General features: G+C 35.4%; 4 protein-coding genes and 6 non-coding genes across 19 annotated transcripts; 3 read left to right on the forward strand and 7 right to left on the reverse strand.

The window, feature by feature from the left end:
* The first annotated feature begins 56982 nt into the window (after positions 1-56982).
* Positions 56983-180463, forward strand: LOC105212552 (protein outspread). Of its 6 annotated transcripts, none has more exons than XM_029040353.2 (13): positions 56984-57358; positions 61844-62213; positions 111348-111362; positions 113564-113644; positions 153294-153359; positions 158922-159600; positions 168507-173494; positions 173563-173697; positions 173764-173900; positions 174704-174853; positions 174917-175028; positions 175335-175752; positions 178810-180463. In XM_029040353.2, exons 2-13 carry the CDS (start codon positions 62091-62093, stop codon positions 180234-180236), a joined length of 8331 nt encoding a protein of 2776 aa, XP_028896186.2. In that variant the 5' UTR covers positions 56984-57358; positions 61844-62090; the 3' UTR covers positions 180237-180463. The 6 variants fall into 6 exon arrangements, with proteins under 6 accessions (XP_011182885.2, XP_028896186.2, XP_028896187.2 ...); XM_029040354.2 differs by having other exon boundaries at positions 56984-57347; XM_011184583.3 differs by lacking the exon at positions 175335-175752 and having other exon boundaries at positions 56983-57358; positions 178810-179017.
* Adh_3 (alcohol dehydrogenase) lies at positions 132879-135344 on the reverse strand. Of its 2 annotated transcripts, none has more exons than XM_011184575.3 (4): positions 135061-135344; positions 134571-134975; positions 133154-133541; positions 132879-133079 (listed from the first exon to the last, which is right to left on the reverse strand). In XM_011184575.3, the coding sequence occupies exons 1-4, from the start codon at positions 135211-135213 to the stop codon at positions 132991-132993; spliced, it is 1035 nt and encodes a 344-aa protein (XP_011182877.2). In that variant the 5' UTR covers positions 135214-135344; the 3' UTR covers positions 132879-132990. The 2 variants fall into 2 exon arrangements, with proteins under 2 accessions (XP_011182877.2, XP_011182878.2); XM_011184576.3 differs by having other exon boundaries at positions 132929-133079; positions 133148-133541; positions 135061-135343.
* Positions 136385-138932, reverse strand: LOC105212550 (alcohol dehydrogenase). Of its 4 annotated transcripts, none has more exons than XM_011184577.3 (4): positions 138356-138932; positions 137847-138251; positions 136733-137030; positions 136385-136659 (listed from the first exon to the last, which is right to left on the reverse strand). In XM_011184577.3, the coding sequence occupies exons 1-4, from the start codon at positions 138473-138475 to the stop codon at positions 136589-136591; spliced, it is 894 nt and encodes a 297-aa protein (XP_011182879.1). In that variant the 5' UTR covers positions 138476-138932; the 3' UTR covers positions 136385-136588. The 4 variants fall into 4 exon arrangements, with proteins under 4 accessions (XP_011182879.1, XP_011182880.1, XP_054083945.1 ...); XM_011184578.3 differs by having other exon boundaries at positions 136385-136639; positions 138356-138928; XM_054227970.1 differs by having other exon boundaries at positions 136710-137030; positions 138356-138700.
* On the forward strand, positions 143763-143834 carry Trnaa-cgc (transfer RNA alanine (anticodon CGC)). Its single transcript has one exon. It is a non-coding gene; the product is annotated as a tRNA-Ala (tRNA).
* Positions 144354-144425, forward strand: Trnaa-cgc (transfer RNA alanine (anticodon CGC)). The gene has a single exon. It is a non-coding gene; the product is annotated as a tRNA-Ala (tRNA).
* A 4870-nt stretch (positions 180464-185333) lies between the features above and the next one.
* Trnap-agg (transfer RNA proline (anticodon AGG)) lies at positions 185334-185405 on the reverse strand. The gene has a single exon. It is a non-coding gene; the product is annotated as a tRNA-Pro (tRNA).
* A 1699-nt stretch (positions 185406-187104) lies between these two features.
* On the reverse strand, positions 187105-187176 carry Trnap-agg (transfer RNA proline (anticodon AGG)). The gene has a single exon. It is a non-coding gene; the product is annotated as a tRNA-Pro (tRNA).
* Positions 187177-188601: 1425 nt separating this feature from the next.
* LOC105220027 (uncharacterized) lies at positions 188602-190126 on the reverse strand. The gene is made up of 3 exons (XM_011196402.3): positions 189562-190126; positions 189041-189506; positions 188602-188988 (listed from the first exon to the last, which is right to left on the reverse strand). The coding sequence occupies exons 2-3, from the start codon at positions 189359-189361 to the stop codon at positions 188602-188604; spliced, it is 708 nt and encodes a 235-aa protein (XP_011194704.3). The 5' UTR covers positions 189362-189506; positions 189562-190126.
* A 268-nt stretch (positions 190127-190394) lies between these two features.
* Positions 190395-190466, reverse strand: Trnap-agg (transfer RNA proline (anticodon AGG)). Its single transcript has one exon. It is a non-coding gene; the product is annotated as a tRNA-Pro (tRNA).
* Positions 190467-223977: 33511 nt separating this feature from the next.
* Trnak-uuu (transfer RNA lysine (anticodon UUU)) lies at positions 223978-224050 on the reverse strand. The gene has a single exon. It is a non-coding gene; the product is annotated as a tRNA-Lys (tRNA).
* Positions 224051-288358: the final 64308 nt, after the last annotated feature.

The raw sequence follows: 288358 nt of genomic DNA on the forward strand, positions 1-288358 counted from the left end.
GATGCAGCACTTGAACAAACTGACTAACAGTAAACGGCTGCCAACTGTTACCACAACTACAACTATTGCATACATTTATTGGAATAGTACAAACAAGCTAAATGCGTTTTAGTATACAATTAGTGTGTCTTGAAGTTGAGATAAAATTCTAAAGCAACAGCTGTTCTTTCATAAAGCACTTGCATACATATTACTTTCAGACCATTAAAGCCACTGTCATATGGAAAATTTAAATACCATTTTCTAATCATGTTCTACTAACACATGTATGAATAACAATGTATGCTATAATTGTCTAAAAATGCTTAAGGAGGTCGATGACCTGTTTTGATAGGCGCTTGATGAGGATAATAATAAAATTCCTAAATTTAAAAAATACACTGGATCACAAATTTGATTTTGTTTTTTGTTCCACGGATGCCACTATCCATTTTGTATGTGAAATGGCTCGCTAAATTTTTTTTTAAATTTCTTTCTTGCCAAAGTTTATTTTTTTTAATTTTTTCATAAAAAAATTTAAAAACTCAAAGTGATTAATCAATTTCTCAAAAATTATAAGGCCTATGGAAAAATTGAGTAGGCAATATTTTTAGGAAATTTCATTCACTTTTATTTTCTATAATTTGCAGTAAGATTGCTCAACTGGTCAGTGAGATATACATGATTAAGTGAAGACACCTTTTTTTTGGTCGAATAACGGTAAATTGCAAATATCTCAAAAACGTATCCATAGAAAAAAAATAATTCGATTTTCGAAATCAGCGAGCGATTCCACATACAAATAGGATAGTGGCGTTCATGGAACATTTTTGCTGTAAACCAGTGATATTAAAAATAAATTTCCCTTAAAATTTGTGCATTACTTTTGTTACTCTATTTACTACTCAATGTGCTTAATTTTGAACTAGCGCAATTGAATTATTATTTTCCAAAACAGTACATATTTTAATTAGTATAAGGTAAATAAAAAGGGGGAGGTAATTAGAAACAATTGCTCAATGAGACAATATTAAACGCGTTGTGTTAATTAGATAATAATATTACCAGTTTTTTTATACTCTCGCAACAAAGTAGCTAAGATAGTATAATAGTTTAGTTCACATAACGTTTGTTTGTAACACCTAAAACTAAAAGAGTTATATATAGAATAATATATACCAAAGTGTACAGGGTGACGAATAGATTTGAAATCCGTACGTCTGTCCGGCCGTCTATCTGTCCGCCTGTGCAAGCTGTAACTTGAGTAAAAATTAAGATATCTTTATGAACTGGCACAAATATTTCTTGGGACCGTGAGAGGATTGCTTTCAAAAATGGGCGGAATCGGACCATTGCCACGCCTACAAAATGGCGAAAACCAAAAACACATAAAGAGCTATAACTAAGCCATAAATAAAGAGAAGTGGGCGGAGCCACGTTCACTAATAGGATTTTTGTATATATCTCGCAGACCAATAGAGCTGTATAAACCAAACTTTCTCCAATCGTTTCCCTTACGTACCCCATCATACACCATGAAAATAATAATCGCGGCCACCTCCCATACAAGGGTTATGTTGAAAATTACTAAAAGTGCATGAACCCACTAACGAATAACATCAGAAACCCTAAGCTCGGAAGCTGTACTCAGATTTTTTTACAAAATGGATAAAACTATATCAATAAATTACGAGAGTATAAAATGTTTGGTTGCACCCGAACTTAGCCCTTCCTTACTTGTTTTTCTTTCTTTCTTTTCTTTTAATTTACAGTTGAGAATGTTTTTTTTTATTTTCAATATTGCGAAAAAGCACCAGCTGCACTCCTTCCCTGCATTGCTCTATTGGAAAGTCATACACTGGAATTGCGAAGTAGGTCGAATGTTAAAAAACGGTATTTAATGTCTCAACGAATATCTAAAATTGTAAAACCCTTGCTAATGTTGCACGTAAATAAGGTCCCGGAAAGTTTTGCAAAAATGGACAGCAGAATAACAATAATATCGCAATGTTACCCTAAAAGGAGTTTAATGCCCAAATATTCAATGCAATTGCCCGGCGTTTGGTTAAATATGTACTACATTACAGAGAAACACACTAGAACTGTGTTACTCTCTTACCCTCTTACTATGAATCAACCAAAACGACGCATATACATCGCAGAGTCCCATTAGTTTTGGAATGATAGACGAGAATCTGTTTGACGAAATATAAACTATTTTCCATCCGTAGTGAACCGTGATGATGGAGGAGATAGAATGGATGGAATTTTAACTAAGGAAGGATACGATATACTGAACGGTACGGTATACTGAATAACATCAAGTTGCCGTGAGTTAAGCGATATTTCACTACCGGTGATTTTTTCACTGTGATTGAAAAATCCCATATATGTGATAAATTTTTGTAAATAGTGATTTACAATCGCAATGGCAGTTCAGTGCCTTTGTTCGATCACAATACATATAGGAGTTCAGTAATTCTAATTCAATCACTGTAGCAATCACAGTTCGAAAAGTAGCAATCACTGTTCAGGAGCAATCACAGTAGACAAATTCTCATAAATTCGTTTTTTTTTTTGTTGCGAAATAAAATCACAGGGTTTTAAAAATAGCAATACCGCTCATCACTAGTTGAGGAAAATCTGCCTACTATGGTTAGTTTTCACATTTTTTTGTAAAAAATATGAATTTGAATAATTTGTTTACTATTTGTTTTTAAATTGTCCATATGTTTAAATAAAATGTACGAAAAAAGTATGATAGAGCAGATAAGTTGGTTGACAGTAGAGGAGATCCAATTAGCGCGTATTAGTGGATTAGTTCTTACATGGGAAATGTGGTCAACACATCATGACCACCCATCTAATAAGCTATATCCGACAACAGTCCCTCCCACATAAAATCCATTAACACAATATGATACAGTTATTCCGGCATTGTGAGTTAGAAATAGGTAGTTAAAACATTATTATCGACACTTAGTTTGACACAGGTCGTTTATCATGACATTTTTTAAGTACTGAAAACCATCCTAATTGAGAAAGGGCTGGCGATAATTTAAAAACAAATAATATTCCAGTTCGGTAGCTAACGGATTCTACATGCTTGTTGCCAAACGATATGAAAAATCTTTGGTAATAAAACTTATTTATCTGCCCATTCAGTTTTTAATAATCCATGCGAACTACTTCCAATCGAATACTTACTTGGTAATCACTTCCGTTAGTTAGAATTAAATTCAATTTACCTTTATTGAATGACAATTTAAACCAGAAGCACACCACTTCATTCAAATTCCATATTTAAATGTTTGGCAACAAATTTGATATTTTCTACTTACGCAAACCACTACTACCACGATCCAGTCAACTACCAACTGCGTCCCACCAAGTTCACCAGCTAACCAATCCACCGAAAAGCAGCAACGTTTTGGCCAGGAAAATTGAAGACAACCATTTTATTATTGCATGAGCGACGAACGAAAGCGGATGGGCGACATTATATTCTATGGCATCATAATACCCACTTGTAACAAACACAATGGCGCAACAATAACAGCAGCAACAACACTAAACTGCATATTCGTTCATACTTGCATAGTAATAAAAGAAAAACGCTAACAAGCTGCATAATGGCAGAAAAAAATCTGCGCAAAGCAAGGCTAAGAGCGTGGCGTAGAAGTTTTGTGGGAGCCGGAGCGGGGGTGAAGGAAATGAAATATGCACGCCAACAAGATTCTGTTATTTCAGCACTAGTAACAAGTACAATAATAACAACAATATGAAAACAGCAATAGGTGCATGAATGGCACTCCTAATGGCAGGCAGGCAACGTTGTCAAGCCAAAAATATGCAGAATAAAAATCAAAGTATAAACAATAAAAATTTCGAAAAAATATAAGAATGTAACAAAACCATGAATATGCAGCGACAACAATGTGCCGGTGGAGGAAAAATCATAAAACCATAGAAAATTGCATTAAAATCTATGGAGTGTGGCAGAACGAAAATATATATTATAAACTTTGTAACAACGCTGCTGCTGTTGCTGTTGCTGCTGCCATTTTAATAGGAAATATGAAAGCGAAGAAATGCAAAAAGAGGAAAAATTTTGCGAGAGGAAAAAATAATAAAATTTAAATTTAAAATAATAATAAAAAAACATGCAAAAAATACAAACAAAAGTTTGTATATAAAAAATTCTATCGTGAAATGTGACGAATATAAAATTGCAAATAAATGCATATGTAAAACTTGTATACCCTTGCAAATAGATGAAGCACAAACTGCAAAGAACTGACCGGAAAGAAATGACAGAAAACATGGAAAGTCGCAAATTAATTTATGTCTACTATAGTCATCATTTTTACACAAAATAAATTTTACTTACCACAATTGTACTGAACGAATTACTTTTATAACTCGAGTGAAGTTATTATATGACGTGCGGGGTATAAATGCCGAATTGCAAACAAAATCAAATTGCAATCAGGAAAAGGAAAGCCAACTACTGTGAACCGTTGCTATTACTGCCAACGTAACAGTAGCGAACGACCCACAAAAACAAATATGATAAAAATAGAAATAATTGCCAAAACTACAACCAATATAAAAAAGTTGTGGGAGAATGACTGAAACCGTCGCGGCACACAAAAATATATTAATATATATTTATGCTCGCATATATATTCTTTTAGGAAAAGGAAATGACACCAGATTGCAACATGAACACAAATCTTTTTTTTCTTAATTTACAAAAAATGATTTTATTATAGTCGAGTAAATTCGAAGCAAGTTGAGCGTACAAAAATACATAGTTGGGCATTTAAGAAAGGGCTTATGGCGCGCAGTGGACAGTAAAGTTATGGAAATGCGGCAACGCTGACTCACTAGTATTTGAGAGAGATTACAATACAAAATACAATACATTGTTCCCGATTCTTATTGTCTGTAGCTCGTATTTCTATTGTTCATAAGTCGACGTTTCTTGTAAATATTACCTTAGTTTGCTATCTAATTCCATATCCACTTCACATCTTCAAATCTATGAAAACAGTTGCAATGAAATCACAAAACCGGGAAATCATGAAATAAAAATTAACCTTTTATCTCTGCCGTGGAAGATTCACAAACTTAAACCAACTTAAATGTTTTCCCAATACTGTAACTCGACATTTAAGAATCTTGGACAAGTTGTTACAGTTTATTATAACTTTCCTAAATCCATTGTTAGAGTCTCTTCCACTCAGTTAATGAAAAAAATCGATTATTTGATCTGTCATTTATTTCTTCTTATTTGATGATACTTTATATTTATGTTGAAATTGAACACACCAGAACCTTAATTTTTGTACCCACATCTGGTATTCCACAAGACAGTATATACGGTCCTATTCTGTCATCTCTTTTTATACTGTCGCCATATTTTGCAAAGAGAGTATAATAGTTTTGTTCACCTGAGGGTTGTTTGTAACGCCTAAAACTAAAATAGTTAGATATAGGGATATCTATGTATATCAAAATGAGAAGAAACCCGGATGTCTGTCTCTGGATGTATTATAATGTTAACTTATAAATAGAGCTTCAATATTTGTTGTTGGAATCTTTAGCGTTAATTACAGTCAAAAGACTTTCACATGCTGTCTACCAAGTTCAGAAAAAGTGATTTTGGTATGTTTTCCAAGAAGTCCTTCAATCTATTTAAAATGTCTCATTTATCGGGATGACTAGAAAATCGGTCGAGCTTATTATTTAAATATTGTTATAAATGCTTAATAAGTCAGAGGTCGATTTTTGATCGAAACATTCTTCATAACCCAACTTGTAAGTTTCATTATCCCGCTGGTATATAAAGTATCTTCAAAGTCCATTTTTTGTGCTGAGTACTCTAAATTTGTACTCAGCATTCGTAGGACTCTCCCGTCATTTGTCTTCGATTAATACCAGATTTGATAGACCATTGTAGTCCCAAACTAAACTATTTTCCTATTTAAATGTCAAATATTGCCACGGTATAAAGCTAACGGTAAATATCATACCATTATTATTTGGTAGCTTATAGTATCTACCAATAGTATGTGCATTTTTTTGTTGCTGAACTCTTGGAAGAAATATCCAGAAAACAGTGAAAAATGTGTTAGGGTATTCATAATTTTGTCGGATACTGTATATACATATATTATATTAAAATGATCAGGATGGCGAGACGAATTCAAAAAATAGAATAGAAAGGGGAATACTCTTATAGATTTTCTTTGGAAAAGTGGGCATAGTCCTCTTCCTAATAGAGTTTTTGCATATATATCACCCAAATTAACAAAGCTATAGACTACAGGCAAATACAGAGGTACATTTCCCTTTAGTATCTCATCTCGCACTACGAAAATGGTGCAATCGTGAAATCAGATAATAACCACGCCCACTCTCATCTGCGCTATATTGTGGATTTGCAAGCTATTTAATAACTATAACACTTTGTTACAATTTGAATGGTATGACAAATTTAAGTCAGATTTTCATTGGAAGGTATTTAATATTTTCCCATATAATACCTTTTATTACCAAATTTGAATAACCTTAATTAATACTCTTAATAGAGTTTTCTAATAACCAAGGGAATCAAATGTCAAATTTTGGATATAGAAATATACATGTGCACATAAGCGTGTTATATTTTGTCAGGAAATGTAATATACTCATGTACTCTATAGAAGCTTAAAAATGCAATAAATAACAGAACAAGCACTTGTTGACTACTAATTGGCATTTTGAATTCCAAACAAACATCTTTTCAAAATGTGTGGTTTCTTTGAATTTGAAATTGTATCGCAAAGTAAGTTAGTTTCTTATTAAGAGTAAAAGCACACACAGGGTGCGTCATGCTTTATGTCGGTTGGTAATTGATGTATTTTTCATTTAACCATATTTATTTGGATTATTATTTGAACAATCGAGTGCTGGTCTTTATTGGTAATTTTTCTAGCGATGACTACGACTCGTACTCAGCTTGAATTTTTGTGCCTTGACCTCGTTTCTAATTCGGAAAGCTCATTCGTTGTCAGAGATGGAATGGATGGATGGAACATTCGTCCCAAACACCTGTCCAAACTGCTACAGCTTAGTCATGCAATGCCATTTAATGGATCTCAAATAGATTTGGAGTGATATTCGATTTTAACTAGACCAAAATATACTGAAGGAAAACCAATGGAACCCAAATTCTATTAAAAAATGGTTGTCTAATTACGCCGATAATATTTATAATGCCTCAGGATTTGGATTTCCTTCCATATTTAATAAATTTTGTTTACTCTTTCAGTATAAAAGAACTTAAAACATTCCACAATATTATAATACTCCCAACTATCGATGCAATTTCTAACCTTCCCGAATACTTGGAGTATGATCTATATCCCTTTCTATATCTATATACATACATTCTTGAAAACGTGGAAATAAATAAATTTTCACCATTTCTCTGCTCGCTGTCTTTGAGCGATACTTTCTTGTTAAAAATTTTGTATGTGATAACAATAACAAAAATAGATTTTTGATTTTGGTACAAGAGAGTCTTTCTAGATTTTACTTTGCAGATATTTAATCCATTTCCTTAAACGGCAAATTTTATATAATTTCACCAACCTACAATCTGAGCTCTGATATGGTATATCAGATATTAATTGCAATAAATACTAAAGTTCTTGATTGGAATCTATTTCTATTTATCGTAAATGTTGTGAAACACTGTAAACTGTTTCATATGGTATAAATATATTTAAATGTGTATGACATATCACAGCATAGTACGACAAATGTGCTTCGAATTTCATTTCATTAGAACTCAAATTAAAGGAAGCTTGACGCCGCATTGGTATGTTCCAAGTTACATACCTAAATATCTATTTAGTTCTAATAAGAGCCGGCTAACTAATATGCAAAACTTCTGTTGCTTTATATTTGTACCATACATATGTATATACTTAACTATGTACAGACATTTGCATTTATAAGTATTTCACATATACCATATACATACATATATGTACATGTATGTGCGCATGTGAGGTTAGGTGAATGCATAAGTGCACTTCCTATGCACTACAAATGTAGGTACTTATGTATGTATGTATGTGCGCAAATGTAGTACTTTAGCGAGTGTATACAATTTCATAAATAATATATGCGCGCACTTACCACACGTATGATTCAAAAGTTTGAAATTTATAGTAAAATATACGAAGAACACACCAGCAGGCATCTAATGGTGCACCAGCTTTTGTGCACTAATGTATGGCGTGTATAGGTGTGTTTGTGTGCCGACACGCATACTTAAAACTTTTCCAAAAATGTTCGGTATTTAACATATTTGTGCAAGCCATACACACCTGTATGATGAATAAAGTAACAGAAAGTTCACTTGCGCAACGGGTCGCCTACGCCTTTAAAGTTTTCAATGCAACATACACGCATAGGAGAGTATGTGTGAAGTTTTATAAATGTTCTACGTGGCGTATGAGTATCATATACACAGGCACATGCACATTGATATTATATTTCAGTTGCATTTGCTGCTTTTTGTAACCGAGCAGATATAAGTTAGCAACACTGCTGATCGCTTGGCTTATGAGTTTAATGAAAATGCAACGCGCTTTTCGTTGCACTCACTGTCTCTTTTTTGTTTCACTGCAACTGCAATGCAGCTCTTAGCCAACTCTCTCAATTTATCTCTGTTCGAAGCAGTCAAAAGCCGAAATTGCATGTGTGCCGAAAACTTTTAAATTAAATGTTGACACCTCCAATAGCTCCTCTGTAATATATGTGTACATATGTATATATCAGCAGGAGCACCTTCATAGTACATATTTCTTACTTAGATATATTAAGTGTAGCTTTTTTTTGCGAGTGCGTCTAAGCCGCGCTTAGTCTAACTTGCCTTTGTCTCTTTTATGCCTCATAAAACCGCTAGTTATTCACTGCTTCCCGCCGTCATGCGCTTCAACCGTCGTATTGCTTTAGACAAAATGTTTTTAGTTGCAAGTCAAAATTTTAATTAAAACCGCTTAGATTAACGTGATTTACGTTTTCAATTTCCTAACCGCCAACAACTGTAATAGCAGTTTCACAAAGTAAGTGTATGTTACATCTAATATCGAATGCTTGTGCGGGTGATTGTGTTAGTTTAGTTGTGCTTTTGTTCTTATTACATATGTACTACACCACTATAATAATTTCGATTAAGGTAATTGGAAATAGCGACACACCTCTTGTATTATCGCTTAATTGCCGGAATATTGTTTTACAGTGGTACAGGTTCAATCCAAAACTGGAAAATACATAAATAGTAAGTAATAGTTAGTGATAATTGATATATTGGCTCATATTATTTTAAATTTTGCGTGAATTGGTCAAGCCATTTCCTATAAAATGGTTATTAATTTGCATCTTCGACAGATTTAATCAATGGCTTGGGTTGTATCAAGTTTTACGCAGAAACCTATCAATCATTTATTTTAAATCACAAATGGAGAATTGCCTCAAAGTAGAATATTTACAGCACTTGAGTATAAGGTTTATTAAAAATACTTGAATTTTCTGAACCCAAAAAAACACCAAATATTCTAGTAATGCTACCGATAAATAATTTACTCTCTAAAGATGAATTGTTTTTCGACAATCATGTGAATTTTTGTGGGTAACTGGCGAAATGAGAAAAAAATATATTTGAAAATATAATTTTTCCTCTAAAATGGAATTTATCAAATATTTATTAGTTTATTAATATCTCAAGTGAACACCAATAATATCATTTTCAGAACACTGTATAACAGTTGTGATTTTACCAATGACATTATGCACGGAAACACGTTAACCATCAATTTTACAAAGTGTTTCACAAACACTTCGCGGAAGTAATTATCGAAATGCATGAAATTTTGCAAGTGCTGCAATTTATACACTTATAATTGAGAATATGACTTATAGTTTAACAGAGATCAGAAAGTTATTGATTATTTATTAATATTTTTTAGTTAACCCACTTTTATTTATATTAATTTTACTGTGATTTTGCATTTGTTAGAAAATTTATATTATTTATTATTTTTTTATATGAATGAAAATTTGCTTATGTTAAGTCTGAACAAATAATATTGTAACAAGTAAGGAAGGGCTAAGTTCGGGTGTAACCGAACATTTTATACTCTCGCAATTTATTTATTTAACTTTATTTATATTATATAATCCACAATTTGACCCACATATTCGTCATATATATTGTATAAAGTCCATTGAAAGATGGAAACCATAATATTAGGTTAGAAGCACCGAGGCCCTCGTGTTCGATACATGGGGCCTTAAAAACCTATGGTCCGATTTCGGCGATTTTTAGAATGGGGCTGCCACACTATTAACATAGTATTTGTGCAAAGTTCTGCACCGATATCTTCACTAGTGCTTACTTTATATATTGTAAAGTAAACGATTCATATTGTTTTCAAAGTTCTGGTATTGTGAAGCGATTTGGCCAATTTTCACAACATATCATTGGGATGTAAGGAAACTATTACAAACCAAGTTTCATTGAAATCGGTCGGGTAGTTCCTGAGATATGGTTTTTGACCCATAAGTTGGCGACGCCACGCCCATTTTACATTTTGTAAAAAAATCTGAGTGCAGCTTTCATCTGCCACTTCTTATGTGAAATTTAGTGTTTCTGACGTTTTTCGCTAGTGAGTTAACCCACTTTTAGTAATTTTCAACCTAACTTTTGTATGGGAGGTGGGCGTGGTTTGATCCGATTTCTTTCATTTTTGGACTGTATTAGGAAGTGGCTAAAAAAACGACTGCAGAAAGTTTGGTTTATATAACTCTATTGGTTTGCGAGATATGTACAAAAAACTAAGTAGGGGGCGGGGCCACGCCCACTTCCCCAAAAAAAACACATCTAAATATACCCCTTCATAGGGCGATCCTTCATACCAAATTTTATTTCCATAGCTTTATTTATGGCTTAGTTATGGCACTTTATGTGTTTTCGGTTTTCGCCATTTTGTGGGCATGGCAGTGGTCCGATTTTGCTCATTTTCGAAAGCAACCTTCCTATGGTGCCAAGAAATAAGTGTGCCAAGTTTCATCAAGATATCTTCATTTTTACTCAAGTTACAGCTTGCACAGACGGACGGACGGTCGGACGGACAGACAGACATTCGGATTTGAACTCCACTCTTCACCCTGATCACTTTGGTATATATACCCTATATCTAACTCGTTTAGTTTTGGGTGTTACAAACAACCGTTATGTGAACAAAACTATAATACTCTCTTTAGCAACATTTGTTGCGAGAGTATAATTATTCCAATAGGTATCCAACCCTATATTCTGGTCAAATGGACTAATAAAAAAGTGAAATAGATCTTATCACAAGAAAATGTTGAATATTCCACTATTTTCGCAATATTTTTGAACTTTTGGTAATATTTCCATATAGAAGGGGCTCACATGGAACTGAACACAACCTATTGAAGAAGAGGCTTCAACAAGCACTGGAAACGTGACATTCAATTTGAAAAATCTTAGTGAAGGTTTAAGAATGGCACATGAGCTCTGCGATTTCTTTATGACCATTGATATGAGCTCTGCGATTTCTTTATGACCATTGATCCGTGTATGGAACGAAGTCTAATTTTTGATAGACAAATTGCTAATTCGACTGCTGTGTATCAGTCTGAATTGAAGGAGCTTTTGAAAACTGCTAAGCAAGAAAAAATTACGAAATTCTTCAAACCATTGCCTAAGCCTTAAGATAATTAGTTAAAATGTTCAAAAACGTCAATTAAATCATTTTTTTATATACCTATTTGTTTTTTTTTTTTGTCACCTAGGAACATATCCCCTATAATCCCATATAAATTACCATCCCGTATTCACGGTTTCTGTATTCGCGGCATATTTATGGAACATATACCCCACGAATAAAGAGCTTTTACTGTACTGTATATGAGCTATAGCATCACTTTTGGAATAATTGTCGAAATCGGACTATAACTTTTAAAAAATACATAAGCTTCATTCCGCATATATCGGTCAATATGTAAGATATCTTAGCCAAATTAAGTGAGCCCATATTCTTGTATATAGTGTACCATGGTGGTGAAAATGTGTGAAATCGGATCAGGAATTATCTCATACATATACATATAGTATGATTTTCGTTATTCTAGTGGACTTTATGCCGAATATGTGAGTCAAATTGTTTGTTATATTAATAAAATTAAATAAATAAATTGCGAGAATATAAAATGTTTGGTTGTACCACAACTTAGCCTTTCCTTCTTGATATAATACTGAAAATTGTTAATTTAATTTAATTTCTCTATTTCAGTGATTTTGTTTATAACCTCAATTAACAAATCATCAAATCAAGAATTAGGCTAATTTTTCTCAATAAAGTAGCATCGTGTGTGCATAAGAGTATTTTCAGTTAGAATCCATGTTTCCAAACACTTTCAAGTCTATATTTGTCAACCCACTCTATTGATTCAATAAAGCCTTTCAGAAATTACTATGACATGAATATCCAGTTGTATCAAACTTATTACATGGTAATGCTATAAAACTGCTCTGTATTATTTACTAAATCTCGTGCGGATCATAAAGTTTGTTTAAAATCAACTGAAAGTCGAAAAGTCACTTCAAATTTAATGCTGCATTTTTTACGAAATTAATTACTATTTTACGATACTAATACCAATGCACTTACGCATATTTATAGCATGGTATATGTAACTCTTAAATATACTCAAAGCAAACCGTCGCGTGGTTTTATTATTGAATTTTGTTGGTATTATTGCAATTGGTAAACTTGCAATGAGGCATGCGTTAGTGTGACTTAAGCTCTAACGCTTGAGGACATCAAAATTAATTTTCTCCCTAAAAACAATCTGCTTCGGATGACGAGTTGAAAGACAGCTGCCAAAGGAGTTGAAATAGATAAAAAGGAAGATATGAGAAATTAAGATGCTATTGGTGACTAGTTCCAGCGAAGTTGTCGGAATAGTAATTAGGATTGGAGTCTAGTAAATATTTGTTTTATATTAGCGACTGCGTCAGAAGGACAGTAATGACGTTTAAGTGTGTTACGCACGCACACAAATATTCACCACACAAACGCATAAATGTTCAAGTAACTATATATAATACTTACTTCTATATGTACATCGAATTCAACGTTTACAAATTTCTAACGGTAGAGGGGACGTGAGTGATTGAATGACGCATGAAAAGGGATTTTGCATGTTACCGAAACTGATTTGATTTTGGTTTTGCTTCAACGCTCACGCATAAATACAAACGTTTGCAAGCGCCTAATATACTCGTACAAATGCATATAAATGTATGTATGTGTATATGTCATTATCTGTCTATCTGTCTGTCAGAGCTTCTATATACTATTAATAGCTGTAAGTATATATTTGTGTGTACCAATTGAAGCTTCCTAGTAGGAAATTAAAGCCAAAAAGAAGGAAACGAAGTATTTCAAATCCAAGGATAAAGGCTAAATCGCCGTGTGTAAATACTTTTGACGCAAAAAAAATGTGTGTAAATACTTTTGACTACTGCGAGTCTTCAGTTCATTTGCTTATTTCTCCGCCATATTTCTAGCTATTCTAGCCAAACTAGACTTCATTCTCTCAGGAATAGATCAAGGTTTACAACAACATAGCATTTTGTTACCCTGCGACAACAACAACAACAAGCGAAAGCTTTTTGTGTGAAACTTGGAAAAAAACGTCCGATGTGTAAATAATTTTGACTACCTCTGTATGTCGCTTACCAAAAATATTACGCGCCCTTGCGATTTTGAAGACTTTCGAAAATTACTTTGTTCAAAGAACTGATGCCCTCTATGATATAAATTTATTTCTCAAAGACTAATTTTTATGAGTAATTTACAAGCGAATAAAATAATCTACTAATTTTTCTTCCTACCATAATTTTTCCTACTGGGTATTTACATCAAATGTTATCAACTTACATACATACTTACAATCATACATTCACATCGCGCATGTATTTGTAATTACATGGCGTTGATAAATTCTGTCACCTCCGGTTATTACTGTTGAATTAGTGTCAGCGACTCTTCCATATTCCACTTCAACTATTTTGAATGATCACATAATTATAAATGGGATATAAATTGGTGGGCGGTAACCTCAGACCATTTGCGCTGGTGGGGCGGCAAGCGTTGCAATAATGACGGCGACAGCATGCGTATACGAATTATAACATTGATGACAACAATTTACATGGCAAGGTGAGGAAATGAGGCAGTGGGAAACATGTATTAAGCTAAGCATAAATGCACTGATGTGAATCAATTTTAGTGCGTTTATGCGAGAAATTCACGTACTAAATGTACTTGTACTGGTAGCGTTTCAAATAAAGTTGAAGTCACTTTATTTGTATGAAGTATATTAGCAAAGAGGAGTATATACAAGCATATTTATTTATTAATAAGTAAAGTTCAAAGCATATTTGCCAACTCCTACGTTGCATAAAAGTTATAAACGGGGATATTGTATGAGTAGCTGATATTATTTCCGAATACTTTGTGCTCACAGTAGCAATTCGACTTCATTTCATTGTCAAACGTTATACAGTGTATTGACAATTTTATTTATTTGATGGTTATTTAGAGTTCCTTAAAATTTTTCGACACTGTAGAACCATCTAACAATTTTACTACTCATGTTTCATGACCTACTAAATATATATCATTCATCATAAAATAATATAGAAAACTTGCTAATAACAATATTGGAGTATGGTCCTGTGGTATGGAATCCTGGTTACCATACCCATTATGATAAGCTATAGTCCGTTCAAAAAATATGTTTACTCTTTGCTTTAGGTTAGGTTACATTGGGATTCAAGATTGAATCTTCCTCCGTATACTAGTCATTTAAAACTTATAAATCTACCTACACTCACTAGACATAGGGAAGTGCTAGGCATAATATTACGAGGGCTGCTATATATATTTCTGGCCTAGGCAACACTAAGTGTTGCCAGGTGCAATCTGACATTTCCATTGGAAAGTTTGACATTTTTTAGCATAACATCACTCAGAACGTTTTGTCATTTAATCGTGAATTGTTTTATTTACAGGGAATTAAAAAAATCATATCGGCCAAAAAATGGAATTAACTCGTAAACATTTTCGTGCGATCATTTTTCACAACTTTCGACGTGGATTATCGCGACAAGAGTGCATCGATGAACTAAAATCTTTGTATGGCTATGAAGCACCATCCTATAGCACTGTGAAAAACTGGTACAACGAATTCAATCGGGGCCGACGCTCGCTCAAAGACGAATTCTGTGAAGGCCGTCCAAAAACAGCCGTTGTGCCAGAAAACATCGATGCCGTATGTGAACTGATAATGCAAGACTGTCATGTAACATACCTTCAGATAGAGGCATGCCTATGTATTTCTCCCACCAGCATACATTCGATATTGCATGAACACCTGGCCGTAAAAAAGGTTTGTTCTCGTTGGATCCCACACAATTTGACAATCGCTCAAAAAAAGGCTAAAAAAAAGTGCTTCGAAAATTGGTTTGAGCGCATGCAAAAGTGTATAAATCTTGATGGAGAATATTTAGAAAAACAATAAAAACTATTTTCATTGATAAATATTCCTATTTTCATTATTAGGCCAGAAATATATACTAGTAAAACTTCTGAATGGTTGACTTTTTAGTTCATTCTGTTTGTCTGATATTAAGCTTAATGCCCCATTTCGATCATCTAGGTAGTTTAGATCATTACTTTTAAAATCTTCTAGAACAAATTTTGAGTTACACGAACCATTCCGCCGACTATGTCATGATTATTATTCTCATTCCAGCACACATTTGATCTTTCTGACTCAATCCTTAACATAAAAAAAAAACTATTTAACATTCAAACAAACTGTTACCCTTTTTTGAAATTGTTAAATCTTAGCTGTTACAATTTGTCTTTCTGTAGCTGAGCAGTTTGAGATCTGACACTTAAAAATCTCTTGTCGTTCATGACTCGGCAAATTCCGCTCGTTTGCAAATTGCGCCACACGCGTCAGTTGGGCGGAAGGAGGTAATCGTTTGGGTTGATAATAATTTGTGAAAAATTTTATCCCGATATCATAGTTGGTGGTTGATAATATATTATGTAAAACGCAGAAATCTGATAGTTGTTAATGCAGTTTAACATGTCATGAGTGAACTGTAATACAAGGATTTAAAAAATAGATTAATGCTTTTGATGGCTTTCATTTGATAGTTAAGTAGCTTTGGTTAAAACTTTTTTATGATAGATTATTGTGATTATTATTCGATTTCATCGATACAGACATCCGAAATTCATATTAACTCGTCTTCTTGATCATATATACGACATTCTAAGTCTATCTGAGACAAAGAAAATTAAATCAATTATTATCTTTAACTTCGGAGCTAATTTAGTAGAAATATGTTTGAAGCCATTTAACATAAAATCTATAAGTTATGTCTGAAATTCATATGTATTTGTATAACAAATTCCTTCATATGAATATCCATTAATTATTATCAATGAGTAGTGAGTGGTGTAGAATTAATAATTTGCTGCTGACATGGCTTCAATGCCTAAGCGGCTACAAACGAACGGGTACATAAATGCATAATGCTTCGTCAGCCAATGAATTAACTAATGCCTTTAAGGAATTAACATGAGTTACTATAAAGAAAAGTGTACACCGTACATTCATCCATTGGAATATATACTATGTATATTAGGGTGTCCCTTATTCTTTAAAAATTTCATAATTTGATATTTTTTTGCGCGGCACATTGTTTTCTTTTTCCTTTTGGTTAACTGAAACCGCCTAAAAAATTCAGAATTCCAGCGATGATCCTATACCCTGCCTCAAGCAGCTCAAAATATGTATTATTTAACTTTTTGAAAGGCAAATGTCAAAGGTTATTCACTTGCTGAAACGCGAATAATAATGCAAGTTTCTACTACCAGAAGAACTTAAATTGATATCAGAGTTTGGACTTAGTAGCTCATAAAAACCTTTTTCCAGAAAATTTGCAACATCTTTCGGCTTGACAATAATTTTTTTGTAACCCAAGGATGGATGCTATAAATTAGATGCATTATCCTCTTATATATAGCAGAGTATCTGTGACATCTTACGTTTCATTTCAATAGAAAGAGTGAGCTTTGTCACTAGCAGGAATTCTTGCTCGTTCCCAAAACTCACAAACAGCATCTGAAGTCATCCGACTTGCTTCAGAAACACTGACACTTTCATTCCTTTCTTGCAGTTTATAAGACAAATACCACAGCACTTGCAGACGGGGTGGTAGTTTCGCTCCCAGTATCTCTTCCTCACTATGGTCAATAAGATATAAATGCTTCCTTATTTTAACACCATTCATCATGACACTTGAAGCCAAAAATCCTCAAAAAACACAACTCAGTTTACGAAGGTTAAAGAAAACTTTAGACAAGTTAAAACCTGCCCTCAGTCAAAGGGCTAGGCGCGCGAACGAAAAGAAATACTTTATTGACTCAAATCGCGGAGTAAAATAGAAGTTTATGACGAACTACATATATTAGCTAAGGAAATGCTGTTGGACATACAGCGGTATTTATTTTTATATTGCAAATGAATTAAAAGGCAGATACATGAGAAAAATTACTTCTCTCAGATGCCAGACTGCGAAAGTTATAAAATATTGAAAAAACGTAAAACTTCAAGTGCCTTGAGGCAGGGTTTTCGTTTTTCCAACAGATTTGAAATTTTGTAGATTGATTTAACTTATCGAAAGGAAAAAAAAATTGTGTGCCACATCGTAATTCTTAATATTGCATTTTTAAGGGACACCCTAATGTATATATAATCTGTACAATCGTGTCACAGTTGCAGTAATAAGCTTCTAAGTAATTATAAATTAATTATGCGATACTTCATCGAAAGCTCAGCTATATTGAAATGAATAAATAGAATATATTACGTAGTCAATATAGATTTTTTTTCAACACAAAATAAACGCTCAAACGAGCCTAATTACTTTTGCAAGCTGTCATAACAATTGAAGTTTTAAATTATTTCAATAGCAAAATACTTTTATTGACTAATTACGAATATTATTTTCGAACCACACAAATTGTTGCCAAACACACTTCCTCATTTTACCATAAAATAAAGCATAAATAAAGCATTCACCATCACTACATTAAACACCCCTAACGGGAGTTAAATACATTTTTAATTACGTTGGTATTAGGAACTCCTGATTTTAATGTCGACCATTCGATTATCGTCATTAAAAGTTCGCAAGTGCTGACGTTCAAATAGCATTATCAGCAATCTGTCAAAGTTTGGTCATATTAAATTTTATAACAAGTATATATTTACAATAAATTTTGGTTGAGTAAACTTCACAGCTGCATGGTATAAAGGGTTGTAAATGTGCCTTAATTAAATGCGTTAGTAAAATTTAGAAAAGCAATTAATTCTTATAAAACCAAAAACGTATTTAATTGTGTAAGCAAGCAAGCCATATATTAAATGAAGAATCACAATTCTTTAGATGGTTCATGTCTCCAAGCAATCAGATCTGAAGAATATCTCCAACAATTGTTTGAAATGGTAGCCGAAAGAATATTTGATTGCTTAGCTACCACACCTATTAAAGTTCTCATTGTCTACTCAATGTTTCCGAACTAATCACCAAACAACTCGATAGATTTTTTAAAAAATGTTTGTCATCATAGCTGTAAATTTTTTCTAGATTTTCTTGTGAGCTGTGGAAAATATCTCTCTCAATCAGCTTAAAGTATGTTGTTTGCAAAGGAAATGCTCTAAGGATATAATCTGATGATAATCCCTAGCATATTACTGATCCGTTTCCATTCACACTATCTTAAAGTAATTTTTGTAGGATTTTGGCAGTATTGCAAGACCTTAGATGTTCCTCTGGCATCTATTGCTGAAAGAGCTAACCGGCAGAGCGACTCGACACCTTTTCCGTTTGCTGCTACTTACATATATATGACTGGATACCCAAATGATATTTACTAAGTTTCCCATTAATGATATATTGCTTGTCTCTTTATATAATTCGTATACATAAACTGAAGCAGTAGGACTTAGAGTTGTTGCGGGACTTACATGTGTTAAGACTTAAGGAAGATACTAGAGTCCAAAGTATATAAAATGGTACTTTTGAACTTAAATATTTTACTTAGGTAGGTAATCCTCGTCTAGCTGGTAATGATGATGGCCATTTTTTGCTGATATTTTCGGTATGAACAGACATTATTCACAGAAATCATATTGAATCAAAAATTTGCTACTTGATTGTGCCAAAAAAATGAAACAAAATTAAAAGCACTATTCTCGCAGAGTAAAGGCACTACGAATGCGAAATTATTTATTATTGTTAACAATTTTATGAACACATTTTTTAAATCGTATTCTAAATTTATAATTGCATATGAATGGTTTCTAATATCACAATTTTTCGTATTTGTAAGCTGTGACATTTTCTGAGCAAACGATTCACTTGCATAGAATTCCCAAATGATAAGCTGACAAATACTCCATTGTTTACCTTTGAATGAGCAATTTGCATTACTCACACGACAGGGAGTACAGCACATAAATAAAACGAGCACAAGCGACAACTTGCATGAATTTAAACTGACCATCAGTAAAATCAGCCAGCTGTAAAATTTTGTAAATACGATTAACCACAAACACAACTGGTTAGCCAACTATGTTTGCACTAGGACTTTTGGATAAGTGACAGATTTTGATCAAAATGTACCAGCCTCATACTAGTTTAAAAGAGATGTATAAATAACTAGTTTAGCATAGGCATATTTTGTGATTGAATTCTGTTCATATCCGGCGTTTTTCTTTATTGAAAAAGCACTGATTAAACGATTTGATCTCCTTCCAAAAACACTTTAGATAAATTAGTATAAATCCGATGCTTCGCCAACTAGTTCGATTTTAATCAGGAATTTATTTTTGTTCTACTACTGATTGCTTATGAGTTACTAACTTATTTCATAAATATATGTATGCCTATCGTCATGTGTTGGCACTTACACACATACATGTATGTCATATATGCATATATGTCATGTCTGTATTGAATGTTTCAAAAAAAATGCAAGTAAAAGAAAAACCAATCACGACAACGAAAACAATGCGTTTAATTTATGGATAAATTATATAAAAAATATGTATGTACATGTGAACTCATATATGTACATGCTGAATACCTTTGGTCAGAATAATCATGCATTTACTCACACAACAATTTGCTTATTCATCAACGCGGGAAAATAACACTGGGGATTATGAAAAACAACAACAAGTGCAAGAAGTAGAAATCGCAAAACTGAATAAAAAGTAAAATGTTTAAAAGTGAGGTTAAGCGAAATAAATACATGCATATATTGTATGAGAGATATGAAAAGTGAGCAATACGGCGCAACAACAAAACAAGTGCACTTGTAAACAAACAAACACACACACACATGCATAAATAACATGCTTAATACTTGTAAACACTTGATTTCATTTGTACGTGTGATTATTTATATAAAAATGCAACATATGTGCATGCATACACACATACATACATAAATATATTTGCATATAATTCCATACAACTCAGATTAAATATACATATGTATGTGTGTGTGTGTGTGTGATTTTGTAGTTGCATATTTGTAGACAAGTGAAAACAACCACAAGCAATTTGTTTTACTTGTTGAGATTTCCCCTCGACACTGGTTGCCTGTCTTGCACATCCATACTACATACAATAATATGTGTATATATGTTTGCATTTTGTATTTACAATGCATCATTATTCATGCATATGTGTTTCCCTAGACCCAGAGTCGCAGCCCCACTTGACCAATGTGCACTGACTTAAGCTACGCCTCAAAAGAAGCCTACCCCAACATGCATTCTTACACATGCAAACATATACAGACACACATACACATATACTTGTATTAATGTTTTTCTGCTCGTTTATGTTTTTCAAACAATTCTGTTGTTTTTCCTCACAATTAAACCAACAACAAGCGTTTATTCTGCCCAATTAAGTGTATAATTGTGAATTTTATGGTTTTACTTATTGCTGTTGCCCCCAACTACACTGCCACTGCCGTAATTGTTGATGCGAATTTTAATTACTTCAAATATTGCATATAGCAAAGTGGAAAGTTCAAAAATCGCATATTTAATTACACGGATTACCTCACACTTCGCATTCTCGTACTTATCATTAAACGGAAATACGAATAGTACTGAAAAATAATTTATAGGTGTAGCATAATTTACGCTTTCATACGCTTGAAGGGGTGCCTTTAAGACAAGTGATTGAGAAAGTAAGGAGTTTATAATGCTGTATATGAACAAAGATTAAACACTTGCATTTAATTTTGAAACAATTGGAAATATATGTATTGAAAACTGGACCAACACTCGGCGACTTAAATTTACGTTTAAAAAGGATTTTCATGAAGAATCATTAAACACTCTACGGAGGTTAAAAGCTCATCATTTATAAATATACCATACGAATAGGATATGAATATTTGTGTCATTTTCATAAACCCGTAACATGTTGCGCAGTATATAATTTTTTATTCAAGCACCGATTGCTTGTCAAACCTACAACTAATACTGTTTGCAGATGAGAAAAAACGGACTATTCTTACGCTCACAAAATGTTCTACATCGAAAAATTATAAAGTGCTATAAGTCACAAATTAAAATACATTAGAATTTAGAACAGAGAATCACATCTAGTATCAAAGGTCTTGGTGAAATGTTGAGGTTGACGGAGTCTTACAAATTAGTTTAATATGCATATCTCCCAAGCTGATAAAGCTATATTAACCAAAATAGGTGAAATCTCCATACAACCGTTATAGTCGAAACTATTAAATTAGCTGTGACCTATTAGTGATAAGTGCTAAATTTAACAATATATATATATATAAAGCATGCTGTTTCAAAATCTCAGCTACCGAAATTAAGAACATAGAACTGGTTTTGGTACTGAATATATCAGTCAATTTAGAAGATATCTTATTGAAAAGAACTCAATAATCCACATATTCCATGTACAAATTTTCTTTACTTAATTTAAATATTGTAATATGTACCAATGCATCAATGCATACTTTTAGGCGCATTAAGCGCCTATTACAGAACTATTGTGCTTCTCCGCGCCATCTAGTGGGGAATAGGAAAGTAAGCGAGAGCAACAAATCTGCTGGTTTATGTCTAAACTAAAATGAAAGCTTTTGTACGGAAGACCATGGGAACAGAAAGCTATTTTCAAAGTTTCGTAATTCTATCTCACTTCGGAATGTTTATATGGATACATTTATACTCAATCTGTTTCCTAAACGAAGCGGTTTGAATACACTGTGTAACAGCATATGCAATAAGTGACGATGAACATGAAGATGAACGTTTTACATAATACTTCAAAATTTAAATTGATTTAAAACTCATGAAAGTTCTGTAAAATGTAATTGTATCATTGTTTAACGATACGCAATGCATTATTTTTTTTGCGGAATTAAATTTTATACTAATAGTGATGCTATTATTTTAGACGCCGCAGTATGTCAATGAATTCAAAATATTTTGGTTCCGTCCTCTTTATTGCATGTGGTTTTTAATATACGAAATAAATATATCAACTAATTTGGAAATCATCTCAGTTGAATAGAATTCAGAACAACTAAACCGATTTGGTATTACATAGAAAAAGTAAGTTCTTGTCTCATTAAACAATCAACTTAAAAATGATTATTAATTTTTTTTTTCAATATACATTTATTTACTGAATCTGCTCTTTAAAGCCTAACAATAAGTTATAAAATCTTAAAACTATTTAAAAAACTAGACAAGCTCAACCAGGTGATTGAGTTGTTTTGGTGAAACGTTGCTCTTTAGTATGCAGGCATATCTCTTCTTTTTAGACGTGATTGATAACAGGATTGTACTAAAGCATTAGTCAATGTGTTTGGGTGATTACGGAGTTTAGATAAATATTTCAATCTGCTGTCCTCTACTTCTTTCTTTACCATAGGGATACCAAGATCTTTATGGATATTATCATTGCGCATGTACCATGGTGAGCACGTGATTGTTCTAAGCATTTTTGATTGGAACCTTTGTATTATATCGATATTAGTTGCACAGGTCGTACCCCACAGTTGCCGAATGCCGTACATCCAAATCGGCTTTATGACCACATTGTATAAAAGCACTTTGTTGTCTAGGCTAAGTTTAGAGTTTTTATTTATAAGCCAATTTAAATTTGCTGCTCTTATCTTCATGCTAGTTATTCTACTAGATATATGTTTTCCCCACGTAAGCCTTCTATCTAGGTGAATACCAAGATAGGTAACTTCATTCGCTTGGGGCACCAAAATATTGTTCATTTTTACTGCCGGACACATTTTTGGTCTTAGAGAAAATGTAACGTGCTTACACTTTTATTCATTCACATTTATATGCCAGTTGGCTAGCCATTCTTCGACAGATCTTAAGTGCTCCGCTAATATTCTTGATGCTATAATGGGGCATTTGTTACGGCTCACTAAAGCTGTGTCATCCGCGAAAGTTGATGTCAAAACATTATTAGCTGTTGGAAGATCAGCAGTATATATGATGTACAGAGTTGGCCCTAAAACACTGCCTTGTGGTACACCAGCCCTTATTTGTCGTTCATCAGATATGAAGTCTCCTACTTTAACCATAAATTGTCTATTATTTAAATAAGACTACAATATTTTATACAATTCTAAAGGTAGAATGTTTTTAATCTTATATAAAAGCCGTTCATGCCACACTTTATCAAATGCCTGAGCAACATCTAGAAATATAGCTGAACAGTACTCTCTGTGCTCAAATGCCTTCCTAATTTCGTTAGTTATTCTATTTACTTGCTCTATCGTGCTATGTTTTGCACGAAACCCGAATTGATGCGCTGGTATTACATTATTTTCGTGGAGGAAAGGAGACATCTTTGATAGTAACACCTTTTCAAATATTTTAGAAATACAGGGTAGAAGACTGATTGGTCTGTATGAAGACGGCTGTGTCAGGTTTTTCCCAGGTTTATCTATCAGGATAATCTGCGACTTTTTCCATGAAATCGGATAGTATCCAAAACTAAAAATCGCATTAAAGAGCAAAGAGAGCACCTCTACAGCAATATTTGGTAACTCTATTAGCTTTTTTGGGGTGATATTATCATGTCCTGGCGACTTTTTTTGATTTAGTTCTTTTATGATGCAATAAATTTCAAAAGGTGAAGTCATAAAAGACTCGAGCGACTCATTTGCTGTGTTAGGTAAGTTTGACAACTTAAAGCTGTTCTTTGGGCAATTAGGTTGAAATACCTTTTCCAGGTGATTTGCAAAACAATTAGCCTTTTCCTCGTCACTTCGAGCCCAATTTCCACCCAAGTCTCGTATAGGCATGTTGGAGTCGACTGGAGGCTTCATGGACTTTTGGGCTTTCCACAGGGAATTTTACTTTCTTGAGTTTGGACATAGCTTCTTTATAAACATTTCATTGTGGAATTCTTCCTCGCGTTTAAGCGCTTTCTTTAATTTTCGTACGGCAGATGAAGCTGAGTGGAAGGGGAGCGATTTATCTACCATTCTCGTCTAGCACGCCTTTTTCATATACAAGCTTTTCTATTTCTCTATTAGTGGTTTTTCGGAGACCAAGTGGCTTATAGTTTCTGTTTGGTGTTGCTAAGACAGCTGCGTTAGTTACTATATCATTGAGTTCTCTTATGCTTTCGTCAATATCCCTTCCTGTATTTATTTTGTACTCACTATTAATGTGGCTACTCACGTATTTCTTATATTTCAACCAGTTCGTTTTGTGAGATGTTAGACCCACCTTTGGCTCAACGAATATGGGTTCTTCACACAACTTTATTAGTGCAGGTGAATGATCAGTGAATGTATCAGCTGTCACAAGCGATCTATCTATATTTTTGATTACTGCGAAATCAATTAGATCTGGTATTTTGTTACGATCTCTGGGCCAATATGTCGGCTTGCCAGGAGATATTATATCAAGATTATTGTGCTTATTCATAATTGTGTTGTACAGCTGTCTTCCTTTAGGGTTAATTAGACGTGAGCCGCAGTACATGTGTTTTGCATTGTAATCTTCACCTGCTAGGAATCTATAACCTAGCGTTCCAAAAAAGTTTTTAAATTCACCATCTGTAATTTTAAAACGAGGTGGATAGTATATAGCAGTTAGATTTAAATCACAACCACGATTTTTTAATGATATTGTTGTAGCTTGTAACTGGGCTGTAGCATGATATTCTAGAGCATAGTGGTTAAGCCGATTTCTAACCAATACTGCCGTAACATAGTGTCTAAATCCGGGTATATTGAAGTTATTTTTGTTTGTCAGATGAGTTACTGATATTAGCATTACATCTATATTTTTCTCAGACAGAAATCTAATAATCTCTAGTTTATGTTGGTTAACACCGTTAGCATTCCATATACATATATTTAGTACGCTCATTTTTTACTTAATAAAGTTTGCAGCATTTGGTTTTGCGATTTTATTAAATCTTGGATCATATTTTGCATAGTAGACATAAATTGCGTCATACATTGCGTAAGATTTATAATCATGGTTTCAATACCACCATTTGGGAGATTTTGCGGTGGTTGCATTTGTACAATGTTACCTTTTACAACATTGGCATAGCTCCCTTGTTCGGTATTATTTTTAATATTACTAGGTTTTGGTATATGGTCTGTGATATCTATAATGTCATTACGGGGAGTATGTAACATTTGGTAACGACGTGCTTGAATTCCCTGTGACAGCTTAAATTTTTTTATCTTTATAAATAGGACAACCTCTGTAGTTGGCAGTGTGATTTCCTCCACAATTGCTGCATTTTTTATTTAAATTATCTTTCTTAATGGTGCATTTGGAGGTGGAATGTAAATCTCCACATACCACACAAACACTGCGTAGAGTGCAATAGGATTTGGACCGTACCGGACCATTTCTTTTGTGTGGTTCTTCAACGGTTACTCTACGGTGCAGCAAATATTTTAAATTGTATATTGAATGCTTCTTTCTAAGCTGGTTAGAATTGGGCATCAGTTCAATTCTAAACATGGGTTGTGGTACTTTGTTTCTGTTGAAGATATTTACAACAGTTTTAATTTTAAAGCCACATTCCTCAAGAGCTTCTTTGACTTCGCTAGAATCTACGGAAGACTCTATACCTTTAATAACAATGACTAGGCCTTTAGAACTCTTCAGCTGATAAGAATAATAGTTCTTATTTTTGTTTGACAAATATTTAACTATGTCCATGAAACTTTCCTCAGTGTACGACTGTATTTTAGTTTCATCTATATTGCCTTTTTTTCAAAGGCACTATATTAAAATTATTATTAATGAATCGAAAATTTATACCATATTTCAGTTATTTTTGGAGGAATGATAAAAATATATTAAAATGGACATTAGGTTTTATTTGCATATATTATAACTACAATAGCAACAAGTACGGAAGTTGGGGTGCAATCGAACATTTTATACTCTTAGTTTGAAATTCCATTATGGCAGCTCACAAATTCACCCATATTCGGCATTAAGTCAACTAATCACACACATATATAGTATATGAGGGCTGGGGTAATTCCTGTACGGTTTTTACTAATTTTCGTCATAAAGTTACATCATATCCAAGATTCACGTTCACTTAATTTTTCTATGATATGTCACATATTAACCGATGTATACGGTATAAAGATCACTGGAAGTTTGAAAATCCGGATAAGAGGTATATAGGGGCTAGACGAAGTATTGACCCGACTTTATCCATTTTTGGCACTGAGGCACACTAGCAGAAAAAAACACATTACCTTTAAATTAATTTAGAATGGCTGAAATGTTCACCTATATTTTCGGGGTCACAAGCACTGAGTTCGGTATTTGTGCAATTATGTTCCGATATCTTCACTAATGCTTAATTTATATATTAGGCCTAATCATTCATTCCGCAGCGGATTCGATTTTGATACGATAAGGATTTTCGATCGAAAATTTCCATCCAGTCATTGATCATGTCGATAAAGTGCTTTTCCGTAAAGTAAAAACGTAAAATTTTTTTATTGACCTTTTTGATCAAATTCGACAAGTTTGATATATTAAATTGTCTGTGCTTTTTTTCGTTTCAAATTGTATTTTAGGGCTGGGAAATTGCACCAACTGGTCTACTGTTAGTGGTACTTGTTATGGGGATCTAAATATGTTATAGCTGATGTGTAACAAAGAGGTGTACATTTTACTCAAAAGGCGCATCGCGGGGTGTACCGATTGATCCAGGATTGTAGCGATTAATTAAGCATTGCCCCAGTTTCCTACTTTTATTTCAACTGCTTACAAACTATTTGCATTAGGCAGTTTAAGGATTTTTATGAACAAATTAAAACAAGTAAGGAAAGGCTAAGTTCGGGTGCGACCGAACATTTTATACACTCGCAATTTATATCGAGATCTACCTATATTTTCGGTGAAAAATTACCCTTAGGCACTGAGTTCTTCATGTTTGATATCAGGGGCCTTGAAAAGTCATGGTTCGATTTTGACAATTTTTCCACAACTGATGTCACACCTTAAATACAGTATTTGTGTAAAGTTTTATTTCGCTCCGTTCCTTATTTATACATTATAAAGTGAACGAATCAGAAGGATTCAAAATTGAGTTATATGGGAAGTAGGCGTAGTTGTGAACCGATTTCGCCCATATTCCACCAGTGTCATCAGGGTGTCAAGAAAATATTATATACCGAATTTCATCGAAATCTGTCGAGTAGTTCTTGATATATGGTTTTTGACCCATAAGTGGGCGACGCCACACACATTTTCCATTTTGTAAAAAAATCTCAGTGCAGCTTCCTTCTGCCATTTCTTATATAAAATTTGGTGTTTCTGACGTTTCTCGTTAGTGAGTTAACGCTCTTTTAGTCATTTTCAACCTAACCTTTGTATGGGAGGTGGGCGTGGTTATTATCCGATTTCTTTTATTTTTGGACTGTATAAGGAAACGGCTAAAAGAAACGACTGCAGAAAGTTTGGTTTATATAGCTTTATTGGTTTGCAAAATATATACAAAAAACCTATTTGGAGGCGGGCTCACGCCCACTTTTCCAAAAAAATTACATTCAAATGTGCCTCTTCCTAATTCGATCCTATGTTCCAAAATTTATTTTCATAACTTTATTTATGGCTTAGTTATAGCTCTTTATGTATTTTTGGTTATTTTTGTGGGCGTGGCAGTGGTCCGATTCCGCCCATCTTCGAACTTAACCTTCTTATGGTGCCAAGGAACACGTGTTCCAAGTTTCATTAAGATATCTCAATTTTTACTCAAGTTGCACGGACGGACGGACAGACAGACATCCGGATTTGAACTTTACTCGTCACCCTGATCACTTTGATATATATAACCTTATATCTAACTCGTTTAGTTTTAGGACTTACAAACAACCGTTATGTGGACAAAACTATAATACTCTCTTAGCAACTTTTGTTGCGAGAGTATAAAAAAACAATTGTTAAAACCTTGTTTTGCCGAGAATTGTTTTGACACAGTAAGAATTCTGTCTTCTTCCTTAGTTATAAAAATATTTGTGATCATACTTGAGTTCTTGGCGCGTATTGGTACAAGAGACAAAGTTCTCAAGGAAACCAAAAATCGCAGCCATTGATGTTTAAACTATTGAAGAACACTATGCTCCGACTAGTTTTAGCTGCATATTTACATGTAAAATATACAAATAATGAAAGCAAGCCATAAAAGTGTGACACTCCTGTAACAGCAGCGATTAACCCAATTATGTGATGTGTGAAGATAATTACGGGAAGACAAAACTAACGATTATCTTAAAACGAACATGTCGTTATGTACACATTAGTATGTATCTACACAGATTACCAATAACCAATCGAATATGTATACAAACATATGTCCAGACAGACAAGTGAGTGTCCGAATTAATTACATTCTACCAGCTACTGAAGCGCGGTCGAAGAACACACTTGAAGTTTAGTTGTCGTGGCTAGAAGATGCATTTACATACGTATGACTGCATTCTATATGTATGAGCAAAATCATGATTAAACAGAGATAACTTTTATATTTTTAATAGGCTCTCTTAACAACCAATGTTTTACATGCATTCGTACATATTTAATTAATTATACATAAATACATATGTGTTTTCATACACATAAACAATTTTTGTTGCATGCACCAGATATTTTCTGCAACAGAAAAGGCAGCCACCTGTAAAGTGCCAACCAACATTGTTGCTGTTTATGAGGAAAAATATAATGCAACAAAATATATTGAGAACACAAATGATGCATGCAAAACTAGCGACGGTTGTTGTCCCAGTAATAAACAAATAACAAAAGTAAAGTTTTCATAAAATAAATAAATAATATAAAGATGATGCTAAGAAGAAAACTGTAGCGACAACAAACAAGGTGCATGTAGCAGCGATTGATTGCGGCTGACAGGTAGTTACGCCGATGGGGAAATGGGTGGTTAGTCACTAGTATGTAGATGGAGAACGCTATGGTATGCGCAAGGCAGGCGGCAGTTTGCGGAAAACATGTGTTCAATGCTCAGTGGCACAGTACTCCACTTGACCAGCTGAGCATTGATTTTTGCGGAATTTGCAACAGGAACATGCAATGTGCTGCATGCAAGAAATTACTAGCAGATTAGTCGATTGCTGGTTGTAAAACAGTAGCAAAGAAGTTATTATGTTGTTTTTTGTGTATTTTATATTTTCACCTTTTTGTAATACTTTTATTAATTCATAAAAGAGAATGAAAGGTGATGCCACCAAATGTGATGTGATGCATAAATAGTCGACTGGTGTTAAAAGAAAACGTGACATAATTAGGAATATTTATGTTTGCTAACAACATGATCATGTATTCATATGTCTACAAATATACAATGTAGAACATATCCAGAACTTTTGGAATATAATTGGTTCGTCAAATGGCAAAGGATGGTTTGGCATGTCTTCCATAAAGAGAAGATAACAATTCCCGTGATCTCAATTTTCTCATGTGCTATCAATGTAAAGTTAAATTGTTCGAATATTTCTTTATAAACATTTTAATTAAATATTGTATGTACATAAATAATTGGCGTAGGAGAGCCATTCTTCTATTTTCCTCGCAATTCGGCGCCCGTTGGATATCCCTAGTGAAAGCAGATCGCTCTCCACCTGTTCTTTCCAACAGTGTGGATGTCTTCCTCTTCCTCTGCTTCCACCGGTAGGTACTGCATCAATCACTTTAAAAGCTGGAGTGTTTTCGTCCGTCTTTTTTATTCGCTGAACTATGTTAATGTCGTCGAATAACTGATACAGTTCATCATTCCATCGTCTGCGGAACCATAAATCATTCGCGAAAATTTTCTCTTCAAAAGTCCTAGTGTCATCTCATCGCACTTCAGCACCATAAAGCAGGACGGGAGTAATAAGCGACTTGTAGAGTTTGGTTTTGGTTCATCGAGAGGGGACTTTACTTTTCAATTGCCTACTTAGTCCAAAATAGCACCTGTTGGCAAGTTTGATTTCAAAACTGAACTTATTGGAGTTATTGATGCTGGTTCGGGAATAGACGAATTTATCTACAATAGTCAACAGTGACGTGAGAGCCAAATCACGAATGCGCCGTCTATTTGTTTTATGGCCGGAGATATTTCGTCTTGTCCTCATTCACCACCAGATCCATTCGCTTCACTTCCATATCTCGTCTGGAAAAAGCCAAACTAACAGCGCGGTTTTTGCCCCCAATGATATCAATAAAATCGTCGTACGCCAGCACCTCTTATATAAGATCAGATCATATGTAAAAGTTCACGCAAGTGAGAGAAGTTTTTGATTGTCATTCAAGCAGCTCAGACTTTCGGTATTCCCTTTGGCAGACAACATTTTTTAAAACAGTAGGAAACTTTTTCACGAGGATAATGACACATTGAAGGGTAAAAATAATTGGGAAGTGTACATGGACTTCAGAAGAAAACTATCTAGAAGATCACACCCATGTTAAATGTAACCTTTTTAGATCCAATTAGATTTGTATACTTTGCAATAGATAAATTGAGCATCGATAACGAAAATATTGACAAAAACTGTACCGAAATTGGCCTATTCAAAATAGTCCCCTTCCATTTTATGCACTTATGCCAAAGCTTCACCCAATCGTCGAAACACTTCTCAAATATGGAGGCTGAGGCATAATATTGTTTTTTGCCAAGAATGCATGAAGAACCCACGAAGTGAGAGTTTTTAACAAACGAAAATCACAAAGCTCATAAAAACAGCTCTAACCCTAGCGGCAATATGAGGAATATCTCGGTAGAATAGAGATACCCTTCTAATTTCCATGTGGTCAACAAAATGATATTCTAGATGGGTGAATTGCCATATTGCTAAAAAAAATCTAGGTAGATGCGACATTCCTATAAAAAAAAGTAATTTATAATTTTATATCTGCTACTGCATATCTAATAGTGAGTATATTCATTGTTAAACTCTCTTCAGACATCCAACTTTCTTTTTAGAAATTCACCGCAGCAAAAACAAAAGTGCATGAAATTTCATGGTACTTAATGCATTTGTTGCAGTACCAGCAGTTGCAATTATAATCATAATTATGGTTAACTACTATCACAGACAAAGGTATACTCACTCATACATATATAATATATGTATGTAGTTATGAATGCATGTATAAACATAATCTTCATTGCAAATTTATGCTCGTATATGTATACATGTATTTTACTTATTTCTGCTGTATTTTATAAATTATTCGCATTACGCTCTGTTAAACATTTTCACCGTCAAAAGAAAACGTAAAATGGCATTTTGAGAAAATTATAGTAAATATATAAGATCTATTTTTTTTTTGTTAATAAAAATGAAAATAAGAAAAGCGTATCTTTACATTTATATCTCTGTGTATTTAATTTATATTTGTCCGTTAAACTTGATTTGTATGCCTTTGCTCTTTCGAATGGAATGTGGAATGAAAATAACATTAATGGAATTTATTGAAATAATTACTAATTCGACAGAATTTGCGATATATTTAAAAGCATATTTATTATTCTAAATATATTATTTATAATTTTACCTAATGGATTCAATTTTGATTATTTTTTAGTTATTTTGAAACCCTTTATGTGAAGCAGGCTGACATATTAACTAAGATTGTAATGCATATGTTTTGGAGTTAAACCTAACCTGCCTATAAATTCTGGGCAATTGGATTATGAGATAAGGCGTTTCGTAAGTCACGATTTATTTCAATAATAATGAACCGATTTCACTAATTTTCACCAGCAAGGTATACTATATCTAAGACTATATGCTCTCTTAATTTTGCTGAGATGTCTCACATGTTAACCAATACATATATTCAGAATAAAGCCCACCGTATTTTTGAAAAACCTATAATTAGGTATATGGCAGCTAGGAGATGTTATGACCCGATTTTAATAATTTTTGGAACAGAGACATACTATTAGAAGAAACAAATTTCCTCTGAATAACAATAAATTATCTGAGAGATTTACCCATATTTTCGGTTAAAATTTAACATTAGGCGCTGAGTTCAACATGTTCGATATCTGGGGCCTTGAAAAGTTAAAGTCCGATTTCGACAATATGCAGTATTTGTGTAAAGTGTTATTCCACTATCTTCCTTGGTTCCTTATGTATATATTAGATATAGTGTACCTTGGTGGTGAAAATTAATTAAATTGGTTCGGGAATTACCTCAGCCCTCATATACTATATATACCGATTTTCGTTATTCTATTAAAGTTTATGCCGAATTTATGGGTAAATTTGTGTGTTATCTTCATAAATTTTTTTCAATAAATTGCGAGAGTATTAAATTTTTGGTTGCACCCGAACTTAGCCGTTCCTTAATTGTTTTTAATTGAATTTTAATCAACTCGAAAATCAAATGCAACTCTGCGATAAAAACGTACGATATACGTTCTGTGTCTGCGATTGGCTGAATTCTTTTATAAAAACAAAGCTACGGTAGATGTCGCTGCTAAAAATATTAATCAGCTGATGAAATTGCTTAAGAAAACAAAAATACTACAATGATACTAAACAATTAATATAACAACAACCATTATTTTCACGAAAGATATAAACAACAATTTTTTAAGTACATAAAGATGCATTTAAATTCCGTACTTCCAAAATCAGCACATATTATCTTTACACTTTTTATAACGGAACGAAAAATATCGATCATGCAGCAACATTTAAAAGAAACCATCTGCACTGCAGCTAAGAAATAAACAAATGTGGCTTACATACATATATATGTATGTGTCCATTAGTTCTTCATAAATCTAATTTGCTTTTGACTCTTAATTAATTTTATTCAGTTAAACTCCGGAAAAAATAACATAATCGTATTAAATAAAGTGTGCCTTTTAACATGATTGTTTATTTATCCAACTCATTTCCAACACAAGACTAATTGCAATGGTTATGGTGAAACGTACGGTGCATCAATCAAAACGTGACGGCGGTGGCGCTGAAGCGCATTAGATTCATTGTGCAACAGGTGCGGCACAAAGCAGACGTTGATGTGTACCCGATCGAGATTTACATGTGTATGTGCATGTGCACCAGCAGTTTTTCTTTCCTCATACATTTAAGGCGCACGCCTTTATACCTTCATTATTGCATAGGCAAAGATGTTACGGTAGCATATCATGCTTCAATGACGCTGCAGAGCCAACAATATGCTTAAAGCTGTTTTAGGTTTCGCTTAACCATATTTACTGATTTTGTAGAAATTTTTATGTATGAATAACGTGCTTTTTATTTATATGGTTGAAAAATAGTTGAGCTTTCACTCCACAAATAGTATTTTTTAAATTGTCGGCAGATGAAGATGATTAGTTTTCGACCTACCAAAGTCATTGGTCCGTAGTTGAATTAGTCATATTTTTCATCGGCTCAGATCTTTAACTTCTTTGAGTTTATATTTTGAAAATATCGCAAAATATGCCACAGAGTCTAACAGTTTTGATCTGCTAACAACTAAAACTAATTGAAATAGGATCCTATGTCAGTTCGTGCTATCACAATATAATGATTTTCGTTAGATTCTTTAGGTGACAATGTCTATATCGGTCATAGTCAATATGTGATTAATGTTAAAATTAAAGTAAAAGGTCCACATCTTTCTTTATCGCCAATAAACCCAAAAAAAATTATTTTCGGCTTCCCCATTGACCTTTTCATCATATATCGGTCAATATGTAAGAAGTTTGAATGAAATTAATGAATATTGCAAAGACCATAAAATATTTCAATTTATATATATATATATATATATATTTGGCGTAGAAACCGCTTTATTATAGCCGAATCCACCAGAGCGCGCCACTCGATCCTCCTTTTTGCTTTTTGGCGCCAACTGGAAACACCAAGTGAAACCAGGTCACTTTGCACTTGGTCTTTCCCACCGGAGTGGAGGTCGTCCTCTTCCGCGGTTTCCTTCAGCGGGTACTGCATCGAACACTTTCAGAGCTGGAGTGTTTTCATCCATTCGTACAACATGACCTAGCCAGCGTAGCCGCTGACTTTTTATTCGCTAAACTATGTCAATGTCGTGGTATAAATCGTACAGCTCATCGTTTCATCGTCTGCGGTATTCGCCGTTGCCAATGTTCAGAGGACCATAAATCTTACGCAAAGCCTTTCTCTCGAAAACCCCAAGAGTCGTCTCATCGGATGTGGTCATCGTCCACGCTTCGGCGCCATACATCAGGATGGGAATAATGAGCGACTTGTAGAGTTTAATTTTTGTTCGTCGAGAGAGGACTTTACTTTGCAATTGCCTACTCAGTCCAAAGTAACACCTGTTGGCAAGAGTGATTCTGCGTTGGATTTCAAGGTTGACATTGTTGGTGTTGTTAACGCTGGTTCAATTTACACACATCCATTATTTCGAATATATCACATGATACCAATATATAAGATATTTTACTGGCCTTAACCATCATAATTTAGAAAAAATATATTTATACCTAATTTATGATCACACTTCGCAATCAACATTTTTTATTCCTTGATCATCGATATTTCTGTACAAGATAGAAAACGATTCTACTGGCATACATATTTCTTTGAAATAGGTCAAAAACGGTAAGTAAACGTAAGCACCTTAAATAAGCATTGTAATATCATTATTGATACAAAAATACACATGTTGCTTGCAGTACATACGTATGCATGTGTGTCTGTTGGGCTTGGTTTGTGAGTAGTATTTGTGCAATATGGGTCAATGCGGTGCGTTCCGACATCTGTACGTACGAGTAAGTGCATTATGACTTTGCAATTTTCTACGATTTTTTTGTCAAGTGACCCTTTAATGGTACTTTTTAGTAATGCTGGTGTTAATCGTTGCACCGCTCAAAGAAAAGTCTCTCATTCATCAAAGTGCGCTTTAATGACCAAACAGTGTAGTAAACAAATGGACGACATATACATATATGAGCAAATATACGCACATACAGTGTGTCAAAGAAGTTTAACTTCAAGTATTTAGTGATAGAGATTGAAGGGAAATAAAAATATTTAAGTAAATCTTAATGTGGATGTACTTATATATAAATAGCTATCGGTTGACCCAATAGTCCCTTGATTTTAGTCGTGTAAAATAATATACGGCTTTCCTAGAAGACAGAGGAACCTATATTTTGGGTCCTAAATAGGTTCTTTCGCGCATTTTTTATTTAATTTCAAGTGATGTTTTCCTGCTGAAGAATCTAGAGGAGAGCCAATGTAACATGAAAGATCACACCCCAGCGATAAACTCCAAGAATTTGAATAAATATCATAATTGTTTAACAATTATGGCCAAAGAGGTATAAAGGAGTATCTGTCCATAGACATGCAGTGCTAGCATTCTAAATAAACACTTGGAAGTCAATGAAATGGTCTAATCATCTAGAAACCGACGAAGTGAATCGATGCAAGTATGAAAAGGTAAACAGGTAAGGAAAGGCTAAGTTTGGGTGCGACCGAACATTGTATACTCTCGCAATTTATTGATGTATTTTATTAAGCTTTTTCGCATCTTCGAAATCAACCTCCTCAGGGTGCCAAGGAATATGTGTTCCAAGTTTCATTAAGATATCTCAATTTTTACTCAAGTTATAGCTTGCACGGACAGACGGACGGACGGACAGACATCCGGATTTCAACTTCACTCGTCATCCTGATCATTTATATATATATATATAACCCCATAACTAACTCTTTTATTTCTGTATAATACAAACAAACGTTATGTGAACAAAACTATAATACTCTGTGCTAAGAATAAATATATGATTCAATCGGAACTCGGGATCTTTGAAGAGCATTCTGCGAATAGTATTGTAATATGTATTTATTAAACAAATACACCTACAATCCCATCCAATAACAAAGGTAGAAAGACAAAACCATAGCTGACATTAGAATATTAGAGATACGATAAATAATAGTAATTTTCCGTTAAACAAACAATTGCGATTGAATTGCAAGTATTTAACTTTTCGTACAAAATCTGTTTCTAAACTTTTTTGAAGCACTGTACTTAAGTAAGTTCATATGGTACTTCAATGCACCAACATCGATGCCCAACAGTTAAGTGAACTTTCAGGTGCTTTTAATGCATTTTTACTTCACAATTTCTTTGTTGAGTTTTTTGTTGTTTTTGTTACCTTTAACTGTGTCAAAATGCGACAGTTAGCCGCAACTGTTTGTGAAATCGAACGATGCTGGTGTAGAAACAGCAGTCAAGCGAAATAGTAGCAAACAAAAGTCCAGAGCATTAACAATGCTTCATTAACGCCTTTTTCGTCCCTTCATATGGGCCTCCCCGATATACTGACATACATATTTTCATACACAAACTCACGAAAATTGCTCGCATAGCCCGCAGCAGAGATATGCATAGTAAAAATGTGTGCTGACTTCTGCTAACCCGACTCAGTACCGATCGGCGAGCACTCTCCGTCACCTGCTCATTTTCCAGCGTAATTTCACGGCGTCGCCGTCAAAGAATGCCTGGAAAGAATGAAAGAATGCAATGTATTGAATGGAATGGCATGAGGACAATGCAGCAGTAACCAATGCATTGCAATCCAAAGTAATGCAATGAACAAATGAATGACAATCGATTAAGGTCAATCGACCAACAGTTCCACTCTTTCGGCACTCTTTCACGAACTCTCAGTAAGTGAGTAAGCATGTAATAGGTGCAAACGCTACTGCCACTGGCTATGGCGCTTTGGGTGCTGTTTTGGTGATTTTGTTTTCGCTTGCTTTGCTCTGTTTTGCTGTGTTTTCGCTAACGATCGGTGCCCGATTATTTGTTCATATTGCAGTGAATTATTATGTAGTACAGACATAAATCTGCAGCAACAGTTTTCATAACAGTAGTCAACCTACTGTGTGTAACCGTGTGTCTATGAGTAGGAAAATGTGGGCAGAACGAGAATTGATTGAAAGAGAAAAGAAAGAGTGAGCCTGGCGTTGGAGAGCCATTACCATAATAAATTGTTACAATTTGTTAATTGAAATTGGAAAATTCGTTAGTTAATTATTTAGAAAGGTCAGGTCATAAATTCAAACCATTTTAATTTTCCTGCGTTTTTATTTTTTTAACCATTTAGATTAAATGCAATAAATTTATTAATAAGCAAAACAAGTATACAAGTTTGAGAAAAAAAACAAAAATAAAGTATTGAAAGAATAGATATTGAATATAATTTTCTAGTTATTTCTTATTCTTGCAATTTCATTAGAATATACCACTAATAATAAATTGTTAAAATTTACAACTAGTTATAATATTTTTCTGTGAAGTAAACTATACTATTTTAGCACGTTTTTGTTGACCAGTAACTGTTTCGATACTGTTAATTAATAACTCTCGGAATTAATTGATATAGTTTTATTAAGATAACACACAATTTGACCCATATATTGGCATAAAGTCCAATAGAATAACGAAAATCATCATATATAGTAAATGAGGGCTGAGGTAATTCCTGAACCAATGTCACTCATTCTCACCACCATATATTATAAAGCGATGGAATCAGATGTGTTATATTGGAAGTAGGCGTGGTGTGAACCGAATTCGCCCTTTCTCATACTTCTTATAAGAGTGTAAAAATAATATTATATACCGAATTTCATTGAAATCGGTCGAGTAGTTTCTGAGATATGGGTTTTGACCCATAAGTGGACGAAGCCACGCCCATTTTCCATTTTGTAAAAAAATCTGAATGCAGCTTCTTTTTGTCATTTCTTCTGTAGAATTTAGTGTTTCTGACGTTTTTCGTTACCAAATTTTAGTTTTATAACTTTAGTTATGGCATTTTGTGGCCGTGGCAGTTATCCGACATCGCCCTTTTTCAATATCAATCTCCTCAGGGTGCCAAGGAATATGTGTACCAAATTTCATTGAGATATCTCAATTTTTACTCAAGTTATCGTTTGCGCGGACAGACGGAAGTATAGACAGACGGAAGGATAGACAGACGGATTTCAACTCTACTCGTCTTCCTGATCATTTTGATATATAACCCTATATCTAACTCGTGAACAAACTATAATACTCTCTTTAGCAACTTTGTTTCGAGAGTATAAAAATTGATAACATGAATCAATCGATGAATCTATCTTCGGTCTCGATAGGCTGTTCATGAAGTACAGAGTTGATAACGCCGAGAGTGCGGAACTCGTACTGCAGAATTTTTGTTCTTCAGATTTCTCTCCAACATGCAAAGGCGCCAACGTTCTATTTAATTTGTAAAGGGACCAAACCGAGATCATCCTAATCCAACGGTCGTGGCTAATCTGTAACGGTATCGGAGATAAAAATAAAGAGCTACAAACTACTGATACCCAACAGTACAGGTAGAATTATAATAAGCTTGTCGGTCCGAAATGAAAAATATTTTTCTTCTGCCAATGACCACAAGACAAAAAGGCGATGCCGAAGAATTGCGGCTGATCTCCGCCTATATGCCACATGAAGACGAGGACGAGGAATCACCTCCCGACATTTTGCCGAGAACTATGTTGGAGACAAGGCGTAGAGGAGCGAACATTGTCATTAGCTCCCACGCGATCTGTAAAAGTACGGACATAAAATATCAGAGGTGAGTAACGTCTTGATTTCATTAATAGTGAAGACCTTTTTGTATGCAATAGGCGAATTTCCCAACTTCCTTTCCTAGACTTCACCTTGGTATCGACGGAAATGACACCGCTGTTCTCGGAATGGGTAGTGATAGGTTGTTAGTGGTCATTCTTTTTCGGATCATCATCAACTTCGACAGAGTGTGTCCAGCTAGAAAACTCTAAAGAAATTTTAGGAACATTACAGCAGGAAGCTCCTTCCAGTTATACAATAGGAAACTCCTATCAATTCTTTGAATCATGACTTTGCTCTTCAGTGGTCTGTGGATCTATCCGGCTATCAGACTCAGGGAAGGGAGTCTTTTGCAGGAAGCTCTCCATTAGCTTCAGCTTTAAGCTATATGACTGTCATCAAGGTAGCAGTAGATGTACTGCCCCGAAGTGCGGCCTTCTTCAGAGAGGTGCACATTCACACCGACAGCATACCGGCAATACTGGGCATGAGCTCGATATTTTATGTTGGATGACTGCAGAAGTGTTTGGCTTCTTTGAAATAGCTTCAAGCAGCTTTGATATTCAAATGGCTTCCCGGTCATAACAGAATGCCGGAAACTGCAAAGCCGTTAAGTTAGCCCTCATGTTCGATATCTGAGGCTTTGTATAATAGTCCGATTTAGAGAACTAAATAAGCGGTGCCACACCTCCTATCTAGTATTTGTACAAAGTTTTATTCCAATACCTTCAATGGTAATGATTTACGTATTGAGGAACGAATCAAATGAAATTCAAATTTGAAATATTAAGAAAATATTATGCACGGGATTTTGTTGAAATTTGTTGTATAGTTTTTTACCATTAGTGGGGAGGTGGCACGCCCATTATAAATATTAGTGCAGGTATGAAAATATCGAAGCTTCTATTCGAAAAAGTATCTATAAAGACAAAAATTAATCATTTACAGTTTTTAATAATTTATATATTCCTTTTTATGTCTGTATGTAAATGCCTGAGAACCAAAGAGAAAAAACTAACACACCTTCTGGTGAGAAAAAAAAAATATAATCGAAGTCCGAACAAATGAGAAAAGCTTAATTGAAAGCGTTGTGTGGCCAAATCTATACTAGGAATATGTACATAAGCAAGAATAAGCATGTAAATAACCAAGAGCACGAGTGCACATAGCATATGAGTATATGTACATATGTAGGAAGTATTGTAAGCCTGAAGTGCGTTGCACGTGTTCAAAATCATAATTTCGAAATTTCAAAACGTGTTTGGTCAATAGGTGTCTCGATATGTATGTAAGTGTTTGGAGCCGCTGTAAATACACACACCATTACATTGACCAGCTTGGGAGGGACCGACTGGCTAACCGGTGGATTTTGTTGTATATGTACCGTTGTCAAAGGCAATGAAGGTGTTGCTTAGTTTTATCATATTTTTTATTGCCCGTTGAGTAGTTGTTGTAGTTATCAGTGCGTGTTTATTGTTTTTGTATTCTTTCAAACTGACGCTGTTGCTAATGCAAAGTCGATTTCACCATAACAAATTGAGTTTGCGACTAGAAGCGTCACATTTTCTGCTAGTCTCTCGCGCCATTTAGTACCACCTATAACTCACAGCCTATGTAACAGTCGTCACTTAAGCCCCACCAACCGTTCATTCATACGTTTGCTGTTTGTCACTCAGAAACGCACCCAATTTTTTAATGGCGGCCCATTTGCTGGCTAGGTGCATACTCAACGCATAAGAAACAGCGTCGCCGAAAGCAACAACTAATGCCTCTGTTTCGGCTACTGCTTTTAGTTGCGTTGATGCTTTCAATGAGCTTTTTTGTTGTTCCAGCTAAAAATGACTGACTGAATGACTGACGTGCAACGCCGAAGGTCTTTTTTACCATACCTCTGTGTCTTTTATTGGCTTTTAGTTTTGGCGTAAGCTCTTTTGACTTCATTTGGATGGCACACGCTTTGTTTATCGACTTTTTTCTACCATATATTTACCCTTTTTGGAACACTGCATACCTTTGCATACCAGCCCGTCAGTCAATTGCTATTTGCCCTGCCTTTGATTTCAGATACCGGCACCATTGCAGCAGCAGCAAAATTGACTATTGCAAGTGATAGAAGAAATTTAACTACTTAGTTGCCGAGTTAATAGTAAGATGGTACATTGGGGCTTTGTAACAAGCATTATATTAATTAATAATGTGCCTTTTAAGATTATATAAATATATTGGTAATTATTAAAATTAAGTCATTAACAGCCAGTTTCACGAAATTTTTTTATTGAAAATTAAGTTCTATTTAATTTTAATTTTAAATTTTATTTAACTTTGTACTTAAGTTTTCTGGAAAAAAATATTGGAAATCAGCTGATAGAAAAACGTAACCATAGTTACATATGACAATACTTAAATAATATTTAAATGGCATAGCGAGATCATTTAAATAACAAGTAAGGAAAGGCTAAGTTCGGGTGTAACCGAACATTTTATACTCTCGCAATTTATTGAAGAAATTTTATTAAGATAACGCACAAATTTACCCATAAATTCGGTATAAAGTTTAATAGAATAACGAAAATCGTCATATATAGATATGAGGGCTGAGGTAATTCCTGAACCGATTTCATTCAATTTCACCAGCAAGGGACACTATATCCAATACTACACGCTTACTTAATTTTGCTAAGATATATCACATATTAACCAATACATATATGCGTAATAAAGCCCAACCTATAATTAGGTATATGGGAGCTAGGAGATGTTGTGACCCGATTTTAATAATTTTTGGAACAGAGACACACTATTGGAAGAAAACAAATTCCTCTGAATTACATTAAATTAGCTGAGACATTTACCCATATTTTCAGTTAAAATTTAACACTAGGCGTTGAGTTCAACATGTTCGATATCTGGGGCCTTGAAAAGTTAAAGTCCGTTTTCGCCAATTTTGTCACAAGTGATGCCACAGATCATATACTGTATTTGTGTAAAGTTTTATTTCGCTATCATCATTGGTTCCTAATGTATATATTATAAAGTGAAGGATTCAGATGGAACTCAAAATTTAGTTATAAAGACAGTAGTCGTGGTTGTGAACCGATTTCATCCATTTTCCACACATGTCATCAGGGTGTCAATAAAATATTATATACCGAATTTCATTGAAATCTGTCGAGTAGTTCCTGATGGTTTTTAACCCATAAGTGGGCGATGCCACGCCCATTTTCCATTTTGTAAAAAGATCTGAGTGCAGCTTCCTTCTGCTATCATCTCTGTTAAATTTTGTGTTCCTGACGTTTCTCGTTAGTGAGTTAACGCACTTTTAGTCATTTTCAACCTAACCTTTGTATGGGAGGTGGGCGTGGTTATTATCCGATTTCTTTCATTTTTGGACTGTATAAGGAAACGGCTAAAATAAACGACTGCAGAAAGTTTGGTTTATATAGCTTTATTGGTTTGCAAGATATATATAAAAAGCATATTTGGGGGCGGGGTCATGCCCACTTTTCCAAAAAAATTACATTCAAATGTGCCCCTCCCTAATGCGATCCTATGTTCCAAATTTTATTTTCTTAACTTTATTTATTGGCTTAGTTATAGTGTTTTTGGTTATGTGTTTTTGGTTATCGCCATTTTGTGGGCGTGGCAGTGGTCCGATTCCGCCCATCTTTGAACTTAACCTTCTTATGGTGCCAAGGAACACGTGTTCCAAGTTTCATTAAGATGTCTCAATTTTTACTCAAGTTACAGCTTGCACGGACGGACAGACGGACAGACGGACGGACGGACAGACAGACATCCGGATTTGAACTTTACTCGTCACCCTGATCACTTTGGTATAAATAACCTATATCTAACTCATTTAGTTTTAGGACTTACAAACAACCGTTATGTGGACAAAACTATAATACTCTCTTTAGCAACTTTTGTTGCGAGAGTATAAAAATTAAGTCAATTGGTGAAACTGAAATAGATAATTTTTATACCCTCGCAACAAATGTTGCTAAAGAGAGTATTATAGTTTTGTTCACATAGCGGTTGTTTGTAACACCCAAAACTAAACGAGTTAGATATAGGGTTATATATACCAAAGTCATCACGGTGAAGAGTGGAGTTCAAATCCGAATGTCTGTCTGTCCGTCCGTCCGTCCGTCTGTGCAAGCTGTAACTTGAGTAAAAATTAAGATATCTTGATGAAACTTGGCACACTTATTTCTTGGCACCATGAGCAAAATCGGACCACTGCCACGCCCACAAAATGGCAAAAACCGAAAACACATAAAGTGCCATAACTAAGCTATAAATAAAGCTATGGAAATAAAATTTGGTATGAAGGATCGCACTATGAAGGGGCATATTTGGATGTAATTTTTTTGGGGAAGTGGGCGTGGCCCCCCCCCCCCCCCCCCTACTCAGTTTTTTGTACATATCTCGCAAACCAATAAAACTATATAAACCAAACTTTCTGCAGTCGTTTTGTTTAGCCACTTCCTAATACAGTCCAAAAATGAAAGAAATCGGATAATAACCACGCCCACCTCCCATACAAAAGTTAGGTTGAAAATTACTAAAAGTGGGTTAACTCACTAAAGAAAAACGTCAGAAACACTAAATTTCACATAAGAAATGGCAGATGAAAGCTGCACTCAGATTTTTTTACAAACTGGAAAATGGGCGTGGCGTCGCCCACTTATGGGTCAAAAACCATATCTCAGGAGCTACTCGACCGATTTCAATGAAACTTGGTTTGTAATAGTTTCCTTACCTCCCAATAATATGTTGTGAAAATAGGCCAAATCGCTTCACAACCACGCCTACTTCATATATACCAGAACTTTGAAGACAATCTGAATCGTTTACTTTACAATATATAAAGTAAGCACTAGTGAAGATATCGGTGCAGAACTTTGCACAAATACTATGTTTATAGTGTGGCAGCCCCATTCTAAAAATCGCCGAAATCGGACCATAGGTTTTTAAGGCCCCATATATCGAACACGAGGACCTCCGTGCTTCTAACCTAATATTAGAGTTTCCAACTTTCAATGGACTTTATACAATATATATGACGAATATGTGGGTCAAATTGTGTATTATATAATATAAATAAAGTTAAATAAATAAATTGCGAGAGTATAAAATGTTCGGTTACACCCGAACTTAGCCCTTCTTTACTGGTTTACTTGATTTTCTTCGTGAAACCGGCTGTACATAAGAAATGTTTATTGAAAGATCTTTAAATTTGTTTACATTCTTAATTGATAGTTTTCAGTTCAAATTTTTGAGTTAAAAGACATTTAGTTTTATTTATCGTTCCTACGTTCTTCTCAGTCGACCAGAAGTTGTCCTATCAGACATAATGACTTCAGACACTTTTATTTCGAAAAAATTATGTCTGGCTCGCTCGGTTTTACGTAAATATCTCGAAAACTCCAAAATCGGATAATAACCCCCCATATGGCCGTCCAATCTTGGGTCAAAACCATATCTGGAGAACTGTAAGACCAATTTCAGCCTCAGCCTCATGCCCTCCACTATGCCTACTTTATAATGTATGAAATATCTTAGCAAAATAAAAAATAATGGATAATCTTGGAAATAATGTAGCTTGGTGCCGAAAATTTATAAAATTTCTACCGGAATTATCCTAGCCCCGTGTACTATTTATATAAAATGTTTTCTACAATAATTGTGTCTTATTTAAACATTTCTTAGAAACAGGTTACTCAAGCTAGGTCCTAGTCCTAATACACATAATAGTGATGAAATCGGTATAGACCTTGGTTTAGTCCCCATGACACTACTATAGTAAAGTTACACCAATCTTTGAGCCTTGCGAATATTCCTTTATACTCTACCTTCATTTGGATTTTTTTCTGACGAATCTCACTGAACATCAAAGCGCCTGATTCACTGATAGTGTGTTCGTCAACAAAAAGATAATCAAATATCTTGAAAACGGTAATCCTACCAACAGTGACTAATCTAGTCTAATTGGAACGTTTGAAAGTAAAAATCCTGCAAAATTATTCACTTAGAAGAAGATGTTGATTCATTATGATAACGTTTCCCAACTTAAGGAAGTCGATGGCAAAATTGCATAAATCGGTTGAAAATCGAGTTGCTTGCGTATCCATTGTATTATTCAGACCTTTGACCTCGGGACGAGAAAGATCACTGGAATGAAGTAGCCAGGTGTAGCAAGTTTATATTCAAGCAAAAGACGCACCGATCTACGAATATGGTCTAGAAAATTTTAAACATCACTATAATTGGTGCATTATGTGGTACTCATGTCAAGTAAGAAAATCGAATTCTACCATTAGTAAGTATTTATTTCTTCTTCTTCTTGACTGGCGTAGACACCGCTTACGCGGTTATAGCCGAGTCCAAAACAGCGCGCCACGTATCCCTCCTTCTGCTAGTTTGGCGCCAATTGGTTATACCAAGCGAAGCCAGGTTCCTCTCCACCTGGTCCTTCCATCGGAGTGGAGGTCTCCCTCTTCCTCGGCTTCCACCAGCGGGTACTGCATCGAATACTTTCAGAGCTGGAGCACTTTCATCCATTCGAACAACATGACCTAGCCAGCGTAGCCGCTGTTTTTTTTATTCGCTGGACTATGTCTATGTCGTCGAATAACAGATACAGCTCATCGTTCCATCGTCTGCGGTTTTCGCCGTTGCCAATGTTTAAGAGACCATAAATCTTCCGCAGAACCTTTTTCTCTAAAACTCCTAGTGCCGTCTCATCGGATGTTGACATCGTCCACGCTTCTGCACCGTAAAGTAGGACGGGAATGATGAGGGACTTGTAGAGTTTGGTTTTTGTTCGTCGAGAGAGGACTTTACTTTTCAATTGCCTACTTAGTCCATAGTAGCACCTGTTGGCAAGAGTGATTCTGCGTTAGATTTCCAGGCTGACATTGTTATTGCTGTTAATGCTGGTTCCCAGGTAGACGAAATTATCTACAACTTCAAAGTTATGACTATGCCGTATTAGTTTTGCGGGGATACCAAACTCAGACATCGCGGCATAAAGGCAACTCCTTTTCGTGCTGTCGAAAGCAGCTTTAAAGTCGACAAAGAGATGGTGTGTATCGATCCTATTTTCACGGGTCTTCTCCAAAATTTGGCGCATGGTGAATATCTGGTCTGTTGCTGATTTTCCAGGTCTAAAGCCACACTGATAAGGTCCAATCAGTTTGTTGACGGTGGGCTTTAGTCTTTCACACAATACGCTCGACAGAACCGTATACGCGATGTTGAGGAGGCTTATCCCACGGTAATTGGCACAAATTGTGGGGTCTCCCTTTTTGTGTATTGGGCAGAGTACACTGAGATTCCAATCATCAGGCATGCTTTCTTCCGACCATATTCTGCAAAGAAGCTGATGCAAGCACCTTATCAGCTCTTCGCCGCCGTATTTGAATAGCTCGGCCGGTAATCCATCGGCCCCCGCCGCCTTATTGTTCTTCAAGCGGGTAATTGCTATTCGAATTTCTTCACGGTCGGGCAATGGAACATCTGCTCCATCGTCGTCGATTGGGGAATCGGGTTCGCTATCTCCTGTTGTTGTACTTTCACTGCCATTCAGCAGGCTGGAGAAGTGTTCCCTCCACAAACTCAGTATACTCTGGTCATCAATAACTATATCACCTCTGGGGGTCCTACAGGAGTGTGCGTCGCCGGATCTTTTCGTAAAATTTTCGAGCATTTCCCCTGTCGGCCAGCTTGTCAAGCTCTTCATACTCACGCATTTCGGCCTCTTTCTTTTTTTGTCTGCAAATGCGTCTCGCTTCCCTCTTCAGCTCTCGGTATCTTTCCCATCCTGCTCGTGTTCGGTCGATCGCAACATTGCGAGGTAGGCAGTCTGTTTTCTCTCCACTGCGAGACGACAATCCTCATCATACCAGCTGTTTTTTTTGGCTTTTCCGAAAACCAATGGTTTCGGTTGCAGCTGTACGTAAGGAGTTTGATATGCCGTCCCACAGCTCCCTTATACCTGATGAGTGCTCTCAGAGAGCAGGAGTGCAAGTCGAGTAGAAAATCGTTCGGCTGTCGGTTGTGATTGCAGCTTCTCGATGTCGAACCTTCCTTGTGTTTGTTGACGTGTGCGCTTTTCTACACAGAAGCGGGTGCGTATTTTAGCTGCTACAAGATAATGGTCCGAGTCGATGATGGGACCACGAAGCGTACGCACATCAGAAACACTGGAGACATGTCGTCCATCTATCACAACATGATCGATCTGGTTGCGAAGTATTTATTTAGTATCTATTAATAAATCCTTACATATAATATAAGTTACAATGGTAACCTTGTATTCATTACTTTCATAAATCAAAATCACACTCTGGTTTCTATTAGCTAAAGGGTGATTTTTTAAGAGCTTGATAACTTTTAAAAAAAAAAAACGCATAAAATTTGCAAAATCTCATCGGTTCTTTATTTGAAACGTTAGATTGGTTCATGACATTTACTTTTTGAAGATAATTTCATTTAAATGTTGACCGCGGCTGCGTCTTAGGTGGTCCATTCGGAAAGTCCAATTTTGGGCAACTTTTTCGAGCATTTCGGCCGGAATAGCCCGAATTTCTTCGGAAATGTTGTCTTCCAAAGCTGGAATAGTTGCTGGCTTATTTCTGTAGACTTTAGACTTGACGTAGCCCCACAAAAAATAGTCTAAAGGCGTTAAATCGCATGATCTTGGTGGCCAACTTACGGGTCCATTTCTTGAGATGAATTGTTCTCCGAAGTTTTCCCTCAAAATGGCCATAGAATCGCGAGCTGTGTGGCATGTAGCGCCATCTTGTTGAAACCACATGTCAACCAAGTTCAGTTCTTCCATTTTTGGCAACAAAAAGTTTGTTAGCATCGAACGATAGCGATCGCCATTCACCGTAACGTTGCGTCCAACAGCATCTTTGAAAAAATACGGTCCAATGATTCCACCAGCGTACAAACCACACCAAACAGTGCATTTTTCGGGATGCATGGGCAGTTCTTGAACGGCTTCTGGTTGCTCTTCACCCCAAATGCGGCAATTTTGCTTATTTACGTAGCCATTCAACCAGAAATGAGCCTCATCGCTGAACAAAATTTGTCGATAAAAACATTTCGAACCGAACACTGATTTTGGTAATAAAATTCAATGATTTGCAAGCGTTGCTCGTTAGTAAGTCTATTCATGATGAAATGTCAAAGCATACTGAGCATCTTTCTCTTTGACACCATGTCTGAAATCCCACGTGATCTGTCAAATACTAATGCATGAAAATCCTAACCTCAAAAAAATCACCCGTTAGTTCAAAGCCTTCAAATACTTATATTTCTATGTAGTATTAATTTTGAAATCACTTTCTCCTCATTGCAACAAAAAAGTTGACTGATTTTTTTCAGCCAGCAATTGTTGAACCGGCACAAATATGGAATTAAATAGACATGTTTGTATGTGTGCACATACATAAATATTTACACGTATGTCCACACATAAATATCATATTACCACCGTAATGCAATGGTTTAAAAATTTTGTATTATTTTCATTATTTTTTTATATTTTTTTTTATTTTTCATTTCGCTGTAGCCTCAAAAGTGTAACATGTTGCATAGCGCGTTTGGGGGGATTTATTGCTTTTCACTTGCAATTAATGCATTTAAAAATCATATTTCTTGTTATAGCGTGAAAATAAATAACTACACGCACCAATATAACAACAACAATGGCAACAAAATGCATGCGACTTGCAAAGCACCTGTACTATGCGCACTAAGCGCACCAACTGGTCTGGCAAGGCGCCTGTCTGCAGCAACAACAAGACAACACCAACAATTGTAGCGACAAGTGCAATTGGCGGCGGGCGGTCGGTTGGTCGGTCGGTTAGGCCTGCGGTTAAACAACGCAATTGCGTACGCATAACAAATATTGGTTGTTGTTATGTATAGTATTGTTGTTGTTATCTGTTGCACTTCTAACGAGCGAAAGTTTATAAACGCAATGCAGACGTGTAAGAGTGTTTGGGTGTACTTATGTATGAGAAATCAAAAACAAAACCTCAATACACGCCTAAATGCTCAACGAGTTTAGGGTGACCAGATTGCATTCATTTTGTTTGAGGGTATATATTTTGCGTAATTGTGGAAAGTATTCATTCGAATTAGCTTTTGTTAAATAATAATAATTTATCTAATAGCGTTTTCTTTTCTCAAAAAAATGTAACATTTTGTGAATGAGATTTGACCAGCATAATAGGAAGACATTTTATTGTTCTTTTATCATGTAAAAAAGGAACACATTCAAAGAGGTAATGCAGCATGTGTATAATGTTGAAATATATTAGGGCAGCATTTTCTTCGAGAAAAGAAAACGCTATAATAAATTTTTAGTTTTTATCTTATCATATTCAGGCCATAACTATTTTACATTTGTTATTAGCTTTCCATCTGTTTTGAGCTATTTGTTCGTAATGTGTGTACATCTCTCCCCTGATGGTTCCTAATGGGCATGGTATTTGTTCCGCCTCATCTAGAGAGGCTTCTGTTTTTGTAAATTCATCTGCGGTTTCATTTCCGAAGATGTTTCTGTGGCCGGGAACCCATATAATGGGCAGGTTGAGCTTTTCTGCTAATAAAATAAATTTCAATTATTACATGCACGTTTGTATTACAATCTGGTCACCCTGTTGACTGCATGCGGTCACACACCTGCTTACATTATACTAACATACACATATTGTGGCCAACTAATAAATCGCGTTTGATATAATTAATCATTTAGTGCTGTGGTACGTCGCTGTCACAGTGTGTAAGTACTCAATTGCACGGTCGGGAAGGCGGTAAAAACAGCTACCAAGTTTGGTTACTAATGAAATTGAAAAGTTGAAGCTGTTTACGTCTAGGAAATGCGATCGAAATTATTGCAATTAATAATGCAGCTAAGTGGTTCGGTTGGTGGAAGTGGTTGACCACTTCAGTGAACACAGCAAATAAAATAAAATTAGGGAAAGTCTTTGAAATTTGTCTGCTGTGGTTGCATAAATTGATGCTAATTTTAAAATTCTCATCGAAGTATCCACCTGTTGATAGAGATAGTTTCTTTTAAATACAACAAAAACGGTTTGGGATATCAATGACATTTTGTAATCCTGTGAAAGTACATTCAATGTGATTATAGCAGTCCAGACGCTGAACCCAAGACGGTTTTCAAGCATAAATCGGTCGAAGTTCATCAATCGTCGCTAGCTTGTTGGTATAGACCATAGGCTTGACGTAGCACCAAAGGAAATAAATAGTCTAACGGCCTCAAATCGCTCGACCGAGGCGGCCAATTGACTGAGCCATTTCGTGAGATAACACGTTCACCAAACTAGGTTTTCAATAAATCGATTGCGACATTCGCTGTGTGACTTGTGGCTCCGTCCAATTCGAGTCTGAAATATTCGGTTATCATTGAGCGGTATCGATTCCCATTCACAGTAACGTGTCGGTCTTGATCATCACGGAAGAAGTAAGGATTGCTGCCTGACCAATAACGTATAGTTTGCTTATTGACGAAGTCATTCCGCCAGAAATGAGCCTCATCATAAATTAAACGTATCGCTCTTAAATTGAGGCCACTGACTCGGAATTTGGGCAGTAAATTTTAATGATTTCAACTCGTTGTTGGATCGTATATCTTTCCATGATGAAATGTCAAACCATACTGAAGAGAAATGTCAAAAGAGCGGAAAAAATATTACGTCGTTTGTAGTCCCTATCGGGCTACTTTTGTAGCGTCCCATTTGAAAAACCCTTTATAATGTGCCAAATTTTATGTTCCGATTGTATTACTTAGACATGTGTTGGTAACTTGCAGATAGAGACAATGTATAATCTAATTAATAAATAAAAATTCTATATCTTTTAAACGTCTTTATTTATTGAATCTACTTATTTATGTCCTAACAATAAGATATACAATTTAAAATATCTTAAAGTCAAGACAAACCCAATGTTATAGGTTGTCACTTTTGGTAGTACGTTGCTCCTCGGTAAGCCGACAGATCTCTTTTTCTTGATTTTACATGTATACTTTATCTAATGAGTTTGGGTGATCACAGAGTTTTGGTACGATTTCATACTATTGTTCTCTTCATCATCCTTATTCCATAGGGATATCAAGATAATGTGTTAGTTTTATTTATTTGCTACTCTTATCTTCATTTCAGATATTTTGCTCAATATACGACGAAAGCCTACTTTGCGAAAACAGGTTAATGTAACATTTGTATGTTTGTGATTGGCGTGGAAACCGTTTAGCCGGTTATAGCCGAATCGCTGATAGCGTGCCACTTCTCTCTTTACCTCGCAGTTCGGCACCACTTGGAGATCCCAAGTGTAACCAGGTCGCTCTCCACCTGGTCCCTCCAACGGCTTACTCCGGCGGGTACTGCATCAAACACTTTCAGAAATGAAGTGTTTTCGTCCATTCGGACAACATGACCTAGCCATCGTAGCCGCCGTATTGTTATTCGCTGGACTATGTCAAAGTCATAGTATAAATCGTACAGCTCATCGTTCCATCGTCGGCGGTATTCCCTGTTGTCAATGTTCTGAGGGTCATAACTCATAAATAATATTTTCCTCTCGAAAACTCCTTGTGTCGTCTCATCTGATTTTGGGTCGGAGTTTCTGCCAAAATTATCCCTGGACCATATTTATTAAAAAAAAGACGTTTACAATCGAAAGAGACGGATGGTGGTAAATTATATTGGCTACTCCGCACTAATGCGACAAATATTCGTGTGTCTATAGTGAGGAAGGTGGAACATTGACTGGGCCGCCCAATCTCCAGACTAACTCATACTGATTATTCTCTATGTTAACTTAAGCTCGAGGTATACATTCGGTCTGGAGCCATCGACATACCAACCGAAATATTCATAAACGTAATGGAAAACAAGTAAGGAAGGACTAAGTTCGGGTGTAACCGAACATTTTATACTCTCGCAATTTATTTATTAAACTTAATTAGTATTATATAATACACAATTTGACCCACATATTCGTTATATATGTTATATGAAGTCCATTGAAAGTTGGAAACCCTAATATTAGGTTAGAAGCACCGAGATCCTCATGTTCGATATATGGGGCCTTGAAAGCATATGGCCCGATTTTGGCGATTTTTAGAATGTGGCTGCCACACTATAAACGTAGTATTTGTGGAAAGTTCTGCACCGATATCTTCACTAGTGCTTACTTTATATATTGTAAAGTAAACGATTCAGATCGTCTTCAAAGTTCTGGTATATAGGAAGTAGGGGAGGCTGTGAAGCGATTTGGTCAATTTTCACAACATATTATTGGGAGGTAAGGAAACTATTACAAACCAAGTTTCATTGAAATCGGTCGAGTAGCTCCTGAGATATGGTTTTTGACCCATAAGTGGGCGACGCCACGACCATTTTCCATTTTGTAAAAAAATCTGAGTGCAGCTTCCATCTGCCATTTCTTATGTGAAATTTAGTGTTTCTGACATTTTTCGTTAGTGAGTTAACCCACTTTTAGTAATTTTCAACCTAACCTTTGTATGGGAGGTGGGCGTGGTTATTACCCGATTTCAACTATTTTTATGGTGTGTGGTGGGGTACGTAAGAGAATCGACTGCAGAAAGTTTGGTTTATATAGCTCTATTGGTTTGCGAGATATGTACAAAAAACTTAGTAGGGGGCGGGGCCACGCCCTCTTCCCCAAACAAATTGCATCAAAATATGCCCCTTCCTAATGCGATCATTTATTCCAAATTTTACTGTTATAACTTTATTTATGGCTAGTTATGACACTTTATGTGTTTTTGGTTTTCGCCATTTTGTGGGCGTGGCAGAGGACCGATTTTGCCCATTATCTCAATTTTTACTCAAGTTACAGCTTGCACGGACGGACGGACAGACGGACAGACGGACAAACATCCGGATTTCAACTCCACTCGTCATCCTGATCATTTATATATATATAACCCCATATCTAACTCTTTTATTTCTTGGTGACACAAACAACCGTTATGTGAACAAAACTATAATACTCTGTGCAACAGGTTGCGAGAGTATAAAAATATAGCAAAAGAAAATAATAATTTTACGCACAGAAATCAATTGACTGTTGTTGTACTCAAACAATAATTAAAATAAATTTTAAAGGACCAATTAAATAAAAATATCGTCAGTATGCAAGGTGACTGTTCTTATTACGTAAATATGACCCAACCTGAATATACTCTTATATCAAAGTACATATATGTATAATATGTAATATATACATTTTCGTATTCGTAAAATCCGAACTGCTCACGTAATAAACGTATCAACATTATCCTGACCTATCCTAATATACACATATGGATTTTTATACTTGCATAAGAGTTAAAAGCGTGTGAGATCGAAAATGAGCTCTGTATAGAGAAGAGCATGTACAGACATACCAACATTTATGGATATATACTTAAGGTTTGTAAAATTGTTATACATATATGTATTTAAAAATATCCTCAACGGTGCAACGACCGAGGCAAACTACACGCCATGTAACTACATGGCCACATAAATAGTTTGCAGGAATATTTTTCAATGAGCCCGCTGAGACTTTTTGAAATTTTCGCAATTTCATAAATGGCGAAAAACAACAATTGTTGCAAAAAAAAAGCAAGAAAATAAATACCAACAGCATTTGTCATCCTTGCCATGTGTGGTGATTGGCGTAAACGTTTGAAATAATTTTTTCACCTTTTTACTGGTTTCCTTCGTTGCTGTTGTTTTTGTTTTTCATAAATATTTTGAAAGTGTCCAAAAAAGGAAGTGCACCAACACACCATAAAAAGGTGAGCCGAAGTAAAGAAAAAAATGAACTGCAAGAAATTTCACTTTCACAAAAGGTCTTTGCACGTTTGCGCCCAGGCATGCGGGGCACTACGACGCCGCATTGTAAAGCATGCTGACGATTTGCCGATACTTACGAGTATACGTACGTAGCTATGGGAGTTTGTAGGTAAGCAGTTATGTAAGTGTGTGTGTTTGTTCGAGTTGTCTTTGTGCTGGAATATGAAATTGGCGTGCCGCTTTGGCATTGGTTATATTTCGTGTGGCGTTAGCGGCATTTTGCAAACAAGTGTCTGGTGGCCCGCCACTCGCTGCGACCGTCTGCGGGCCACCCCACCGCGCGGCACCTTACTCACCCGCTTCCTGCTTACTTACTAGTTAGTCGACTTATTGTCGATGATTTGCGCATGCAATGCCTGATTGCGACCGCTTAGCGCCGTGTGCGCGTATGAATATGTGGTACTGCAACTGCAACTGAATTGGTACCAGCCGTTGGCTGTTAGCCACCACATATTTGTGCAGCTGTTTCGTGTATTTTTTCCGACAGTGCTTATTTTGGTTTTAATTTGGCTGGTTTCGTGCACCCAAAGGCTATGCAGGTGGTTCAACCGGTAGGCGCGCATTGACTCGACACAGCATAAACGCTTTCTGCCTTAACGAATGAACGCCAGCAATGCGCATGCGCGACTATCTGGCTGGGTGGAGACATCGAGACATCTGAGTATGAGTATTTGGTAAGAAACGTTTCCGAAAACATTTCAATAGTTTAATAATCCCATACGTGGGGATCTGGCTGCTAGTAATTTTGTTAGACTGAGAAGGATGAATGTCAGATATGAACGCGCCAAATATAAATTACAAATAAATTAACAATTGGTATACAGCTATATAATTGAAACTTCTGAATAAAATATAAATAATATAAATAATAGTAATTTAAAATTGCCAAGTATAAGTATGTCTTTCTAAAATTTGGTATTTGTTTCCAGTTCTTAGTTCTTCGCAGTTACGAGGTCTTTTTGGCCCGAGGTTGAGCGTAAAATATCCTTTGAACTCTCTCGACAAGATCCATTTCGGCACAATTACAGAGGTGCCGACTGGACACTGTCCAATAGGTAAAGATGCCGTGAGACTAGACGCTAGTTGACAAAGATGTTACCTAAGCACTTACTCCTTCAATAACCATCTTTCGCCAGACTGTTTTATAATACCTCGGCAAACCTAACGAATAATCAGGAATTGACATAAGTTTCCAATCGCTTTGTATTCGACAGGGAGGGTATATTTGATCCAGTAGGGGTGTTTTTGCCAACACAAAGAATCAATGTTCCCCTTTATCCAAGTGAGATCTTCTGCATGTGCAGACGAAGATAACCGCGGTAAAGATATTTCTGCTTGAAGTGAAATGTTGCATGTTCAATTTTTCATTAAATTTATCAGCATTGTATTTGATCACAATCCATTTTTTCAAATATTATGGGAGCCGGTTTTCATAAATATTTATAATTTGATTTGGTGTGAAATATGGATATCATCGGTACCCACCCACCTCACAATCGACTTGACGTATTTCATCCATTTTCACCATAATCGTTTACGTTTACTAAATTTGGCTAATAGATATCATAAGTACATGTTCACCGATGTATACAGATAAACTCCACCGGAAGTGGAAAAATAATAATATTAGGTATATATATTTTGGCAGAGAAACACATTATTATAATGAAAATATATGCCATCGACATTGAGGTCTACATAACCGGTATAAGCTTTGAAAAGTAATAGTCACGCGATTCCACACCTCAAATGCAGTGTTTGTGTAAAGTTTTCTTCCAGTATCTTCATTGGTTCGTGAATTGGGTAAGGTAAAGTGAAGGAATGAGATGGCTTTCAATTTTGTGTTATACGGGACGAAGGTGGGCCTGTAAACCGATTTCATCCGTTTTCAACTCATAACATCAGAATGTCAAGAAAATAATTTGTTTTAGAGAAAATAATTTAGTTTTCCATTTTTTATAACAATTTGAGTGCACATATTTGGTACCACCTTTTCCCTAAAAAAAGTGTTTCTAACGATTCGTTGGGGAGTTAATGCACTTTTAATAGTTTTTAACTTAACCTTTGTTTAGGGGTGGACGTGGTTATAATTCGATTTCTTTCATTTTCACATCATACAATGAAGTGTCGAAGGAAAACATTCCAAATAAGTCTGGAATCTTGTTGATATATTATTGTTTTAGAAGTATGTACATATAAAAAGAGTATTATGGGCTCACTTTTTAGAAAAAAAATAAAATTATCCATGTCTTCCAGTTCTATTATTCAAAAATTCATTTATAATATTTTATGAGATTATTGGCCAATTTGCTTTTGGTATAATTTTCCGTTGGTAATAACTTAAAAAACTCTTTAATAAGCACCTACAAATTAATGTATAACTAAAGTACTACATAAAATAAAAAAAAGTTTTAAATATTCCTACATTATCGGCAGCCACCACTAGTGACGAACTCCAGCAAATTGACTGCTTTCCAGTATTGCTGAGTACCAAAATAATTGAAATTCCAACTTGGCATATTCACAGCCGTTGGATACCCTGACCTCACTTACTATTGCATTCGACTACACATTGGCACCAAAGCAACTCTGCCCCAACAAATTGGAGCTCTTCGAACCCATTGAGCGAACATGTTTGAGTTGTGGGTTAGGCATCATGCCGCCAGTGTGCGGTTGGGCATTGCCATTCATTGGCTAAGAAGCGATGAACGGCTGGGAAATGAAACCAGTTGAGTTGTATTCACGTATCTGAATGGGTACGTGTACGTGTCGTGCACGCATAAATCGAATGTACAACAAACGATTAATAAAAGAAAATTTAATAAATATTGTAAATAAATATTAAGAAACGGGTCATTGCAAACAAGAATTGCAGACGAAATTTGAGTGTTACGAAAATCACTGCATTCTCAAATGATCAGTGCCTAAAAATGTATCTTTCGGATTACTAAATAAATGCCAATTTGCAATGCGCAAACTGTTGTGAAGTGAGAAGTGAAGCGAAAAGTAAATACGCAAGTGCGAAAATGGGCACGAAATAAATGTTGTAGTGAACAACAACAACAATAGCAACGGTGTAAAGTAAGAAAAAAGTAATGAAATATTTGTTGTAATTTTGTTGTTTTTGTATAAGTTTTTCGTTACGTTAAAAAGTTATAAATACGAAAATCAAATAGCAGGTAGTTCAGCAACGACAGCAGCGCAGTCACAATTGAAGAAAAACAAAAACACAAACAAAAAAAATGTGATAAAACCTGTGCTTGTAATACAAAACTGAAAAATAAAACAAAATTAAACAATACAATATATTTTGAGTATGTGTTTTTGGAATTGTGAAAAAAGTGCAATAAAAATCAACGATAATCGGCTAAATATATGCAAAAAACCAATAAAAAAGTTTATATTTAAAGTGCAAACGTAGCTAATATGAAAACAAATGAAGAAAAACACAAAAAGCAAACAAAAACTGGCTGCTCGTGAAGACAGACAGACAGACGAAAATAATGAGATGTGGCATGCAGCAAGAAGTGGCTCGCCGTTTGACTTGGTGGCTGAATGACTGCATTGCTAACTGGCTGCGTGTGCTGTTAACTTGTTTTTTTTTGCTGTTGTTGACTCTGACTCCTGTAGCTAACTTTTGTTGAGGCTAAACCGATAGCCGTTATTATTATTGTTGTTGCTGTTGCTGACGTTCTTTACTTGAGATTCACATAACTGCCAGCAGATACTGCTGTTGTCTGTATTATTGTTTTGTTAGCATTTTTTGTTGTTTGTTTGTTGTTGTCACTGTCATTTATTAGCGTTGAAAATATGTTTTTTTCTCATACATAACCATTCGATGAGGAATTTTATAATCAACTTTGCTAAGATTTTATAATCGGCACACAAGCTTAGCGGCTGTATGTATTCATTTTGCTATAGCAGGCAAGCCTTGGTCGTGTTAATATGTAATAACAAATAGAATAAACAATGGAAATTTCGGTATGAAGTCTCAAGTGAGCTTAGCTGAGTCAGCGTGTGCATTCGTAACTAAAAAAGAACAAAAAAATTGTGCATGCAACGATGCGCCTTAACCGTTATAAACACCCGAACTACACGGGCTAGTACGTATGCGTGATGTAAATGCGCGAAACTCGAAGTTGGCACCAAAAAAAAAACAGTTGTATTAATGCAAAATACTTTTCAGGAATCAAAGTTTAAAAAGCAAATCATAAAAATGCAAGAATATAATATATTTTTAAGAAAATTTCTTTTAATGGTTTCATCAATGTTTTCCAATTATTAGATTATAAAGAAAACTATATATGAAGATTCTAGAAAAAATATAAAATCCCGTTATGCTTCAAAACAAACTCTAAATCACAAAAGGCAAATCCCCTAGTGACAACTGAGATTCACTTTCAGAAGTATTCACATTATTCCTAAATGAATTCCTGCTTATCCTAGACTTGAACCCCTACAAACTATATACCCGTACATACATAAGTACTCTTTTAATATATTCCATAAGCAATGAATCATTGCAGAATACTACTCATCCATTTGTAAGTCTCTTTAAATTCACTCATTGAATTATTCTATCTTTATATTTCATCCTCTTCGAAACACTTTAGAAATCTTTTATTAAGTAAAAACACCTACATATGTTCCTATGACCGTTATGACAACAGAAAAATAACAAAATACTTTTCCGAAAAATTCAACATTTTCAGATAACCTTTTAGCGTAAAATTAATTATCTACGATTACATTTCAATTGAAGGTATGCCATAAAACTATAACTTAGAACCAACGGAGTGGTCTTCAACACATGAAATTAAATTATTAGATTTTCTTATATCGATAAGTAATTTAATTAAGATTAGAAAAGAATTAGAAACGACAGACTGACGTGCTGTTGACAAATGCTATAAATTAATTAATGACGGTAAAAATCAATAATCATAATTGAACGCGTAAAAACTGTCAACCTGCTGACCAACTTCAAAAGCACAGTTGAAAAACGGTACAACCGTAAAAGAGTACAAATAAGAATAATACGCTTCTGATAACTATAAAAAATAAAACGTAAAGTAAATAAAGTACACAAAGCGTAAAATGACATACAGTCGCAGAAATTCAAGTAAAAACATGGAATCGTGAAAAATAAACAAAATGCGCTCGTAAAAATGTAAACAAAATAAAAAGTAATAAAAGTACATAAAAATATTTAGTACAGACCGTTTTTAGCTGTTCACACACACAGGTGTATGTGCTGTACCTGTATGGGTAAATTTGAGTAAAACGCGAGAAGGTAATAAAAAACCGTAACTAAAAGTGAAGTCGAAGCGCGACTCACCCACTTTTTTGATGACGAAGTAAAAAATAAATAATGAAATAGCAGTAGTAAATGAGCGCGAGCAAAAGGAAAAAGCAGCTTAAAAGCTACACTAAACTTAGAATTCTTATCGCATTTTGTATTATTTCACGTTACGCTTAACTTTATCTATGCATGCTTTAATTGCGGCGTTTTATCTCAAAGTCGGTAAAGTTTCTATTTATTTTTAGCACCAGATAAATGTACATCTTTTAATTATTATCATTATTGTTTTTGTTTTTTTTTTTAATTTTTTTTTGTTTACTCGCTATGACCTCAATGCGTTTTTCGCCAATTTAACGCACTTTACGCCTACTTACGTTGCGCATAAAACTGCTGAAGCGTAATTGGCGGCGAGTGATAGAAACGTTAATAAATGCTTCTACAAAAGCGATAAAACTGCGAAGTAAAGTCGAGCAAGTAAGGCAGTACGTGCGGATGTATACCTCTCCGTATACATATTTTCCACTTTAATATTTCGCGCATTTGAACAATTAACATACATATAAGAAATTTCATGTATATGTATATGTAGATACCCAATTATTGAGTGTTTTTTATGTGCATTACTTCACAAGTGTCACGTGTACGAGCAGCTGTCAAATCGAGCTGTCAAAAATGTAACATGCTTCAGTTGCTCGAGTGCAGTTAATGTACCCGTAACATATTATATAAACATTTAACATTAACCTGTATGAAACAATATCATTGAATTTGTACTTTGAAGATAAAAGTCATTCTTTAATTGGTTGGCTTATGAGAAGGTCATATACTGGTCATATCAGTGGCAATGAGACAACAACAAAAATAATAAAATTATTAAACTTATACTTGCATTTCCGAAAAATATTTATGTTATTGAATTGGTTCGTAAATATATGCAAGCTGTTAAATATTTTAAGCGGGGTTTCATTTATTATACGATAAATATGAAATGTGTGGCAGTTTTTGTTATATTTCATTCAATTGTGCTCACACAATTAAGCCACAGGAACTGTATGATGTACAGATTCATATAAAACGAATTTGAGAAATCAAAATAAAAAGTTTTTCTCGTTTTCTCCTCGAAACTGTTCTCTTAATGATTCCAATAGGGATTAAGTTCGGGCTATGGTCAGATCGCTCGAGACATTGGATATGGTTCATCTTAAGTCAGTCTTTAACGACCCTGGAGCAGTGCTTCGGGTCGTTATTCTGCTGAAAGATCCAAGCTAACGACAAATCATTGTCATAATTCCCATTCAAATGTTCTGTTAAAATGACTTTGTACATACGCCAGTCTTTTTACACACAATTTGCACAATTGGACACACCCCGTATGAGGTGAAGCACCCCCATACCATGACTGATAATCCACCATGTTTCTAAGATTTTGTTTGCGTATCGTGGGTTTAATTCTTGTTATTTATGTCGCCTGATATAAAGTCCACCATCATTCCCGAAGTCATTAAACATGAATTCATCACTCCATGCCACTAAATCTCATAATTTGGAGTCATTTTAGTGGTACACCCTTGCAAACGATATCCTGCGCTCGATGTTCTACTTCAATACGTTCGGTCTGGGTCGAGCAATTCATACCATTATAAAAATGTAAAGGTTCTTCGATAACTTATTTTCAGAAACGTAATTTTGAAACGCAGTGGGTTAATTGAGACAAATCTATATTTTAAAGCCATATTTAGACGAATTCTTCTTTGTACGTTTATTAGTTGCACTTATTTCTAAGTCATATCTGATTTGTGGAGATAAACTTTGAGGCTAGTTGGTTAGGTGCTAGGTCCGGGCCATAAGGTGTTTGCATAAGAATTTCCAAACCACCCTCGTGAAGCTTCTGAAGAGTTAATGCAGATATGTGTGTGATCAGGCGTTGTTCTGATGAAACACAATACCTCTCCTATTGGCCTAGCTGACCGCTTCTGTACTAATAGTACTTCCTTAAAACGGTCCAATTATTGACAGTTAATAGTGTGACCAAAAGGAACGGACCGGATTTTAAACCAGCCAAGGACTGTCAAATCGGCAGGATTTCTCAAAACCGCTACAACAACAACTATCAAACCTGGCTAGGTCATCTTGCAGTAACGTACTTAGAAACACTCAAGTTAAAAGAACGGCAGTATTAGCAGCAACACCTATAAACAATATATGGACTCAGAAATTTTTGTATTTTGTTACCATCTTTTGCACAGTATTCAATAAAACTCTTCTTTTACCTCAGCATCATACAGCCACATCAATAAATATTTGCAGTAAATCGGAAAGAATAACTCCGATATAAAAGTTACGATTTAAATAACATAAATGTCAGTTAACAAAAACAAAAGAATTTTATTATAATATTTACATTGCAACAATTACATATATTCATACTACATATTGCATGTATAAATAGCAATAAAAACTCAATTGAAACAACAAAAAATATCAACAATAAAAATAGCTACACTTACAACAACAACGCAAAAATGTCGACAACACGCACCTCGGATTGTCGTAAATTTTCACCAAATATCTTCAACAAAAGCAAATGCAGTCACTGCTTTCGTCAGCGTGAGGAACATAGCGCCGCCGCATTGGAATGCAATCGGGTATGTCAGTTGCACTACTATATTTACATAATATATATATATTTATATATTATATTTAAATATTCCGATGAACATATGTATGTGTAGATATATTTTAGGTATAACTAGTCTATATAAAATATTTATATATATAACTATGTACACGTGTGTGTCTGCTATTGCATACATAGCTCAGTTTTTGGGGCCTGGCACGCCAGACATGCCTGCATAAATATCGCCATACATCACAGCTCCTATATTATAAATAGAAATTTCATAGCCATATGTATATGCATACGCACACAATCAACTGCTTGAAGTGCCGGCTCGGCCCGGTAAACAATATTAACTTCATGCTACATATGATAGTTTTCGTATGCGAGCAGCATGTGCCACATAAAAAACTGTCGGGAAATTTATATAAATCCATAGCAGAAAAAAATCAACACACACATACATATACATATGCAATCAACTAAACAAACATAGCTTGTCGTTTCCCCGTTCTATGCAACTTGCCGACCTGCCATGCTAGCGTTGCATAACTAATGAGTTGAAATTCTGTCGCTTTGTTATTCTAATCAAATGTTTTATATTAGTTTTTATTTCTTCTTGATAGCTTTTCCGTTTTTTTTTTTTCGTTTTTGATGTTTACCTTTTGACTTAATTTTTCCATGTACTTTTACATATGCATATGTATATGTATGTAATACATATTTAAGTATGCAGCGCTGCTCTTTTAATTTAAGCTCTTGGTTTTTTCCTATTTCTTTAAATTTTATCTATTTCTATGTGCATTTACCGCGTTTTAGAAAGCTATAGCTTTGTTTACTATTTTCTTAGCGTCGCTACTCAGTATTATGCGGTAGATTACTTCAACTGTTGCATAGTATTGAATACTCGTTGCATGTTATTAGCTCTATCTATTTTGACAAAAGTTGATACATACTTACATATGTTTGTTTGTATCAATCTATCTATTTGTATCTATTTATCCGGTTGTTAAAGAATTTTTGTATATGTAATATTGCTCTCATAAAATACAGAGGAACTTCCATAACTCGAACTTCTATAACTCGAAGTTCTCCATAACTCGAACTCTTGAAATGGCAACAGAAGTAAAATTTCATACAAGATTTATTCATGTCATGTACATTATTATATTCATTTCATGTTCAAAAATTTCATTTCGGTTTCAAAACCAAAGTTATTAATTTTATTAGTGAAGCAGTATAAAACCATGTACAAATTTTAACTCAACTTATTTGTTATCACAAGAATATTGTGTGTATACCTTACATGTACAGATTTTATCTAACATTAATAGCAAATCGTCTGTAACAATATTTTTGAAGCGCGCTCACGTACAAATTCTAAAACATTACAGTGAAAAGATTACCTTAAACTTGTAATCGGCCTTTTACCTTTTAGCAAAAGGAAATTCTTTGTATAAATAGACTCTCAATCTGCGTAAAGTATGCTAAACAAATATTCATTTTTATGACTTGCTTGAGGCATTTTGACTAAGTCAGTGGATGCTTTAAAAATTACAATAGATCAATCACGATGAGAACACGTGCGAGACGTATGACAAGCTTTAAAAGATTAAAAATGAATACATAAATAATGAAAAAACCCGCTTCATTGTTCTAAAAACAAAAAAGAAAAATACTAATTGGTTAAATATAATAGTAAGCAGAGGAGACGTAGTTGTCAAAAATAAAGTAGCGAAGTATAGATGACAAGCGATAAAGAGCGAACAAGCATGCTGAAATGCTTTTCCAAAGCCAACACGCCATCTTTATTCAAGTTACAGTATATTAATAACCATTAAACGGAGAGTTAGAGTAACAGCATATCATATTATCAAGTTTTTAACGAAATCTAAATTTTGTGAAAGAGAGTTTTAAAATTTGAGATTTCTTCTGTCAGATTTGCCAAAAATTCAATAATTCGGAACATTCTTCTGTTAATAGTTAACAACTTAGTTGATTAAAAATTAGTATATTAAACTTATTCGGTGCAATGATAGTCACTTCTCATACAAAAGTGAAAAATAATATTCCTTCATTAATTTTTGAGAGCTATTTGTTCTTGGTACCATTCATAATGGTAACACTGGTCTGAAAATTGGAAGCATTCTGTAGAGCTCTATCTCTTGTATCGAATTCAACCAGCTATATTTCATAAACTGATAAATATAGCGAGTAAAGATGTGGAGAATATCTTACACTTCTTTTGGATGTATGGTTGATCTTCTCTTTCCATTTGATATTAGGTTGGCAAATATCTCCCTTACGCTTTTTTGCTCTTTATTCAATGCTTTATAAAAATTGTTACAGTGATCGGATTTAGTCAATAATCTTTTTCCATCTAAACGGCAACTTCATAGTACCCACCACGTAGAAGCCCCCCTCCTTATTTGCGAAGAACTCGGACAGCCACTTTTCATAACTTTTGAGTTCAACTTTACGCAACCAAAGGCCTTTGCTATGGACAGGAACAGGTGCGATAAAACGTCCCTATTTTTTGGGTATCCAGCCTTCTGCAGATGGTTTAAAATGGTTTGGTGACTAACTCCCATCTCCTGGGCGATGTCACCATATGCCACATGCCGGTATACCTTGATGTTTTCCATGATATGGTCGGTATTCGTCGTCACAGGTCACCCGCTCTAAATCGTCGAAACTATTCCTCCGCAGCTCAAAGTGATGGAGTACCATCCCCCCTTTAACGAAGGAACACTTTAAAATAGCGCTAATTTCGGCGTTAATGAACTCCATGTATACACGTCTATAACTGTTGAACGCAATATCCAAACTAATCATGCACAGTGTCGTTTTGTAGGTTATGTCAAGACGTATGTATAGTCAAGATATATGGCATTGCCAGATACGAGCTCTGTAGCGCTTTATACATAGCCGCTAAATTCAAAATACAAAAAGGATATAGGGAGATATTTGCCAACCTAATATAAAATTTTAGTCGACTTCGACCGGCTATTGGGTGTTCATTAGATATGTAGATGTTTTATGTTGCTTGTCGATTCGCCATAATTGTTCTTGAAACTGTATTATGTTGGTCGGAACAGGGATCGATCCAGATTCTGCACTGTAGCGCGCCTATATCTACGGCAGCCAATAATTTCCTATTTACATATGTCTCAGCTATACTTTTAAATTATTTTAATGCATTTTAATTAAATTATTTTTTATTTCTGCACTCTTTAACCTTCAGATAAGATATCTAATAAAAATTTCACACATAAAACACCCGTGCCTAGCCGCATTTGATTTTTAATTAAAGAAAACTATAAACGCTGCACGCTTCAAGACTTCCTCTGCAGCCAACCCTTTCTGCTCGCTCTTGCGATGAACTGATTATCTCGTAAAGTAATTGAGAAAGTGCCGGATGAAGTCATTGATCTCATCAACAGTTATTTCACTTCAAAAGAAATAAAAATAAACACAAAATAGTAAACTGCGGAAAGCACAACGGAAAACAAATGAAATAAAATAAGATTGAAGAAAGAAAAAAGTGTGGAAGCTTCATAAGTTGCCACACAATACTTAACCGAGTAGTAGGTACTGCCGCTACAGCCATGGCATTTGCAATATAACAATTAGTTGCACCAATCAATGCTGTGCATTGAACCCAAACGCGAAACCGCACCAATGATTCACCAACAACAACAACAACAACAAAAATAGCAATAACAATTATAGCAAAAGCAACACAAGTGATGCACCCAGCGTAAGCAAACATAAACACAGGCGCACAAACACTACTATGAACACATATGCAGGCGAGTAAATGCAATAACAACTGTGTGTGCATGTGTGTGTGTGTGTATGTACAGCTGCATTGGTTGCATGCAATTGAGGTGTTGGGGGGGTAATTGGAGGCAAGAAACAGCTTTAACAATTTATGTTCTCACTTTTATTGCGGCGTAAGAACGCTAGAACTTTGCACAAAGCACAAACAACAACAACAGCAATAATACCGCTTTGTGTAAAATGTCTTGCTGGTTGTATGGGGAAGTGGTAAATACACAAGTATGTGACGATGGGCAACTACACTGTATGTGTGTCGAAGGCGCACATTGGTTTATACAAATGCCAGCAAATCCAGTTTGCATGCCAGACATTCTTGTTGGTCGCTAAATACCAAACACCAGTTTGGAATGTCAAAAGCGCACACGCACCAACATTGCCTGAATATATAACAAATAGACTTACATATACACAGTTGTATTTATATAATCATAAAAGACTAACAAATTCTAAATAACAACAATAGTAAAATAGCAGCTCACTGGCCACATGGGTGCCGGAGAGGTGCTGCTGCTGTTGGTATTGCGCTGCGCTGTGTCAACGGAAGGTTAGACTTGTAGTGAAGTGACAAAAGATTTTCATTAAATGAGCGTAACCACGAGCAGCTCTATTACGTGTGCAGTTTTTTTGTTTTTAAGCTGTACACCCGTGCCAACCACAACCGCGACCACATCAGGAACAAAATCAGCTATGAATGTATGTAAATATATTCAACTATTAACAAAGGTGACAGCATCCGACACACATGCAAAAATAAATAAGATGTTACATACGAGTATATGCGCGATTATAAGCAACTGTTACCTAAAAAAAGCGAAACAAAATATAATGATTTCAAAATATATGCATATGTATATAAATATATTTTATATTGAAACAACCAACTACAGGCATACATATTAACACATTTTTATGCACCTTTAAGGCGGTTAGCGTGTAATTAATTCACTCTGTCAGTTGCAGTAGCAAAAATTTTGCTGCCGTAAGCAAACAAATGAGCTTACAAAGCTTACAAAGCGAATTTGCGCATTCGTGTTGCTTTATTTCGCATCACAATATATTATTTTAAAACATTTTTTCCACTTCTTTTTTTTTTTTTGCATTACACTTTATTTTTTGCTTATTTGCCGTAATTAAGTTGCGCTTATGTAGCAACATTTAAAATACATGTGACAGATGAGAGTTGCAGATACTTGAGTATTTGAAATATATCGTTCACACATTGCAGCTATGAAAGTGATGATAAGGCGTAAGCTAGTCAACCAAATGTTTGGGTACAAAACAAGAGGTAGCGTGACTTCTACGAATTATGAAAATTATTGATTTAACAAGTTTTTAAACTCATACTAATATTGGTTGTTACGTAAGAAATTATATTTAAGAAATATATTTCCTAGAAACAATGCTGATTAGTTGGAATACAAAAAATATATTTCGTCATGTGAAAACGTTGTCACCTTCAGTCGAAAATCTCTAATATACGAGTTTTTATATATCATGAATTGAGAAACTTTGGTTTGTGAAGCCTTTCTTAAGATTTTTATAGATGTATATATAACTTTTATATAAAATAAACCACAGAAAAACAAATGACACTTTCTTCGAATGTTGCTAGCCTTATTTCACCGACTGTTATTCGGATGTTATAGCTTATATGAACTAATTCGCGTCATACCTAAAAACGAGTACAAAAAGTATACAAATAGAGTAAAATTATATAAGATAGATGGCCTTGGGCTTCCAACTATTTTCTTGATATAACTCATTTACCAAAAATATTGCTCTAATAGCAGGTCCTGCATTGATAATCGTTTGGCTTTAACTTCAGTTTTCGAAAATACGGGTCAACCTGTAAAGTCTTTTCAGGATTCTTCGAACTTCAAATGAGGAATTTGCGCTTATTTTCATGCCGATTAAATCAAAAAAATTGTGTGTGAAATGCTAAGTTCGTTCGTGCTGAACGAGAGTTTTGGAAATGTATGTCCAGTATTCTCAAATGTTGTTCATGTATAAAGGTCAGTTTCTTAAACACACCTCCATGTTACCTAAACCAACGCTAAAGAAAGGACAATAAAGGACATTTGAGGTTTGCAAACTACCAGTTGCGGATTTGATAAGCAGCGGTCAAATATGGACCTAGTTAAGACAGAAAATCACAATAAATATAATTTTTCCAATTATACATAAAAATCAGTTTCTCAAACACACCTCCATGGTACCTAAACCAACGCTAAAGAAAGGCACAATAAAGCACATTTGAGGTTTGCAAATTAATACCAATTCTGGGCCGATAATTGATAGAATATAGTATTTAGTGACGAAAACAAATTAAATTTGGTCGTCTCAGATCATTACAAGAAATATTGGAGAGATTCCCATCAGGAACCACGATCCTGCTACAAGCGATGTTTTGGTACCTTGGTTTCAGGAGCTGCATTCTGCTGCAGTGGAAAGATATCTACATGTTTGATATCCACCAAAATTAATGCTAGTATTTATGTAGATCTTTTGGACAGAGAGTTGATAAAATTTGCAGGCAATATGTATGGCCTGGAACTGGACATATCAGCAGGATAACGCTTCAATCCACACGAAGAACATCTTTAGCGACCGGAAAAGCAGCATTGAGTTCGAACCTAAATCCTATTGAGGATCTCGGGCTGATCCTCTCTGCTGCTGTTTGAGACACAACGTCACCTTAAATTAGCCATAAAGCAAGAATTGGCCAATATTTACATAACTATCCATAAATCATTAGCTAATTCTATGATTAAGCGGCTTAATTTAGTTTTGAAATATAAGGGAAATGCTACTGACTATTAAAATAAACATTTCTTTCAGTTAAACTTCAATGTATAGGATTTGTTGGTAAAAATAGTAAAATGCACATATAAATATTTACTATTAGCCTAAACTTAAAACGAATTTATAGATAAAAAAATGCAATTTGTTAATTTTTTGTTTTTTTATATCGTATATATTAATAATAACAAACCCGCATACCTAGAAATATTTTGAAATTTTATAATCTTTTATTTTTTTGTGCAAAAAGATCATGCACATATAATTATTTGTATGAGGAATAATATTACAATAATTAGGCCTTTTTTGAAGGCTCAACTGACTGACTTAAAAACTAAATACATCTGAAAAATGGAAAGTAAATCTCTAACTGCGAGTAATCACATAATGTTTTACTGGGTAACCGATTACTTACCTGTCAATAAGTATACAATTGCAAATGTGTTGTACATATAGGTGTTTGCAACAGTGTCATATCAAATGTGCTGGTGTTAGCTAATTCTTTACTGTGTCGGCATGCTCTGACCCAACAAGGGGTTCTCATTTCACTTTATTTTATACACTCAGTCAGAGCTGCGCAGCAGCCAACAAACGAACTGTTGGTGAAGTCAATTGTACAATTGTTTTAGATGGTGCATGTGAATATATATATGTATGTATATATTATATACATATATCGCTGTTGGGGAGTCCACACGTTGGTGGAGCCAAATAAACAAGCAACCAAACAGCTCATTATATGTAATTTTCATTTTTATTGTGGGCATTTGTAGCGCGTTGAGCGCCCCACGGAGGAAAGTTTTTTTTATTTTGTGGGTTTTAATCGCGCTGACGTGAAGTTAGTTAGTGGTAACACTTCATACACTGGACTGTCGTCAGAGCGCACTCAGCACACACGGTGCACACTGATTGTTGTATAAATGCCATATGTTTTAGTTAGTATTGTTGTTGTTCGTGTGCGCAATTGTTAGCCAGTTGTATGCATACCTATGATATAATCATTACAGTTCCACTGAACTGCTTTCATTTATTTTCTGCATTTTTCACTACTTTTTATTCTACGGCTTGCGCCCGTTTTTTCACAAGTGAATTTTTTCATAATTGTCTTCACAGCATTGTGTTTTTGTATTGTTTTGTTTTTGCCATTCTTCATTATGCTTTTTATTTACATACATGTGGTGCGCATCATATTAAATGTTGACTTCAGCACTCACCAGTCGGCTCATCTTACTTTTTCTCTGCCTTCATTGTAGTGTATACGTTATTTATATTGCGCCTTCTTCTTTTCATGAACTCTACCTAAGTTAGTCAGTGTTTAGTTTTACTATGTGCTAATAATCGATTTTCCATACCAAAGCCAGTTATGTCGGACTCTATGTTCTGTTTCTTGTGTTCTTGCTTAAATGTGGCCCTTATTCAAACCCATTCTTTTTGTTCTTTTGCGTCTTTTGTCCGGCGTCCCTAATTAGACGTATTTAAGTGAATTAGTATTGCTCGTAAACTGGTTGAATGGGCAGATGAGTTAATTGCTTCGGGATCGTTCTTAATTCGCATAAACTTACTGAGGCTTCCAAGGCAGAAGACATAAAATTGGCTTAGAACTTTAGGCGCAATTTCGACATGTCTTCGTTAATTCTTTTCTCGTGCATATATTAGACTGTGCTACAGGTTGAAAGTGGAAGAAATTTTCATTATTTTTTTTCAATCGTGGTAGGCTATAATATCTGTATAGGTTTTTAATATGATTGAATAACTTTCTAGGTCCGGTGAAAAATAAGTGTTAAGGGTCTTCACTATGTATTAATAAGGTATGTTTTATATAATTTTGGATAGCCTTGAAAAAAGTTGACTCTACGTTGCTATAACTGAATTCGGTATTCCTTAATTTTAAGCTTAATTCTCTATAAAAGAACCCAACGGCTCATTTTTAACCTTAATTAAAAGGTTATAGCAGCAATTTTATGCCTAATTTCATTCCTCCAACCCGTATAGATCATCCTAATGTGCGGAAAACACACAGTGATAATGAATCTAAAAAAGCTTTTGCATTGTTATGAGTAAGATGGAGCATAATCACCCTTAATATCTATTTAAATTTTAGGTGCATGAAAAACTTTACTTACTGCCTTTTTCAAAGACTGTCGTAGGATTTCAGCTAAAAGAAATACACCTTGAAACTGCAAAGCCTTCCAATTATCTAGCTTGAATCTAAAAATATGGAGAGCAGACATATGTTCGACAACCATGAAACCGCAAAAACACAAGAGGAAACGTTCGAAACGTATCATTAGATCTTTTGACGATACCTTAACGATAATTTAATTTTTAAATATGTTCTCAACTATTGTTTCTGCCAAAACAGAAGTAATTGCAAATTAACAAAATTTGCAGTCTTCAACTGGTTAAGACGGAGTAACTAATATGATTTTCCTTCTTCCAAAATTTACCAAATCTAGCAAGATAATGAACGATGCTTAGTTGGAACTCACTTCCTCCAACCGAAATAATTGACTTCCAGTAGATCGTGGAATTTAGACGGGTTTTCAATTTTATTTATTTTAATTAATTTTATCATATGCATGCGAACTTTTGTCATTGTAACTAATATTTTCAAGGATAAATTTACTGCGCAATCTATGCTTATCTCAACATTTTCGGGTAAATGTCAATCTTCTTGCCCACACAAGTTGCAGCAAAATTTAATTCCACCAACCTTAGCCCCGTTCAAAATCAATCATTGCAAATTGCTTTATGCAAAACTGTCATTTAATTAGAATTTCGCTTAAATTTTGCGGAATTTAAAAGACGCTTCGTTTGAAAATTTGTACGTAAATTACTAAATTTGCGCAATGGCTGCACAGCAAACAAAAAAATTAATTTTTGACAACATTGTACCCAAACCGCCAATTAATGAGTCAATGATCTCATGAAGATGACAGTCAGAAAACAACGACTGGCTGGCTAGCCAAGCAGATTGCGACAGTGACTGAGACTGTCAACTGTGCTGATGTCAATGATGAAGGCAATTCAAGAGGAATGACAAGTCGGGGAGCTAGTGTACTGAACTGACTGGAGCTGTCTAATGGAAAAAGATGATGCCGTTGTGTACGTTCGGCTGTGACCGACTAATTCAATTAAGCGAGCAAACAGCAAATAAATATTCAGCGACAAATAACCGAAGAAAATATACAACAGGAGGGTAAAGGGCGTAAGGCGCATGAAGGGAAGGGTCCACACAAAATATACACATTAACAATAAAGCAATTTGGCGATGGCTTGTTAAAAGTAGCGGGCACATATGCACCTTTATAAAGACAGACATATTTACTCTCACATACAACGACAAGTCACTTGAAGATAATGGGTATATTCGTTATTCGCTGGCTACCATATACATATGTATATGGCAGCAAACAAATTTATCTATCTTCAGCGAATAATCCGACAATATAATTGGCAATAATTAAATGATACTTTGGCATATTCACATATTTGGATAGAGCGATTTGCATTAGGCTGGAACCATTTGTATTGGTGTAAGCATAGCTATGACTAGATACTCAAGAAACTCGAAGTCAACAATTTTTTTTTATCTTGTGGCGTGTTAAATTTTGCCTAACGTTAGAACTTTTTCATTAACTTGGAAAATTTTCTACTTTATTTTTCGAGTTTTTCCAACATAAAAATTCGCATTATTATTTAACCGAATACAATTTTTGAGTTATATTAGCACTAAAGATGCTTTTTTCAAGGTGTTGTTTAAAAATTTACAAATTCTGAGAATATTGAAGGAATAATATTGTGCAACCCTAACTTATGCTTATATATATTCACAACAACTGGCTTTTATGTGACCTATTACATTTGACGAGATTGCATGAGAACTTGGATAATGCTAGTGAATCATTTTGAGCGTTGGTTATGACATCCAATAAACTACAATGCACGTAAAGAATTATTTACGGAGTAAGGAAAAACGTGGCGATATTGCATTTAGGTTCGAAATAATTACATACACTTATACATATGCATTTAAGCTATTAATTTTGCTGCTGTGCTTATATTTTGTACATAGATGCAGACATATATATACGGGTAACTACCATATATAACCAAATACATATAAAATATATCCATGATATAAAAATTCTATAGGAGTGAATGATTTAAGCGAAAAGAAATATTTCGCATTTGGGTATTTCGATAAATCTTTAAAATTCCATTACGTTTTTGTATCTTCCTATTCATTTTCACGACAATTACGAATTGAGAAATCAACATTCATATATACATATGTAATATATTATTGACTTTATTCTCTTCTCTGACTTAAAAAGATTGTTGATGGGTAAGTAATTTAATGTCAAGCCAGTTTGAAAAAAGAGCTAATACCTTTACGAAGGTAAGGAGAAGTGGGAAGGCGGTTTGAATCTGTACGTTGGCTTCTACGATAACTATATTGAACTATAAATAGAAGGATGCCAAAAAAGCCTTTTTTAAATGATAAGGAGTGTGACCTCTATACTTACTTTTTTACTACTTTATTTGTAAACAAATTTTACAATAATTTTTTTCGTATCTCAAGTGCGTGGTCCACACATCGGTGGAATCAAGTTTTCATATTTTTGATGATCAGATTATCTGAAATGCACTCCTTACGTTAATAAGATTCAAACAGAATCAATTCTTTCGATCTTTTAGTGCGCAAAATACCAGTTGCTAAGATTTCTTTAAATCTCTAAATAATAAGACGAAACTTTTAAGAAGTCATGTATTCGATATGGTCGCAATATATAAATCCGTACTTACAGAATATGAGTATATTTAAGACTCGAAAATCACCAATATTATCTATATTTAAACACTTTACACAATAAAGTTAACATCATAATAAATATCAAAGGTACAACATCATAATAACCTAAAAATAATACAGAATAAACAACACCGAGCGCGTAAAAGTCATCAAAATACATGCATTTGCAGAACATGGAACAAATTCGAGTACAACTTTTCGTGTGACGGACAAGTTGTTGCATCAACATACATATGATGAGATACGATCGCAAACTATTCGGCTGTGAACGATATTTCCACCAGACAAAGTGGGTGAAAAGGTACACAAAAAAGCGCACTGAAATGAATGATGAAATATGAAAAAATAAATTGCCAACAACAACAACAATTCAACTAAAAGCATTATTGATGCTGTTGTCGGTAATGCCACAGTCATCGCTGTCGCCTCATATGAATCTGGTGTGGTAGCTGGAACATAAAGATTCCCATTAGGAAATATACTGGAAAAATTATTCAATTTCATATTTAAAGTCACTTATTACTTGCTATATATTTGGTGAAGCCATTTATGAGAAAGCCTATTTTTCGATATCTCATAAAGAAGTCTGACAATCACCTATCCGAGAAAACTCAGTTCTCTTCAGTAATTCTTTAAAAAAATTATGTTGACATTTCTTACTGGTAGACACTTATATGTTTAACATTAGTGTTGAATCCATTATATTCAACTTACAATCTTGATGCATGTAGTTGTTGTTTCTTTATTACTTTACCGGACGCAAAGTGTAGGTGTTGAGGTCGGTGCTTGTATTGGTTTTGACTACGCATGACTTTATGCATTGCAAACGAGTTTCCGTTCAAAAAATATTTTGTTTTGACTGCATTTCTTTTATTATTTGTTTTGTTTATTATCTTCATTTTTTCTTCAATTGACTGTGCCTTCTCTCTTATGTGAACTTTTTTTTATTGCTCAAGCTCTCCTTTTCATTGTAGTAATTACATACATTATACATATGTATACACAAACAAATAGAACAAAAACAGAATTAAAACTGTAACAATAGTAAAAACCAAATTTGGAGCGACTTGACGAATTTCTTTTGAAATTCGGAACATGCCGTTATGTGTATCTACGTGTATTTTTAATTTTTTCAATCCATATCGGCGCTACAATTCTGCTGAATGGATTCCGTTGTACACGTGTTGCATTGCTCATTAAGAAAAACACACACATTTAGAAATGGTACTACCGAAAAAGTGTAAACAATTAAAAGTTAACGTGTTCAATAATTTCGAAATGGTAACAATGAATTCTATTCTATTCTGACGACACTTACTTACATATATATTTTTAGTCATATATGATATGCTAAGGTTTCTAGCTTAATTACAAGACATTAAATATTAGGGTTTTCACTAATTAAGTTCGTTCTTTGTAAAATATTTTATGATATTATATTTATACTTTAATATTATACAATACTTTTGCCATCTTTCGGGAAAGAGATCGATTCTACGCTCATAAAGTTTTTGATCCTTGCAAACAAAAACCTGGTCCAAGTGCATCCAAGTTTTTGAAGTCCTGATAGGTGAACGTTCTCCCATCCAAAAAGTTTTGCAAAGACCGGAACAAGTAATAGTCCGATGGTGCCAAATATGATGGGTGTGGTATCACATCCCATTCAAGCTACTTAAAATAAACGACCCCTTTGAAATTCCATCAAACATACAACATAACCTTTTTTTTAATGACTATCGACCTTCGATGTGATTTGAGCTGATCCATTTTTTTAGACCATGATCACTCCTTGTAAACAGCCATATTTTTGTCGCCAGTAACAAAACGCTAATACGCTACAAAAGTGGATAACTTCTTTAACGTTGAATAAGCAAAATGAGGTGTTCCTCATTATGTCAGTTTCGAAATTAATCATAGACGTTTCATGTACTTCTGACAATATATGGTATAAAATCCATTGAAAGTTTGAAAAGCCTAAAATTAGGTATATGAGAGTTAGGTGAAGTTATGACCCGATTTCAAGTATTTAAGGCACGGAGACATACATATAATTGGAATAAACATTTTCCCTGTGAATTTCTTCAAAAGATATGGGAGATTAACTTATATTTTCGATAAAAAATTTATTCGAAGCCCTGAGGTCTTCGTGTTCGATATATGGTGCCTTGAATACGTATGGTCCGATTTTTAAGAAGGGCGATGACACACTATTAATGCAATATTTCTGAAAAATTCTGTTCCGATATCTTCACTGGTGCTTAATTTATATATCGTAAGTAAACGATTCAGATCGACTTAAAAGTTCTGGTATATGGAAAGTAGCAACGCCCATTTCAAACTTTGTATACCAATTTGAGTGAAGCTCTTCTGTACCATCTTTACCATAAAATTTAAGGTTTCTACTCGTTTTCCTTAGTGAATTAAAGCATTTTCGGTAGTTTTCAATGTAACCTTTCCATGGGAGGTGGCCGTGGTTATATTTCAATTTCTTCCATTTTTTACCTATATAAGGAAGTGGCTAAAAGAAACGACTCTTACATTCAGATGTCCCCCTTCCTAGTGCGATCCTTTATACCAAATTTTACTTTTATAACTTTATTTATGGTTTAGTTATGGCACTCTATATGTTTTCAGTTTTCGCCATTTTGTGGGCGTGGCAATGGTCCGATTTCGCTCATTTTCAATACCAACCTCCTCAATTTCAACTCTACTCGCTATGCTGATCATATATATATATATATAACCCCATATCTAACTCTTTTATTTCTGTATTTCTGGTTGACACAAACAACCGTTATGTGAACAATACTATTATACTCTCTTTAGCAACTCTGTTGTGAGACAATAAATATTATTAACATTTTGTACACAAAACCCTTACTATATTAGCTGTATATATGTACATATATCGGTTAAGTGATCAGCCATGAGTAGAAATTCTAAAAATTTGTCTTAATTTCTTAAATCAATAACATATTTAATAAATAACTATTTCTATTCTTATTTTTCAGGTAAGCATCTTATAAAATCAACGAATTCTTAATATCGTGTATCTTCAATATCAGGTGAAAGCTTATCTTGTAAGCTAAGTTTATCAATATAAGTTATTAATATTGAATATTTCGATATTGAATTAGGTGCAATTACGAATTGACAAATTTTTCAATCAAGAATTTGAAGGGAAAACTTGAAAGATATGGATATCTTAATAATATTAATGTACAAAGTCGATCTCTTACAGATAAAAAAAGTTGGTCCCCTGAAATTATTTATTGTGATTGTTTTAATTTCCGGAACCACTTACTAAATGCACGGATATGTACCGCGCTCTCGGAACTTCTTTTTTCTATGAATATTTGAATTTCGTTGCAGAGTCAAAATGTATAAATCTTTCTGACCGCAAAACCTCAAAGATTTTGTTGACAATTTTTTATAAATATTTAGTATAACATACATAATAATGTCCCATTAAATCGTGTTTATTTTTTGCTAGAAATTTTTTTTAAGTTTTTGGTGATATTTATATGTTTAATCGCTTAAGGTTACTGCACATCCGCCTCAAATTATTATCGCCAGTAAGTATAGGATATAACGCGAAGGCAGTCCACAAAATATTCGCTGATGTATATAAACCTTGCTCTGTATATTTAAGTATATGGTGAAACCATTCTAATGTTTACAAAATAAAAATTTAGTTATATATAGCACATTTAAAGTATAACATATTTTATGGAAACCTATTTTACTGCCAAAATTGTGATGCTTGATTATTAATTGCTTTATTTTTGAACGCAAAATTTCAACATTTCCGAAAGTTTACATACGCTGGAGAACCACACATGAGTTGGTTTTTATGTGCGTTATACAAATTCTGTAAAATGCTTTTAGTATACTAGCTGGCCACCGGCCTGAAATTACTCACAATTATGCGGCAAATGGCCAAGATGTGCACATGTTGAAAATCGTGCCAAAAATGTTAGAAATTTGCGTTTGTGACCCAAATACCAAGAGCACAAACTCCGCTAAGCACACATATATACGTACATATGCATATGTATGTACATAAATGATGGCGTATATGCGTGTCATGCCTAACTTTTTAGGTTTGTTACAGCTACTACTACCTTTTTGGCAAGCGTAATTGTTCGGTCGCATTGTCTTTTACGGCTAACACAGCCAAAACGGCGCAAGAATATCAGTGTGTATGCGCATGTGCGTGTATGTACCAGATAGGAAGAATTCAACAATGTTGCAGACAAATGTGGCTTGCTTACAACTTCTACAGTTAACGACCATAAAAGTGTCAAAAAAATGAAAATAAATAAATTAAATTGACAAATTAAATTTAACGCGTTAATGGTGACGAAATATAAAAAAAATATATTATGTTCTCTTTTTATTTTTTATTTTCATAATAAATAGTAATTGCTCAATTATATACTGAAAATGGTGACGCTAGCCCTAGCAAAGATAGAAATTGCATTTATATAAAACGTACGTACATATAGACACTTACAATGTATATGTATTTACTTTTTAAAATTGCCAACAATTGTTTAACTTTTCGTTTGTTTATTCTTTATTAGCTGCATAGAAAGCAGCAGGACAGTGAAATCTATTAAGTCTGCGTTTTGATGAATTTATAGAAATTTACTTTTTTCTTGTAATTCAAAGCAATCAATGAATTTTTCTTGCTAACAAGCTCTTTAAGAAAGATATTAGAAATTTGTTGGAGTGATGCTGGGTCAACAACCTCATCGCTTAACCAACAAAAAAAAAACACAGCAACGCACGCGAACTTAGCAGAAGCGATAACAAGCGGTGTAGTGGTAATGTTGCTGGAATAACAACAAAAGCGCCAACAGTAAAAATAGGATCTAAAAAATGTAAACATTTAGTTCTGCTATTCAAGCCACTTTTAAAAGCAAACCCGCTGGCGCATGTTCTTTTACCTACACTAATTATAGCTACAAACAGAGTCAGTATATACCCTACATGTCCAACGTGTAAAGATTTTATCTATTCATCTGACTTCGCATTTATATTTGTAAGGAATATTTAAAAAATCCAATTTTATTATGTTAAGTATAATTTATTTAATTTCACTACATGAAAAATATTTTCTTTATTCAATGATTTCAACAAGATTAGAGCAAAGAGTAATACATATTTTTTTAATACTCTCGAACTGTTCATAACTTATCTGCTGTTTACTTTGAACAATTTCAAACCAGAAGGCAGTGCCACAATCTGAACGGTTGAAAATTCGTGTTTCATTAGCCAAAAATTCCGATTAAATTCGGGTCAAGACTGACACAGTTAGAAGCAGATCAGATAAAATATTATTTTGTTATTCAGAACACTCGTAGAAAAGTGAAATACTCTTAAATTGAATTCATAATGAAGTATTTTCTCAACAGTTTTCTTTAGCAAAATAAAAAGAAATGTTCATAGTGATTAAGTTCTGTCATGGAGGGTATGACATAAATATATGAATACACATGCCCATGTAGTATTGTATATGAGCAAGATCTTAATGAAGTATTTTAAACAGACAACAGCCATAGGACAGAATATGAAGTCAGCTGTGGTGGCAACAAAAATATAACAGATGCTAAGAAGTGGGCTGTTTCGGTATTCAGGCATACTGACTCCGCAATTGATGAACATATTTACATATGTACATATGTACTTCAAATAATCAACCGAATGCTTCAATAGACTTATGTAATTTATGAGATTAGTTTGAATGCTGCTGCCAGCTGATTTCTTTGTGAGTCAGCTGTTCGCCTTGTATCCAACGATATTTTGTAATCCACATCTTTGAAAAGTTCGTGATATTGACACGAATAGATTAAAGTTCTACTTTCGGATGATTACCAATTTAATGCCGATCCGATTATTTCCTTCTTAATAAGGGAGTATGTAAACCGTAATATTATTCTTAATTAACTACTGATTTCTATTCTAAAATAGAATCACCTGAATATAAAGCTTACAATTTAACAGTTAAAATATTCAAAAGTGAACCACTGTAGCATTGCGGTCTACCGCATAAATACCGTAGAAAGACTTGTGCTGATGTCGTTTCAGAGATTCACTATAGGGAGTATATTTAGTAAGGAGTGCGAGTGCGTTTTCAATAGACGATAACACATTGTGAGCAAGTGCTTAGTGAATAGTCAGCGAATTGTGACGAGGTAGGCGGAAATTTCTCAGGAAAATCGTCGCAGCAGCAACATTGAATATATACCTTGGATGTTGATGATGCTTTACAGATGATGATGACATATACAGAAGCATAAAAATAGTCAGTTTAGCTGTGAGTTTCTTAGAAAATTACTCGGTAGTAACTATTGTAATCTAAAAAGAGACGGATATGGGATATTCAAGCACTTCACTAGATCAGAGGTGTTTTTGTGTAAATAAATATTTGTATACAGAGTGTGCAATATTTTATGCCTTATGTAAACATTGATGAAAAAGGCAACAGATTTTTAATTAAAGCATTTCGGCCAATGAAGATGTTAGAAATTTACCTTTTTGGAAAACTCAATCGATTTGTACATTTCCAAATTATTCAATGGACTTAATATATGAATCATATATAATATATATTCCGTATTATTTATGTATTAAAATTTAATGATACTTTTTCATTATGGTTGTTGTAGTATATTAGTATATCTCATTTTATTTGTAGAGCCTAGCAGTGCTCAGTTTCAGTTGCAGCCAAACATGATGACATGGAGGCAACAAACTTATTCGCTTCCTATTTGTAGAGTATTTTTTACACATGCTACTCACTACTCTTTGTTCTTTCATGCTTTTGTTATTGTAATTGTTACGCGTAGTTTGTGCCCTTGTTCGCTAAGTTGCGCTTTTACTCTCCATATGTTTGCCAATGGTATCTAATTGAATTCTATACCGTTAACAGTAGCTGGATTTTTATATGAACGTGCCTTCGATGTTGCCACAGTGGTTTAATTTTAAAGACGCAATTATGAACTGTTGGTTTAAAAGAATTCAGGTACAATAAAAATTATATTAGGTTAAAATCATCCATATATTCCTATTTCATAAGTTCCGAAAGATTTTCTTGAAAATAGAGAATTGAACACTTGGTTTTGAATGAATTGATATCTTCACTGTGGATGCTGAGTTTGCTCAATCTTAACTTTCAGATACTCTTCTCTTGGTAGGCTTACCAACGCACTCTTGTTTGTTGTACATTGACTTTGAACCGGTACTGTTCTGCTCAAAGCTATTCATTGCTTTCGCACACGCGATCAAAACCATACGCATAAGGAACGCGTGAGAGGTTTGTAATGATATACACCATAGTTCTTTGTTATTTTATATATTGTAGAAAATGCTAAACCTTTATATGTTTATAGTTATATATTGGTCTAAAATAATGAATATGACAATTTCACACACAATTGATAGGCGCTTAAACGCGAGGAAGAACTCAAAAATGAAATATATATAAAGAAGCTGTGTCCAAACTCAAGCAAGCAAAATTCACTTTGGAAAGCCCAAAAGTCCATAAAGCCACCAGTCGACTCCAACATGCCTATACGAGACTTGGGGGGAAATTGGGCTCGAAGTGACGAGGAAAAGGCTACTTGTTTTGCAAATCACCTAGAAAAGGTATTTCAACCAAATTGCCCAAAGAATAACTTTAAATTGTCAATCTTACCTAACACAGCAAATGAGTCGCCCGAGTCCTTTAAGTCTTCACCTTCTGAAATTATTGGCATCATAAAAGAACTTAATCCAAAAAAGTCGCCAGGACATGATAATATCACCCCAAAATTGCTAATTGAGTTACCAAATATTGCTGTAGAGGTGCTCTCTTTGCTCTTCAATGCAATTCTAAGTTTCGGATACTATCCAATTTCGTGGAAAAAGTCGCAGATTATCCTGATAGATAAACCTGGGAAAGACTTGACACAGCCGTCTTCATACAGACCAATCAGTCTTCTCCCCTGCCTTTCGAAAATATTTGAAAAGGTGCTGTTATCAAAGATGTCTCCTTTCCTCCACGAAAATAATGTAATACCAACGCACCAATTCGGGTTTCGTGCAAAACATAATACAATAGAACAAGTAAATAGAATAACTAACGAAATAAGAAAAGCATTCGAGCACAGAGAGTACTGTTCAGCTATATTTCTAGACGTAGCTCAGGAATTTGATAAGGTGTGGCATGAAGGGCTTTTATATAAGATTAAAAACATTCTACCTTTAGAATTGTATAAAATATTGGAGTCTTATTTAAAAAATAGACAATTTACGGTTAAAGTGGGAGACTTCATATCTGATGAACGACAAATAAGGGCTGGTGTACCACAAGGCAGTGTTTTAGGCCCAACTCTGTACATCATATATACTGCTGATCTTCCAACAGCTAATAATGTTTTGATATCAACTTTCGCGGATGACACAGCTTTAGTGAGCCGTAACAAATGCCACATTATAGCATCAAGAATATTATCGGAGCACTTAAGATCTGTCGAAGAATGGCTAGCCAACTGGCGTATAAATGTGAATGAACAAAAGTGTAAGCACGTTACATTTTCGCTAAGACCAAAAATGTGCCCGGCAGTAAAAATGAACAATATTCTAGTGCCTCAAGTGAATGAAGTTACCTATCTTGGTATTCACCTAGATAGAAGGCTTACATGGAGAAAACATATATCTAGTAAAATAACGTGCATGAAGATAAGAGCTGCAAATTTAAATTGGCTTTTAAATAAAAACTCTAAACTTAGCCTAGACAACAAAGTGCTTTTATACAATGCGGTCATAAAGCCGATTTGGATGTATGGCATTCAACTGTGGGGTACGACCTGTGCAACTGTGTGATATAATACAAAGGTTCTGCCTTAGTACATTCCTGCGATCAAACACGCCTAAAAAGAAGGGATATGCCTGCGTACTGAAGAGCAACGTTTCACCAATACAGCTCAATCATTTGTTTGAGCTTGTCTAGTTTTTTAAATAGTTTTAAGATTTTATAACTTATTGTTAGGCTTAAAGTAAAAGCAGATTCAATAAATAAAGAAATATTGAAAAAAAAAACAATTGATAGGAAACAAAGGTCTTGTTTATAAATACTATGCAATATTGGCAATTTGTTTCGTTTTGTGATATTGTCGCAGTTTATTTAGATAGTATCCATATTTTGGATTTTTAGTAGCTATATCCTGTAATTAATAATAATTTTTAAATCCCCTTTTCGAACTTCGAAGTCAAATATTTCGATTTTGGATCCTAACTTCGAAAATCGAAATTTTTTACTTATGTCTGAATCTCCCGGAAAAAGTAAGTTTGATTCAATACCCAACCGAGTGTTGTACAGCGTTATCAACGATTAAATATCTTAAGTAAATTAAAAATTTAATGTGCAACAAAAAATTAAATATTTCACAAGAATTGAAGCCCAATGGATTTGTGATTGATGGTTTGACACCAAAATCAAGGTAGCCACGCGCATAAAATTAGCGTATAATAGCATAAGAAATAGATAAGTGTGAGAAAGAAGTAGCAGGGAGAGCAGCAGATATGAAAAAAGGGGCTATTGTAAGAGCACCATTAATACTTTTTAACATGAAACGAAAAAGCATTTTGCAACAAAGAAGTAAAAAATTTAACAAATAAGGGATTTTGATGGACATGTTTGAGAAACACTTTTTGGACCAGATTAAAAAAAATGTATAAATGTATCTATCGTTTTCTTCCAAACAACTTTCATGGCTAATGTGAAGAAATATATTTTGGGTATATATGTATATGGAGTTAGTTTACAAAAAACTTGAAACAGAACAGTCTTTTGTAATTTTCTCTTGAATATTCATCATATTAGAAAATAATTTCGTTGGGTTAATGCTACTGCGCTAAACAGCGGTAAATTTGACCAATCTCTTCATGTACATTTAACTGCCATAGCTTTTATTTGAGCTTAAAATGGTTTCTTTAATTTTTTAAACTTCTTAATGCCGTTTTTATTTTATTTTTTTTCCTTGTGCATTTAAGTGGTAATTTTATAATTGCAACAAATTAAAAGTGGCAAACGTTAATCGTTTTTCATTTTTTCACCACTTTTCGACACGTTGCTAATGACTTAGCACGAACTCATTTAAGAGTTGACCGATTTCTCACTTCGATTTTTGGAAAGGGGTTTTAGAAAGACCCTGGCAGGCAAACTACAACTTTAAATGTGGTTATATACATTGGAGCGCACAGCAAGTAGGATTAAGTTGTTATTGTTGCTGTGATGAAATCGGTACACATGCAGATAGTGTTGCTTAATTTTCTGCCAAATCGATAGCAATAAATAATATCTAGGTATCTGGGTGGTCGCTATACGCTTCTACATCCAGTGACCCAGTTGCACTAATGTAGAAGGATGTAATGCGCGCAGCAGCATAAAATCTAAACTAATAGAAAATAAACATTATTTTATATTAAGAAATTATATGCGGTCTGTAGAACAGGAAAAAACATTTATTGGCAACCGTTACCCATTGATTGGCACATGATTGCTTCATTTTCCGCTGCCCTAATTTCACTTGAAATTGAAATTTGCTGCCGTAACTTACAGATATCCACATATATATGTGAGTATGTATGTAACAGCAAGCTATTCATTAGGGAGTTCAATGTTAGACATGGAACAATCCATTTCGAAATAATAAAAAAGAAAACGGAATGCTGGCAAAAATGGAGCAGCAAATTTTTCGTACGTCTCTATGTAAAGTTCACACAGTAATTTTCGTTGCAATACAATGCAATTGCACAGCAGCTGCTACCGCTGTAGTAATAGCCACTACCGTAACAACAACAATTACAGGCTTTAAACAAATAACGCAAAAATCTGTTAAGTAGTTTAGTCGCAAGACAAACAATGAGTTGTTATTGTCGGTTAACCCAAATTGATTGATTTTTTCGCTGTAATATTTTGTAATTTTTTTTGTGTTTAGTTTTTCTCCATCTACACTCGACTTGGCCAACTGCCGCTACTTGTATACCTTTTATATTGTACGTATTTTCGCTATAACAACTGCCTACTACCGTTGGATTTTACTTAACTATTGTCAGATTGTGATTGCTGTTGTTATTGTTGTTGTCGTTGGCAACTACTATGCAATTTAAGCATCCACTAGGCAACGTTGGCAAACAAGCAGTCAACCAGTCAGTCAAGCCGACAAACAGCTAGGCGCACTTAGCCAACCCACTAGTATGTACCCGTATATATGTATGTGCATATGTAGTTGGTACTAATACCTGACTACTCGCCTCCTATAACCACTCCAAATATGTGATCGCCTGCTCGTGCGAATGTGTTTGATTGTGTTCGTATGTATGCACTTGTGTTTGATTAGTGACTCTCATCATCGTCTAGGCAGCCAGCTAACCTGTAGGAAAAAGTTACACTTAATTTAACTTTCAATTGAATTTCCCTAACTCGAATCACCATAATAAAAAAAAAGTTAGAGAGAATTCTGAGTTACGGAAGGTAATTTGTATGAAATTTAACTTCTATTGCCAATACAAGAGTTCGAGTTTTGGAGAACTTCGAATTATGGAAGTTCAACTTTATGTATAAAACTTAAAAAATATATGTAATCAAATCGCATGTAACGAGAACTATTGATGAACAATAAAATATATAAAATGTTAATCATTACATCATTACTCGGCAACTAATATGAAATTGGGAGACGATTGGGGCACTTTAAACTTAATCTTTAGATCGTTATCTTTAATTAGTTTAGCAATAATAACATTCTATAACAATTTATGCTTATTACTTTACCCAACTTGGTCGCATGGTCTATAAGAACATCTCCAATTAGAGTCTTAGAATCCTTTTTAAATTTTATACATTTATATTGAAACAACAGCAGCAAATAGATAGCGTCAGCAACAAAGATATACATTTTACCACTTCAAAAAAAAGCATTTCTGATAAATGGACCTATTAATTCTAATTGGAAGATAATAGGGTGCTAAGCCTTAGATAATAATAAGTACATAGCACTAGGGTTCTAAACAGGTTCTTAGTGATGTAATCAAGAATTAAACTGGGCTCATAATCAAAAATGACTTCACGACCATTTCCCCTGAAATGCCTTTGGAGACCTCTACGGAATTCTCAAATACTGTTTTAAAAATTTTCATACTTTATTTAGTCTACATCAATTTAAGATTAAAATCAGGAAAGTCTTTATTGGTTTGAGCATATAGTTTATTTTCGATCCTATACCCAAGACGATAAACACCAGAGAAACCTTCTGAAAGAGTTAAATTCAGTCGTGGTGGTTAGTGTCAATAACCACCTCTTTCCGAATTTTATATTAAAATCCACGCCAGCTACCGACAATCGCGTGAATTATCATGAATGTTTGTACCTTTTTTGACAAGGTGCGACCGGTTAGCGGCATATTCGGTGATGATACTTTCAGTGATATTTCAGCTGTAGATAATGCCAAAACAAATAATCGAAACATTCAACATATTGTTAATCTAAAAGCGTGACTGAAAGAGTTAAGGATTCGAATTCAACATATGGGGTTATTTTACATTTTGTGGAAGTTGAAGTTGATAATTATGAATTTCCATTAATCTTCTTATTAAAAAAAGTCTGCACCGCATATACATTCCTATTGGGTAGGGCACTACCACAAACACCAACACTGCATTGGTCACCGCCAACACTACCAATTATTTAAAATCTGTGCAATCTGTGCGCCGCTGCCACTGTTATTATTATTATTATTATCATCATTGTTTTTGTTGTCGTTGTACTCCCAACCGAAAATGAGGTTGTCGTTATTAGCCTGATTTGTTACAACTTGCTTCGTATAAAGTCAGTAGCTGTGCCACAATATCCAGCATCCAGCCAGTGAACAATCTAGCAACAACAACTACAAATGCAACATTCTCATACCTGTTCAGTTGTTGTTAATTGTGTTGTGTTGCAACACAGTCAACGGTACGGTAGCGGTGAATATGCGCAAACATGCTGCAACATTGACAGCAGCACACACGTTACACGCCTTCAAAATCTAAGCATACAAACAGCTGAGTGTCCTCTTCTGTACGAAGTCTAGATGCAAAGTCAGTTTAGGGCTGTTTTTATTGAGGTTGCCGCTTGTTCTTCCACGCATTGTTTCATTCATTCGAAAACTGTGTCGTTTATTTGTATTGTTTATTTTATCGAGAGTAGGTCAAAAAGGAGTTACTGCGAAAAAATCCTTCAATAGCTGTGAGAAAATCCTTTTGTACAAAAAGTACTTTACATGACATACCGCTGAGCTGGCTAAGTAAGACCATTTTATACCATTCGTGGGAAAATATTTTCTTACTTATAGTGTCGAAGATTACAAAGACTTATCTTCAATGAAAATGCATAAAAAGACAGTATGAAATTGTTATGCAGAATGGTGTTTAATTGTCGAGTTAGTTAGGCAAAATATTTTTTGAAACTGTTTAATCCTTGAAAAATAAATTAAAAAACTGGTATATATGTATATTTAAAATTGACTGTGTATATTTTGAAAATAAATAATATTCTTATTCATCGTCAGAACAACATTCGCTTGCTCTTTTTTCAGCATACATATGTATATTCTCTCTCTTTGTGAAAATGCCAATCGATATGATGTCGAATATTTATGAAAGAGACTCATAAAAACTTTGTTTCTTGACTTCTGTACAGCTAGACGTATTATCCTGTCAATGATAGCCGGTGTTCCCAAAATCATTTCCTTTTGATCCCAAGTCAAACCAATGTTATTGAAGATGCTGCTTCTTCTTCATCACCACCGTCTATAAGGAGTGACTTCAATTCAACTGAGTCCAGTTGTAAACCATAAGTAGTGTATAAGATTCACAGAATATAGTTCCTTATTGGTCGAAATTTGAGCAGAAGACATGAAATTGTCTATGTCTTATAGTATGTATACATACTATACGTCAGCACAAATTTTACTACGGGTAGAATTTAGACTGGTGTGGTATATTAATAAGTATGAAATAATTAAATATTATCAAGGCTATATAATGTATACATATATGGATATCATTCGCGATTATCTCGGTAATTACAGCACTGATTTTAGCGATTCTATAATACAAACACATTTTAGTAGTGTATTTACAACAATGTGAACTTTTACATAGTGAATGACTGCAATAAATAATATGGTTTACACAACACAATACTAGTTCATAAAATGGTTATCATAAAAATAAGTAAATGCATCTCACTAGAACACTTGCAGCGTATAATGTTTACATGTGTACATATGTATGTATGTGTGTATGTCCATATGATTATATTCTGACGTGTATATGCATTGTCTGTTAGAACAATTGGGCTCATATTATAAATATCTATGTAGGTCAACGTGTTTTATAACAGCAACGTGGCAGATAAACAAGACACATACATACAACATAAATACATCATGCACATGAGCATTTAAATATAATAAAATATGTGAAAAGTAATAAAATCATGGTATAATTTCTAAACGCATAAAATATATACACACACTCACATCAGCATACACATACATATTTATTAACGCTGCGGCTGCGAGTAGTGGCGATAAGGAAGCAATAAAATTAACATAAAATACAAGAACTATGAAAAAGTATGTGTTTAAAAAGTAACTAAACAAATCATTAGCAATCTGGACAAACACAGCTGCCGACATGTTTGAAGACAATAAAAACCAGTCATAGTAACTTAGCAAAGTGGCCAGCAAATTGATTTTAAAATTTAAATTCAAATAGCTTAACTAAAGAATGCATACAAAGCAATATTAGATGTGAGTATGTGTGTGCGAATGCATGCAAATTAAGTTGTTAACAATTGTATTTTTTCCGCGCAAAAAAAACAAGATTTGCATGAATTACACTCAAACTCAGATGAATAGTGTTGAACATGCTCGGCTGCTTGCCATATTGCATAAATATTGCGTCACAAATTTATAACTAAATAAGTTTATTTGATGTAATTTTGATATTACGTTTTTTTTGAAATATGTGTGTGTTTCTCACTGATTAGAGCTTAATAAAAGACGTTAAAAACCTGGAGATCATCTCATTTCTCGCATAAAGTAGTCTCATAGCTTTGTATTACAATACTCTGTGCGATGCCATTCTTACTGAGGAACACGAACTAAGAAGAACATTATATGTAGGTATGTGATTGGCGTTGAAACCGTTTAGCCGGTTATAGCTGAATCGAGAATTGGAGATAACATGTGTAACCAGGTCGCTCCCCACCTGGTCCCTCCATCGGAGTCGAGGCCTTCCCCTATCGGCTTCCTTCGGCGAGCACTGCATCCAACACTTTCAGAGCTGGAGCACTTTCGTCGATTGAAACAACATGGCCTAGCCAGCGTAGCCGCTGTCTTCTTATTTGCTGAACTACATATGTCAATGTCGTCGTATAACTCGTACAGCTCATCGTTCCATCATCTGCGGTATTCGCCGTTGCCAATGTTCTGAAGACCATAAATCTTCCGCAAAATTTTCTCCTAAGCGCCTTATAGAGTTTGATTTGGGTTAGTCGAGAGAGGACTTTACTTTTCAATTGCCTACTCAGTCCAAAGTGGCACCTGTTGGCAAGAGTAGTAGTAGATTCGCTCTGGCTTTCGAGGCTGACTTTGTTGGTGTTGTTGATGCTGGTTCCCAGGTATACGAAATTATCTACGACTTCGATTATCCAGGTATACGAAATTATCTGTCAACAGTAAAGTGGGAGCCAAGACGCGAATGCGCTGTCTTGTCCTCATTCACCTCCAGACCCATTCGCTTCGCTTCCTTATCCAGTCTGCAAAAAGCAGAACTAACGGCGCGGGTATTGTTTCCAATGATATCGATATCATCGGCGTACGCCAGTAGCTGTACACTCTTATAGTAGATTGTACCTTCTCTATTTAGCTCTGCAGCTCATATAATTTTTTCCAGCATCAAGTTAAAGAAGTCACACGATAGTGAGTCACCTTGTCTGAAACCTCGTTTGGTATCGAACGGCTCTGAGAGGTCCTTCCTAATCATGACGGAGCTTTTGGTGTTGGTTATATATAACAATTATTTTCAAGGAAATATGATCACTTAATTAATAGTGGATGATAATCTATCCACTTTGAATACGGGATCGCTATTATAGTATATGGGATAGGGTGTCAAATAATAGAGCGTTTCACTGCCACAGTCCAATTTTTGAACAATTGTTTATTTAATTTATCTGACAGCTCTATATAGCAATTCAAATTCATTAATTCTTTTTATATTAAAACACAGTCATAAGTCAACAAAATAATCCATTGGCGACGTCCAGTTATGTAACATGGTTCTATAAAGGGTATACGAATGATATTGTTTAACTATGACGATGCAAAAACGAAGCCTTGAGGCCAAGTTTAACCACTGGATCATATTAATAGTTTTACGACATTATACAAGCGAGAGGGACTTAGAGGTGTCAAAGAACACGCATTTTCCCACAACTTCTAACATACATTTGATTTTTTGAGCTCCATATCTCAAAATTATGGGTCGAAGCATTTATTTTTTAATCAATAAACGTATAAAATACGAACCCATTAGATAACATGACATTACCTAAACATAAATATACATTAGCAAATGGCAAATTTCTAACAGCATCAAACTACTTTGATAATGACTAACTACTCGTAGGTACATAGAGACACAGTTATGTATTATATTATATGATGGCATCCGTTTTTTTTTCGTAACATTAATGTGATGTAACTTTTTATGCGCCAGTGTGCACAGCGGCACCTACTAAACCAACTAAAATGGCCATCTCGCTTGCAGTCAGTCATAAATTTTGCAGTTGTTAAAATACTTTTCATACACTGCAGCAATGCTATGTGAGCATTGGCTTGACTGAACATACATAAACATGCATGCACTCGTAGTTGACGTTGGAGCACTGTGGGGTCGTAATAAAATTGTGATTGTACGAGGTTACGGGCATTTAAAGTGAAAATCTGAGAGCGAGTTTTTAATGTTGCACGTCAGATTTGGATGTGCATCTTTTTATTGCCTGTTTGGACTTCCAAACATAAATCTTTTTTCGGATATTTTTCTAAAAATCCATTTAAACTTGAAAATATATGAACAAATAAATTTATATATGATGAGCCGTTTTGAAAAAGGACTTTTTTTTAGGTTTAATACATAAAAGTGTATAGTGGCAGTCTGAATCAATACCAATATTTAATCCAGCAATTAAGAAAATCTTAGACATCATTATCTTTCTTATTAAAGATCTTTCTATGTCCATATAAAAGATAAGAGATACTACATAGTCCGATCGGAACAATAATCTTGTTCATCCTCTAGATATATAGGATTCTCAAACATCATTGGATCTAAAATACGGTATGTTTTAGTACTGTAAAGCTTTCGATATTTTTGGATCCACTGTTTGGTCAAACCATATACTGCACCGCATAGCCAAGTCCTTCTTCAACAGTTTGTTGACCTGCGCTTTGAACTTTATGTGAAACAGTACTGCATAATCGACTAACCATCAAAGATGGATGCGACGGAGCAGATGTTGCATATATACTAGTGTATACAAGTTTATATGAAATTCTCTCAATACAAGGAGTACAAATAAAAAACTAAAATTGTAAACAACAAATACAATTATATAAACAATGTTGCAGAGGCAATGATGGGTGTTTCGTTTTTGAACTTTTTTATTGCAACGAAGGTTTATTATTTCGACTTTGGCTCTTGTGTAACCCCTTACGTTTACATATTTTAACTGCAACGCTACGTGGGTTAAGGTTCAAATTGATCTTTATTTTTTAACATTTTTCTCACTCAGCTGCTACCGGCTGATAAGATGCACCATGTACGCGACTACCTTTGATGCCCCCTTTTTTTTGACTACTCCTGCTGTAGCAGTTTCAGTGTGTCTTCCTCATTTTTCAACTTCACGCTTTTTATTGCAACGCGCAGCGTCGTAACATTGCTACAACACCAACAGCATTAAATTCAGTTGCAGCAGCAAAAATTCATTGGAAACGAAAATTTAAACAAAACCAAAGTTTGATCACCGAGATGCTTTGAGGCCAAAGCAATGAGCAGCAGTTGCCCCAAAGCACTTTTATAGTTGACATTATTGTTGTTGTACTGCTTTTTACACTGCGACTGGCTGTTGTGGATAGTAGCTGACGCATGCGTAGTTAAATGATATAACTTCTGGTAGATTTCAAATTTGTCGAAAAAATTAATTTTTGTTGTTAAATAACATTTATGGGCTTTTGCGCAGACGGACAAACTGTGACAATGACAGCGGAAGTTTTAAAAACCTACGCATGTGTATGTCTGTACGCTTATGGGCAATAAATTTAACCATAACTACGCGCGTAATAAAAAACCTCTGCTTAACATTTTGACTTGACTTTTCCTGCATTTAATCCGCCAATGCATGTTTTTATACCCGGGCGTAACTGGTTGCTTAGGGTGATAATAGTTTTCTACAACTAACGGTATAACCAACAGCTGGGAGCCTAGTAGATTATTATTGCAAATGAATGAACGATTATTTAATATATTTTTAAGCTGCATACAGAGTTGTATTTCTTGATATAAAACCAACCAAAAGATTCACAAAACAGACTATTTTTATCGCTTGAAAGATGGTGAGTTTGAAATTTAAAAACAAAAATTAAATTTTTTTTCTGTAATGTTGTTTTCATAGAATGGAGTTTAGCTTTGTAGAATAGGTCCATTACAAAATGTGTTCGGGAAAACGGGATAACGAAATTTCTTGTGGAATAGAATTTCATGAATCTAGTTCTCTTTTAATAGGTGTGAAAAATACATTTATGAAGAATTTCGGTATATTTTTAGTATATGTTTCCCGCTATAGAGCACCAATTGACTGAAGAACAGCTGCGTAGCAATACATTCGTTTGGAAGAGTCCAAGACTCGCCTTTGTATAGCGATATATGTCTGTAATTATGTACCAAATCCTTATTTAGTGTCTTTTACTTCTGATTGTTGAGTAATTAAACAAAATACAGTTACATATTATATTTACATACTCACATTTGTATGCAACAAGGTCCCTAAGTGCACCCAATGTAATATTCCGCCTTAAAAAAGATATATGTTGTTATAAACATTGTTGATATTCATGAACATTACCTTCATAATGTTGTCAATGATAATGAGTTATTAACTGTGAATATAGTTAAAATTAATGTATATAGACATATATGGATATAAAAGTATACATTTTACATTATCACAAGCGTCTACGTTTAGAATACTGTTTCTTGCGTTATGGTGTGTGCTCACATACATATTAATATTTATTACGCACTTCCATTAACTTGAGTAGCTACTTGGATTTCATTAAACAATAGAATCAAGTGTTTGGACGTCCTCTTACTTTTATACATATGTACATATAAGCAGTTGCAAATAGATATCTATACGTTTGAAATGCTATTGGCTATTATGCACGAGATAAGATTAACTTGTCGTCAATTATGTTGCAATATTTGTTTATTTTAGCTAAAGTACTTTTCATTAAACATATTAAAAACATATATGCAGTATTTATATAAGTGAAAATATTGATTATATTTTGCCGACTTGCCGATTATTCACACTTCAAAAACCACTTTTATACAATATATTTTATAATTGAATTCCGCATATCAATGTCTTAAGTACCCTTAGGTTTAAAATATTGATATAATGCCTTTCAGATGATGTCTTAAAAATAAAATTTTACAATCATAAGTAAGCTTTTAAATCAAAGGAGAATGCCGTTCAATTATTATTTGAACCATAACAGCTATAGAATGCTACTTAAGCGGTCATAAAATAGCTTATGGACACGTTACTATATCAAAAATCATATTGTGAATAGATCTATGACGCATAAATTCAAACATTATTGTTTGAAAATACCGGAAGATTGTAACTAACATAATACTTATCATTCCGTCCATACTTTTGAGTTGATACTAGTATAAGTTCAGGGAAGCATCGTTAAAAAACGATCTTCGATCGAAATATAACGATCTTCAAACTTTGTCATTTCATATATTTTTGTACCCTTATTTTGGAATGAGCCTATGTCTCGAAGATTACCTCTTCACTATCAAGTTACGCGTCATTCTTTCAACATTCCTTGATATCGTGGAGTTCATCAGCAACTTCATTTTTCGGCTATATAAAATCGTTTTGCGTTTTTTTTCATGCTTTCGTCCATCATAACTACTACTTTTGGCCCAATGCTTCCGTATTCATTAGGTCTGTACTTAATTTAGCTAATCACTTAAGACTTATTGCTGCCAATCAGCAAAAATAGTGTTTCATAAATACACGAAGTTAAGTTGTATAGATTGTTTTCTAAAATGCCAAAACATACGTCTATATACATATGTGCTGTATCTCACGAATTAATTGCCCGAGAGGTGTGAATTTTATATTGCTGCCTTTGAAGGTTATTTCTAATTACAAAAGAGATGGAGTCAATTCTATTTGCACCTACTCATTAACGCCGTGTCTCGTACTTGCTAAAACTGAGTAGCAGGGGTCCGCTCAAACTATGAGTTATTACTGACTTATATTTAAAATAAATTTATATATTAATTAAATCGAGTTTAGCAAAAATTTTTTCACTTGCAAATTTTTTTTTATTAAAATAACAATTTTTATTTGTTTGCAAAATGTGTGATTAACAAATCAGATTGCCCAAATTTTTGCTAAATTTTTACTATAAAAAATTGTCTGTGTTCGCAAAACCTACTAAGTTTTCTAAATAAGCCTCAATACTTAAAGTAACAGAAGTGTGTATATACTTATTTGTAACTGTATTTATTTATAATTTTAAGAAGCTTGTTTTACTCGGGCTTTCTTTATGAGATTACTCACTAAATCACCGATAAGATTTACAAGTCCAAACAATGTATGCTAAGCTCACCTTTATCTTAACCATATATGAAATTGAACATTTGTTTGTATGTGGAAACTTTTCGCTGTACTTTGCGAACGAAATATGCGCTTGAGCCATAGACATTGTAGCAAAGGTAAACATGAAGATAAAAGCAACATAAACCGCAACAGCAACATTATTGGCAACAAATAATACTTACTACATGCATTCTTATGTTTATGCATAGATGTGTTTGTGTGTGTGTGAATATCTACAACTATTCACTAAAAGACAACGTCAAAGCTAGAGTCAAAATTGGAGATAGATAGTAAGCTGCGCCGAGCCATATGAGTACAACTAGATATGTTTTGTAAATAAATATATACGTGAATTCATGCAACTTCCGTCATTGATACACGCACAAGTACATGCACCTATGTAGCTACTTACATATATAACATAAATATGTATATTCTAGCGGCATGCGACATGACAGTTGATTTTTGTTTGTGATATGCACAGAATTTACTGCTGCCATATTGGCATATATTTGTATATTTATACATTGAAAAGTGTAGATGTGTGTGTGAACATGATTCTGTAGGCCGGTAATGTCTCCGAGGCAACCGTATGCAATTGGTGCGCTATAAAAGTCGAGCCTTTCTGCTGCCAGTCCGCATGAACTTCAGTGGCTGCCTCACCAATGTTGCTAACTGTATGTTGCAAACATTATACAATGACAACTGTCTTCGCACACAACTGCAGCAACCAACTACTGTGCTGCAATATGAGCCACTATTGGCGGCCGTGGCAATGCGCACGCGTGCACTCGTTCACCATGTATCGCTTCAACAGGCGCGTATGCACACACACACACTCACACACACTCAGCGGTACAAACATGCATCTGCTGAAATTTTGCACAATTCAACAACATTGTATAAAAAGAAACAGTGACAACTGCAATAAAAACAACAATATTAACAAACAACTTTACAATCGCAACAAGATGATCCGTCAACAGTTGTATAGTTGCAACAGCATTGAAGCGTCAACACAGACAGGCTGTAAGTTGTTGCAAGTCAATGGCAGTAAACAGCAGCTAACCGCCAATTTTGTTGTTGTTTCTTTCTTTGTTTTTGCTACGGTCCAGATCGCCCGGCTGAAACGCCTGTTTCCGTTGGCCTTTTGTGTACAACTCCACTCGTATATTTGCAAACACACACATAGCTATAGATATGTAATTGCAACGTACGTATATTTATAGATTGTTTGTTGTTGTTTGCATCAAAAGTGGCATTCGTTAAACACCGTACGTAAAACCGTTAACTGTTGCAATATTGAAATTTATTTTTATGTTATTAAATTTTTTCCTGTGTGTTGGTAAAAATTTTCGTCAAGTCACATATATATTGCTCATTCATATGTGTATAAGATTTTCCGTCGTTTATATATATGAATGTAGAAGATTTAGCTGCAATTTAAAATTCTTCTGTGCTGTTAACAAATGCAGTTACAAAGTGGGCTAATGGCATTACTACTGAACCGCTAAAGAGCGTAATAAATTTGAGCTTTTCGTGAAAGCTTCAGTAGCTTAACAGTGCCATATTGTTCCAACGAGTAGGTGGAAAAATAGGCTGCTAAATTTTATATAATGAGTATAGTGAAGCAATTATGTGCATGTGTTGCATTAGAGATTTACACATGGCCCCGTTAATGAAGATATATAAATAAAGCTGTTTTCGAATGTATAGAAGAACTATGAAACTGTAGAAATTTAGACAGATATTACTATTTACTAAATTCTAAGAACCACAGGTTATCTAATTATTTTATATAAGAATATGGAAGCTTTGAGAAGCATAAACATATAAGTATCTGCAATAGATAGTATTCCATTTTTACACAATCGCAACACAAACTTTCGCAACAGTGGAAGTTACACAGTTAACCCACTCTGCTAAATTGACGTGTTTTATTAATACACTATAAACGATCAAATAGAATAGTCTCAACTTGTTACACATCAAAAGAATATGGCACCCACCTCACTGCTACACCACTTCAATTGACTTCGCTCTCATTACAATTAAGCTTATGCAGTAGCCTAATAGATATACATATGTATATGCCTTATATATACGAGTACAAACATATGTTTCGATACATGAAAGCCAATGCTTTTCAAATCCATATTGGCAAAGCTGTTTTCATTCATAAAACCAAACGTGCAAAATGGACTGAAATGTATATCACCATGGTAGCTGATAACTTTTAGCCTAGTTGTTCTGGTCGTTCTGTAGTAAAGCAGATCTCGTTAGCCGCATTTTTGCTAGCATTTACCATATTTATTTTAGAAGGAATATGTACGTGTGTAATGCCGTTCCAGGCACATATGGATATATATATAAACAAGGTGTTTTATTAGTGAGATCAAATACATTAGATGCTTGAAAAGATGAAGTGAAGTAGTGTGTACTGAAGAAGCCATCGTCACTAAAGCTATATAGGTGACTGAGTATCTAAATGTATGAATCGTAGCGTTCTCAGGAACCCGTACTCGGAAAGATCAAAATCTGCAACCTCGGTCAAACCCTTGCTTAAATCATTCGTTCGGTGAAAGTTTTATACTCCTATATCATTTTCAATGATGATGGCTTTGGCTTAGTGTACGAAAGTTCACATGAGTAAACGAACTCTCCAAACCACTTTGCAAAAAATAGAAAAACTGTTGCAGTGAGGTCTATTAGCCAAGGCCACTTGATACTCCTCGATCAAATTATTGTGAATAATAGTTCTTTTTCTCTAAAAACACACCCTTCATATATGAACTCATTGAAGTAATACAACACAAATATAGAAAGTCGTAGTTCCTTTTATATGAGTATATCGGTTACTCATTGCGCATTGGGTATATAGTATATGATTTTGATAATATTTATAAGTATGAACAATGTCTAGAGTATTTCTAATGAGAGATCTTTGCTCCTTAAACAAGAAATTTTACATGAGTGTAGTAGTAAATATTTAGATGAAATTAAACCCTACAAAGAATGCTACATCTTATTGCAGCTCGGAGGATGGGATCATGTGTAGAAGTTCACGCAAGTGAGGAAGGTTTTTGATTGTCATTCACTTGGGAGTGGCCAGAAACGATTCTTCTCCACATGGTTCAAGCAGCTCACGACTTCCGGTTTTAGACCAAGTATCCTCTGGGTAGCCAACAGACATCCGTTTGAAGGCGAGCTAAAGTGAGAAGGCGAAGCCCACTTAAGCGGTTGTGCGTAGGGCTTGGGACCCACCACATAAAAAATTCTCCCCAATGAAAAATCTACGAAAGCCTCGGATGAGACACCCCCCTTTTGATGACGACCCCTGCAAACGTTTTAAGGATAATGATATAAGGGCATGCACCTGGAATGTCCGGACCCTTAATTGGGAAGGTGCCTTTGCCCAGCTGGTTGATGTCCTCATACGACTCAAGGCTGACATCACCGCCATCCAAGAAGTGCGATGGACGGGACAAGGACGGAAGAAGGTGGGTCCTTGTGACATCTACTACAGCGGCCATATAAAGGAGCGCAAATTTGGTGTTGGATTTGTGGTGGAAGAGAGACTCCGTCGCAGAGTCCTGGCATTCACCCCGGTGGATGAACGTCTTGCCACAATCCGCATCAAAGCGAGGTTCTTCAACATATCGCTGATTTGCGCCCACGCACCAACGGAAGAGAAGGACGATGTGACCAAAGATGCTTTCTATGAGCGCCTAGAACGCACCTATGAGCGCTGCCCCCGCCACGATGTCAAAATCGTGCTTGGCGATTTTAACGCCAGGGTGGGTAAAGAAGGTGTCTTTGGCACAACAGTCGGAAAATTCAGCCTCCATTACGAAACATCGCCAAACGGCCTGAGGCTGATCGACTTCGCTGGGGCCCGAAATATGGTCGTCTGTAGTACCAGATTCCAGCATAAGAAAATACATCAAGCTACCTGGCTGTCTCCTGATCGAAACACGCGGAACCAAATCGATCACGTTGTGATAGACGGAAGACATGTCTCCTGTGTTTTAGACGTGCGTACGCTCCGAGGACCAAATATAGACTCGGACCATTATCTGGTCGCAGCGAAGATACGCACCCGCCTCTGTGCAGCAAAGAATGCCCGTCAACAAACACAAGGAAGGTTCTACGTCGAAAAGCTGCAATCGCAACAGACAGCCACGAAATACTCTACTCGACTTGCACTCCTGCTCTCTGAGAGCACTCATCAGCATCTCGGTATAAGGGAACTGTGGAACGGCATCTCAAACTCACTGCGTACCGCTGCAGCCGAAACAATTGGTTTTCGGCAACGACAAAAAACAAGCTGGTACGATGAGGAGTGCCGTCTCGCAGCGGAGAGAAAACAGACTGCCTACCTCGCAACGTTGCAAACGACCACAACACGTGCGGGATGGGATAGATACCGAGAGCTGAAGAGGGAACCGAGACGCATCTGCAGACAAAAAAAGAAAGAGGCCGAAATGCGTGAGTACGAAGAGCTTGAGAAGCTGGCAGACAGAGGGAATGCTCGAAAATTTTATGAAAAAATGAAGCGACTTAACGAAGGTTTCAACACCGGAGCATCCTCATGTAGAGACCAAGGTGATAATCTGGTAACCGATGTCCAGGGCATACTGGGATTATGGAGGGAACACTTCTCCGACCTGCTGAATGGCAGTGAGAGTACAACACCAGGAGATGGCGAACCCGATCCCCCAATCGATGACGATGGAACAGATGTTCCATTACCCGACCATGAAGAAATTCGAATAGCAATTACCCGCTTGAAGAACAACAAAGCAGCGGGGGCCGATAGATTGCCGGCAGAACTATTCAAATACGGCGGCGAAGAACTGATAAGGTGCATGCATCAGCTTCTTTGCAGAATATGGTCGGATGAAAGCATGCCTGACGATTGGAATCTCAGTGTGCTCTGCCCAATCCATAAAAAGGGAGATCCCACAATCTGCGCCAATTACCGTGGGATCAGCCTCCTACATATCGCATACAAGGTTCTATCGAGCGTACTGTGTGAAAGACTAAAGCCCACCGTCAACGAACTGATTGGACCTTATCAGTGTGGCTTTAGACCTGGAAAATCGACAACTGACCAGATATTCACCATGCGCCAAATTTTTGAGAAGACCCGTGAAAAGAGGATCGACACCCACCACCTTTTTGTCGATTTTAAAGCTGCTTTCGACAGCACGAAAAGGAGTTGCCTTTACGCCGCGATGTCTGAATTTGGTATCCCCGCAAAACTAATACGGCTGTGTAAATTGACGTTGAGCAACACCAAAAGCTCCGTCATGATTGGGAAGGACCTCTCCTAAACCGAGAAGGTACAATCTTCTACAAGAGTGTACAGCTCCTGGCGTACGCCGATGATATTGATATCATCGGAAGCAACAACCGCGCCGTTTGTTCTGCTTTTTCCCGCATGGATAAGGAGGCGAAGCGAATGGGTCTGGAGGTGAATGAGGACAAGACGAAATATCTCCTGTCATCAAACAAACAGTCGGCGCATTCGCGTCTTGGCTCCCACGTCACTGTTGACAGTCATAACTTCGAGGTCGTAGATAATTTCGTATACTTGGGAACCAGCATCAACAACACGAACAATGTCAGCCTCGAAATCCAGCACAGAATAACTCTTGCCAACAGGTGCTACTTTGGACTGAGTAGGCAATTGAACAGTAAAGTCCTCTCTCGACGAACCAAAATCAAGCTCTACAAGTCGCTTATCATTCCCGTCCTGCTTTACGGTGCAGAAGCTTGGACGATGTCAACATCAGATGAGACGACACTAGGAGTTTTCGAGAGGAAAATTTTGCGTAAGATTTATGGTCCTCAGAACATTGGCAACGGCGAATACCGCAGACGATGGAACGATGAGCTGTACGAGTTATACGACGACATTGACATAGTTCAGCGAATAAAAAGACAGCGGCTACGCTGGCTAGGTCATGTTGTCCGAATGGACGAACACACTCCAGCCCTGAAAGTGTTCGATGCAGTACCCCCCGGAGGAAGCCGAGGAAGGGGAAGGCCTCCACTCCGTTGGAGGGACCAGGTGGAGAGCGACCTGGTTACACTTAGGATCTCCAACTGGCGCCGAACTGCGAAGGAGAGAGAGAGGTGGCGCACTATCGTCGATTCGGCTATAACCGGCAAAACGGTTGCAACGCCAATCACATACATACATGTACTTGTCATGAACTTTGCTTTTATAAAAAATTAACAGAATATTTTATTGCAAAATTAATGTGAAATATTTATAACAAGTAGGGAAGGGCTAAGTTCGGGTGTAACCGAATATTTTATACTCTCGCAATTTATTTATTTAACTTTATTTATATTATATAATACACAATGTGACCCACATATTCGTCATATATATTGTATAAAGTCCATTGAATGTTGGAAACCATAATATTAGGTTAGATGCACCGAGGTCCTCGTGTTCGATATATGTGGCCTTAAAAACCTATGGTCCGATTTCGGCGATTTTTAGAATGGGGCTGCCACACTATAAGAAACCATAATACTAGGTTAGATGCACCGAGGTCCTCGTGTTCGATATATGTGGCCTTAAAAACCTATGGTCCGATTTCGGCGATTTTTAGAATGGGGCTGCCACACTATAAACATAGTATTTGTGGAAAGTTCTGCACCGATATCTTCACTAGTGCTTACTTTATATATTGTAAAGTAAACGATTAAGATCGTCTTCAAAGTTCTGGTATATATGAAGTAGGCGTGGTTGTGAAGCGCTTTGGCCTATTTTCACAACATATCATTGGGATGTAAGGAAACTATTACAAACCAAGTTTCATTGAAATCGGTGGAGTAGTTCCTGAGATATGGTTTTTGACCCATAAGTGGTCGACGCCACGCGCATTTTCCATTTTGTAAAAAAATCTCAGTGCAGCTTCCATCTGCCATTTCTTATGTGAAACTTAATGTTTCTGACGCTTTTCGTTAGAGAGTTAACCCACTTTAAGTAATTTTCAACCTAACCTTTGTATAGGAGGTGGGGGTGGTTATTATCCGATTTCTTTCATTTTTGGACTGTATTAATAAGTGGCTAAAAAAAAACGACTGCAGAAAGTTTGATATCTTAATTTTTACTCAAGTTACAGCTTGCACAGACGGACAGACAGACATTTGGATTTGAACTCCACTCTTCACTGATCACTTGATATATATATTCACTGATCACTCTATATCCAATTCGTTTAGTTTTGTGTGTTACAAACAACCGTTATGTGAACAAAACTATAATACTCTCTAGCAACTTTGTTGCGAGAGTATAAAAAACCATACTGTTTCGTCGAGAGATATAAATTTCTTTACAGATTTTCAATTTTCTCTAAAAGAAGTTCTATGGAATTTTGATTCAAAATATAAATAAATTATTCCTAACCTTTTCATGGTAAATTATATTTCTTAAAACCTACATAGTGTTCCATGAATTAATGTAGTATATAATGCAGTATTAATTTAAGAAATACTCGTTCGGCAACATTTTTGACTACTCTCTCGAATAACTAGGGTGATATAAGTATGATTTCGATAGAAGTTCAACTTTGCATTATTTCTCGATTTCAAATTTTGACGTTTTTCAAAAGGCTGGTAAATGAACATAAATTATGTTTTAATGTTGTAACTTTGCATACATTTATTTGAAGACTTAAAAAAGAAGAAATAATTTTAAATATTTTTTTTGTTGTTGTTTTTTGTGAAACTTGAACATCTGCAACCAAAAAGTCCAACAGGATTAGACCTTTGAATTTTTTTTTTGAAAATCGCCTTTTTTCAACCACTTATCAAAAGTAAATAAGATCTTCACCGATTTATATATGTATATATAGGTTTTGAGTAGCCTCATGCGCCAGTAGTAAAAACACTGTTTCGAGAAAAACGCGTTTAAAATTTTGAGAAACAAATTCTTCGGTATAAAACCTACCTACGTTCAATCTTCAATCGGCTATATCTTCAAGAGTTTTTGAAATTTTCACTTGAAACTTTAAAGGGACATTTTTGAATAGTTATAGGTTCGAGTTCAATTAAAAGAAATCTCTCGTCAAAGTTCGTCAATTTTTCGAGGGTTGCTGGCGTAAACAGTAATTTCCATATAACTGGACAATAGAACACACGGGCAGCCATGAGAGTATTATTTCCTTTATATTAGACTCATGCGAATTTTTATTCAAGAAACTAAATGGTTCAGGTTTGTTGTAAGCAATTATCTTCAATACCCAAAACACGTACATATATAATCAGACAATAACTATCGATATCAATATCCGTTCGTATATATTATTTTATGATTTCTAATTGAATTGTATATAGTAAAATTTGTGATACAGTCTATAATATTTTCTACGTTATTTTACACTTTTAAAGTATGTTTAAGATTAATTAAAATTCGAAACCCATTAAAAATGTTAGTTGCACAATAAAACAGGAACACTTTTGAACCATTTCAAATTTTATACACCGATGAACATTAAAATAGTTGATTTCCGTAATAAAATTAATACATATTTAGAGTGCTATGAAACCATATAATAGAGCTTTCAATTTCTCTTCGCCATAAAAAAAATTTAACTGCTATAAAAATTTCTGATTTCCTTTCAATTTAAAATTAATTAAAAATTTAATCACTTTCTTTCTTTCTTACTTACAGGTAAGCAACCGAAATGAAATCAATCAACGCTCCACAGTAACCAAACTGCTAAAGTTCGTTCATTGCCAGTAAAAAACACCACATAACTACATATATATTTACATACAGACATATCGGCTTGCCGTCATAGACCGAGGTGCCTATGCTGTTGGGTGTAATAAATTCGCGTGTACATGAAAAATTACATCTATTCACGAGTTGGTATGAAAGAAAAAGTATGCTTTTCATTAACAACATTTACGAACGAATTAAGCAATCATTTATAGTCAATGCAATAAATGAAATCGAATTCGCTATAGCAGCAACTCATGTATGGATGTAGGCTTATATGCCGTTCATTAGTGATTTCAGCAAAAATTAATGAAGCTGTTACATGGCGTATACATAATTCTATGCAACGTGAATGTGTATGTGTGTATATACATATATATTCATTTTTTATATGTTTATCCTTATGTGCACACTCATTGGCGCTCCATCGCTTGTGTTGCAACCGAATTACAGTCCACTTGTCGCTGAACAAGTGCATGAGTATTAAAAATATGCCGCCGCAAATAAAAATAATCACAACAATTAATCAAAAAATTCGAATTAATCGTTGGAAATTGAACGCAGCGCATATGCAATTACGTTCACCTTGCATTCATTCATAAATAAATGCCAAGCTTAGGTAGAGCCGCAGCTGCAAAGCCGCACATACTCGTACAGCGACAATCATTCATACGCATTGCTCAGCTGGAGGAGCATTTCATATTTACTGTGTTTTTTTCACTTTTGCACTTGCGCCAAGCATTCGTTTCACTTTTCACCTCAACGCGTAATATAATAAAAACGATTTTTTTCACGATTGTCTGTATGTCAATGAACAAATAAAAAATTATTGAAAGAAAATTATAATAAAAAGGAGGCAAGAAAATGGAGAAAAAACAAATACGAAATGCATAAAATCGCGTTTGAATTGTATTTGAAGCTGTGGAAAGAGAGAGTTGTGATGAGCCACCGCTCCCGTCGGCGTTTATATGTATCATGGTTATGTGTAGAATACACCTTACGGTGGCGACAGGCAGCCAACCAGCAAAACCCCACCAGCACGGTTCGACGCATGCAAGCACAATTATCAATATTCAATGATATATAATACAAGTTTGATATATAATAAAAGCGTGTATTTTTGATTTCGGAGGCGCCAAATATGCACGTTTACTGTGCAGCTCACTCGATGAAATTTCATTTGAACTCGTGTTTACAATTTCAAGTGCAAATTGAAGAAATGGAAAAATCATAAAACATATATGTACATACATATATACACATATATGTAGATATTAGATAAACACATAACTGAAGCATAAGTAAACAGAAATGGAAAGTATTAAGTAAAAGTGTTTGTAAACATGACTAAATAATATGTATAATACACATACATATGTACATTGACTTCAGTCCAAGATTAAGTAAACATTGGACTGTGCATTACATGAGGAGTTCCGAAATTTAGCTAGTACCAAATTTAAACCAGTACTTAATCCACTCAATGCCAACTCAGCATCGGCTTATTAGATGTCAAACTAACAAACTCCCAAATATAAAGCGGATACTTTTATACATATTAAGATATGCTCTAAAAAATCCAGAATTCTTCTTTCTGTAAAAATTAATGGAAATACAGTTGGACTTCCCTAATACCCCTGACGGACGGCGGCGTTAATTCGGATTAACTGCTCTAATCGGGGTTAATTCTTGAGTTATCTCAGTTACCTCCGTTTGCTAACTCCCATTTAATCCTCAAAATTTTAGAGACTTAGTGGGAGTTCGTGGCATTTTCGTTGGCAACATTGTTAAACATGGTCGCTTTTAACCTATTGTGAATGAAAATATGCAATACTGAAAGCTGTTTCTCAAATAAATTTAAACAAAAACATACGCATGCAATGAAATATCTAATTTTTTCTAAAATGGAAGTTCTAATAATAACGTATTTATGTATATTTTTTAGCAATTAATGATTTTGTACTAATTGTGCGGTTAACAACCGCAAAATTTGCTTTCTATCCAATTTTATTTTACCAAAATTAAAATATTATTGCCAATCAGCTGTTATGGGAGTTTATAACTCGCTTTGCTGTCGTCTGTCACCTACATATTTGGAACTGTTTAAAAGCGTAGGTTATCCGAATTAACTTTGCCATCTGTCTAGGCTATAACTTGAATCACCATAATCCACTAAAAAACTTCGAGTTAGAGAGACTTTCGAGTTACGGAAGGTAATTTGTATGAAATTTGACTTCTTTGCCAATTCAAGAGTTCGAATTTCGGAGAACTTCGAGTTAAGGAAGTATGAGTTATTAAAGTTCTACCGTATATATTTTTGAAAATTCAAGAATTCATCGAATTTTCCACTATTTTCTTCACTACGGATGAGCCATTGCATTTGCACCATATGAATTGTCCGCGAATAATGATGAAAAGGTGAAAGGCATCAGCAATTTGTGGCAACAATTATGGTAAACATTTGAAAATATTATAATATTTGTTTTAAAACTTTCACAAATTGAATTAAATAAAAAAAATGCTTGGAAATTAAGTCCGTCATGTAGGGTGTAACAAAGGAACCGATTGTTGTTGTTGTAGAAGCAGTAACTTTAAATAACTTCCTGAAATAATTTTTGTCAAGTCTCGACTTTCGCTAAATGACAGATTCGTTATTATTCATATTAGGATTACTCTATGGCATCCAGTACGTTATTGCACCTTTTTATGAAGATTCCACCAATTACAAAACATGATTGAATACATGTTCGCCTGCAAATGGTTCTTCTAATGGTCCAGTTGGTATTACATCGTCAAGTTCTACCTCTCGCTTCCGTTTTTGAACTTACAGATTTCTAACAATTTCGTATAACCATCCCGAAACGATCCACAGAGTATTCGGTTATCTCAAGAACCATATGATATTGCCAACTTCCAGGCTTCTTTCCGATATCTTTGGATATAAACTTACTCGTTAAGTAGACCCATAAAATGATAAGTCAGTTGGTCTAAAAGAGACTTTAACCACATACTTAATTTAATATTGCATATGTTAGGTATCAATACTGATATTATTTTTAAGCTTGGTGCCAGCCGTATCGAGAAGACCCTTTCAATCAAGACATAGATCATATTCGATTCGCTTTCAAAAAACGTTCCACTTCTGTTGAACTTTTTCGGATTTCGAAATTAAATCAACACCATTAAAATGTTTTAAAAAGTTTTTCAGTTTTCGAAAATAATTATTATTGGCATTTATTGATTTATTTCGTTTTTTTTTTTTGCGATTTCAATAAATCTAAGCAAAATGCCATAAGTCGCCTGCTCCACCTGCTCTGAATGTCAAACGAAAAACTAACTGCAAATGCCAAAACAATTTAGATTTTCTAAATACATGCACAAATGTTTGCTTCCACACCAACTCACATAAATACATACATACAAGCAATTGTACTTGACTTGTGATGATGACAACCGTATGGCACATTCAACTTGTTGTCAGTGAATTTATTACTACTGTAGTGCACTATGTGCCACAGCGCAAATTATTCGTGCGGTTATTTAGTCAATCAGACATTCGTTTACGGTATACCAGTATTTGATGTACGTATGTATGTATGTATGGGACGTAGTAGTCATCGACAGTTTGTTTGCTTCAACGTTCATCACTTTAATTGCAGTTTAATTGCAAATAAATAAATGTCAGCATTGTTGTTGCTGTTGCAATTGTTGTGCCCATAAAAAGACAATCGAACAACAATAGATTGCATTCATCTTGAAAACTACAAATAGCTGAAGAATGTGAAGTGACAGGACGGAGTCAGCGAATGGGAATTCATCTAATTGAACTTGAAGTCGTAGCAATATGCGCACTGAGCTACTGTCGGGCGGCCAGACTGCTTGGCTGTTGCAGATATACTTGCACAGACAGACATACGCGAACAGGTTGCTTTTGTGGTCGGTTCATTGGCTACTTGCTGCTTGGCTGGCTCCCTTTTCCAACCAACCCACACAGACACATATGCGCATGTGCACAATGGTGATCACTTTCTTTCCATCAAATTCACTTTCACTTACTGCCATCGCCGCCAGCGAACGCATAAACACGAGTATGTATGTAATTCTCAGTCCTAAAAATTGAAGCCAGCAATCAACAGGAGTTGTAGCTATACAACAACAAACATTAGTGGAGGCAGCATTCGCATTGTCCCGCGACAGTATGACGCCAATTATTGAAATGCGACGGGCGCTGTCATAAACGGCAGACAAAAATGTGTTTAATGTGATCAAAAAACTATTCAAACTTAGAAATATGGAGATTTGGTAATGTCATCTATAAGGTAATGGTTTTGGATTCATACACCTTTAATAAGCCAATTTATTCGGTGGAGTTATCGATTTTCAATCGTAGCATCACCCAAACAGTGAACTATAGTGTTACGTATTATAGAATTAAAAAAAAGTTTCGTAAGTAGAAGTAAGTAGTTAGAATTCCACCCACAAATATAATAGTAATATATTTTAGTCCAATTTTTCTCTATAATCCAAATTTCCACGTATTTAACAGAGGTCCAAACCATGATTGCTTAAATTAATTATTTTTTATGGACTCAATATTATCAGTGCGTTCCTCGGAGCAGTTAGTTGATTTCGATAATAGAATCATGTTCGAATTTGATCATCATTTCATTAATAAAAAAAAAGTTGATTGTCTGCCAACAAATCCAACAACTTATAACTAATTAATACTTCAAAGAGAACGCCAATTATTAGGTTTTATCCTCTGGAATGAAATTATAACGCTTTTCGATGAACATTTCAATTTTCAAATAATTTTAGATCGTTGGTTCTTTGATTTATCAATATAGAATACTAAACTAGATTGAGAATAATCTTGGTTAAATCCTTCCACATAGATTGTAGTTTCTTTGTTCATTTGTAGAGTTTTTTTCATTTTTCAACGTTTTCTTACATTTTTAGTACAGACGGCATTCACGTTCGAAACAGCAACTAAAATAAATTGACTCAATACATAAAAAATCTTGAGAGAATATACCATTTATCTAATGCTTATCTCATGATTTCCGAAAACAATTTCGCTAACGATCTCAAATCAACTCTATTTTAGTAAGATAGATTGATAAATTTTTCTAGCAAATATAATTAAATCGCGACGGTAATATCATAGGTAATACAAAATGTCAGGGAAACTCAGGACGATGTCACTTGACTGGAGCCCTCAATGACGTAGAAGTCAGTTGGCCAACCTAAAAAAATATGGATAAGGTCTATATTACGCTGCAGTTAGGGCTAACACTTCTGAAAGCCAGCCTTCTAGAATTGGAATTAAGAATATACTTGTCATAAAAATCTACAATTGATCAAAACCAAGGTTTTTACTTTTAAATACAAAACCATTTAAATATTACTTTAACTATCGCTTTCGGAACAAATGGACTAATTCTTTGAATATATTAATCATATTATATACCCAAAATACTGAAATGCAAGCCATGAAGCTTCCCATAGATTAAGTGTTGTAAGTTGTAAGTCTACCCATAAGCCCAAAATTTGTTATACTCTTACATATTCTCACCGTTAGCTAAAATGTTATTACATTACAATTTCGTGAGCACTTGTTTTTTCTGATTTTTTTGCAACTGCTGTTGTTGTTGACGTTGAAAATTGATATTGCCGCTGCAGGTTGCTTATGCAGTTCTCCGACATTTTCGCGCGCCTTTGCTGAGGGTATTGCTACAGAAAAGAAGACAAATAAACATATACATTTCGACAGCGGCGTCATTTTCTGTTTTTTTTTTTCGTACGGTGTTATTTCATATTTAAAGCCTTTTGTTGTCACTTTTTTTCTTTTCTCTACACTTTGAAAAGTGCAACAAATGAAAATTTTCATATCGAAAACGAAAGTATTGCAACGACTTGGCTGCCTGGCGGCGTCATCGACAAGCATTGGCTTTCCCTTTCAGTCGATCGGTTGTTGATCGTTGGTTCACCTGCGTGTTATGCGCTCGCTGGTGTGCAGTCATAATACCTTCACTCACTCACTCACTCACCGGCAACCTCGCACCGGCATCCATTCATTCATTCGCTTATTTCACTCATTCAACAATTTATTCGTTGCACCATTGATGTGTTTGTTGCAGCTTTCGATTTTCAAGCGCCAGCCAGCATGTTTGGGTTTATTGTTAAAGCTGGCAGTGATGCACCGCAGCGATATGTCATCATGTCAATTATGGCATCTGTCAGGTATTTCTTTGTTTCGTCGTTTGCTTTCTTTCTTTTTTTAATTTTGTTGTCGCTTTTGTTGCTTGGGAAAGATTTTCAATTAAATGCGATTTATTTTAAAGATTTTTCAAGTTAAACCACAGTTTCAAATTTCTTTCAAACCGCACCTTTATATTTTTTAAATTTTCTCCGGTTTTATTTGTTGTTATTATTTATTATTCGCTGCATTGAGCGCCTGACTCAATAACGCGCATACACACAGAGTACATACATATATTTACACATATACATTCATGTGTGTATGTATGTAAATATATATTTTTTTGATTTATGGGAAAATTGTGAAGATCATAAAAATAAATTCAATTAAAGTGGAACACACACGCCGCACACAATGCTACAAACACATGTCTTTGCAAGCGTGAGTGTACATGTGTTTGTCCACCGCTTGCGCCAAAACTTAAGCTTGCGCGTTCGAGTGCAACAACAAGTGGCAGGCACAAGTGAAATGCAGCTGCGCTTCGAAATGAAAAATTTAATTACTTTTTAATCTTCGCGGCTTCTGCGGCAAATTAAGCAAGTAATTACAATTATTCGAGAAAAAAAACGAATGAAAGAAAGAAAGTATGTGAGTAGTAATCAGAAAGTGTTTAATCATGGTAGCGGTCGAGAAATTAAAAGCTCATTAATCATTAGAAATTGTTGTCATAAGTGTGATTGGAAAGACTAATGAGAACTCTGAAATTGCCAACTATTTGCTTCTGGCTTTCTGGATGGAATTCAATTCATATAATATAGTAATATATGTACATATATATTAAAATTCTCACATGATCGACAAACAGAAGTTTGACTATAAAACTGTCCCTCTAGAAGTTGCCAAATTAAACGTAGTAAATTCCGTCAAGGTTAGTCCTTCTTCTATTTCGTTAATAAGCTTACTTGCGTACTTACCTAGATTACATCAGAATCGATGCATCAGTATGCCTCAGGGGAGATCTTGCGAAATACTAGAACAGCTAATGGAAATTCGGATTCCAGAATTCAATGCATTGGTAACTCGAACTTTATTCTGTCTCCCATCATCATAGTCCTACGTTCTCCCTTGACGAAATGCTAGTGAGAGTTCTTACTTGTTACAACATTTATATCATCAAAAGGTTAAGTTCAATATAATAAACGGAATAACTACTGGCAGTTAATGGATTGATATTAATCTTAAATTGAATATAAACTGTCTCGAAGGGGAGATATGTCAGTACAGTATGCCATACTTTTTGATGATGAAAGAGTTTGAAATTCTGACGGATATATATTTTCTTCTGAAGGCAATGATAACTTTTCGAACATTAAAAATCATTAAATAATTCATTAAGGTATGGTTAAAAATTTATAAAACACTGTAATGGGTAAAATATAGGCACAATACCACTAATATATAAAATGCAATACTACTACGACCTGAACGTGGTGACACCATAGTAGAGTTCATGAGATATAGGTTGCAAACTCCATGTGCATACAGAAATAATATCTCAATTTTGCCAAGCCTTCTAAACAGACATTGATGAATCTCGGATCATTTATTGACATAAAAATTCATCATATGCTTCCTCATCGGTCATCTATAGCTTGACAGTCAATATGAATTGTATTACAAAACTTGCAACACTAATGTTATCTTTATATTGTATATTTTTACATGCCTTCCTTCTCTAATTCATAACAAAAGCCGGTAACACCGCCTGTAAGTATGCTACACATAATAATAAGTTTAAATATTAACGAGATTTCTACATATCCAGATTATCATTGATCTTATGTGTCTATAAATACCTGAATTCTTTCAAAATGTATGGTATATATTTATCATTGACTTCTTCTGCTGCTTTTATGCCATCTTTATTATTTTATTCATTCTTGTCGCGTTCTTAATTAAATTTATTAGTTTATTTAAATTTAGAATCGTCTTCTAAAGTCTTGATTAATGAGTAATCACCGATGAAATTTACTAAATTATAATAATCATTTTTATTTCTTCAGCATTCCTTGAATTAATTAGTGTTTGTTTAAAAAGATATCGGGAATTTAAAGAGATATCGCGACTACGTCCTGTGAAGGTCATCCAATAATCAAATTTTTGGTCTAATTTTGTAACTCCTATGAAGAAACCCTTACTTAATACACGATTCGATCAAGTAAAGTTCCTCCCTATAAATTTACCTCGAACATAGTACGGCCTATTGTACTGCCGCTGAACCAAGCGAGCATTTAGACGATTGGTTTTAGTAAAAATGGGTTCGCAATACTTTCGACATGTCAACAGCACAAGAGGTTTTGTTAGATACACTCTAGTCAACTATATCCTCTAACCAATTTATTATTATAAAATATCATTAAGTAAAATATGAAAAAGTGTCAATCAATTAATATTTATTTCTGAGTAGAGCAGAGCCGACCGAATCTATTACTGAACTCTATAAATGGTAATTTTAAGCAGAATTATTCAAAATATTTAAAAGGAAATAATTTAGTTGAGATGCAGTTGTATTTGTTTGAATCTAATTATACTGAATTCGCATTACCAGAATAATCACATTCAGCCAACTCCACCCACTATCTACCCGCTAGACACGCTGTTTTGCATTATTTCTGTTTAATTTATTTGTAAATATTTTTGCATTATTTATTTTACTGTATGTGTCAACTGACTAATAGCAATTCGTAATGCAACACTTAATAAATAACTTCCATTGTACTATGGCGTTGAAGTCAAAGGGGCCGTAGATCGCTCTATTCAGATTCGGTAGATTTTAGTAGGGTGGTGGCAGTGGACACCGGCTCACCGTAAGGGAGACAAAAAAGTTCGGAAAAAATTTGTTTTCAAATCTTGCTTTTAGTTTTTCAATTAATTTTAGCCAAACTTTTTCAGTCGGTAGCTTACTGCAGTGCTCAATTGTTACGGTGAATTATTTACTTACGGACTTGCGGCTCGTTTGCACCAATTTATTTTGCGCTATTTACTGAGTTACTTTTGAGTGCCGCCTCAATCCTCTTTATTTTATTATTTTCTTTATGTAATTTGTTTTGATATTTTTCGAAACAATCAGAGCGCTGTTTGCGACCATTCCTACATTGGCATTTTTTCGGTTGTTTGTGCTACGCTCCGCCGAAATCCTCTCTAACCTCGCTCAGCTTCAAAGTAAAGATAAGACGGTCGTTTGTTGAGGTTGTTGGGTCGTTGATTACTTAGTGCCGCGTTTGTTGGTTAGTTGGCCGCTCGGTTTGTAGGTGGCTGTGGCTCATTCAATGATTGTCTTCACGTTATTGCCATTACCATTCACTATTAGTCATGTCAATGGGTTTTGCGACATATACAAAAGCAAATTCCAGTGTGTATACGTCCAATCGCCGGTAGACACAGGCAGATCTCTACTGTATTCGCGTTGAATTTTGCGGTTAAAGTACTTACACGCGCAACAACTGTCCGGTAGCTGCGGCGACAGTGCACGTAATGGCCCTAAAAATAAAAGAAATACACAGAATACGAAATAAATTAGAGCAATCAAAAGTTAGCTGCCGCTGTTGTTGTTTCTTAGGAGGCGCGAAAAATATTGTGCACTTTATTGTAGGAAATTACTGATTATTATTTCTTTATTAATTTTGCTATATTTACAGTTTGTACTAATCGGCTGCTCACCCTGAGCAAACCAATATTTTAATTTATTCTTAAAGAATTCGTTAGTGATGATATTAACATGCATGTGTATCGCTTCAATAGCGCACTTTTGTTACGCATATTCGACTGCCTATATACATAATTTTGAGAAATGTCAATGAAATTGTGGTTTTTAATTAAAAATTCATATTAAATAATTTATTTTTGATTAACTATTTTGTGTTTATAACTATTTTCTCTTTTTAATTGCTTTCTTTCCCGATTTCAAGGCTTCACGTAAGGTTTCAAAATGTGGTTATCTCTTCGTAGCACCCGACTGGGACTTCAGCAATCCGTTGTACAGAACAAAGGTAAGTGGAATTGCAATCAAACTATATTAAGTGGAACAAATTCTGTTTACAAATAATTATATGTATATTAATAGAATTATTAATAATTTAAAATATTCGGAAAAAATCATACGCATTTATTAATTGTGAATAATACAATTTTAAGTGTTAAACTTTGAGTGATGAATTCCATGTCGCTCACTTCTTATTAATATTAAAAAAGCCTATGACGTTAAATTTTTGCAACACGCATTTTGCATTAAGCTTCAAATTAAACATTAATTATTTTTTCAATAACTTTTATAATTTTCCAACTGCAAATATGATATGTTCATTCAAAATAATTCAAGATTGCCATTTATCGCTTAAGAGGTTCCGTCAGTGTGGAGACCTCAAAGGGGTCTAACATTGATAATTTATTCTGGAAGTAATCGATTTTTTTCAGGCATATATTGAATTGTATTTTGATAAAATTGGCGGCTACTGAGCTAATATTCGGAATTACCCTTTAATGAAGATCACTACGGGCGTTGGTAACTCTAGAAACTCATGCTATCTGAAACAACATAAAAACCGAGATCTGAATCTACATAAGACTTGATATTAGATTACTTTTAAAACTTCAAATTGATACGAGCGATGGTCTCCATTACCATTTCAGTACCATTTGAAAAATAATATTTCGAGAAAAATTAGTGTAGAATTTTACTTGACGTTATAGGGACCAGGCATCTATCAATATAATAATGTTTCTATGACCCAAAGTGTACTTTTTTTAATTATAGTCTAATGACATACATAATTTCTAGAATAAGTACTAGATTACCTAGTAACAATACAGATAAGGGAGGTGAGTGTCAAGATTTATGTGTTATGATATTTTATTTAAAATAAATCATCATCGTACAGTTACCATAGTATAGCAAACACCGCAGGATCTTTCAAACTACTGGTAACTAATTCTAAAATACCAAAAATAATGATTCATGCGGTAGTTGGGTCCGATGTGCAAGTCATTACAGAGCACACCATTTAAAGCGTACATTATAAAGTTATTAAATAATCTAGTCACACAAAGTATTACAATACGGGTGTCAATCAAATGGTTTTAGAAATGTTTTAATTATAGCATTGTTTAGAAATAGTGTTGCCACCCCTCTAAAAATAACGTAATTCTTTATATATAATTATTTTATGTGCCAAATACATACATACATATTTGTATGTAAACACAAAAGCAAACAAATTTGCTGCACCTTTAAATGGCACGTCTGTTTTCCAGCTCCCACATCCACTGCTGCGCCTCAATGAAAAGCATTAAAGCACAATTTAAATAATAATACCTATAAATGCGATAAAAAAACGAAACTGCAACCAAAAATGCATTTTAATGAGCTGCATTGAACAAAGAATGCAGACACCTCTGGGCTGTTGAGAAAATCATGAATGAAATGAAACGCCTAAACAATGCAAACGCTTTTATTCAGCAATTATTACATATAAGGATAAATAGCACACGCGCATGCTATTTAGGTATTTATTTATATATACATATACATATATATATATCTGCGCATATACAAATATAAATATATGTATATACATACATATGTATACATATGCTTCAAATATAAGATTTGTTCTTATATGAAGTATAGGGTGGCTTTCTATGAGCTTAAAGCTCATATTTTGAAATATAATAGAGCTTTTTTGATTTTATGATTCGAAACTAAACCTTTAAAGCTAGTGAAATTTATACACTCATAATTTTTGAGCTTTTTTCCGTTAAAATTTTCTCGTTTAACTAATACCGTTGCAAAGTAACTTTACTTGACTGTCAATCAATGAATCATGGTGGTAACTAAGTTTGAAAACATACAACCGCACTGGAGTGAAGAAAGCTTTCATAAATTTAAAAGCGTCTCACAAAAATCGATCAGTCATCAACAATATCTCGTACACCCTATATATTCAGTATTTAAATTTCGTGCTTTATAAATAATTTATATGTTGTATTATTTATTTATTATTCATGCGCTTAGAAATGCTAATGAATTGCATTGATTTCATATACAAATATACGAACAGAAGAGTGTTAGCTGGCGCGTTGTCGACTGACCCAATATGGTTAATAGATAATTTGCAATAGGTGATAAATGCCAGATTTATTAGTGCAAACAAAGCGCATTTGCTGCTGACTGTCACTTTATTGTTGTTGTTGTTGTTTCTAACACCTACACACATTTTTCATTGAATTTTTTAAATACGAACATGAAAATAAACAAAATATGCAACACTTCCTGCACCCTCCCACATTACCTCTGCTCTTTCGTGTGCGGTAATTTGTAGACAAGTAAACAAATTGTTTTCGAAAATCGCTTGTACTCGCTAAATACGCTGGAAACAAACTAAATGTATGACTTCAACATAGTTATTTCATAGCTAATTGTTATTCACCATGTCTGTAGTGGAGCTTAAATACCGATTCTCCGACTACTTTGCATTCCTAACACATTTCGTAGCGGATTTAATCTACGGTATCGACATTTAAATGTTTACACACATTTAAAATAGAGCGAATATCTGATTAGCTTTGTATTTATCCACTCTCGTAATTTGTTGCTCAGAGTATATGAGTTTTGTTAAACTAGAGATTGTTTGTGGCTCTTAAAATAGGAATAAGATGGCATATAAACGTGTAGCAAAACATTAAGATGGAAGTAAAGAGTTGATTTCATTGTCCGAAAATTATTTTCAATCATCAAAATATATTATTATTTTCAATTTTCATCCACACCATTGGCTTGCGACACATTGCATATTCTTAATGAAATATCAAATTTTTATCAAACGAGACCATTTTCCAACGATTTGGTCTTTAAACGCTTTTTCCTTCTCTCCCATTTTTAAGATATCAAATATAAATTATTCCAAAATTGGGTTTCAACTTATACAGCGAACTTATTTCCGTCGTATATTTAGTTATATAATGATTGTACTTTCATACTGTTTCATAAGAAAGACAAGATGAATATTAACAATTTCGAAAATATCAAACTTCCTTCCTAGGACTACGATTGACATACTTCGCCTGTGAATAAGCTATCCAACTATCAATCTATACTGTCAACAAAGTTATACAAATTTATATCTCAATTATAACAGTATTACGCACGGTTGAGGCGCCATTTTGAAACAATATGAAATGAAATACATGACAAACGACGGCGCTTGAATAGATTTAGCGGTTAAAACAATTTGTCTGTACGCCTATGGCATTAGGAAGTGTGACAGGTGTGAATGGCGACGGTCATTGGTGGTTTTATGTATGCATATGTAAATAAGTATTCATATATGTATGTTTATTTGTATATTCATGCATTCGTATGCATCGCAACGGCTTCTGTATTTCCTGTGACAAGTGTAATGGGTGTTATTGACAGCAAAGTTGTATGTAGTTGCAATGCATTTGCATGTCACAGCGGTTTATGAAGGCCTACCACTGTGCACAACTGTTATTGAGCTTAAAATTAGTTGGAAAAGAGGTTTAAAAATAGACGCATAGATGCAAATGTAATGATTGTGTCTGATAAATTTAAGTAGCATAATTTATATTCAATGCCGTGGCGTTAGGCTTCACCTTAAACTACAAATGCACGGCGAAAACATTAAAATATGATAATATAGCTGTGCTAATGGTATGTTTTAAAGGACGCATTTCGAAAAATGTTATTATGAAGAGTCAGATTAATTTACAAATTTTGAATGAAATATATATATTTTCGAGGTCCTGGGCGCAAATAGTAACATGAAGAGTTATAATTTCAAGTCAATTCACAATATTAGAGGGCAAACGTCCGACATTTTCATATATTTTCCGATAAGGGTATCTTGAAATGTCTAACTAATCGTGTTATGTCGATCGAAGTCCTTTTTGAAAGCTTACTCTTGTTATAGACAACTAAAACCAAACACTTTTCCCGAAAATTAAACCATTATAGCACGGAATCGAAGTCACTGACCTTCTAAGAGTTGTTTACAAATATTTCCTTCACCAACAAAAACCAAAACCTAAACAGCAATGTGACATCTTAGCTTATTTGACCTTTTAACACCACTCTCATCGTCTTAAAACCCCTCCAAGTGCATGCTGCCACATCGCTGCACCAACTTGATAACACTTATATTTATTTATTATCATTATTATTATGCATAATATGGTATGTAAATTAGTGTTAATTAACTTTTATACTGCAGCACTTCCTTATGCCAAAGTATCTACCGTACGCGACTTAAAACATTGCAAGCAGCTCAGTTGCATGAAGTGCATTGCGGCAGCCACTCAACTACTATATACGCCAGTGCCACTTCAACAACAAGTGGCAAGTGGCGGCAACTCACTCTTCTTGTTTAGCTTTTGCAAAAATGCAAGACAGCAATAACACAGCGGGTGAGCATTTGCGAAGTAGGCGCTGCTGTCGCAACGAAGGCTGTCGAGTCTGCGTTGCGCTTTCAATGAAAACTGCTTCCTGGCTTAATTAATAAGAAATTATAAAAAGGCGGCACATAAAATAAAATTTGCTTGGAAATGCTAGTTAATTTGTAAATAATATTGAGGAGACGCCAGTAAGGGAGACCTCTGAGTTAAAATTGCACTAGTATGAGTGTAAAACTTAAGACCCATAGTATCATCTATTAGATATATTATTAGTCGTCATCGATAAGCCATTTTCAATGCCCACTCTTGTGTCAACATATGAAAGCAACAACTAAGTTAAAGTAAGTAGTAGAGTATTTGGATACCTCATTAAAGTGGTCTAACCGCTTGCATCGGAACATTTTACAGATTTTAGACCAGTTTTACTATTGTGTGTGTGATTGGCGTTGCAACCGTTTAGCCGGTTATAGCCGAATCGACGATAGTGCGCCACCTCTCTCTCTCCTTCGCAGTTCGGCGCCAGTTAGAGATCCCAAGTGTAACCAGGTCGCTCTCCACCTGGTCCCTCCAACGGAGTGGAGGCCTTCCCCTTCCTCGGCTTCCTCCGGCGGGTACTGCATCGAACACTTTCAGGGCTGGAGTGTTTTCGTCCATTCGGACAACATGACCTAGCCAGCGTAGCCGCTGTCTTTTTATTCGCTGAACTATGTCAATGATGTCGTATAACTCGTACAGCTCATCGTTATATCGTCTGCGGTATTCGCCGTTGCCAATGTTCTGAGGACCATAAATCTTACGCAAAATTTTCCTCTCGAAAACTCCTAGTGTCGTCTCATCTGATGTTGACATCGTCCAAGCTTCTGCACCGTAAAGCAGGACGGGAATGATAAGCGACTTGTAGAGCTTGATTTTGGTTCGTCGAGAGAGGACTTTACTGTTCAATTGCCTACTCAGTCCAAAGTAGCACCTGTTGGCAAGAGTTATTCTGCGCTGGATTTCGAGGCTGACATTGTTCGTGTTGTTGATGCTGGTTCCCAGGTATACGAAATTATCTACGACCTCGAAGTTATGACTGTCAACAGTGACGTGGGCGCCAAGACGCGAATGCGCCGACTGTTTGTTTGATGACAGGAGATATTTCGTCTTGTCCTCATTCACCTCCAGACCCATTCGCTTCGCCTCCTTATCCATGCGGGAAAAAGCAGAACAAACGGCGCGGTTGTTGCTTCCGATGATATCAATATCATCGGCGTACGCCAGGAGCTGTACACTCTTGTAGAAGATTGTACCTTCTCGGTTTAGCTCTGCAGCTCTTATAAATTTTTCCAGAAGTCGCACGATAGTGAGTCACCTTGTCTGAAACCTCATTTGGTATCGAACGGCTCGGAGAGGTCCTTCCCAATCATGACGGAGCTTTTGGTGTTGCTCAACGTCAATTCACACAGCCGTATTAGTTTTGCGGGGATACCAAATTCAGACATCGCGGCGTAAAGGCAACTCCTTTTCGTGCTGTCGAAAGCAGCTTTAAAATCGACAAAAAGGTGGTGTGTGTCGATCCTCTTTTCACGGGTCTTCTCCAAGATTTGGCGCATGGTGAATATCTGGTCAGTTGTCGATTTTCCAGGTCTAAAGCCACACTGATAAGGTCCAATCAGTTCGTGGACGGTGGGCTTTAGTCTTTCACACAGTACGCTCGATAGAACCTTGTATACGATATTTAGGAGGCTGATCCCACGGTAATTGGCGCAGATTGTGGGGTCTCCCTTTTTATGGATTGGGCAGAGCACACTGAGATTCCAATCGTCAGGCATGCTTTCTTCCGACCATATTCTGCAAAGAAGCTGGTGCATGCACCTTATCAGTTTTTCGCCGCCGTATTTGAATAGTTCTGCCGGTAATCTATCGGCCCCCGCTGCTTTGTTGTTCTTCAAGCGGGTAATTGCTATTCGAATTTCTTCATGGTCGGGTAATGGAACATCCGTTCCATCGTCATCGATTGGGGGATCGGGTTCGCCATCTCCTAGTGTTGTACTTTCACTGCCATTCAGTAGGTCGGAGAAGTGTTCCCTCCATAATCCCAGTATGCCCTGGACATCGGTTAGCAGATTACCACCTTGGTCTCTACATGAGGATGCTCCGGTCTTGAAACCTTCGTTAAGTCGCTTCATTTTTTCATAAAATTTTCGAGCATTCCCTCTATCTGCCAGCTTCTCAAGCTCCTCGTGCTCACGCATTTCGGCCTCTTTCTTTTTTTGTTGTGGTCGTTTGCAACGTTGCGAGGTAGGCAGTCTGTTTTCTCTCCGCTGCGAGACGGCACTCCTCATCGTACCAGCTAGTTTTTTGTCGTTGCCGAAAACCAATTGTTTCGGCTGCAGCGGTACGCAGTAAGTTTGAGATGCCGTTCCACAGTTCCCTTATACCGAGATGCTGATGAGTGCTCTCAGAGAGCAGGAGTGCAAGTCGAGTAGAGTATTTCGTGGCTGTCTGTTGCGATTGCAGCTTTTCGACGTCGAACCTTCCTTGTGTTTGTTGACGGGCATTCTTTGCTGCACAGAGGCGGGTGCGTATCTTCGCTGCGACCAGATAATGGTCCGAGTCTATATTTGGTCCTCGGAGCGTACGCACGTCTAAAACACAGGAGACATGTCTTCCGTCTATCACAACGTGATCGATTTGGTTCCGCGTGTTTCGATCAGGAGACAGCCAAGTAGCTTGATGTATTTTCTTATGCTGGAATCTGGTACTACAGACGACCATATTTCGGGCCCCAGCGAAGTCGATCAGCCTCAGGCCGTTTGGCGATGTTTCGTCATGGAGGCTGAATTTTCCGACTGTTGTGCCAAAGACACCTTCTTTACCCACCCTGGCGTTAAAATCGCCAAGAACGACTTTTACATCGTGGCGGGGGCATCGCTCATAGGTGCGTTCTAGGCGCTCATAGAAAGCATCTTTGGTCACATCGTCCTTCTCTTCCGTTGGGGCGTGGGCGCAAATCAGCGATATGTTGAAGAACCTCGCTTTGATGCGGATTGTGGCAAGACGTTCATCCACCGGGGTGAATGCCAGGACTCTGCGACGGAGTCTCTCTCCCACCACAAATCCAACACCAAATTTGCGCTCCTCTATATGGCCGCTGTAGTAGATGTCACAAGGACCCACCTTCTTCCGTCCTTGTCCCGTCCATCGCACTTCTTGGATGGCGGTGATGTCAGCCTTGAGTCGTATGAGGACATCAACCAGCTGAGCAGAGGCACCTTCCCAATTAAGGGTCCGGACATTCCAGGTGCATGCCCTTATATCATTATCCTTAAAACGTTTGCAGGGGTCGTCATCAAAAGGGGGGTGTCTCATCCGAGGCTTTCGTTTCACTATTGTGAAGGGCTCAAATAACGAAAATTAAAGTAAAAAAAACATAATATTTTTGAGTATTGAAACTCACCGAAACAAATGTTTTTTTCGATATGGAAAGAAGAATTTCTTCGGCGGAGAAAGAATTGCGCATGGATCAGTGGACAACTGGCTTTGAACCGTTTAGCCGGTTATAGCCGAATCGATGATTGCGCGCCACTCCTCTCTTTGCCTCGCTGCTCCGCGCCAGTTGGAGAACCCAATTATAACCAGATCGCTCTCCATCTGCTCCCTCCAACGAAGTGGAGGCCTTCCTTCTTCTTCCTCGGCTTCGTCCGGCGGGTACTGCATCGAACACTTTCAAGCTGGAGTGTTTTCGTGCATTCGGACATCATGACCTAGCCAGCGTAGCCGCTCTTTTTAATCGCTGAACTATGTCAATGTCGTCGTATAACTCGTACAACTGAACGTTCCATCGTCTGTGGTATTAGCCGTTGCCAATGTTCTGAGGACCATAAATATTGCACAAAATTTTCCTCTCGAAAACTCCTAGTGTCGTCTCATTTGATGTTGACATCGTCCAAGCTTCTGCACCATAAAGCAGGACGGGAATGATAAGCTACTTGTAGAGTTTGATTTTGGTTCGTCGAGAGAGAGCTTTACTTTTCAATTGCCTACTCAGTCCAAAGTAGCACCTGTTGGCAATAGTGATTCTGCGCTGGATTTCGAGGCTGACATTGTTGGTGTTGTTGATGCTGAACAGTGGACAACTAAGACCAAGAAATGTATTACAAGTGCTGCCAGTCTATTTCAACAACTGGTATAGTTTCTTCGATCGCTTCACAGTAATGGTTGGATAAACGATCTAAAAGCATATAACCAAACTTTTACTACACTTTGTAGAGACAGCAGGATGCACTGTGTCAGCTTAGACGGGTACCAACTAAAACGCCGCACCAACAAGATTTTAATCAATACGCTGTTGCATTACCACTCCATCACCATCGTTCAATTTGCAGTTTTATCATCTGTATAATCAACAGCATCATCATCAGCATTAACCAACATATTTTATCTATTCATAATTCTGCCAGTGTCGCGCAAAAAACAAAATCACCAATCGTAAAATTTGAATGCGCTCCCTCACTACACTCCGTGCTGCTTGGCAGTTAATGCATTAGAAAAAGCGCCAAAGCGCACGCGTGCTAACAAACTTGCAACCTTGTTAGGCGCGTCAGTGTTGTTGGAAATATTTTTTCGCCAGATTTCATTAACCAAACATATTTGTACATACTCGCTGTTATTTCCTACTTGTTGTATTACCACTTTTGCTGCCATCCATGTCCATGACTCGGCCCTCACTCGGCCTGGCCCACTGACTGGCTGTTTGCCATACACTTTTTGTGGCGCGTAGACGCTTCCTTTTCACGTAAAATTAAGTGGCTTTTCATTTCTGCCATGAAGGAGACAGTGAATAATAAAAAAAAAACAGAAAAACTAAATGAATTGACTGCATTTCCGCGGTGCAAAAAGTACATTGGGGCAAGTGGTAAGCGCGCTCGCAGTGCAGCAGTTGTTGCTGTTACAGTGGCACGTCGCCTTTTGCAACATGGCAACAAGTCATCATTACGTTGCCAACATGCAGACATGCATACATACATACATATACGTATGTATATTTGTTACTGTGAGGCACCGTTTCGTAGCATACTCAAACATATATATGTATATGTAGCAGCCTTGACTGCCGCGATGCGCGATGCCAGATATGCAAACTATCTTATCTTGTTGTAAAAGCTTATCGTTGACGTTTTGTGCGCATTTTTGCACTTCCATCAACGCATTGCACGAGCGAGTAGCACCGGTCGCACAGCATCTCAGCCGCGCCACAAAACAATTATGTACCCTGGCAGCAGCGCCGATCAAATTGAATCTGTTTGTATGTATGTTGGTGCGCATGCAGCATGTTGTTGTTGGTGTTATAGCTATATGCCAGTGTTTGCAACTAAATGCAGCATTTTCGCTTCCTGTCTACAAGTGCAAACTTAAACACACATATATATATGTACATGTATTTATGATTATGTGCACACATAAAAATTAATGTATGTATGTATACATGTGTGTGAGCGCATACAAGTCGCTGGCGCTTGGCGCACACCCCTTTGGTAAAGGGAGTTAAAGTTAAGTAGCAGCGTGTTAGCCCGGTTGTGCAACAATAGGTTTGTTGCATTTAGTTATGAACGTTTCGCACAACTTTTCCTTGTGTGTTCGACATAAATATGCATATATATATATGTATGTATGTATTGCTGGCATACTAACAATTTGTGTACATAAACGAATATTCGCATGTAGCTTGGAATTATGATAAATTTCCATGCAAATTGCTGCGATTAACTTGTCAAAGCAAATTATCGGAAATTATTCCATGTAACTGCGTGCACTCTACGTACATATTTACATACATACAAGCACATAGTTTGGTGCATGCACACGTCAATCTTTCACCACCTTCCACAATACTTAATGGCTATCTGCGTACCTACCATTCAACGAAATCGTTTTGAAAGCGTAAAAGTTCACAATGAGTAATCGGTGTAGCGCTTATTAAGATGCACTCAGTTGCGTATAAATGCCCATATACATATACATATGTTCATCTTAAAAGCATCCCTCAGTGATCCTGATCGACTTTTAAACGTCTGCGGATATGTTCATTAACAAGTGAGACAAGTCGTAACATCGAATTGTAAGATAAATTCCGCAATTTAATATTTTATTTTTTAAAAAAGTGCACTTATACTTACAGCAAACGTGGATTCGTTACAGAAGCGTCTATAAAGGTAATTTCACTCGATTTGTGTTTTGTGAATATAATAACTTCAGGAGCAAGCCCGAAATTGATGATAAAAAAGCTGATAAATTATAGACTTAACCTCCATCTAATATATCATACGCGTATATTTCGATCACATTTCTCGAGGGAACTATATTAAATTAAAATCCCGATCCCTCTCTGAATTGTCAGAAACCAAGAGTTGTCTTTCTGTTAGCGATTCTTATCTCTAGCACTCCTTATATGTATTGAAAAGGTATATGTGTTATTGGTTGAAAAGGAAGACAAAGAGTGCCTGACCGCAAGTGGCCGCATTTAAGCCATCATTAGACTTATTGTGCAGGTTGTATCTTAGAGATAAGCATCCCGTGAAGACCCCTACGAAACTGTATTTTTAAAAGTATAAGCTTTGTGGTCTGACCGCTTTACTCCAAAGTAATTTTGTGGTGCGCTCCGTGTTGCAAGTGTTCCAGATCTACATCGAAAGCACATAGTGTTTGGGTAATTTACTTTTTCGAAAAATTTACTTTTCCAAATATATACATAAATTATCTGTTTTTATAATATTAAATGCATTTTTAAACTTAAAAAATTCATGCATTTATTTGCTTCAATAAAACATATGGATTTACATGAAAAACATATTTACATTTACATACATATATATGTATTTACTATGAAGAGAAAAAATCTTGAATATTCTTTTGGTTTTTTTTTTTGCAATATATTTTCTGACCATTTTTGTACGACAATTCAAAAAGTCTGACACCTGATTTGCATCGTTTTCATTTTTAAACCAGTGGATCAAGTAGGAGAGTTTATTTACTAAAAAGACGCGATAAACAAGAGAGTTAGTGTTTTTGATACATCGTAAAAAAAGCTGCTTGCTTCGTTTCGAATTTTTTATCACACTCTCTGAAAAGTAAATTAAAAAATTTACTTTTTCGAGGTGCATGTGTAATCTTAAAGGTGATTAACTTTTCCGCGATTATTTACTTTCTGAGATTTTACTCTTCGAGAGTATACTGTATCGTCCTGCTAACTCGTTTTCCTCAGAATAGTTTTTTCTGACCTCAAATCCGAACTGTTGTCATTTCATACGGCTTTATAACTTATATTTACAGAAATTGTTAAACACAAATCCATGTTTTTTGTTCTTAGATAATATGTTCAAAGTTCAAGAGCCCCGTCAGTATTTGATAAATTGATTATGCAGAAATTTTTAGGATTAATCGTTGTGGTAGTAAGAGAGCTATTTAAAGAAATAACTTGTTAGGGTATATCAGAAGAATCCATAAACAATATTTGATTTAGAGATTTATGAATAATGTTCTCTTGAAAAGTAGTACGAGTTGTAAGAATATTCGTTAGGACATCTGGTTGTATAGTATTAACTAAACTTAAAGTTCTCATCTCCTTTAATCGATATGGACATAGCAAATTCAACTTTCTTATTCTTTGACATATATTTTGCATGAAAAATATTGTTTATGGGCAAAAAACATGGATTTGTGTTTAACAATTTCTGTAAAGTTATAAAGCCGTATGAAATGACAACAGTTCGGATTTGAGGTCAGAAAAAACTATTCTGAGAAAAACGAGTTAGCAGGACGATATATCGTTCACAAATACTCAGCTCAACATATTCTGTAAATTCGTGGAGATCTATTTCTCAAAAGGCTCAGTAGTTTTAAACTACATCACTTAGGAGGCACAATAATACCCTTTTTGAACAGTTTAGAGTTATCTTTAGGAAGCACTGTCAAAAAGCACTAAGAAATCTCACTTCTTTGACAGTAGGATAATTCAGCAAACACAACGAACCATTCACTACTTTTTCAGAAAATATTTCAAACCTTTCATTAACATTTCGAAAAGTTCGGAAATGTGTTGGAAACTTACCAATTAAAAATCCATTAATATGAATTAATAGGTAGTACTGGTAGGTCATGTAAAAAACTTATTAGTTAAATAATGCCATGCAGGTAAAAAATATAATTTTACACCGTTCTCAAAATTTTATTATACAATTTTCAAGACCTTTTTCGTCTAGTTACCAGGCGTTTTGTGGAATTTTCCATTAATAACCGCTTTATTTCATGGTATTTATTTGAATATACTGAGGGTACCATAACCAAACAGTTCTTTGTGATTGCTTTCATTATTATTTTTTAAATTTTTATAAAGAAGTAGTTTAAAGTAGAAAGTTTATTGTGCGACTGAAGTCAGTTTAGTCTCAAAGGGAATCGCCAGAAAATTTAACTCACCTATTAAGTAGGCCATTGTCGCAAAATCTTCTCTAAGTTGGCAAAAAAAAAACAAAGCACTCAATGAGATAATTAGTCTATTGCATTTCTATAATCAAATTCGAAATCCTTTCGCTGTTAAATGAAGTGAAAATAAATTGAGTTGGTATCATGTATACGTCTAAATGCTTATCCACTGCATATGCATTGATTTGCTAATTAAAATTTTAATGAGTGTTTTTAGTGAAATCAGAAATATTTTCTTTCATTGGCGATGGTAAAAGCGTACCGAATTTGCAATCAAAAGCAGCGAATAAGAATTGATTTGGTAAAGTATTTGCATGTCCAACAGTGAGAATGGTTTGCTAAGTTTATGAGCGGTGACGAAATCAATCGGATACACCTTCGCAGACTTTGCTATAATTGCACACCTATAAAAGTTGTTATCACTAAAGTCCGATTTAACCGGCAGCAAGTATTTTTTAGTCGAATGTTGATATGTATTTAATTCCATACATTCACATATCTTTATCCCTGTATTTTTTGTTATTAAACGCTTGAGTTGTTGTTTCTGTTTTTGTATGACACTGTTACGAGTACGTAGTACGAAACGTTCATTGTTCGTGAGAAAAATCATTTCCCGCCGCCACTAAGTCAAGGCAGCCCAGCCGATAGATGAATCAACCAACCTAGTACGTACAAACGAAACAACCGACCGGTGGATAGGCAGCGATAGGCAATATTATGTGAACAATAAACATTTAGAAAAACTATCAGCCAACAATGAAATAAACTACCGACCAGAACAGGCTGAAAACAACAATGAAGCAGATCAACAGTAAATAAGCGAAAAAGTCGGTGAAAATACTTGATTTGTATATACAGACATATACACAGTCATCTATACTATACGTAATACTTGTATTAGCTGTATTATTTCAACAAAAATGCGCACAGCAACAAACACCGTGAAGGCAGCCAACGAAATGTAACGGCATAACAACAACAACAACAAAAATAGCACGCAAAAGCCGCGAATTCGGTGGAGGCAAGCACATTGACTCGGCGACGGTTCCACCGACAGACGTAAGTTCGCTCATGTGTCGGCCATTCGTATGGCCGTTGCGGTTGCCGCTAGAAAACCATTCAGCCATTAAATGCCGTTATCTGCTGATTACACAATAAAGGCAACAACTATACTATATACATGTATGTAGTTGCAACAGCAATGAGAACAGCACAACAAAAACAAAACAATTGCAATGACTCGCACACAAAAACAATGAAGGTGAAATACACAACGTAGCAGATCACTAGACAGAATTAAAGGCTGCAGCAGCAGAAACAGTAGTAGTATTGGTATTTTAAAGCAACAAATAAACCTAACGTTTTGATTGTTGCGGCTGTGTATTTAACAATATTCCAGTTTTTTACTAAAGCACCGGTCCGGAGAATACTTTCTGGTTGCGTTATACGTTACCAGTCTAGAATTTTCAAACATTTATTTATTTATTCGCTAAGGATCTTAAGGGGCTACATGTGCTTAGTCCAGAAAAATTCTTCGCCCAAGTCCTTCTTGTAAATTGTATCTCTAAGGACTGTCTAAAATTGCATACAAAAATATTACTCGGATCGAAATTTTTGCACACTATTCAAGAGATGTTGTAGAATATAATAACTCAATAAACTTATGTAACCCATGTGACTCCTCTTAAGTAAAATCTATAATGAACAACCCTAAATATAATTTTCTTTTTTAAAAGTTTACACGACCAGAAAAATTGTATTATGTTGCAAATTTTCTTCTGAGAACCATCAATTAAAAACAACATTTTCGCGGTTTTGGTCCTGTAACATCATTTGGTTTGTACTTTACGTACCGACTAATCGGTAGCATATACCAAATTATGGGGAATCCTAGGTAAAACGTCACCAAGTAACTATATTCCAATGAAATAAGTAATAATCACTGGAAAGAGTGCCTTAAAGCCTTCTTAATATGCTAATTTCTAAAAAGGTCGGTGCAAATATACTACAACCAAACAAGAAGGCTAAGGAATCTAATACGTATTAATAATTACCAAAGTAATTATTGAAATGTCTTGCAATAAAAACAAGAAAAGAAAGGCTAAGTTCGGGTGCAAACGAACATTTTATACTCTCGCAATTTGACCCATATATTCGGCGTAAATTCCAATACAATAACTATACTCATCATATATAGTATACGAGGGCTGAGGTAATTCTTGAACCGATTTCACTAATACAGGATATACAGGACTATATGCTCACTTAATTTTTCTAAAATATCTCACATATTACCCGATATATGCGAATATAGCCCCCCGGAAGTTTAATAATCCGAATATAAGGTATATGGGAGCTGGGGGATGTTATGACAGGATTTTAACCATTTTTGGTACAGAGACTCTCTATTAGAAGAAAAAGGGGTATATACCGAATCTCATTGAAATCGGTCGAGTAGTTACTGAGATATGGGGTTTGACCCATTTGGTGTGGGTGGCAGTGGGCCCTCTCACGGTCCCAAGGAACATATATACCGGACGGACAGTTAGACATTTGGATCTTAACTCGTCTCGTCATCCTGATCATTTTGATATATATAACCCTATATTATGTGAACAAAACCATAATGCTCTCTTAGCAACTATTTGTGAGAGTATACAAATATATATGTAAAATGCATTTTAAAGTTGAAAGACTGATCTTCAACAAAACTAAACGATTATATAGAACAGTTCTTACCAAAATTTTATTTGAAATTTCTATTATTGTCTTATAAATTTGGTTCATTAACAAGTGACTCATTCGCTCTTGAGAAACTCATAATTCACCTGTCAATGCATTTTAAAGTTAATTTAGGCAAATCTAGGCTTACAAGTAAGCCACTTAGACTAACGGGGGCATACAATTCCCAGCTGCAACAAGAATTCTTAAATGTATTTATTGCGCATAACTCTTTTACTTGCCACACTTCCTGTATGTGAGTTAAGAGCCATTCATGAATGCCGGCTAAGCCTGTAATAACCGCTAAACACACTCTAAGTTGCAGTAAGCCTCTCTCTTCTTCTCCTTTACCGGAACTGGTTTCACCGCGAAGCATGAGAGATTTGAGCTTAAACTTAGTGCAACCCAAATTTATGCCGCATTCGCAGATATTGCACTCATGCAACACATTGAGGTATTCTATAAATGTGCGCATACTTGAGGGTTTGCAGGCATGAAAAATAGCACGTTAGTGACTAAGCGGGCGCCAACTTATTTATTTATCGTTTTTACATTTCACAAGAAACAAGTACTCAGTCATTTTATTTAAATTGTTGTTTTTACAGCTGTTTTGCTTTTACTTAAATGTATTTCGTGGAAATCATCTGCTAGACACTGTCAAATTATATTTTTGAAGCGTACATATAACAGCAAGTGCTGTATCCAAAACAGCATAGGCATTCATATGACCGTCTGCATATTTGCATTTCAAAACTTGAAACGGTGCCAATTTGTTTCGCTTGTAAAAATTTTAATTTCAATTTTTACTATTTTCTTAATTTTATTTCAGTTTTCCCTATCGGAGAAATCTACTTTACACATAACTTTTGTCAGGTTTTTCCGCGTCGTCAAATGCCGCCAAGCAATTGCAAGTTGCAAACATTTGCTTAATTTTGCACAACCGTATGCACCGCCACAACGTGGTGCCAGCCGTGCCACACAGCGGCAGCGCCCAAAAATAAACATTTTCGCGTCACAGCGAATTCGTGTTAAAGTTCAATGGACCCCGAGGCCCTGTGAGATTTGTTAGTGGCAGCAATTGGCCACACGCTGCATGCCACAAAGCGAGCGCGCGCGCGAAAATTGCCAGCAATTAATTGCAACACTAACACGCGAAGTGATAGTTGTTGCCGTGACCTGGACAATTGTGACTTCCAATACCATCCGAACAAATACCAGGTTCAATGTCCGTCCGTGACTAATTTTCTTTAAATATGTTTACCTTTTTTATTTCAATTTTCTTAAGTTTTACTAGGGAAAGTATCAATAAAAAGCAAACAAATAAAGTGCAGTTTAACTCCATTTGTATGTATTTTCGACTAACCTGAGCAAACTGTAAAGAAAAATTGCTTATATAAATAAAATGAAGGGAAACAGAGTGCATAGTATATACATTTAATAGATCTGTATACATTTTCAATTACTTCTTACTTCCAAGAATAAACTATTCACAACTCTTCCCTCAAAATTTACTTATTTCAGCCCGGTAGCTTAATTTACTATATACACGACTTTTTCAAAGCAAACAATGTTGTTTTCGCAACAAATGTTGTTAAAGAGAGTATTATAGTTTTGTTCACATAACGGTTTGTTTGTAACACCCAAAACTATACGAGTTAGATATAGGGTTATATATACCAAAGTGATCAAGGTGAAGAGTGGAGTTCAAATCCGAATGTCTGTCCGTCCGTCCGTCCGTCCGTCCGTCCGTCTGTGCAAGCTGTAACTTGAGTAAAAATTAAGATATCTTGATGAAACTTGGCACACTTATTTCTTGGCACCATAGGAAGGTTGCTTTCGAAAATGAGCAAAATCGGACCACTGCCACGCCCACAAAATGGCGAAAACCGAAAACGCATAAAGTGCCATAACTAAGCCATAAATAAAGCTATGGAAATACACTTTGGTATGAAGGATCGCCCTATGAAGAGGCATATTTGGATGTGATTTTTTTGGGGAAGTGGGCTTGGCCCCGCCCCCTACTAAGTTTTTTGTACATATCTCGCAAACCAATAGAGCTATATAAACCAAACTTTCTGCAGTTGTTTTTTTTAGCCACTTCCTAATACATTCCAAAAATGAAAGAAATCGGATCATAACCACGCCCACCTCCCATACAAAAGTTAGGTTGAAAATTACTAAAAGTGGGTTAACTCACTAAAGAAAAACGTCAGAAACACCAAATTTTACATAAGAAATGGCAGAAGGAAGCAGCACTGAGATTTTTTTACAAAATGGAAAATGGGCGTGGCGTCGCCCACTTATGGGTCAAAATCCATATCTCAGGAACTACTCGACCGATTTCAATGAAACTTGGTTTGTAATAGTTTCCTTACATCCCAATGACATGTTGTGAAAATAGGCCAAATCGCTTCACAACCACGCCTACTTCCTATATACCAGAACTTTGAAGACAATCTGAATCGTTTACTTTACAATATATAAAGTAAGTACTAGTGAAGTTATCGGTGCCGAACTTTGCACAAATACTATGTTAATAGTGTGGCAGCCCCATTCTAAAAATCGCAGAAATCGGAGGCCCCATATATCGAACACGAGGTGCTTCTAACCTAATATTGTGGTTTCCAACTTTCAATGGACTTTATACAATATATATGACGAATATGTGTGTCAAATTGTGTATTATATAATATAAATAAAGTTTAAATAAATTGCGAGAGTATAAAATGTTCGGTTACACCCGAACTTAGCCCTTCCTTACTTGTTTGTATTAAAGTTCAACCTTACACAGAACATATGTGTGGGTACATCAAAACAAGTTTTCATAAGAAGGTATGGATAATCTCTGAAACATGAATTGATATCGGCTATAGAAATAACCTATTACTCATATAGACGTTAGGAGCATAAACATAAAAAGTACGAATATGTCTCTAAGCAAATACTGCATAACGGACTAAACACGAGTTAAACAGTATAGTCTAGCAGAAGGATTGGAAAACTAGGGGGATTGAAGAACAGATCACAAAATCTAATGCAAATAATCATATATTGGAGAAATGGAGCTGAGCTCTAGGTCAAGATGAACACTTAAGCATTTCAATTTACTAATTATAATAATATTGTATTTTTTGTACGTTGGTAGTATCATGGTGCTCTCAACTCATATTATAACCTCTGGTCCGGTCTAGTTGACCGTGATTCCTTTTTTAAGATGAAAATAAAAAAATATTTTTAGCACGTCTCATATAGTTTGCTTATGTTGTGGTCCTTATTATATATTTTAATTTTTTATGTTTTATAACTTTATATCTAAAATAAATTATTTAAAGTTCCATTGATTTCAAATTTAGGCAGAATTTAAAATACAAATATTACTATAAATAAGTACCAGGAAGCATAACATACTCTCGGAACCATAACTATTGCTAAATTTTCCAACCAAACAAAATGTAACTCTATTTTCTGGCGTTATTTCCAAAACAGTCACTCTTGTATTCCATGAAACATGTTATGAGAGCATAAACATAGTTTTTAATGAGAATCTTACATTTAATATCTTTTTTTCTGTAATGATTTACACTATTACTTATATAACATTTTTAAATATAGTTTACATTATATATATATTCGTACATACACTTTCAAACTTGAACAATATTTAAATAAATTAAAAGTACTAAAATACTGTTAAAATTTGTTTTAAATTTTTATAAAATCTTGCGAGTAAACTAAAATGTCTTAATACTTAGTATTCAATGGCGGTCTTCATGTTCTGCATATCTTTTCCCAAATCGGATACTCGATACTTTCGTTTTCTCAGTGGCAGTGTTGCATCTGAAAGCACAAAATCATTACGTTGGTAAGCTTATCAATAAAACTCATAGCGTCGTTTATTATCTAACTTTAACCTGACTCATTTTCCTTCTTTTGTTCTTGTCTGGATGCTTCATTTTGTGTTGTGTCTTTTGTTGATTCTCTTTCTTGAGCTTGTTCGGTATCTTTCTTTTGTTCAGTTTCTTTATTTTGCTTATGCGGTGGCGTCCAAAAATTCTTTATTTCTACCAATTTCAGTTGCCCCAAATCACACATCCAAGTCGCTCCATTCGCGTGTGTCTCAATTGCTTTGATAATATTCATGGCACAATCAGCTATCGGTTGTGTTTGGACTATTCGACGCGATCGCTCTCTTAGTTGTAGGTCCTTGCCGAGAAAGTAGTGCACATTTTCCCAATGTGTAGTATCGGTAAGACCCGGACATATCGTATATAGTGTTATACCAGTTTTTGGCTCTAATTGCTGGAAAGTAAATAAAGTATTATTAACATAAGCAGCAACAAAATATAAATATATTTGGGAGTTTAGAGTTAACAATCGGTCGAAAATTCGATTCTTATTCGATTCGATAAAGAGGAAATCGCGCAGAGAAAACAAATCATGGGACGATTTCAAATCATTGTTTCTGACAGCCGGCAAAATATGGATCCACATAAGTTAAAAACTGTTCTAACGGCCAGAAAAGTACAGTTGGAGAACCATTTGGTTAAGTGTACTGTGTTGAAATGAGACTATGTTGAGAACTAAATCCACAATTTTCCAATATTTAAATTTTTTATAGACAAAGTACTTATCCTTAGGAACAAAAACTTATATCCCACAGATAGTAAAAATTAATGTCCTATAATTTTTTTATTATACGTGCAGAAAAATGCATTAGTCCACAACATTTATTAATAAACAAAATTAGAATAATACCACTATACATTATGACATACTGTCAAAACGATATTTGTATTAGCAAACCAATTCATCATCATGAATTGACTTCTGAATTCAATTTACTTCTGAAAACATTCTGGTATTTCGCAAGATAAGCCTATTTTGAGTAAAAAAGAAATAGTTCATCACAATATCTTATCGTTATTGATAATTTGATATTTATATACAAATACTATGAATTTGTAAACACAGTATGTTATCTTCAATTAGCTACAAAGTCTTTTATAAGTATTGTTTATTATTTAGCAGAAGCTCTCTTGATTTATGAATACATTTATTAACCAGTTTAGCTCAATATGTGACGTTGTCACTTGCCACTTGCCATTTTTATTTCAATTTTTGTTTTTTTATTTTGTTTCTACCAACGTTATCTAATGTTTTCCGTAATAGTTTTGCCGCAGAATATTTATGCGTATACATGCATAAATGCTTCACTACTTAGCACCTCTCACTGATCACGTGATTTTATTATAAATATTTACCTGTGATCATAGTATAATATGTCAGTTGTACTAAGAGCGTTTTAAAGCTTTAGTTTATTTTACTTACCGCTAATGCGCGTGTAAAGTTCAATATCCCTCCCTTTGTCGCACTGTATATGGGTAAGACGGGGAAGGGTGTTAGCGCAGCCACCGAAGAGATATTCACAACGACACCGCCTCTGCCACCTCTACTCTTATCCATTAAATCGTAGGCTACTAGTGTGGCATTAATGGTGCCCGTAAAGTTTATTGAAATAATTAAGTCGTAATCTCGTTCGTCACATATTCCCGCACCATTAATTAGCACATCGATATGGCCGAATTTCTCCACTATTCGCGCGAAAACTTTACGCGTTTCTTCCAAGCCACAGGTGACGTCAAACGCCATAAATTGACAAACGCTCTTTGTGTCGACGACATTTATATCTTTGAAAGCTGATTCATTCCACGCCTGGTCGAGTATCATAAGATTCTGTAATGTAACGTAATATTGTTCTTCAATATTAGTCTATTGTAATATGCTTGCTTAAACGCTAAAATACAAATTGTTAACATACCGCGAGACCCTTTTGCAACAGCTGTTTGCACGTTTCTAAACCGATGCCACCGAAACCACCTATATAAACAACATTCTTTCCACTCAAATCCAATACAACTTCCTCCATATTTATATGCTTCACTGGAATTCCAGACGTATAATTGCAACTCATATTTTTTTGTTCTCGAATCTTTATCTATCCGGTTTTTAAGCACACAGCACAATACTCAATTCCACTTTTATCTTCATATATGAACATATATGTGCAAACACAACCGTTTGCTTTTGCGTTCGAATTTTGACTGAGCTTCCAGTGTATTGTGTACGGCCACGATAAAAATGAGCGTTAAAATTTTTGGTAGATCTTTACCTTACCAATTTAAGTATATATATAAGTATATACTATGTATATTTTTTTGGTATTATTAGAATAGCTTGGGTATTTCCGCGGAGTTCATTCTGTGAACAGTGTGCGTACACTCTTCGAACAGGACGTATGTATGCATTACTATGTACTGTGAGAGTATTCATATCTGTTGTATAGACCCGCTCTCTTAATTTGACGCTAAACTTATCAGTGCTTAAACCTTTTAGCTCAATTCTATTTCTGACTCACCGTTATCACTTATCAAATAAACTATATGTTGTATATGTATGGTAACTTTTGTATTGGTGTTGAAAAAATCTACCCTGTAGGAAATCAAATAGATGCAGATTCAATTAGGTATGCCGTGAAGTCTAACACGGTGTAAATGAGATAGTTTCATCTTAAAGCTTTCATTATAAAAATATGTTCAGCAAGTTAAGGCATTACGCTTTTTGATTTGCTAGAAAAACCGATGTCAGAAACCTAATTTAGAATATGCTTACGCACTTCAATTTCGCTTAAATCTTTCTTTATTTATTATCAGTTTCTTTACCAGAGAATTTATTGACTATTAGTTTTTCCAATCAGGATGACATCTAACTAGATTTATTGCTTTCTGGTGGATATTTTAACATTTTAAATTAATATAAACGAAAACAATTTTCTACGAATTTCTCTATAAGTTTTGCTAAAATAAAAACTAGAAACAATCTTTGTTTTTGAGTTTGAAAATGAATGGAATACTACACCTGTTTTTCACACAAATTAATCAAAACCAACATTGTTGAGAAATATATAAGTATTCTTTATTTTATAATTTCCAACAGGGTTCTGTAAAAAATATTTTGTCATGCTTTGTTGAACGTTAAAAACCGGTTTCAGCAGTATGCTATATTCTATAATTACAACAGTAACTAACAGTCTAAATGCGACTAGATACTATTAATAGAACAGCAATAAAAGTTTTACCGCCAAATATAATATATATTAAACTTATTATTTTTTATCAAATTCATATACCTTATCTCTAACATATAGTTTGCGAAAATACGTACAAATCTACATAATATTATATTTAATATAAATATTCAGTCTATGAATTGTAGAATACCAAACACTGCAACTCTCCTTTTCTTTTCAAGTATATGCAAGAATAACGGTATCACATTTCGCATGCCTCCTAACTATCCAGAGACTTCAGACTTACGCTTCTTCGACTGCACCATCTCATCTGAAAGCATAAAAGTTTTACTTTTTTTTCAGTTGGTGAAAGATACTTTAAATGTGTTATTTAGCTTTGCCTTTGCTCAGCTTGTTTTCTAACTTTGCTCAGTCTCGTTGTTTTGCTTGTGATGTGGCGGTGTCCAGAAATTCTTTATTTCCACCAATTTCAGCTGTCCCAAATCGCACATCCAAGTTGCACCATTCTTATGCGATTCCATAGCTTTCACGATATTCTTTGCACAATCGTTAGGCGTTTGCGTTGGAAATGAACGACCACGCATTTTCTCTTTAAAGCTTAATTCTCTACCTTGGAAATGGTGCACATCATCCCAATGTTTGGTGTCGGTAATGCCCGGACAAATGCTATATAACGTTATGCCAGTCTTGGCTTCTAATTGCTGTAGAGGAGAAACAAATTTGTCAGTAATAATAACCAGGGATGTATATGTATCAGAGACATAGCTTTTTCTACTTTCTACCAGAAAAATTATTAGTAAGACTTTATTTTGGCATCTGTATTATGTTCCTACAGGGTGATCATTCGCTATAAATACTTCCGTTAATAATTCAATGATTTAATTATTAATTTTTAATTCTATTTTTAAAACACTACACGAAGCCTATACTGTTTTTAGGCTTGTTTTCAACACTTAAAATTTCTTATCTTCAAATATTTGCAGTTCAAATATTTGTAGACCCCATATGGTCTATTCGAAAATAAAATTTTAGAGACCACTAGGTGCGCTAATTTGCATGATTCAGTTCAAGCTTCATTTCGAATAATCTAAAAACAATAAAAATGAAAATAATGCTGCGGCACGATGACTCGGCACAATTTAAATGCTTATATGTGTATATACGAGTATAAAATTGTATCTACGTCAACGTGTATGGGCGAGTAAGCAAAGCAATTTCTTCCCTACATATAAATGTGTTCACGCTATATTTAAATTAGTATATGTAATTGTTATCTAGTAATTGAAAAACCGGCCCTTAACTTAGCGTGCACCGTAAAAGCTTGTATGTACAGATTTTGTCACGTACACTTATGCACTACTTGATTATCAACACGATAGCACCACAACACGTGCCAACATTGTAAGTCTTTATCTCGTACACACGTTACATACATAAAGATAAGGGTTTACATATATATATATATACACCGCTTTATCAAATCACCGTTTACTATATGCATTCTGTGGTTTACCTACCGCTAATGCGCGTGTAAAGTTCAATATTCCCCCCTTAGTCGCACTGTAGATGGGTAAGACAGGGAAGGGTGTTAGTGCCGCTACGGAAGAAATATTCACAACCACACCTCCTTTACCGCCTCTGCTCTTATCCATTAGATCGTAAGCAACAAGTGTAGCATTTACAGTGCCCGTAAAATTTACAGCTATAATAAAATCGAAATCTCTTTCATCACATGTACCCGCGCCATTAATTAGCACATCGATGCCTCCTAATTTCTCTGTTATTTGTTTAAATAATTGGCGCGTCTTTTCCAAACCGCAGGTGATGTCAAACTCCGTAAACTGGCACACACAACGCGAATCAACTGAGTTGAGTTCTTTGAAGGCTGATTCATTCCACGACTTGTGTAGTATCATAAGATTCTGTAAATTGTTTGCACAAATATTAGCTTTTCTAATACACCTGCTTTATTGTTGTTATTTTTTATGGAAGTTTTATTTATTTTTTTTTTTTTTGGAAAACCTACCGCAACACCTTTTTGCGCCAATTGTTTACATGTTTCTAAACCGATGCCACCAAAACCACCTATATAAACAATATTCTTGCCACTCAAATCCATCTTCAATTCCTCTACACTTTTTGCCATTTTTTGTTTGGAATAAAAACTACACAGTTTTTATTTTAGTTTTATACACTTATTTTATTGTTTATATTTCTTGTTTTTGCACTACACAAGTTCTATATAATATATATACACTTATAGTATTTTTAAATGTGTTCCATATATACGAGTATATATTTGTACTTTGTACGCACAACCGTTTGCCTTTACGCTCGAACTCTGACTGAGTCGCTTGCGCGCTGGAAACCTGCTTGCGATAAGTATGGTTGATATATTTTTTAAAATTTTATGCAAGTCATCGTAATTTATAGTATGAATGTGTGTATTTATTTATTGTTATCCGAATTGTTAATTAGATAAGTTTGTTTCGTATATGCGCTCCACTGGTGAACAGCTGTACATAAATATAAATACATGTATTTTTGTACCTCTTAAAAGCACACTTTACGCGAGTGTAAGCAATCATATCGGGTACACGATTAACACGCTGGTCTCAGGCAATTCGTTGCGAAAACTGATAAAGTACTTTTAGTTTTCAAATAATATTTTGCCAAGTCATTGCTATCGCTCATCAAATCAACTTTACTTCTTTTATATGGAAATGGTCATGTTTATATACGATAAACTCATATATGTATGTATATATTTTATATATGTGTGCGTACTAATATATTCTATCATACCTATATATATGTAGAAATTAATACACATCTATACATACAAGTATACTGGCTCAATATTTGTATTTAAGAGACAACAGAGGAGTGATGTAGATAAATTGTTCAAGGGGGATATCTAAAAATAAGTTTCTATATACATATAGTTGAACTATGTGTAATATCTGCTCGTATTTTTAAAATTCAGCAAGTTATCCACCTGAATTGTATTAATATACTCTTGAGATAATAAACATTATTATAGTGTGTATCAAACTAAGTTGGTTTCTGAAAGCTTATCGTTGGGAACAACTCTATTTATTTGTTAGACATTTTAAACTCAATAAAACACATGTGAAAGATAAGATTAAAACACAGTTTACTCAAGGTTTACCCCTTTTTGAATCTCATAATGTTTTTATTGTTGTTAATTATCTAGAAGCAGATTATTTGACAATCCTGAACGAATTACCTTACCAAGTTAGTTAGAGCAAACCGAGAATATTGCTAACGGATAATTTCTGAGCTTCATTTGTGTAGTATTAAGCGATTTCGATATCATATAAATAAACTCATATTTCATTATATATCATTAACATCAGGAAAAATGCAGCACGGACCGTAAATCTTTCGTAAAACCTTTTTCTCGAAAACTCCAAATGTCGTCTCATCGGATGTCTCCGTCGTCCACGCTTCTGCATCATACATTAGGACGGGAATGATGAGGGACTTGTAGAGTTTTGTTTTGGTTCGTCGAGAGACGACTTTACTTTTCAAATGCCTACTTAGTCCAAAGTAGCACCTGTTGGCAAGAGTTAGCGTTTAAACATAATTATTTAAATTAAAATATCAGTTAATCATATCTATCAATAAACATCGTGAATTCCTTAAAAATATTCCAAAGAAAAACGTATTAAAGAAAGGTCATATATTTTATTAGTTAAAAATATGTTTTTATAATTAGTTTTTTTTAACAATTTCGGTAAATTATTTAATTTGTCACATCCATCAATAAATATGATATAAAAATCACATAGTTCCTTTAAAAATATTCAACGTGTCAATATCTAAAGATCCCATATACTGTAGACATTTAGTCTGGAACATATAGCCAGACATCATATACAAATTTTAGTGTACGGTTCTCTAGCGACTACTTCATTTACTCGCTGTAATTGCTATACACAAACTTTACTACCATTTTTAACGTCAACAAAATGTAATATAAAGTCAATTACTGTCAGTTCAAAGTTCTTTGTCTGGGAACCTTACTAAATCATTACCTATAATACTATACTGATAAACATTTGCTATATTGCAGTTTGCAAATTTACTGTTATCAAACAAACATTAATTTAACTAATTTAGATAAGTATATAATATCTCTAGAGTGGAGTTAATGCTTACCTTTGTTTACTTTCTAATAAACAAAAAATTATTACCATGTCACTATGAGTTTCAATAGTGAATAAAGAAAGATAACTGAAATAAATCAAGTCATCTTACTCAATATTTTTCACCATAATGACAACTAAAGTACAACATTAATGGTTATTAAATAACTCATGTCATACTGATAAGTAGCTCAGTTAACTGACTCTTGACACATCACATATACATAAGTAGGGTAAACACATGCAAGTGATAAAAATTCCCTGTGCAACATTCTTTAGATTGGTTGGATAACAGATTAACAAAAGAGTGTTTAAAAATAATTTTGTAATCTCACCCTACATAAAGTATACATATATTCTTGTATAATATTAGTTTCAATTAATTTTTATCTGTGTGGCAATAGTTTGAGTACCTAACTCTTTATGGGCAATTTGTTATAACTCTGCGACCACCAACAGCTTTTTAAGTAATATTACTCTTATTATTGACTTTTTCTTTCTGCTTTATTGATTAGAAAAGTTAAATATTTCTGTTCAGAGGCTAGAGGTGTTCAGAAACAAAATTAAATGTGGAAGCTAATTTGAGCATGTGCGAACACCATTAATTCATTGCAATTCTATCAATTCATTGCTCTTAAAATGCTTGTCATGATTATAATGAAAAATAATAATTATAGAATATATATATTATATGTCAAACGCTCACATTTATATAATACGTCAAACTCACTAAATATCTATGGTTGTACACATTTGAATGACGTCTGGTTTGAGATGCATTCCTAGAGTGTTTGCTGTTTTTTTTTTTTCAAATTCATTTATCATCACCATTTCAATCTTATCAACACCCAAATTGTGCAGCAATTACGCACTAAACACTAGGTTTGTTTATAAAGAATTGTATTTTATTTGACACTGAATTGTCAAAAATGTAGTGAAATTTGGGCAACTCATTTAGGGTGGGGTTCCCATAACCAACACAATGACTTTCACTAAATTATAGTATACGTAGCATACTTGCTTAAAATGACTGGGCAACTTTTTATCGTTTTACTGATAAAATTAGAAATGAAACAATTATCTTTATTGCTTCGAGTAACTAGAATTCACATGAGCTGATAAAGATTAAGCTCCTTGCTAGGACATACGAAAGTTGTAGTTTTGGAACTTTTTGATACTTAAATAGCTTATGGAAATGTTTACCCACATAATCGAGGAAATTACATTTTTCATATGGTTGTAGCAATTTTCCAATTTTACCAATACCAATTTTACTGTACAGTTTTTCTTTTGCTACAAACTCAATCTGCGATAGCATTTTCATTGTCGCTAAATTTTTCCATGAGTATTTTTAGAAATCTATGTACCGGGAAATGGTGTTGGAGGCAAGATCCAAATATTATGTTGAATACGGTATCAGTTTCCTCCCGATGTTCTAACAACGGTATTTCTTAGTTACTCCTTTTTTTCTATTTTATTTCATGAGCATCCAAATATATAGAAGCTAAAATTTTCCTAGCTGATTGTTCGTTCCTCTGCTCGTAATTTCGGTTCTCCTTGTGCTTCTCCTACATCAATGAGTCTATTTTCTACCGTATTACACATCTATGTACTTAACCTGATTTTGTATTTTTATTACACATTTAAAAGCAATTTCTATATTTATACGTAATTTCTATATAAAATATACGTGCATATTGTATGAGAAGAAATCTTCATTTCATGCCGTGTAACCAATGAACAACGCTGTTTCCCACCAGTGACTCACACTACAACATACTCGGGTCTATTCAAACGCACATTTGTGCATATTTAATTAGCAATATATAAACATGTACGAGTGTATTACGAATGTCATGCAACTGTCAACAGCTGACAATTTCAGCACTTGTCCTACAGCTGTCAAAATTACATGTTTGTCAACGAACATGCAACAATTGTATTCAAAATGAAGTGTTTATGACAGCAAAGGCACCGACAACGCTTTAGATATTGTTACGGTTTTTCGGTTATTCTTAACGTCAAATATTGCAACAATTGAATGATATATACACGTAGCTGTCAATCGCTCGCTTGTATTACAAAATTTCTAACAATACTTGTGGCTAAATTAATGCCCGGGTAGAGTATGTATACTACTTTTAACTGAGCTAATCACACATTGTTAATCTTCAGATGTCAATCATGATTACGGAAGTATGCCGTAATAAAACGTTTTGTAAATTATGTGCGTTAAGAGTGCTTTCGTGTGCAGTTATTTTTAGAACATATATATGCATATGTATGTTTGTGCTCAATATATTTTTTTTATATTATTATAAGTAACTTGAGGTTTGTACTATTTTAAGAAACTTGATATATACTTATATTTATTTAACAAACTATAAAAAAACAATTTCATGTGAAAAGCGAGGATTTTCATATGATTTTTTAAACAAGTTTATTCAGCTAAAACTTTTTCTAGGAAGTTCTTCACAACTTATAATTAATAACTGCTTGATTAAATTATTATAGTGCAACGCTTTACTTTACTTCTTATCATAATTTTTTGTCACTTAAAAATTGTTATAATTAAGCGAATTTCTCAAAATTGTTTCGAATTAAAAGACTTTCAACTGACCATTGAAGAATGATTAGTTTATTGTTTATCAGCATTCTCATATAATATATCCGTCAATTCGAATTCCATAAGTTGCTTCGAAGTGAAACCTTTCATTTTGGACATATCGGCGATCATCTCTTTTTGGAAAGCGAGCAATTTTCGAATCAAAGAATGTTAAAAATGAAAAACATGTTTTAAAATTACTTTTTATAAATCTGGCTAGTCTCATACAAAATCCTGAAAATGTATAGTTGGGCATATATGAGTATATATGACCATTGATCATCATTTATTTGTTTGTTGATTATCGAGAATTTCATTACCTTTTCTATAAACTTCGTTGTCGAGAAAGCAGTAAAAGAGTTTCTTATTCGATGTGTTAAACTAATGAAATGAATAACTAATGGAACGAAATTTGAACCTATTTTTTACAATTAAAAAAAAAAACTATGTAAAACAAAAAATCAATCGTTTAAGAACATTTTCTGATGTTTTAAAAATGTCAAACATTAATTAGTTTAGTCCAAAATGTCATGTATCCACACATTCATATAAAATTAAGAAAAAACGCATTATTACAGAACAAATCCCCTTACTCAAACCAATAGCATGAAGCTCCAAAATAAATGAAGTGAGACATTGGGTGCCAACCCCCCAACGGGGGTGTAGCTCAGTGGTAGAGCGCTCGCTTCGCATGTGAGAAGTCCCGGGTTCAAACCCCGGCACCTCCAATCCGTAATTGTTGTAAAACAGTTGAAATAGAAATATTTTAAATAAATAACATTAATTTTTTTAAAATTTCAATTAACTACAACAATTAATTTATAAAATTAATCATAATTTAGTAGAAATATGTAGTGCGTTGAATTAAAATAATTAATAATTAAATAACACATTTCAAACAAACTGTAACTGTTGCTTTCCTCACCTGTCACTTCGTGTTACTTAACAATTATAGCTAAAAGTTAAAAGTCACACACATTGCATTTGCATGTGTGTAGGTGCAAATGCGACGAACACACGTGAGAGCGAGAAGAAATTCAAACAACGCAATGGGTTCTCCATTTTATTGGCTCTCTTTAATACGTGAATTTCACCAAAACATTGTGGTTATTTTTAGTCCACACTTTTTTAATTGATCTCAAGCCGGTTGAAGTGTGGTGAATTACACATTTTCAACTTACCACTTGTTGCTTTTCAGCTGTGGTGGCTTCATGACAAAACAGTCATTGGACAGCGAATTTTTAACAGGGGGTGTAGCTCAGTGGTAGAGCGCTCGCTTCGCATGTGAGAAGTCCCGGGTTCAAACCCCGGCACCTCCATCTCAAGCATTGTCTAATTTTTTATTTTTATTACATATTATTAATTTTTATATTAGTCTCTTATGCATTATTAACTTTCAAATCGTATTGAACATTTTCGAGAGAACTTCGGATAAATTTTACATTGAACACACTTAAAATTTCATAGTAAAAAAAAATTCGGTGTGTCATTGAAAAGTATTAAAGAATGATTTCAATATTTGTAAAACTTTGGAGTCACAAAATTCTGATCAATTACGCACCCATATAAAGTTATTTTTTAAGAACTACATTGCTTTCATTTAGATTATATTATTAAGGTATACAGTTACTTTGTCACATTCATTCACTTTAAGCTGATTAGCACCTTTACGCTTAGTACGCGTACCTGTGTACCTATGGTACCACAATAAATGCTAAAATTGGAACTATCGTGCGCCATACCTACAATAAATACAGATAACACATATGTAATTTATGTATAAATGATCAACTTTGCGATTTCTGTATTTAACATTATCATCTTATAGTTATTAAGCGTGTTATTTTTCCCTCGGGGGATCGTATGAACTTAGTTGTTTAGTGAAAACGTTTATAGTCTACCGATTATTTGAGAAGATTTGGTAATATGGAGATAAACTAAACAAATTAAAAAATAATAATAAAACTACAACTATTCTAAGTTAGAGCATAGAAAAGGATATATGATGTAGTACATCAGACTCTATTAAAATTTACTATAATTTTGCATGTTTACTTTCACGGTTCTCACCTGAACTAGGTAGAGTTTCTCTACCTTTAAATTAATATTTCGAAGACAGTATACTAAAACTATACTAAAACTAGTGTGTAATGTATAATTGCATTCATTCGTCGATTAGTACAGGTTTCCTGGATTATTTTTGTATTTACAGGAACCAATACAAACATTTTAAATTCGTTTGACACTTTGTAGGAGTTAAACCTTAGTTGACAGCTATAAAACCTAAAATCATACAACTGAACACCAAAATTAATATTAAACTGCTTAAAACATGGATATATTGCATTAAAAAATTTATATATAGCACATTTGAACTATTTGAACACATTTTGCAAAACACACGCTCATCTGAAAAAGACAAATATTTAACAACGACAAAAGTATGGATACCCCCATGTATTATACGGTTAGCTTATAAATAGAGCTTCAATATTTAGTGTTGGTAACCCAACTTGTATGCTTGGGCTCATTATCCTGCTGGTATATAAATTATCTTCCAAGGTCTTTTTTTCTCCCGTCATTTACCTACGATTAATTCCCGATTTGATAGACCATTGTAATTCAAAAAGTTTTCATTCTGTAAGCAAAACAAAAGCTAAAGGTAAATATCATACATTTCGTTATTACTTGGTAGCTTATAACGGGTGATTTTTTTGAGGTTAGGATTTTCATGCATTAGTATTTGACAGATCACGTGGGATTTCAGACATGGTGTCAAAGAGAAAGATGCTCAGTATGCTTTGACATTTCATCATGAATAGACTTACTAACAAGCAACGCTTGCAAATCATTGAATTTTATTACCAAAATCAGTGTTCGGTTCGAAATGTGAAAATCCGCTTTTTTATCGACAAATTTTGTTCAGCGATGAGGCTCATTTCTGGTTGAATGGCTACGTAAATAAGCAAAATTGCCGCATTTGGGGTGAAGAGCAACCAGAAGCCGTTCAAGAACTGCCCATGCATCCCGAAAAATGCACTGTTTGGTGTGGTTTGTACGCTGGTGGAATCATTGGACCGTATTTTTTCAAAGATGCTGTTGGACGCAACGTTACGGTGAATGGCGATCGCTATCGTTCGATGCTAACAAACTTTTTGTTGCCAAAAATGGAAGAACTGAACTTGGTTGACATGTGGTTTCAACAAGATGGCGCTACATGCCACACAGCTCGCGATTCTATGGCCATTTTGAGGGAAAACTTCGGAGAACAATTCATCTCAAGAAATGGACCCGTAAGTTGGCCACCAAGATCATGCGATTTAACGCCTTTAGACTATTTTTTGTGGGGCTACGTCAAGTCTAAAGTCTACAGAAATAAGCCAGCAACTATTCCAGCTTTGGAAGACAACATTTCCGAAGAAATTCGGGCTATTCCGGCCGAAATGCTCGAAAAAGTTGCCCAAAATTGGACTTTCCGAATGGACCACCTAAGACGCAGCCGCGGTCAACATTTAAATGAAATTATCTTCAAAAAGTAAATATCATGAACCAATCTAACGTTTCAAATAAAGAACCGATGAGATTTAATGCGTTTTTTTTTTAAAAAAAGTTATCAAGCTCTTAAAAAATCACCCTTTAGTATCTGTCACTAGTATAAGCATTTTTTTTTTGCTGAACTCTTGGAAGAAATGTTCAAATAGTGAAAATGTGTGGGGTATCCATAATTATGTTGGATACTAAATATTCCTTAATTTATATATTCCTATTTATATAGAGGAATTATTTTAAGAATCCCAAAAAAAATATATTTCATATTTTGGATTATTAATTATTTTGTATATGCTACTTGATATATATTTTATGAAATCCAAATTTAAATTATTTTTAATAGATTTTATTAAGTAACATAAAATTAAATATTATCTTATATAAATAAATAAATAATTATGACAGAGGATACAAATGCATACCAAATTTCAGAGAATCCAAATTCCAAAAATACATATGAGCATTTCCACAGAATCGTCAACCAGGACCAAAACTTAAAATGTTAATAAAGATAATTTTTTTTTAATAAGATTTTACAAAGGTGTTTAAATTTTTTGAATATAATGTTTTCATAACCTCTCTCTGGTATTTTCATGTTTTCATGTTTTTTCATATTAAAAAATAAAAATCGAAAAATCCTACCTTTTGCACCAAAAAAAAGACCTAGCAAAATGCTATCGAAACATAAAAATAATTAAGACAAATTTATGTTTTCCTTGTTTTTTGAAATTTAAATGCGTGCGAACGTACGGTTCGCGACCATTGGAAATGCCCATATATGATTTTCCACATAAGATATGTTCTTTGGATTTTATATTAGTACTTATTGTGTATTTAATTCACTAGTGCAGTGTTATTATATGTAGTTTGTACAATATATTTAAGAGAAATTTATATTTGGACTAATTTCAAAAATGTTTTTAGTTTTTGTATTTAGCAATTTTCTTTCTTCCAAACTCAACGTTATCCAGAATGTGTTAAATCAGAAGGACTGAAAAGCGAGCTACAAATTATTAAACATTTATGTAACGTTTTTTGCTTCAAACTTGGTCTCAATTTCGGCGATTTTCTATTTTGCTAAATTTCATTCAGCAACTAAAATACTAAATCTCAAGAAAATGTATGGATTCAGATCTAATGCCGCCCATATAAGAAGTGATGAACATTTTTCAACCGCTTTGTAACAAAATCCCTTTAAGATGCACACAACTTTTGTAATATAAGTTTACAAATACAATACATTAATAAAATTAATTTACATACGCCAGTCGTGTATGTATTGTGACACCAATTTTTACGTGGTACTGCACCTTGAATGCATCCTCAATTGTTTTTTTTTTTTTTTGCATAAATAACTCATACGCACTGTATAACCCAGAATTAGCGCAGCATCTGTCATTTTTATCAAACAAATTTTACATATATTACACATAACATACTTTATAGTGTCTATTTGTAAATTTGTAATTTGTTGGTGATTTGCTGTCGCATCATTTATTATTCTGGCACAGCCTAGCCCAAAATTCAACGCATTTTTTGTCTGGTAAATGTCAGCGTTTATAAGCAAATCCGCACAGCTGCATATGCATAGCATATATGGCCAAATAAACTCTATAATTGTGACAGACAAAAAACTGCACAGCTCACATATATAAGTATGTATGTGTTTACCATTTTTTATATTTCTTGCCTTCATATATTGTGTGCATCACGCCACATAAAAATGTTTTCGAGTTCAATTACAATAATTCATAAAATGCGTGCCACAAAAAAATCGCTGCTATAAATAAATAAAGTAAACAAATAAACACTTTATAAAATTGCCTCTACATATTTATTACGATATTTATGCAGATGAAGTTGAGTAAATGTGAAAAAAAATCAGTTTCAACGCGAACCAACGCCTTCGCAGACAAAATGTAATCAGCATTGTCAACAACAACATCGTCATTAACTTCATTAACAACATCATCATTATTGTCAGCGTCACAAAAAAATAAGAAACATTGTTGTTGTTAGGAGGTTTGCCGGCTGTTTGGTTGGTTGGTTTGTTCCTAGCTGTGTTTGCCTGGTGGGTTGTACGCGGTGTAAACACGCATACATGCGCATGCTCATATTTACAATTAAGCTTGTTTATTTGTTTGTTGTGGATATGTTATTGTTGCTGCAGCTAAGGTGCGCATGAGCGCGAGTGATTTAAACTGGCATTTGCATAAAAATCACAATTACGAGTGATTTCCTTTTTGAATTCAAGCGCGTATATTTGATTTGTTGCATGCGCACAGCACAATGTTACATGCGCCAAATACCCGACTGTGTGTGTATGTGTGCATGCAATTGTTTGCATATCTGCGCTTATGTAAATTGACAATGGGTGTATGGATACAAACAGCATTTTGCATAGCATGTGCATATGCATACGTTTGCACTTGAATGATATGAGGCGTGTAAAGCAAACATACATATCTACAAACATATAAATATATATGTATGTATATACATAAATATGTTTATTTAGCCACATGCCTTCAGTGCCCCCACAGTTGTGGCCATATGCACATAAAATCTAATAGCTGCCTGCATAGCATGTTTTGCTGTTGCGATTCTATGGCGGCATTTTTGTTGTTGTTGTTTGTAATTTGCGGTTGCAGCTGAATTATTGCTTTTCACAAAAATAACATTAGCGGCAACGACAACGTTAAAAAACAACAAAATGTCAATAAATTTTTATTTGAATGAAGCAAGAAAAACATACTAATAACAACAAAAACATGCGTTTTAAAACTCGCAAAACATTTGAGTAATTGCAATAATAATACCAACAATATTGAAATGAACACAAACATTGTTGACGATGTCATCAAACTCTGTTGTCGTTAAAGCGCTCTGGTTGAATGCAATTCACCGGTGACTGTAAATGTCAGTGTTATGCGTACCGAAGAGAGTGGGAAGTTTGGTGTATGTTTTGGATTTTTTTATTGAACAAAAAAAATGGTTGTTTTGCTGCAAATATTGAAAATACTATTTAAGGTGAGGCGATGATCCTGGCGTTTTGTTGTTGATTACCGCTTGTTGAAAACCAGTAAAACCTCTAGCGTAGCTGCCAAGGACTTCGGATCTAACAAGACCCCTTCGTTCTTAATAACACGGAGAGGCTGTTCGACATGTGCACAAGATGTTGTATTTAAAGAGTTGGTTTTCAAGTCATGCTATATAATGCTATAATGCTTTATATAATAGTTGTCTGCTATATAATGCTATAATCTATACAATATATAAAGCTGAAGAGTTTGTTTGTTTGTTTGAACGCGCTAATCTCCGAAACTACTGGTTCGAATTGAATAATTCTTTTTGTGTTGGATAGTCCATTTATCGAGGAAGGCTATAGGCTATATAGGTGTAAAAAACGGGGGAAATTATTTATCTTTGAGGGCTTCCGTTCCTTGCGCTGCGAATGCGGTTCAAGATTAGATACGCTAAGGATCGAGAACGGTTGGACCATTATTGATGAAATATTCAGAGGTTGTTCGTTGTGGATCTTGGAAGGTTTAGTCGGAAAATTGTAAAATTCCAAAAAGTGACTTTTTTCCATACATTTTTTTTCAATCTATCTATAAAAAAACAATTCGGAAAGATCGGAAATTGGCAAGTGGCAACAGAGAATAAAGAATTGCAAATGAGCGGTGACATCTACAATGAAGCATTGAAATTCATATGCCATCGTTGTTCGTTGTGGATCTTGGAAGGTTTAGTCGGAAAATTGTAAATTTCCAAAAAGTGACTTTTTTCCATACATTTTTTTTCAATCTATCTATAAAAAAAAAAAATAATTCGGAAAGGTCGGAAATTGGCAAGTGGCAACAGAGAATAAAGAATTGCAAATGAGAGGTGACATCTACAATGAAGCATTGAAATTCATATGCCATCACCAAATCGTCAAATTAGAGATGTACTGAATCGTGCATACGACAGAATAACTTTGGAACAACAAATATAAAGAAATTTTCCATTATTTAATGAGCAGCAAAAGACGACCTATGATGAATTGATTAAGGCTGTCCATGATGGAAATGGTGGACTTTTATTTCTTGATACGCACGGTGGAACTGGGAATCCTGATTGATTCTGATATCATTGATTTTGGCATTACGTTGGCTCTCGCATCTACTGGAATTGCAGCAACGCTACTTGAAGTTGGAGAAACGGCAAATTCGACATTGTAGCTTCAGTTAAACATGCAAATCTATGAAACATCTATGAGATGAGTGCAAATTTCTAGAAACACTTGACAGAACAATGAAAGTTCTGTGGAATAATAATCGTCGCTTTGGTGGCGTAATGATACTGTTATTGACAAACACATTTTGTTATTTCGAAATCAATCGAAGTCATCGTACTTGTGGCGGCACGAATATGCATGTGTTCCTGCAACAGGAAAGCACCGCAAAAGATTTGCAAAGAACTGGGCAAATTCTGGTTAATACTTCTAATGGTTTGATATCAATCTGAACATTAGCCAAATTTATCGTAACTACGATTGGTTGAGTGCACGCAGATTTTTAATTGGCAAAAATACCGATGTCGATGATTTAATCTATACGACTTAAAGTCAACTTCCGGTGTTCATACACATCGATCGATCATGTTGAAAATGAAGACGAAGCTGAGAATTATCCAGTGAAATTTCTAAATTCTTTGTCATTATAATGCTTTGTCATTTATTTTGCTTCGCAATATTCAAGCAGCTTTCGAATAATGTAAGAATTGCAAGAATTTTTTAAAGAGACTTACAAGGGGGCAGAATGCTTGATTCCACGAGTTTCTTTGAGTTCCAACGATTTGCCATTTCAGTTCAAACGTATTCATTTTCCAATGAGACTTGCATTTGGGATGACAATAAACAAGTCTCAAACACGGTCGCTGGAGGTGTGTGGCATAAATTTCATTCACGAGTTGAAAAATCATCTTCTCTGTACATTTACGCACCGGAAACAAAAAATGTTGTTTATTAAGCTGAGTTACATTGAAAAAAAAAATTAGAAAAATCGCAAATAAATGTTTTCCAACACTATACAAATTCAACTTTGTTTTCAAAACAAATAATTTCACGCAGTGCAACGACTGCGGAGTCAGCTAGTGCTTTATATAATAGTTGTCTGTAAAAAGCTACACTCGCATGCACTTTTTTGTCTACACCACCAATGGCACTCAATGCTACTATTCTGCACAACTCTGATTTCTTTAACCTGGAAAGAAAATATGGCGGGAGAAGTCGATGGTGGTAATTATTTTAGGAGGTGGTCAAAGCTAATATTAAATTGAATCTATAGTCCTTAAGGGGCACACCTAGTTATGAAATTTCAAAAAAATATTTTTTTTGTTTCATATTTCGGTAGATTACACCTTTAAAAATAACATATTAAAATTTCGATATCTCAAATAGTTTTTGGGTTATAGCAATTTAAAGAGCAGCCGCTCGGTAACAGTGAAAACGATCATTTGATCTGATCAAAAAATCGAATTTTGGCAGGCCAAAAACGACCAAAATTTTGGGTAAAATTCGACTATTTTTTTTTAAACGCCGCTATATTTTCAATTTTTGATTTTTTTATCGTAGGTCATTGTACAGACAATATTATCTAGTTTAAGGAGAATTTTATTTTTTTAGATTTCATCCACGGAGAAGGCCAGAATCACTGCAGCAGTGAAGGACCTTTTTTTTCGTTGGAGATCGACTATAACTTAAAAAATATTTAATTTTTTTCTTCAAAAATTTCACTGTATATTCTTGAAAGATGTATAAATATGTTCTTAAAATTTTGAAGTAATTGATAATGTTTTTTTTAATAAAAATTCCCAAAAAACACCTTTTTTTAGGCCATTACACTAGGTGTTCCCCTTAATTCTCAATTAACTTAGGATTCCAGACTATTACAGCGTTTTTCAAGCAGTGAGGTCATTATAAAGGTATCAGAAAAGCTATGATCGCGGTCTGTTGACGAAACACTTTGAACGTCATATCTAGTTATGAACTAGATATAATTGTAATCAACACTCCCAGTATATTTGTGGAGTGTCAAGGTGTTTGCCGATAAATCATCAATTATTGATATTCAACTTTGGCAAGTTTTGACACCACAAATAACATTTTCTTTACCATCTGAGATATCTGTATTGGTAATCTGGTATATTGGTATCTGTAACAACCTTAACGTTAACTTAAAATTCGCATAAAAAGCTATTCCTAATTGTACATATCAGTCTATATAAAGCAAACAATTATGTATTTATCTTTTGGTAGTTTCTGTTATCTCCCTCATAAACTATTCATGACGAGTTACCTCCATGCATGTGATAACTACTTATGTACTTGAATCGTGCTCTAAAAATTTCGGCAAGATTATGATATGATATGGCAAAATGACGCAGTCCGAAATTTAACCTACATATTACATATGCCAACAAACGCATCGGAGTTATTTGTGTGAAGAAAATATGTAGATGTCATCGTACAAAAAAAATATTTCTGATGAATAGCATTATAATCTCCATTTTCCATTAATATTTGTTTAATTTTAGAATAAAAATTGTATGCAGTCATCATTATTCTAAAAATTTCTTTTATTTCTTGCTTACAGAGATGGCAACGGCGATGGTTCGTTTTATATGATGACGGTGAACTGACATATTCGGTGGATGAGCATGTAAGTAACCAAATTGAGAATTATTATTTCAATATTAAAAGATTAATTTACAAGATAAAATTATTATTACAATACTGAAAACTTAATAAATATTAAAACAACGTGCAAATGTTTGCCATTCATCGTGAAGTGCTGTTGAAATTGTCGCGCCCACTTTTCAACGTATCTGCATGCTCTGGCAAACAATAATTACATAATAGTTATACACTAAACATACCTTTGACCAGACAAGAGCCATCAAGTCTAACAGCATATAGAGTTAAACGAGTATATGTGTACTACACATACTTATATGTACATATGTATGGCTAAGAAATTCACTGGGCACTGAGTACCTTATAGCTGTGCGTTCGCTACAAATACCGGTCAAAAATGCAAATTTGACTTTAATAGTAGTTACCTGCGCTAAACTTCACTGTCTGAAATATTTAATTGTACGCGTATGAAGAAACCAGTTTGCACCGTCTGGCGATTTTCCAACATTTATGTTTTAATAGCTTTTATTTCATTATTTATGATTTGCAATATGTTATTTTATTTATTTTTTTTTAACAACTTCACTAGGCTCTCGCTGCATAGGCATTTGAAGATATACAAAAACACACACACAAATAACCTAAGGATACATAAAACATGCCTTGGTACATAAATATGTAGCTGCCCAGCAGTCAAATCAACCAGACGTAGTACTTTACAACTAGTTGAAGCATAATCTGAACTAGTCAGCTCACTATCTTTTTTTGTAAGAAGCACAGGAAATTTGCACTGTCATTGATGTCGTAAGAAACGTCAATTGTCAGAGTTTAGGCTTCTTCATGTCCGGCTTGTCACCTTATCTATGCTCTCTCTCTCTCTTTCTCTGAACCAATTTACCAACTGTAAATGGTGTAAATTTGCTGCTTTTCGGTCCAGTTTGATTTTGGACAATAAATTCTAGTTATAAACTATAAACCTGTTTCATGTTTTACTCCTGGGTCCATTTTATATGCAGTAGCCAAGATTATGAGACTTCGCCCTTATGTCCAGCCTCTTTCATTTTATTCGCTACACCTTTTTATTCTGTTCGTATTTTTAATCGTTTTTAATTTACGCGACATGCATAATTTATGCTCCATTTTGATTCTGTTTATGCATGTATTTTCGTCTTTACACTCATAATTGGCGTTATAATTCAAATGATACATTTCAGATGTTCAACTGGTTAGCGCATTCAACTAATCAACTAAACGCTTATATGTAATAACTAGTTAAATTAAACAATTTTAAATAATGGGTATATAAAGGGTAACTTTTGAGAGGAATAAATTCAATTAAACTTAGAAAAAATATAAAAAAAATTTAGTTCGCATAATTGTTTCACTTTTAGAATTGATTCAGAACTTGTTGCATATGCACTACGGCTGCGTCTAATGAAGATCATCCCGTAGGTTATATTTCGCACTATTTTTTTCTGCATTCTTAGCTAGTAAAGATCATTACTTGGACGATTGACATTAATTTGGGAAACGAAAAAATTACGATACGTTTGCATGTTCACTCACTATTGATAGACGTATCAGAATTTCTCGGAATGCAAATATGACAATTTTACTTATTTCTGTCAAACTATACTCAAAAAATGTCAAATACTTGTATTTATAATGACAGCTAGTTTGACAGCTTTATATATTAAAGCTATCTTCGTCTTTTAAATATATGTATTTTAAGTTAAAAGTAGAAATACAGATTTATTTACAATTATTTATTACAATATAGTAGTTCATTCAATTGAATCCTAAAACACGATTTTATATGGCATCGGAACATTTTGAATAAACAATTGTCAAATAAGCATTAAAGTTGATTGACGATATCTAATCATTCGAATCAATCAAAATTATGGAGAGCTTAATTAAGGCAGCGGTTATATTAAGCTCCAGATAATATATATTGACATTAGTATCATGGCATCGATCGGTTTATTCAATAGAAAAATAATGCTCAGATCTGGCATTGGCATGTTAATACAGGGAATTTAACAAATAAACTAATCGGACTACTTGATACGATAATTTCCGCAAAATGCTTTTAAATAAACAATATATTACATGTATGACAATTTTTTTCCTAATATAACTAAATCACAATATTTATAAGTACATATGTATCTAAAAACCAAATTGCCGCTTTCCCTTATTTTATTAGCTTGTCACAGCCGAAGACTTACTTTATGCGAAAAAATAAGAAATTAACAACGAAAATAATAATTCTTGTCAAAGTTAAATTAAATTTTCACAACACATTACCAATAAATAATTTTTTTCTCTCTACCATTACTCACAAGCAAACCTATACATATGTACATGTAGGTATTGGCTTGAGGGCCCTTTCAAGTTGCGCTTGCCCGTTCAAAAGCTTCGAAAGTACATAAATGTAGAAAAAACATAAAAACTAAAAATTCAACACCTAAAAGCCACTTTCTATGAAACCATTTCCAATTCGAACTACCAATTTCATTACCATTCGCTGGTGGCGCTGTGCATGTGTTTTGCTGTTATTGTATTTGCCACCGACACCACATTCTTCGACACTCTTCGATCACTCGTTTAGGCAGCACTTTGTTTTCTAAAGCGTGGTTTACCCAAATTCAGCATGGCAAAACCTATTCAACAAAAAATGTACAACAACAACAACAAATGCAGTGAGGCCTATACAAAATTATACACGAGTACTATGAAATTGTATACTAATTGGCACCCCACTGCAGCACCTGTCAAAGCTTGCGTGCAACACTTGTATGTTATACATATATGTATATGTATGTAGATACAATCGAATATTCATATGAATGCCAGTTTGTAGCTTTGAAGGTATATTTGGATATTTGTATGTGTGTGTATTTGTGAGTGCAGCAAGTGAGTGTTGCCCGCTGCTTATTGACTGTTGGCCTTGCTAACTGGGCTGCCTGTCGGCGGGTTACTAAGCTTTTTTTCGCTTATTGACAGCCGCTGGGTCGTTCAGTGTGACTGGTTATGTTAACAAAGTTGCCACTGCCACTAAAAATACACAGTTATACACAATTTAAATGGTTATATATCTATATTGATTCATATGTTTTGGAGATATGGATCTGCTTTGTAGCATTGAACTGAATCACTAGTTAAATTTGTTTAAATTATTCTAAAAATAATTCAAGCCGAAATTCTATCACTAAATCTAAATTCACTCAGACATGGCAACTCTAAATCCACAATGAAGGCCGGCGGCACTCAAAAGCAAACGAAGTTTATTTGTTAATATTTTCTTTGCAGACCCATATGTGCCAAAGGCAAGGACCCACTACCACAAATTACACATTCGCTACCAAATTGTCGTTGTAAGAAAGTGCACCATAATATTCGAACGTGCCATATAAATTCATATTAACTAGCAGTTCGATCGGCTGTCGCTCGTTTAGTTTATTGTTCATGCAGCGAGAAAGGGAAAGGTGATTAGAAAATATTAGAAAATACATAAATGTACATGTGCGAAGTTAATGGTCTCACTAAAATGGTTCAACTTCAATCTTTTGATTTCTAATGGGTATTGGCATACTTTTGGAGATGGCGGAGTTGTGATCTTCTACATAATCAATCTAGGTAACCTAGTTTTCAATTCAGAATTATATATATACATATCTTTCATGAATGATACAAATATTATAAGCATTACACCGCTGAAAGGTTGAAAGGCCTTTCCATACCATTCTTGCAGTACGATTTCTTTTATGCTTCAAAGTGGGTCTCAGTCTTTGTGATGGCTTACAACTGATAATAATCTTGACGTCTGAGGATAGACCTCATTACTAGGTGTCAGATTTGAAGAACACAACATGCTTCTTTAGAGGTTATCTATGTGTGGATACTTCACTTTTCCATCCCCCAAACTTATTATGTAGACTTTTTTGGCGTTTTCGACCATGTCCCTTTTGGACATCAGTTGCGTGAATCGTTTTCGGTGATTATATTGTCTGAACGGTATTTTGCGATCCACACACTCGAACGAATATTTAATACGGTTCTATAATAAAGAATAAAGAGAATTATATAGTGGTTCAGATTATTTCTAAAGCAATTCATATAATGGATATACATAACGGGTGATTTTTTTGAGGTTAGGATTTTCATGCATTAGTATTTGACAGATCACGTGGGATTTCAGACATGGTGTCAAAGAGAAAGATGCTCAGTATGCTTTGACATTTCATCATGAATAGACTTACTAACGAGCAACGCTTGCAAATCATTGAATTTTATTACCAAAATCAGTGTTCGGTTCGAAATGTGTTTCGCGCTTTACGTCCGATTTATGGTCTACATAATCGACCAAGTGAGCAAACAATTAATGCGATTGTGACCAAGTTTCGCACTCAGTTTACTTTATTGGACATTAAACCAACCACACGAATGCGTACAGTGCGTACAGAAGAGAATATTGCGTCTGTTTCTGAGAGTGTGGCTGAAGACCGTGAAATGTCGATTCGTCGCCGTTCGCAGCAATTGGGTTTGTGTTATTCGACCACATGGAAGATTTTACGCAAAGATCTTGGTGTAAAACCGTATAAAATACAGCTCGTGCAAGAACTGAAGCCGAACGATCTGCCACAACGTCGAATTTTCAGTGAATGGGCCCTAGAAAAGTTGGCAGAAAATCCGCTTTTTTATCGACAAATTTTGTTCAGCGATGAGGCTCATTTCTGGTTGAATGGCTACGTAAATAAGCAAAATTGCCGCATTTGGGGTGAAGAGCAACCAGAAGCCGTTCAAGAACTGCCCATGCATCCCGAAAAATGCACTGTTTGGTGTGGTTTGTACGCTGGTGGAATCATTGGACCGTATTTTTTCAAAGATGCTGTTGGACGCAACGTTACGGTGAATGGCGATCGCTATCGTTCGATGCTAACAAACTTTTTGTTGCCAAAAATGGAAGAACTGAACTTGGTTGACATGTGGTTTCAACAAGATGGCGCTACATGCCACACAGCTCGCGATTCTATGGCCATTTTGAGGGAAAACTTCGGAGAACAATTCATCTCAAGAAATGGACCCGTAAGTTGGCCACCAAGATCATGCGATTTAACGCCTTTAGACTATTTTTTGTGGGGCTACGTCAAGTCTAAAGTCTACAGAAATAAGCCAGCAACTATTCCAGCTTTGGAAGACAACATTTCCGAAGAAATTCGGGCTATTCCGGCCGAAATGCTCGAAAAAGTTGCCCAAAATTGGACTTTCCGAATGGACCACCTAAGACGCAGCCGCGGTCAACATTTAAATGAAATTATCTTCAAAAAGTAAATGTCATGAACCAATCTAACGTTTCAAATAAAGAACCGATGAGATTTTGCAAATTTTATGCGTTTTTTTTTTTTAAAAAAGTTATCAAGCTCTTAAAAAATCACCCTTTATAATAAAGAATAAAGAGAATTATATAGTGGTTCAGATTATTTCTAAAGCAATTCATATAATGGATATACATACATATGTTTAAATATTTGTAATTTTACTAAAGGTCCCTCTTTCTTGTTTTTTTCCATATTTACAACAGCCCGAAACTGTGCCACAAGCATGCATCGATATGACCAAAGTACTCGAAGTCGCCATGGCGGAAGATGTGACGGGTCATACCAATTCGATTGCCATCACCGCCCCCGATCGGGTCACATTCGTGAAAGGCACATGCCCCGAAGAATCCAAATGGTGGCTCAATATACTGGCCGCATTCCCCAAATCTAAGGGACGCCATAAACGCAATGCCACATTTCCAGGCGGTCAAGCAACTACAACGATTTTGCAGCAAATGAATACAGACGCATACAATGCTGCTGCCGCGGGCGTACCGACACGCAATCGTCATAATTCATACCACAAGGATGCATTGACGTCCGTGCAATCGACCAGCGTGCTAATTGGCAGTGGCGGCAATAATGTTACGCAGCGTAAAGCTAATGCCGTGACGACAGCGGCAAAGACGGCGTCGTCGACGACGCGCACCAGTGACTATCGCAATGTTGCGGACGATGAGGATGATGACGATGATGATGAGGCCGATGTAGACGATGATGATGATGACGAGGACGATGGCGTCGAGACTGGAGAGGATGAAGAAGAAGAAGAAGAGGATGAGCATGTAGGTGTGCGTGTCGCTGACGAAATGGACAGTGGCAAAAATGAAACGCAACTAGATGAAAAAAGTCGTGGTGATATTAAAGATACTAACAGCAAAGGTAGGTTACTTAAAATTTATTTTATTGAGTTATGGGTTTGAAAATATGCTCCTCACCCTTTCACTACACAACATATACACCTCTTCTACGCTCTTAAATCGTTTCAAAATCATTACGTTTTATTAGAGGGTTCATACGTAACGTATGGTGTATGTGGTTGTAAAGATGTATAGATTAATCATGTATCCCAAATTGCTTTAAAAGTATACTTTCTGAATACATATAATATTTCTTGTGTGCCGAGCAGATGTCTTTATTACATATATTATTTCTAAGCAAGACTGTTGTTAGATTTTCATTTAGAGGCCACAGGCAATACCAAAAGTTGCTCTGTCTGATCTCTGTCTTATGATCCAGCGTACTCAGAAAATACGGTATACAAAAATTGTAGTTACCGAAGTTATTTCTGTTTAATTTTTCTTCTGGTGCAGTAATTTTCGTAAACATTAAAAGCCAAAGATTTCCTATAAATCTTTGCCAAATGCGCCTGATTAATTTATGCAGCAGCCGATTTTCGCTGGAAACATCAATGAAATCACGAGTACATGCAGTCCTTTCATTCATATTGATGTTGTTGAACTAAAAATTGACAAGCAAATCAATCGAGAAATGCGCAGGCTTGATACACAAACGAGAGAGGAAACCAGTCGCTTCGGCATTAAATTAAGTTATGTATGACTACAGGCGTATATATGTACATATGTAGATCGGTATATATAATACTTATACTTCACATATGGTTGCACCAAAATCTTCACAACTTTGTAGGTACCGCCCTGTCGTAAATACTTGTATTTATTTTCCATTACAAACACTATAACCATACGTATGTGAGTTCCGCATGTGTTCCGCATTTGACATAAACTAATTGTCAGCCATTAATAAAGGAAATGTTGCATTAAATATGGCTATACATTTTTTAAGCTATCGAATACTCGTACAGCGCGACATGCCAGTAAATATTTCGTTGCGATTTTAAAATTGCAACGCTTGTTGTGCTTTTCGACGAACACTGGTTTACCTTATATCTGCCGCCGGCGGTGGGTTGATCGACGAGACGGTTGGTACAGTATGTCAAGTCCTGCCGCACAAGCTGGCACTCAAATTTAAACACACATGCATACATACACATACATAAATGTGTGGAAGTGCCCGTCTGCAGCGCTTTTGTACGAATCGTTGCGCTTGATTAAATCAATAAATAATAAAATGCGAAAAAAATTTTAACAAATGAATGAGCGTAAAATTATTCATTGATCGTGCATTGGCGGATTCAATTGAAGCAGGTCGAAAGATAGTATTATAACATACGAGTGTAATCAGTTTTATACATATTCATTACATTTCATGCACTTAAGCATATATGTATATACATATGCGTGGAATGTGAATCTACAGATTTCTAAGGTCAATGTAATACTAATGGATAACATTTTAATCCTACACTAATATTATAAAATTTTTTGAAGATACTTTACTACTAGTGCTTTGCCATTATTTTTCATCGAATTTCTTCCGAATCCCCAACTGCACATTTCCCGATTTCACTAGATTTTCAGAAACTTCTAGACCGCTAAACTAATGGCATGCTACTAGTTCTTTTCTACAGTTTGTTAATACTTGTATTCTTTATTTTTATACTCTCGCAACATGTTGCGCAGAGTATTATAGTTTTATTCACATAACGGTTGTTTGTATCAACAAGAATTGGAACACATATTCCTTGGCACCCTGAGGAGGTTGCTTTCGAAAATGGGCAAAATCGGTACACTGCCACGCCCACAATATGGCGAAAACCGAAAATATATACAGTCTCATAACTAAGCCATAAATAAAGTTATGAAAATAAAATTTGGAACATAGAATCGCATTAGGAAGGGGCACATTTGGATGTAATTCTTTTTGAAAAGTGAGCGTGACCCCGCCCCCAAAAAGGTTTATTGTATACATCTTGCAAACCAAAAAAACTGTATAAACCAAACTTTCTGCAGTCGTTTCTTTTAGCCATTTCCTTATACAGTCCAAAAATGAAAGAAATCGGATAATAACCACCCACCTCCCATACAAAGGTTAGGTTGAAAATGACTAAAATTGCGTTAACTCAATAAAGAAAAACGTCAGAAACACTAAATTTTACAGAATAAATATCAGAAAGAAGCTGTACTGAGATTTTTTTATGGGTCAAAAACCATATCTCAGGAACTACTCGATCGATTTCAATGAAATTGGGTATATAACACTTTCTTGACACCCTGATGACACGGGTGGAATATGGGTGAAATCGGTTCATAACCACGCCTACCCATATAACTAAATTTTGAATTCTTCTGGTTCGTTCACTTTATAATATATAAATTAAGAACCAATAAAGATAGCGGAATAAAACTTTACACAAATACTGTATTTGAGCTGTGACATCACTTGTGGAAAAATTGTCAAAATCGCACCATGACTTTTCAAGGCCCCTGATATCGAAAATGAAGAACTCGGTGCCTAAGAATAATTTTTCACCAAAAATATAAGTAAATCTCTCAGGTATTTTAATGTAATTCATTTCCTCTGATTTTTTTTCTTATAACAGTTTGTTTATGTACCAAAAGTGGTTAAAATCGGGTCATAACTACCCCCAGATCCCATATACCTAATTATGTATAGGTAATATAAAATTAATTGAGCGTATAGTCTTCGATATATTGTATCTTGGTGGTGAAAACGAGTTATACCGGTTCAGGAATTACCTCAGTCCCCATATACTGTTTATGATGATTTTCGTTATTCTATTGAACTTAAATTGCGAGAGTATACGAGTGAGGTCAATCTTTACAAAATAGATACTGCAACTAAATGGCAGTAAACGAAACCCGGCTAACATTTATAATATGACTTCTTGAATCCGTCTGAAAAATACTTTGCTCATCAAAAACAGACATATCGCTCATTTACTTGAATAGTGTCACAACTCAAAAAAGTCGATTTTTCAGGAGAGTGATTTAAAGTTTTCAATTGTCTCTTATTTAGCAAATATAGAAAAATTCCATACGTTTATTAACAAATCTAGTGGCGTGTAATATATTAAATACAATGTTGAGCATAAATGGACTAAATAGAGTATTCTAATGCTTTTTCTTCGACATAAACGTGACCCATTTTGAATTGTGTCGTCATTTGTGAAAAAAATTATTCAATTTCGCCTTCATAAGTCAATTGTGTCGTTTTTGCTGAAAAAATCAATATGAAAAATTTATTACTTTTCACCAATATAGTTGCAATACAAAATATGTCGTTCATATTGAAAATAAAACCAAATTCACTCTATGACAATATGTGTGGTAACACAAAATATGTCTCTATTTCAGAAAAAAATCCATGTCTAATTCTGGCACAACTGAGAAGTTTCGTTATTGTGGTTAAAAAATAATGCAACATAACAAGTTTAATAACGGCACATTCTTATTTCACGGTTTATTTTCCTACGCATCGGAATGAAATTTTTATACAATATGGACGCAGAAATTGCGCGTATTTCTGCATACTCATCTCAAAAATCATGTTTTTTGAGTTGTGACACTATTCAAGTAAATGAGCGATATGTATGACTACTTTTAAACTCATTGAACCAACGGTAGGTATCGAAGGACAATAGTTAACGTTTAAGAAATCCAAGCGCTCTTCAATTTCTCTGCGCGAATTTCTAATTAAAAGGCACAGTGAATTTTGAAGCAAATTTTTCAACTTTATCTAACTGTAAATTACTTATGTACCATAGTAAAGTTTAAAACACTTCCGTTGGCAACCTATTCTACCTTTTGCATTTGTTTTGAATTTGGGAAGATTTCTCGATGTAACAATGGATATCTAAGATATATGGGTGTCAGGGTGACGAGTAAAGTTGAAATCCGGATTTAGTAACCTACAAAGATTTTTATTGAAGTCCAACTAACTCGTTCAGTTTACAATACATAAGTTTAGCACCAGTGAAGATATCGGCACAACAATTTGTACAAATACTTTGTTTCTAGTGTGTCATAGCCCTTATATAAAAATCATTATAATTTTTCAAGGCCCCAGATATCAAACATAATGACCTCTAAGTTTAGGGTTAATTTTTTGTTAAAAATGTCGGTCTCTCAGATATTCGAAAGAAATTCAAAGAAGATGTGTTTCTTCCAACAATGTACATCTGTGCCGAAAATAGGCAAAGTTGGTCCAATATTTACTCTATCCCCCTTATATCTCCTATACGGATTTTCCATTGGACTATATACTCTATATATCGACTAATATGTGAGATATTTTAGCAAAATTAAGTAATCGTAAAATCTTGTATATACTTTAGCTTGGTGGCAAATATAGTTGAAATCGGTCCAGGAATTAGTCCAGCCACCATAGTATATATTAGGTTGTCATATATCTTTTTTTCGTTATTCGATTGAATATATGGGTCAAATTACGTTGGTCTAAAATAAAATTGCGAGAGTATACAATGTTCGGCTACACCCGAACTTAGCCCTTCCTTACCTGTGTTTTTTTCCAAAAATAATTTTTCTTTGGTTCATAGATTGGTATTTATTCCATCACGCATTCTATACAATACTTCGAATTGATTAACCTCGTAGTTTAAATGATTGTTAAGCGTTTATATTTAATAGACATTTTTTTTTAGTATTTTCTAAATTTTTGTCAGAATGTATCATCAACTAGTTATAGTTATACATCCTAGCATTGAATAAGTTTGCAAGAACAGAATAATGAGTGTAACTTTCAACAGTTGTTAGTGAATCATCTGCTCCTATCAACTCATTTTCTAGAAGAGGCTACGAAAACGGTTTATGACTCAGTTTAAGTTTGACTTAAAACTTTTGCATAAGCTCAAGGCTGCAAACAAAATTTTAAAAGACAGTTATTATCAACAAAGTAGTGGCATACGTCCGAAGTACAAACATATTACATGTGAAACCACTGTAATAAGAATTTTGCCAGATTGCATAAAATGACGCACATTTTGCAAATTATTATGCGTACTTATGTTTGTGCGTAGGCAAAACGCATCATCATTATGGCAACAAAAGCGAAAGGAGAAGACTGGCAATTTCTCATGCCTTTACGCATATTATCAGCTATTAGCTATATAAACTACATTTTATTATGGTTCTTAAAATGTGTATGGTTATCAACTTAATTACAGTTGGCACCTTATGAGTGGCTTGCCATGCTGCCACACATGCCTATATACATGTGTAGACGCTTAAGCGTTCTTAATGTTGCATACACACATTATGCGCGGAGAGTTTTTTCACGCGAAACAATACAATGTAGACATATTTAAATAAATATACATGGATGTTGTTGTATATTTACAATATTACTAAACTGCTTACAACTATTTAAGTAGATATTTAACTGTGGCAGCCTGTGTGTTGCAGCAGCAAAGGACACATTGTTACCACTGCATAGTTGTAGCTGGCTGTGGCTGATGCCGATAACGATGGTCTGCCACTTCTGCTGCTCATCTGTGTTGAGCTGAGCTGGTTATAAAAATTAAGTGGAGTAGTAGCTTGGTGTGGTGTGGTGTGGCGTAAAAATATCACAAGCATCATAAATTCCTACGCTGTCATAGTCTTTTACCGGCACACCAATTAAATGCATACCCCTCATTTAACACAATAACCTTGAACCTTTTCCTACACACACGCACTGACTATCCGATCGCGGTGCTATTGCTGCAACTTCTGCCGCCGTTGCTGTTGCTGCGGCACCACCCTAAAGTGATGATCAGCGTGATGATGAGCATAACGCAATAAGCAAATGAAAAAAAACTTCAATATTGCCAACAAGAACGCTTGGTAAAAACCGTTCTTACACCGACTACAATTGCACCGAGCTTACCAACAAGCGATCTGTCTCGAGTTAGTCCAGACATCTCCGCCGCCAACTCACTTTCAACTCATAAAAGCGCTGCTCAATCAAGATAAACATAACATTTACGCGCTCCTGGTATGCATTCGCTAACACTACTACCACATATTTGCACCAACACCACCAATAACAAAAACAACAACGAATGCATACTGTATGTATCATCAATATTGCTGATGAGTAGTGCTAGTATTGGATCAACGCCTAGTGGCTAGCGTTCAGTTCAGTGCATCCTTTGGTCCAGTAAGCACAACGCTTATGCGCCAGTTAGGGATGTCTGGTGCACAGCTCTTCATATAAAATATACTTGCATAAAGCCAACATTTATCCGCATTTATTTATTGCATTAATGCGTCGAAATGTTGCGCTTTGGCTGAGGGAGCTAAAGTTCAACCACGAACCCCTCGCCTTACAGTTTCCTGGGCCCCAGGCAACACTTCAACCGCAACCTAAATACTATGTATATGTGTATGTAGGCTAGCGAGTCCTTTGTTACTGCTCATTTTCCAGTTATATACCATAGTGTTACGCTTTTTTTATTTTTTTTTTCATTCACCAGCGTCTGCGTCTGGTAAACGTAGCGATGTCTGCTGCTTGACCACCGCTTGGTAAACGCCTGTGTAGCCACTTAGTGCGTATGCTGTTTATTTGTTGTTAACTCTCTTCATCGACCTGTTAAAATTCAACCGCGCATGAAAATCTTATTGTATCGCCTGAAGTCATAAGCGGTCTCCAGCATCCATACATACTTGTATATGTATCGTACTCCTGTCATAAGTAGAGTATGATCGGTGTATATCAATGTGGACGTCGTCTTTATGGCGTAAAGTTGATAATTCCTATGCACATAAAATACTGGTATGCTTATGAATAAACTATCTGTCTCCAGTTAGAGCACATACATATAGTGTACCTATGTTATTATGAATCAAAAGTATTGAAGAATTTAGATAGCTCCGGTTATCGATTTATTGACAAAATTATCACCTTGAACTTAACGTTTCTAAACTGATAACTTCTCCGAGAGCACTAGACAGAATCAGTATTCAACTGGAAAACATTATGGTGTTGACCCTCAACATTTTAACAACCTCCACAGATAAAACTGTTTACCGTAAAATACCGTACTCAAAATACTCAAAATTTGTAACCATGTAATCGGGTTAAGAAAAGACTCTTGATTTATCATTATACTCATAAAATCAAACGTTTTCTTTAAAGACAATAGAAACAGTTATCTGAAAATATTGGTCTTCGAGGTCGTTGCAAGCCAAATATTTTATTGATCCACACCTTTGTGAAGAAGGCAATGTGGTAATTTTTTAATTTTTTTAGGGCCTTTAAGTATTTCAAATAATATTGCTGTCGAAATTTGTTTAATCAAATATTATTCTAAATTTAACAAATATTTGTTAAAAAGCTTATAAAAGTAATATAATATTTAGAGACATTATTTTCTAAACTCTTCTCATTAACACATTCATTTATATTTGAATACTTAAAAACAAATACTAATATACTTTGAACACAAATAACTAACGATTAACCGAAAAAATACTTCTTCTTTTACTTAATCTTAATAAAGCTCAAGTTTCAGCCTAATGGATATGGGTGACATTCAAATAAACTTGCCAAATAATATTTATTTTATGTGTAAATATCAACAAATAATTGTATTTTAAGCAAAATTTTTGCTTTTATGACATTGTCAATAACTTCTTTCGCTAAATAATTGTCACCGCTTTTTTAAGTCACCTCTTTTAAATAAACACTTAGCCTATTAATAGTACGTTCATATAACTCAACACTTCTTTTTACATCATTTTAATATTTTTTGCCACAACATTTTTTTTATAAGAAAAAGTAACTTTATTCAAAGATTCATTTCAAATATGATTATTGAGCAGAATGCGTTAAATACTTTAACTGATTGCCGAGCAATCCGATCTTATCAATTTGTACACTCTCGGAACATGTATCAAGGTGCTATAACAAAGCCATAAATAAAGTTATGAAAATATCCTTTGGTAAAGCGTACAACACTATGTATAAAAAGCCATGCTTTTGGGAAAGCGGGCTTAGCCCCGCCCCTACTAAGTAAATCGGCAAATCTCTCAAATATTCTAAAGAAATTCAAAGAGTTTCATTCTGTTTTGTTGTCGGAAGTAAAACAATGATATTATATTATAAGAATAGATAGTTAAAGATAATTTGAGAAGAACATAAATCGGACATATATTTCTAAAAAGCAAAAATCATCACTAGTAGGTTCCTTTGCATTAAAAGAATCACACAAAAAATTTATATGAGAGCCCACAAAATCCAAATATATGGTAATATCAAAAAATAATTTACACTTGGGTATTGGTTTAGCTACTTGGCTTTCACCTTTAATAAAGTTTAATACATACTGCATCGTTTGATTTCTTATTAATCAGTGGGTACTTATAATACATTACTTTCAAAAGGTTTTTTGATAAATAATATGAATTACAATAAAAACAAAATAATTATTTTAGGATAATGTCAAGAACTGGCAATAAAACTAAAAACCATAATATTTACAATGAAATTTGAATATTAAAATGCTGCAATCCGATATTACAATATACAACCATAAATTAAGTGTAGTAATAATTACGAGAAAAGCCGTTTTTAAGCATCTACTTCATTCGTTTTGATTTTATGGAAATCTTTTAGATTTTTCGTCATAAATTCATTAAAACTCGTGCATATTAAGCATATTTGCATTGCATGATTGCTATTGATCAAAAAAAAATCCAGGACTCAATCATTTTAAGGCTATATTAATTAAGAACTGAAATTTATATGATTAGTTCAATCAGTTCACACTATATCTTTGCTCGCGACACGTTTATTAGTTTCACACCAGAAGAACAATTTCAGCTTCAGCTTGAATCTGCAATTTGTCTAATACATTTCCAAATGACTGATGAGCAATTTCCTCCTTTTATATTTGTTACTTTTAGTATCATCATCATGTCTACTCATCGAGGATATCCGACGGGATGAAAAGACGTTCAAAGACATTGCCAACACTATAACAAATCTAAGTCAACAGAAAAATCGCTGGTCCAATACAACTGTCAATAATGTACTCAATAGTCATCTGCATCATACGGCGGTGGCGGCGGCGGAGAAGAATTCGCGTGATGAAACCGATTACCATCGACCAACGAACAAACAACAATTACAGCATCATCATCAGCAACAACAACAGCAACAGAAACAGAGCAATATTTCTAGTTTGAGACCAAAGTCATTACCATTGGCAGCGAATTCGACGCCTGCCATTGTTTCGGCCATAGTCAAGAAGATACCGCCAGTGTTATCGACATCCAACAACAACAGCGGTAACAACAACAATAATGTGAATACTAATAACAATATTACAGCATCAACAAATGATAGCAGCAATAAGAACAACAATAGTACAAACGAAATTGGAAAGGGGGTTGTTGGCGGTATTGGTCTGGGCAATAATAAGTGCAAATCTAGTCCACGATTGCAATTACAATTGAAAAATCTACAACAGAAACACGAAAGCAATCAGCACCGGCAACAACACTTGCAACCGTCAAAGCATCAGCAGAGGCAACAACAGGCGCACGAAAGAGGCGATCCGGATGGCGGCTGTAATCTTGACGATCTTTCCACCAACTACCTAGCTAAGACGGCGGAGTTACGTGTCAATCCGCCTGCTGAGGAGTCACTCAACACCAAAAAGGGCTGGCTAATGAAGCAAGATAACCGCACCGGCGACTGGACGAAGCATTGGTTCTCATTGAGTGGTGCCGCACTCTTCTATTATCGTGACCCGGTGTCAGAGGAACGTGGCGTGCTAGATGGCGTGTTGGATGTGAATAGTCTTACTAATGTAGCGGAAGTCAGTGCCAGTAAGAGTTATGCCTTTCAGCTGACATCCTGGGATCAGCGGCGCCTCATTTTGGCAAGCTTATCGCCTAGCTCACGGAATAGTTGGATTGCCATATTACGAAATATTGCCGGTTTGCCAGCCCTACTGTCCACCAACAATACGAACAACAATAGTCAAACGCTTACAGATGCCGATGTGCCGCCAACAGTGGAATTGGTTATTAAAGACGGCGCCGTTACTCCAAATATAAAAAGTGAAATTGAGAAAGATTTCATTAAGGCGCAACGTAACCACGAATTGCATAAGAAACCACCAGCAGCTCCCAAGCAAAATATCGCACTCCATCAACACCTGAATGAAACTAGTCCCCCCGCTACACAGCAAGTTCTATTGCAATCCAACAGCAGTACTCCAGCCAAAGCTCTTGTTTCCACAACTCCGTCTACACCAAAAACTACGCATTTCTCTTCAGACGAGGAGTACCGTACTGCTTCTGAGGGCGGCCGTCGAGATAGCGTTGACTGGGGCTCTCCGCTTTCACCATCCCCGCCAATAACAACTTCGATTTTGCGAAATCGCGATCGTTTGTATGCACGTACAGCCGCTACAACAGCTGGCAGGCCACACAAGCGTAGCCATTCTTCACCTCCAACGTCTCGTCGGAGTACGGTGGATAGCATTGGCTCGGACGAACTTTCACCACCTCCTACAATGCATCCGGTGCAGGAGGAACTCAGCATTGATAAAGAATTACAATTCCGCCTGAGCGTAGCGGAGAAAGAGCGCAATATGCTGCGCGATGAAGCCAAAGAACGCGAGACCCGTATGTCTGAATTGTTGACAACACTGGAACGCACGGAGCAACAGCTCAATGCGCGCTTACATGAAATGGAATTGGTACGTGATAATCTAACTGCTCAATTGGAAGAGACAAAACGCAATGCCGAAGTTATTGTAGATCGGCTTACAGATGATTTGGAGGAGAGTCAAAAGAAAATAAAAGATCTGGAAGATAGGCTGGCGCGTGGAATTGATGAGAATGAAGCACTCTATAAGCGTGTGCATGAATTGGAAGGCAGTAGTTTGAACAGCTTTAGCCAAATTAATCGCGGAAAGCTTAAGCGCATGGATTCGTTGAGTGATCTTACTCAGATCGGTGATATTGATCCATTTGCATTGGAGCGAGATACGCTTGCTGATGAATATAATGAATTGCGTTCCCGTTTTGTCAAGGCGGTAAACGAGATTAAGGCAATGAAGCGTGAACTGAAAGAGTCTCAAAACCAATTTGATTCTTTAGAAATATCATATGCAGCGCTTAAGCAAGACCTTGAACGGAAGGAGATTGAAGATCGTGCGCAAGTGCAGATGATGGCAGCCCGCATACAAGATCTAACTTTAAAGTACAGTAGTTCGGAACGACAGGTGCGTACGCTAAAGCAGAAGATGGCCAAGTCTGAGCGTAGACGTTCACTTTCACTCAAGGGTAAAGATCAGTTAAGTATACCTAAAGAATTAGAAATAAAAGTATGCGAATTGGAGGCGAAAATCGATGAAATAGAAAAGCTCAATAGTTCGAACTCAGAGGCAAGTCGTTCGATTTCGAAGAAATCTTCAAGAAGACGTTCACTTGAAAGCAATGCTAGTAATAACGATCCACTTCAATTTATGTTACGGCTGAATGATTTAGAAAAACGTTTAGATGATACGTCAGCTGCAGGTTCAATCAGTTCGTCATCTACGCCTACACCCTCCTGCAATACTCCAACTATAGAAATGGCATCGCGCAACTCCGCTAAAGTTTCCGAGCATTTGCTAGATCGACTGCGTTGTCTTGAAAGTGTTTTAGTGACAAGTAGAGATCGTCTGGAAAAAAGTCTACATCAGCTACAAAATCTACGCTCCTCTCATAGTCGTCGTTCTGTTTCGCCAATTACCGATCGTAAAGATTCGTACCGTTTAGTAGAACGTTGCCTGAGTGAAGTCGTAAAATTGATTCGTGAGTCTTGTGAAACTTGTATAATCAGTGGAAGTGGTGGCGATAAATATACGGTGCCGAGTGTAATGTTGCTGCCTGATTCCAATCCAGTGAAGATTGCGCTTACTCAGCTGGAGTCACAGTTGCGTACCAAACTCGCAGAGCTACTCAAGCAACGTCGTGTGTTGCGAGAGCGAAACGAACTAACCGAACGCAAAAATATGGAACTTTTGGCGGAGCGTGTAGCATTTGAAAGCGTTTGCTTCGGTAAACTACGCGACTCAGTCATGCGTGCGGAAAACCCTGAACTTTTCTGTGAAAAACAAACGCGCACAGAAGTAGCGGAGACGTCTCACCTTATGACGATGCTTAAAGCTAAACTAAGTGGTAAATGTGCGTTAAAGTCCAGTGGCACACTCGATATACTGGCAGGAGTATTGGCACGTAGACTGATGCTATCTAACTGTCGTAAGGAGACAGCCAGCAGTAAAGAGATGCTCGAACCTGTTGATAAGAATATCATGGAAGATTTGCTTAGACAACAGAATGAAATCAATCTCATTGCCAAACGTTACAAAAATAATGCCATGGAAAATCTAGCAAGTGGTTTAGCTGCAGAAACCTTGAGTTATATCTCTTCAAATGACTTGGTGCAAGGCGCTGTACAGGAAGCTTGGCGCCAAGCGCAAGAGACCGTTAATGCGGAGCTAGTGCAGTCTGAGATTACCCACATCATGCTGCGTAATGCGGAACGTTTTGAGCAGTCACTTACGCCTTCATTTGGTTATACGCTGACCGCCGAAGAACGCCTTTCTTTCGAGAAATTTGCTGACGCAGTGCATGATGCCTTGCGTAAAGAGATGGAATTAGCTGTTGCACAGCTTACTCAATGTTACAAAGAGGCCATACAAAAGATGAAACGTGGTCAATGGCGTCTACAGCTAGAGCAAGAGCGCAAGATTTCGGAAGGCCGGCAGTTGCTTTCCGATTTCGCGGATATAATTGCGCATAAAGCGCTTGTAGATGCGCGCATAACTGTTCTGCGTGGTGAATATGTCGAGCAGCAGTTGACTAAAGAGAACACCGATCATGTTCAAAAGGACTGCCAGCCAAACAAACTTGGTATTACTGCACTGCAACGATATGAGAGTCTGTTCGAGGAACTTTCAAATGATTTGCAGATCAACAACGCTGCCGATATACTGGCCGATGCTGATTTTGAATTCATCTACAAGCAGCATACGATCGATTTTCTGAACGATCGACAGGTATTATCAGAAATCTCAACGTTCCTCAGTCAATTGGAGGATTCGCTCATAGCATTGCAATGTGAGGCTTCTGCTTCTACAACGTCAATACCGCGCTCAACTGTCTCCATTGAAAGTTTACAAGATGTGTGTCACAAATGTGGTGATTTACGTCAACGCGCTGATCAACTCTGCCAAGAGATACACCGCGCTCTCAACACTCCCTGTCAGCATTGTCGCCAAGTTCACGAGAAACTGTTGCGACTGCAGCAGCAGCATGAACACGAAATTATGCAACTACAACAGGCACATGCCAAAGATAAGAGTACATATATGCAACAGCTGGAGAATCAACGTAATGTTTTCAAAAAGATCGAAGCGGAAAAGGAAGCTGTGACCACTGAGCTGCAATATAGCAATGAATTGTTAGAACAGCGTGCAAGTGAGCTTGCCACTGTTAATGACAAATTGCAAACCAAAGAGCAAGAGTTGCGAGGCAAGCACGGAGATCAATTATCCTTGTTGCATCAACTCGAAGAACAAGTGGAGAAAGCACGAAATCACGAGGAAGAGAGTAATGCTTTAGTTGAGAAATGTGCGCGACAGGATGAAGAGTATGCCGTATTGCTGCAGGAACGTGATTATTTGCAGTCCGAACTGAATAAAGAGAAAGAACGCAGCCGAAGGTTCGAGCGCCGATTAGAAATGTTAGAACTGGAACACAGCAAACAATTGGAATGCCTGCAAGAAACCTATCGTGATCAGTTAATGGCACACTCACCCGATTTCAGTAACGTCACTAGTGATGACGAAAGCTTCCGGCAGCGTTATCAAGCAGAAATCGAGCAGCTTAGGGTGAGTTCAACTTAGCTTTCCTAAAAATATTTTCACTGAAATAATACATTTTATGTTTGTATTTGTAGACCCTTTGTGAGAAGGGCCTCTCAGCTATGGAGTCCTCACATCGGCGCATTGTCGCCGATTTGGAGGAGAAACACCGTCAAGAAATTGAGCGTCTGCTATTGGAGAAGGAAACCGCTTTAGCTGAGGAAACACAAGTAAGTGGAAGCGATTTTTTTTTTAAATAATTTATTTTTCGAATGTGGCATGTTGATTTTCATTAGGCTACCTTGGCCGCATTGGATGCCATGCGGAAAGCTCATCAGAGTGAAGTACAGCGTGAAGTGGCGCGTTTCAAACAGGAGTTCTTGAAGCAATTCCAAAAAGGCGAACACTCCGCCTACACTGCCAAAGCAAATGAGTAAGTAATATACTGAATATTTTCGATGGAGACTAGCTATGTTTTGTTTGGCCTAATATAATGTAAACGAAAAACTTAAATAGTATATGGGGTGATTGAGTCTAAAAAGTTAATTAGCGCTAAAATAAATAAATAGTAAAGAAATTTTTATTAAAATATCTCATCTATAGATGTTAGTAGTTAAAATAAAGTTTAAAGTTAGGGAATACCTCAAGACTACTTGGTGTAGTATGAAGAATCGAAAGAGTTAACCAAATATCGTAGGAGTTATCACGACATGAATTCAAAGGCATGCTGTCATTCGGTTTTAAAAAATCTTCAAAAAGACTTCAACGCTCTTAATAGCGATCTACTTCGGTTCAAGACTGTATGTCTTGCAAAACCTACTCTGCTTCCACAAACGCCATTATGTTTCCCCTATCACTGAACTCACAAATCCGCACCATTTAATAGAACATGTAGTGCCGGCGACAAACAGAACTCCGCGGTAGACGGAGCCAATAACATGGTGATACCCTTACTATTGGACTTTCCATTGATATCTTATTTTCAGAAACTTGGTAAATAAAGGTAGAATAAAATGAGCATCTGTGAATACTCCGCTTTCAGCCGATTGAGGTGGAATATCTTTCATGTTCCAACCAAAAAGAAACATAAAGTTATTAAATGGAATTCAGTTCGAAACTGAGGAATGCAATGAGCATAATGATGGCTTAAGAAGGGATCCATCTCCGAAAATATTCTTTCCTTTTTAGAAGTTATGAAGCATTTAGTATATTTGTACTTTATATTTAATTTTTTAGAGAGGAACTTGAAGAACTGCGACAGGAAATCTTATCATTCTCCGAGAAGTTCTCCATAAAATGCGTTGAAAACGCTTCGTTGGAAGAGAAGTTACGCAATACCACGCAAAAGTTGAAACATTTGCAGCAAATGCAGCAGCTGGAGTTGAGGTATCACTGTATTTAATTTTTTAAATTTGTGTAATCTCTTATAACTTTCGGTTCAACATATAGAAATAAACAATTTCGTGCACATTTGGACTCTGAAGACCCCAAAACAGATGCGAAATTCGTGCAAGGGCTTTGCTCAGCGAAGGATGATGGTGTCGTATGCGAAGACAGTGAGGTGGGTTTTTGAAAATATAATTCTTCTGTTATCGAATGAATATAACGCTAACTGTAAATTTTTCGCAAATTACTAGTTACACAAATTTCAAATATATATGTATGAATCTAAAATATTTTTATTTTTCAAATATCTACTTTTATGCATAATTATTATTTTGTATACAATTGTAACTAATAATTTAATAATTTACTAATGTAAAACTCATGTTGCTATTATTATTGTTTATTATTTTCTATTTACAATTGTATTTTTTGTCGCAATCGTTTGAAAATTAAAAAAAAAAAAAAACAAACACACTTATAGGCTAAATCGCATGCGCATGGTGTGTTACATGAGCTTGTCGATGAGAAAACAGCGATTGTAGAAAATGTGGTACCGGTGCCAATGACGTCAACACAGAACACCACACCACCTCCATCTACCTGTACAGTTTCACTAGCTATTCATGGAGCATTGGCAACGCCTAAACCATCAGCTTCTTCTATTGTAACACCAACAACAACCGTCAACAAACAATTTGCCACGCGTTTAGCTGTTGACAAGAAATCTGAAAATATTGTTGTTGATGAGCATAGAGAATATGTTAGTGATAATAAACAGAATAGTGATAATAATAATGATGTTGGTGATAATGATGAATTGAATGCCATTTTCTATACATATGAGCCCTGTTATAAGCAAAGCAATTTGCACTATTTTCAAAGTAGGCTGACTTTTGAAGGTAACGGCATACAATAGTATACCTATCTCTATCTTTTTTGTCTCTTTTTATGTGTCTCTGTTTCTGTTCTATTGTTCTGTGTTTTAATTTCTGTATCTCACTGTACTTCTCTTTACATATGTACATACATAATTGTATACTTTTAGTGCACATACTATAAATGTATTTCTTTGGGTGGCGTTTCTACGGATTACTAAGCGGTATTGTTGAATAGTTTCTTTATAAAACAGTTTCTTTCAAGCTTCATATATTTCTTTCTATACCACATACAATGTGGAAACATATCTATAGTTTTTACTAGACCTAGTACTAGTTAACAGCACTCTTATATATTTCATTATAATTATTAGAAATTTTTCTTTATAAATTTTAATTACATAACTGATTTTACTTCGGTTAATTATTAAAGTTTAAAGAAGTACTCTAAGCTGTCAAGAATTTTCAATGCACTGTTATTAAAGTTGAGGTGAAATCATCTCATCAGTTCCTTCTGGAGTGTCCTCATTACCGAGATCAAGAAAAAAATTTATCAGATCTCACTTTTTCGCGCTCGCGAAATAACGAATATAGAAGAGAAAAATCTCTGCAGACTAATCGTAGATTCAGGGCGCTTTATCGACTCCTAATACCGAATCTAGGGCAGATTGTGGTCTACGTGTGTTTCCCTCTAGAGAGCAGTCTTACAACCTACCTATATACCTAAGTTGCATTCGATTTGCCTGGTGATTGAGAATAGGAAATCGGAACAGTCTATACCAGTTGTTCAAACAGTACTTTTTTGAGAAATACTTCTTTTAGCTCCAAATATCGTTTAGATTACATTGATTTCGAACAGCTCTAAATTTAAGAGAAACATATTTTTTCTGACTGTAATTTTAATTTAAGCTATTCAAAAAAAAAACAAGTAAGGAAGGGCTAAGTTCGGGTGTAACCGAACATTTAATACTCTCGCAATTTATTTATTTAACTTTATTTATATTATATAATACACAATTTGACCCACATATTCGTCATATATATTGTATAAAGTCCATTGAAAGTTGAAAACCCTAATATTAGGTTAGAAGCAACGAGGTCCTAATATTCGATATATGGGGCCTTGAAAACCTATGGTCTTATTTTGGGCGATTTTTAGATGGGCAATATCACACTATAAAAGCAGTATTTATGCAAAGTTCTGGACATCTTCACTAGTGTTTACTTTATATATAGTAAAGTAAACGATTCAGACTGTCTTCAAAGTTCTGGTATATAGGAAGTAGGCGTGGTTGTAAAGCGATTTGGCCTATTTTCACAACATATCATTGGGATGTAAGGAAACAATTACAAACCAAGTTTCATTGAAATCGGTCGAGTAGTTCCTGAGATATGGTTTTTGACCCATAAGTGGGCGATGCCACGCCCATTTTCCATTTTGTAAAAAAATCTGAGTGTAGCTTCCATCTGCCATTTCTTATGTGAATTTTAGTATTTCTGGCGTTTTTCGTTAGTGAGTTAACCCACTTTTAGTAGTTTTCAACATAACCTTTGTATAGGAGGTGGGCGTGGTTACAATCCGATTTCCTCCATTTTTGGACTGTATAAGGTAGTACCTAAAATAAACGACTCTAGAAAGTTTCCTTGATATAGCTTTAGTAGTTTGCGAGATATGTACAAAAAACTTAGTAGGGGGCGGGGCCACGCCCACTTCCCCAAAAAAAAATACATCCACATATGCCCCTTCATAGTGCGATCCTTCATACCAAATTTTACTTCCATATCTTTATTTATAGCTTAGTTATGGCACTTTAAGTGTTTTCGTTTTTCGCCATTTTGTGGGCGTGGCAGTGGTCCGATTACGCCCATTTTCGAACTTAACCTTCTTATGGTGTCAAGAAATACGTCTTCCAAGTTTCATCAAGATATCTCAATTTTTACTCAAGTTACAGCTTGCACGGACGGACAGACAGACATCCGGATTTGAATTTTTCTCGTCACCCTGATCATTTTATATAACCCTATATCTAACTCGTTTAGTTTTAGGACTTACAACCAACCGTTATGTGGACAAAACTATAATACTCTCGTAGCAACTTTGTTGCGAGAGTATAATAACTTGGTGTCATGGACGAAAAAACTCTCTTCTAGCGAATTAAACTCGACATATTTGTTATGGTTTTCACATGTCAAATGTTTGACGAGAGATCAGCTAACAGAGGCAGCGAGCAGAGAAATGTCGAATCGAAGACGTCTTAACATTATTTTGATCTATTAAATAGATCACAGGAGTAAAACTGCCTTACGACTGTCAAATTTGAGTCCGATTCTGGAAAGATGAAGAGTGTATATTTCGTTTCTCGTGTTAATTTATTCGAAAATCCCTATAATTATTTTATTTACTTCGAATAACACTTTTAATTAAGAGAACAAATTTTCAATTTTTTTTTGTAAAAAATATATTGGAAAACAATTTTCAAAATACATTCAATACTAACCTTTCGAAGTTACATTTTCTCTATATGTTCAGAATAATATTAGTCATATATACATACATATATTGTATGGAAAATTAACTTAAGTATAATAAAGTTAGTTAAATCAGTATAGATCGGGTTTTTAGTTTACTGGAATTTCTTTTTGATGCAATGCTGTTAATAATATTTGCCAGAAAAATATTAAAATTAATTCGTTTTAATAAGGATATTTTCAGAAAGAAATCAGCTAATTTTGAATATCTAAAGTCCACCTCATGGAAAATATATAATATTAAATTAAATTTACTACATTGTAAAATTACACTTCAGTGTTATATGTGTATATTGATCATTCATGCAATTTATTCATTTATTTTATTGACACATTTGCATCTGTTTTATCAGTGTATGGCACGACTTCATCAATTAAACAAAAAATAAATAAAAAAAAATGATACTTCATGGTTTTCTGGGCTATGTTTTCAACGCTTCCATTAATAAACAAATAACAAAAATAATTTAAATATATTAAAATTATTTCAATTAAATTTGCATTTAGTAGACATCAACTAATTCAATCTTCCTTTGCTCACCGTAAAACTAGGTTTAAAATCTTCCACGTTCGGCAAGAGATTGAGAACAACCTCACGGAAATGCACCATAGACGACGCTGACAGCAGCAAGCAATCAACTGCAACATGTGCGTTCACAACAACAACGACAACAACATCGTCACCAACATCATCGAACAATGCGTCGTTGGCTACAGCAACAACACTCACGCCTAAATTAACGGTAGTTGAATTAAATACCAGCTCAAAGAAGAGCGTGGAGCCAATTAAAACGCTTGAGAGCGGTGTGCACGGCCAAAATTGGCAATTAAAAAAAGCAGTTGAGCAAAACGAACAGTGTGCAGATTTGCAAAAGCAACAAGAACAAAATATTAACCAGTTAAAGCTAAACCAAAAACAACAATATGAGATTGCTGTTGCGCCCTTGGCTGTTGCAGCGGACCAAGCAAATACTAAAAATAGTCACAAGTCAAAAGCAACAACAACAAAATATATTAATATACAAGAAATAACAAATGCAAACCCAACAAGCGAATCCCCTTCATCAACAATAACATTAACACGAACAAAACCAGTGGAGCAACCAAAGATTTCTAGTGCTAATAAATATATTTATAATTATAATTATAATAATTACAATAATAACAATAACAATAATCAAAGCAAAAATTTTGCTAATATTAGTAGTACTAATGAAAATGTTAATACTAAAAATATTATTGCTGAAAATAGCAATATTAATGTACATAGTGTTAGTGCAATAAATTCTAGCAGCAGCAACAAAAACAACAGCAACGTTACAGGTTTAGTGAATGCAAAACATGAGCAAAGCAATAGAGCTACCGTAAATACGCAACCGATAACGCAATCAGCATACACTGTAACAGCAAAAGTAATAACAACAAATCCACCAGCAACAGCAAAAACAACCACCACAAAACCAAGAACCGCTGGTTATATGCATGTGGCCGAACGTAATGCCATCAATTTAAATAGTTTTACAGATTTTGTGCGCAAAACAACAACAATAGCAAATGGTGCCACAACAACAACAGCAAGCGAGGAAACAAAATTAGGCCGCAAGACAACTGCCAAGTGCACTGACTCCAATGATAACAACAGCGAGGATATTGTTAATGCAAATGATGATGTTGGTGATGATACGCGACAACAAGAACAACAGCGGCATGCAACATTTGGCAACAATAACAATAAAATGCAAAATAAAGAGTGTGTTAATAAAGCATATAATACAACAACAGCTACAGCAGTGTTGGGTAGGCGTACACACGAACACACTCCCTTTTGTTCGCCCACTTCCGTTTCGAGCGGAAGTGATGCTGAGCATGCGAATATGTCCCAAATAACGAAAACACGTACGCCATCCAGCACCGCGATGACGAGAAGACCGACGAAAGCGATTCAAAAACACTTGAGACGATTCGAGTTGGAGATTTAGCGTACGGCTAACATTATTTTCCTATGTTTACTTATGATACGTAAAAAACTTATAATATATACACTACATGCATATGTGTTTAATATATGAAATTATTACTCGATATCATATTCTAAAATTCAAAATATGCCAAACTATTGAATAAATCGAAATTAAAATACCAGCTAGGAAAGCTAAAGCTAATATTTAGATCACTTTTCTGAACCTACGCAAATTATGGCATATAATGCAAATATAACCAGCAAAATTTTGTCATTTTGGTTTACTTATTTCCCTACCGTTGAAACGTAATAAAATGTTGTAAAATTAAACTATTTTATTTATAAATTGATAAGTTTACAATCCCCTTAAATTCAACGTACATAATTTATAGTCAGTGTAGAACCAAGGCCATAAATGCAGATATGCTTACTTGATAAAATTTTATTTAAAAAAATTTGCACCGGCCAGGCCGTTATTTCCAAAATAAATTTTCAATAAAAAATTTATGTATTTTTTCATGCAATGCTTTCTGTAAACAGAAGCGTTTGTTTTTGTGTTTGTTGTTTGTTTGTTAGACAAGCAAAGTTATTAATATGCACATTTTAATTTAAACTTTATTTGATTTAATATATACCATATCATAAATGCAATTTATTAATGTTAACCTTTATGTATTGTATATTATTATTATAAAAAAAAAAATAATTATTCACTTGCATTTTGTTTTAATCTTAACAAAGCAAATTATACAAAATGTAAAAATACGACAAATGCTTGTTGTCAGCATTGTATAATGTTATAAATATTTACAAAATAATTCATATACTTCTGATCCTATGTGGTAATCACATGTTTTTGTTTCAGAAAATTTATTAATTTTATTGTATGTAGTAAACGTCTTTCCCTCTATACTCTTAATTATGTTATTATAATTCACGTATGTTATACTAAACACCAATTTTCCTCTATGCTATATATTGAAACTTTATGATATTACATACATAAATAAAAATTCGCCTATGAAAATTGTTAAACAAATCTTTTACTTTGCTGTGAAATAGTTGTGTAATAAAGAAAACAGTGTGAAAGAGAAATAAAATACATTGCATATAAAAAGAAACAAACCAAGAGAATCAGCGGGACATATTTAAAATTTCCATAATATCGATTTGCCGTTGAAACATTTTAAAACATATAATTAGTGTTAAAATTTATAAATAAACAAGTAAGGAAGGGCTAAGTTCGGGTGTAACCGAACATTTTATACTCTCGCAATTTATTTATTTAACTTTATTTATATTATATAATACACAATTTTACCCACATATTCGTCATATATATTGCACCGAGGTCCTCGTGTTCGATATATGGGGCCTTTAAAACCTATGGTGCGGTTTCGGCGATTTTTAGAATAGGGCTGCCACACTATTAACATAGTATTTGTTCAAAGTTCTGCACCGATATCCTCACTAGTGCTCACTTTATAACGGGTGATTTTTTTGAGGTTAGGATTTTCATGCATTAGTATTTGACAGATCACGTGGGATTTCAGACATGGTGTCAAAGAGAAAGATGCTCAGTATGCTTTGACATTTCATCATGAATAGACTTACTAACGAGCAACGCTTGCAAATCATTGAATTTTATTACCAAAATCAGTGTTCGGTTCGAAATGTGTTTATCGACAAATTTTGTTCAGCGATGAGGCTCATTTCTGGTTGAATGGCTACGTAAATAAGCAAAATTGCCGCATTTGGGGTGAAGAGCAACCAGAAGCCGTTCAAGAACTGCCCATGCATCCCGAAAAATGCACTGTTTGGTGTGGTTTGTACGCTGGTGGAATCATTGGACCGTATTTTTTCAAAGATGCTGTTGGACGCAACGTTACGGTGAATGGCGATCGCTATCGTTCGATGCTAACAAACTTTTTGTTGCCAAAAATGGAAGAACTGAACTTGGTTGACATGTGGTTTCAACAAGATGGCGCTACATGCCACACAGCTCGCGATTCTATGGCCATTTTGAGGGAAAACTTCGGAGAACAATTAATCTCAAGAAATGGACCCGTAAGTTGGCCACCAAGATCATGCGATTTAACGCCTTTAGACTATTTTTTGTGGGGCTACGTCAAGTCTAAAGTCTACAGAAATAAGCCAGCAACTATTCCAGCTTTGGAAGACAACATTTCCGAAGAAATTCGGGCTATTCCGGCCGAAATGCTCGAAAAAGTTGCCCAAAATTGGACTTTCCGAATGGACCACCTAAGACGCAGCCGCGGTCAACATTTAAATGAAATTATCTTCAAAAAGTAAATGTCATGAACCAATCTAACGTTTCAAATAAAGAACCGATGAGATTTTGCAAATTTTATGCGTTTTTTTTTTAAAAAAGTTATCAAGCTCTTAAAAAATCACCCTTTATATTGTAAAGTAAACGAATCAGATCGTCTTCAAAGTTCTGGTATATAGGAAGTAGGCGTCGTTGTGAAGCGATTTGGCCTATTTTCACAACATATCATTGAGATGTAAGGAAACTATTACAAACCAAGTTTCATTGAAATCTGTCGAGTAGTTCCTGAGATATGGTTTTTGACCCATAAGTGGGCGACGCCCATTTCCCATTTTGTAAAAAAATCTGAGTGCAGCTTTCATCTATCATTTCTTATGTGAAATTTAGTGTTTCTGACGTTTTTCGCTAGTGAGTTAACCCACTTTTTGTAATTTTCAACCTAACTTTTGTATGGGAGGTGGGCGTGGTTATGATCCGATTTCTTTCATTTTTGGACTGTATAAGGAAATGGCTAAAAGAAACGACTGCAGACTTTATATAGCTCTATTGGTTTGCGAGATATGTACAAAAAACTTAGTAGGGGCGGGGCCACGCCCACTTCCCCAAAAAAATTACATCCAAATATGGCCTTCGATCCTACGATCCTTCATACCAAATTTTATTTCCATAGCTTTATTTATGGCTTAGTTATGGCACTTTATGTGTTTTCGGTTTTCGCCATTTTGTGGGCGTGGCAGTGGTCCGATTTTGCTCATTTTCGAAAGCAACCTTCCTATGGTGCCAAGAAATAAGTGTGCCAAGTTTCATCAAGATATCTTAATATTTACTCAAGTTACAGCTTGCACAGACAGACAGACAGACAGACAGACATTCGGATTTGAACTCCACTCTTCACCCTGATCACTTTAGTATATATAACCCTATATCTAACTCGTTTAGTTTTGGGTGTTACAAACAACCGTTATGTGAACAAAACTATAATACTCTCTTTAGCAACATTTGTTGCGAGAGTATAAAAATATAATAAACAAGTAAGGAAAGGCTATGTTCGGGTGCAACCGAACATTTTATACTCTCGCAATTTATTGAAGAAATTTTATGAAGATAACACACAAATTTACCCATAAATTCGGCATTAAGTTTAATAGAATAACGAAAATCGTCATAGTATATGAGGGTTGAGGTAATTCCTGAACCGATTTCATTAATTTTCACCAGCAAGGTACACTATAACCAAGACTATACGCTAATTTCATTTTGCTAAGATATCTCACATATTAATTAAAACATATTTGCGGAATAAAGCCCATTTTTGAAAAATCTATAATTAGGTATATGGGAGCCAATTTTAATAATTTTTGGAACAAAGACACACTATTAGGAGAAAACAATTTCTTCTGAATTACAATAAATTATCTAAGAGATTTACCCATATTTTCGGTGAAAATGATATCTGGAGCCTTAAAAAGTTATAGTCCGTTTTCGACAATTTTTTCACAATTGAAGCCAGAAATGATATGCACTATTTAGTTTTATTTCGCTATCTTCATTGGTTCCTTATGTATACATTATAAAGTGAAGGAATCAGATGTAATTCAAAATTGAGTTATAAGGAAAGTAGATGTGGTTGTGAACCGATTTCGATTTTACTTTTATATCTTTATTTATGGTTTAGTTATGACACTTTATAGGTGTTTGGTTTTCGCCATTTTGGGGGCGTGGCAATGGTCTGCTTTTGCCAATCTTTGAACCTCCTCAGGGTTCGAAAATTTCGTTAAGATATCTCAATTTTTACTCAATTTATCCGTTGCACGGGCAGACAGACACTCGTCTCGTCACCCCGATAATTTTGATGGGTTAAAACCCTATAACCTTAATCTAACCCGTTTAGTTTTATGACTTACGTTATGTGAACAAAACTATAATACTCTTTAAGCAACCTTTGTTGCGAGAGTATACAAATTATAATGAATTTAAAGACGTAGATCAAAATATTCGATGTTTTCAAAACATGTGAAGCGATCATCTTTATCATCATTTTACGTTTTCGCTACTTTCTTTCTCCAATAAAAAATTTCTTCCAGTTTTTTATTGTTTTCTCTTATATTCGGAAAGACTTAGACGCATATATATTGTGACGCATTGTGACATTATTGAAAATCCGAATTGTATTGGATACCACAACAACTCTGATTAACACATTTCCATATTTTCTGTACAATAAAGCAAGGACTTTCATCCATTATGATATTACTAGGCTTTTTTATAGGTTTCTGTGTATAGGACTACCGAAACCATGTACCTCACAATTTAAAGATATCTGGTAAATAAATATTTTTTGGGGGCAAAGTTGAAACATGTGCAATAGTGCGGACACTTTATTAAACAGCCGAAATAAATTCCAATGTAAATTTTGTTTATTATTTTAACAAATAACCTTTCACGAAGACAGGTATACTAAATTGTAAAAAGGCAATTCCGTTTATGTATTAAAATATATAGCAATATATTGGCTTCCATGGCATTACATTACATTTTTATTCCGGCAAAAGAGGATGATAATTGGGTTTTTTAAGTATCGATAATAAGCTATTAGAAAATAGCATTATCAGTGTGTAATCTTTTGTAAACGTTTTTTTCGTTTACGACGTAGTTTCGTCTCTATCATTGATAATTATATGATCACATAAATGCATAAATTGAAATTGATATTGCAAATGTTGTGTTAAGAAAGATAAAATGATTAAGTGTTTGCCTTCTAAAACTAACTGAGTTAAATAATTACATTCCTTGTGCAAAATTAAAAAAAAAAGAACAATTTCTCTTGGGCTCGTCCGGGATTTGAACCCGGGACCTCCCGCACCCTAAGCGGAAATCATACCCCTAGACCAACGAGCCAGTTGGCAATCGTTTCGCCAAAATATAGTTTCGATCATTTTCCAATTGGACCAACTGCGAGTGATCATATTTTATACCAATTGGAAATGTTGCGATATTTATTCCAGATATAAATATGCATATTATGTAATCTGAATGACAAAACAGCAATAAATAAGTTATTAGCCAGTGCTTTCAATTTAGTGGAGTTATTATTTATAATTACTTCTCTTGTAAATAAATAAAATAAAAAAGTTATTTGTATTTTAAATATATGTATATACGATATTTTCACACCAAACTTACTTATTTTGTATTATATATACATTTTTTATATTATGCATAACAACTATTCGGAATCATTCGTGTGACACCTCGACAAAGAGAGCATATAAATAGGGAAATAGACGGCACTTGCTACTAGTTAGCAATAGTTTAAATACAGTCGACACTTAATAAAGCTTCTACATAAAATTTAGATATAAATTAGTACGATATAAAGAAGTGACGAACTATACGAGATGTGCTTCCAGAAACCATTAACTTTAATATTTGTTCCACGAATCTCACACTTACAGTACTGATCAAGTTTCTATTTATTATTTAGCGCAACGCGTAAATCATTTTGTATTTATTAAGGTTTCTTAAACAATTCGATACAGGCTAGCAAATTGAGACAAAAGGTATTAAAAAATACTACTATTAAAAAACAAGGGAAAAATTTAGTGACCAAGTTGAGAACCTCCCCGACTAAATATTAATCTTAGTTGTTGGGGAAACCATCCAAAAAAGATTCTTTTAGGAAATTTGCCCTTGTAGTTTATAAATAAACCAATATCTTAAATGCGGAAATCATCGCAAAACTCTTACTACCGTTGTACTTCTATGTCGAGAGAATATTTCTATTTATTTGTTAACCTATTTTAAACGATGAAATCTCACTTTTGGACATACATAAGTCACGCTCTGTAAATATGTGGTTGGGCATTTTAAGGATATTAAATGAGGGATAATTAAAGAAATTGTTGAAAAAATATTAAAAACGATGCCATTGTGACATTATTTTCGGCGAGTCCGTGGCTATAAGCTTCGTAGTTTAGCTTTAAAAACTAATAGGCGTGACCACCAAAAGCTAATAGCAATATCATGGACAAATAAAACGCATTTAGCTTATTTTATATCTTCGCTTAAAAATGAATTGTGTTGCCAATACGGGCGCGAATCTCAGCTGATATTTAATATATTTGAAAAAAAAAAACGGTTGAATTTATAAATCAAATTTCCCTCTTGTTTACTGCTTTTCTATAATATTCTGACCTTTAAAGGAATCTACAATCATTATTAGTTCCGGCATGGTCAAAATAAATATGGATATAGTTCTTATCTCCCATTTCGCACATCGAATATAATTTAAAATGTTGGTTTGTTTGCATGTTTATCTGTCAAAGTGGGGGTTTTCCCTATTGCCAACTACTTTTTTTGGAAAAACTCCAACTATTGTGAATGAAAAAAATGATGAACTGCCAATGCCTCCAGTTCAATATACAAGCTACGGTAGCTTATGACAAGCCAACATAATTATGTTGACTAAATCTTCCATACAAAATTAGCTAATAGCTTAATTTGCTGGTAAAAAAAAAACACGCCTAATATGTATATTTGCATGTTTCTAGTTTAATATTTCTTTTAAATAAAAATGTCCAAAAAATGTTTATCTCTTGGGCTCGTCCGGGATTTGAACCCGGGACCTCCCGCACCCTAAGCGGAAATCATACCCCTAGACCAACGAGCCAGTTATTTATTTTAGGACAGATGATTCATTTGTCTATTTACATAGAAAATGACATTAAATAATGATACATATTTATTATTATCTAGTAATTTCGACAATTAAATAACACTTGGAAACCTCTCAGCCTTTCTTACACTCTCCCCAAGGTATATTAATTCATAAGAGAGAACTTAATAGCGCATATTTTGACTATTAATTTGTTATTAGAAACTAAAAGTCTAACAAAAGAGAAAAGCAAAATCGAAACAATTTAACGAAATGATTTTAATGAAAAGTTTGATGACTTTCTCAAAACTCCCTATTTATTAGTTTCGTTTTAACATACTATTACGTAAAAGGAGAAAGCTTTCACCTTTAATATGTACCACAGATATCATATTAGGCTCAACCCATACCGGATAATTCAAGGCGTATTTTATTGTCTGATACGACAGCATCCCATAGCTTCATAAGTGACAACCCACACCGAACAAGACGAGACAAAAACGCATGCTCGCTTGGCTTGGGATAGAACAAAATACGTTTTGGTGTCGCTTTAGTCAAAGACGTCTTTGACTAATCCGGTGTGGGTTGAGACTTAAAGGTCAAATTATCTAATTAATGAGAGGTAATATTAAATGTAATCTCCTAAAACTTTTTTATTCACAAATTTAAGTCTAATCTTCTTTTATTTTGGGCCATAACATTTAAAATCTCTTCCTCCGTCACGTCTATATCTCTATGGATATTCAAGAAAACCATTCCGTTCAGGAGTGCTTCTCCAGTTTTATTTCTTAAATATGTTTTAAGCCTGCGAAGTAAGGAAAACGAGCGTTCACTTGAAGCGACAGATATAGGGATTGTTGCTCCAATCTTTAAAAAACGATGCACTGCTTTGAAAATTTTTTCATCGCAACAATTCAACGCGTCCAAAAGAGTTTTGGATCTCTTTGTTTAATTTAACCAGTTCCTGAAAATATATTCAAAATTTTAGTTAGAAAATATAATATGAAGAAAAGATTTTTAACCTTTTCCACATTCTAAATTCAGCAACGAAATCATCGGGATCTTCTACATCAGTGGACCACTGCTTTTCTAAAACACGAACAGTCTCCTGCATCTCAATAACGTCAAGATTTATGCATTTATTTGGCAAAATGTTTTCAATTTTGGAAAGCAGCTCTCGATGTTTTAAGTCCATTTTCAACTCACAATTCCCCTTAAATCTAAAAAAATCCAGTTCAGCAGCCACAGAGTTATAAGGCAAACTCATTACTTTGAAGCAAATTAAAAAATGTCTCTGTCCAGTTTATATTTTTCTGGGTTTTTTAATTGGCCTACATGGTTTTGGGGTGTTAAAACCCCCTGCGTTCGCCCCTGACGTTAGCGATTGTCGGATTTGAAGACTCAAAATAACTTCAAATTCCTAAATTCAGGATTTAAATGTCAAAGTATTTTATTATTGCCATTAGTATGTTCATGGGTATGAACATACATATTAAATTGCGAATAAAATTTCACATTAGATTTATTCATTATCTTTTTCTGCTGCTTTTTCCTTTCTAATAGCTGAAATACTGCTTTCTCCCTTAAGCGTCTAAGTACTCTCATGTCGCTTTGATCAACCATTGCATCTCCAGCCCATTGCAATGCCTTGTTAAAGATTTCAACTGCCTCACTTGCGGCAATTTTCTTTATGGGGTCTTCGGCAATACAATCATCATCGTCACTTTCTTCAATTTCATGGATTTCGGTGATTTCATGGATTTCGGTGGTATCATCAACACAAGGGTCATCGTTCCACTCTCGAACCATTGGCAATGTAAACTCAACCTTAAATAGAAAAAAGTAATAATGATATCAAAGTGTGTAGTAAAACTTCTACCTGAGGACTCAAGTCCTGAAGGAGATCAACTGACATTCGCATTAAAGAGTTTATTTCTGCACTCCATTTGTCTTTCAGGATGCTTAATGGAATGTTATATTCAGGGTCCTCCTCGTTTCCCATTAAACTTAAAATGTTTTTCCAACAATTGGCAAGAGTTTCTGTGCTGACCCGATCCCACGCGACAGATAAAAGGGTAACAGCATCTTTCAACATTACATTTTTCATTGATTCAAGCAAATCTAAGTTTTTTGCTGCTATTGAAGCCAACAAACTGTTTCTGTAATATAACTTCGTTATTTTAATCGCATTTTGATCCATAGGTTGGATAAGAGGGGTGACATTTGGCGGAAATTATATTTCCATCTTCAGTTTTTAATTCTGCTTCACTTGGATGAGAGGGAGTGTTGTCAATAAGTAATAGTGCCTTTATTGGTAAGTTCTTCCGCTTTAGAAACAATCTTACCTAGCCAAAAGCAAGAATTTATAATAATTATTAATTAAGCGAAAAAATTGTTTACCTGTGGCACAAAAGATTGATGGAACCAATGTTTAAAAATGGCAGACGTCATCCAGGCTGATTTCGAGTTCTTATAATCCGTAGGGCAACTAAAGTGTTTAAAGCTGCGTGGATTTTTTGCCTTACCAATTCCTAAAAGTTTAAATTTATGTGCACCCGATGCATTTGCGCAACAGAGAAATGTTATACGCTGCTTCTTCGTCTTTGTTCCTGGAGCAGTTTTTTCATGCGATGAGACATAGGTCTTATCTGGCAAAAGCTTCCAGAATAAACCAGATTTGTCAGCATTATACAATTGGTCATTACATAACTCCATTTCCCCAATTTTTTGTTTTAGTTTCAGTTTAAATGGATCAACCAATTGAGGCTGCGATGAGAGTTTTTCTCCAGATACTTTAAGCAATCTAACTCCGTATCTTTTCTTAAAACTCTGGAGCCATCCGTCACTAACATTGAATCCAGTCGCGTTTTCTTTAAGTAGGGAATGCAATTCCTTAGCCTTTTTTTTAGCATTAATCCACTTACTGGACAATTCCTTTCGCGCATCCGGATGAACCAAAGGTATAAACTTTTTTCCATAGCTGGAAGCTGTGACAATTTTAAAGTCAGGATTCCCCGAACTTAAAAAATAAAATTTAATGTATTCAGTGTTGTCCGTATGTTAATAAAAAGTGTAGTGAACAAAAATTTTGTTCACGTTACTGAGCTTTCTAAGTAAGTTTGTTCACGTTACAGAGTAGTCAATGTAAAAAAAGCGTGTTCACGTTACCGCGAGTGCACTGTAATATTTAATATTTGTAAATACTGAAAAAAGTGTCAAAAAACTCAACTCTTGGGCTCGTCCGGGATTTGAACCCGGGACCTCCCGCACCCTAAGCGGAAATCATACCCCTAGACCAACGAGCCAGTTATAGATCAAAAGACAAAAGTCATATTTAAATATAGGAATTTTAAATACTGAATGCAAAGAAGCAGAGTTTAAACGTGCTTGTCCATCTAGCGGAAAAATATTAATCGTTTATAATTGAGCTTTAAGTACTTACAAGTAGATGTCGCTTAACAATTTCCGCAATACTGTTACAGTGGTGGCCACATTGGTTGGCATTCAATAAAATTGTTTGTTAATAAATCTCAATGATATAGATCCAATTAACTGTTATGGTCGGAAAGGTCTACTACCCAACTTTAACAGGACAGTGCGTTTTTCCAACTGTAGACCACACAATGCAGGATATGTCAAAGTATAAGTTTGATTATTTCTTGAGAGAATATTATGTATGATTAAAACTCTAAAATGGCCAGTTGATATTAAAAACCTGAGGATGCATTGTTTACTGAACGATCACGTATGGATTTTTTGCATACTATTTAACTGTGTTCTGATGAGAATTTATTTTAAATTTCTAGAAAGAAATAGTGATAGATGCATACATTTTCGCTAAATATTTGATTGGATTTCACCTCCACCATTGGCGTTCGTCTATATGCTTCCCGGTAAATGACGGGTTTTATAAATTTTAAGACTGGTTTTTAACTCTTTTTGATTTTATGAGTAGCTTCTTCATAGCATACACTTGACATGTCCGTTGGTTAACGAAGAGCTATAGAGATTTTTTAGTCAATATTTCAATCCACGACATTGTATAAAAAGCACGTAATCCACCCAATTAGGGTATCTGAAGCAATAAGCTACAATATTTAATGATTAAAACCAAATAAAAAGTTAGATGAATCAAATAATAATAATAAAAAGTTATCTCCAAAATCAGTCTAGTTCAAGTCCACATTAGCTTGCTTACACTTACCTTCTTTTTTTTGCTTTGGTTTTCAAGAGGAACTAAAAAAAGGCTTGTCATCACACACAGAGTTGTTGCAACAAGATTGATATTTCGTAAATTTCCACGCAATCAATTTCGTCAACAAACATGATTACAATAATCATTTGCAGCAACAATAGCAATCGATTATTGGGCAAAAGGTATTGAAAGTACGGATGTATGTGTTTGCGCTAGCAGCCCTTTGAATAATGAGTACATGAGCAGGTCGTACTTGTACTTATACTGACACACGCTGCCACAGGCTGTAGTAGAGTAAGTATTTATTTATTCGTACAGAAACAACAATCATTTGCAAGTGAAAATATTTACTCATTCATCTTGTAGCTTAGCCCAAACAGCAGCAACAATAATAACAACAATACGCGGTGGCAAAAAGTATCAAATCAAATGTAACAAATTGTCAGTCGGCACGCTTGCGAATATCTCTGAATATCTAAGATAGTTGAGTTGCAGTCGACGTCGCGCTCACTTGTTTGCTATCACATTGACGTTTGGTTGCTCTTGCCACCGTCTCTACTCGTATTTGCCAATTCGTCAAAAGTTAAAAATCACACAAAATATGTTGTTGGTGACTGCTGGATGTTGGCTGTTGCTGCTGCTGTTGACTCGTGATTGCTTACTGTAGCACCGACGTCGACTGTCGCTCGTTTTGCCAAATGAATAGATGGATGTTGGCACTGGATGAGATGGATGGCCTGTCGCCTGCTCGGGCGGATATACCATATAGTTGAACGTGTATATGTGTGTGTGCATGTGCTTTGACGGACAGATGAATGACTGTGTACCGGCGCGGGTGGCGGTGTATATGTGAGTGACTGCGCGCAGCAATGCTGCCAACACATAGTTGATGTTGCTGTTAATGACAGCAATGGTTCTTCAGCTGCTGGCGTTGACGTTGCCACTGCCAATGCTATTGTTGTTGCTGTCATGACAATATTACATTTCAGCAACGCTTTCGCTACTTTACACATACCATTTTGCGCTCAGTGCTTGTCAAGAACGTGGAAAAAGGCTGGCAAAAACACTCAATGAGAAATAATCACCATCATCATTTATTTTCCTCAACGCATCAATCTTTGTTGTTGCACAGCTGTAATGCAATTGAGATTACAGAGTTGATAGCGCGGAATGGTGGTGGATGGCTGCTTCCAGCTAACTCTTGGTCTCGGGTTCGTTTCTAAGTTGATGCTAAATTATGTTATGTTACGTTACGTTATATCATTTTAGTTAAATTTTATGCAGATAATTCAGATTTAAATGAATTATCATCGTTCTGAGGTTGCTATTTAGAGTGTTTTTTACGTTTAGTTATGCTATCTTATGTAATGTTAAGTTATGTTATATTATGTTACGTCAAACTAATTTATTTTTATTCTATAATAGCAGTACACTTGATTTTAATATTTTTGAGGTTGGTATTTTTAGGGTCCATAAATCAATTAAACGTTTTCGAAATTTCATTCGGCCGAATACTATTTAATTTAAATTTTTTAATCATAATAAATGTTATGTTCAGTTATATTATGTTATGTTAAGCTATATTAAGTTAGGTATTTTTAAATCCATATTTTCCAGTAGTTCACAAAGCGCTTGGTAACATTTCTTCAGGCATATGTATGTAGCTGTGAGCAGTTTCCAACTCCGACACAACAAATAAGTCTGCATGTAACCGCCATAACATTCTCCATCAGCTTTTTCGTCGTCATCATCGCCAGCGTCATCGCCATACGTCAGTTACATCGACTTTTGACGTGCACTGCAATTAACACACACAAATCGCGTTGTTGCTGTTGTCCTGCTGTCAACGTCAACGCTGTCACGTGACTACTCGCCACACGTTGCGCTGCCACATTCGCCTTATTCACTGATCGGAAGTAGCAACGCAACGCTGTAACTCAGCGACCGAATGGAAGTGTGTAAATAAAAAGCTTTTGAGTAAGAAGAATTATACACAAATGTTGCTTTTGGCAAAACTGTACAAATAAAAAGCTTCCTGCTTCGTGGTTTCTTCATAGCGACTTTCTGTTTTTTTCCCAAGTCTTTTGCTAGCACACACACACACACATTTGTTTTCCCCACATTCTACAATCTCATCACCGCAGCAATGCTATATCCTAAACCTCCTCGAAGACTTTTCGCCAAGTCATTCGAGTCATTAATTTTCGCGACCCCACACATTTTGCGTTTGTTTTATCGTTTTTATTTTTTTGCTTTTGGGTTTTCCTTCCTCCCTATGCCATTCATGCTGTCAAGAGAAGCGTTAAGCGTTGTTGCTGTCATTGCTTTTGTTGTTGTTGTTTTTTGTTTTTGTAGCTAGCTGTCTTAAGTGCAATGCGCGTACAGGACTCTGTCGAGAATTGATATGGCAGCTTTGTGAAGGTAATGGCGTACAAGTATGTACTTCCGTTATTGTTGTTGCTATTTGGTGTTGTTGCTGCTGTCGGTAGCTTCCGACTCGTTGGCTGCGGTCGTTTGTTCTCTTCTAATTTATACTCTGACTCCTTTGTGCACTTTTCTTGTTCGCCACCTCCAACGGCTTGCTTTGCTTGGCTCGTTAGGTTCATTCGTCATTTGGTTGAACGGTTGGCCAACTAGTTACTACACAGCCCTTTTACCGCTTGTCGTACCCCATGTCTTCCTAGTTACAGAGTTGGGTTATTTTTCATGCAAGTCACTTCAAAAGTCATTAATCATTTTGTTTGCTTGCTTTGTTGCGTGCGAAATTCTACGCGCGCCTGAATGTTTGTGTGTGTGCTGGTGAGTGTCCAGTTTCTTCATGTACTCAACATCATATATCACGCACATTTAGCTAACAAATCCCTAAGTATCCTTGTCATTCATTTTGACAATTATCCTGGCAGCATTAGATGGGGCCGTTACTCACACAGTTTTGCAAACTCTGTTCACTTCAGATGACTTCTCATTGACAGCAGTGCATTCATTGCTCGTCAAACTGAATATATATATATATAAATATGTGCATATGTATATATATGTATTTATTTAATTGCAAGGTATTGTAATAGTTCAGGTTTAGCAAGCATTGTGATCTTGGAACATGAGTTCATAAGTAACATCAAAATCGAATTAAGGGTCAGTAAATAGTTTATATTTTCTTATCTAAACCGTGGATCGTTAATCGAAGCACGGAGGTAGCATAAGCCCACATCTCGATAGGCAAATTTTTCTATCATCTGAACTGCCAAATCGATGGCTATGGCCGATAGCAGACATTTTATGTGGGCATTTGATGACAGTTATTTCATTTTGAAAATGTGGCCACCTAAGTATGTTCGGTGTATTGAAGCGCTTAAATGATTGAAAAAATGCAAAAAAAGTTGGTGAAAGGAGAAAAAGCGAAACGTTTTTATATTGATTGATTAATAAATCCTATGTACTACCACTACAATCTGCAATCTCTGGCTTGCCAGATTCACTGCCAGTAATCGCTGCCATTAAGCAATATGCGGTCTCCATAGGCAATCTATAATATGTCAGACATGGCAAACTAGAAATATTTGCCTGTCGAGATGCGGAGTAAGGAATGGGATGAAGATTTAACCAGAAACGAAGAAATCGTAACAAAATCATTGCAATAGTTAATGCATCTGCGTTAAGTTAGGTTAGGTCGAGGGGTAGATCTCCGCATCTACAGAGTATCTCACTTAGACAGCTAAGACTGTACTTTGTGGCACCCAAATACTCCTAACGGATTGCCAAGACCCTCATGATTCGACAATGCGCTTGGACTATGTTAAAAAGTTCTTAAGTCGGCTAATTTCGATTCCAGTCACTTCGCTGGGGTCGCCGAAGGTGTGCCTACCGAGGTGTTTTGATGTGTTGAATATGGATAACAACAAAGAAAAAAATATTTCATATTTTAAAATGTTTCTTCGATAAAGGCGAAAACGAAAGCCAGTTGACTTGAAATGTAAATACTATTTATGGTGCTCAATCTTTAACAGCCAACCAAGCGGAATTCTGTTTTCATCGGAAAAAGAAATTGTCGAGTCCGACAGTCTAAGCACTGTTTCGACTGCCCAGGAGCTAAACATTGCACAAAAAGTCGTATGGAATCATTTAATTAAGGCTAAATACGAAAGAACCTCAATATTTGGGAACCATACGGATAAATGCAAAAAAAAACTCATTAACGAGTTACCATCTGTGAACGGTTTCTCAATCGCAGACAAACTCATTTTGAAGCAGGATCAATTACGAAAATGTCAAGACCGTTATCGTGATCGAATTGCGGTAGCTGGTGTAAACGGTGTCCAAGTTAAGATTGTAAGGCTTTGGTCAGTAGTAAGTAAGTGACTGGCCAGAAGTTTCATGAGCTTGGTTGAGAAGTGTCTGTGTATGGCGAATGATTTTGCTGCTGAATAGTGACTGTCTATGAGAGTGTCATTAGTAAACATTTATTGAATAAAACAGTGCTTGAACAAACCTAAATAGGATCATTCCAACTAAGCTAAATAAAACCTTAAATTTTATGCAAACATAATTGATTTCTTTTCACTAGACCTTATATTTAAATATCCCTTTCAGGAATACATAGAACTTATTCATTTTTTCAAAGGAATTTCCTTATTTGTTTGTCTACAAAAACCCCACTGATTTCCAAGCATTCTTACTCCAGCTATGTACCTCCCAAAATGTCAACAATTTCAAAATCAGATTTGTAATAGTTTTTACAAATTTATTTACGAGTACAAATCTTACTTCGAATGCAATGAAATGAAATATTTAAATATATGTTATATACCTTTTCACACCATGCTACCCTTTCCGGGACGCACACCATTTACAATTCTTATAAAATTTACAAAGGCCCCATACAAATTGTTGCTCCCTTCAGCAAACACGGACAGTGAGAACGCCACCCTGGAAGGCACAGCTGGGAGTTGCACAATAGAGTCACAGAGAGAAAAGCAGCTAGAAATTACAATTCACGATTTGGCTTGACGCTGTGACAATTGCACAAAAATGCCAACGGCAAAAGCAATAACAACACCTACAAAGGGTATAACAGCAAACGCTACAAAACATTTCTATTCTCGATTCTCTTGCCATTTTATTGCGACTGCAAATTGTTACGTGTGTTGTTGTTTTCATACAAGCGCATATTTGTTGTTTGCAACGTCATGTTGACAATAGCTTTAGTTTTGCTTTTGACACTTGAAATAAGTACACAGCACACAGCGGTAGCGGTAGTGGCAATTGCAACTAATAGCGACGAAAGCAGCTTTCTAAGGAGGTGGCCTGCAAAATCGTAGCATTAGAAGTGTGTTTTGGGATGTATGATTAGTAGTAGCATGGTAGAATACCCGCCGAGCGCCGCTGACTTGCAAACAATCTTGACGAAAACGAGGGAACTCAACCAACTCCTGGTGTCATTTAACAGCTCTAGTATGTGGTATAATGTTACTACAAGAGGGAACCCTTTTGGGTGTTTTATTATTTGAGTTTCTTATGTTCTTAGGTTGGCATGGACCCAAATTGATACTGACTTGTGCATTTATCAACACTTCAAAGTCATGGCTGTCCACGGGTTGCCAACGTGCGAAGCTTGATGTGAGTAAAAATTAGAAAGGGTGATTTTTAAGTTAGAAAACTGTATAAAATGTATTACAAATCTTGCAGATATAGAATTTTTTATTTGATATACAAGAGGTAATAAGTCATATTTTAAATTTTTTCTTCAATAAAAGCGAAAACGAATGCCAGTCGGCTTGACATCTGAATACTATTTATGGTCAATCTGTAACAGCCAACCATGCGCAATTTAGGTTTCTTCGGAAATGGAAATTGTCATTTGAGTATAAAAATGATTTATCAATAGTATATTATTGATCAATAGTTGATATTTATCAATAGTTGAATTCAAAATTCAAACATACATATGGAAACTATTCTTAAAAATATGTTCAATTGAAGACATTTTTAAATGTCTTTAGTAGATCCAAATGTATATAATCAATCATCTATATTAACCTCAGACAGATAATTCGATGTCGTTAAAATCATGATGCACCAATACGACAAACTCAATTCTCGGTCCACTTCTGTATTCAAAGCACTCCGTATATATACTTACAAACAAACGTGAGCGATAAAGTTGTCTACAAAAACAACAGTGAAACACTAACACGAAGCTGAAATAAATTGCAAATGTCCTTTTCACTGGCAACGCTTCCATTTTAATATTAATTTTCCTTAGAGGTGATCGTCGAGCTCCCAGGAAAGTGAAGACACGATAAACGGCTTTGTTAAGCAGCCACAGTTCCTGCAATGCGAAGCGAAGTGCTTAGACACAAATATTGAGCTCAGTATACTGTATACTACACTTGCTATTGATATTGCACCATTAGCTATTGTTGTTGTTGCTCTTGCTGTTGCTGTCAGTTGAAGCAATTTATGTCAGTGAGTATCCACAGAGATGGCTCGTACTAGTGACTGGCATGCTCTACGTAACCAAACTTGTGAAAATTGCTGCCACTTTTGTTGTAGGTGTTGTTATTACAGCTGTCGGCCATGTTGCTCTTGTTTCCTGTCCTAACCCTTGAATCCTTTTCACAACACATACAAACACGTTTACTTAGACTTCTAACTCGAAAAGTATTATAAGAACTACCATAAAACTATCATGTTATCAACCCTTGATCTCGTGCAACGAATATGCTTTCATGTTGCACATCTTCAGCTTGTCTGTTGCAGCAGCAAATTCAGTAACAATCCCCCCCCCCCCCCCACACACACACACACACACACACACACACACACACAACATATTTGGAGAAGGATGTTGCCGACAAAGAGACCGTGAGACAAGTGAGTTCGGAATAAAATATGTATGAGCGAAAACTCGAATTGCGCAGACATACAAACTAAGTTGGTATATAATTGTTTTTGCTTTTCACGCCAGTGCAATAAATAAATTCCTTAGCAATATATACTGGCAGAGTTGGTAGGACCTTTGATTTATTTTGCCTGCAGTGAAAAGCTTTCCATTTTCATTGCTTTTCTACTTTTCTGCTCGTTGCACTTTTCTTCGATTTAGTTGTTTGTAACTGAAGTATGTGTAGACAAATAGTTGTAGGTCTTTTACTTGTGAAGGAACTTGAAAGCGTTTCATCTGTGTTATCTATGGCTTTACTCGTAAAGTTTATTATAATGATATGTGTCTATATTTCTTTATAATTGGTGATAATTTTAGTTAGAATTCTAACTGAACTCATCACAAAGTGTAGGAAATGATTTAATTGGTACCCGTCTTTTAAGGTCTAACAAGTCTTAATTCCCTCCGAATGGGCAGAGTTTTTATATAAAAATTTTAATGTTAATGTATGCTTTTCAAAAAATCTAGAGCAATATCGACCGGTATTCGAAACACGGAAATGGGTTTGGTAGTTCCTATCGTAATCCACACTGTTCACTTCACATAGTAAATAAATATTAATATAGAAAAACTAAGTAAATCAAGCAATAAGCAATGATAATGCCATAGTTCAAATTGGACGGTAAGTTTCTGGGGTATAATATTTTTCCTGAAAGTGAGCAACGACTTGCCCTTAGAGAAAGTTGAGCCACTACCACTTCTCACTAATTCAGTTATGGGTCTTCATAATTCTTTGATAAATGGTTTATGAGCGATTTCATATTCAGGAATATAATACCCTCAATATTCGAGAACACAAATAAGGCATAATTTTGTTAGATCTTTTATTTATCTATAAGAGATTCAGGCTATAAAAAGAAACGTTAGGTGTAACATAAGGTCGGATAAATAATGGCTCTCTCTCCGTAATAATATACAGTTGAATTTACATAACTGGAACTTATATAACTCCAAGTTCTCCATAACTCGAACTCTTAAATTGTCAATAAAAGTCAAATTTGATACAAATTACCTTCCATAACTCGGAAGTCTTTCTAACTCGTAGTTTTTTTGTGGATTATGGAGTTATGTAAGTTCATATGCATTTAATTTCAGAGAACTTCATTGTAAATAACATCGAATTAGGTCGGGAAGTACTCAGTAGACAAAAAAAGATGCATTTTATTTAGTATTAAGAGAAAAATTCCTGTTGTGTTAATATACACGTAAAAGTATCGTTCAAATCGGGTCTTATATTCATGAGTTAAGCTTTCATATATCTCTGTCCTGTTTGTTTTGCTGTCCTCCTAAGTATTGTTCCGTTTATATACTTTTGTTCTGCGGGTGCGAATTGCGTTTATCTTTAGTTCTATATACGACTTGTTTGCACTTACTACATAGATACGTATTATCTTCGAACTTAGCTTACACGAGCATTTGTAGTTTGTTTGTTGTTGTTGCTCCGTGCCATTCATTCGCTTTTGCTGTTGTTCTAAGATTGTTGCTGCACTTGATTTATTTGCTTTACTTTCATAGTCTGCAACACATTGTTCACTAAGCGACAGCTCGTTTGTTCTATCCTTCAGTTTCACACTTACCCCTCGATTTGTTCGTCCTTCATGTTTTGTTTTCGCATGGTGCGCTTTGCCATGTTGTTGACAGGTAAATTTGTGACTTTTTATCAGCAATATTGCTAAACTGTCTGTTGGCTGTTGCTGCCGTTTTCTTTTTGAGATTTGTGTTATTTTTCGTCTGCCGAAAGCATTGTCGGTGAGATATGGTAGTTTGTTGAAATTTCATTGTCTGTCGTAGCTGTAAAACTCATTTGGTTCCGATAAAACCGATGGTTTGGAATCCGATAAAACCTCCCATCCGAGCTCCCGTAGCTTCTGACGAGTCATCATCGAAGTGTGTGGTGTGGTGTTGTCCTAGTTTAACACTACACCCTTATTGTTGCCCAATTCTGGACGCTTCTGGTCGACCGCCTGCTTCAAGCCAGTTCGAGTTGTTCGAAATAGATGGTAGAATTAAGCGTCTGGCCATATGGAAGCAGCTTATAAGAATTCCATCCAATCCCACCAAACACACAGCAAAACCTTCCAGGCCGTCAATCCCGGCTTGGACATTGTTTGGGACGATTCACCGGTCTTCGACCACGACCGTTTTCGATTGATATTGTCGTATAATGTGATCCATTTTTCGTCGCCAGTCACCATCCGCTTCAAAAATGGGTCGAGTTCGTTCCATTTCAGCAGCATATTGCAGGCGTTGATTTGGTCCAGAAGGTTTTTTTGCGTCAAATCATGCGGCACCCAAACATCAAGCTTTTTTGTCTATCCAGCGTTTAAAATGGTTTGGTGATTAACTCCCATCTTCTGGCGATGTTACGAGATGCCACATGCCGGTCTAACTCGATGTTTTCCATGATTGTCGTTTCCACCCGCTCTGAATCGTCGAAACCATTCCTCCACAATACGAAGTGATAAAGCACCATACCCCAAAACACTATTAATCTCACGGAACGTTTCTCTAGCTGATTTGTCTTAACGAAGGAAAACTTTAAAATAGCGCAAATTTCGGCGTTAGTGAACTCCATGTTTACACGTCCATAACTGTTGAACGCAATATCCAAAATAATCACGCATAGCGTCGTTTTAGAGGTCATGTCAAGACCTAGTTTGAAAGGTGTATAGAACGAACGCTTTATACATAGCCGCGAAATTCAAAAGACAGTATCAGTTAATATGAAAAATATTTTAGCAAAATTAAGAAAATGTGTAGTCTTGGATACAATGCAGATTATTCTTCTTCTTGACTGGCGTACACACCTCTTACGCGGTTATAGCCGAGTGCACAACAGCGCGCAACGCATCTCTCCTTTTGGCAGTTCGCCGCCAATTGGTAATACCAAGTGAAGACAGGTCCTTCTCCAGCTGGTCCTTCCATCGGAGTGGAGGTCTCCCTCTTCCTCGGCTTCCACCAGCGGGTACTGCATCGAAAACTTTCAGAGCTGGGGCACTTTCGTCCATTCGAACAACCTGACCCAGCCAGCGTAGTCGCTCTCTTTTTATTAGCTAGACTCTGTCTATGTCGTCGAACAACACATGCAGCTCATCATTCCATCTTCTGTGGTATTCGCCGTTGCCAATGTTTAAGGGACCATAAATCTTCCGCAAAACCTTTTTCTCGAAAACTCCTAGTGCCGTCTCATCGGATGTTGACACCGTCCACGCTTCTACACCATAAAGTAGGACGGGAATGATGAGGGACTTGTAGAGTTTAGTTTTTGTTCGTCGAGATAGGACTTTACTTTTCAATTGCCTACTCAGTCCATAGTAGCACCTGTTGGCAAGAGTGATTCTGCGTTGGATTTAAAGGCTGACATTATTATCGGTGTTGATGCTGGTGTCCAGGTATACGAAATTATCTACAATTTCAAAGTTATGACTGTCAACAGTGACGTGGGAGCCAAGACGCGAATGCGCTGACTGTTTGTTTGATGACAAGAAATATTTCGTCTTGTCCTCGTTCACCTTCAGACCCATTCGCTTCGCTTCCTTAATTAATTCCAGGCGGGAAAAAGCAGAACTAACTGCGCGGGTGTTGTTTCCAATGATATCGATATCATCGGCGTACACCTCCCTTATTGTGGATTGGGCAGAGTACACTGAGATTCCAAACGTCGGGCATGCTTTCTTAAGACCATATTCCGCAAATAAACTGATGAATGTACCTTATCAGCTCTTCGCCGCCGTAGATTGCAGATTGGTGACGAAAATAAGTGAAATGAGTCCAAGAATTACCCCAAATCTCATATACAATATATTACATTTTTAATTATTCTATGACTTTAGGCCAAATATGTATATCGGTCAAATTGTTGTTAGCTTAATTAAATTAAATAAATTGTGAGAGAGAGTTCTTCCTCTTTTTTTTTTTGTTTTTGAATGAATTATTACGTTAATGATAAAGTGTTTCCAATTTATGAATAATTTTTTTAATTGTCGACAACACGTGCAATGCAAAATAATCAACCTAACGAAAAGTAAATGATAAACGGCTGAACAATGTACATAATTAATTGTTACAGTGACCAAGAAGAAAATTAATGAGCGCAGTAAGTAAAACAGGCAGTGTTTACAAAAAGTGAAAAATCATATTACTGTGAATTTATATAGATGCAACGTTATATAGGTATGGAAAATTATTTTTGAATTTGACGTTTCGTTATGTACATAGTCAGCGAGAGTTAACTTCACTCAAGTTTTCATAACTCATTCCCACGCATATTTTCTGCTGGGTATAAACCGTAATCAGCGGAATAAAAAATCTCAACAAAGTGGTAAAGCAATGACACCAACAGCTCCGCAGTTGTTCAGCCATTCGATCATTTAAGCAAACCCGACAGTCAGACAGAATATTAATTCTCTTAGATGGATTGCGCTCATTCATTTTTATACCGCACTAGCGCTGCTGGTGAAATATGTTGCGGCATGTTGCAAGTCGGTACACATTGCTTTCATCTGGCCGGTGGTTTGCAGCAGTGGTGAGCTTGCTTATAATAAATTAATATAAATGATACATAATTTTTGTGACTAATGATATTGTTGATGGGCGTCTTAGCGTGTGGTATATATAAGTATGTAACGAAACTCAACAGCATTGCGTGTTTGCACCATCTAATTATTTTCCTCTCTCAGTTCCAATAAGTCACAACAAGCTCAGCGTGTTGGCTAAACTGATGGATAATTGTCAGAATTCATTGGAAATATTTGTATATGGATTTATGAAAAATTACTGACGTTTAATACAAGTATTATACGTCACGACCGCAGGGGTTGCTATTGCCCCCAGAGATACATAAATCATAGATTTAATAACTTGTGTATTAGAATGTACAGGGAGCGATGGCGAAATATAAATAGAGCTTCATATATAAATTTTTTTCAGAAAGAAGAGGCAATATTTTGGATTAATTCTGTATCGTAGTTTCAGAATCAAATAATATAGAAAATCCTTTCAACACATCCCTTGCACCAAGGTTAATTTTTGGAACAAATTACTCTCTCTTAGAGGGATACCTTATGCCTTAAAAACTGATCTGACTTCACCCTCTCCTCTTATATGTTTGGAATAGGTTAAATGTTATAAATAAATGATAAATTAAATGATGACTCCAAAGAGACCTAGAACTCGAAATCTTAAAATAAAGTAATGTGTTTTTTAAGAAGCAATCTGGGTCATATAAGGTAGTATTTGTCTTACGTGCACTTTCGCTCGATCTTACTCGTATCCTTCCTTACCTGCTACTCTTCCAATTGTTTATTGATTTGTACTCATTAATCAGACTCCACTTCACCATTTACAATTTGATTTCATTGTTTGTTATTCTTGATTTATTCGCTATCTCATTATTCACCTGAGTATTATTTTTTCAAAGTGGAATAATCAATCGATTCAACTGTTGATGAATTACTCAATTATCGTAATAATTCATTATCGAATATATTTGAATGCTGAATACACTGAGAATCAACCGGAATTTGAATAAAACGCAAAATAAATGGAATGATAAAAATGTTAACCCTACTTAAGCTAAGAATAGATAATGCTTTAATCATAAACGAAAAATATATTCTCAAATGATCGGAATGACGAGGCGAATTGATTTTCGGATTTTTATCTGCTCATCTGTACCCAAGCAAGCTTTAAACTGTTAAATTATGTTTTGGACAGTTCCGTATACCAAATATATTGTGTGGATCTCCAATATTTTGATCTTAGTAACTACATCCTGTAACGCCTGTTTTGGAATAAATCTATTTTCTTCTAATTTCTAAATTATTAATATTAAAATTAAGCTATCTTCGAAAATGGAGAAATTACTTTTTTTACTTAAGTCTCAATTTCTCGAAAAAATTGGTTTGGCTCAATACCCAAAAATAAAGTCGATTTTGCCAAATTTATACTAATATTATAAAGCTGAAGAGTTTGTTTGTTTGTTTCGCGAGTGCTCTGGGAGAGTGATGGGCTAGATTTTGATGATGGTAATAGTTTATCTGAGTCAGATTATGATAAACATGGAAGATGTTTGGTCTTAGCTGGATATGATGATATTTTATATACAGTTGTTATATATTTTATGATGTTATTATATGTATATATATATATATATATATATATATATATATATTAATATTTCTTTTATACATTTTGTATATATTCTATAGTAATAAAGAGGAATGAATTGTATCTATGTCTGTAATGAATAAACTCAAAAACTCCTGTGTCGACTTCAAAAATTCTTTCAGCATTGGAAAGCTACATTCACCCCGTGTAACATAGGTTATATTTATTGCTAGAATCTCAATTTTCTGTACATAGTTCCCATGTGAGGGCAACAAAAAGACTCCGTGATGGAAAATCTTAACCTAAAACTGAAAATCGTCTTGCAAGTCATTCTCTTCGTTTCGCAATCACGTAAAAGAGTGTCGAGTAACGAGTACTCGCAGCTGCTTGCGTGTGTAGGGGCTTGAAGAACAAAATATTAGAAATATACAAGTTCACAATAGGGATTCGAACTATGTGCGTTCCTAACGCCTTCAAAATCAGAGAGAAAGACAATGGTCATCAAAGCCTAGAGGTCATAATCAAATTTTAGCTCATTGCAAATAAAATATAATTTGATGTTCGAATTTTCCTCATTTTTTTAACCCACGCATGAAACTGCAAAGTACAAACATATGTTTCGGATAGTATGTATAAATGCGTAAAAACTTATAACTTTTGAATTGTTTGATTAAGCCCGTGCGAAGCCGGAATGGTCTGCTAGTAGTATAATAATTACGTTCATTCGAAAAATTGGTACAGGAATTTATTTATGATGAAATTTGAAATTTTTACGACAGAGCATTGGGTCTATGCACAGCCAATAAACGTCAACAATTTCCTATTTTATGACAGTGCTACCATAGCTAAGAACCGGTCGTAGTTGACGTTGAGAGAATCATAAAAATCCCAAGTGACCCGATGTCTAGCTAGTAAAGTAACGTACGCAAACACTAACAAAATGTTAGGTAATTACCTGAAACCATCAATCAAAGTGGCCTTTTGTGACGCGTAAGACCAGAAGTTAGAGGCCGTAAATCAAACAAAGCGTGTGTATGCGATCGTGGAAAAATATTTTTACAACCGACATGTAAAAAAATCTAAACGAAGTAAAGAATGAACACGAACACTGCTAAATAATCTTGGAGTATCGCTGTGGGCATTATAAAGTAAACAACACTGGTCAATCACACACAATGCACTCAAAAGAAGGTAAGTACGGACGCAAGCGTAGATCATGAAGATTGACGACTCATGTCACTCGACGATGACTTGGCGTAAATAAACATAATTCGATATGCGCGTGGATGTAGCGTATGATCAAACACGGCACACAAACAAAATTGAACGCATAAGTGCATAAAAGTGTAGATGTATTTTCCGGATGCCACAACATGTCAATCATACAGCCTCGGCAGATATATAAAGAGTGGAGTGAAAAGTTTAAGAGGCACGTTAACGCATAAAAAAGAAAATTTAAAGTCTTGCTAAGCTGTTGGTGTTAGTGTTGATCGATGACTGCCGTTGATAATGTTACTGTCGATCAATAACTCGTTACCTTGTACAGCGCGCTAATTATGTTGGAATGCTTCTGGCAGCACGGTAAAAAATAATTTACTTGTACACCGCCATGCATGCGGCTCGTTGATTATTGTAATGCAACAAATCATTTGTTACGCCGCTACGTGCGAGAAAAACATAAATAATGTGCTTAGGATGTACATAATGATAACTCTAAAGTTGGATTTTGAAGAAATGACAGATCGATGTACTTATGGTGTGTTGCTTTTGTGTGAGAGCGCTTAATTGTACACTTGAGATGAGAACTAGAGGTTAGGAGAGGAACTAATATTCCCAACTTTTCGATTTTCTATCCTTAAGGCTACTTTGATGTAATCCAACTATATAGTTAAATACTTAATTGGGACTTATGTATATTCATTATAAGCGCTTAACCTAGATTTATGTCGCATTTGTGGTACCGGTCCGGTCGGCATGTTATTAGGATTATGCTCGTTGGTTTATATTTGTTAGCCCTTTTAAAAAAAGAAATTTGGTGTTATTTGGAACTGCGATATTTTTTGCGATTGAAAATATACAAAGGATGATCCAAGAAGAAGTACTTTTTTCAATAGCATTTTTTTGACAGATCACGTGTGTGTCGGATCATGCTGTCATGTTATGTTTGTTCAGTATTGTTGGCATTTCATCATGGAAAGATTTACGACTGAACAACTATTCGCAACACCATCACCCGAAAGTCGATTCGGTGCCGTTCACAACACCTCGGGACAACTTGGAACATTTTACGTCGAGATCTTAAATTTAAAACGTACAAAAGTTTGTACAAGAACTGAAGCTGCTCGACCTTCCTGAGGGATATCGTTTCGCCCTTCTTCTTCTTCTTGACTGGCGTAGACACCACTTACGCGGTTATAGCCGAGTCCAAAACAGCGCGCCACGTATCGTTTCGTCCGCTCCTAGAATATTCGGCGCTTTTGAGCCAAACTCTGCTCAGCGATGGTGTAGTTTGTGGCCCGATGGTTACTGATTTCGGCAACATTTGGCAAGACAGCGCCACTTCCCTCCCACACATCGCATCAATCAATGGATTTATTGAGAGGAAACTTCGGTGAGCAAATAATTTGAGGTTTTGGGCCACCAAAGATCTTGTGATACCATACCGTTAGACTTTTTCACTGAGGATATGTAAAGTCTAAATTTTATGCGGACAATCCCGCTTCGATTCATGCTTTGGAACAAAAGATCACGCATGTTATTCTGCAAGTGCTTGAACGAGTCATCGAAAAATGGAATCAACGGATAGACTATCTGAGGCATAGCCGTGGCCAACATTTGAAAGAGATAAGAGATGAGCTTTACGATATATACGACTACATTGACTTAGTTCAGCGAATAAAAAGACAGCGGCTACGCTGGCTAGGTCATGTTGTACGAATGGATGAAAACACTCCAGCTCTGAGAGTGTTCGATGCAGTACCCGCTGGAGGAAGCCGCGGAAGAGGACGACCTCCACTCCGGTGGAAAGACCAAGTGCAAAGTGACCTGGCTTCACTTGGTGTTTCCAGTTGGAGCCAAAAAGCAAAAAGGAGGAACAAGTGGCGCGCTCTGGTGGATTCGGCTATAATCGCTCAAGCGGTATATATATATATCTTTAAAACATAAATGTCCTGGGTGTACCGAAATAAATGGTAGTCAGAAGGGACTAGGTCTGGGCTATAAGACTGTAGGATTATGCGCTACAGATGAAGACTCCAGTGTTCTAAAGCATATAGACCTATCAACCAAGTGTGAACGCAAAAGTCGTGGCGTTAGGTTGGAAAGTGTCAGACTTGAATTATTTTACTTCAATTACACTTTGTTTGCATTACATATTTCATGTAATTATTAAGAGTTGATGTACAATAATTCTTTGTACAATATTAACTGAGTCGAAATGAATAAATATAAATATGCAATAAATTGAGAAAAATCGCATTGCGCTTTCGACTTAATACGCCGGTACTTTGGCATTTATTGGCGCACTGCACGCACTCATTTAGCTGCTAAAAGCCGACTAAATTGCGCGCTTGCCAACATAATTTACTACCAGCACCTATATACTTAAGCGCACAAATAAAATAAAATTAAATGGAATGGCTGTAAAATATATACTTTGTAAGAGGAAGAAGTAATGGTGGTTGCGATGATTCCTGATGGGGCTGGCTGACTGCTCGGCACTTGCGGCCAGCACGAAAGCATTTTTCTAATATCAACAAAGAAGTGCAAAAAAAAACAAAGAAATGCAGTAATTTAAACGCCTAAGTGCGGCGCGAAGCCGACAAGAATTGTGCTTATTTTAAGTAAGTATTCGTGCTTAAGAAAAAATTTATGCGAGTAAATCAAGCGCTCGTGTAAAAGGCCAGCAAAATAAAGTGTACGAAAATTGCTGGGTTTGCAGCGTTGCGACCGCCAACGAGCAGCGAATCCAATGACCCAACTGTCTGACTGTCTTTTGTAAATACGAATGTCTGTATGTATGTAAGTGTGTGCACTGAAATTTATGTGTGCTGGGCGAGTGTGGCCACGAAACGCATTTGTTCGCTTCGTTCATTCTTGTTAGTATGAAATTGGTGTAAACGAATTGAAGAAAAACGATGTGAAATGTCTGTAATTTGGACAATTTGATGAATGGTTATTTACCACGAGATGGCAAAGTGGGTATTTTTCTCTTCAACTTTACGCTTTTGTTATGTCGCTTTATTCGAGTTTTTTTTTTCAGAAATTTGCATTCTTTGTTGGCACTGAAACATTATTTTTTATGCAACATTTTCAATCCTGTTAATCAGGTGAGTAGATTTCATGACGATTGCGTCGGCTTGTTGGTGTCATCACATGATACTTTTGAATGCTTTTTGAAATAGTTGTCATAAGCATCTACTAAGAACAGTATTATATGTAATATTTGTATGTGAAGCAATCAAATTAGAATCAACGAAATTGGGCAATATTCCATTTATATATTTTATGTCGCAGGAAATCAAAATATTTTTAATAATTTCAAATGCTTGTTTTAAATAATCTAGACTCCGGAATTATCCATAAAGCGGCATTTGACAAAAGGCTTTTAACTTACATATTTGTATAGAAAATTGTAAATCGGTATAATGATCACACATGGGGTTAAGGGGTTAGGTGGGTTTTAAAATTTTGGAAAAATGTTTATTGTCTTATTAAATAGTGCAATATCTTTAAAATATTATCCAAACATATTAAATCAATCCGGCCACGTCAGTATGAATGTAAAACTTTCAGCGCATTTATCTCAAAACTCAATTTTTCAAGTCGGTGGACACGATATCTCAAAAAGTTATGAAGCGATTTTGTTCAAATTTTGCACACATGTCAAAATTTCAAATTTCAATTTTTTTTCTTCGTTCATTAACTAGATTTATCCATATATTATCGAAATATGTTTGTTTGTATGATTGCCTCGGAATTTAGCCTCGGAAACCCAGCTAACCCCTTAAAGTGGTCACAGCCCCGCCCCTATTAAGTTTAACACATTTTTACTTCTTCTAACCACTAGAAATATATCAGCAGCACTTAGTTTAAACACAATGTTATGGGAGATACTCCAAGGACAACTCATACAAGTTCCGTTCTTTATATTGTTGTTGTAAAGGTTATATAGACCCTCCTTGGAGGGAAAGAGAAAATGAATTGTCATAGAACTCATCTAACTGGAGTGAAAGAAACTTTCTGAAGGAGCCGGAGAGAAAGGGTCCATCAGTTTTCAACGAAACTGTACACCAAAATGCACGGTTTCGACTGAAAAGATTCGTTGAAATCAGAAGTAAGTATTGATGACTGACAAGGTTCATTCAAACTATCTAGCAGAATATATAAACCAATCGATAGTCATGTAACGTCATGATCAAAAAGTGATCTTTTGGACTTGACTTTTTTTTGGAACTTCACTTTCAATTAAATCGAACCGTCAGGCAATTGAAATTGCTCTCGATGTATGCTGACTTGCTATACCTTCCCAAAATTCTCATCATCTCTGCTGTCAAAAATATGTGATATTGACTTGGCGTCCAAATCTCCCGATTTGACGTACTCTGACATCTCTTTGTAGAGTATAATTATATAAAACATGCATTCGGAGATGCTCGCATGAAGTGTTATGTCAATAAAGATGTTCAGTTTATCTACCTTAACTTTTTCCACTTTTAAGTAAATCAATGTTTACATACCTAAAAATGACAACGCTGTAAAAGACTGTTTTTCCTTACTCGTAAAAATACAACAATTCTCTAACTAATTAAGTTAGAAACATCTCACTTGTGCTATAAGTAAATTTGATACAAAAAGTGTTTCACAACGCCTCTTTCCCACCTTTTATTAATTAATAGTAGCTAATTACTTAGTTACTCATACGACATGTCACCCTTATAAACAAACTCGACCTCATGCTTTTGAGTCATAACTTACTGCAATATACACTCTTATACATAACTCGGTATACATAAGTTAACCCAACATGCGCTTCTACATATATGTGCATATGTGGGCACAAATATCCAAATGAGAGCATGTCTTCCCCTGCGGGTCTGATAATAATTTATTAATTCATTGTCAACACACCATCAGAGATTTTATTGTTATCAGCGACGGCGACTGATGGGCATAATAATGAAATATGAACATGTAGTATATACCTTTGGAGTATGATGTTGATTTAATGAATATAATTTAACGTATATGCGTATGCGGTATATGTATAAGAATTGGAGGTATCTGAAGTAAAAAGTGGCAGATTAATAACGTAACAGTAAAATAACTGTACACGCACCGAAAAAGAAAAGTCACACCGATACAAAATGCTTCAATGAAGCCTTCGACAGAGCAAACGGTGTGACTGAGCGGCCAAACACCAAAAGCAAATGCCAAAGTTGAACATGAAGGTAGTTCGGCAATGCAACGAAATTATGCCAGTTGCTGCACGTTGGGTCCAAATACACATTTTTGTTTTGTTGTAATTTATGATGCGACATTTTCATCAGCAATTCATTGAATTTTTGCTGCCAAAGTTGCTCCGTTAAATTGCTGCCACTGTACAAGTATATTTGCGATATCGCCAAGAGCGACGACATCAATTCTCCACTGTACGGCCAGGCAACAACAAAAATTATGACAAGACTACGTGCATGGCGGTAGTGGAGTAAAAGACAAAGGAGGCAAAGCGAAATTCTCTCATATTAATTGATGCAAATGTGCAACACGACTGCCAACAGACTGCAAAAGCGGCAAAAGTGATATGCAAGAGAAATGAAAAATGTTTGTTGCATGAACAGGATATGCGGTGCCTGACACCGACAACGCTGCGGATGTGTATGGTGATACTGAGGCTATACGGGATGCCTGGCTGGTCGTACTGATGTTGTTGATGATGATGACGATGGCAGTGGTTGGAAAGTACTAACAACTGTCTGCTGCACATGCGTATCGCGATAATAAATCAATTTTCTCCTCCATACCGTTGTGTGGCATAGAGAATGTGTAAAATGAGGAAGGCGCACCACTGTAGGTATGTAAACGATCATATGAGTTTTTTCTGCAATGTGTTTGTACGTATGTACGGTGGCTGATTGAAAGTTGTGGCATGCAACATGCCAGTTCAAAGTGGCAGCTAGCAGGCAGCAACAGATAATTTGATTGCTTTGTAAGCAATTTGACATGCATCATATACACGTAGAACCCATGCCACCACTACATGCACATAAAATCGAATTTGCCGGGAAGCTGGTTGTAGCTCAACCAAGCTGTGTGGAAAAACAGGGTTGTATTCGAGTGCCTCACATATCAAAATATACATACTCGTATATAATTTATAATTGTACACATGCATCTGAATTTATGCAAGCACTTTGCCACGTTGCAAGCTTGAATAGCCCCAATTACGCGCTGCATGCCGGCTCATACTAATTCGTTGTTGCCCGGATACTAAGTGGCATTCAAGTAGATACTCAACGCTCATGTTAATGATAATGATGATTATGGCAAACACACACATGCAAAGATATTTAGTCAATGGCGTGTGTGTGTAGATGTCTACAAATGTATCGGTGTTTGCATTGATAAATGCACTTTCGATGGCGTTTGGCGGAAATTCGTCATTTTGGCTGTAGATTTACATAAAGGTTGTTATATAGGATGAACGTTTAAAAATATAAACAATTTAATCATATTATTCAGAGAAGGTCTTCACTGCTAGGTCTGCTTTAAAATACTAAGACTTTGGTCCAGTTTTGAATAGATCCCTTCTAAAACTCTACAAAGGGTTTTGAGAGTAGTATTTTGCTGACGCCAGTATGCTTTGGGTTTCGAAAGTGGTCGCCTTTAAATAACCAATCGATAATTTTCTGAACTCCACTTTGTTTGCGACCCGAACTTACGACCTATCATGTGGTAGTCACGCACTTAACACACTCATCATATAACAGCCGCCATATAAAATGCAATTGCATATCAATCCCGCTTCGTTTGTATGTATTTATGATTGAAGCACGTACACGTCGGAGTGCGGTGATAGCAGCCGTGGGTCTGTTGCGCCGGCAGGCTGCTCGAAATCTATTACACTCAACGTATTTCATGTTGTAAACAGAATTAATTATGCACTTTAATGCAGCATGCAGCCGTCGATCCAACAACAAGCGTATGCAAAAACACCCATGCCGCTTGCCATAAAGCTTGCGCACGAAATTATTATTACGCCAATTGATGCAAAGAAAATTTATTATTAATATGCAAGAGCACATGTACACACATAAATTGCCAAGAAAAATGAGTTGCCTTGCATGCAATCAAACCAACTGCATGCATGCTACACGCACACACACACACACAAACCCATTCAACTGATTTATTTTGCTGTTGGTTGCTACGCTGCTTGAAGCGAAAAACGTGCAACATGCAGCACGATACTGCAGTTGCGGCGGCGGTGGTGGCTGTTGGGGGCGGTTGCCGGCTTGACGTTGGCAAACGCAAAGTGGCTTACAGCCTACCACTTTGCTGTTCACCCGTCCGTCTGTCTGTCCGCCTGTCTGTCTGTTGGTGCAGCAGTGACTCGGCACGTCAACGCGTTGTATGCAATTTCCGTTTAAAGCCGCTGCTGCTCAATCTTCGTTCAGACACTTTTTCTTTTAATTTTAGTGTTGCTGTGAAGTGTGCGTTGCACAGTGGGCAAGTTCAATTGGAATGAAGTCACAAAAGAAGACTTTGACTCAGGAAAACTGTTTATTTAAAGTGATTTTTGTCATCATCAAGTAAGTAAGAATCTTACTCTAGCAGATTCTAAGAACTAAAGGCGACAGAAATATTTTGAGGTTTCTGCAAAACTTTATAACTTCAATGTCTGTCTTCGATTTTTCAAGCGTTAGAGAGTGGCGAATCGAATATTCCAGATCTTCAAATTCGAAATAACATTTCACTTATATCTTGAATAAATATTAATAATAAGTCAAAAGATATAGTACGTTTGACTTATTTTTGTGTGGAATATAAAAGCATCCACTCCCTAAGCTTGAGGTTACTTGCAAATATTCGTTTAGAAGATAGCTGAAAATTTCCTCGGAGTTCTTCTTCTTTTTGACTGGCGTAGACACCGCTTACGCGGTTATAGCCGAGTCTACAACAGCGCGCCACGCATCTCTCCTTTTGGCAGTTTGGCGCCAATTGGTTATACCAAGCGTCCTTCAGGTCCTTCTTCACCTGGTCCTTCCATCGGAGTGGAGGTCTCCCTCTTCCTCGGCTTCCACCAGCGGGTACTGCATCGAAAACTTTCAGAGCTGGAGCATTTTCGTCCATTCGAACAACATGACCTAGCCGGCGTAGCCGCTGTCTTTTTATTCGCTGGACTATGTCAAATAACACAAACAGCTCTTCATTCCATCGTCTGCGGTATTCGCCGTTGCCAATGTTTAAGGGACCGTAAATTTTCCGCAAAACCTTTATCTCGAAAACTCCTAGTTCCACGGAGTTATGTTTGTTTATAATCTATATAGGATTTTTGAGAACCTGGAGCGTACGGGATTTCCTTATTCTTTCAAAGATCATCTTGCTCGCCCAAAATCTGCTTGAAATAAAGGCTGGTAGAGGAATATCTCAAATCTTGGGACAACACCAAAAGGTTACTATATGTAGAAAAAAGGGAATTGGTTTATATATACAATAATATGAAACAGCTCTTACTCTTGGGAACTCACTTCAGAAACTGCGTAAAGTGAAATCGGTAGAATGTAGAAACCGTAAGACATTACTATTCGATATGCCGGGCCTTCATGGAGTTTCAAATTAAAAAATAAGCAGCTAGGATGCGAACAACTTTTAAAGTTTGACTAATCCAGAGAGTTTTTGAATAGTGGTTAGTGGTGGGCACTTAAATGCGGCACTGACAATGAGAAAAGAGTTCTTTCAACATCTCCCTCTCCCCCGTTAATTCCCCGTTATTCCTAGGTGGAACATAGGACGTCATGCTATCATAATAAACCGATATTTTTTAGGTATCTCAAAAGTTTCTGATGTCTCGGAATCAATATAAGTTCCCCAAGCAGAGGTGTATATTATTTTCAAAAGCAAATAATAATTACCATAAATCTTTATCAATTCATCAGCACTCGCCCACTGTACATTTGAAGCACGAAGACCTGCATATTCTGCCGCCTACCTGCTGACCATGTTTCACTTTTCGGGGGGCGTTGCTGTTGCATTTTGTGATTGATTGAGACTGCACTCTTAGATTTAAACCTGCTGAGCACTGCAGCGTGGTGGTGCATGCGGCAATAGGCAATTGCCTAATGGGAAGAAAAAGAAGCGTAAAAGAATATGTACGTGCAAGAAAGTCGTTAAGCGGCAACTACAGCAAATTGCAAATTGTGCAAAGTGTTTGATTAAGGAGGGGAAACCATTCACGCTAATAATATTTTATGGACACGGATACGCGCACCAACGATGGCAGCTAACCTGCTGCACCACCTAAATGCATACAAATATAAATGCGAGTTCGCGTGTCGGCCGGTGCGCTTTATTGTTTGCACTCACTCCATTCCGAGGCGAGTTGTGGTAATTGATGGCGTTGCATAAATATACCGCACAATCGATTTGCTGACTGCAGTTAATTTGTTGATGCCATAGCAATTGAAATGAACGCTCTTGCTTGCGCGCTCGCCATGGACACGGATCGAAACCGCGTTTAACATCGAACTCTTTGCGCTTGCTCTGAACAATCGCAGTGAACTGGTGTGTATGTATGTATGCCGCTTTTGTACGTCTGATTGTTGCATGAATGTTGTAATTGCAGTTGTTGCACATAATTCATGAATGTAGGCAGTCTCGGCAGATGCTTTTGATTCCTCTTGCACACTGTCGCGTTGAAATATGTGCGCTCATAACTCGGCAGGCGCATGACTTATGTACATGAAATTTTGTAATGAATAACTATTAAAGTTGTTGTAGCGCGGGGAAATGATGAGTTAATCATAAGTTTTCAACAATTAACAACTAATGGTATTAATGAAGGTGTCATAACTTAAGGCTTGCTGTGCCATTTCTATTTTACTTTTTTCAGTTTTTATATAAAGTGGGATTATTGGTGGGTACTAAAGGTGTTTTACTGACTAGATTATGAGCTAGAAAGATCGGATTAAGTATAAGCCTGTTTGGCAATATTTCCTTTTGTAGCCGATCATGTATTTCTTTAGCAGTGGCTCAAATGGCTTATACGAAGGCAAAAGAAACCGATCATTGTCCAAAAATTGCCAATTTTTAAATAATCCAGTTATGCTCCAACTTCTTCAAGTCATATGCAAAATATGTTTTCTGATGATCAGCAAAGTCAGCCTCCATGGCGGTGATTCAACAATAATGCATCAAAGCAATGTGACAATTTTGCTCTTCTCCAAGTAATCGATGTAGATCACTTCTTGTGATCGTCTTCTTTAGAGATCGTATACTGTGTAACTTCACTTTTTCGGGATGTGCACTACTAGATTTTTTTTTGTCGTCGGTCATGTAGCAACGCAGAAGCTTCTTAAGAGTTTCACATGATTGTAGGCTTTTGTCCAGCGGCGTCTGGATATTAGAACTAAATTTTTTACCCACGTTATCGATATTAGGCGCTTTTTGCTTTCATTGCGAGATTACCAAAAACAAGAATCTAATCAGCGATCTTTAGGACAGTATGTACTTTCTTCACACAATGAACTTTGGAAAAAGTAGCACTCTTCTTTCACGAGTCCAAACACATATGGGAGATCATGATACTCTCACCGAGATAACAGAAATCACTGAAGTTTTACAGAAAAGTTAAATAAGGAACTAAAATCAAAGCGAAACCCTTAAAATTAAGAGTTTTTGTTGTATTTTCATTTCTAGTTGAGATAATAAAAATCAATGCAATAAATGGGTCGGTACTGCAACAATACACAATCAGTATATCCATTGCGCATACAACGTTATAATTAACACCAGCGTCAGAACCATGGTATTGCGCCATTATAAATGCACAACATCGCAACATGTCGCATAAATTTGCGATTTAATTTCTCAGGAAACTAATTGAAATACAAACACGGGCGTTCACACTCGATACGGACAAATACTCGTACACATAATAAATATGACGTTGTTTGCGCTCGGAAGCAAATATATATAAAATTGATTTTTGTACGATGTGGTTTTTAAATTACTTTTCCCTTATGGAGAGCAACGATTCGTTAATTTGTTGATGGTTAAAGGCTATAGAAGAACTAAAAAGAATTATTTTCGTAACTTGTTTGATTTTTATATTCAATTCTTTTAGATTTTGTAAAATACTTAAAACTTTTTTAACATAAGATAAATCAGGCTTGATAATGGAAGATTTAGGTATATACTAGTAGCTCGTTAAACGTTTCTAAATGTCAAGGAATATAAGATAAGTTACATACTTTGAAAATTAAATTGATATATGAAAGAACGACCGGAATTTTGTAAAATTATTTCATAGATCGTACTTTTTTGCTACTAGACGACTAAAGAGTCTACAATCTGTGTATCCAATTTTATTATTAAATCTACTCTCCAATTGAAACGAATTAGCTTGTTTCAAATATGCATAAATATAGTGTTCAATCTATTACTGCCTTTTGTTAACAGAATATGTATATTCTGATCTCACATCGTCTTCGACACATTTCATTTAACATACAATAATTAACATTCATACTAACATCTAAGAAATGATAGAGAGTTCATTTCTTTAGGCAGGAAGGTAGTTTTAGCGGTCATTAAAAAAACATAAATCTGATGAATGTACATTACATCTTTTCTCAACATATACATGGTGCGTTCAAAAAATAACAGATATTGAAAAAACTAAAATTTCACGGTATTTTTTATACATGATACATAACGATTTTCACCTTTATTCATTGTTAACTTTGTCTGTAGCACCGCTAAGGTGAAACGTGTTTATGTGCTTGGCAGTTTTCGTTTGTTAAAAGTTCATACTTTTTTGCTTTTTCGTGAATTTTTGGACAAAAACAATACCGTAACGATACCCCATCCTTGATATCCGCTAGACTCTATTCCAAGTTACTTTTTCCTGTTTTCAAAAATAAAGAGATCTTAAAGGGCCATCGTTTTACAAGCATACGAGAAATCGCTGAAAGAACCAAAAGCTATCCCAAAATTCTACTTTGAGAAATGTTTCGATGATTCAAAAAAGTGCCGCCATACATATGTAACTGCATAATATCGAATGATAACTATTTTAAAGGCGACAACATTAATATAAAGATATATATATATTTTATCAAATAAGTAATCGAAGTCCTTCAAATTTAAGATCTTCCACGGATTTTTAGTACAATATAAACCTAGCTTTTTAGAGTTATTTAGTTAGGCATAATTCGTCGCAAAGATTGAACTTGATTTCTCACTGACATAAATAGAGGATTTCCGATCACTCCGAATATTTCCATTACCATTCATTTATTTCATAATACCAGTGTAATATGTTGTGCACCCATAGATAATGAAGAAGCCCGGCCTCTAGCATAGTCACAGGCGCCATTAATTAAGGGGTTATATTGTTAGCTATCTCCTATAGCCTTTGGAAAGTGCGCGCTCCATGTCAGGTATTATTGTTACTCAAAACTTTAAACGCGCTTTTCTCAGAAACGTGTTTTCAAAGTCGGTTGTTAAATCTATTTTCAATTACAACTGTTAAAAAAAATATATCAAGCAAATTTTACCGAATTTTTTATTTTTTCGAAAAAATGTCTGCCAAAATTCCAATTTTTTCTTTCTCTAAACTAAAACACTTATTTACGTCACAATGGAGGAGTTTTAATTTTTTTTTTGAAAATTTCAGAAATTATGCTTTAAATATGTATCTATAGGACAAAAACAGTTTGAATTAAATAAATAATTTTTTAAATAGAAAAAAAATATTGAAAACAGTCCTATTTTACCCGACAAAACCCATGTAACCCCTTAAGTGTAGTTACAACGTAGTTCATAATACAATGACATTTCTCGTGCTCATGGAAATTGTTTTGGTTGCCATCGGTAACGAGATGGACTCTTCATTGCTAAGTTGGACATGCAGATCCACGACTAAAAGCAGTAATCTATGAAAAATACATATAAAAATTCTTGTCTGCTAGTACAATGCATTTGAAATGATTTTTGATGAATGTGTATGTGCCATACAACTGTCAGTTCTAGCATGCACGCTTGCGGAAATCAGTGCAGAGTGCGTTGTAGCGGTCTGACATTCTCTCAGCTCTGATGTGCATGAAATTGTTTTGAAGATGATTAGTTGGGAAGTCGAGTTGGCATTGTTGAGTGATTGCTGATGGATTTGTGAAAGATAAATGAGTTTATGATGGGCATGGACACGGTGTTCGCTGTGCATTCGTGACTTGCGTGATGAGCAGCAGAACACTTTGTTTTGTACATACAAAATCAATTTATCAAATAGCTACAATATACTCCATAGGAACAATGTATGAACTGAGTTAATATTTGCCAAATCATTATTCTAATAAATATGTTTTGCGGTATCATTTCCGTTCTTCAAATTTATTTAATCTGGCCTCATTTCCTGCAATGCTTTCGCTTTTCATTTTACTTTTTCTCTAGAAAATTCCCAACAATCAGCAGTTTTTCACCTGTGAACAAATGTTGAAATTAGTTCTCTAATTTTTCCAGCAAGCATTCCGTTCATTTCTCGCATTATTTGTGCTATTAATTTCTTGTTTCATAATTCGAGCTGATTTTCGCTGATGTAAACGTGCTGACAGCTGTCAACCCCACATGATTAATGTATGCCAAAATTTGTGAGGAATGTAAAGCGAGTAGGAAAGCAAAGAAACGCAAAGAAATACTGACAGTCAGTCAACGAGTAAATTAAGCATTTAAAAAATGATAAATGACATTAATTGTGGAATTACGGGAGACCGGCGAGTAAAAAAAATATATTTCTGTTGTAACAACAATTAGAAAAAATAATTTTTATACATTTTTAACATACTGTGGCGGTCATATAATTTGGAACATTAGAGTAGAAAGTTAAATTTAAGTTTTTCAGTTTAATCCCAATATGTTGGGTCACCAACTTTTCAAACATATTCCAAGCACTACTCAATAAAATTTGGTACATAATATTTTCTGGACATCCTGAAATCATATCTTGAATCTGTTCACACGCCTTTTCATGCCTACTTCGTTTACTTTGCAGTATATACATCAGAAATCAATGAAGGTTTTGGAAGAAATCTTTGCACAAATACCGCATGGGATGTCACACGTCCACCACTCTAAACAATTTCTAAATCATACTACAAATTTCCAAGGCCCCAGATATTGAAAATGATGGCCTCGGTGACTATGAATAATTCTTCACCGAAAATGTCCTTGGTTTTGCGGAAGATTTATGGTCCCTTAAACAATGGCAACGGCGAATACCGACGATATAGACATAGTCCAGCGAATAAAAAGACAGCGGTTACGCTGGCTAGGTCATGTTGTTCTAATGGACGAAAGTGCCCCAGCTCTAAAAGTTTTCGATGCAGTACCCGCTGGTGGAAGCCGAGGAAGAGGGAGACCTCCACTCCGATGGAAGGAACAGGTGGAGAAGGACCTGTCTTCACTTGGTATTAGCAATTGGCGCCAAAGTGCTAAAAGGAGAGATGTGTAACGCGCTGTTGTGGACTCGGCTATAACCGCGTAAGCGGTGTCTACGCCAGTCAAGAAGAAGAAGAAAATATCCTTAATTCTCACAGGTATTCAATAGGAAGAGGGAATTGTTTTCTTATAACGTGCCTCTTTGATAAAAATTGGTAAGATCAGCCATAACTTCCTCTTTATAGCATAAACCTAATATATATATTTTGAAATTTCCGCTGGGCTTTATACCGTATAGGATCATATATGAGATATATTAGTAGTTAATAAGTGAATGTATTGACTGGAATATAATATAGCTTGGTGGCACAAATAGTCCAAGAATTACACCAGCTTCCATATAATATTATAATGATTTTCGATTTTATATACGAATATACGTAGCGAATTAACTGTGTTATTTAAATAACATTAAATAAATTACGATAGTATAAAACATTCTGCTACACCCGTTATCAAAACAATATAACGAAGTAGGTTATATACTTAGCCGGCAAAAAAGGTTCTATTATGGTAAAGTTTTGTTAACATAATCCACTACTATTTAAATCGTATAAATTTGGAGATTATATAATATTCGGCTGATTCTCCCTTCCTTCCCAGTTGCAATATCTGCTTTCATCTTAAACGAAAATTTTTCTACAGATTATGAAATTTTGTTAACAAATGAGCATCTGGCAAACTTTGGAATCTTAAACAATATTCATTAAGAATTTTTCATTTGGTCCTGAAGCGGGTTTATGGAATCGTGGTTTCGTTTTCCTTCTCAACGATAATTTTTCCTGCGCGTATTTTATTTATTACTATAATCAATAGATACACCTTAACACCAAAACTGATTTATATCTAAACTATTAAATAATTTTCGTTAATATTCTCAACCAAGTTCTATCTTTTCTCATAACTTTTGAGCGATTTTTATCAAACATTTAATGCAAAGTACGGTTTTATCACATTTTCTCGTAATTATATCAACAAAATACAAAGTGACTTTTATCCCTAAGCCGCACACATTGTATATTTCATTAGTTTAATTTGACTACATGGAACTTTACAAATATTATCTGCACGCAGTAGAATACACGGACCAACTACATACCCACACTATTAAGAAACATTTTGCAATATCGCTTAATTGACTTCACCAGCTTTGCAAAATCGTATTATCAACTCAATTTGCAAGTTGCCATGTAAGTTAATCTTTGCACTTTCAACATGCACAAAGCTACTTTTGTGCTTCAATGCTAAGCGCAAATCCATATGTATCTACACACACATGTATGTAAATAAATTCGAAAAGGACAGGATGTATCCACCCATACATGCAGCCACAATGTGGTTTTATGCTAGTTTCATAATGCCACTTGAACCTTGTAAAAAGGATAATAACAGCCGACAATCGCACACAGAACTGCAGAAAGTACGACAACGAGAGGTATGGAAAGGGAAAAGTGGCGGAAAACTATTTACAGTTCAATACGCAGACAATTTGTTTAACACAATGGACAAAAACAATAACAACTGTTATGCTAGTGACAACAGCAGAACAAGCAATTAAGTTGAATAGAAATGGAATGGAATGGAAATTGTACGCCAGCGACATGCCAAAGCTCGTACTTAGACACACAAATACACACAGCTCCAGAGGTATGCTTGTGTGTACTAACTTAGTATAAATGCGCCATTATGGCTGCTATTGTGGATACTTATGTGTCGGGCAATAACAATTTTACAATGTGAACTTAGATCTTTCAGCCACGACGATTTCTAGAGCTGTTGGTGCTGAATATTTGCATTGGCGGCGCTGAATTTGTAACCAAATCAAAGCTTACATTCCACTCTAATAACAAAATACCTTTTAGCATCCAGACAAAGTGGGCGGCTTTATGCGTTTAACATAAAGGCCAAATAAGCCAAGCTGGGCGGGTGTCAATTCAAGCCTAATGTGAAATAAGGGAAGTGTAGTTTCCGCCGAGATCTATATCCAAAAATTTCAAGTATTATCATAAATAGAATATATCAGGGATTATAGCAGGAAAAGTGATATTAGCCAAAGAAGAGACCATATGATTTCGTTTTGACATCCCCAATACCTTTGAAGCCAAATGTGAGAACTTAGACTCCTTCATTAAAGCCCTTAAGACTGGCCTTGAAAACTATTCTTGGAATTATTTTATGGTTTTCAACTTAATATTTGCGGTAGAGGTTTCTGAATGTTTTGGATGTAACCGAACGATTCTTGTAGAAGGAAGGTTTCAAACTACATGCCAAGAGGTTTTCGATATTATTTTATGAAACTGGGATTATAATAAAATGATGTCGAACAAATTAGCAATAAAACTATTTGGGTATCAGTATCTGAGTCTATAAAAATCATCAACATTTACTATTTATTAGTTAAAATCCACTATATACATTTATATGGCATGTTTTAAAAAAACAATGAAATTAAAATCCGGCTTTTGTGACTGCAGATCCTTCACGTCAATATATCCTTCTATTTAAATTGGCACTCTCGAGCTGAAGGGTTTTTTGAAATGGATTCGCGGTTCGCCAAGTGCTCTTACAGAAATCTTAAGGATTATATTTGGGATCTGTGCAGTAGATCTTCCACGCGCAAGGAGGCTTTCATTCTGCATGCGAAGCTATATCTTCTATCCACTGAAAACTCCTTTGTTTGATCAAGGAACTAACAGAAATAGTAGACATCCTCTTAATAAGGATCGCAGTGCACAATTAACTAAATGTTGTACAAAGAAGGACCTGTGAACCTGTAGTAAATCAACCTGAGATCTTTTTTCCAATATCTTCATTGATTTCATGCTTTCTCTGTACGCTCTTGGTGGAATTCCCGTAAGCACATTTAAATATATATGTCGTATATATGTAAATGCTTAGCAACTACATTTAAGTAGATGCGATCAAATTGCAGGCAATGTCTTCATAGAAGCGGTGAGGCAGCACTTGGCCTTTCCAGCTATTTGCTTTGAAAAATATGTGCGGAAATGTTGTATTTTTCACATACACATAGGTGTGCAGACAAATATATTTACTTAATAAATGCTCTACACTAACTGGTGAGTTTGTTCTGTTCAGCCTTTGCTACGTGATAATCCTTTGCAAATGTTCCACTCGGTCAACCCAGAAATGGTAATTTCAAATGCTTTCACTTTGGTATTGAAATGTGCTGTGAATTGCTTGTACCTACTATTGCTGCCACAAGCTATTTTACTTTTATTGGTTGAATAACACATACAAATGTACAAATGCAAATAAACATTAGTTGAGTACATAGAACTCGATTATTTGTTTTACTTGAAATTACTTGGATTTAGCTGTCGGAATTTGTATTTGGAAAAAGTGATTCATACATTGGCACTACGTGTGTAAATATGTATGCACATTAATTGGGTTTCTTGGTAAGGTTTGGGCATATCAGTTCAGTTATCGAGTGGATTTATAAAATAAAGCTGGAGAATTATCGACTCTCTGAAATGGAATGTGAATTTCAAATCCGTATTAGTAACAACATTTTGAGGGATATCTCATTAAATTAGGTGGCAACCAATGATAATGTAGTTGTTTGAAATTCGAAAATGAGGTCCGATTGCAGAGGCTCAATGAATACGTGTACCAAGTTGTGTTATGATATCTCAAATTTTACTCAAGCTTTCGCTTGCACTGTCGGACGGTTATACATCCAGAATTCAACTTATTTTGCCATCCTGATCAACTTGGAATATATATATACTTATAACTAACCCTTTGGTATGAGGTGTTACAAACAACCATTATGTGAACAAAATAATTATTCTCTCTGCAAAATGTTGCGATAGAAAAAAAAGTAAAAAATAATAATCGCCCGAGCAGGGACTTGAACCCTGGACCCTTGGATTAAAAGTCCAATGCTCTACCGACTGAGCTACCCGGGCACATATTATTATGGTGGCGTACTTACAGTTATATACGGAATGAGCACTAAGGAATTTGTAATTAATGATTTTCGAAATAATAAAATAGTTTTTGAAATAATTTTTCGAAAAGGAACTAAATTTGTATGGTCTTAGGCCAACTATTTTGTTCTTGTTTTCCAGTATAATCATAATATAAAGTGAATACACGTGCATTAAATATATTCGATGAGATTCACGCTATTTATAATATATAGTTTTGAAATCTGCTTGTGCTGTGGATTATATATATATATATATATATTTGGCGTAGGAACCAGAGCGCGCCACTTATTCCTCCTTTTTGCTTTTTGGCGCCAACTGGAAGCACCAAGTGAAGCCAGGTCACTTTGCACTTGGTCTTTCCACCGGAGTGGAGGTCGTCCTCTTCCGCGGCTTCCTCCAGCGGGTACTGCATCGAATACTTTCAGAGCTGGAGTGTTTTCTTCCATCCGTACAACATGACCTAGCCAGCGTAGCCGCTGTCTTTTTATTCGCTGAACTATGTCAATGTCGTCGTATAAATCGTACAGCTCATCGTTCCATCGTCTGCGGTATTCGCCGTTGCCAATGTTTAGAAGACCATAAATCTTGCGCAAAACCTTTCTCTCGAAAACCCCAAGAGTCGTCTCATCGGATGTTGTCATCGTCCACGCTTCAGCGCCATACATCAGGACGGGAATAATGAGCGACTTATAGAGTTTGATTTTGGTTCGTCGAGAGAGGACTTTACTTTTCAATTGCCTACTCAGTCCAAAGTAGCACCTGTTGGCAAGAGTGATTCTGCGTTGGATTTCAAGGCTGACATTGTTGGTGTTGTTAATGCTGGTTCCCAGATAAACGAAATTATCTACAACTTCAAAGTTATGACTGTCAACAGTGACGTGGGAGCCAAGATGCGAGTGCGCCGACTGTTTGTTTGATGACAGGAGATATTTCGTCTTGTCATCATTCACCACCAGACCCATACGCTTCGCTTCTTTATCTAGTCTGGAAAACGCAGAACAAACGGCGCGGTTGTTGCTTCCGATGATATCAATATCATCGGCATACGCCAGGAGCTGTACACTCTTGTAGAAGATTGTACCCTCTCTATTTAGTTCTGCAGCTCGTATTATTTTTTCCAGCAATAGATTGAAGAAGTCGCACGATAGTGAGTCACCCTGTCTGAAGCCTCGTTTGGTATCGAACGGCTCGGAGAGGTCCTTCCCGATCCTGACGGAGCTTTTGGTGTTGCTCAACGTCAGCTTACATAGCCGTATTAGTTTTGCAGGGATACCAAATTCAGACATCGCGGCATAAAGGCAGCTCCTTTTCATGCTATCGAAGGCAGCTTTAAAATCGATAAAAAGATGGTGAGTATCAGAGAACGGCATTTGCTGAATGAAAAACATTCGTACGCGCTCAACAGCCGAATAATCACACTGTTCGGATCAGCCGATCAAACTTGCCTGAGCTCACATTTTCGTTGTTGATTTTAAATTCACTCGTCTGTGTGCGATTTTTTGTTCCACTCCGAGTTTGTTCGGCTCGTGTTCAATATAATGATTTCGGGCGCTTGCTCATTCGGTTCAACAATCATTGTTTTGAACAAGAACAACACTCAACTCGCAAAAATCAACTCGTATGATTTTACTCATGCGCGCAGCAAGCGGCACTTTTTCTGCACAGATGAAATGTGAGAAGAAGAACAAGACAAGCTACAACAACAAACTGCATAGAAATTGTTACGGTACATGCAGTCGTAACGCTCACATCGTGCCGTCTTGTCGCCAATCGTTTACTCATAATCGATCAACTCAAATTGAACAGAATGATGTTTTCGTCAACATGTGTTCATTTTATTGAACGCTGACTTTTGTTCAGTGAGTTGAATTGAGTGAGAAATTTTGAACCGAGGACTCAAAATCTTCGGAATGATGTGTACGGCAAAATGAGTTGATTTTTACTCATCACTCTGTTTTTTTCAGTGAGTTGAAGTGAATGAAGAATTTCGCGTATGAGTAAATCAAGAAAATAGTGATTTTTGCAGTTCTCTGGTGAGTATCGATTCTTCTCTCTCGGGTCTTTTCCAAGATTTGGCGCATGGTGAATATCTGGTCCATTGTGGATTTTCCAGGTCTAAAGCCACACTGATAAGGTCCAATCAGTTCGTTGACGGTGGGCTTTAGTCTTTCACACAATACGCTCGACAAAACCTTATATGCGATATTGAGGAGACTTATACCACGGTAAGTCTGTGGATTAGTCATTATATTTTATTATCGCATGTTACTTGCTGACGCTTCCGGTGGAAAGTGATAATGAATGTGCGTCTTATTTATTAATACATAAAATGTAGCTATTTTAGCAAATATATATTAAACATTTAACGTAGTTCGATTTAAAAAGTCTATATAAATACATATGTATTCAAAAAAAATTGCCAGAGGGTATATGCAGTGCTTATGGAATTTAGTTTTAAGGAATAATTTCTCTACTAAGAAACCGTCAATTCCCAGTTTTATGACATTTCGCGCCAACTAATTAATAAGTACAGATAAAAACAATTTAGTCAGCTCGGAATTCTCGGAGTCGGAATTTAGTTTTAAGGAACAATTTCTCTACTAAGAAACCGTCAATTCCCAGTTTTATGACATTTCGCGCCAACTAATTAATAAGTACAGATAAAAACAATTTAGTCAGCTCATTGATTGTCTAACAAAAAATGAGAACAAGCTGTATTAATAAGAAAATGGAACAATCAAGTGTTATCTCCAAATTTTACTTATGAAACAATATATGCACATACAAATCAAATTTTTTAAGACTATATATACATATATATATATATTTAATATTTATAAAGCCACCCTCTAATTTCGTGATTTTGTTAGAAAAATTGGTGTAAGCGCCCACAAATCCTGTATTTTAAATAAACCTCATGACATTTGAATTATTTCATATTCATTTAATTTTTTAATCGGAGTAGGCGGGTTATATTTAACAAGAACTGTTATCTCTGAACGATATAATTATAAAGCCAAAAGGCATTTATTTGCTTCCATTGTTTGTTTAGTTGTGACAGATATGACTTCATGTGAGTTATTAATTATTATTGCATAAGTAATTAAATTAGCTAATTAATTTCATATCTATATTGACTTTTTTCTAAATGAAGGTTTGTCAAACCGGGATATGTTAAGACTATTAAATAGGTGGAAGAGTATTGTAAGAAATTGTTTTACAATTAAGGCCCAATTATGCAAAAACAAGAACACTGGTAGACCTCCCAAGGTAAACGAAAGGCAAAAACTTGACATTAAACGTATTATAATGGAAGAAAATGTCTGAGTGAGACAAATAAAACAACAAGTTAATTTGGAGATGGGTGTACGACGAGTGCAACAAAAGAATTACAGAGTATTTATAACAAAAAGCTTTTGCAATGACGAGACTTTTGTCTTTACTGACGAAAAAAATTTCAGTTTAGATTGCCCAAAGGGTCTCCAAAAATATTCGAGGCACAAAGCGCCACAGCAATAATGTAAGCGACGTAGTTTTGTTGGCGAATCACTCATGGTTTGGGCTGGATAACTAACGGAGGGAAGACTCCAGTTTGCTTTGTAACAATAAAAATATACTCTAATTACTACATTAAATTGCTTGATGAAGTGTTAATTGATTACGTACATAAATATATTGGACAGGATTTCGTTTAACAGCAAGGCAACGCTACAATTCATCGTTTATAGAAAACAATTGATTTTTGCTGTCTCGGAATATAAATTTTTTCGATTGGCCTGCATTTAGTACCGACTTAAATCCTATAGAAAACCGATGGTCTATGTTATCAGCCTAGGTTTTTGAACAGCGACGGCAATTTGATAATGTAAAATGCCTAAGTAATAACATTGTCGAAAAATGGGCAAACATTGATAAACATCAATTTTATACCCAGATGCCTGGAAGAGGTTATTACTAACAATGCAGGTCATATTAAGCATTTTATTTTTATGGCATAACCAAGGTGGTCTTATAATTATTTCGTTCCATTAATTGAAATTATGTTAAAAAAAAATTGTTATAATTTAATTTCTTTTCAAGAATCTTACCATAACATATTCGATATAGAATTAAAATATGATAGGAATAATCCTAATACAAATATTCACATAGTAAATTTAGAATTTAGAGAAATTAAAAAAATATTCATCAAAATTCAATGTAGGAGGAGCACTGGTTCAAAGTTCTGAACAAGTTCAGGTAACTTTTCGCTTCATTTTCATAAAAGCAACAGGTGAATTTAGCAGTGTTTCACGAAATATTAATTAGTACACACGACATACCTCGAGATACTTAGTTCAAACTTTTTATTATCTTAAAGATACATATTTAACAAGGTAATACTAAAATTTTTGAAGAAAAATATTAAAAACTTAGCAATAGCATTATCATCTGAAGGGCAAATGAAACAAGAAAGGTAAGGCAAGTTCGGATTAAGCGGACGTTTTACAATCTCCCAATTTATTTTTGTAGTTTTATTAACACAATTTGATTGTTTCCGATTAATTATTTCAACTATTTTTGTCACCAAGCTACACCGATATATACTCTACAAAGCTCGTCGGTAGTTTTAAAACCCCTATATTAGGTACGTGGGCACCACATTATAGGAAAAATATTTTATATGAATGAATATAAATACCTGAGAGATTTACCGGTATTTTCTGTAAAAAATATCCTGATGCCCACATGTACGGTATCCATGGATTTGAAAAATTATAGGACGATTTGGACAATTTTTAGATACACACATTTTAGATGTCACACCTCCAATGCTGTACTTGGACAAAATTTTGTTGCGAACCGATTACGATTATTTTCGGGACATAGGATATGAAGAAAATATTATGAACTTAATTTAGTTGAAATTGGTTAAGCAGTTAAAAACATGAATTTCGTGTATTAATTGAATTAATTTTTTTTGCCCAAAAAAGCTGCTGATAATCAAAAAGCATGAGCAACGATGACGATAAACGCAGTAAAACCACAAAGAGGCAGTTATGAATGAAAATATTAAAAAAAGCTAAAAATTATTTTGGGTAACCATATTATAATAAAGTCGATTTTTTGTCTTTAAAAGTTAGCCCTTTGTTAAATTATAGAAAAAACTGGAAACTTTAAATGAAAAAATTATAATACCTCTACTCGTAAAAAACGGGATTCTGTTGAAAATAATTTAATTTTCATTTTCCTAATTAAAGTGATTTTATTCTTTCACAAACATGTCAAGAGAGTGATTGATATAGCCAAAAGTCCTACCAACCTTTTGTCATCCATCTAAAAAGAGCATGTTCATAAAACATCAACAACAAAGTTTCAAAATGCCAAATGTAAAGGGTTTTGCGGTTATCACACAACCAAAATGACATCAATCACCGATGACAAAGTCACCATTTTCATTATTATGAGGAAATGTGACCGCACATGGTAAAAAAATCGAACAAAAATAGAGCCTTGCGAGCGTTGTGTTTAAAGCTGGTGAGCTGGCGATTGATTTCTTGCAAAAATTTTCCAAAAATTAGGGTCACATCAAAATGGTGTCATATTGGATTGACGCGACTCATTCAATATCGTTGGCGCCGTCTGGCATGGTGAGTTGTTAGGTTAAGGCTGTTGGTTGATGACTGACTGCTGCTTATGCAAAGCCCTAAAGCCCAAATTATAGTCTGTCATAGCAAACAAATGAGCGTGCACACAAATGCATACATATGTATGTCTGTATGTAACGGTTAGCACGCGTGTGTTTGAACAATTTTACACATATAAAATATAGTAAATGCAAGTGTACACACGAGTGATTGGTTACCTCTTGCTGAGGTAGAAAATAATAACCATCGCGTGTAGTATTGCGTATGAAGAATTGTTTTTAACATATGTTGCTGCTGTTGTTGTAAGTTCGTTTGCCTGTTGGCCACCGGTTGCCGGTTGTTACGGCTTGATGTTTAGCCATCAATCTAAAGTCATCATCCTGTGTCTGTCAACACAGTAACGAGCAAAAATACACAACGTCAAAACCGCCATACAAACAGTAGAGCAACACATCAACACAATCGAGCCGAGTGGCGCGCCTCATATTCGATTACATCTACACGCAGCCACACGAGTATATACATATGTGATTAGCAGCCCATAAACATACACAGATACATATTTACGTATTTACTCATATATTTCCTTTCTATGAGTGCTCACATTTCATCGTACCGATTGCCTGCCTCTCCAGCTTGTAGTTATTGTTTTTGTGTTGTCGTATGTACAACTTGCCACATCCATCATGCATCAATCATAATTTATTATTTTCAACTTTCTGAACGCATTTTTCCGTTATGGCTATCATCAACATTTTTGTTGCTATTTTTCTTAATATACATACATATGAGGTTGTTGCATTAGATTTCGCGCACCCAGTTTACTCACCGTATATTTGTATGTTGACTGGTTGTATATTTAGTTGGCGAATTGCAACATCCTTTTTCATTTAAAGCATAATTATAGGGAGTTAAGCAGGCATTAGAGAGTAGGGAATCGAGCACATTATACCCGCTGTGCCAGACTGGTAGGAGAAAAAAGTATTTGAATTTAGTTCAGGGGATTACTTTCCAACGATTATTATTTTTGAGTTCTGGCAAGTGGAAAAGTTGCTGAGGTCTAAATTCGGAGAATCTAATAGATGTGAGTTTTAAATTTGAGTTTTTAAACAGAGTTTCCGAATACCTATATCTTCACAAATGAAGTGTCCAACACTCTTATTTCGATTATTTCGATCACCATTTTAATGTAGTCCAAAACCATTCTATCTGCTTCATAATGTACTCGTCCGTAAGCCTTTTTGCATATCAATCTACATATATTGATTTCAACGAACAACTTACATGGATATTACGCAATAACCCATTTTTTGATATCACCAAAAACAAAAAGTTTACCAATAAAAAGTTTAATTAACAGTTATTTCCAAATACTATGCTTCTGTCACTCAAAATACTAAAATTGCCGCCTTTGGGTCGAAGAGCAATCTGAAGAGATTCAAGAGCTGTCATTTCCGCCAAAAATGTCTTGTCGTTTGTGGATCCGTGGTATCATTGGTCTATATTTCTTAAAAAATGATGCCGGTGAGAACGTAACCGACCGTTATCGTGCCATGATAACCGATTATTTGATGCCTGAAATTGAAGCTTGTGAGCTCGGCATAAATCAATGAATTTGTTGAGAGAAGACTTCGGTGAGCCGATAAAATCACGTTTTGGGCCGGTCGATTGGCCTATAAAATCTAGTGATATCACACCGTTAGACTTTTTTCTGTGGGGCTATCTAAAGTCTCGCTTTGATACAGGCCTTGGAGCAAAACCTCACGCGTGTCATTCTCCAATTGAAATGCTCGAACGAGCAAATAAAATTTTACTCAACAAAAAGTCGGTTTCTACAGAAAGCAGGTGCAAAGCAATCGAGACTTCATTCGAAATTTAAAGTGCTGGAAATGAAAAAAACTAACAGTTTAAATATTTGAACTATGTTAAAAGAAAGCTACGTCAGATTCACGACATTTTGTAAGTAAAACTATTATTTATTTGAGCTTATGAATGCCTGTATTTACCAATTATATAGTTCTTAAGCCCGCGTAAAGTGAATTTGTCACATCTTAAATGCATTTTTCATTTACAGAAGAATTTAAAGATCTTTCGCTGCAGTTAAATATCATGGGTACATACTCGTTTATAGACATTTCTTTGAAAAAGCTATTTGTCAAGTCAAGCGAAAGAGTGAAAATTCTAAAGTCACGCATTGAAGTGCCAATGACATGGCATGGACGCATCCAACCTTACGTAGATATGTGCCTTTCGTGTACCGTAGACACTGCTTAGAGCATTTCTTTGCAGTGCGACGGTTTTCATATTTTACATCAAATCATAAATTAGTTAAGTGTGAGGCATGCAGATGGCTGAAGTGGAAAAAAGTGCTCGTTTACCCATTCCTGAGCGATGGATTTCCATAAGCAAATATACAAATATAGGCATTTGCGTGTAAACGTGGGCATGTGAAGCGAACGTGTTGACGTTTCAGTGATAATTCATAATACTTTACATGTCATCCTTAATTGTGCTGTCGTTCATAATTATTCCATTTTGACAGTGTGCCAGCTGAATGTGCAGCTGTTGTGCTAATGAATAAAGCCAACCAAGTGAAGCAGAGGAAGGGGAACAACGGCGATAGCTCAACTGCTGAGATTATGTTGAGTTGTTATATGGATAGCGCTGTCAAATTGTTTGTGGTCGATAATGACTCCGAAAAGCAGCAAGAGGTGCTCAAGCATGCAGCAAGCAAAGGATAGTGCAGCAACTGGTTTGACAACTAAATATTAATGTGCGCGCTTACGGTGCGTTAATATGCAAATAAATATGAATAAAATAAAATTTAAATACCACTTGGAAATTTAGCTTTAATGGAATTCATTTAAAACGTGGAAGAATTTTTGAACGGAGTGTTAAGTATTTTATAAATACATTACATACAGAATATATGCGGAGTCATAATTAGAACTATCCAAAGGGTGCTCGGAGAAAGAATAGAAACATTAAGACAAGAGTATAAAAATATATATAGCAGGCTGTTTGTAGAGTTCATTTCGTTTCGAAGAAAATCTTATTAAATAAAGGATTTTATAATTTTAAATAGGTGCCATCCATCCGATCCGTTCTTCTAACATTTCGGTACCATTTTTGTAATTATATTGATCTTTTCCTGCAACACCTCGTCGATTTCTTTCCACTGAGTATTCTTTTGAGGTTTGAGGACAACAAGACAACCTTATGGTGTCAGATATGCAGACTAATATTTTGCCTCAGCATAGGTTTTAGTATCGGTGTTTTTATTCCAGTGAGGGTTCTTTGAGGTCTGAGGATAGAAAAATCTTCCGGGGGACAGATCCGAAAAAATTTATAGAATATTTGCCATATTTTTCATTGATTTAAGAAAGGGTGTTAGCCAAGGTAGTTCTCACTTTGCACGGAACTTTACCATTTCATTAGCGATCCTACACTTTCGTTACATTCCTCTTAGAAATGTTCGTAATACTCTTTGGATATTTCTTAAAACATTATCAAAGCAAAATGTGTTCTTTGTAGAAATATCAGAAATACTTTCACATATTTCGACACTAAATAAACCGCTACGTAAAATTTAAACAAAAATTCAATACAATTGTTTTTTAAAATGTTTGTACGATAGCTTGCTTGACAACTTCTTTTTAAAATTTGATATGAATGACCCCACCAATCCATCAAAAGCAAGTAGTTATACGAAATTTATCGCTCACAACGTGCAATGCTCGTCCATTGAATTCATAACAGTCTCGAAATAGAAACACTTTAAAGAAAAATTTACACAGCAATAAATCAACCAGACAAGAGCGAAAAAATGTTGAATTCCAGTTAGCGCCAAACTCAATACAAACATGTCTACATGTGTACATTTGCGTGTGTTTGTAGTTAAGCAAAGTGGCGTTTGCTCATTTTTTATGGCAGCCATAATAAATTATGGCCATTAATACTACGTTTTGAATGAATGAAGTGCATATTTGGTTGCAAGTTGCACCACTAGGGCAGCAACATAAATCATTTCCTATTTTCTCTATCGTATTTTTCTTGTTTTATGATTAGAGGCAGCGACATTTGTTGAAAATAAATACGTTAAACTGACATTTCTGACAAGTTCTACATTGCATGTGTAATAAATGCTTGTAATTTTCATGATTGCATACCATATCTGCGCTGTAAATTTTCAACACTTAAATTGCTGTTACATTCGTTACGATTAGACATTTTTCGACAGCTTAAGTTAGGTAGGTTGGGTGCGTTGCGGTACATTGGGGTACAGAAGTTAATAAAATAAAAGGTGTTTCAATAGACAATTTACAAAAAATAATATATAGTAGTAATAGCCCGATCTGGGTGGCCATTTTATTTCACCTCCGCCTCAAAATGAAACCGCCTTTCGTGCTTATGGATTTCGGATTTATATCAGCATCTTTTTTAAGAAGAGAGTAACAGTCTACTGTTCCTTTTAGTGATGAGCGATATTTCACTCCCGGTGATTTTTTCACTGTGATTGAAAAATCGCGTATAGTAACAGCGATCAATTTTTGTAAATATCAGTGATTTAAAACCGCTATTGCAATTAAGTAATTTGAGTTCGATGACAGTAGCTATAGAGAAGTTCAGTGCTTTTGTTCGATCACAGTACATATACGAGTTCAGTGATTCTAATTCGATCACTGTAACAATATCAGTTTGAAAGTAGCAATCACTGTCCAATGATCACAGTAGGAATTTTAGTTGTGATTTCGATAATTTTGGATACGGTGATTACAAAAGCAGGTAAATTTTGGATTGTTAAAATTAATAAAAATGTATTGTAAAAAATTAAAAAAAAAAAAACAAGTAAGGAAGGGCTAAGTTCGGGTGTAACCGAACATTTTATACTCTCGCAATTTATTTATTTAACTTTATTAATATTATATAATATACAATTTGACCCACATATTCGTCATATATATTGTATAAAGTCCATTGAAAGTTGGAAACCATAATATTAGGTGAGAAGCACCGAGGTCCTCATGTTCGATATATGGGGCCTTGAAAACCTAAAGTCCGATTTCGGATTTTTAGAATGGGGCTGCTACACTATAAACGTAGTATTTGTGCAAAGTTCTGCACCGATATCTTCACTAGTGCTTACTTTATATATTGTAAAGTAAACGATTCAGATCGCTTTCGAAGTTTTGGTATATAGGAAGTAGGCGTGGTTGTAAAGCGATTTGGCCTATTTTCACTACATATCATTGGGATCTAAGGAAACTATTACAAACCAAGTTTCATTGTAATCGGTCGAGTAGTTCCTGAGATATGGTTTTTGACCCATAAGTGGGTGATGCCACGCCCATTTTCCATTTTGTAAAAAAATCTGAGTGCAGCTTCCATCTGCCATTTCTTATGTGAAATTTGATGTTTCTGGCGTTTTTCGTTAGTGAGTTAACCCACTTTTAGTAGTTTTCAACATAACCCTTGTATGGGAGGTGGGCGTGGTTATAATCCGATTTCCTCCATTTTTGGACGGTATAAGGTAGTATCTAAAAGAAACGACTCTAGAAAGTTTCCTTGATATAACTTTAGTAGTTTCCGATATATGTACAAAAAACTTAGTAGGGGGCGGGGCCACGCCCACTTCCCCAAAAAAATTACATCGAAATATGCCCCTTCATAGTTCTATACTTCATACCAAATTTTACTTCCATAGCTTTATTTATAGCTTAGTTATGGCCCTTTAAGTGTTTTCGGTTTTCGACATTTTGTGGGCGTGGCAGTGGTCCGATTACGCCCATTTTCGAACTTAACCTTCTTATGGTGCCAAGAAATACGTCTTCCAAGTTTCATCAAGATATCTTAATTTTTACTCAAGTTACAGCTTGCACGGACGGACGGACGGACGGACAGACGGACGGACAGACAGACATCCGGATTTGAACTTTTCTCGTCACTCTGATCATTTTGATATATATAACCCTATATCTAACTCGTTTAGTTTTAGGACTTACAACCAACCATTATGTGGACAAAACTATAATACTCTCGTAGCAACTTTGTTGCGAGAGTATAAAAATTGGAGTACAAATTCTCATAAATTCGTTTTTTTGTTGTGATCGCAATAGCCATAAAAAATCACAGTGATTTAAAAGTAGCAATCACTGAAATCACAGTGATTCAAAAATAGCAATTTCGCTCATCTCTAGTTCCTTTAGAAAGGATGCAATCGCGGTGACAATCTCTTCGTTCTCTCTAAATTGCTTTTATAGCTGAGATCAGAGTTGCGGTCAGATCCCGACATGATGAAAGCGGATATATTCGACCAGCTTTTCTATCATGTTCGTTAATTTGTGCCAATGTTACTTGTTTTGCTTAAAATTCAACTGTTTTCTTCGATTTTGTACTTGGAACGATACCAAATCGTTGTTTTTTTTCAAAATATTTTTTTGTTACAAAAATAAAGCCTTCTCATGATTGAGTACAGCGAAACACTACACGGAAACAGCAATTCGTTGTTATTTTGATCACTTGTGGACTCGCGTGGCATTAGTTTTATTGATTTTTCTGTGGGCTAATTATTAGGATTCTTCGTTTTCGCTCATACCTTATTCTTGAACCAAAATAGTATCAATGGATTGTAGATCCGGACCGCTTCAAAACTTTTTAAGTAAAGCTTTGCAATGGCAATAGGTCAGGTGCTGGCCGACAACGTTAGACTAGCTCAAGGGCATGAATAGAGACGGAATTCTACTTGAAATTAAAAAGGGTTTGCATTTGGTGGATATCCACTACACATAAAGTGGCATAAATCAATCAGAAATCAACTGTTATCTACATGCATTGAAATACTCTTGGGGCTACTGACTTTATCGCCATAAATAACTTGTTGATAAATAATAAAATAAAATAATAATAAAATTGTAGATTTTTAACTACATAAAAATTATGATTTTGTATAAGCGCTTATGTGGCACGAACTCTTGATTGTTAAGAGGGAAAGCAATAATATATGTAAATAAACATATACATACATACATATGTATATTTATGCTGAAATGGAAATATTCATGCCGCGTGGATATGCGAACAATTCTTGTCACCAAACCGCTGTTTACATATTTATCCGTATTTATGTATTTGGCGCCTACTGGTATTACCCACAATCGTACATGTACGGGTGTAAGTATATTCAATCATTATGGCTGTTTACGATACACAATCGATCATTAATAACGCTTGTCCATATTATATTGTCAGTACAAGCGCATTACATGCTATGTCGTTGTGCAATGAAATGTGTGTCCATGTGTACATACTATCATAAGAGTTCAACTCAATTGACTGACATATCGATCAAGAAGCGAAACATAATCAGTCAATCATCAGCCATCAGTCAAGTAAATCCCAAATTCAATAAAAAGTGCAGCCAAATACAACGACACAGAAATATTTATAGCGCCATGGTTGAAGTGGTGCGATGCCATAGCTTAGATAAATGTAGATAAACAACAACGATCTGTATGTATGCACTTTATTGCTGTTATGAGGAATGTAGTTGGGGACATACATATATAGATATTGATTTATTTATAACTGCTGGATTAAAAATCCGTAAATATTATTTGTTCGTATACTCGAGTTTGTTTTTGTTTGAATAAGGGTATTCACGAATCACAAAAATTGTTTGGGAGACAATACGTTATTTGGAAATTCAGTAGTTGGTGTATTATCGTCACAAGATATCTCCTTACGCGTTATGAATTGTGGCCATGGTATAAATTCTCTTAAAATACAACCAAATAACCAAAGATACACTTTATCAGATATTTTAGCACTTTCAGAACTTTCTTGAGATACTTAGAAGAGTTTGGCAATGAGAATCACAGCCGTAGTTATCTTAGAGCAAATTAGCAATTATTGGAAGTTTTAACATATGTTTTCAATATTACCATTTCCGTCGATCTTGAAAGTGGCTCTACCAGACTACTAAGAACGATATGAACGTGGTCAGTACATAAGAAAAATGTATAAATACTTCTAAAAGATCCAACATTAATGATATCAGAACATTTATATTGATGGATTTTTGTAACGGGTGATTTTTTTGAGGTTAGGATTTTCATGCATTAGTATTTGACAGATCACGTGGGATTTCAGACATGGTGTCAAAGAGAAAGATGCTCAGTATGCTTTGACATTTCATCATGAATAGACTTACTAACGAGCAACGCTTGCAAATCATTGAATTTTATTACCAAAATCAGTGTTCGGTTCGAAATGTGTTTCGCGCTTTACGTCCGATTTATGGTCTACATAATCGACCAAGTGAGCAAACAATTAATGCGATTGTGACCAAGTTTCGCACTCAGTTTACTTTATTGGACATTAAACCAACCACACGAATGCGTACAGTGCGTACAGAAGAGAATATTGCGTCTGTTTCTGAGAGTGTGGCTGAAGACCGTGAAATGTCGATTCGTCGCCGTTCGCAGCAATTGGGTTTGTGTTATTCGACCACATGGAAGATTTTACGCAAAGATCTTGGTGTAAAACCGTATAAAATACAGCTCGTGCAAGAACTGAAGCCGAACGATCTGCCACAACGTCGAATTTTCAGTGAATGGGCCCTAGAAAAGTTGGCAGAAAATCCGCTTTTTTATCGACAAATTTTGTTCAGCGATGAGGCTCATTTCTGGTTGAATGGCTACGTAAATAAGCAAAATTGCCGCATTTGGGGTGAAGAGCAACCAGAAGCCGTTCAAGAACTGCCCATGCATCCCGAAAAATGCACTGTTTGGTGTGGTTTGTACGCTGGTGGAATCATTGGACCGTATTTTTTCAAAGATGCTGTTGGACGCAACGTTACGGTGAATGGCGATCGCTATCGTTCGATGCTAACAAACTTTTTGTTGCCAAAAATGGAAGAACTGAACTTGGTTGACATGTGGTTTCAACAAGATGGCGCTACATGCCACACAGCTCGCGATTCTATGGCCATTTTGAGGGAAAACTTCGGAGAACAATTCATCTCAAGAAATGGACCCGTAAGTTGGCCACCAAGATCATGCGATTTAACGCCTTTAGACTATTTTTTGTGGGGCTACGTCAAGTCTAAAGTCTACAGAAATAAGCCAGCAACTATTCCAGCTTTGGAAGACAACATTTCCGAAGAAATTCGGGCTATTCCGGCCGAAATGCTCGAAAAAGTTGCCCAAAATTGGACTTTCCGAATGGACCACCTAAGACGCAGCCGCGGTCAACATTTAAATGAAATTATCTTCAAAAAGTAAATGTCATGAACCAATCTAACGTTTCAAATAAAGAACCGATGAGATTTTGCGTTTTTTTTTTAAAAAAAGTTATCAAGCTCTTAAAAAATCACCCTTTATAAACTGAACGGAAGAAATCCTTATTCCAGACATCTTAGGTAACTGCTATCAGACACCCATGAACGTTGAAGGTTAGAGCGCCCACAGCCAGGGCAAGGCCAGTTATTCTGAAAAAATAAAAAAATTATAGAGAGACCCAATGATTGTTTGTAGTTGATCTGGGGGGTCCCAGTCGTCCCGTCGTTTAGTGTAAATGCTATGAAGACAATAGAGCTATGATTTGTTGCATCGGCTAATCGGCTTTACAGTTTCCAACGATTCAGTTAGGGCTAGGCATCAATACATTTTTGTTTTTCGAAGCAGAGCAATTAATAAAGAAGAAGTACTCCTTGTCTAGACTTGAATTTACAGTCAGCAAAAGCAAGGCTACTCCTTTTCGAGCTCCAGAGTGGACTTACCGCTACCTTAATAACAGAATAGACTTTTCAAAAAGGCTGAAGCTGGGTGGGCGGAGAGCTTCCGATTGAAAGCCAACCTCTCCCCTGACCTAAATTTTTATTTAATTAATTTTCTACAACTCTTTCTATGATATCAATACCTGCTGTGCTAATCAAAACATCCAATTACGCTGGCATTCGTAAATGGTAAATAAATTTTCGCTTTCAAACGCAATTATAAAGCAACATAAATTTCAAAAGTATTTAAGCTAAAGAAATGACAACGTCGATTGCAAATCAATCACTTCTTGCTTAGTGTCAGTAACAGTCATCTATAAAAGAAGTGATATATGCCAGTGGGTGAGACGCCTCTACCATATTTTCTAACTTCAAATGGCTGTCATAAACCAGCGAATATGGCAAATGCGCCCACGAGTTCGCCTTCACATGTGCGGAGAGCGACGCGCCGCCGCATCCAGCCATCCATCCATCCATCTTTGTTGGTTTTCTACATCATATATCTTTGTTACGCTGTTTCTGCTGGTGATGGTGGCTGCATTAACCATTGACGACTGGTATATTGTTCAAAAGCTAACGATGACAACAACAATGTTGACCAAGATGATAACAGCAACGCTGCTTCTGATGACAGCAACTTTGTGACTGCCACGATTCGCATCAACAACAGCGTTGCCGCCCGAAGAGCAACAAACAATAAATGACCATCACATGTGATGCATACATAAACATATTCAATATATGTATGCATGTATGTAGCTGTTTTTAATGTGCAATAGCGGCAACAACCACTTCTGATTTTTTGTGGCTGCCCACGGCTTTTGTTGGTTAGGGGCGTTCTGCCACATGGTCATCGATCATAGCCATCAAGTATCATTATTGATGAGTCTCCGACTCGATTAAGTAACATGCGCACATTTTCTAAAAGGTAAAATACAACACATACATATGTATGTGCCTGTGAGCATATGCATATGTATGTCTACATAGCTATTCGCTCGCATGTTGCAAGGTAACACATTTGACAGCTGCGTGCAAAACTTTTTTGTTATTTTTTCACTTTCGCTCGAGCCAACATTGTTTACTAACATGTTGGCAACTGATTTGCCTTTGATGAGTTCCTTTCTTTTGTTTTGTTGTTTCCCGCACATTCATCATAAATTCAATGAATAATTTAACTGGTTCAGCCGTCGAATCTTATCTGATTTTAGCTGATGATGGTGATGAAGTGCAGCGTGTGGTGTTGCATAATAACTGGGCTGCTGCGTGGTTTGGGCAGAGTCTAAAATTTATAAAACTCGCACCGAATATTAACAGAAAAAAATATAAACTTAGTTAAACCACTTTAAAACTAGATTTTTTTTGTCAAGTATAGTAGTGAAAGTGAAAAAGAGCCTGAGTATGGCAGAGTGAGGCGAACAACAAGAGTATGTTAGTATTAATAAATATATTCAAGTTTAGTGATAAATATAATCAAAACTTACAACAAATTGAGAATTATTTCTCAAACATCTTTTCAATTGAAGATCTCTTTATTATCATTATACAAATTAGGTTAGGTTAGGTTAAGGGGTAGATCTCCGCAAATGCAGAGAATCTCACTGAGACTGATTCGACTGTTCATTGTGACACTCGTAAAAACTCCTAACGGATCAATAAGATCTTTATATTGCGACGAAGCACCTGGACTCAATAATAAGGTTATTAAGTCGGCTAATGTCGATTCCAGTCACTTCACTGGGTTCGCAAAAAAATATGCCTACCGAGGTGCTTTAACCTAAGTCTGGCGAATGCTGGACATTGAAGGAGGAAGTGCTTGGACGATTCCTCTTCGCCTTCCTCCAAACAGATTTGGCAACTAGCGTCTGACATGATCCCAAGCCTCACCGCGTGTGTGCCTATTGGGCAATGACCAGTAAGCACTCCAATGATCGCGGAGAGATGAGCCCTACTGAGCGACAATAGCTGCAAAGACCGTTACTGTACTGCCCACACGTTTCCACTCCGACGCCAAATTTGCTAGGGTACCCTCTCTTGCAAGCTGATCCGCTTTCAAGTTTCATAGTGATTCCGCGGTGACCGGGTACCTACACAAGTCGGATTTTAAAGTAGTTCCAAGCTACTGATAACGATGTTAGGCGAAAATCGAATGGGTCAAAAACCATATCTCAGGAACTACTGGACCGATTTCAATGAAACTTGGTTTGTAATAGTTTCTTTACATTCCAATGATATGTTGTGAAAATAGGCCAAATCGCTTCACAACCACGCCTACTTCCTATATACCAGATCTTTGAAGACAATATGAATCGTTTACTTTACAATATATAAAGTAAGCACTAGTGAAGATATCGGTGCAGAACTTTGCATAAATACTATGTTAATAGTGTGGCAGTCCCATTCTAAAAATCGCCGAAATCGGACCATAGGTTTTTAAGGCCCCATATATCGAACACGGGGACCTCGGTACTTCTAACCTATGGTTTCCAACTTTCAATGGACTTTATACAATATATATGACGAATATGTGGGTAAAATTGTTTATTATATAATATTAATAAAGTTAAATAAATAAATTGCGAGAGTATAAAATGTTCGGTTACACCCGAACTTAGCCTTTCCTTACTTGTTTTAAGTAAGCGTTGATATGTCCTCAATTTTAATGACTCGGAAGCTCTCTTTGAGACTTTTTTTGATTTCATTTCGAATTATTATCATTTTACATAATCAATTTTAAGCTCGTTATTGTTTTTACATTTTGTTTCGATCTGAGGTCCTCATGTTGAATATACGGGTCTTTGAAAACTTATAGTTCGATTTCAATTTTCGATTTTTAGTTGAGCGATGCCACACATATAATGCTGTGTTTTATAAAGTTTCATTCCGTTACATTCATTGGTTCTTGATTATATAACAAAATTGTGTTTAATGGAAAATAGGCGTGGTCGTAAATCGATTGTAATTGAAATCGATAAAATTTTATTGTAATGTGTTGAGTAGTTTTGGAGATATGTTTTCCATTGTCCATTATTTTTTAACAATCATTACTTATATTCTTACTATAAAATGTAGTGTTTCTGGTGTTTTTGTAGAGCAATGGTTCGATTTCGTCCTAAATCATGGAGCATGAGTTTTGTACTCATTCACTAAGAAATCTCAATTTTTACTCAAGTTATCGTCATCCTAATCAATTTAAAATTGCTTAGTTTTAGGTATTACAACTAACCGTTATGTTGACAAATCAATCAATAAATGTCAATTTATGGTCTACAGTTTGTGCCAGTTGTTTGTTCGAGTTGCAAATCTGATTGATTTAACGATTATATTACAGAATAAGTTGCTATGACATGATAAAGTTATTGCTGTTGATACTTCGTGTAATATTAATCTAACATATGAAATTCAAAGTACAGAGGTGTGATTTAGGGAGATGTTGCTTAGTTTAGAGTTTTGTTGAAATTCTTTTGACTAAATTAAGGAATCTAAAAATCGCTATTTTTTTAAATATTATTGTTGAGAATATATGAGAATTTATGAAATTTTGAGGAGGACCTTGACAAAATCCTTCCCTAGCAGTCCTAAAATCCTTTAAAGTTAATTTATACCCAAACGCTACTAAAGAATCTGTCAAAGTCAATGGAATACAGGTGTACGTATGTAAATACATATGGAAGTCTGCATGTGCACATTTCTTAATTATACTTCATTGTTGATCAGTTGTAAATAGGCTTTTTATTTCCTTTATGCCTACATATAAACACGCAAGTAAGTAGATATATAATAATAAAATTTTTCAACAGTGCAAGTAAATGAAAAATTAAGAGTTCCAATAACAAAATATATGATCATCAGCAGCAGCAACAACCCCGTTGTGTTACGGCTCGCTTTGCTTTTGATGTTGTTGTGTCGTTATCTATCGTTTGCGCGCTCCTGGGGTCTCCGGTACGTCCCATTCACACAGGCGCGCCGCATTTGTTGCAATCAACGGGTATTAATATACAACGAAACAATAAACAACACACCGTAGTCGCGGTGTCTCATTGGGGCGTTGGGGCAAGTAGCCAAATCCATATACACTTAAGTGTCAATATGAGTGTGTGTGTGTATAGGCTCTGGAGCTTCTAGTGCGCCAAGTCACACTGCGGCATATAACAACAACAATGTTAATAATAACAACAATATTTATTGCAAATGCAGCAATAAATTTCAAAACACTATTCACTCGGCACCACATGGGGTCGCCAGAATTGAAGATAAATTTTAAGGCGGCAATTTATGATTTGTGAGCATAAGTTTCACTGCTGCCGCCATGGTAGCGGCGTACAAAGTCAGCAGTGACGGCGCAGGCGAGGACCTGTGTGCATATCTAGTATGGGTGTAGGTGTGAAGGAAGTTAAATTTATGCTTCATTTAGTGTGGCGTAGGGATAGCGTATGGCAAATGCCTTGAATAGGATGTGAGAGCAAATTAAATGGGTAAAAAAGTTATGTCATTCAATAGTTTCTCATATGTTAATAGGTTTAAATTTATTTAAGTAAGTAAATCGTCATCAAAAGGGGGGTGTCTCATCCGAGGCTGTTGCTTCTTATTCATTGGATATTCGTTTTTATGTGGTGGGTCCCAAAACCCTACGCTCAACCGCATAAGCGGGATTCGCCTTCCCACTTTAGCTCGCTTCCAGACGGATGTCTGTTGGCTACCCAGAGGATACTTGGTCTAAGACCGGAAGTCGTGAGCTGCTTGAGCCACATGCAAAAGTCCGTCCTACTTTACGGTTCAGAAACGTGGACGATGTCAACATCCGACGAGACGGCACTAGGAGTTTTCGAGAGAAAGGACGACCAGGTGGAGAGGGTCCTGGCTTCGCTTGGTATAACCAATTGGCGCTAAACTGCCAGAATGAGGGATACGTGGCGCGCTGTTGTGGACTCGGCTATAACCGCGTAAGCGGTGTCTACGTCAGTCAAGAAGAAGAAGAAGTAAATCGATAGTAATAATCATATAGACCAGTCATCATCGAGGTCAACAAAGTCAGATGACTATATCCGGAGGTATTTCGGCCTGACACAGGAAATTGAGCAGAGGAGCCTGGAGTTATCGACGCTTCTTGTACCGGATGGAATGAGTTCGTGCTGAAGACCTTGCATATATGTGCTTGATGGCCTGAATTGCCAATTCAATGTGTTACACCTAACCGAGGTGGAATTTAGAAATAACAGCTCTGTGCCGCATAAAACAGGAGCCAATTCCGGTAATGGGGAACTGTATGTATTTGGAATTGTCGTGATTTCATTTTCCATTTTCGTCGTTTTCTAAGGGCGAGGTGATATACGATTTTTGATGGAACCAACCGACTAAATGTTAGATTCGAGTTCAAATCTATAGGTTAAGGTACTTCTCTACTTTGTTTTCCGTAATTCTTTAGCAGTTTAATATTTCTAAACTTTCGACCAATTCATATTTCATGCGCACGCCCTCTCACCCCTTTCATCATTACAAATAATGGTATGCACATTTTCCCGAGCGGCAACCAAATTGCAATAATTTACAGTGAATGCAATACACCTTCGATGGCCCAAGGCATACATGGCACATCATACAATGTTCAAGTGCGCCTAAGCGAGTTTCAGGCAATGGATGGCAGCGACGCTACGGCAATTGGGCGCGTTTTCATACTTTATGAAAGCATAAATGAAAAATGGAACATCGTTAAGAGCAATTCATAATAAAATATTGGCTGAGCGTTGGTGCGGAAGGTTCAAATAAGCTTAACGTCCAAATGCGCCGCAAGCGATTTACAGACCAAAGTCGGCGAAACGACCACGTTGCAGCAAGGTAAATCTATGTATGTATGTATGTATATAGTAAGACGGCTATGCCGCGCAGCAACGCTACGCTGCGTGCCGATGGTTGTTGCTTAGCGCGCCCACAATTATGTGGATAGCAAGCATACTCACTCTCACGGTGGTTGTCGTTTGTAAAATTGCCTGCCACATCGCGAAAAGTACATTTTTCTTCGGCTTGCCACATCGCTGTGTCGTACCTTCTCTGTGGGCCCCGCCTTCGTACGTTGTGCTTCCTATCAGTATGGCAAATGAACTGTACGATTTTGCTGCTTCAGCAATCATTTTTCATTTTTCAAAACCTTCTTAGCAGCCGGCAGTGGCTTTGCGACCCTGCCTCCGCAACATTAGGCCGCTTTGGGCTTTTGGCAGCCCAAAATATCAACGCTGCTCGTTCGTTCGTTCGGTAATGAAGTTGTCGGCCTGGCCATAGGCCATTAAACATATGTATGAACAAGCACACACACACAGTATATTGTATTTGTATGAATATGCAATCGCATGTTGTAAGTTGGCAGTTGTTGCAGCCAAGGAGCATTCGCATAATTTTTCATTTATGACATTCGTGAATAATGTGTTGATTATAAACAATTGGTAAACGAGACATTTTGACAGAGTGAACGACGCAGGAAGACGTCGAATGCTCGCGTTAATTTTTTAATCGCGCACCGTGTCGTGCTGTTGGTTAACGCAGTTGTTAAAAATATGATAATATGGCGTGTATGAAGGAAGTTATGCTTTCTGTAATAAAAAATATGATTTTATAATTAATTTAAAAATAAGTATAATATTAGGGTTCATATTAAAGAAACGCTCCTAAGGTGTTACTGGACTAAATTTTTATCTTGTTTCGTATAACACCTGCTCAAAGAATAACTATTGTTTCCATTCTCACCCTTTTGAGGCCCCAGAATAAGATGATTCCGAATGATGGCCCAGAGATCTAAGCTTTGTATCAAAATGTCATTATCCAATTTTGTTTATCCTCAAAACCTTGTTTAGTTAAGCCGGAAAGTGAGAAACATAATTCCGTTTCTTTACATCCAGAAATAATGTTTATAGCTAGGACTAATTACAGAGACATAGACTGGCCTAGCTCCTTAAAACTAAAGTAGTTCTTATTATTTTTAAGTGATGATCTGAAGAAATCTTCGATCATTGTTCAGTTTTATGGAGCTATGGTTATCTAGTTCATTTCAATAAGTGAGAATCCGTTGAAAAACAATTTTACTTTTTGCCTTTGGGAATTCTTCGGTAATATTTATCCGTCTTAAAAGCACAACATTTATAAATCTATTTCAATTTCAAACAAATTAACTTTCATTAGAGCAAATTTGGTTTAACAGTTTCACATGTTAGTATTACAAGTATTATCCAAAAGAACCTCTTTTATAAACATAATTCTAAACCTCAGTAGGAATTTGAATTCTTGCCATAGTTTTAGAAAATCACGTTGAGTTATTTAACTTAACTTTCATTACTCAGAAATTCTGGTACGTTGTGTGAATATATCAAAGATATTTGTCCGAAATATTATTATATCGACTTCAAATTTAAGCGAGTGTTTTTAATATATTTACTATACAATGACCTACGATCTTTTTAAGTTGTTGAAAATTGTAAATTTGGCTTTAAAAGAACGATAATTTTTTGCCTAAAAAAAACGACATATTTCTTCAGAGCTACGCCATTTTGTTAAATTTTGATATTTTTCAGAAATCGTAGGTCATTGTATAGGAAATACATTCTACTTTATTACCCTTCTTGAATTTTTTAGTTTCAGCTGCTGATTCGGCCGGAATCATGTCAGCAGTTGGGGAAAATTTTTTTTTGGCACCTCCCAAGATAGCACATAACTCCGTTATTTTTGTAAAACAAAATCTTAAAATATAGCTGAAAACATACTTTATTATGTCCAAAAAACTTCGAAATATTCTATCGAGTACTTTCTATAAAAAAAATTCACGAAAATCGACTAATTTTTCATGGGTTACACTTGTATATCCCCAGTAAACACATTTTCTATAACTTTGTTCTATCGGTCACAAAATAGGGCTCTAAAATCCATGGTGAGATTGTCAAGGTTATTATACATATATCTATGAATGAACTCATATGTATAAAGCAATGCTCTACAGACACTGTTCTCAGCACTCCTAGATGAATGTAATATTCTAAGTCGGATCGATGAAATAGCTACTTTTACACAAAATGATTGCTTATTTTAGTCATAACACTCTACCGAAACCATATGAAATTTTTGTCACTATTTGTTTGTACTGTCCATTCTTTCTGATTAACCGAGGCAAAAAATCAGATCATGCACCAATTTATGGGGTAATACCAAGATTGACGATTTTTTTTTCAGAGACCTTCATGTATGGCGTGCGTGTGTTAGTGGCTCAGCTATAACCGACATAACAGTATAGCTAAGGTTAAAAATGCTTGCGCAGGCTTTTGATTGCGCTTCATGCGGATGTCGTGCATTGCCATCATAAATTTTCACCTTCGCCATGGCGTGTTGATATGGCGGCACGAGTCAGCAGACTAACTGGCCGACAGACACTCGACGTCTGATGCAAAACAAGAAACAACAACAACAACGATAATCAACAATAGCTTAAAGACGCATGAAGTACGAGGTTTTTTGGAAGCAATAAAGAAGTGAAAATGAAATGGAAAAACATGATGAAAAATAGCCAACCACGGCAACACATCTTCGTTGTGGCGGAGCGCACACTTTTTGGCAGTTTTGGCGTTGAAGTGAATTTATGGTGTCTGTTGTTTATGATGTCAGGTGAAATAAATAATAAATTCGTTATTGCCGGCTGCCGACCGCTGACTGTTGTCTGCAGCTGCCTGCCTCCACAACACCACTTTACTCCACATTGCTTACGAGCATGTACTCACACAAAAATGGTAGCAGCAATGCTTGTGCTCATCCGGCCGCTTGAGGCGCGCTATTGTAACTTGCAAAAAATGAACAATAACAAAAAAATAAAAAATCTAATAAAAAATTCAAGCATTTTTTTCCGTGTTTTCGATTATACTAGTTGTTGCAATTTAGTTGTTGTACATGTCTTAGATTGTTGCTATTAGTTTTTGAGGTGGGCTAGACACGCCTGGTAAGCGCGCACACTCGACTTGCCACAACGCAGCAAACAGTTTTTAAGTCATCCTTTGTTGCAAGACAATGGGCAACGATGCTTTTACGAAATGAAATAAAGCAATTTTTCGCTGAGTTTTATTTCGTTGTTAAAATATTTCGTACTCCTCTTTTTATGACAAATCGCTTATTTTCGGCGTGCAAATGGGGCGGGAAAACAACTTTATTTGGCAAGCTCTTCGGATGTAGTGCGCCTTGCAGTATTGTTGTTGTAAGAAAATCTGATAAATTAAATTTGAGAGTTAGCAGCTGTTGTGGGGCTCCGACTTGGCAATGTATTAGCATTATTTATATAATTTGATGACTATATTTACAGAGGAATGTTTATAAAATAAATTAAGGTCCATAAAACTGACGTTAAAACCCTACATATATACACCATTACTGCGCTTATACCACAACCGTGTTTAGTAGTTCCTTCAAACCCTCTTTAACTTTACAACTTCATTTCCAAGATTTCCATTTCATGGCTAGAAGCCAAAAATCGTTGTAATAATTGTATTGCAATTTCATTAGTGAGCAATTGACTGCAGAGGAGATCGCCGATAACTGCAATAAAATAACAAGTTAAATGACAGTGAATCGTGCATAGTAACGCCTTTATAATAAAAACGAATTTTCATGAAAAATGCTTGAATGTCAGTACTAAATGAGTTTGTAGCCGGTTTGGCAAAAGGATATGCTAGCCGTGGAACACCCTCCTCTACCGGTTTAAAGAACAGCTGGTCAAATAAACTGGGTGCAGCACGTTATTATAAGGATTTGATGAAATTATAATTATTTTTCGCATTTTTTCTGACTTAAGCTGATATTAATACTCTGCATTTGTCTTAAATCTTTCATCTTCTATTTAGTTGCGATGTAAATGCTCAGGAGATTTTTCTAACATTTAGTATTTCAAAAGTAAAATTTACCTTTTGAATTGACCACCTCGTTCTCGTTTTAGATCTTACCGTAGACTTTTAATTCATAATTATCTAATTCTCACTCTCTCCCTCCAAACCCTCGAATATAAGTGTATCTCATCGTGTGTTGTTATCTTGTTATAGTTTAGTTGTTATATTGTTGTTGTGGTAGTTTTAAAATTTTAAAAGTCTCTGTCCTGTTAAATAATTAACCTTAAAGCTGTTTTTGAGAACCAGGGAACTGTTCTCTTTACAAATAATATACACATTGAATATTTTTACTAAACGCAACATACGTCCACCTCCCACATCTCGCCAAAGATCAGTGAATACATTAGCGCAAACGGTCTCAGGTTCCGTGAATGGTCTATATGTGAAATATCTGCATAAAATTAACACCGAAGGTTCAATCGGTTCTGACTTTGTCATAACTTTAATACTCAATGTAATAATTTTAAGCTTTCCAGTAGATTTTATTTACGATTATATTATAAGGTATATAGTATATACCAATTGGTATAATATTAAAAAGACTAGATTGAATTTGGTTTCTTAAACGTAGTAGTAGTAGTTTCTTTGTGAATCAAATATATAAGTGATATCGCTTTAAATAATATTTCCCTAACCGTTTCCCATTGCCCCTTGTAGCAATAATAATAATATCAACAATAATAATTTTAACACTTAATTAGTGGTTATTTATTAGCTTCGGTTAATTTTTGCAAACGAACAAATTACTTTCAACAATCGCATAACCTCTGAAGCACAAGCTACCATACAAACAGAAAATAAAGCCTTAGACACGATACTCTTAATAGACCAACTCATGAACTTGGCGAACGAATAGTAATGCAGCAAACTTATCGTAAAGGTTTGCTAAGGTCATAGCTATTATGTACAACTCTAACCGAACTTTACCACAGACATTCCGCGCCGTCTGTGGTTATGTAGATACAGACAGGCTTTACTGCCTATCACCTAAACGGTAAATGCTTGTAAAAATCAACAACATTTATAGGCGGAAATTGCCAAACAAAGTTTTTGCATTTTATTGCTTTTCAATTTATTACTCACTTACAAATGCACACAAATACAGACACCAACTTATGCACACATACCAAATATAGAATCGTCAAATGGAATTGCTGAAAGAACCCTGTAGAAAAATTGGTATATGAGGAAACAGGGAGAATTCGATTTGCTAAAATCAGATTTTGATTCAATTCGTATTTGTCTTACAATAATAAGGCAGAAGAGGACTTCACAATAATGCTACGTATCAAACTTGGTTCAAATTGGTCAAGAAGTTGCTGAGATTGGCTATTTCATCTAAAAGTTGGCTGTGCCACGTTCTTTCGCCAAACGTACCGATTCACATGCAACCCTGCCATAGAACTCATAGGTTTAAATTTAATGCTTCTGACGTTTTTTGCAGGGACCGGAAGTAAGAGTTATTTTACAATTTTTAATAAAAAAAAATCATACATAAAGGAACATCGTCGAAAAGTTTTGATTACACCATCATGATTTTTAGGTGAACTATATGCGAAATATTATATGATTTTTAAATTTTGATTTTTATATATTTAGATCAAAAATAAAAGTTATTTTTGATTTTTATTTTTTTAGATCAAAAATAAAAGTTATTTTTGATTTTTATTTTTTAGATAAAAAAATAAAAATTATTTTTAATTTTTATATTTTTAAATCCATATTAAAAATCAATTCAAAATTTGTGACATATAAAAATTGGAATGATGCAGCATATTGTAATAACGGGTGATTTTTTTGAGGTTAGGATTTTCATGCATTAGTATTTGACAGATCACGTGGGATTTCAGACATGGTGTCAAAGAGAAAGATGCTCAGTATGCTTTGACATTTCATCATGAATAGACTTACTAACGAGCAACGCTTGCAAATCATTGAATTTTATTACCAAAATCAGTGTTCGGTTCGAAATGTGAAATCCGCTTTTTTATCGACAAATTTTGTTCAGCGATGAGGCTCATTTCTGGTTGAATGGCTACGTAAATAAGCAAAATTGCCGCATTTGGGGTGAAGAGCAACCAGAAGCCGTTCAAGAACTGCCCATGCATCCCGAAAAATGCACTGTTTGGTGTGGTTTGTACGCTGGTGGAATCATTGGACCGTATTTTTTCAAAGATGCTGTTGGACGCAACGTTACGGTGAATGGCGATCGCTATCGTTCGATGCTAACAAACTTTTTGTTGCCAAAAATGGAAGAACTGAACTTGGTTGACATGTGGTTTCAACAAGATGGCGCTACATGCCACACAGCTCGCGATTCTATGGCCATTTTGAGGGAAAACTTCGGAGAACAATTCATCTCAAGAAATGGACCCGTAAGTTGGCCACCAAGATCATGCGATTTAACGCCTTTAGACTATTTTTTGTGGGGCTACGTCAAGTCTAAAGTCTACAGAAATAAGCCAGCAACTATTCCAGCTTTGGAAGACAACCTTTCCGAAGAAATTCGGGCTATTCCGGCCGAAATGCTCGAAAAAGTTGCCCAAAATTGGACTTTCCGAATGGACCACCTAAGACGCAGCCGCGGTCAACATTTAAATGAAATTATCTTCAAAAAGTAAATGTCATGAACCAATCTAACGTTTCAAATAAAGAACCGATGAGATTTTATGCGTTTTTTTTTTTTAAAAAGTTATCAAGCTCTTAAAAAATCACCCTTTACATACGGCATAAATAGAAAAATACAAATTTTGAATTGATTTTTATTATTGATTTAAAAATATAAAAATCAAAAATAATTCTTATTTTTTGATCTAAATAATAAAAATCAAAAATAACTTTTATTTTTGATCTAAATATATAAAAATCAAAAATAACTTTTATTTTTGATCTAGATATATAAAAATCAAAAATAATTTTTATTTTTGATCTAAATATATAAAAATCGAAAATAACTTTTATTTTTTGATTTTTTTTGATAAACGTCATAAGAATTACGGTCCCTGGTTTTTTGTAATAATCGTTCCTTTAGAAGCTTTCAACATTACATTTACATGGAATGTGGGCGTGGTTAGAATGCGATATCACGCGATTTAAAGCGTATAAAGGAATATCGGAAATAAATACTTTCAAAACGTTTGATTGATTTGATTCTGGTGATAAAAAATCAACAGGTATAACGAACCATTACAATAATAAGTGATGGTTTATAAACCGATTTCGCCAATCAGAACATATGATCACTTAAGCAGCAGCTTGAAAGTTCTTATAATAGGTATAATGGGGGTTTAGAAAAAACTATGAACCTGTGTTACTAATTTTTGGTCTATATTTTTTAAGATTTCTCGCAAATTGACTTAAATATTGGTATGAAATCAGATTTAAACATAAATATCCATATACTCGGTATATGGGTCAGAAGACGTACGTTCAGGATGAAAATTATAATGTCGTGAGTTTAGATTAAACTGTTACTTTTATTTTTAAAGTACAGCTAATAAGGTTTTTGGACAATTACATCAGCTGATTAATATTTTCAGCAGCGACACCTACCTTAACTTTTTTTATCAAAGAATTCAGCCAATCGTAGACAAAGAACGTATTTCATACATCTTTGTCGCAGAGTTGCATTTAATTTTCACGTCGTAGATTCAATTGAAAATAAATGGAGATTTTATTTTGTATGGTAAATCGATCTTAATAAGCGTTTAAATCGAGCAGAGGCCGGTAAATTGATCAATTAGCTCCTGTCTAAAAACGCTATAACAGTCTTTTTTCCTAAAGGGAACGTATTAGTTTTATGCCGAATGTCGACTTCAATTGCCGCTTTCGCACGTTCATTTTCGACTTGTGCGCTTTTATTTCTTCGACGCGATTATCCCGACTTTTATTTATTGATTTTATGAGCATTTCTTTTACACGCTACGCTTTGTAAGACTGTCTGCCAATAAGGTCTTCAACGGCTGTCGATACGTTTGCGGAGATTTCTGCTCATTTCCTACTATTTTACGATGGAGTAGGCGTGTAGCATTTGTGCTTAAATTATTGATTGAGTTTACGACTTTTCTTATTTCACGCCATTCACTAATTCAAATCTACACACGATTTTCGCCAAAGCGCACATGCAATGGCTAAATTATTGTACCTGTCTGGTTGGGTTAGTTGAGATGACACGAAGATAGCTGGAAATGATGGAGAAATGTCTTCATTGACACAAATAAATTGTTTGTAAAGTGGGTGGTTCGTTTTGTAAGCGATAAGTATCATAATTTAAAAATAATGGTTTTCGTAAAACTAATGGCTCTATTAGACGAGGAAACTGGTATTTTATTTGTTCGGTAAGTTTTACTGTATTAGGATATATTTTTAGTTTTTTCAATTATCTTCCGTTAAAAATATTAATTACTTTACTGAAGTAGCAACGGTCATAATGCAGGTTGCTCCAGCGGTCTCAGTGTTTGTATTTTACTCTCGGATTACCATGTATAATTAGGTCTAGGGGATTTGATATCTGAACGAAAGGGCGTTCTGTAGCTGAAGCTTGATGTTGTCCATATCTAATGCTACACATGTCCGACCAGAATTAATGTAATGAAGTTAATGGATCATCATCGAATGTTATTCATAACAATAGTCAGAAAAAAAGTTTACAGTGCTTAAATGTCGAATAAAATATTGCCTCTCTATATATCACAAATATTCCTGACCGCAACCATGACCAGACTAATAGAAATGTCACTAAATCAACTATACAAATCACTCGCCCGCAAATTTATGCAGCAATAAAATTGCGCTTGTCCTCATAAAAAGTTAACAGCGTCAATAACAGCCAAACATTTGTATATATCTATGCATACTCACACATACACACAGCACCTATAATCCCAACCAGCAAACAACTAGTCGTGCATATGTACATACATACAAACACTCGAGCACCTACAGCTTGCGGCTGTTAACCGAATTGCGTCTGATTTGGTCCCTAATTTGCATGTAAACGGCTTTTCAAAGTCACTGTAGCCCACAGCAGTGCAGCATAATTTTAGGCGCGTTGCCCTCGATCATAGCTAGTTGTTGGATATAAGCCATTTTATTGCTTTTGTTGTTACTCTTGTCGGCCGTGCTCATGCTCCTGCTGTTTCTCTTACTATTTATGCTACAAATAATGGACCACACAGCTAGAGAGCCATATTTCTATGCGACTTGCTGACTGTTCGGCCCAGTTAGTCTGCATATGCATACGCATATGGTACTATATATATGTGTGTTTAGTTATGTTTGCCTGCTTTTAGGTGAACGCGTGTAACTCATGTTTGCTGGTGTGTGTTTTGCGGCTAGGAATTACGGCCTTTCTGCATGTAATTTAGTGCCACCGAACAAGTGCAAGAATTAAAACTAAATTACATTTTCAGTCGTTCTTGTCGTGATTTATGTGTTAATTAAATTATTTTATGGCCATATTTAAGTCGTTTAACAGTGGGGAGTGCGCGCACACAGGCACGTTGCTGGTACATTTGCACTTGTGTGTATATGTTTTTGTATGCAGTAATGGAGAGTAAGAACGAGGCGAGGATATAGAAAAATGAGAAGTGCCAAAATGCTTAGGCATACATACTATATTGTAGTACATGAGGCCAAATGGTCAATGAAACGATGCAACTATGTAAACATAAAATAAATTATATGCTTGACAGTATTGTGGAAATATGTATGTACATAAAACCGGAATTGTATTTGTGCATTGCTGTTACAATCGTAGAAAGTTTGACAAGGTAGTATACATAGTAACTGTTCCTATGGCAAAATCGATTTTTCTGGGTATTGGACCAAACTAACTTTTTTAGTCCGTTCAAAGTTGGAAACCCTAATATTAGGGTTAGGGTTAGGTATGTGGGATCTAGGTGAAGTTATGTCCCGATTTCACTCATTTTTGGCACGGAGACATATCATTAGAAGAAACATATTCCCTCTGAATTTATTCAAAATATCTGAGAGACTTACCTATATTTTCGGTAAAAAATTTGTTGGAAGCACTGAGGTCCTCATATTCGATATATAGGGTCTTGAAAAGTTATGGACCGATTTCCAAGATTTTTAGAAGGGCGATGCCACTCTTTAATTGCAGTATGTTTGCAAAGTTCTGTTCCGATATCTTCACTAGTGCTTACTTTATATATTGTAAATCAAACGATTCAGATCGACTTCAAAGTTCTGGTATGTGGGAAGTAGGCGTGGTTGTGATCCGATTTGAACTATTTTCACAACATATCATTGGAAAGCTAGGAATATATTATAAACCGCATTTCATTGAAAATGGTCAAGTTATAAGTCCTCCAGTTTTGGACTGTATAAGGTAGTACCTAAAAGAAGCAACTCTAGAAAGTTTTCTACATAAAGCTTTAGTAGTCTACGAGATATGTACAAAAAAATTAGTGGGAGGCGGGGCCACGCCCACCGACAACCGACTTTGAAAACATAGATTTGAGAAAAACGCGTATAAAGTTTTGACTGACTATACCAGCTGTCTGCAGACATATTACTCGGATTGACTGGAAGTTTTAAGATGATATGCAAGAGATTGACTTAGATGTTCTAGAAATTAATAATTCAATAAAAAATAGATTTTGTTTTTAAATGAAACTCATGTAACCCCTTAGCGGTTTCAGGACTCAAAGAAAAATAACAAAAGAGTAAGATAGTTTTGGCACGTCACTTTTTGGACTTCTTCTTCCCATTGACTGGAGACACCGCTTACGCGGTTATAGCCCAGTCCACAACAGTGCGCCACGCGTCTCTCCTTTTGGCAGTTTGGCGCCAATTGGTTATACCAAGCGAAGCCAGGTCCCTCTCCACCTGGTCCTATCATCAAAGTGGAGGTCTCCCTTTTCCTCAGCTTCCACCAGCGGATATTTCATCGAACACTTTCAGAGCTGGAGCTGGAGAAATTGCAATGGTTATAAAAGCTAGTTGATCTAAAAATGTTTGACCCACCTATAAAACATCTAAATTCATAACTTGATATATATGTTTCACTTTTCTCCAAATCATACGTACATATGTATGTAGGTATATGAGATTACAGCAAAATTTTCCAAATATTTAGTTGGAAAGCTAAAATTATTATAATGCTCAAAATGCGAGCGCCTAATCAACATGCCTGTCTAAACGACCAACGCAACGGGCGGCCCATAACGCCCAAATTAAATAAGCCTACAAATTTACAAGTCCATAAACACCAACAACATTTCGATGGAAGTTGCCGATAATTTCGAAAGCATCATTTTCACTCTATGAAAGCATGAAGATCTTAATAAAAATAAATTTGTTAATGTCAAAATAACATGAATTAGGCCCGCAAAGTAGGGGAGCACCGAAAAAGAACAAAGTAACAAATTATATGCGTACGAAGGGAAGGGGAAGTAAACGAGCATAGAGCGACGATAGATGCGACGCGATGATACATAAAGTATCACAGTAAACAAAGCAAATACTTTTTAATTTAAATCAATAACATAAATCACAGCATGGAATAAATTAGGCGACAGTTAAAAACAGACACATGAAATGACAACAAAAGTGGAAGGCAGCAGCCAAAAAACGCAAGAAAAATTATATGTGTATGAATAGGCGTTGACAGTTTCAAGGGAATGAAAAGTGGATTTGGTTCAAGTTGTACATTAGTTGGCATACCTTTAGAATAAAAGCCACATATTTAAAACACCTAATTAATGTTTTCGAAAAAAATAAAACTGAAGACTGCTGGTACAAAAACAATAAGTGAAAGGTAGTGACAGCAGCAACGCCACACAACCGTTGAGGGCAAACCAAGGCTGCAAAGGGCGCACCATAAGACGCCGCCTTAGCGCGATATGATGCGGCGAAGTACCCCTGGCAAAGTCAAAGAGTTAGAGCAGTGGCTATCGAAAATTAAGAAAAAGTACTCGGCGAGTATGCATTTGTCGTTTTTGGTTTGCTGTCAAAACGTCTATCTTCCCGCGCTTCTCTCGGCTGGCACTAATATCTCGCGCGTCTTATCAAAACACATGCGAAGGCATTAATTTAAATGTCATGGCATGCTGTCACATCCAATGCGCGGACAGCTTGGCAGCGGCAAGAACTCAGCAAACCCTCGTGGCGGGGTTAATGGAACCGACTACGGATAGTCAGAACGTTTTTATATTATGTATATTCTAAACTGCCAGCGAAAGGCTAATGGGCATTTAGCAAGGGAAGTGGAAGGATTTCTTTTGCAGAAATATATTTAGTGAAAGTTGAAGGCAGTAGATATTACCAAGTAATAGATAGATGTCTTCGATTCCTCAAGATTTAGAGAGCTGCGAATCGAACGAAATTTATCAGCTTTTCAAACAAACTGGAAGTACCTGCAGTGCAATCTTGTGGTAATGTCTTTTAGTGACTAAACATCATTTTAGAAACCTCTAGAGGTATTTGTAATTTCATTTTTGACAGTGATTTTTCAATTGATTCATTTAGAGTTGTCAAAAATCTATAAAAATAAAAAATAGGGATCGTTGAGGCGATTATTAAACTTTAATGACATATCCGCATACACTTTTATATCGACGTCAACTCGATAACTTTGCTACTTGTAGTTTTATTGACAGAAGAATAGTGGCCAAATATAACGGTCAGAGAAATGCGAATCTATGATGTCTATTGTAGAACCAATAACGTGTGTTCATGCCCACCAGTTTAATATACCTTTTTTAGCGCCTCAAGTACGAGGGCAATGATAGTATGTTTAGTACATCCTGCTAGCACTTACTAGAAGATACTTTAATGAAATATATAGTAAGAACCAGTAATAATTCGTGATTTATTTCGATTGAAATTTATTTAAGAATTTAAGGTAATGTAATTAAAGATAATCCAAAACATAAATAGTTCCAATAATGGAATCAAGAAAACGATCGATTACTTACCAAGGCATTGATAACCTCCTGCCAAATTGTAGCCGGTAGAAGTCACACAGCTTTAACAGCAACGACTGCAAAGTCAACAAAGACGACGAATGGGCTGTCGGATTGCATGTTGCTGCTGTTGTCTCTGTTGCTATTGCATGGCTTAGCATATTATGCCGTGTCAGGCAACATGCAGCGAGCGCGCCGACGACAACACACTGGTATGCCACCGACGATATACAAGCAACAATAACAACAACACCAAGTGTGCAAGAACTTTAACAACAACTGGAGTGGAAGAGGCAGTGGCCAAACAACACTATCGCCAACGCCATCCTCATCAGCCACCAAGTGAACAGCGACGACAAAAATAACAACAACAACAACGAGAGCAACGAAAATGGAAGCTAATGACACTAGCAGGCAATCCAAATGTGTTTTATGGCATGTTTATTTGTTTGAATATGCACCAACATACATACAAACACTCACATATGTGGGTTTATTTACACAAGCATGTGTGCGACTACTTTACGCCTCACAGCAGCAGCAAAGTGATTTCTCAAAGTGGTGGACCACCGCGGCAACTGTTGATAATTATTAATCGTCGAAAGAATTTCGGCATAAATCTTTCACGCGGTGAAGCAACAGCGCAACCGAAACTGCAGCAGACATAGCAGCACTCAAAGCGAACGAAAGGCCCAACAACACACTAACAGATATGTATGTCTGTATGTAAATGTGTAAGTCCATAGACACACGTTGGTACACCGTATCCAATAGTTAGCGACTCATTCGGTGGCAGTTGCAGCTCATGCGGTGGCATCTTGTTGTGTTGATGATGTTGGGGCCGATGTTGATCTTATTGTTATTGTTGTCGTTGTTGTTAATGATGTCATTTGTTTGGCCGTTCAGTTGCACTGTTTGGTAGGGTTATTGATGTTGTTGTATCCATTTTATATTTTCCTTTCGTTGTCGATGCGGTTGAATAAAATTACATTCTGAGCATCACGAACACTGTCACGGTTGCTTAATAATGGGAGAAGGAAATGAGATAATGAGTTGTCAAATGGCATACCTCTAGCCATATAGAGAATTTGTTTATTGACGGTTTAAGATACATACATACATACTTTGAAGAGTATTGATTATTTTAAAGGGTCTGTCTTGAGACGATGCATGGTGTAGTATAAAGTTAACTGAAAGATTAAAAATCATTATATCAGGTATATGGAGGCTAATCGAAATTACGAACCAATTGTCACTTGACCACATAATTATAAGGAAACGATGACTATTTCAATTCATTAAATATTTTTTTTTCAAATATTTACGGTGTTAGGAGGGGTTAAAAAGTTACTCTCCAAAGTCTCCTCAGAAATAATACTAAAATTTGGTTTCTTTTTGAGTACCCGTGGTCCTTTAATTTTAAAGTTGACACTATTCTTATAGGGAGGAGAGGATATGCAGAATGGCCCGGCCCGGAGAGGACCTTCCCGATCCTGACGGAGCTTTTAGTTTTTCTTTGGTCGAGCAATTTCTTCATTTTCGGTCATCACCGATTCGTGAATCGGGTTCGTCCTCTCCTGTTGTTGCACTTTCACTGTCATTCAACAGGTGGGGAAGTGTTCCATCCATAAACCCAGTATGCCCTGGACCTTAGTGACCAGATTACCGATAACGATACTGCATACATACACAATCTTATAAGTGCTAAAAGGTTCCAATAGGACGGTGTGGCACATTACTAGAATTGTTGTGTTCAAAATTTAAAAACCATGAAATTTGCTATCTAATATGGCGAAAATATTAGCTATTTCACTTATTTTTCTATATTTTATTTGAAGTAGAAAGGTTTATCTGATGATTTTATCTACCTAATTTTAACAAGTAAGGAAAGGCTAAGTTCGGGAGCAACCGAATATTTTATACTCTCGCAATTTATTGATGTAATTTTATAAAGATAACACAATTCGAACCATGCCGAATATCATAAAGTCCAATACAATAACGAAAATTTTTTAACCAATTTTACTCATTTTCACCAACAAGATAAAATATATCGAAGACTTTACACTCATTTAATTTTGCTAAGATATATCGCATATTAAACGATTTATAAAGCCCATCGTATTTTCGAAAAAGCTAGAATTAGGAATATGGGATGACCCGATTTTAACCATTTTTAGTACAGCGCCAAACTGTTATAAGAAAAAGATTCTCTCTGAATTACATTAAAATATCTGAGAGATTTACCTATATTTTCGGTGAAAAATTACCCTTATTCACTGAGTTCTTCATGTTCGATATCCGGGGCCTTGAAAAGTTATAATCCGATTTTGTCCACAAGTGATGCCACAGGTCATATACGTGGGCGCTAGAGTAGAGAAAGCTAGAGAGAAGTTTTATTTCGCTATCTTCATTGGTTCCTTATGTATATATTATAAAGTGAAGGAATAAGATGAAATTAATAGTTTAGTTATATGGGAAGTTCTCGTGGTTGTGAACCGATTTCATCCATTCTCCACACGTGTCATCAGGGTGTCAAGAAAATATTATATACCGAATTTCAATGAAATCTGTGGTGCAGTTCCTGAGATATGGTTTCTGACCAATAAGTGGGCGATGACAAGCCCATTTTCCATTTTGTAAAAAAATCTGAGTGCAGCTTCCTCCTGCTATTTCTTCTGTAAAATTTAGTGTTTCTGATGTTTTTCGTTAGTGAATTAACGCACTTTCAGTAATTTTCAACAAAACCTTTGTATGGGAGGTGCGCGTGTTTAAGTAAGGCACTCAGAGTAAGCAATCAAAAATATACATATGTAGGTGATTTTTGAACTGCTTGAGATTCCATCGGATATTTTTTCGACGACTTTTTGCTTCCCACTTCAAAATCAATTCAACAAGTGCTAAAACACTCCAATAAGACGGTGCGGAACATTTCTAGAATTATGTTTCAAATTAAAAAAACCATTAAATTTATTATGTAATATGGCCAAAATATTGGTAATTTCATTTATTTTACTGTGTTTTATTTGAAGTAAAAAGGTTTATCTGAAAAAGATTTTTAACTAACCTTGCTATATTAAGGAGTTACCTATTGTTAATGATGTTATGTTATGAGCAACGATTTGTTGTAAACGTTTCGTTAACGAATTGAAATATTTAGTAAAAGTAGTAGTAACGTTTAAAAAGTTCTAATCACAACACCAGGAAGGTAACTTCTTAACTTAAATTTTAATATTTGACTGTTACTATGCGAACAATAGTTTACGGGTGAATCGGAGAGACCACACCTCTCATACACAATCATTTAAACGCTTAAATCTCAGCTACCTTACAACCAAGCATTTATTAATTACAAAATATTAAGTATTTAATTGGTATTAAAATGCCGTTTATTTGTTACACACTAATGCTAATAAATAACTATCATAAATACCGGACCATAGGATATTTGAATAAATACAAACATGGAAAATATTAGCAATAAATTTCGATTTTGTGTATCTGCACAATAAATCACTGTTATTCCTGTCCTCTATGCGCTTAGGCGCCGTATCGTATAAATTGCAAAACATTAATATTTAAAATATATTATCATAATTTATATGCAATAATACTAATAATATAGCTAACTGCCTCGTATGTGTATGTGTAAAAGTTTGTGAAAATATGAACATCCTGCTTTGAACAGGAAGTGAATGTCTGCATGTGTGTGAGTTAGTTATCATGTAAATTTTGTGACTAGTTTGTGCAAAAAATAATCGACGATCTTATTGTGCAAAATATTTATGAAATTGAGTTTAATTTAGTGCTGTGACTACTGGCGCAACGGAAAGCACTGTAGGTAATACCTTGTACTGGTGGTATTTATTGTTGGTATTATCATTCGAACAAATCATTGACTGCCGTAGTGTTTGGCGTTGCATTATTTATTAGTTTTTATGTTAATTTATGTCAAATGCGCTTAGAGAATTCGCTCTTGTTTTATTTCGGTTTAGTTTGCCATAAATATATATTTAAATTCGTTTAATGCAGAAATTATATACATAAATCGTAGTTATTTCGATATTTTATTATTATTTTTCGGAAAAGTACTTTTTGTTGCCTTTAATATCCGATTTTGTATTTCAGCGATAAACTTATAATTTATGAGCAATAAATAACTGTGTGCTCGGCACTTGTGATAGAAACAATTTATGCGCTTAAAAATTCAGAAAAAATACGATTTAGTTTAAATTATAGCAAAACCAAATTATAGCATAATGCAAAATATGGTAGGAAGAATCCATACACGTAAATAGAAAACAGTAGTTGACTCAGGGTATTATTATGGTCGGTGGTTTTATGTATTTCTATTAAGAGACACAATTACCCGTACCGTTTATTCTAGTTTATATGGGTCCAAAACTATATATCTCTAACTCGGCCGATTTCAATGAAATTCGGTATATAATTCTTTCTTGATATCCTGACAACACGGATGAAAATTGGGCGAAATCGGTTCACTACTACGCCTATTTCCCATATAGCTCAATTTTGAATTCGAACTGATTCGTTCACTTAATAATACATATATACGTATATACATTAGAAATCAATGAAGATATCGGGATACAACTTCACACAAATATTTTATATGATCAGGTATCATTTGTGAAAAAATCGAAATCTATAACTTTTCAATGCCCCGGACATCGAATATGAAAAACTCGGTGTCTAAGGGTAATTGTTCACCGAAAATATTAAATCTGTAAATCTCTCAGATATCTTTATTTAATTCAGAGGGAATCTTTTTCTTCTAATCTCTCTGTATCAAAAATGAAAAAAATCGGATTATAACATCCCCTATCTCCCATATACCTAATTAGGGTTTAATTTAATAAGATGGTCTTAATATCTTATAAATCGGTTAATATGTGAGATATCTTAGCAATATTAAATGAGCATATAGTCTTGGATATAGTGTAACTTGGTGGTGAAAATAAGTGAAATCGGTTCAGGAATTATCTCAGCCCTCATATATAATACTATATATGATAATTTTCGTTATTCTATTGTACTTTATGCCGAATATATAGGACAAATTGTGGGTTGTCTTAATAAAAATATATCAATAAATTGCGAGAGTATAAAATGTTCGGTCGCACCCGAACTTAGGCCTTTCCTTACTTCATAAGATGAGTTTTGCCACAAATGGATGAATGAATAGAGAATGTTTTGGATCAAAAGTTGTTAGAAGAATTTTGAACATATGACATTTTAGTGTAGGTATGTATGTAGCTCGACTGAAATATCCGCAATCATACCCACATTTTCAAAATTGTCCCTTTACTCAGTCACATTATGCCAATAGGTGTGAATTTAAATTTTCTTCATTTCTGGAGCATGGCAAAGCTTCCTTTCCGTCAATAAAATCGCTCCCCAACTGAAATTTTTACCCCGGTTGTCGAAAACTTTTTACTTAATTCGAAAACTTTTGGAGACGTCTCTCATTAAAGCATTATCCTTGAAATTTCTTCCAGATATTCGCAAATCAAAGATATGAGAGAGGATTTTAAACAATATTTTAGAAAATATATTTGTTTAATGAATCTCAAGGCATTTGGGCAATTATGTTTATCAGATCAAAGTTACATTACTATTATATTTCTCATATGAATTTCAATGAAAATTCTTAAATGATGTCTGTTCTTTCTTTGAAAAAATATTTTTTAAAACACTGATTGCGACATAAAGGTATACTATAATTTCAAAACCAAATTTATTGTTGTGATTGTATGCAATATATCATGTAGTGTTCCCATATACGCTTGGTCATTCAACAAATAGTTGTTAATTTATGAGAGAACTTGCGCGCAATCAGAAAACACTCAAGCGAGGGCAGCGGAGGTACATAAATGCTGTAATTCTTTGAATTCATAAATCATACTTAGAGCTCCCCTGGATTCCGACACTGTGGTACAAATATATTCTTGCGTATATACAAGTAAATAAATAGTATATATATATATACAAACAGCGACTATTTGCTCATTTGCAGCTTGTTTGTTGTTTATGTGTAATCACTTTTATGTATTTGCGTAGGCACGCCTGTCAATTTGCCAGTGCGTGTGTATTTAGACAATAAAACCATTTAACAACAGCGACGATGATGGCGGCTAAACAAATTAAAATACAAGCACACGCACACAAACAAATCCTGACAAACGCTTTGATCTTAGCCGACGCATGACTGGCGGAAAGTCGGTTGGATGGATGGATGGATCTGCTAAAAAGCTGGCGAATGAGTGACGGAGTGAAGTGTTATGTATGCCTAGTTGCTGCATGAGATAACCTAATTATCACACTATTTCAAGCAACAAATATGTGCATTTGTATGAAAATACAAACAAACAAAACAATACATGTGAGTAGCCATTGAGACAGACAGTTTTTACCGCCGACTGACTTCCTTGAATTTTTCGCCATGCACATAGCTGCATAGTACGAGTATGTGTGCGGTTGGTTCTCTGCTTTCTATTTGTGTTTGTTTTCGCGGTCTTAGCGCTTTGTGGAATGATATAAACTCGTAAAATGTGCAATAAATGCGCTGCAGTTCACGCGCAATCTTCAAAGCGTTTCCCTGATTAGGCCGCGCATGTTCAAGACACATCAGCCAACAATTCCACTAACATGCAATTGTCAGCAGAATTGTTGTTGTTTGTTAGTGTTTTAGTTCTTCAGTGTTAATTTGTAAATCCCCGCAGCGGATGTGGCGTCTGCACCGCACCTTTGCAACGAATGTAGGAACGATTCCGGAGTATTACGTTAAATGTCATGCCGCTTTTACTCCGTGTAATAAAACTATTAATGCATAAATGGAAAAAGTTCCAATTTGCTTGTAAAAATACTGCATTTGTGTCAGATCAAAGATATGCGCTATCACGCCGCCTTTTCGGGTACCACAATTGCTTTGTGGAAGAAACAAACAAACATCTGTCCACATCCTTCTTTAATGGCAGGTGAGATTTTATGAGCTCTAATTATAACCTTGTGCCGGTGTATACGAACTGGTTCGTACATCATAGTCAAGTTAGCTGCCATTAATACAGAGATTATCATTTGCTGCTGTTGTATTAAAGAAAGAAATCCGGTATAGAATAAATGCTTGGTCCTTTTGAAGTTAATTTACGGAAGTCAAGTTCTGTGGTTTAATGTTGATGGTTTACAGAAAAGATTGGGACATAGATACCTAAACTATCTTTCCTTTGCTTTATATTTCCTCAAAAATTTCTATATGCAAACCCTTGCTTTGAACACTAAAATAAGCTCTAATAGTACCAGGAATTTTTTCGTTTCTCCGAAGGTATTCTAACAATTATTTCATGTTATTGATTCAATTACTTCCTTTCACCGACAAATGTATTTAACAATTTCGAAACCAAACTTTTTTCCTTTACTTAAAACTACATAAAATATAAATTTTGTTTTCGTTCATCATACGCACTGAAATTCTTTGGTCCGACGAGGAATCGAGCCGCAATTAAAAAATATTTATGAGTTGAAGGATAACACTCATTCTCAACTAGAATATTGCCACAGTTTGATGACAACTCCTCCAGACGTTCTCAAGTTATTGGTATCATAGTGTTGTTGCCACATAATCGTAAAAAATGTAAAACGATGTGCTTTTCCCGTAGAACTGTTGATCTTTCTCCCTATTTAATTAATAACTTCAGTTTAGAGCAAATTTTTAGCTTTCTTGATTTAGGAGTTACTATGGACCCTAAACTAAATTTTAATTCTCATGTAAATTCAATTGTCTTAAAAGCTAAAGGTGCTCTTAGCTTTGTTAAACGTTGGTCTAAAGAATTTAGTGATCCGTATATTACTAAAATTCTTTTTACAACATTGATAAGGCCTATGTTGGAGTATGGTTCTGTGGTATGGAATCCTAGCTATCAATCCCATTCTGATAAGCTTGAGTCCGTTCAAAAACAATTTTTACTTTTTGCTTTAGGCCACTTACATTGGGATTCAAGATTGAATCTTCCCCCGTATACTAGTCGTTTAAAACGTATAAATCTTTCCACACTCACTAGTCGCAGAGAAATGCTAGGTATAACATTCCTAGTAAAACTTTTGAATGGTTTAGTTTGTAGTTCATTCCTTTTGTCTGATATTAAGTTTAATGTCCCATTGCGTTCATCCAGGCAGTTTAGACCATTATTTCTAAATCTTCTAGAACAAATTTTGAGTTAAATGAACCATTCCGCCGAATATGTCATGATTTTAATTCGCATTCCAGCACATTTCATCCATCTGACTTAATATTTAGCATCAAAAAAACTATTTTGTCTTCTCTTAATAAATAATATTCAGAAATTTTTAACTTTTTGTTTTTATAAATTTTTAAATCTCAGCTGTTGAAATGTTTCTTTCTGTAGTTGAGCAGTTTGAGAACTGAACGCTTAAAAATCTCTTGCCTTTCTAGACTCGGCAAATTCCGCTCGTATGCGGACTGCGCCCCACGCGTCGGTTGGGCGGGAGGAGTTTAATCGTTTGGGTTTATTATTATTATTATTAATATATGTTACGGCTATAAGTCGAATAAGAAAACTCACTTTTTATTAATGTAGTCCAAAGACCATGTGACCATAAACTAATACGAGAATCTCATGTGATATCTCAATATTTTTAAAAGGAATAAACGAAGGTCTCACGCTTCACGTTGTTTTCGAATATTCTTCCAAAAGTAACCGCGTATAAGTCGATGGAAAAGTTAACGTATTGTTTGTCCTTCGGTACGTAATAGTGTTTCGTGAATTTTACGGTCACCAATTCAATATTTTTGAAAGGAATAAAGGAAGGTCTGACGCATGGTTAACATGGTTAACGAGTTCCAATGTGGTCAAAGTCTGTTTTTGATAACCTACTGTCTTCTAGAATCACAAGGTGTGATTTACAGCAATAACTATGTCACTATGTCGAAATTTTATAAGTTTGAGTATCGCTTAAAATAGTTTACCGAGTTAAATAGTCTCAAAGTAGAAATAAATGAAATTTTTTGTAAAAATTTCTGTGTTTCTATAACAGACTAAGTACATATCGTATCATACTCGTATAATATAAGTATACAGAATATCACAAATATAAGGCACAAGCTCGCATAACATTTAAATAACGTTTAAAAGCAGCATACAATTTAATAATAAACGTCTAAAAAGTAAATTTTACGAAGAGAAGCTGTGAAATGGCAACATAGTGAAAGCCTCAATTTCACTACCTATGAGCTCCGTATCTATTTCTGTCATGAAGGTGAGAGTAAAAGTCTAAACTTTGTCTATGTGCAATATATGTTGGCAATTTGAAAACTTTTCAGCCGCAAAGAGCGTGTAAAGTCCTTAAAACGAACTGAGCACTCACACACACTACTTTTTCACTCAATTAAGCGATGCCACAATGTGGCACAGCGGTAGATAGACATTGCTGACGGTGTATGTTTGTGCGTATGAAAACACTCACTTTATCCATTAACATGCCACATACAAGCGGCGTCGGCTGTATCCGTCAGGTAAGTTGTTCCATGCGCGCAAAAGTGCACGTCTGTTCGCTTCGCGTAAATTTCAGCCGATATATCCTCCTCCTTTTTGTCGTAAATGTCTCTTGTTGGTAATTTATGCCACAAAAGCGCAGGAAGTTAAGTCATGACACATAGCGCATAGCACATAGCACACATGAACATGCAATAGAAAGCCGGTGTTGCTGCTGCACAGCTCTCAGCTGCTTTTGCCTCTGTTGGTAATTTGTTAAGTAAAGTTAAAATAATTGCACATATTTATAATTTACACATTTTAGGTTGAGTTTTATCGTCGCTTCCTAAATGCTTGTATGTGTTTGGTAGAATTGCTTGTGGCGGGCGTTAAAGCAATTCCTAGTGGGATTCATGAGAGGCTTCTCGCAAGCCATACGTGAAATATGCTACGAATCTGCTACATTTTTAATGACTACGTCGGTATTTTTATTGCCTGTTGAAACAATTATATACTCAGCTACTCATGGTCTAAAAAGTCTTTGGCCTAACAATTTGGTTCAATATGGTTGATGGTATGGTATTCTAGTTAAAGTTAGTACTTTAAAACGGCGATCTCACCAAAATCCAAAACCTGAAAACCTGTGAACCTGAACGCTATTTTTAGATAATAGAAGAAACTTCATCTTCTTGTTTGTCCCCATCTAATCTATAAGGCTTCTCTCCCTCATTAATTAGCGAAAGAATTTTACTTAAATCATTCAGATTTTGGAAACATCCATACAAATTCATTTTGAGAGATACTCAAACACCGCTCTTGATGGGTAGCATCCAGAGGCAACATCGCACAGTGCACAGTGGTTCGGCTTGTATGAAGGCGCGATCATAAATACTTCCCGTTGAGATATCCTTATAAAATTTTCACCAAAAATCTAGAAAAATATTTTAAATACATATAAAAAAAATTGGCCGCATCGAACTACTACGTTCTATAGCTCCCATAGAACAGTAATTGCCATTATATGGCAATGATGCGCAAAAATACTTCTCATGGTCATGGTTGGAGCGTCAAAACTTTCAGTAAGGCTTGGCAAAAAACTTTAAGAAAGCGATAAACAAGCTGAACATGATTTGTCGTTATAGTTTCCTCCATCCATCCCCACATTCAACCTATAAGAATAATATCATATAATTTAATACCAATTTAATACAGTTCATTTTTTCACTGCCATTCAAGAGCCATTATAATTAGAACAAAAACTTATAATGCATCCTCTAGTAAACCGTACACAGATTGAAATAACGACGATTTATCCTTCTTTCCAAGATTTTTAGTCCAATTATAATGAGTTTGAACTTAAAAATAGTTAATTCAAAGGGCGTTAGTATTTTGACGATTGCAAATACATCCGCAACTTTCCGCACCTAACCTTAACACTTTTATTTCCTTATGACTCTGCTAAATTATATATAAAATATATTTAAAGGGAGTTCGCGGGAACACAATTAAAACTTTATGTAAACAAATTGAAGACGCGAAAAAGGTACAGAAAAAAAATAGTTGATATAAAACACTTATTTCACTTAAAACACAAATCATTTCAGTCTTAATTAATTTCACGAGTTAAAATAAATTCCTTTTACTTCAAAATTCATTAAAAATATTCTTGATTCAATCACCTGAACAATTACCAGAACAAATTGAAGTTCGTTGTTGCTGCGAAATTTTCCAAAATATTTCTGATGTGCTTTAAAAAAATACAGGTGTTCATGCATTTAACTCTATTTTTAGAAAGTACCGTTAGATTTTTAGAAAAACCCGTTTTGCAAATAGGAAGTTTGGACAATTTGGAGGACATCTGTATACATTTTGACAAAAAATCGTAACATGTATTTTTTATTTTTGACTTATGGGCGGAACCACTGTGCATCGGTTCGAAAGTGGTAAAATAAATTCCATACAGGCCAAATGAGAACCCAAAATGATAAACTCAGACGTCGAAAAGAGCCTGTTACGTGCGAGTACTTCAAAAAAAGCCGACAAAATAATTTTGGATGACCTATGGACCATAAATATGCTATCGTGCTTTTTTTCACGAGCTGTCAATCGGCCAGAAGCACCAAAGAATTTATGATTCTGACCAGAGTTTGTAGCTATTATCGCAACAAATTCGAATATTTGCGTTGATATGAAACATGACTCAATAGATCAATCAGCAGTCATATAAAAGGGATTGCTCGTGATTAACCGAATCTATAGCGTACATTTCTTGGAATTCGAATATAAATATTTTCAGCGATTTTTTGCTTTACTCACCACTTTGGGAACAATCTCTGGAATGATCTTAGTGACATTGAAAAGTTATTCGCTGAGATTGAAACCCATTACATAGCTAAATATATGTATATCATACTCTAAAAGTGGTATAGAGAAGTGAAATATGGCTATAATCGGAGTATCAACTTTGACAGAAACTATATAGTCCAAAAACAAACAAACTGTTAAATTTTGCCGGGGATTATATTTTACACACAGCACATTCCTGTATGACCTCAATTTACATACAATTTCCCGGTTTAAATCGGATAACCCCAATTAAATAATTTTTATTTAACAAAAGAGCTTTGTAAAACAATCTGTATTGCACTAGCCATTTCATTCATGTACATTATCCCCACTATTTGTGGCAAGTATAAATACTTTATCAACGTCAAAGCTAAAATAGTTGAGCGCCAATATTTGGGGTAGCGAGCTCAATGTCGGCGACAGCGTCAAATTTAGCGCCAACGCCAATAACAATTAACACATCATTTATAAAAATCAATTTGGCGTTCGAGATATTTAAATTGCATTTCAACACTGACATTATTTTTTGACTGCAACCGATTTTGGGTTTTGTGAGTTATTGAAGTTTTCTCCGGCTGGGTGTTGATCGTTACTGGTCGTTGTTGAGGGGGGCAATCAATGGTGCTAACAGACTGGCACACATACCGCTTAATTTGGCGGTTGTATTATACATATGTTTGTAGATATGTCCATATTCAATTTAAACTTCAAACACTGATATCATTTGGGGTGTGTATCGAATGTGATTAATTACAGCTGCTGCAACTGTGAGAAATGAAAATAAATAAAATCACAAAAGCATTTAATGAATGTTAGCAATCAAAACATTGTGATTTCAACGAATTTATCTTAATTCTCCTCACACTTGTAAACGATGTATGCGTTAAAGTAATGCAACTGTAATAAAAATAAGCAACAAAAATAAAATCAAGGCCCATTGCTCTGTCAATTAGTATGATTAAGAAAAATTTGGTGGACGAAAAAGAAGTAAGGGAGTACCAATTTCTGGCAGAACCGAATATTTGAGGCACAATATATTTTTGAAATAATTTATATGTACGGTTCCACCCTTAAAAATTTATGTAATCAATATTTTAAATTTATTAGGGTAGGTAAAGTGGATATAAAATGACGCACCTAGGCCTTTAGAAGGCCCATTGTGATTCATTTTCTGTGCAATGCTGTGCGTTCACATAGAAGATGTACCACACTCTCTTCTTTTTCTATTTCTAGGCAACTCCAGCAGTAGTCATTGTTTGGTAACCCTAGTCTGTCGGAATGTCTTCCTATCAGACAATGACCAGTTAACACTCCAACTAGAGTTATTACGTCCTTCCTTTTAAATTTCAGTAGCCAGCACGTGCGGATTTTATTCCAGTCAGGCCACGTTCTCCTGCTAGTTGAGCAAGTCACAGATTCTTTTCACCGGGGTTCGGCCCAGTCTATGACCTGCTTATCGATTAAGTGTCTACAAGTGGCCAGCGGCATGCATATATCCACTTTAGTGGGATCCAATTGTAAAGTTATGCCCAATCTAGCTAGTTCGTCTGCTTCACAGTTTCCCGGATTATCACTGTGTCCAGGAACCCATTGCAATTTTATCATGTAGTAAGAAGTCAGTTCCATTAATAGCTCATGGCATTCTTTTACTATCTTAGAGGAAATCCTTCGGGTCTTAAGTGATTATAAAGCCGTTTGGCTAACTGTAAACATATAAATATTTCTCGTCGTAAGCACCCTCTTTGCCAACACGAGCAGGCTTTCTTTTATTGCAGTAAGCTCTGCCTGAAAGACGCTGCAGTGACTTGGTAGTCGGAAGGCGGGTTCTGGTATCTAATTTTTCCGAAAAGACACCACCTCCAACTCGTTTATCCAATTTAGATCCGCCCGTACATATGCTTATTTATTAAATAACATGAAAATATACACCACGGTTAACGTTTTGAATATGCCTAAGAAGTGGAGCCCGACACAGGGAATAAGGTGGTTACAGAAGCAAACTGAGTTCTTGTAATTCTGTCATCGTTTTCAATTAATAGTGTCATATATTACACGCTTTAATGAAACATCACTTTCTTTAGTTTAAATCAGTCTTTCCGGTTTTTTCCGAAATCTCGATGTCTGTCAAATGCTCAAATATTTCCGTCCCTTAGATAAATCTAAAAAGCTATCTTGATCATATTATTTTTTTGTTATGAGTTTTCGGTCGTAACAAATTCGCAGCTATGAGTCCAGATGGTTTCCAAGTAGTAATTCCTTGAGTTCCAATATATCTGTTCGTAATATTATGCATTCGATTTCTTACGGACACTACTTCACTGTTGTTGATTTACCCATATGTATTTGAATGTATGTATGTTCTTCCAACTACAACGCTTTGATCTCTCTCACTCTGTGATCTCTCCGAACTGCTCTGATTGATCAATTAAATTTATTTGTAAACATGTGGCAAAGTGACGTTTAAACAAATGTTGCTGCCACATTGGCATTGCATTCATTTCATTTCACTCCATGCACATACATATATATATGCATTTATCCGTGTTTGTTTGCCCATTTGTTGTGCTACTAACACAGCGGAAATTGCTGCGCGCAATTTGTTATTATATTGTTGTTGTTGTTGCGGCTTTTGCTGTTGCGGTCTAAGTTACAACTTGTACGAGCACTTATACGTCCATGCACAAACATACATATGTTGCATGCGTATCACATTGCTTGGCCTTTAAAATTTAATTGATTTCTCTCAGGCGGGTTCAACGCGCACCAACGGAAAAATCGAACAAAGATTTACAAGAATGTGAATAGATATAGTGGAAGACGGAGTGTTTTATTTATCAATGAGTGTAAAAGTGAACGTGTACATGTCTCACTTGACAGATATGTGAGACATATTTCTATATGTACATGTATTAAGGAGCATAATTAATTGCTAGTCATAGAAGTTCCTGCTATTGGAGGACTGCAAAATTAATTGCTCTATAATTCTTCAAACTTATAGATGCAATTGACTTCTTATACCCTCACAACATACTACTGTACAGAGTATAATAATTCTGTTCACCTAAATGTTTTTTAAATAAGAAATAAAAAAAGATTGATACTGGGTTAAACTGAACAAGTGCTCAATAAGTTTAATAATTTCTGATTTTAAGTTTAGTGACATTGACACTCCTTTTCATAACGTAATTTTCATCTACAGGACCCGCTGAAACTGCAACTAGATTCGTCTACTCAGACTATACATATGTACATACAGTGTCCGACAAAATTATGTATACCCTATGAATGTAAACACCAAAATGATTATATCTTTTAAGCAGTGAAATGTATCGCTTTGATTGTTTTTCTATTTTGCTTATGGGTATATTGCATTAAAAAAAATAAATTTAAATATTGTATGTTTGAACTATTTGTTGCAAAACACGCGATCATCTGAAAAATAAAAATAATAACAACGCTAAAAGTATGGATGAAAGGCTTTTTAATCTTGTAGGTGCTGTAATAACAGTCTCCTCGGATTTTCCGCTGACTTTTTCGCTCAGAAACATTGATCCGAAAGTTTTTTGAATAAATCGTTCAAACAGTCTTTCTTATTTCTATTATGTTAGTCTCTTCACCTGATCTTGGTGCGCTCTCTAGTCCACTATTTTCCTACTTATTTTTATCACTTTTTAAATTGTGGTCTTGCTCCTGGAATATCTTTTTGTGATTTTATCTTACCATTATTCAATTAAATTATCCTGACCAATCAAATTTAACAAGTCAAAGAGTATTACTGCTAATTTGGCATTTAACTAAAAAAATTATTATAAATTATAAGTATTGTCCAAAACACTTTATTGAGATTAAATTGATGAAATTTAACCTTTCTCAATTTAGTTTGCCGATATCTATACAAATTATTCACACACTGAAACACAACGCGCAAATATTGGCACGGTTGTGGCAATCGCGTGTAAATCTTATGTGATCTTAAAAAGTCTTCATTCTGCAAGCGAAACAGAAGCTAACGGTAAATATCATTACCGCAATTTTTATGTGAAGTGCATATATCAATATGTACCTTTGCATTAGAGAAGAGTATAATTAGTCGATAATATTCGAAATCTGGACGGCGATGTATATTTATTTTAATCTAGAATGCCCTTGCAATTTCTACCTTTTCCCGAAACTTTTTCAAAAGGCTTCTTACCCGTGCAGTGTCCACTATTTCTCTAATGGTTCATAGGGCAGGCGAATAGCGAATATTGGAATTTAATCAGAACAGTATCTCTTCTCTATCTTTGTCAAAACTATAAAAACTTACGGAAGGACCTGAAGGTTAATGTATTTTAGTTTTCATGGCTGTCAGGTCGATTATTTCGGACATTCGCGTCCAGTATGCTGTCTGTCTATCTTTCCGAAGGATATCTCTATTAATAAGTGAGCTATACTAATGAATTCCACTCTGCCGTCATCCTACTATGTATGTATATGTCAATTTCCTCCCATATGTATATGATTGAAATTGACGCGTAAAATAATTAATCTTCTCATAATGAGTACCATATATTAAGTTCTCTCGAAATTAAGATAGGTACATCTGTAGTACAGTGATCCCCGCTTAACTGCCCCCCGTTTAAGTGCCTATCCCGCTTAAATGCCTGTAATATTTAAGCAAAAAATACAAAATTGTTCGCAATTTTCTCTATTAAGTGCTGAGTATTGTCAAGAGGAAACATATACATAAATTTGTAATGTTTTTCTATATTTATTGCATTTATTGATGTTAATAAGTATTTTTGTTATTAATAGGAAATAAATCTGACTTTCATTCAAAAAGAAAAAAAAAATAGATCGAAGTATTTGAGAAAAAGCTTGGTAAGTACCTCGAGGCACTTAAGCGAGATTCATTTAAGTTCCTTTCCAGATTAAGTGTCTCAAAAGTCTTGCATGTTAAGAGGGGGCATTTAAGCGGGGATTACTGTATATAGCGAAATGTATTATAAAAGCAACTGATATCGGGTGATAGCCACTAATGTTTGTATTATCTCCTATTTAAAACATTTATATTAATATGGTTCCAAAAACTAACGAAAACTTCCTATAACAAGCTAACGTGAAAATACTATGCTAAAAATACGACAATTCAGGAATGAGTCTGTTATAAATCGCAAAGCAATCTGTGATTAATATATGTATATTTGACATGTTTATATGTAGAAAACTGCTCTCATTTGCTCGAACATGTCATATGAAGAGTGTTATTGTACCCTTTGACAAACTTGAGGCTGAAAAGAAGAAACCAGTTTTTAATCTTTATTACCATATTTTTCTACCATAATTATTTCTTAAACAGTTCTGTTTAAGATATTCGTGGAACTAATTAATATCGTATTGTACCTTAAAGGTATGTCTTCGTTCGTAATCTATCCTATAGAGAAATTAAAGGTCACACACTTTTTTAAATAAGAAAATCCTAATAAATTCATAATTGTTTATAACGGACATATACGACGATTACGATAAATAACCTGCTTACAAATAATGGAACTCATTCAATATCTACAAATAGTTGCAACTATTGGAGTGGCATAATCTGGTCAATTGATATACGATAATTGCCTGAAATGTACTACCGCTCTCGCCATAATTAAATCAATAAAATTAAATAACAATTTTCAGTGACTTAACTCTCGACGCCAAAGCATTTAGTTAAGCTGGACCGCTTACAAACACAATTTTCCTTTCACTCTCGTTCGCGCGCTTGTTTGAAGAGATCACTGAAACCGCAACACGATGATCGTATCTTTTGACATTTAGACGTCAACTTGTCAAATGTTAATGCACGCACGCAACACATTTAAAACCTAACAACCCCAGCCATACAGACACACAAACAAACGTAAACAGACACGTGAAGTGTCGTATAAAAAAATAAACAAGCACGCGTACCATTTCAAAAACAGTGAGTCACATTGTGCGGCTCTTTAACCACTACATAAACGCTCTGTCTGCCAACCATATTGCATGCTATCGAAAAAAGTGGAGAAGTGCGGTTTATGTTTGTTTCATTGCGTAGATATACAGGCACTTTAGCGCTTTAACGCCGCTTTTGCTTTTGCCACATTTATTTTATCTGCACATTTCATATGTTTCCACTCTAAAAAGTGACATGACACGCCATCAAAGTAACAGCCTCAATTTGAAACTGTCAGTTTATGTGTCAGTATCAACTGTCAGTGCGTGTCAGAGTCACCGGCGCTGAATGGGCCGCCACATAGACATAGTGTAAAGAGCACGCAAAGAGGAGCAAAACAAATAACACAAAAACAAAGTATTTTATTTCGTTCGTTTTCGTGTGTTCGTTTTCCCCCCCGGTTTACATTTGGCCTTTGCCTTTGCGTGCCCAGTTCAACGTTGTTGTGGCTGTCCGTAGGTCCGATTGCTTGCTGCCTGTCTGTCCATCGTTTAGACATCCGTTGGCAGCACTTGAAGTACTTTAAAGAGTAGTTTTCAAGTGGTTTTTACAATCCTCATCATCAACACATCGTGTCGGTGGTTGTGGTGAAGTGGCTTGATCGGTGTGATGGTGTAGTATGTTTATATGCTTTTCTATATAAATATATTTTCGTATGTACCATATATAAGGCAAGCACAAGTGTACACACACTTGGTTTAGGTGTTACAACGGCGTATTGTGCTACACCCCCTCAGCGTTGCGTGGCCACCGTAAGCGCGAAAGCACTCTTTCAATCATGCTCATAATAATCATCGCCTGTAATAAAGTAACAATGAAAAGCGGCATTGTGCATAATGGGTCCCGTCAGTTTTGTGTCAAAATAAATATGGGAAAAGTGATATTTTAATCAAGGCGCGCGTTTCGCTGGTATTTATATTTGCGTTTTTTTTTGTGTTTATTCACCACTTATCTGTTTGTGTAGTATACTTATATATATATATATATATATATTGGTAATATACGTTTTGAAGTACTTCTTGACTTTTATAATGTAATCCCTTAGAGTGTTAGGGATATACTATTGTTTAGTAAAATATTCTAATAAGTAGTTAGTTCATTTGTGTAAGTTCGGTAATATTAGGCAAATATCGTTTATAAGTAAAAATTTTTAGAACTAAATCAAATAAAATCGAACTTCATCAATTCTCTTTTTAACCTACTTTATTATTTGAGATTTCTTAGACGAATATGAATTACGGATTCTCATATCGTTTCAAATATTCAATACTGAGCCTTGCTAAAAGTCCTAATACTATAGCTTGTGATGTTAATATAGAGATTCATATTTTTACAGTTCTTTACATCAGTCCATAATCTCGCATATCTTAATGAAAATAAAGTGGATTAGTTTTGAATATAATATGGAGTCATATAATATAAAGTTGCTACAAGCTAACAGCAGACAACTTTATAAGGGTTACAATCGATGACAGGATACGAGCAGCAAATAGATCGTTCGCATCTCTTATAAAACTCTTTAAGTTCAAACTAATCAACAGACCATGCAAACTAGCCTTGTATAAAACCGTAGTACGGCCAGTCTTGTGCTATGAAGCTGAAAAATTGACAATAAGCGAATAAGACAAAACAAAATTGATGAGTTTGAAAGAAAAATTCTCCGAAAAATTTTCGGCGCAGTCAGAATCGGACCTGACGAATGGAGGTTAAGATGGAATAGCGAACTTGACCAGCTAATTCAAGGAGAAAACGTGGTGCAATTTATCACAAACGCAACGAATAAGATGGCTAGGACGTATTACAAGAATGGATGATTCAAGATCCCAAAAGAAGGTATTGAACGCGAAAGCATACATCGGCAGAGTAAGAGGAAACCCAAGAACAAGATGGAAGGACGAATTAAACGAAGATCTGAAGAAGCTCCGATTGGAAAACTGGAGAGAGACCGCAAAAGACGGAGTAACTTGCAGGCATAAAATTCAGCAGGCTAAAGCTCACAGAGAGCTGTAGAGCCAAATGATGATGATGATAATATAAACGTTTTCGATAATTCCATACTATATCTCAGAAACTGCTCGACCAATTTTAACAAAATTTGGTTTATAATATTTTTTGGACATCACAATAGCACAGTTTGAAAATGAGCCTAGTTCCCATATACCCAAATTTTGAAGCCCATCTGATTCGTTCACTTAGCAAGCTATAAATTAACCACCAGTGAAGATAGCTGAACAAAACTTTGCACAAATATTGCGTTTCTTGTCCAACTTCACCCGTTTTAGAAAAACCGAAATCAATCTATAACATTTCAAGGCTCCAGATACCGAACATCGAACATATCGGTAAATCTCACAGATATTCGAAAAAAATTCAAAAGATATGTTTTCCTAATAGTGTGCCTCTCTGCCATAAATAGGAGCTAATAATACCTAATATACGAAAACTTACGGTGGACTTTATGCCATATATATAGTCGAATTGCGTATTATTGTAATAGTAATAAATAAATAACTTGCGAGATTATTAAAAATAAAATTAATGTCTGAAAATAATTCAGCTGATCTTCCTCTCGTCGGGTGACATGTGTGGATGTTACCAAATTTTCGAGGTTTCCATCGTCATCAGAAATGTAGAGACCACTCGAGATTCCGTTCACTAAGTTTCAGTCATTCCATATAGTTCCACCAAATTATTAAAGTTTATGGACGCACCTCCCCGATGCACTTAGCTTAATCTACAGACACTTCTATCGGTTCATGATATTAATCTCAGACAAACAAAACTTTAATACTCCGTGCAAAATGGAGCGCTATTATAATAAAAACTAAGCTTTGATCATAAATATTAAAGTTGGTTGCCATAAGTATTCAATACAGAATGGTGTTTCATTAGTTAGCTTTTCGCTTTCATAAAGCAACAGTTAGTAAAATTCGTCGAGTTCCTCTTTAAATTTTGCCAGTATATTAACTTTCCTACAGCCCCTTGTTTTTAATTACTTCAACCACGGTGTGTGTACTGTTTGGTGAACACTTGCAAGATTTATTGGTTAATCTGTAAAACTGCAATCTAGTAATTTATGTTGCCATATAATCGTAAATTAATTTACTGATTGATGGTTACAGCACATTTGCCTGAATTTGTCTTGTTTATAGGTGAACGTCAACACGTTGTGCCGCTAAATGTTGTAGCCGGCTTTTGTAGCGACTTATTTTTACCTCTCCAACTGCTGCCCGTAAATCAATTTAACAGCTTGTTTTGTTCTTTTTACGCTCACAGTTTTATTTTAACACATATTATTACATCGTTCCTTTTGCGGCGTTCAAAGTGTCTGCGGGTTATTAAAAACTCAATCACAGTCAGGGCACTATTAAATTTTATGGGTGAGTTTTGGTAAAGTTTTATGTGCCGCGACAGACAGCGAACAGACGAGTCGGCGATACGACGCGTCGCAAAAAGGGGGGAGGTCATGTGCTGTACAGCACACTCATGTGCACACAAATATACTTACCAGTAAGCATAACGCGCACATTCCTGGCAAATTGACATTTTATGGAGAGTTCAGGCGGCGTGCGCTCATGTTGTCGGCAGACCAACATACATATCTACTATGTACTTGTATATAGACGACCAGAGCACAGTGGTACAAAATGAGCTGAGCGAAGGATGTTTTCTAGGTCCACCTCAGATTACCTTAAGAGTATATGAAAATAGGTTTCAAACCACTACTGATCGGGGATCAATAAAAATATCTAAACAATACATTGCTTCATATCACTTTTAAAAAGAAATTGTCACAATTCAACGGAAATTCAACTGGAAATAATCAATATATTTTTCCATTTAAGGACTAACTCGAGGACCCGAGGATTAAGGAGGGATTCGACAACATTCTTCTGAATTATTTGGCAAATATTTTCTGATAAATACCTGCAGAAAAATGTGTTCGTCTAGATATTTGGTGAAAGCGAAAAATAATGATCATATCTCATAATCTATAATAGCTTTGAATCGCTCCTCACGAATAGATGAATAAGAAATCCTATGTTTTTTGAACTAAACAATTACTCCCTGGAAGAAAAAAAGAAGAGATCTCTGATAGGCCTATCTCCAAAAATATACATATTTTCGGGCAAAAAACATCATTTTATTGTAAGGGCAAATATTTTCAGCTCATGTTGTATGAAAAGCTTGAAAAGTTTCATAAGTTTTCCAAAAGAATACGCTATATGTTTATATGAATAGTGGGAAATTTAACTAACTAATCATTTGTTTTAATCGATTAACGGATTTTCGAGTTTTCGGTACTCCTATTTCTAAAATTTCAAAAGTGACTAACAGGAGAAATATGTGGGTATTTTTGTCTTCAGAGACCGATTTCATGTTGGAATCGGACATTCTAATTCTTAAAGAAATTAAAAATCTGAAAATGCAAATATCTATATTGGAGATATGTTATTGTTATAAGTCTAGAAATTAGCTCATGTCTCTAAAAAGTCGAATAGGGTTACATCTGGCCCACCCTCGATGACTTTGCAAGTATGTTTTATTAAAGGAACCTTTTTTTGCAATATCATCAAGTTGTGAGATTTTTTTGCTGGAAATAAAACAATGTTTTTGAATTTATACCCTATTCACTTACTTTAAGTATGTGAGCTGGAGTGTATAAGTAAAAGTGCTATATGTATATCTGCATCACCCATGTGCCCACTTCTTCCTTGGCTTGTAAAAGCTAAGGTTCATAATAAAGTTGTGAAAAGCGAAACTTTTTTTACAGTTTTTGTTTACTCGTTAATATTGTAGTTATGTCATTTGTTGTTGTTTTGACTTCTTACGGCTGGATAGCTGGGCATATGTACATGTAGGAGCATACCGTATATTAAAAGGCTTGCGCGCAAGGAGGCATGAGAATGTTGAATGCGCAGCGTAAAAGATTTACGATTATGGTGTGGCTATTAAAAGTTTCATGCGATTTTTCCTTTGAAATTCAAATACGCTAAACATATTTACCAGGCTCGCATTATTCGACATTTTACATTCAATTTGGCTGGCCCGAGTGTGGGGTGGCTGCAGAGCTGCTGAATTGAGCAGTTCGCAATAACGACTACCTTGACGCTATATAGACAGACATACATACATACATATATACATATCCTCATATATCTTAATTTTATTTGCGCGCATAAAGGGGTTAGCTGAGGAAGTGACTGCGTTCGTTTGTGTTGCACGGGAAGTGTGTTGGTGGGACGGTGGGGTGTGAGCACACATCCAATCGATTAATTATGTGAGCACGAAATTTTGTTGTTTATTGAGTATGAACCACCGCCTTTTAAAATTGTGGCGGCAACATTGTAATTTATTAGTTTTGCCATGATTTCCAACATTTACGCTGAGCTGCTTGCGCATGCAATATGACAGCTGCGAGTGCGCAGCGGCATGCGCGCATTCTATGCGGAAACACGAATAGCAACAACAACAAGAACAAAAATGAGGCAAAAGCAATTTTACCAAAGTAGCGTTTGGCATTTGTCAGCGGGGGGTGCGCCAAGCGTGAAATGCCGCCTCTACGATAACGCTCTGTAGTTGTTGTTGGTGCTGTTTTCGATTAGACTGTTAAGTTGTCAAGTTTAAATTGATTTGTGGCATTTTAATAAATACTATGTACGCACGCAATCAGCATGGTGTGCCACAAAACGAAAATAAACACCAACTTTCAAATTCGCTACGCTGGCATTGAAGAACAATCACAACAAACCTCCACCATTGTTGTGGAGGTGATTTGACAGTTTGTCTATGAGCTCTCCTAAATAAAGGGTGATTTTTTAAGAGCTTGACATGTGTGGATGTTACCAAATTTTCGAGGTTTCCATCGTCATCAGAAATGTAGAGACCACTCGAGATTCCGTTCACTAAGTTTCAGTCATTCCATATAGTTCCACCAAATTATTAAAGTTTATGGACGCACCTCCCCGATGCACTTAGCTTAATCTACAGACACTTCTATCGGTTCATGATATTAATCTCAGACAAACAAAACTTTAATACTCCGTGCAAAATGGAGCGCTATTATAATAAAAACTAAGCTTTGATCATAAATATTAAAGTTGGTTGCCATAAGTATTCAATACAGAATGGTGTTTCATTAGTTAGCTTTTCGCTTTCATAAAGCAACAGTTAGTAAAATTCGTCGAGTTCCTCTTTAAATTTTGCCAGTATATTAACTTTCCTACAGCCCCTTGTTTTTAATTACTTCAACCACGGTGTGTGTACTGTTTGGTGAACACTTGCAAGATTTATTGGTTAATCTGTAAAACTGCAATCTAGTAATTTATGTTGCCATATAATCGTAAATTAATTTACTGATTGATGGTTACAGCACATTTGCCTGAATTTGTCTTGTTTATAGGTGAACGTCAACACGTTGTGCCGCTAAATGTTGTAGCCGGCTTTTGTAGCGACTTATTTTTACCTCTCCAACTGCTGCCCGTAAATCAATTTAACAGCTTGTTTTGTTCTTTTTACGCTCACAGTTTTATTTTAACACATATTATTACATCGTTCCTTTTGCGGCGTTCAAAGTGTCTGCGGGTTATTAAAAACTCAATCACAGTCAGGGCACTATTAAATTTTATGGGTGAGTTTTGGTAAAGTTTTATGTGCCGCGACAGACAGCGAACAGACGAGTCGGCGATACGACGCGTCGCAAAAAGGGGGGAGGTCATGTGCTGTACAGCACACTCATGTGCACACAAATATACTTACCAGTAAGCATAACGCGCACATTCCTGGCAAATTGACATTTTATGGAGAGTTCAGGCGGCGTGCGCTCATGTTGTCGGCAGACCAACATACATATCTACTATGTACTTGTATATAGACGACCAGAGCACAGTGGTACAAAATGAGCTGAGCGAAGGATGTTTTCTAGGTCCACCTCAGATTACCTTAAGAGTATATGAAAATAGGTTTCAAACCACTACTGATCGGGGATCAATAAAAATATCTAAACAATACATTGCTTCATATCACTTTTAAAAAGAAATTGTCACAATTCAACGGAAATTCAACTGGAAATAATCAATATATTTTTCCATTTAAGGACTAACTCGAGGACCCGAGGATTAAGGAGGGATTCGACAACATTCTTCTGAATTATTTGGCAAATATTTTCTGATAAATACCTGCAGAAAAATGTGTTCGTCTAGATATTTGGTGAAAGCGAAAAATAATGATCATATCTCATAATCTATAATAGCTTTGAATCGCTCCTCACGAATAGATGAATAAGAAATCCTATGTTTTTTGAACTAAACAATTACTCCCTGGAAGAAAAAAAGAAGAGATCTCTGATAGGCCTATCTCCAAAAATATACATATTTTCGGGCAAAAAACATCATTTTATTGTAAGGGCAAATATTTTCAGCTCATGTTGTATGAAAAGCTTGAAAAGTTTCATAAGTTTTCCAAAAGAATACGCTATATGTTTATATGAATAGTGGGAAATTTAACTAACTAATCATTTGTTTTAATCGATTAACGGATTTTCGAGTTTTCGGTACTCCTATTTCTAAAATTTCAAAAGTGACTAACAGGAGAAATATGTGGGTATTTTTGTCTTCAGAGACCGATTTCATGTTGGAATCGGACATTCTAATTCTTAAAGAAATTAAAAATCTGAAAATGCAAATATCTATATTGGAGATATGTTATTGTTATAAGTCTAGAAATTAGCTCATGTCTCTAAAAAGTCGAATAGGGTTACATCTGGCCCACCCTCGATGACTTTGCAAGTATGTTTTATTAAAGGAACCTTTTTTTGCAATATCATCAAGTTGTGAGATTTTTTTGCTGGAAATAAAACAATGTTTTTGAATTTATACCCTATTCACTTACTTTAAGTATGTGAGCTGGAGTGTATAAGTAAAAGTGCTATATGTATATCTGCATCACCCATGTGCCCACTTCTTCCTTGGCTTGTAAAAGCTAAGGTTCATAATAAAGTTGTGAAAAGCGAAACTTTTTTTACAGTTTTTGTTTACTCGTTAATATTGTAGTTATGTCATTTGTTGTTGTTTTGACTTCTTACGGCTGGATAGCTGGGCATATGTACATGTAGGAGCATACCGTATATTAAAAGGCTTGCGCGCAAGGAGGCATGAGAATGTTGAATGCGCAGCGTAAAAGATTTACGATTATGGTGTGGCTATTAAAAGTTTCATGCGATTTTTCCTTTGAAATTCAAATACGCTAAACATATTTACCAGGCTCGCATTATTCGACATTTTACATTCAATTTGGCTGGCCCGAGTGTGGGGTGGCTGCAGAGCTGCTGAATTGAGCAGTTCGCAATAACGACTACCTTGACGCTATATAGACAGACATACATACATACATATATACATATCCTCATATATCTTAATTTTATTTGCGCGCATAAAGGGGTTAGCTGAGGAAGTGACTGCGTTCGTTTGTGTTGCACGGGAAGTGTGTTGGTGGGACGGTGGGGTGTGAGCACACATCCAATCGATTAATTATGTGAGCACGAAATTTTGTTGTTTATTGAGTATGAACCACCGCCTTTTAAAATTGTGGCGGCAACATTGTAATTTATTAGTTTTGCCATGATTTCCAACATTTACGCTGAGCTGCTTGCGCATGCAATATGACAGCTGCGAGTGCGCAGCGGCATGCGCGCATTCTATGCGGAAACACGAATAGCAACAACAACAAGAACAAAAATGAGGCAAAAGCAATTTTACCAAAGTAGCGTTTGGCATTTGTCAGCGGGGGGTGCGCCAAGCGTGAAATGCCGCCTCTACGATAACGCTCTGTAGTTGTTGTTGGTGCTGTTTTCGATTAGACTGTTAAGTTGTCAAGTTTAAATTGATTTGTGGCATTTTAATAAATACTATGTACGCACGCAATCAGCATGGTGTGCCACAAAACGAAAATAAACACCAACTTTCAAATTCGCTACGCTGGCATTGAAGAACAATCACAACAAACCTCCACCATTGTTGTGGAGGTGATTTGACAGTTTGTCTATGAGCTCTCCTAAATAAAGGGTGATTTTTTAAGAGCTTGATAACTTTTTAAAAAAAAAAAACGCATAAAATTTGCAAAATCTCATCGGTTCTTTATTTGAAACGTTAGATTGGTTCATGACATTTAGTTTTTGAAGATAATTTCATTTAAATGTTGACCGCGGCTGCGTCTTAGGTGGTCCATTCGGAAAGTCCAATTTTGGGCAACTTTTTCGAGCATTTCGGCCGGAATAGCCCGAATTTCTTCGGAAATGTTGTCTTCCAAAGCTGGAATAGTTGCTGGCTTATTTCTGTAGACTTTAGACTTGACGTAGCCCCACAAAAAATAGTCTAAAGGCGTTAAATCGCATGATCTTGGTGGCCAACTTACGGGTCCATTTCTTGAGATGAATTGTTCTCCGAAGTTTTCCCTCAAAATGGCCATAGAATCGCGAGCTGTGTGGCATGTAGCGCCATCTTGTTGAAACCACATGTCAACCAAGTTCAGTTCTTCCATTTTTGGCAACAAAAAGTTTGTTAGCATCGAACGATAGCGATCGCCATTCACCGTAACGTTGCGTCCAACAGCATCTTTGAAAAAATACGGTCCAATGATTCCACCAGCGTACAAACCACACCAAACAGTGCATTTTTCGGGATGCATGGGCAGTTCTTGAACGGCTTCTGGTTGCTCTTCACCCCAAATGCGCAATTTTGCTTATTTACGTAGCCATTCAACCAGAAATGAGCCTCATCGCTGAACAAAATTTGTCGATAAAAAAGCGGATTTCACATTTCGAACCGAACACTGATTTTGGTAATAAAATTCAATGATTTGCAAGCGTTGCTCGTTAGTAAGTCTATTCATGATGAAATGTCAAAGCATACTGAGCATCTTTCTCTTTGACACCATGTCTGAAATCCCACGTGATCTGTCAAATACTAATGCATGAAAATCCTAACCTCAAAAAAATCACCCGTTATGAATGTATGGGATGTCCATATATGGCTACTCGGACACGGAAATAAAATGTCTTTAATATTATAAGTACGAAAAGCAGTACCGTTATATACCATTAAAATGCCCCGGGAAGCTGTCTTCTGTCATATAAAATTTTATTTAAGAAAATTGCCAACTGAAATCCGTAAATCCAAAGGAAATGATAACCCCGAAGAATTGTATACTAAAATTAACAAATATTAAGTCAAACTTTTAACAAACCTAAGTAGCTTTTGGACAACTTTTATTTGACTCACCGAGCACTTGTTGGAACTTTAGAAGTCGTTATACAATATTAGATTATTATTACGGATTGCGATACCATTGTGATATTGGGCCGAAAACTTTTGAAAACGACGGCTACTTCAGTACCGTTAACTTTATACTCTCGCTCTCATGTTGAATTAGAATTTAATATTTTTCTTCATTTAACAAATGTTCCCAATTTAATTTGAAACTGTAGTCCGTAGGCAATTTCAAAATTCTTCAGAAATAGAATAACGCCATGAATAATATAATTTTTTTGGTGTTGTATTAAATGTAATGGTTTTATTGATATACATATGCGGAGTTCAGTGGTTACGCCATTTTAGAATTTCCTAAATACAACACTTGAAAGTTCCGTAAGGTATAAAATGATAAGATTCGTAATTTATTTATAATGGGGAAAACTTTGTATTTAGTTCTATTTCGCACCATACCTGAGCCACATTAAACACGCGTTGAGCCGGTGTTTCGAAAAGCTAATTTTAGCAAAGGTTTCTCTTGAATTCTATCTTCAAGATATTTTCAAAATTCTATTTTCTATTTCTGTTATCATTTCAATAGAAATTTTTTTGGGTTATCTCTCAAAGTCATTCCAATAGTGGAAAATCTATAATCGGCCGGCTGCAAGCAGTATACTGTTTTCGATGAAAATGCTGCATATTTATATTTAAACATTTTACACATGCTTACTTACATCTTTGAATGTGTTCCAGTTTTCCATTATAAAAGAACAAAAAAATGTCATCCTATTATTCACTCACAATTTGAAAACTCGAATACGAATAAATACAACATTTTTTGAGAAAAGTAAAATCTATTAAATAATAAAGTCCTTAAACACACTATTAATTTGTTCGTCGTTTTATAAGAAAAAATCTGAAATTAAATATTTATTTAATGCTCCTAGAGTAACCCTTTAAATCGAAGTATTTTCAGCTTCTAAATAATGTTGTATTATTTAACGGTTTCGAATAATTTGTGGTACGAAAAGTTAGACTTGTAATCTGAAATTTTGAGGAAATACAGGCTGTGAATTCTAAGTTACTTATTTGTAGAAGTTTTGCTTACATCTTTACTATGTTCAAAAAATCAAAAATTACAGAATAATACTCTCAAAGGTTTTAAAACAAAACCATACATTCAACAATATACTTACATACATATGTTTACAATGCATAACTCTCTGTCACGGACAATTATCTCTAAATGCTCATTATTCACTATTGACTTATTAAAGAAGGGCTGACTCTTGCATTTAAACTGTCACAATTAGTACATTTCTTGACCTCAGCGTGTGTTTGATAAAATGTGATTTCTTTTAGTGTACTTGTTGAAGGCAACAACAATGCGGCAGAGTGGCCTGCCATGCTGCAATTGTTATTTGTTGGCTGTCATTCGGCTGAGCGCACCCATTGTGAGCGCCAAGCCAACATGCGCACACATATCCTGACACACAAACGTACATGTATCTATATATGGATGTATGTATGTACATATGTATTTATGTATGTTTGAATGCTTAGTGAATGCATACTGCATTTGTACGAATATTGGGCATACAAATGTCTATGAAATTTATTATTGTCCAGCTGTCCGGCATATAATTCACTTTAAAATAAATTTATCACAATTTGTGTGCTGCAGCGTAACGAACAAACCAAAACGAACGCAACTGTGCCGAGGCAAATGGAAAACGCCACACAATTTTAACACAATAACGACACAATACACAGATATGGCAATAACGACAACGACAACTACAAAACAATGCAATAAAGTGTTTACTTGAATACACAACAACAACAACAATAATAATAACTACAGCAACTACTACAACAACATCAACAATGCGGTAGTACCGTCAAATAAATAGAAATATTGTTTGTTGTTGTTGCTGTTTTTTTTCGCTTGCCCATTGTGGTTGTGTGGCAGCAGCAGTCACTGTG

The sequence above is a fragment of the Zeugodacus cucurbitae genome, chromosome 3 (assembly GCF_028554725.1).
Source record: "Zeugodacus cucurbitae isolate PBARC_wt_2022May chromosome 3, idZeuCucr1.2, whole genome shotgun sequence".
Lineage (NCBI taxonomy): Eukaryota > Metazoa > Arthropoda > Insecta > Diptera > Tephritidae > Zeugodacus > Zeugodacus cucurbitae.

Bases quoted from the DNA above. Each gene is read 5' to 3' on its own strand.
- LOC105212552 (XM_029040353.2), top strand. From the start codon at position 62,091: ATGTCGACAACACGCACCTCGGATTGTCGTAAATTTTCACCAAATATC. The intron at 173,698-173,763 runs GTAAGTGGAAGC...GATTTTCATTAG, and splicing joins CTTTAGCTGAGGAAACACAA to GCTACCTTGGCCGCATTGGA. The intron at 174,854-174,916 runs GTATCACTGTAT...TTCAACATATAG, and splicing joins ATGCAGCAGCTGGAGTTGAG to AAATAAACAATTTCGTGCAC.
- Adh_3 (XM_011184575.3), bottom strand. From the start codon at position 135,213: ATGAGTTGCAATTATACGTCTGGAATTCCAGTGAAGCATATAAATATG. The intron at 134,976-135,060 runs GTATGTTAACAA...GTTACATTACAG, and splicing joins TGTTGCAAAAGGGTCTCGCG to AATCTTATGATACTCGACCA. The intron at 133,542-134,570 runs GTAAGTAAAATA...TTTACTTTCCAG, and splicing joins ACTTTACACGCGCATTAGCG to CAATTAGAGCCAAAAACTGG.
- LOC105212550 (XM_011184577.3), bottom strand. From the start codon at position 138,475: ATGGCAAAAAGTGTAGAGGAATTGAAGATGGATTTGAGTGGCAAGAAT. The intron at 137,031-137,846 runs GTAGGTAAACCA...TCTCCTCTACAG, and splicing joins ACTTTACACGCGCATTAGCG to CAATTAGAAGCCAAGACTGG. The intron at 136,660-136,732 runs GTTAGAAAACAA...CTGAAAAAAAAG, and splicing joins AAACAACGAGACTGAGCAAA to TAAAACTTTTATGCTTTCAG.
- LOC105220027 (XM_011196402.3), bottom strand. From the start codon at position 189,361: ATGGATCAAAATGCGATTAAAATAACGAAGTTATATTACAGAAACAGT. The intron at 188,989-189,040 runs GTAGAAGTTTTA...TTTCTATTTAAG, and splicing joins TTCAGGACTTGAGTCCTCAG to GTTGAGTTTACATTGCCAAT.